The following is a 243,793-nucleotide window of genomic DNA, read 5'->3' on the forward strand; positions in this document are numbered from 1 at the left end:
AGCTCCTACAATGCAACAGGTACCAGAAACGAATCATGGTTTTCAAAAGGATGTATCATCGAACAGGCAAGGTTTCAGATGGGAAGCAGGAGAAAGAAAAAGAAGCGCCAGGGTAATTGTTACAATGTAATATGCACTCACATAGTGCTCGGTGGGTAGGGGCTGAACCCGTATAACCAGGGCCATCTTTAATATTGGGAAACATTCTCCTGCCCCTTCTCCATGCAATTTCGCTCTCCACCTGCTCTGAGACATACAAAATAGCAGCTAGACTCAAAAACCCTGAATCAGATCAGGGAGCGATTGCGATTGGTTGCCAGAGGTTACAGTGTATCATTACCACTCACTGACTGGCTGCTAGAGGTTACAGCACGCATTATGGCTCACTGATTATTTGCTAGAGATTACAGCACATGACTTCTGCTTGTTGATTGGTTGCTAGAGATTACTGTACATCAATACTGCTCACTGGTTGCTAGAGGTTACTGGCCATTAGGGATGAGCCGAACACCCCCCCCCCCCCCCATTTCGGTTTGCAGCAGAACATGCAATTGGGCAACAATTGTTCGAACACGCAAACGACATTAAAGTCTATGGGTCACAAACGTGAAAAATCAGAAGTGCTAATTTTAAAGGCTTATATGCACGTTATTGCCATAAAAAGTTTTTGGGGACCTCGGCTGATCCTGCCCCAGGGAACATGTATCAATGCAAAAAAAAGTTTTAAAAGCAGCCCTTTTTTCGGGAGCAGTGATTTTAATAATGCTTAAAGTGAAATAATAAAAATGAAATATTCCTTTAAATATCATGCCTGGGGGTGTCCTTAGTATGCCTGTAAAGTAGCGCATCTTTTACATGTTTATAACAGTGCCACAGCAAAATTACATTTCTAAAGGGACATTTTTTTTTTAAAACTGATAGTGGCTGTAAAGTAATGTCGGATCTCAGCAATATAGATAAAAATACCAAAAATACAAAAAAAATAAAATGGCGTGGATGTCACCCCCAAAATCCATACCAGGCCCTACAGGTCTGGTATGGATAGTAAGGGGAAGCCCGCACCCAAATTTTAAAGCAGAATGGCGTGGGGGTCTCCCAGGCCCTATTTACTCTGAACAGCAGTATATACTATACGGCCTGCCCTATATACTATAAAATTGAGCCTTAAGTGTTGGTGGTACCAGAACACTGTAACTCCTCACAGATACTCTTGTTGGGCACAAGAATGAGCCCTGCTGTGAAATATTAAATCAAAAAATGTAATTACATGCCCCTGTTCTGGAGCACAACCGCAAAGTGGGTGAGGCTTTTATCCTATTGCTGCCTCCAGATAAAGAATCTCTAATTCAACTCTGGAACCATCATATTCTCTACAAACAGGCCTTCCAGGCATGCTACAATATGCGCCAGGCTGGCCCGGTTCTCTTCTGGTAGCGTCATCACCGCTTGGTGGGCGTCATCCTCCAGGCAGTTGATAGCCAGCTCTGTGATCACCCGGGCAGGGACCTGATACAGGCACACAGTGCTCTCTAGTCCTTTCTCCCACTCAGCCAGGGGAATATTGGACCCATTAAACTTAGGCACCAGGGCCAAGGCTTATCTGAATAGCCCCATGATGGTTCCTGCTCCACCTTCATCTACAGTGGGGAAAATCGACTGCACCTACCAACAAACAGAATAGTCAAACAAAGAGTAACTGTGACTTGCAATTTACTAAACAGGTACAACGTTAGAATCAATAAGGCAAAGCAGGTTCAGGATGGCAAAGAGCATGCTTACACTATTACAAATAGATTAAGAAAGCTGCACAACTATGGACACTTTACATCAATGTATCTGTGGCTCAGTCCGGGTGTCATGTATCAGCTGTGACCAGAACTGTGTGGACAGCAACAGAGGAACAAAACGCACGTAAGGTGAGAATATTATGATTTATTAAAGATAAGTGAAAATATATAAATACAGCCACCTCCAATATCACACAGTGCACAACAACCAATACCAAAGACCCACAAATAATCACAGTCAGACAAGTATATAAATAACAGGGGAATGCCAGAATCGTAAATGTGGCCAGGGTCATCAACGGGAGGTCAGCGGATGGGGACTGGGAACAAACAGGCCAAGGAGAGGAGGGATGGATAAGGCTGAAAGGCAAAGGTAAGGGAAACAGGATCACAGGAGGGACAGGTACAGTTACAAGGCTCAGGGTTCAGGCACACGGATCAGGTTCAGAAACAGAATCAGGTTCAGGATCAGAGCTCACAGAGTCAGGGTGCAAGGAAAATACCAAGGCAAAGTGTGCTTTGCCAGGTATTTATACACATCTCCTGCAATCCGGCTCAGGTGATACCTGATCGAAGGAGATAATGTCGGCACCACACTGCCAGGAACCACTCCCAGGGAGGAGCCAGTACCACAGCCCAAATGTCAAATAATGCCACCAGCAGGAGAGAGCTCCCCTGACAGTTCCAGACTGTCAGGAGACACCCGCTGGTGGACATCAGTACTGCACACCAAATTCCTGACAAAGCCATCAGTGGGTGGAACCTTTCCTGACAGCGGGCAACATGGTGCTGCACTAAATAGTAAAGAAAAACATTTTGGCTTTAAAAAGCCACCTAAATTGTAAATAATTTCATAAATCAACAGATTATGAATACTTCAAGTTACAATACTTATACAGTATATAAAATATGTTGTAAAAATTTGGGTTGATTGTTTGTACTCTGAGACACTTTTAGCATGAAATCATTCCATTTAGCAAAAATTACAATCCCAGTTACACAAAGTGTAGCGCTAGAAAAGTGAATAATGTGAGCACATCTATCAACAAATATCACAAATATGTGCGGAAATGAAACTATAATAATTCATATCCCATATATCTCATTGATTAGCATACCATCAAGTGTATATCTTATTCAATTAAGAAAGTAATACCATTTCAATGTATACAGCAGGAATCTGCAATTAGTGGACCTCCAGCTGTTGCAAAAAAAAAAGTCCCATCATGCCTCTGCCTCTGGGTGTCATGCTTGTGGCTGTCAGAGTCTTGCTATGCCTCATGGGACTTGTAGTTCTGCAACAGCTGGAGGTCCGCTAATTGCATATCCCTGGTATACAGTATACTTATATGTTCCCAAATACAATGACATAGTGTATGCAAAAGAAAAATAAGTGAAAAAAGAATATAAAATGTGAAAAGTCCTTTCAAAAAAGGAAGAAGATCAAGTTTTACATGTGCGGTTGGATATTACCTATCAGACGGACCCTCCAATCATAGAGATGCAACATACAGCCACCTATGTGACGATACCACCACCTCTATAGATGTGGGCTTACCAGATGGTTCTGACCCAAAAGAACGTATATTCCAAGGGTCACTCACGCTTTTATGATGACAGCAGGTAAATGGAACTCCCAGGTATTAGATTCCCAAACTTTAAGGACATTTTTTTTCCAAATACGGATAGATAGTGTCAGGTTCTCTTCAGTTACATGAAAAGCCAAACTCGAACCGGTGAACATATAGGATGGAAGGATAAGGCCATATAGCGCAATTCCGTATATAAAATAAATTTATTAAAATAGTAACAAACTTACATTTCAAAATAGTTTTCAAGCGCTTTATGTATAAAAATGGCGGCAGTGGAGTCTTCCCGACGCATTTCGTCCTTATAGACGTCGTCTGGGGTGTACCTCAGTGACACTGCGGACAACTTCTGGTTTACGGCAAGATGGCCACTGGGTTCCACGCCTCAGTTATACTCTATTGTTTGCGTTCCACATACGTCTTCCAGTTCCTTCCTGAAACGGAGGGCAGGTCTATGTTATACTCCGTGTAAAGTGCATTCCACGCCTCCTTTACCATCGTTAGGTGCGTTCCATAGTCCCATTCTAAAGACGAGACCCGGATTACCAGAGAGCACCACAATAGATATACAGTAAGTGCAACAATGTATCTTCACTGAAAAACACAATGTATCTGCAAATTGGGGGCAAAAATCTAAATATTAGGATATTAAAGCTGATAAAAGCATGTATTAACAATAAAAAAAAGCGCGTGACTTGTTTGGACCCCAAAGCAACATAAGCATGCCTCCATCCCTATTTTAAGGAAATGAAGAAAGTGGGTTGTGGGACATTAAATGAGGCATGGATATGTATTTGAAATGGTCTAGGATACCTAAAATTAAATTAATTGTCACTGTCGCTGCAGGGAAAGTCTGTATAACCACAGAGATTTGCTAATCAGTCTAATTAAATACAAATAATAAATGAATAGATATATATAATGTATCATAATATATAATACATAGATCATGCAAAAAGCATAATTAATTGTAGTAATAATCATATTGACATATTTAATGTACATAATAGATAGACATAATTGGTACAAGCAATCACAATTAAAAAATTGAATGGATATACAGAACAGGTGAACATGGTTATCCTAATAAATATAATTATAAATAATAAAAGAAATTCATGATTGTAGCAAGCTTGAATTGGCATCCCTGAGTATGGACTCTTTCATGGCAATTTCAGCCAATCATCAGGAGCGGGATGCATCAAAAAATGGCTAAAAAAAGGAGGAGATGGAATGAATGAGTAAATAGGTCAGTCTCAAATAAAAAATCATTGCTTTCAAAAAGAGAGCAGGTTCAAAAGTAAATGCATTACCTTTGGCTGCGTCCATATAAATAGCCCAACAAACCCAAAAAGGGGATTAGGATGGTGGCACCGAATGAGCCGTCTCCCCGGGGTCATTCCCCGGGGTTGAGGCGGGGACACATCCCCAGCCCCCTCCAATGGTAACTAATATCAAACCCATTCAGGACCGATTATTATGCTGCTACATCAGGAACTGTCCATTCTGGGCTATCTAACCTGTCTCTATTCACTCCTCCAGTCCCAACCACCCCAGCGGTAAAAAAATGTAAAGACCTAGTACTCAAGGATCTTGCCAAACTTCCAGAAAAACTTATTTGTCAGCCACCCTTTCCAAAGACTGAATTTAAATCTTTGTGTGACCGAAAAGATGTGGTCATATGTCCTGCGGACAAGGGCAGTGGTATTGTTATTTTGGATAAGGAACAATACGAAACAGAAATTTACAGAATCCTTAGTGAACCAGGTACATATAAAATAATCCCACCAATACGTATAAGAGACAACTTAAAGATCTTATCAATAAAGGCCATGAGTTAAAAATTTTGAATAAATCTTTTTATTACCTACAGCCCCACGGATACCCACAATATATTAATTTACCCAAAATTCATAAGGATCCAGTTAAACCCCCAGGAAGACCTATAGGGAGTGGTATCAACTCAGTAACCTCACGCATAGGTCGGTACATAGATTTTTATTTGCAGCCTCTCGTTAGAAAAACACCATCTTATCTTAAGGACACAGGTGCCACAATAAGAAAATTAGAGTATTGTGTTACAGGAGCATTATATTATTGCCACGGCGAATGTGGCGTATCTCTATACGTGCATACCGCATGGAAGAGTTATAGAGGTGGTTCACCATTTCCTTGATCGTGAGCACTCTCTTGCACTGTTTCAATGTGAATATCTTGTAGAGCTCTTGGAATTCGCTACAGAACATAGCTATTTCTGGTTTAATGAATGTTATCTCCAACAACGTGGCGTGGCAATGGGGGCTAAATTCGCCCTCAGCCTTGCAAATCTTTTTATGGTGAAGTGGGAGGAGGATGTCGTCTATGCCCAACAGAACTCATCATTAGTTCTCTGGGCTAGGTATATTGACGACATCCACCTCCTATGGAGTGGCACGGCAGAGTCTTTAAAATAATTTTTTGAACTCCTCAATTCCAACGATAGAGGCATAGTATTGTAATATGAGGCGAGTACAAATATAATACATTTTTTGGGGGGATTTGGAAATTGAAATGATAATGGATTTAAGTTTAAAACTTATTTCAAACCTACTGATCGTAATGGTTTTATTTCTATGGACAGTTGCATCCACAAATTGTGGTTAAATTCAGTTCCACGTAGCCAATGACTTAGGCTTCGAAGAAATTGCACAGATACGGACACGTTTATCATGCAGGCCGAAACTATGAAACAAAGATTCCTTAACAAGGGTTATGACATAAAAACCCTTGAATTAGAATTACAGAGCGTGACTAATGTAAATAGAGATTCTCTTTTGGTGGTTAAACCCAAACGAGAACCTGAGGAGAGTTTCAAATGGGCCATGTTAACATCATTTTCAATACAACATAAACAGATAAAAACAATTGTGAATAGACATTGGGATGTCCTTAGAAATGATACCATTCTCGGTTCCAAACTACCTGAGCGGGCAAAAATTCTCTTCAAAGGAGCACCATCCCTACAAAGCCGCATAGCACCAAATATTATAAATCCGCCAATTCGCCCTTCATTTTTTCATAACTTCATCAGTTTCTTTCCTTGTAAGAAATGTGTTGTGTGTCAACACAACGCATTAGGGAAACGTAAGACGGTTGAGTTCATGTCATCTGTCACTAATAAGAAATACACTATTAAAACATTCTGCACGTGTAGTACGAGATACGTGGTATATTTAATAACCTGCCCTTGCGGCAAACAATACGTTGGACGCACAACAAGGACATTTCCGGTTAGAGTGGGGGAACATATTGCCCTGATTAAAAGCAATAACTCCAAACATAGTGTCCCTAGACATTATAGGGAATTTCACAATAGCAATCCAAAGGGAACACAATTTTTTGCCATTAACAAATATGTGCCCCCCTGGAGAGGGGGTGCTATGAGGAGAGGGGTGTCTCATTTAGAGACTTATTGGATCTATGAGTTCCAGTCCCACTCCCCGTTCGGAATGAACGTGGAGTGGGACATTAATGCTTTCATCAATGAATCTTGAGATATACGGTACTTATTTTTTTGTGGGTTTTTCGTAAAAGTTTTTTGTATTTATGATTATCTAACGTGTGGCCTCTGGAAGAATCCATCTCGAGTGTACACTGGCTAACGCTTGTCAAATAGTAATAGTAATAGTAAAATAGTAATATTGATGCTCACATTTAAAAAAAATTAAAGATTCTGGGATTTTAACATTTGGCATATATATATAATATATTATAATTAATATTGTTAATACATGCTTTAATCAGCTGTAATATCCTAATATTTAGATTTTTGCCCCCAATTTGCAGATACATTATGTTTTTCAGTGAAGATACATTGTTACGCGTACTGTATATCTATTGGGGGGCTCTCTGGTAATCCGGGTCTCGTGTTTAGAATGGGACTATGGAAAGCACCTAATGATGGTAAAGGAGGTGTGGAATGCACTTTACACGGAGTGTAACATAGACCGGCCATCCTTTTCAGGAAGGAACCGGAAGACGTATGTGGAACGCAAACAATAGAGTATAACCGAGGTGTGGAATGCACGCCCGGAGGCCATCTTGCCATAAACCGGCAGTTGTCCGTGGTGTCACTGAGGTGATACACGGTGGAATGCAAGCGGCATAATAGTACAGAGGCATGGAACGCACGCCCGGCGGCCATCTTAACATGTACTGGAAGCGATACGTGGTGACATGCAGAGATGGATTCTTGGTCATTTGGCTTGATCGTTTATAGATGTGAGTCAGGCTGCAGTGGAGGTACACCCCGGACGACGTCTGAGGATGAAACGCGTCGGAAAGACTCCACTGCCGCCATTTTTATACATAAAGTGCTTGAAAACTACTTTTCAATGTAAGTTTGTTGCTATTTTAATAAATTTATTTTATATACACAATTACGCTATATGGCCTTATCCTTCCATCCTATATGTTTACCGGTTGGAGTTTGGCTTTTCATGTAACTGGAGAGAACCTGACAATATCTATCCGTATTTGGAAGAAATTTTTCCTTAAAGTTTGGGAATCTAATACCTGGGAGTTCCATTTACCTGCTGTCATCATAAAAGCGTGAGTGACCTTTGGAATATACGTTCTTTTGGGTCAGAACCATCTGGTAAGCCCACACCTATAGAGGTGGTGGTATCGTCACACGGGTGGCTGCATGTTGCATCTCTATGATTGGAGGGTCCGTCTGATACGTAATATCCAACTGCATGTGGGACTTGATCTTCTTCCTTTTTTGAAAGGACTTTTCACATTTTATATTCTTTTTTCACTTATTTTTCTTTTGCATACACTCATTGTGTCATTGTATTTGGGCACATATAAGTATACTGTATGCATTGAAATGGTATGACTTTCTTAATTGAATAAGATATACACTTGATGGTATGTTAATCAATGAGATATTTGGTATATGAATTATTATAGTTTCATTTCCGCACATATTTGTGATATTTGTCGATAGATGTGCTCACATTATTCACTTTTCTAGCACTACACTTTGTGTAACCCTTTCACTGTCTAAACAAGATATCTATTTTGTTGTCAGGGGCGGACTGACAACTCATGGTGCCCCCGGGCAATAGAAGATCATGGGGCCCCCTTGGTCTCCACACTCAAGCCAAACCTGCACAGGGAGACACTGGAGAGAGAGAACATACACACAGGGGGACACTAGTGGGAGAACGCACACACACACACAGGGACACCAGAGGGAGAACGCACACACAGGGGGGGACACTGGAGGGAGAACGCACACACACACACACGGGGGGGGACACTGGAGGGAGAACACACACACACGGGGGGGGGGACACTGGAGGGAGAACACACACACACAGAGGGGACACTGGAGGGAGAACGCGCGCACACACACAGGGGGGGGACACTGGAGGGTGAACGCGCACACCCACGGGGGGGACACTGGAGGGAGAAAGCACACACACAGGGGGGGACACTGGAGGGAGAACGCACACACACACACACACACACACACACACACACACACGGGGACACTGGAGGGAGAAGGCACACACACAGGGGGACACTGGAGGGAGAAGGCACACATACAGGGGGACACTGGAGGGAGAAGGCACACACAGGAGGACACGCACACAGGGGGACATGCACACAGGACACACACTTACACAGCACAGGACATGCACACAGGACATGCACACAGCACACAGGGGGACACGCACACAGCACATGGGAGGACATGCACACGGGAGGACATGCACACAGGACACATACTTACACAGCACAGGATATGCACACAGGACACTTACACAGCACACAGGGGGACACTTACACAGCACACAGGGGGACACGCACACAGCACACGAGGACATGCACACGGGAGAACATGCACACGGGAGAACATGTACACAGGGGGACATACTTACACAGCACAGGACATGCACACAGGACACTTACACAGCACACAGGGGGACACTTACACAGGGGGACATGCACATAGGGGGACATGCACATGGGACATGCACACAGCACAGGGGGACATGCACACAGGACATGCACACAGCACACAGGGGGACATGCACACAGGGGGACATGCACACAGCACACAGAGGGACATGCACACAGGACATACACACAGGACATACACACAGCACACAGGGGGACATGCACACAGGACATACACACAGCACACAGGGGGACACTTACACAGGGGGACATGCACATAGGGGGACATGCACACGGGACATGCACACAGCACAGGGGGACATGCACACAGGACATGCACACAGCACACAGGGGGACATGCACACAGGGGGACATGCACACAGCACACAGGGGGACATGCACACAGGGGGACATGCACACAGCACACAGAGGGACATGCACACAGGACATACACACAGGACATACACACAGCACACAGGGGGACATGCACACAGGACATACACACAGCACAGGAGGACACTGTGGGATGGAGGGACCCGGGGCCCATGCATCTGTCTGTACCGCGCCGCCCCCCCCTCCCCCATCGCGTGTGGCGGCCCTGGTGTCTCGGCTTCACTCACCGAGTCACTGGATGCTGAGCCTGAGACACTTCTAACAGCGCTCTGCTCCCCACCGGCCCCTCCACTCCTCTCGTCTGTCCCAGGTCAGGTGATGTCACGATGCATACAGTACAAGCACCTGGCCTGGGATGGACAGGGGAAGGAGGGGCCGGCGGGGAGCAGCGCACAGTTAGCAGTGTTATTATCTGCATCGCGGGCGCGGCATGTAATTCAGCCGCTGCAAGTGGCCTCTCATATGGCCGAGTCCGGGCCTCTAACGTCCGCGGGCCCTCGGGCGGCGCCCGAGTGACCGACTGGTCAATCCGCCCCTGTTTGTTGTGTTAGCCGCTATCTGATATTTTGACACCGCAGTGTTTTTTTTATTTTAATTTTGTACTATCCCAGTTAAACCTTAAAATTTTTTCAATAATATTTCTACTTGGATCAAGTCAGACTGATTATTCTTTATTACTGTTAATAAGAAGAAGCAAAAGTGTCAGAGAACCAGAAGCTGTTTGGATTGTGATAAATGTCTATGCCAGCTAATATGTGAATGTTTCAAGGATGTTTCAGAGCCTTGCAGAAGCAAGGTAAGGTGGTAGACCTAAAGTCAGTTTTTGAATGGTCCCGATCCTCCTTGACCTGCAGTGGAGAAAATAGATAGCACTTGCCAACAAATAGAATAGACAAAAAGAGAGTAAGAGCCGATTCACGCAGGGGCAGCATGACTTGCAGCGCGACTCGTCAATGCAAGTCGCCCCAAAAGTAGTACAGGAACCCTTTTCTAAGTTGGAGCGACTTGATTCGTTCCTATTAGAACGATTCCTTAGTACAGAACGGAACGTGACTTGTCAGGCGGCTAAGTCGCCTGACAAATCGCCCCTGTGTGAACCGGGTCTCACTGTGACTTGTAATTTACTAAAGAGGTGCAAAGTTAGAATCAATATTGCAAAGCAGGTTCAGGATGGCAAAGAGCATGCATAATCTAGTACAAATAGATGAAGAACACTGCACAATTATGGACAATTTACATCAATGTATCTGTGGCTCAGTCCGGGTAACATGTTGCTGCATTGAATAGTAAAATAAAATAAATTGGCTTTAAAAGACCACTTATATTGTAAATAATTGCATAAATCAACAGATTATGAATACTTCAAATTATAAATCTTATATATTAAATATGTTGTAAAAGTCTGGATTGATTGTTTGTACTCTGAGACACTTTTAGCATGAAATCTCTTAATTTATTAAAAATTACTATCCCAGTTATACCTTAAAATTATTGTAATAATATTTCTACTTGGTCCATATCAGACTTATTATTTATTATGACTGTTAATAAGAAGAAGCAAAAGTGTCAGAGAACCAGAAGTTGTTTGAACTGCGAGAAATGTCTGCGCCAGCTAATGTGTAAATATTTCAGGGATGTTTCAGAGCCTTGCAGCAACAGGTAGCGTGGTAGACCTAAAATCAGTTTTTGAATTTCTACTTTACCAGTATTTTTACTAAATAAGAGTTAAATGTAAAAATGTGCAGAAGACTGACTGTAGCATTGTGTCCTTATGCAAATACCTAATATCATCTTTCGAGTTTAATATCTTTCTAAGCAGCATTTCAATGAACATGAAACCGGCGGATAGAACTGCATAACAATGCTCTGGAGACCCGCAGTGGTATCACTTCCATTTCCAGAACACAAGACCATTTTATTATTGCACATTAGTGTATGGTTTCCTTTTATGATAAAGAAATAAAAGACCGGTATCATAAGAGATGCTTTGTTTGTGCTGGGTATAATTTTTACTTGCCAGCAGAAAATGGTGTACTTATTTCCAAACATAACAGCTTTAATTGTTTACTTAACTGGGATACCATCTGTATAGGACTGTGCAGAGAACAGCCTAATTGTTAGAATATTTTAAAAACTGTACAATACTCTGAGGAAGTAAATAGACCATGGTGGGCAGTGGTATACTTTATTAACTACTTCCCAACCCTTTCAATGGTTATACCGGGATGATGTCTGCAGCTGCAAGAATCAACCTGGTATAATTTTTTTAGAGCCAGCGGTCAGCTTTCTTGTAATAGCAATTGGAGCGGCTAATTAGCCACTCAATTGCTATTAAAAGCAGCGGGAGGCATGGGCGTCTGCAGGTAGGGGCAAGGGGGGTCAAGTGCCCCCCCCCCCCGGAATCAGGGATCGGATCTTATATTCAGCACAGTTGCATCGCTATCTGCCCGCCCCCCCCACCTCTTCCACCAATGGGGTGTCACCATTAAGGTGCTGTCAAGCCCCTCCATCAGTGTAGTGTGACTTTGGGCTCTTTTACCTGCTCAGCAGAGGACTCAGCGGCACTGTGACAGGAGAAAGGCGAGCTGCAGGCTATCAGAGGTTTCCTCCACTCACCCCCCCCCCCCCCACCTCTTTCTCCTGTCAGGGAAAAGAGATGGCGGCTCTTACCAGGTTCCCTGCCCAGCTTCCTACCTGTTCCATTCCTTTCCTATTGGCCATAACTGAGGGCCAATCAACGGAGACTAGGAGAGGAAAGCATCATGGAACATGTAGTCCCAAAGATTGGGGGCCCCATTTTCCACAGGGAGGAGGCTACAGCTCGATCAAGAGAGAGATTGAGAGACTGCAGCCTGGAAAAAAGCTGAGGGAGAGAGCACTACAGGGCAAAGAATGAGTGTGGTGGGAGGAAGCCAGATAGAGAACCTCACTGCTCAGTGCTACCAGAGAGAGCCACGCTGCCCAGCACCACCAGAGAGAGAAAGACTGAGCCACTACCAGGGTACAGACATGCTACACTACTGACCAGAGTCACCCCGGTGAACCCAGAGTGAGTGATTGTCCAGCCGGAGGCATCACTGCTGTAGTTTTGCTGGGTCTGGTAAGAGGGTCTGTTGGCCATTATCTTACTTATCCTAGGGACGGTACTATGTCTGCAGTCTCTGACGATAAGAATGTGATAATTAGATTGTCGAAAAGGGGCGGTGCATTGGTGAACCTAAAATGATGGTTAGAGCTTACAATCTAAAAGGGAGGGTCAATTGATACAAAAGGTAATAGCTGTGGAGGATCAGCTGATGTAGAAAGTAAAACAGTGTATATTAGTTAGAAGCAGGATAGGCTTCTTTAAAGAGAAGGGTTTTAAGGGATTGATTAGGGGACAGTCGGACAGATTGGGTAGGGAGTTCCAAAGGATGGGAGAAGCTCTGGAGAAATTCTGGAGGTGACAAGGGAGCTAGAGAGCAGGAGGTCTTGGGAGGACCAAAGAGAGGGGCTTGGTTAGTATTTTGAGACTAGGTCAGTGATTTAGCTGAGGGCAGAGTTGTGGATGACTATGTAAATTATTGTTAGTACTTTGAATTTTATTTTAAAACGGTTGGTAAGGTGGATGAGTCTTGCAGCAGCATTCATTATGGACTGAATGGGAGATAGTGTGTGTAAAGGTAATCCAAAGGGTAGGGAGTTGCAGTATTTGAGGTGAGAGATAACCAGGGAGAAAATTTGAAGCTTGGTGGTGTCATTGGATTAAAATGGCGTATTCTAGAGATGTTACGGAGGCTAAGGCGGTATGATTTGGATGTGGGCCTGAAAGGACAGTTCAGCGTCTAGGGTTACCCCTAGCACTCTGGCATATGGGGACAGTCTGATAGTTTTGTCAGAGAAGTCAGGGGAAGGGGCATGTGGGGGAGGAAACATTATGAGTTTTAGATAGATTCAGTTTGAGGAAGTGGTGTGACATCCAGGCTAAAATGTCTGTTAGTAAATCAGTGATGTGTGAGGAGACTGATTGGGGTGAGCAGAGGGGTAAAGAAATAGATTGTGTGTCATCGGCATAAAAATGGGAGCAGAAGCCATTGGAGGCTATCAGCTGACCCTGGGAGGACATGTAGATCGAGAATAGTAGGGGTCCAGGGACAGAACCTTGGGGGACCCCAACAGTAAGAGCAGTTGGAGAGGAGGAAGTGGAGTTGTAAGTGACACTGAAGGTGCAGTGAAGAAGGTAAGTGAAGATTCAAACCTACGGAGAGCACAGCCATGGAGACCAAGCAAATTTAGTTTTTTGAGGAGGAGGGGGTGATGAACTGCATCAAAGGCATTGGAGAGGTCGAGTAAGAGTACGGAACAATGACCATTGATTTTAGCTGCTAGTAATTTGTTTGTAAGTTTTAGGAGAGCAGTTTTTGTGGAGTGCTGTAGACGAAATCCAGACTGAAGGCAATCAAGAAGGTTATTCTCAATAAGGTGGTCGCTCAGCCAGTTGTAGACTAAACGTTCAAGGAATTTGGAGGCAAAAGGGAGTAAGGAGATGATGATGTTCATGATAGTAATCCAGATACAATGACCTGGCGTTACTTCTGGTTTACTTGAAAACAATCAGAGCCAATTTTAAAAAATTGAAATCATTCAAAAACACAGATCTTGAATGCTTTTAAGTGCACAGGAGGGATTTGGGGACTTATAGACCCCTAGTCTCTCCCTAAAGAATACCTGTCATGCCTATTGTTTACACTCTTTGTGACAGCAATAAAACTGATCAAAAAAAGAAAAAAACTGTTAAAAGCAACAGTGTAGAAATAAAATAAATCTAGTAATAATTAAAAAAAAAATTAAAGTGCCCCGTCCTTCCATGCTCTCACGCAAAGGTGAATGCGCACGTCGGTTCCGCACGCACACAAACAGCACTCATCCCACACATGTGGGATATCACTACTAATGTCAGATCAGGAGCAGAAATTCTAGCATCATATTTCCTCTGTAAATCTAAAGTGGTAACCTTTAAAGGCTTTTAAATGCGTTGCCTATGGATAGTAAAATTTACATAATTTGCCGCCGTTGCACAGGCATGTGCAATTTTAAAGCATGACATGTTTGGCATCTATTTACTTGGCATAACATCATCTTTTATATTTTACAAAAAATTGGGTTATGTATTGGGTTTTTGGCATTAAAACTCAAAAAAGTATATTTGTTCCCAAAAAATTGCATTTGAAAAACTGCTGCGCAAATACCATGTTGCAAAACCCTCCAAAAAATTGTATTCTTTAGGCCCTCCGCTTTAAAAAATATATATAATGTTTCGGGGTTCTAAGTCATTTTCTTTCAAATAATAATGATTGTTACATGTGAATAAAAAGTGCCAGAAAAGGCCCAGAATGGAGGTGGTTAAAACAAGTGGTAGTAGTAGAAATGTTGCATGTAACATTAAAGAGCTTACAGTCTGAAGCTACCCACAGATGTGGTTAGTTGGTGACTGGACATGTGGCACAATCCTGCCTAAAATTACCCTTGTTTAAACTAATGATACCATTAAACATTCATCAAACTGTGAATAGCAATAAATGGACAGGAATGTTCACATACCTCTAAAATGTATTTCTACTTAGCCAAAATGTTTTTTGTATTTTTGGATAGTGTAGGGAAGGGTTGGAATCACAGCCATGTTTGTATTGCTCTCTGTGCTCCCAGTTGAGTACATTTGCCCTCACTATTCATGTTGGTGACCATTGTCACAGGTACAGAAAGATGGGAAAAATAAAATGGTACCTTTTCCACTGGGAATGGTGTCAGCCCTGCCCAGATTTTTTTTTCTGGTGAAATACTGAACACCTAACCTTCTCCTTACCTATAATGAAAACTAAGCCACAAGAACATGTAGAGTTCTTGTTATGATTGTTTACAAACATTTCACCTGTGTTTGTGCCTGATATTTCCGGCCACACTAGGGGGCATTGTGGCGTGCAAATCAGTGCATCACACGGCTCCCTTTTTTTTGTTTTGTACGAGCTTTATTTGAAGAATACAAAATGTACACTTCATTCACTGCCGAGTCAGGCAGCACAATGTGTTGCAATTCGGCAGGTGTTCTGTGATAAAATGCAGCATGTCTGCATTTTACTACAGCATGTTGCAGCGCAGCAATAGGCTGTGTTGCAGTGTGAATGGGACACATAGTCAATTGTTTCCCGTGTGCCCCTGCGGTGGCAGAGGTTTTACCATGTGGTAAAATGTCTGACACAGCACATAGTTTGAATTGGCCCTAATTGAACAAGCTGAAGTTAGAAGCTGATTGTTTAATATGCACAGCTGCACCAGATTTTGAGTGCACCAGTTTTAGTAAATCTCCCCCTAATGCCTGGTACACATGATGAGATTATCGAGCGAATGATCATCTGTTTTTTTTTGTATGCTAGTCTCATAGCGAAAATACAGAGTTTACTAAAGTGACAAATTCTGGTACGACAGAATAAACATTTGAAAGTGATGTAATGTCTTGTAGTGTATTTGTATTGTATTTGTAATTGTACTGATTAAACAAAAATTGGACGATCTGGTATCGTATGAGAAAGATTTTCGTGTTTGTCCAATCGAAAAATATCAGATGAACTATTGTGATTGGCTCTTGAAAGCTGTGTACTAACGATCAGATTATCATACGATTGCTTCAAAAGTGGTATTTTTCATACAATTCTTTGATCATGTGTATGGGGATTAAGTGTTAAAGTACAAGCAAAAGCAAAACTTTTTGTGTTAGTTTTGGATAGAGTGGAGAGGGATTAAAACACCTGTCAGTTTTTATTGCGGTCTGTGCCCCCATTTAGGAAATTCCTTTCACTATTTGCCCTGTTTTCTACAGTATTATAATTGAAAGTGAAAGTAAAAGAAAATCCCAAATTTTGGGTTGTCCCCAGAAAAGTAATAGAGGGGAAATCTTCCAATGGGCACACTAGTTCTGGTGACCTGGGGGTTCCCAAAGAATTCCCTTAATTTGCAGGGATTTCCTCTCACTTCCTGTTTGGCTATGAGACAGGAAGTGAAGGAAAATCTCAGCAATGTGACACAGATGGCGGAAAATAATCTGACAGGGGTTATAATCCTCCCTCACTCTATCCAAGATGGAAGAAAAAGGTTTGCCTATAGTTTTACTTTTAGTGATGTAAGTCATTTTCACTTTTAGAGGTGGGTTAAGGTGAAGCGAGGTCAAGAGTTAAAGCGGAGGTCCACCCTAAAGTGGACCTTCCGCTCATCGGAACCCTCCCCCCCTCCGGCGCCACAATTGGCACCTTTCAGGGGGGAGGGGGTGCAGATACCTGTACAGTACAGGTATCTGCACCCACTTCCGGGATTAGCTCTCTGCGGAAAGGGGCGTAGATTATGCCCCTTTCCACAAGTGCCCCGCTGCCTGCTGGGAAACACACAGATCCCAGAGGCAGCGGGGACCGTCCTTATTGCGCAGCGCAACTCGCGCATGCGCAGTAGGGAACCGTGAAATGAAGCCGAAAGGCTCCATTTCCTGATTCCCATACCCAAGATGGCGGCGGCAGGACCCGAGAGACGATCTAGAGATCGGCTTAGGGTGCCGACATCGCGGGCGCGCTGGACAGGTAAGTGTCACTATTTTAAAAGTCAGCAGCTGCAGTATTTGTAGCTGTTGGCTTTTAAAAAAAAAAAAAAAACGCGGAGTCCCGGCGGACTCCCGCTTTAAGTGCAGAGAATTTGTTTTGGGAGTTTAGTGAATTGTAAAGGTGAGGGTCAACATAAGAGTTAAGTTAAATTTAGGAATCCAGGGGTTTGGGGGACATTTCATCTCCATAACCAGAACTAAGAGGTGTAAAAATACAACATAGCATATTAACCACTTCATATGGGGATCTCCCATCCTGGGCGGGCATCATATGACGTCCTGGGCTTCCCGGCCATCTGGGGGGCGTGCTCTGCATCACTCGGGAGCCGATGCGCATGCCCAGCGGCCGCGATGTTCGCCGGGCACTCGCGATTGCCCGTTAACAGAGCAGGAGTGTGGATCTGTGTGTGTAAACACACAGATCCACGTCCTGTTAGGTGAGAGGAGACCGATCATGTGTTCCCAGTACAGAGGAACACTGATCGGTCTCCTCCTCTTGTGAGTCCCCTCCCCCCTACAGTTAGAATCACTCCCTAGGTAACATAATTAACCCCTTGATCGCCCCCTAGTGTTAACCCCTTCCCTTTCAGTGACATTTATACAATCAATGCATTTGTATAGCACAGATCGATGTGAATGGTCCCAAAAATGTCCGATATGTCCGCCGCAATGTCACACGATAAAATCGCAGATCGCCGCCATTACTAGTAAAAAAAAAAAAATAATAATAATAAAAATGCCATAAGCTATCCCCTATTTTGTAGACACTATAAATTTTGCGCAAACCAATCAATGTACGCTTAATGCGATTTTTTTTTGCAAAAATATGTAGAATACATATCAGCCTAAACTGAGGAAAAAATAGTTTTTTTAAAAAAGAAAGTAAAAAATATTGTGTTTTTTTTCAAACTTGTCGTTCTTTTGCTTATAGTGCAAAAACTAAAAATTGCAGAGATGAATCAAATACCACCAAAAGAAAGTTCTATTTGTGGGGAAAAAATGATAAAAATGTCATTTGGGTACAGTGTTGCATGACCGCGCAATTGTCATTCAAATTGCGACAGCGCTAAAACCTGAAAATTGGCTTGGGCAGGAAGGGGGTGAAAATGCCCTTTATTGAAGTGGTTAAACAAATGTAATGTTAAAGCGGAGTTCCACCCAGAAATTGAACTTCTGCGGATCATTTGGCACATTTGGCACCTTTCAGAGGGGAGGGGGGAGTGGGCAAAATCAAATCCAGATAATCCACTTCCGGGGAAAGCTTACTGCAATCTGTGCGGCAAACTACACAATGTCTGGCCCCTCCCCCCCCGCTTCTGGGAGACACATATGTCCCAGAAGACAGCAGGGACCATTCAGAAAGTGCAGCGTGACTCACGCATGCGCAGTAGGAAACTTCCTGTTTCCCTTTGTAAGGATGCGGGTGTCTGCACCCGGAGCTGAGGGATGGGTCGGCTTTGGGTGCCGACATCTCAGGCTTCCTGGACAGGCAAGTGTCCTTATATTAAAATTCAGCAGCTATAGTATTTGTAGCTGCTAACTATTTTTTTTTCCCAGGTGGAATTCCGCTTTAAGAAATTGACACAGTTGTCCTTGGGTAGCCTGGTTTTGCTGTGGATGAGAGCTGAAGGAGTGTAGGTTGCTGGTTCTTGCATTGTTCCAACACTCTGCATACAGCGAACATATCAATTCCCCTGCTAATTTGCACTGGCTGTCAACAAGACTGCAAACTGCAAGTGATTTCATATACTAAACCTTGGAATTTTTCAATATTAAAAACAAATTTCACATTATAAGGCACCTGCAATATACTGTAAATATGTTTATGAGGTTGCTACAAATCAACTTTAAACTATAGACCCTAAGGCACCATTCACCCCTGAGCGTAGCATTTTCAGGCAGAAAGTTATGCGATTTTGCAGCGATTTTGTACAGATCAAAAGGTCACCAATGTAAAAAGCTGAAAAACGCCTGTAATCTGCCTAAAAAAAGTTCCAGAACTTGTTTGAGCTTCAGGCTTTTTGGAGTGGATGCAACTGGAAGTGCCAAAATACTCATTGCTTCCGGTTTCCTATACTATAGAGATGATCAGGGTCATTCTGGTCCCCGATCACCTCTATGGTCATCTTGCAGAACTGCTGGCTGAAATTACGGGTTCCCCAGTGGGATTGGGAGAACCTGGGAAGGTGGCGGGATGGGAGCTACCCCCCCCCCCCCCCAACTGCTTGTAAAAGCAATCCAGCGACTATTTATTTGCTTTTACAAAGTGCTCCGCTGGCTGTAAAAAAGGATACCGGGATGATGCCTGCAGCTATCATCCTGGTACAACCACTGGATATGATGCGGAGCACGTGCACTCAACTTCTTTGGTCGACCTGCTTTGAGTGGAACCTGCCCTTTTAAACTGCTGTATGGTCTTGGCCACCATGCTGCAGATTAGTTTTAGTGTCTTGGCAATCTTCTTATAGCCTACATCTTTTTTTTTTTCCAAATAACAATTTTATTTATAAAGTTTTTAGTTTTTTTTTTACATAGACTCATGCAGTGCATTACATGGTTACTTAAAGTGGTTGTAAACCCTTACAACCGACTTTGACCTACAAGTCAGGTGCATGCTTTGGCCCATCATCATACAGCAATGTACTGAAATCTCTCAGTGCATTATAGGGAATTCTGCAGTGCTCGAATTTGCTGCGAATGCCCCATAATGTTCGCTCTTCGCATGTTCAACCCAAACATCAAGCTCATCCCTAATCAGGAGTGATATGTATCCAGATACAAGAGTACACCTTGCAAGTGAAGTGCCACTTAAGCTTTTCTAATGTATCTTGATTGCTTTCCAGATGTAAGCAAGTGCTCTTGTATTTACTTCTGTTATTAATCATATCACCTAATGTGAAAACTAGTTATGTGGATTTTATAAAATGCTATTCTTAACCAGTGAACAGATTGCTTTGTGCGTTGACAGGCAGTGAAATATTGGACCTACTCACGGTATGTATGTCATTTAACAAAGTGTACTTAGATATCAGGAACATGTGAGGACATAACATTTAAGAGTATTCTTGAATTATGTTACAGCTAACAAAGATAAATGTAGTAGTAATTTCAGGCTTGATACTTAAAAAGCAGGATAAATGATAGATGGATATATTGTACATAGCAACCAATAAGATCAGTTTCTTCTTTTTCAAGTGCAGTTTAGAATAGGAATACTTACAATAAATATTTACCATGGTTTAAAGGGAACCCATACTAAGGCTGGCCATACATTATACAATTTTCTAGTACAAATTTCCTTTAGATTTTTCCAAAATCATATAATAGGAGGTCAAACCTAAACACTTTAAATTTGTATGCAATCAGGCAGGCCCTTGTACTACATAGTTGAAGGTAAATCAAAATGATGTAGGGAGAGGACACACCCCGTGCCATGCCCCCTTAACTACTTCAGCCCCGGAAGATTTGAACAGTCCTTCTTTTGCGATGCGGCAATGCGTTGCTTTATCTGACAATTGTGCGGCCGTGCGGCGCTGTACCCAAACAAAATTTAATTTTTTTCCCACAAATAGAGCTTTCTTTTGGTGGTATTTGATCACCTCTCGTTTTTTATTTTTTGCACTATAAACAAAAGAAGAGTGAGAATTTTGAAAAAAAGCACAATGGGTGTTATTTACTAAAGGTCAATCCACTTTGTGCTACAAGTGTACTGCAAGTGCAGTCATTGTAGACCTGCCGGGCACTCGCATCAGCTCTGGGGACACTCTTTGGGCGCATGCGCCGCCGGATGCAGTTTAATCCCTTGCCTACTGGCCACTTAAACCCCCCTCATGACCAGACCAATTTTCAGCATTCAGTGCTCTCACAATTTGAATAACAATTACTCAGTCATGCACTACTGTACCCAAATTAATTTTTTGTCCTTTTTTCATACAAATAGATCTTTCTTTTGGTGGTATTTGATCACCTCTGGGTTTTTTAGTTTTTTGCGCTATAAATGAAAAAAGACCAGAAATTTTGAAAGAAAAAAGAAAGTTTCTTAGTTTCTGTGATAAAATTTTGCAAATTATTAATTTTTCTTCATAAATTTTGGCCATAGTTTATACTGCTACATGTCTTTGGTAAAAATAACCCAAATTAGTAGATATTATTTGGTCTTTGTGAAAGTTAGAGAGTCTACAAGCTGTGGTGCAAACCATAAAAAATTGATCACTGATGTACAGGTGGCCTATCTCATTTCTTGCGACCCTAAGAGCCAGTTCACACAGGGGGGACTTGTCAGGCAACTTAGCCGCCTGACAAGTTGCGTCCCGTTCTGTACTATGGAACCGTTCTAATAAGAGCGACTCAAGTTGTTCCAACTTAGAAAAAGGTTCCTGTACTACTTTTGGGGCGACTTCAGGCGACTTGCATTAACTTCTATACAGAAGTCATTTTGCAAGCCGCCGCTGAAGTCGTGTGCAGGTCGACTGAGGCAGTCGCGCTGCAAGTCGTGCTGCTCCTGTGTGAACAGGCTCTAACAAGCCAGGAAAGTACAAATACCCCCCAAATGACCCCTTTTTTGAAAGTTTACATCTCTCATTGGACATTCCAATCAAGTGCTAAATGGCCTCTGTGATTGGCCATTTAGCACAATCTGTGATTGGCTGTGTCCAAGGTAAACAGGAGGACATACAGGGATGCCCTCCCAGCAATTGGGCACCTAGTGTTTAAAGAGCCGACGTACAGCTACGACGGCTCGCGAAGGGGAGCTAACCGGCCTGAAAGTGGTTAATGTTGAATTATACAAATAAAGCCCACCAGGGATTTTTTTTTTAACCACTACTATACTTTTATACTGGCTTTTGAAATTTACATATGCAACCATTTGGAAATTGGATGAAAGGTTTAGCACCGGGAAACACCTTTTGATAGATAAAAAGTGCAGTTTATTTACAACTGTATAGATCAGACCAAAATGAGGGACAAATGAGGAGTAAAAAGGAACAGAGGGACATTGCAAATCAGTGACAGTCCCTCAAAATCAGGGACAGTTAAGTGCTATGTTTATGGCCAGCTTACAGAAGAATGGAGGCTACCCTGCTTTTCTATCTTTCTGGAAAAAATGTTGTACAATTATCTGTGTGAGTAGACTAGTAAAATTAGGTTGGCCATATAGAGGCCTGGACTGTGAGATGATACAAACATTTATGTTGAATTGTGTACAAAGCTCATTGGGGTGTGGAGGGCAAGTGATATCACTGCTAGAGTATGAAAGTCAAATCAAAGTTTTTATTTCACATCCTTTTCATTCAAAATAGAGATATTTAGAAATGAACCTATCATTCTCTAAACTTCAGGTGATGATAACTGCAATGATAACCACTGAATGATTAGATCCCTAAGCTATGAACTTTCAGGCACAGGGACTGATTACAGTTATGTTATTTGAAATAGGTGTACATTATGTTAGTGCTATGTACGCAGAAGTAAAAGTATATACTGGCAGGATTATCAAGAAAGAAAAGGAAAAGGGTCTGGTAAAAAAATAACACTTATGCACAACTGCAATATATTGCTGCCGCTGTGCTGAATTGATATTTAAAACAAATGTTAGCAAATTTTCCAGCTATCTTTTGTGAACTTCAAAACAAATTTCCTCTTTGTAAGGGAGATGAGGAGAAAGGTAGATGTTTGTAGTCCGAATCAGGAAAGTTGGTCTCCAAATTGCAGCCCAAAACTTGCCTTTATCTGGCCCTTAGGGCACAATTCCCCACAGGGATAGGAGATACTTTTCTTACCCCCTGATACCAACAGTGAGGCACCATTCCTTCCATTAATACCAATTATGGGGCACTATTCCTCCTCCTACAGACCACAGGTGTTATGTCATTTATTTATTCACACTGACCACCAAGTGTGTAAAGGCAGTGTGGGAATATTATATACATTTTTATTTTTATCCAAAGTGTGAAACAGTGGGGTTGATGCAATAAAGGCAAATATACTGTGCACTGCAAGTGCAGTTGCTCTGGAGCTTAGTAAATTACGTAAATCTTCTGTAGCACTGACCCCCGAAGGAGCGGCTGGTTTTCTTGGGCTTACTGTTTACCTTCTCCACCTCGTAGCTCATTGTTCTTGTCTAGGGGTTCCTGAGGTTGATAGCCCAATAACTGCAGAGACCGACACTTGAATTCCTTTAGGAATTTTTTATTTGCTTAAAACGTTGAACAGAAACACTGTCTCTCAGTTGGGAATAGAGGGTATAGGTATGGAAGCTCAGGTACTTTGGAAACTGCTGACACTTAATGAATGTCTCTCTCTAGGTAATCCAGGGAATAGCCACTCGCAAATGGATATTTCAACTGTTGGATAAATCCTGATTTCTGGATTTAGCAGCCGACAAATGATTCAAACTTAGCAAAGTCTCTGCCACAGACTTGGTTGCAAAACTTTAGATGAACACCAAAAGTCTCTCACAAGAATTTGTAACCGAAGGATGAAATTAGGAACATTCTTACAGTACCAGTATCTTGCAGCCGGTCCAGCGATACTGTAAGAAATGTGGATTCAATTAGCCTCCAGGCTCTTACCGAGCAGCCAGCCCTGTGCATGGCCCTCTTCCGAAGAGTCCTCCCCTGGTTGCATGTTGAGTTGCTAGGCCTCTCCAAAACCAGAGATGGCACCAGACCACTTCAGAACCCTCCCTCCAGTAACTGTGCCTCGGACTAGCCAGTTCTGAGACTCGGAAATGGATGGACCCGCACCCCAGGCCATGAGGGCCTCTGGGGGCTGGTCAGGAGGACCAGGACCGTGGAGTCAGAACATACTTCTGGACCGGAAACCCAGAACCACGTGACTTCAGCACATTAAGTACCCTCTCCCGGAATACACAGCGAGACAACGCACCCACTGATTGGCTCCGAGAAAGAGATTGGTACCCAATGCATCCAACCAGACTGCGTTCCAATGCCTGTCAAAGGTGCTACCTACACCCATGACCAGGCAGAACATTAGTACAGCCCAGCCGAACTGATGCCAAAACCACAATTTAGAGCAATTAACCCTAAGACTCAACTATAGTCTTATGAAAAACTGAATTTACAGACATAGCCCGTGTTTTTCAGGAGTACCGACGATACGCTTCACTTTGCAAAGAATACTCAATCACATGCAAGAACAATACATTTAAAAAAAAACAGCATTTTTGCTCAGATCTGGAGCAACTGCAGTGCACAGTATATTTGTCATTAGTAAATCAACCTCCCTGTCTACTTTCACTGATGCTGGGGCATTTTCTACTGCCACTGGCCACAGTTCAGTCCCCATAAAGCCTGAAGTACAGTGAACTGGCCCTTTGTTTAGGATATTTGCAGATCCTTGGCCTAGGGTGCAAACACTGCTTCTCCACAGCTACAGTACAGTAAGTGAGCATTGTCCGCTTCCACAGAGTCCGCCTCTGTCTGCCAGCTCAGCGAGAGATCCGTCCGTTGATCTCCGCTGAGCCAGAGGATGACAGGTCCCTCTCTGCTCACTGAGTGGGGAGGGGCTTGTCGAGCGCTGCTGGTTTCGATGGAGAGATCGGATGAAAACGGACAACATATCCATTTTCATAAGCTCTCACCTGATCCGATCCGCCAGTGATGGATGCAAACATAGGGCCATCCGTCTGCTTTTAGCGGATCAGACCGGGTCAGATGTCAGTGGACTTGTCACCACTGACATCCATCGCTCCATAGACTAGCATGCAGCAGCCATTCAGGTCCGCCGTCAAAACTGACAGGCGGACCTGAATGGTCCGACAGTGTGAAAGGGGCCTTACTGTCAAGATTACCAAGTGCAAATAAAGTCTTAAAAAAATGGTTGTAAACCCTCACATACAGTATACCCAGTAAAGTATCTGGCCTCAGGTGATACACAGAGATGATAGAAATCCTACTACATAAGCTGTACCTGTCTATCCACAGCCATCTGCCCCCTACAGCCATCAAAGTGCAGAATTTACACAGGATCTCTCAGCTCTGAAAAGCAGGAGGCGGAGAGCTGAATTTACATCAGTGAGGAGAGCTCTGAGAGCTGATTGGAGGGAAAAGACACCCCCCCCCCCCCCCCCTTACACGGCACACAGGAACAGAGCTGACAATGTCAATGAGCTGAAGGTCCCTCCCTGTCACCATTTTTCTCTTGGTGTCAGGAAAGTTCATCAGAAGTTACACTTCGTGCTCTGGATTCAGACAAGTACAGACTATAGAGGGATATGCTAAGTTCATATTTCATGTATGAGTTTTACAGCTACTTTAAAAATAACATAGCCACCAAATCCAAGGGTTGGTAAGCTGTCAAATCATACATTCTTGTTTTGGGGTTGAAATGCTTTAACTAACCAGTATTTTTGTTCTACCTGGATTTAACCTTTCAAAGTGCTTAGACACTATGGTTTCTATGAAATGAGCCCAGTGTTCCATGCTGTCTGGCACGTGACATTCTGAGTGCACATAACTAGATGTGCACAAGCTTCATGCAGAGAGTTCTATTCTGGGAACAGAGCCACTAACAGCTGATACTCACAGAGTATCAAAACGTTATACTTTCTAACTTCCAGACAATGGCAAACTGTACAGTAAGGGCCCATTCATATCACAACACTGTGTAACCTGCATTGACTGTAAATAGCACCCCAGCACTCCCTAAAAACACATGTGCATTGCCGACCCATTCGGGCTCTTGTCCGAAGGCATCTGAGCTCATCCCTGGATTACATTGTGCTGATCTCCTCTGGTCCTCCTCTTTACTTCATCCAAGGAGATTGTGGGTGACATCATGTGGGATGGACAAGAGAGGAGGACCAGCTGGGATCAGCACTAGAACAGTTAGATCTCCCACAACAGCTTGCACTCTCTACATGAGATAATCATTTTTGTGCCATCCTGAGCCCCCAATATTGTGCCCTCCTAAGTGGATCTCACCATCATGTGCCCCCCACCCCGTACCGTTCCCTCTTGAGCCTTCTGTACCTTACCCTCCTGAACCCCCTGTACAATGCTCTACTGACCCCCTGCCCTGCTCACCACTGTCCACTGTCCTATCTTTTCCCTGTACACTGCTCTTCATACTACTAACCTCTGCATACATCCTTACCTAATACTGACCTTTGTACACTGCCCTACCTACTACTTACACTGCCCAGAACTCAGAGCAGACAGCCAGGCCTGAAACTAATCAAGCAAGTCAGCCTGCCGTACCAAATGTTCTGCCTTCAGGATGGACTCTAGCATTAGACTTGAGGGGGTGACCATTTACTCCCCAGACATGAAAATATTGCGAATGAAAGTGAATGCTGAGTTTCTGGTTGAGGCTAACTTTTAAAGTAAGCTAAATGTATATTTTTAAAGGGAGTGGGTTAAGTTAATCCTTAATTTTTTGGGGAGCTTGCCAGTTAACTTCTTAAAAATAAAAAAACAACAAACAAAACAACTGGGATATTTGATTTCTTTCATGATGTCCAGGTAGATATTCACCTCTCAAAGGAAGCCTATCCCTTTGTCACCTACCAGACTGGAGTCTGAGGTGAAGAGAGGGAATCTCTTGAGGCTGAGTGCAGAGTACCTCTGGAGTTGAAGACAGAGGGTGCTATGCCCAGAGATGCATGGGTTGCCTGCCGGTGAAGCTGTCTGATGGTTCCAGAAGCGGGATACCCAAGAGCAGAGAAGGTGGTCACAGAAAATGATTCTCGGGGGGTACTGGCGGATCTTGAAAGATGGATAAGCAGAGACAACGTCAGAAGCCAGGCCGAGGGTCAAACACAGGAAGACAGTCAGAAGCAGAGGCAGGAAGCATAGTTGGGATCAAGTCGGGGTCAAACACAGGAAGTCAATCTGAAACAGGCAAGAGCAGGTCCGTGAAACAAGCTGGGTTCAAAGCCAGGAGAGAAGCCAGAGCAGGTCAGGGTAAGCAACAGGTCGGTAACAGGTAATCAAACAGCAGTATAGGAACACAGGAACACAGGATACAAAGTTGACGATAATCCAGTGATTTGTGAGAGCCACTGGAGTCCTTATATAGGCCAGCAAACACTGGTAATTAGCACGTCTTGCGTACGTACGTTCGTCGTGCACGGACTAGCAGGGCCATATTAGATATTGGCATATCTGCCACTTCTTCTCTAGATTCTTCCCTGACAGTGCCCCCCCCCCCCCCCCCCCAAGGGGCAGCCTCTGGATGCCCAGGCATGCCTGTTTTTCTGGGAATCTGTAGTTTAGGAGTGTGCATGTTATTTGCTGGTTCCCATGAGTTTTCTTCAGGTGGATATCCTTTCCATTTAATGGGATATTGCACTTGTCTTCCCCTCCTTCGACCATCCACAATGGCCTCCACCTCAAACTCTGTGTCCTCCCCTACAGTAATTGGTGGTGTAGGTGGCTCTTCTCTTTCAGGAAATGAGCCGAACACTGCTGGTTTAAGTAAGGAGACGTGGAAGACTGGATGAATTTTATATAAGTTTGGTAGGTCCAGTTCAAATGCTACAGGGTTATTTTCTCTCTTAATCTCGAAAGGTCCAATAAACGTTGGCCCAATTTCAGAGACGGACACGTGAGTTTGAGATGTGGAAAGCCAAACTTTGTCTCCAACCTTCAGTATTGGATTCTCTTTTCCTTTTGTCAAAGTGTTTTTTGTAATCCTCCTGAGGTTTCTTTATGGCTCTTGCAGTGTTTGGTAGTTGGTTTGAATGAAGGTAAGCCTATCCTGGGCTGCAGGTACTGAAGCGCCTTGGATAACATCTGGCAGAAAGGAAGGGTGGAAACCGTAGTTTGCTCAAAATGGTGATTGGTTAGTAGGTGCATGGACTGAGTTGTTATAAGCAAATTTGGCACATAGGTAGAGGAATGCCCAATTTTCTTGGGTGAATGAAGAGAAACTACTCAGGTACTGCTCCAAAAATTGATTAGTTCTTTCTGTCTCTCCATTACTCTGTGGATGGTATGCAGAGGACAGACACACTTCAATTTTCAGGTCTTTGCACAGAGCTTTCCAGAATCTGGAAGTAAATTGCACTCCTCTGTCAAAGACAATACTGCGGATAATCCATGCAACCGTGCGATCATTTTAAAAAAAATTGTGTGCCGTATCTGGGGCTGAGGGAGTGCTTATCATGGGTAAAACATGGGCCATCTTAGACAATGTGTTGACAACAATCTGTGCACAATAAAATCCATTGACAGCATTCTTCAGGGTTGTTCTGGAACGAGGAGAGGTATCAGCAGGCCCCAGGCTTTGGTATTAATAGACTCGTTACACAAGAGATTACATACTCTTTACAATCTGGTCATAGATTGGGCCACCAGAAGGATTTTTGAATGAATTCACATGTCTTTTGAACTCCAAAGTGACCTACAAGCAAATCATGACATGCCTTAAGAACTTGAGTTCTTACTTTCTGAGGGATGAAGATCTTGTCCTCGTGTCATAAGAGTCCCTCGTGTTTCTTCAACAAGAGGGTTTTGGATTTAGGACATAGAGCAGAAGCTTGCTTGATTGATGTCCCTAGATCAGGTTGGATTTGTAAAAAGTTATGGGGTGACAAAATGGTACTGGGAGCAGCTATTTTGGGAGTCTCTGGGAACATACGAGAAAGAGCATCCACTTTTCTGTTCTTGGACCCTGGGCGTAAGGTAAGATGAAAATTGAATCTTGAAAAGAACAAAGCCCATCGTGCCTTGGCAGTTCTCAGATATTCAAGATTTTTATGATCAGTAAATAGAAGGATGGAATGAGCAGCATCTTCCAACAGGTATCGCCATTGTTCCAGGCGTCAACCTCAAGGAGAAAGGGCAAGGCTGGATCTGGGTGTTGCAATACTGGAGCAGATGTAAACACAGTCTTTAATTTATCAAACTCCAATTGGGCCTCCTGGGACCATTGAGACCGAACATGTTAATGGGTCAGCTGGGTGATGGGAGAGATGATGGTGGAATTTTTTTTGACAAATCTTCTATAAAAATTGGCAAAGCCCACAAATCTCTGAATGCCTTTCTTATCGATTGGAGCAGGCCTATTAATGATGGCCGCCACCTTTTGTGGATCCATGAAAATCCCATCCATTGATATGATTAGCCTCAAGAATTGTATTGATAGTCTGTGCTGCCTTAGTGCGGACAGGACTTTATTTTCATGTATCCTGTGGAGATCCAGTTTGGCAGAGAAAATGAGAAAATCATCCAGGTAAACTATCACAAAGTGATCCAGAAACTCTTGCAAAATGTCATTCATAAAGTGTTGAAAGGTGGCTGGGACGTTGCAAAACCCAAATGGCATGACAAGGTATTCAAAGTGCCCGAAGTGGCTCCAAAATGCTGTCTTCCACTCATCACCTTTGTAGATGCGAACTAAATTGTAGGCACCATGTAGATCAAGCTTTGTAAAGACTCAGGCAGATCGAAATCTTTGAAAAAGTTCAGGAACGAGAGGGAATGTAACGATTCTTGATCATGATCTTGCACCTGGTAATTATTCGATAGGGCAATCATATGACCAATGAGGTGGTAGCGCATCAGCCTTCTTCTTGTTGGAATTCATCCAAGTACTCACGTAGGCTGGTGGCACTATTTGGCTGATACTGGTTACAGGCTGGACTGTCAGACAACTTGAAGGGTTACTGGATTCCGGGGCAAAACAGTGCTTCAAGGAATATTTAGATTGGAAGGAGATCTTCTCCAAGGGCCAATCAATCTGAGGATTATGCGCCTGAAGCCACGGAATCCCAAGAATGATGGGGAACATGGGGGAACATAGTATATTAAAAACTGGAATTCTTGGTGACCAGAGTTTATCAGAGTGACAATAGGGATAGTCTCTTGTGTCACAGGTCCTGATCTGGGAATGGTCCCATCAGCCAGATGGACTTCAAGTCTCTGTTTATTGTCTGTAAGCAGAATTTGTAGTTTTCTTGCCAAGGTAATGTCCAGGAAGCATTTGCATGCCCGGAGTCAACGATTGCATGGAACTGGATTATTCCTTCCGCCACCTCCAATGAGATGGGTAAAACAAGGTGAGCTGGAGAAGATCTGGAAACTTGGAAGTAGACAGGACATGGAGGGAGAAACTTACTGGGTCTGACTGGACAGTTATGTAGGAAGTGTCCAGTACCTCCACAGTAGAGGCAGAGGTTAGCCTGACACCTTTGCATCTGGAGATAAAGCGTTGCGTAACCAGTCTCATCTGCATTGGTTCTCCTTCAGTAGTGAAAGCAGGCGGGGAAACAGGCATAGGTGTAGGTGCGGATGGAATCCTGGGAAGAATCCAGGTGGGTCTGTAGGAATTAGTCCTTTCTGATTGTCACCCCCACAGACGGCGGTCAAGCTGAATGGCCAGTTTAATGAGGCCTTCAAGGGTAGCGGGAGCCTCAACTCTGGCTAATTCGTCTTCAAGCGCTTCAGACAGAGCGAGCTGATACAGGTACTTAAGGGTTGCCTCATTCCACCTGGTATCTGCGGACCATTTACGAAAATCAATGGTATAATCCTCAATGGGTGTTGCCCTTGTTGCAAGGTATAAAAGTTAGTCTCTGCCATGGCCACACGTTGAGGATCATCATAAAGCTGTGCCATGGTCTCGAGGTATGTGGCAACAGTATTGGTCACAGGACTTTTCTGCTCCGGTAGATAGTGGGCCCATGACTTTTGCAAACATCAACACATGTCAGTATCTATTATGGCAATGTGAAGTTTACTGCAATGTGCATTGAAAACATGCAATGTTACCGTGCATTGACCTATACTGATATTTGTTTGTGTTTTCATTTATTTCATTGGTAAGCCCATCGGGGGAAATTGAATAGGTGTAAATTTGTTAATTACTACCATTACAATTACCCTAATGTTTTATGTTTTTTTATATTTTAACACTGGAAGCATGTTTACAGAGCACAGGGACAAACCACAGGCTGGGGTGGAATGATGACCACTCCATACTGGCTACATATCCTAGATTAGGGGTGTCCAAACTACGGCCCTCCAGCTGTTGCAGAACTACACATCCCATGAGGCATTGTAAAACTCTGACATTCAAAGACATGACTAGGCATGATGGGGATTGTAGTTCCTGAACAACTGGAGGGCCGTAGTTTGGACACCCCTGTCCTAGATGGAAGATAGGTCACCCATTTAATATAGAGTGGGGCAAGACTGTATTTGATAGGTATATGCAGGTTGAGAGAAATGCTGCTTTTCCAAAGGGATGGGTATTAGGGGTCTACCTGCTCTTTTACAAATAGTCATATCAATAAAACTAGCATATTACTAATGGAATAATTATTGTATTACTGTTTAGAGATACATTTTTTAGGAATGATTAGGAATGTTTCTCTCTGCAAATGGTTCCTCCTATACTGCCTGACCCCAGATTAAATTTATAGGTGCTATGAGTATAATTTTGCGCTTGGTCCACTTAGTGGAAATCATTCAGCCACTGAATATTGGCATGAAAGACACCACTGATTCGGAACTAGTGTTTAGCATACTTCGAAGGCCTCAATGGCTTTTAATAGACTCACATATTAGCCTAGCAAGATATTCTGTTCCATGAACTTTACAGAGAGTAAAGGTCTCTCCTAGACAAGGGAAGGCAACATGGTGTAAAAATGATTCAGCTAATAGATATACTGACAGCTGTACAAAGATTTGTCTTTTTAGTAAATGCATTTAGTAAATTCCACTTGTTTGGGACCTTCACCCCTTCTTTCACTATCTATAATAATTCTCACAAATACATAATTATTATGATGATTATTATTATTAATAATAATAATAATAATAATAATAATAATAATTATATATTTTTTTGTTTTGTAAGTACATTTTTTTTATTTTCCCCCTCGCCGCACTTCCTGATTTCTCCCCTAGACAAGAATTATGTAGCCATGTTACCTGCAGCCTCCTGGTTTACTCCTATAACACAGACCAGGAGGCTTCGGGGCCATCTACCACACACTGCAAGGTAGAACTACTAACCAATAAGCTACAGTGCTGACCTTTGTGTTTTTGTTGTGACCCTAACGGTTCCTTCCTAGTAGTATATCTCCCATGTTCCATATTGGTAAACATATTGGTAAACTCATTTTGGCCATGTGCTGTTTGATTTTCAGCAAGTTCCTGAAGAACCAGACAAAATTTGCTCAATGGGTGGCCATGTCGGCTCTCTCCCGCCCAACATCCCTCGATTGAAACATTAAAGGAGCCAAGTGGAAAAATTGGCGGCCAAACAGTGGCTGCATCCAATCAGATATCAGTAGCAGGAAATGCATCCATCCACAATTTATATGGATGGAGGAATTGGTTAAATGTTTTTGTTCAGTCTACATACTAAATCAAAGAAAATCTATAAGTGTAACAGCTTAATCTTCTGACCACAGTGGCCTAAATATGTCTGTTGGTCACCATTCAGTTCAGTCAACAATAAATGTATAACAATGCAAAGTCCTGATGTATTTATGCCCCCACAGAGTAAAACCGGGTACACACAGGCCGAATGTGGGGAGACATTGGCTGGTTCAAAGAAAACCGGACAACTTTTGGCCTGTGTGTATGTCAGTCTGTCTGACAGAAGCCGGCCTTTCAACCAGCTTCTGTCGGGCAAGCATGCAGAAGAACCTGCAGCCAACCACTTCCAATCAGCGATCTCAGCCAATGGCAGAGAGCGCTGATCGGAGTGTACTGTTGTCAGTGGGGGAGATCACTGTACCAATGTTGCATGGTTAGTACAGCAGCTTTGACCGGAGCTGTCAGTTTTTTGTCATGCAACCCACTGGGTTGCACAAAATAAAACTGTTATGCCCTGTACACAGGGTCGGACTTTCTGATGACAAAATCTGTCGGATTTTTTCCAACTGATTTTGGTCCAAACTTGTCTAGCATACACACGGTCGCACAAACTTATCGGAAAATCTGTTAGTTCTGAACGTGGTGACATAAACCACGTACGACAGGACTATAAACGGGCCAGTAGCCAATAGCTTTCGTCTCGTAATTTATTGTGATATGGCACTTTGTCCGTCGGAATTGTCTACACACGATCGGAATTGAAACGATCGGATTTTGTTGTCGGAAAATTTTAGATCCAGCTCTCAAACTTTGTGTGTCGGAAATTCCGACAGAAAAAGTCCAATGGAGCCCACGCATGATCAGACTGATCGGACAACACAATCCGATCTCACATTTTCTGTCGGAAAGTCCGACCATGTGTACAGGGCATTGGTGTGTACCAGGCTTAAGTGTACCTTTATGCAGTTAATTCATTAAACACTATATGAACGATGGAGTGAAAATCCAGTCTTATCCCTTGAGTACTCTAGTAGTAGTAGTAGTAGTAGTAGTAGTAGTAGTAGTAGTAGTAGTAATAGTAGTAGTAGTAGTTAAACCCGGTACACACTTAGTTTTTAACTGACAGCTGTACTAATCATGCAAGGTTAGTGCAGCGATCTCCCCCACTGAGCTGTTGTGTTCTGACAGGGGGATGGCTCCCCCGCCAGAACACTCTGATCAGTGCTCTCTGCCATTGGCTGAGAGCACTGATCAGGAGTCGGTTGGCTGCTGGTTTTCCAGCATGCACGTCCAACAGAAGCCAGCTGGCTTCTGTCGGACAGATCGACATACATACGGGCAGAATGTCGGCTGTTTTTTTGAACTGGCAAACATCTCTCGACATTTGGCCCAGGTGTACAGGGCTTTAGTCTCAGTGGAACACTTTTTGTACTTGTCATTGTTCCCTACTGATAAGACAGGCATAAGCTGGTGCCAATCTATGGGGAAATGATCCAACATTAAAGGTGTTCTATAGTCACAGCATACACTTTTATTCTATAACATCAGAATTGTAAGAGCAATAAGGACAACAGTTATCTTTGACAATCGAATAAAAGCATACTTAAAAATTCCTTTTCATGTATTGATTAACTCCTCCTCTCAGCATCTTTGTCGTTCAGAAGACATGCTCTGTGAAATGTGTGGCACAGCATTGTCTACAGCCATGGCCAAAAGTTTTGAGAATGACACAAATATTCATTTTCACAAAGTCTGCTGCCAAAGTTTTTATGATGACAATTTGCATATACTTCAGAATGTTATAAAGAGTGATCAGATGAACTGCAATTACTTTCAATTGTGACAAACAATGCATTTTACATCAAGACCAAGCACCTTGTTATATAGCAAAAGTGATAACTAATGCCCTGCACACACAAGCGGAATGTCCAACAGAAAAAGTCAGACGGGAGCTTTTCATCGTATATTCCGATCGTGTGTATGCCCCATCGGACTTTTTACGAAGAAAATTCTGACGGACCTAGAAAGAGAACATGTTCTAAATATTTCCGATGGAACCAATTCCTATCGGGAAAACCGCTCGTCTGTATGCTGTTCCAACATACCAAAAGCATGCTCTGAAGCAAGTACGAGACGGAAGCGCCCGGTATGGTAAAACTAGCATTTGTAATGGAGCTAGCACGTTCCTCATGCAACCAATTCTGTGATCTTTTAATGCAGCGCATTCTTTTCTTCTTTATAATGCTGGAATAATGAAGTTGTTTTGCTGCTGATATTCACACAGAGTTCTCACAAACTTATTTCTTGATTATTTCTCCTGATCCCATGACTAACATTCTATTTTTAAAAGCCCAATCTCCATAATAATGTTTACAATTATTTTTTATAGCCATAATTTTTTTATTTTTTTTTATCAAGATCTCTTTTTTTGGATTATTGAAAAAAAAATTTCTAGTGATCTCCATATATAATTTATCTTTTTACGTGTCAAGTTACCACAATAACATTATTATCCGGTATTTTTTATTAACCTCAAGGAGGTTGGTGTTCCTTGTTAATTTGACATTGTCTTTTAGAAATGCACCTGCCTACTCGCAAACTGTCTTTTTTGAATAAAAACACATAGGCAAGTATTTTCAGAAAATAAAATCTTCATTTACTCTGGGTAATAAAATAAAGAGGAAGGCAATGCTAGAGAAACTTTTGGAATTTTGCAAAGTCTTTTGGCCCCCAGGGCACACATCAGTTCTGTGGAAAAGAAAATTGGTAGCTTGAGGAGTCCATATAATTTGGAGCACAATCTGATCCAGGACTCCAGCAGCAGATGACATATCTGTCCCCAGGCTGTGGTACTACACCAGCCTGTGTCTTCTGTCATACCAGACTGAAGCCAGGTTATCACTTTCTTCTCTTCGCTGCAGCCTTGCCTCCACGCTTCCCTGCAGCCTTCCTTGGAGGCTGTGGCTCTGGTGGTGGACTTGTGGCAGGAAGAGTGGAGGAGGAGGATGGGCGAACTCACATACATGGCTGTTCTCAGTCAGCTGGCCCCTCAACCCCTTCTTTAGGTTCTCACCAATAATTCCCTCACAGAGGAGGCATTGGCCCTCCTCCAATTTAAGCAATCTAGTGGCTAGATAGTAGCCATAGCCTCTTGAGCGTTGGGGTGGCTCCTGAGGACATCGCTTGCTTCCCTAATGAGGCCCAGTGCTGCCTCCTCCATCATCATAGCCTTCCTGGGCCTTTTGGTTGTAAGGCAGAGGGGAGGCACCTGGGATTGGGTGAGGCTCCTCCTGGACCCTCTCACCTCTTGACTGACACTGGGCCCGACCTCCTCCTGGCTGCCACTGGGCATGGCCTCCTCCTGGCTGCCACTGGGCATGGCCTACTCCTGGCTGCCACTGGGCACAGCCTCCTCCTGGCTGAGCTCATCCTGTGTATAAAAAAGGGGCATAGTTCTAGTTTTTGGTTCATCAATCACACACAATTTTCAGCTCATGACTTGAAAATTGAATGTTAATAAATAGAAAAGACTATCATTCTGACCCCAGCATTTTTCATTCTTGTCCCAAACATTTTTGGCCACTACTGTCAATTCATATGTATACATCACTTTTTTTTTTAATCATTAATTTGTTATCAATTATAACATCTAGTTAACATCATGAATATTAGGACATTAGAAATAATATACCTGGCTCCAGCTGGGCACATTCACTTCGTCCAGGATGGAAGGCCCAGGTTGTTCCTCGCCAGCCTCTGCTGGAGTTGAGGGAAGGCTGGAGAGAAGGTTGCAGGGAAGGGTAGAAAGTGATTCCCTGGCTTCAGTCTGGTCATCCAGAAACCACAGTTTGTTGAAGTACCACAGCCTGGGGATATACACATTCTCTGCTGATGCTCCTGATCTGAGTGATTTCTGGATCTTATTATGCTCCTTCTTATACATGTTCCTCAAGATCCCAATTTTCTTTTCCAAGAACATGATGGTTGCATCGGGGACCTGAGTCTTTACAAATTCCAGAAGTTTCTCCAGCGTTGACCTCCTAGCTTGTTTATTATAATATAAGCTGTGTTTCACCTCCCACAAATTCTGCATCTCCCATGTCAATTTAACTGGCCATAAATTCTGGGTCCTTAAAGTGGTGTTCCACACACCAAAAAAAAAAACCTAAAATTACAAACAAAAAAAAAAAAACATTAAGAAAAAATTTGAACTCACCTCTAAATGCCTGTTGCTAGGGGGTCCCTCGTAGTCTGCCTCCTTCAGTGCCCGGGCACCTGACGTCACTTCCCCTCAGCGTAGGAAGGGCTCAGCTCTGCTCCCTCCCTCCTGTCAGTCATCTGGCAGGTCCCAGATGACTGAGCGGCCAATCACGGCGAAGCCACAGCTGGGTGCCCACAGTTGCAATGCTGGCGCCACTGAGAGGAGGAGGGCACGAGCGGGGCTTTGTTCCCCCCCCCACATCGCTGGACCCTGGGACAGGTAAGTGTCCAATTATTAAAAGTCAGCAGCTGCAGTATTTGTAGCTGCTGACTTTTAATTTTTTTTTTTTCAGGGGAACACCTCTTTAAAGTGATTCATATTTTCTGTAAGACAATACACAAGATAAAAACACTAATGTCAGCCTAAACTCTTCTAATCTTGTCCCAATATAGGCCTCAATCTTGAAGCAGTATAGGCCATTGATGTACCAAAGTTAAGATTTTACCTTCATTAGAACGTTTGTCCTCCTTCCTCAGCACACTGAACGTACGAACGACACACGCATGTTACTTTATATACACTGCACATGCGTCCCCCGCATCGCCCACCCCTGTTGTTCTTTCTAGTGTATTCCCCACCCCTTCTCTTCAGCGCGCAGTAGGAGCGACATGGCAGAGACACAGCAGGTGTCTGTTAATAATTCCAGTAATGAGGAGGAAAGCCTGGAGGCAGAAACGTCCCGGAGGCAAAGATTTAAGGCCTCAAATATGTCCTTTGGCGAGATGGTGGAGATGGTGGACATCTTGAGGACGACCGACTATGATGGGAAGAATGGACCGTACCTAAACCCAAATGGGAGAAAGACCATAATCATGACGAAAGTTGTGAAGAGTCTGCACACAAATTTTGGGGTACGATGATAGAAGGAGAAAATAAGGAAACGGTGGTCAGATCTGAAACTGAGGGAGCTGGATCAGTACAGAAGGATCAAGAAAGTGCTTAGAAAAAGTAAGTAGTTGTTGTGTGTTCTTCTTCTTATGCCGCGTACACACGGGCGGACTGTATGGCGTACTTAGTCCGTCAAAACACATTTCAGCGGACAGTCCGCTCGTGTGTGGGCTTCAGCTGACTTTTTCAGCGTGCAGTCTGGTGTACTAAGTATTTTGGATTTTTCGAAATTCTGTCCGTCATACTTTGGTTTCAGCGGTCAATCCGCTCGTCAGTATGCTAGTTCGACGGACTAAGAATGGCGCATGCCCAGAAAGGATTTACACGGCGGAAGGGTGCTTTGCTGTGTATTGGACTTCCTATTTCTAGTCCCGTCGTACGTGCTGTACACGTCATCGCGCAAGCTTTCGATGGACTGTTTGTGCATCCGTGTGTGGTCAAGTCCGTTCAGTCGAAAGTATGACGGACTGTCTGTCGGATTGTATGATGGACTAAGTACGCCATACAGTCCGCTCGTGTGTACGCTGCATTATTATTGCTTGCATGCTGTTATTTTATTTACTGTAGGACATTTTAAAATGGCAAGTTTCAGGTTAGTGGGCACAGTAATCAGTTGTAGTAAACATCATTCGCTCATTAAAGTGGAAGTAAACACATCGATTTAAACAGTTTAAAAAACGGCATGCCAGGAATGCTAACTGCACATTGGCTGTGCTCTCAACCAAACTGTCAAACCACCCACTCAACAGAGGACACCAGGAACCCCCCACCTGACAAAGAAGGGGAACTTTGAAAAACACCACACCCCAAGCATCTGGAGGAAGGAGAGGTGGAGGAAGTGGGCAAACTTGTCACCACAACAGGTGAGTGTCTGACACCCCAGGTAATACATGTATGCCTACATATTTATAATACATGTTTTTCCCCCAAAAAATTAGGTGATTTGCTGGTTGTAGAAGACCAAGCTTTTTTGTAATTAGTAAAAGCCAAATTTTGAAGATGCAAACAGTGTGTCAACATGTGCTATCTGCCATCACGGGAGATCAATGTATGTGTTTTGTGGCTGCAACCCCTTCCTCCCACATGAAGTAGGTGAGAGGAAGGGGTTGCACCCCCAAAACACATCCATTGATCCCCCATGATGGCAGATAGCACATGTTGACATGTAGGCATGGGATCAGGAGGGAAATACCCATTTTCACTCCCAAATTGTGTGCAATCCTCAAAATTTGGCTTTTACAGGGGTGACATCTGATGAAGGCAATATCCAGACATTTTGGACATACTATAATGTCTGATATTGCCTCCTGTTTTTCTACATTGAACTTTGTAAGTTCCAGAGTTTTGTATGTTATGTTTTTAAACATGCCTGTTTACAACAACAAAAATAAAAAATTTGAAAAAATTTGAAAAAAACAAAACACATAAATTATTTTACCCAAAAATTTTAGAACGCACATGTGAATCTTTACTAATCAACAATGTGTGCCTTCTTCTTTCAATGGTCAATACCAGTTTTTGAAGTAATTTTGTGTTTACAGTGACAATGGGGCTTATTTAATAAAGGAAAATCCACTTGGCACTACAAGTGCACTAGGAGAACCTAGGATCCAAAAAGGAAGCACAAGCAATAAAGAAATGTAAAGATTTCATCAGATCATTTTTTTTTATTACAATTTTTTATAGACATTGTCTGGCATAGCAATGGCCCCGCTACCCATAAAATAATTTACATATTTCTGCCGAACTTCGCGGGTGCTTTGGGGTGCCGAGCCAGGATGGCCAGTATCCAGAAACGTCAGGGGATTAACAGGAAGTCCGGCCTCAGGCCCAACTGAGGCAATATATTTTTTTTTAAATTGTGCAATATGCAGCAGGATAAGATAATGTGGTTGATTTTGTAGTCTGCCATATGGATTGCTGTCAGAAACAGGCAGGACCGGCTGGTCATTATCCGTAGGTATTCTCAACAACTCTTCTCGCTCTGGCGAGCCCATAGTTAAAAACCCTCCTCTCCGGGGTGAGGGTCCTTTGGGGGAATGGTCTCATCAGGTGCTCACCCAGACCGAATGCTTCATCAGCAAGAAAGACAAACGGAGTCCTTCCACGTTGTCCGCATCAGCAGGCAATATCGTAAAATAATAAAAGGTAAAATAAATAATAATAAAAAAATCTTTTTAAACGTGCCCCGTCATGCCGAGCTCGCGAGCAGAAGCGAACACATACGTGAGTAGCGCCCGCATATGAAAACTGTGTTCAAACCACACATGTGAGGTATCATAGCGATTGGTAGAGTGAGAACAATAATTCTAGGCCTAGACCTCCTCTAATGCAAAACATGCAACCTGTAGAATTTTTTAAATGTCGCCTATGGACACTTTTAAGGGTAAAAGTTTGTCGCCATTCCACGAGTGGGCGCAATTTTGAAGCGTGATATGTTGGGTATCAATTTACTCGTAACATTATCTTTCACAATATAAAAAAAATAAAAATTTTATTTAAAAAAGGGCATTTTTTTTCCCCAAAAAAGTGCGCTTGTAAGACCAAATATGGTGTGAAAAAAGTATTGCAATGACTGCCATTTTATTCTTTAGGGTGTTATCAGAAAAGAATATATAATGTTTGGGGGTTCTAAGTAATTTTCTAGCAAAAAAAACTGTTTTAAACATGTAAACACCAAATTCTCAAATTCTCAAAACAAGGATGGCCCTTATCTTTTAAAGGATAAAACTTACCCTAATATAGTCCTTCTGCAGGACCTGAATGAGAACAGGTCTCTGTAATAATGATCCCCAGAGGGGGAGATGCCTGTAGACTTCTCCCAGTCGCCAAGTACCGCAACGTGGCGACTAGCCTTTGCTCCGGAGTAATGGCTTGCCGCATGCAGGTGTCCTGCCTGCTAATATAAGGGGTGAGCAAAGCCAATAGATGGTGAAAAACGAGGTCCGCCATCCGGAGAAAATTCCTGAAATCTTCAGGAGTATTCTCCTGGATCTCACGCAGCAAAGGCATATGAGAGAATTGGTCACACTGGAGTAACCAATTCTTGGTCCATGAACTCCTCCTCACCCTGTTCATGGACTGGGCTTGGGTCAAAGTATAAACCCCAACACAACAAGTACGTACCCTCAACATGGTTTCTAAACAGTCGGCTGGTCAGAACAAACTTAAAGCGGTATTGTACCCAAATATTTCAGTCAATCTTAGCCCATTCATTTACTTTCATTGATGCTCAAATGCCCCTTTAAAAAATTAATCTCGCCGTAATTACCTTCTTATTTTAATTATTAGGTGTACTTCCGGTCTCTCCTCCCGTGGGAGTAGGCGTGTTTTTAGCCTTTCCCCTGCTCCGCAAAGTCCCCTGGGAGCTTCTTCTGAGTCTTCCCAAGATTCTGTGCGGTTCATTGTCCGGCCGAAATCTCGTGTGAGCTCGTTTGTATATGTTTGGTTGCCATCACAACGTGGCGGGAACTTCCGACGACGCCGGCCGTTGTGATGGCAACCCTGAATTTTACCGCGCTGCTCCCTGTTATACAATGAGCATGCGCAGGATCGAGCGGGGAATCCTGGGAGCACAGCATTCACTGCTCCTGGAAATTAATGATTGTGGGCTTCAAATGCCCACAAGCAAAATGAAAACCGCCAGGATACATTTATATAACATCATATTGCTGACGAAATCGGAAAGCAGGGCAAAAATTTAACACAGCAAGTGAGTACTCTCTGTGCATTACTAAAGTAGTTCAATGACCCAGGAAAAAAAAAATGGATCGGTCAATGGAATCCCACTTTAAAAGAACGCACTGAAGAACAGCAAGGCCTGTGAAGAGCAAGCTGAAAATCAGCAACGAGCGGACAAGAACGCACTGAAAAACAGATACGAACCCACAAGCACAAACTGAACAGCAGTAAAACGATCTGAAAAAGCAGTAGTCTGAAAAGCGCGAATCGTCTCTAACCAAACTTCTACTAGTGTGAGACTAGCAGAAGGAGCCCAAAGGGTGGTGCACTGGGTATTGAACTTCCATTTTCTAGTCCTGTCGTACGTGTTGTATGTCACCGCGTTCTTGACGGTCAGACTTTGGTGTGAGCGTGTGTACGCAATACAGTTTCAGCGGAATTACTTTGGAACTCCGTCAGAGCTTATTCCGATGGAAAAAACATTCGTGTGTACAGGACATTAGTGTCTTGGTGTAACAAAACATGGAAATTTTGGGCAACTCCCCAGACTTTAAACCCACTGAGAACAATCCTCAAAAGGCGGGTGAACAAAAAAAAACACAAGTTCTGACAAACTCCAACCATTGAGTATGCAAGAATTAGCTGCCTGCCATCAGTTAGGATTTGGCCCAGAAGTTGATTGACAGCATGCCATGGAGAATTGCAGAGTTCTTGAAAAAGAAGGTTCAATGCTGCAAATATTGACTCTTTTCATAAACTTAATGTAATTGTCAATAAAAGCCTTTGACACTTATGAAATGCTTGTAAATATAAGTCAGTATCAGTGGCGCCACCTCCCCTATACAATGATTCTTGCCCCCCGATCAACATATCAGTGGTGCCGGACCATGGATTCCAATGCGGGGTGGGTGTTTTTTTTAAGCACCTGATTAGAGCCAGAGACTCTAATAGGTTTCAAAAAAAGGTGGGCTCAGAGTGCAGAGAATTGCGCTCTGAGTCCACCCAGTTGTGTGACCATAGCAAATGATTTTTCTTTATTTTCACACTAACATTCCTACCTGACAATCAGGAAGCATGTCTGTGAGACCTGATTGGCCAAAGCATCAGATGATCCTATTGGATGCCTATCGCTTTGGCGGAAGAGGAGACACATGGCGGAGGAAGCTGAAGGAACAGACACTGAAGCTGCCGCAACTGCTGCCCACACTCCAGGAGAAGACACCTCCGTCCTACTGCACAAGCAGGTAAGTGCCAGACCACTTGCAGGCAGGGGGGTGCTGCTTCAGTGTTTGCCACCCCCCCCCCCCCCCCCCCAAAAGAAGAACCCACCAGTCACCACTGGTCAGTGTACCATGGTAGTATCTGACAAAAAGATCTAAAAACACTGAAGCAGCAGACTTTGAAAATATTTGTGTCTTTCTCAAAACGTTTGACCACGGCTGTACTCACAGGACACAATGAATATGTGTCACACAATTCAAGGAAGTGAATGTGTGGGAATCTTCACAAAGTAAAGCTGGATACACACTATACATCTTTTGTTGTTGTTTTGTTGTTGTCCTTTGGATTCACCTTCAACTATGTGGTGCAAGGGCCTGCCTGATTGCATACAAATTGAAAGTGTTTAGGTTTGACCTCATATTATATGGTTTTGGTAAATCTAAAGGAAAAAATATAAAGAGAATAGTATAGTGTATATCCAGCATTAGTTTACAAACGTCAAGTTCATTCAGATTAATGGGAGCAGGTTAGAAATAATTGAAACACAATGTGGAAATGAATATACAGGTTTACTATTTGACCATGGTGTGGTCTGAAATGTGTGATCTGTAGATCGGAAATGACAGCCAGGCTGTTTGGTAAAAGCAAACAGTTTGTTTATATGACAAATGACAAACGACAAACAAAAATAACTTTTTTCAGCCAAAACAAATCAACAGTCCAAAGTCGTGGAACTACAAAACTATACAGCAAGCTTACCGCCAATCTATTGGTCCTGTACTGGGGTTGGGCACCTCTATGGACAGGCTGCCAGACAGGCCACAAGGGGGGTCAGCAACCAGCATCTTATCTCGTTTTGAAAGCTCAAGCTTTACTTACAGATTGTGGGCCTCTCTCTCCACTCTACTTCCCTGACACAGCTCCTGATTAGGGATGAGCTTCGTGTTCGAGTCGAACATACGTTCGACTCGAACATCGGCTGTTCGCCCGTTCGGCGAATTCCGAATGTTATGGGCCGTTCGTGCCAAATTCGTGTGGCGCTCATGGCCCACAATGCACTGCGTCATCGCAGTGCATTGCTGGCTCATGATTGGCCAAGCATGCACTGTGACCCCGCATGCTTGGCCAATCACAGCGCCAGCAGCGAGGAGAGCCATGATTGGCCACAGCGCGGCGGCCTAGTGTAGTGTGTTGGCGTCTGAAGCAGTTAGTGGGTGTTCTGTGTACCTTCAACACAGTACACACCGATCGTTTTCGGCCGATTTTCGATCTTGCTGTTGTGTAGTGGTTGTTGTCTGTGTGCCCTGACCGCAGTATACACCGCTATATTCACCTCACCTATATAGCTAGTGATCTATCTTTTATAATAGAGCTTGCAGTCAGTAGTGTTAGGAGCTTGTGCGTGCTGTCTGCGTGCTCTGTACCCAGTACACACCGCTATATCCACCTACATAGCTCTTCTCTATTTGAGCCCACTTGCCATCTGCAGGAGTTATTGGAAGTTGTGTGTGCCTCCAGCACAGCACAGTATACATCTGTATATACCCCTTTATCTCTGGTGTTCTATAAAAAAGGCATCTGCAGGAGTTAGTGGCTTTTTTGTGCCTCCAGCACAATATACACCTGTATCTACCCTTTATTGCTGTTCTCTAATAGAGGCATCTGCAGGGCTTAGTGGGTGTTGTGTGACTCAATTACAGTATACCCCTTTATCTCTGGTGTTCTATAATAAAGGCATCTACAGGAGTTAGTGGGTGTTGTGTGACTCCAGCACAATATACACCTGTATCTAGCGTTTATTGCTGTTCTCTAATAGAGCCATCTGCAGGGCTTAGTGGGTGTTGTGTGACTCCATTACACTGCTGTTTTACCCAACTCCCTTCAGGCCATTACCATGTCTGGAAGGCCAGCAAGGAGAGGCAGACAGGCGCGAGCCGATAAAAGAGGGCAAGCAGGCTCTGTGTCTAGAGACAACAGTGCTGGTTGTGGACACGGTGCATTGTCATCAGCACGTGGCCATGGGACACGCTTGTCCTTCTTTTCGGCAGCTGGACGTGTTGAACCGCAACATGCCAATGACTTGGTAGAGTGGATGACCAAGCCCCTTCATCCTCCTCATCCTCTCTCACCCAGTCTCAGGGTACTAGCAAAGCAGCTGCCAACGCATCGTCTTCCCTCCTCTCAATGTCATCATCAGTGACTCCTTCCCTAGACCCACCACGTCCTCCTGAGGAGTCTTCTGAACTCTTTGAGCACAGTGTTGGGTACATGCTCCAAGAGGATGCCCAGTGTTTTGTAGGCTCTGATGATGACACTCAGCTAGAGGAAGGCAGTAGCGTGAGCGCAGAGAGAGGGGATGCTCAAGAAGGACAGCAATCTGGCAGTCATGTTCCACAAGCTGCAGCATACTGCCAGGTTTGCTACAGCGATGAAGAGGGAGGGGATGATGAGGGCACTGACTCCACGTGGGTGCCTGGTAGGAGAGAGGAGGAGGAGGAGGAGGAGGAGGAGGCACATGTCCAACGAGGCAGGATGCCCTCTGGGGGCCAGCTTAGGGGCAGCACACCGACTGAATCACACTGCAGAGCTCCGCCTGTGCAGGGCGCTGCCTCTGCGTGTTATTCTAAAAGTTCTTTGGTGTGGGCCTTTTTTGAGACGAGTGCATCAGATCGCACCGCTGCTATTTGCAACATATGTCTCAAGCGTATCTCGCGTGGCCAAAACATCAGCCGCTTGGGCACCACATGCTTGACCAGACATATGTTGACCTGCCATGCAGCTCGTTGGCAAGCGTACCTCAAAGACCCACACCAAAGAACAAAGCGGACCTGTCCTTGCTCCTCATCAGCTGGAATCTCCAACCCCACTAGACCTTCAGTCCTCTCTGAAACCTGCTCTGAGAGGAATGAAGGTGTAGAATTAGGTGTGTCACAGCCAAGTGCTTCCGGGAACTCTGCTAGCGGTACACCCACGTCCGATTATAGCAGGCAAATGTCCCTGCCCCAGCTGCTGGACCGGCAAAAGAAGTTCACTCCCAGCCATCCACATGCCCAGCGGTTAAATGCTAGCTTGGCTAAATTGCTAGCACTTCAACTGCTGCCTTTTCAGTTGGTAGACTCGGCCCCCTTCCGTGAGTTTGTACAATGTGCGGTTCCTCAGTGGCAGGTCCCCAAACGCCACTTTTTCTCACGGAAGGCAATTCCGGCTCTCTACCGGCATGTGGAAGGCAATGTCCTTGCCTCGCTGGACAGGGCGGTCAGCAGTAAGGTGCATATTACCGCTGACTCATGGTCCAGCAGGCATGGACAGGGACGTTACCTGTCTTTCACGGCCCATTGGGTCACTCTTCTGGCAGCTGGGAAGGATGCAGGACAAGGTGCAGTAGTGTTGGAGGTTGTTCCGCCACCACGCCTCCAAAATGCTACTATTGGTTGTGACACACCTCTCTCCTCCACCCCCTCCTCTTCTTCTTCCTCCATGGCCTCTTCCAGTGCTCTGTCCTCAGAACCAGCGGTGCTCCGTAGGCGTTCCAGGGGCTACGCAAGTACGCAGGCAAAACTATGTCATGCCGTGCTTGCGCTGGTTTGTTTGGGGGACAGGAGCCACACTGGGGCGGATGTTTTGTCAGCTCTGCAGGGGCAGGCCAAGAGGTGGTTGACGCCACGCCAGCTTTAGCCAGGAATGGTGGTTTGCGACAATGGCACCAACCTCCCTTCTTGGGCAGGTACCCCGGCTTACAGGATGTACTGAAGCAGGCCAGGAAAGTCTGTGTGCATTTCCGCCGATCATTTAATGCCTGTGCTCGGCTGGCTGATCTCCAAAAGGAGTTGAACCTGCCCAAGAACCGCCTTATATGTGACATGCCCACCAGGTGGAACTCAGAGTTGGCCATGCTGCAGCGGCTGCACAAGCAACAGAGGGCCATCAATGAGTACCTGTGCGACTACGGCACCAGGACAGGGTCAGGGGAGCTCGGTTTTTTCTCACCACGCCAGTGGGGCATGATCAGGGATGCATGCACTGTCCTGTCACCGTTTGAGGAGGCCACAAGGATGGTGAGCAGTGACAGTGCATGCATCAGTGACACTGTACCTCTTGTCCACCTCTTGGAGCATATGCTGCGTGGAATAATGGACAGGGCACTTGAGGCAGAACAAAGGCAGGAAGAGGAGGACTTCCTTGCCTCTCAAGGCCCCCTTTATCCAGACAGTGTTCCTGCTGTGCCACCCATTCCACAGGAAGAGGATGAGGAGGAGGAAGAGGAGGAGGAGGATGATTGTGACAGCATGGAGGTGGAGGCTGGCACTCAGCATCAGCAGTCTTGTAGGGATGATTTACAGTCCCAAGAAACACGTGGACTTGTACGTGGCTGGGAGGAGGTAGCTGCGGATCATGTTGCCCTTAGTGACCCAGAGGACTCCGGACCGAATGCCTCAGCTAACCTACGCTGCATGGCCTCCCTGATCCTGCAAAGCCTGCGTAAGGATCCTCGTATTCTTCGGATCAAGGAGAGGGACCATTACTGGCTGGCCACTCTCCTTGATCCATGGTACAAGGGTAAGGTCGCCGACCTTATCTTGCCATCGCAGAGGGAGCAGAGGATGAGACATCTCCGGGAGGCCTTGCAGAAAGGTCTGTGCAACGCGTTCCCAGAGACTGGGAGGTTACAAACTCCTGGTCCTGGACAACGTGTTGCTGAGGCATCGGTCAGAAGGAGCGGTGGAGAAGGTGGCCGTCTGACTGATGCTTTCAGACAATTTTTTAGTCCGCAGCCCCAAGGTATGATCGGTTCCAGCAACCATCGCCAGCGTCTGATTTACATGGTGCAGGAATACCTAGGGGCAAGGTCAGACTTGGAAAACTTTTCCCACCGAAAATCCTCTGGCTTACTAGGTCTTGAGGATGGATCACTGGCCAGAGCTTGCACAGTATGCAATTGAGCTACTGGCCTGTCCTGCATCCAGCGTTCTTTCGGAACGCACCTTCAGTGCTGCTGGTGGCTTTGTTACCGATCACAGGGTGCCCCTGTCCACCGAATCAGTTGATCGACTGACCTTCATCAAGATGAATCAGTCTTGGATCACCCACAGCTACCAAGCACCTGAAGCTGATGTAACTGAATAATTTTTTTTTAAATATCACATCCCTTCAAGACTGCCTATGCTGATGCTGAGTGACTGTCCTGTTATGTTGATTGTCTATCCTCTTCCTCCTCCGCTGATATGTTGGAAGAACATTTCTGGTTCTGGGTGATGCCATTAGCCCAATTTTTCAGCCCCTGTTTAACAGGGGCATTTAAGTACAATTTTTGATGCAATGCTTTGCAGCAGGGCTAATTCCTGCAATAAAACTAGAGTATATGGGAGAGGTTGCAGTGTCGTGGCACCAGCACCAGTGCCTAAGGCCCATTTTTTCTGCCCCTGTTTAACAGGGGCGTTTAAGTACAATTTTTGATGCAATGCTTTGCAGCAGGGCTAATTCCTGCAATAAAACTAGAGTATATGGGAGAGGTTGCAGTGTCGTGGCACCAGCACCAGTGCCTAAGGCCCAATTTTTCTGCCCCTGTTTAACAGGGACATGTAATTACAATTCTTGATATAATATTTCACAGGAGGGCCCGTTCCTGTGCCCACCCAGAGTAACTGTGAGGACTTATAGTGTTGTGGCACCAGCACCAAAACCACCAAAGGTCAATTTTTCTACCACTGTTCAACAATGGCATGTAATTACAATTCTTGATATAATCGTTCACAGCAGGGCGCTCCAGCGCCCACCAAGAGTCACTTTGAGGGCTTACAATGTTGTGGCAAAACCAACACCTTGTTCCGCCATTTCTGCAGAGCATATAGGGCAGGCCCCTACTTTCAAACATCCAACTTACAAACATCTCCTACTTGCAAACAGAAGGAGACAACAGCAAGTGAGATGAAAAAAGATGGACGACAAAACAAATTATACAGGGGTGATAACCCTTCCCTATGTTTTCCAAAAAGCTTAAAAATAGTTTTTTTGACTGGAGCTACACTTTAAAAATGTACCAGTTGAAAATTACAAACAGATTCAACTTAACACAACAAACCTACACAGTCCCTGTCTTGTTTGCACCGCCTGTATACTGCTGTTCTGAGTATATAGGGCCTGGGGGCCACACGCATTTCCTTTTTTTAATATGGGTACAGGGTTCCCCTTGATATGCGTACAAGACCCAAAGGGGCTGGTAATGGGCAGGGAGGGCTACCCATGCCATTTTTCTCAATGGTTTTCAACCATATTGCAGGAACCAGATATAACATTAAAACCGCAAGCAGTTTTCAATGATGTTATTTCTGTTTAATGTCATTTTGTGCAGGGACTGTTCTAAACACGGGAAACACGTGGCACTTCACAGGCATACTACAGACACCCCCCAGGCACCATATTTAAAGGAATATTTCACTTTTTTTTTTTCACTTTAATCATCATTAACCACTTGCCGCCCGCCCTATTACAAATTGACGGTGGCAAAGTGGTTTCATAATCCTGATCGGACGTCATATGACGTGATCAGGATTATGAGCCGCTGCGTGCCCCCGGGGGTGCGCATCGCGGCGATCGTTGTTGCGGGGTGTCAGTCTGACGGAGACTCTTTACCATGTGATCAGCCGTGTCCAATCACGGCTGATCACAGTGTAAATGGGAAGAGCCGGTGATCGGCTTTTCCTCACTCGCGTCTGTCAGACGCGAGTAGAGGAGAGCCGATCGGCTGCTCCTCTGACAGGGGGGGTCTGTGCATGATCGATTATCACCCATCCATGTCGCCCATCCGTGCCGCCTGTCAGTGCCGCCTATCAGTGTCCATCAATGCCACCTCATCAGTGCCACTTCACTGGTGCCACATCATTGGTGCCCATCAGTGCCGCCTTATCAGTGCCCATCAGTGTAGCCCCATCAGTGCCCATCAGTGAAGGAGAAAACGTACTTATTTACAAAGTTTTGAAACTGAAACGAAAAAACATTTTTTTTAAAATTTTCTGTATTTTTTTATTTGTAGCGCAAAAAATAAAAACCGTAGAGGTGATCAAATACCACCAAAAGAAAGCTCTATTTGTGGGAAAAAAATGATAAAAATTTCATTTGGGTACAGTGTAGCATGACCGCACAATTGTCATTCAAAGTGCGACAGCGCTGAAAGCTCAAAATTGGTCTGGGCAGGAAGGTGTTTAAGTGCCTGGTATTGAAGTGGTTAAAATCAGTGCTCCTGCCAAAACGGCCATTTTTAAAAACATTTTAGGCATTGACCCATGTCCCCTGGGGCAAGAGCCAGGTCCCCAAACCCTTTTTAGGACAGTATCTTGCATATTAGCCGTTAAAATTAGCACTTTTAATTTCGAACGTTTGAGTCCCATAGACGTCAATGGGGTTCTAAAGTTCGTTCGAATTTGGGGTCCGTTCGAAAGTTCTGGTGCGAACCGAACCGGGGGGTGTTTGGCTCATCCCTACTCCTGATATATCTCTGCTGCCTTTCAAGCCTCCCCTGCCTGGAGCTTAACCAATTTGGTACCAGAGTCCTGGTAGTCACAGGTTTTGGAGGTTCTTCTCACTCAGATCTATTTGGAAATTCCCTAATTGCGGACTTATCAAACTAGAGAGTACTGGAAATCCACTCCCAGAACACCTCGCCTTGCATGGGTGTGAACCCCTGAGTACAGCAATGTCTCCACCACTGTCCCCCTAAAAGGGACCACAACTCAAATATTGAGGAAATGTACCACATTCCTGTAAAATAGATATACTTTAACTTTATGTTGCACTTAAATCTGATGTAAATACTGATGAGTGTCTAACCTTCATCTGGAACAGAAGCTGGCATCACGTATGGAAAGCTTCCCATCAATTCTGGGATATTACAGTATTTACAGCTTTTGTGCTAACCTGGTTGCATGGTGATTATGTGATCTGTATCTTGCTAGCTTCTATGCCATCACTGGTAATCTGTGATGTGTGAGCACCTTCTTGATGAATAGTATTTTTTTAAATTAAGAGCCCTTGAGGGCTTCTGTTTCTCCCTATCCCCTCCTGCACAGATTAAAAGCAGGAATTCAAAGAACTTGGGTGGTATGTGGGCACCTAATTAGCAAAACATTCAGTGTGTTTAATTACACAGAGGAATGCTACTTCAACAACAAAAGAAACTTCAACAAAATAACAGAAAGTAACTTTTATCAGGTTAATTGTATCTTATTTATTGATTGATGCATTGACATTTTAAACGACTGAGTTCCTGGTAGTGTTTGTTTTGTTGCTTGGAGATACTTGAAGATGAAATTGTTTTCATATCTTTCTGACTCCCAAAAAAGGTCTTCAGAAGATTTAAACATTACGTGTTTAAAGCCAAAATCAAATTAGATGAAGGAAATTTCAACGCACTTTTGTTCTCAAGTGAGATATGTATTGAGGGCAATTTCTGAAAAATGTCTGCGTACATGAGATCGGTAGGTAAGGTCAATCTAGATTCTAGAATGTCTGTTGATGATGTGAGCATCAGAATTCAAATGTGTTCCTGATATTATTGGCACACACTGTGCCATCCCAGGTGTTTAAAATAATCGTACTCTTTTTTTTACAGACAATTAAACAACACTGCTTCCTGTTTTATTTTCAAATCATCTAACTATGGTCAGTTCCTACATTTACAAGCATTCTTCAGTGCAATCAGTAATCAGGCTCAATTGTAAATGGGTATTGCAATCATTTGATTATTTTAGTTTCTGCAAAACAGTTACTTCATTCTTGAGAAATTCGATTTTATACTTTTGTGAAGCTTTCACTGAACCTTTCCGGGGTAACATATAAAGAAAGCAAAAATAAACTCAAAAACAAAAATGTAATATGATGCAGTTTACCAATTCTTAGATGTGGTTGCTGCATTCATTTTATTTTTTAGGGCTAGTTTACACTTGCTTCAAAACATGGCTTTGGAGAAGCTTTGTTAAAGTTCTCTGAACGCCAGTCAAAGCCCATGTCACTAAATAAAATGTTTAGCTTACAGTCCTGTTTAGACCTTGCTTTTGCTTGGTGCTTCAATGAGGCTTTGGTGGAGCTTCGATGAGGCTTCGGTGGGGCTTCGATGAGGCTTCGGTGGGGCTTCGATGAGCCTTTGGTGGAGCTTCGATGAGCCTTTGGTGGAGCTTCAATGAGCCTTTGGTGGGGCTGCGATGAGGCTTTAGTGGGGCTGCGATGAGCCTTTGGTGGAGCTTCGATGAGCCTTTGGTGGGGCTGCGATGAGGCTTTGGTGGGGCTGCGATGAGGCTTTGGTGGGGCTGCGATGAGCCTTTGGTGGGGCTGCGATGAGCCTTTGGTGGAGCGTCGATGAGGCTTTGGTGGGGCTGCGATGAGGCTTTGGTGGGGCTTCAAGCGAGCTTTGCCATAGACTTCTATGGAAGCTTTGAAGATGCTTTGACGCCCCACTAAATCTACATGGGGTATAATTTTTGAAGTGAAGCTAAAGCAAAAGAGAGGTGTAAATAGGACTGTAAGCTAACCATTTTATTTAGTGACAGGAGCTTTGACTAGCATTCAGAGATCTTTACAAATACTGTCTGAAGCCTTGTTTTTGAAGCAAGTGTAAACTAGACATTTATGTAGGTTGAAGCCGAAGCAAGCATAAATGACCCCTTGGGCTTTTTTTCTTTATTTTCATTGTGTGATCCAGCCAGTAAGTCTGTTATTTTTTAACAGATCAAGCTGTCCAGAAAAAGTGGCTTTTAGGGGATTGAGACTAATGATGGCCATACACTATATGAAAAATTGACTGAAATTTGGTCATTTAGACAGTTTGTTTTTTGTTCACTGATTGATTGATTTATCGGTCATTACATGATGGCACTATCTTTTGTGCTCATGGCCAAATGTTTCGTTTTTTGAAAATGGGTTCGGCCAATTTTTCGTATAGTGTATGGCCAGCATAACCAATCGCTAGTTTTAATAAAAAAAAAAAAAAAAAACTTTACCCAAAAAGCCATCAAGACATCTTCTCTGTTTAATTTTAGTATGTGCATTCAGTTAGGGAGATTGCCTTTTACTTTCTGTCCTGGAGATGCAAAAAGTAGGGGAACGACATCTTTACAAGTTGGGAGGAATTCCTTTCTTAGACAGTTGTCACTGGAACAGTTGTCCCAATTGGAAGAATTCCAGTCTATTACGACTTGTGTTGAAAGTTCTTGGGCTTGTATCCATCATGAACCAGTTTGACATCAGTTTGAGAAACTTCTGAGATGATTCAAAATTCATTGATGGGTGCATTTGACCTGCACTGAACAATGCAAGCAGGTTTTGCATTCTCATAGATTTGTAGGTTGATGCAAAACCCATCTTATAAAAACAAAAGCCCGTCAACAAAGGCCCTAACAGTTCTAGTGGCAGTACAAATGCTAGATTTTCTCTCATGTTCAGAAAGGGGAGAACAGCTATAAGACCACTTTCACACTGGGGCTGCGGCTGCATTTGTGGAAAAGTGCAGCTCGTTTTAGTGGGACATTACCGCTGTTTAAGCAGCGATTTCAGCACTTTTAACCCTATTCGCAAGCAATGCCCATTCATTCCAATGGGAAGGGTGTTTTTGGGATCGCTAAATACAGCGCTCCCAACCCGCCCCAAAGATGCTGCTTGTAGGACTTTTCGGAAACATCCTGCATGCACACCACCCGTGTGTGAAAAGTCACACTTGAATGAATGGGGGGTGGTTTTCAGGCGCTTAGCTGAGGCTATTTCCAGTGATAAAGCACCTGAAAACCTCCCCAGCATGAAATGGGTCTAAATATTTGACCAGGGTTCTCCCTATTTAATTGTCAGCACTTTGGTCTGCTGTGCTGTGTGTGTAAACTCATTTTCAGCACTCAGCACCTGGCAGTAACGGAACTCCATTTGCTGCATTTGTATAAAAACGTTTTACATTTGGGTTCTTTTACCTTTGCAGTGCCAAATTGCAAAAAATTATTCAAGCTCCCTTAGAACAGGGACAAATAATATAAAATATTGTATTTTTCACTCCATAAGATGCACTTTTTTCCCCCTAATGGAGTGAATATTGACCAGACCTCCCACCAAAAAAAAAATGTCTTTCACAGTTTCTGTTATAAAATTTTGCAAACAGGTAATTTTCCTCCTTCGCTGATGTGCGCTGATGAGGCTGCACTGATGTGCACTAATAGGCAACACTGATGGGCATTGATAGGCTGCACTTATGGGCACTGATGAGGCGGCACTGATCAGACAGCACTGGTGGGCACTGATGAGGCTGCACTGATATGCGGCACTGATGGGCATTGATAGGTAGCACTTAAGGGTACTGATAGACAGCACTGATTTGCAGCACTGATTGGCACTGATTTGCAGAACTGATTGGCACTGATTTGCAGCACTAATGGGCTCTCTTCTCTGCCAATAACTGGCAAGTGTGTTTACATTTTTATCCTGATCTGTGATCAGCTGTGGCCAAAGGACACAGCGATCACAGAGCCCGCCACCAATGCCTCTCCCTACCATCCCCACCAATCCCCGCTTTATATGTCCAAAAATTATCCATGGGATTCCTTCAATGACAGTGCCAATGCCAATCAGAAATCAGCCCCTGGTAACCATACTACCTAACAACTGAAATTTTACTTTCTCCATCTGCAGCCTGACTTGTGCTCATAAAATACAGCCTGGCCTGTGCCCATCAATGCAGCCTGACCTGTGCCCATAAAATGCAGCCTGACCTGTGCCTATAAAATGCAGCCTGATCACTGCCATGAAATGCAGCCTTACCTGTGCCACCTCCACCTCGCACAGACTCACATTCTTGTATGCATCCATTCCGCCTGTCACTTAGATAAAAAACAAAGCAGCTCAAGTGGCCACCGGGCTGCTCTGTCTTTGGCTGAGTGACAGGCCCAGCGGTAGATCGCCGGGCGCTTGGCGGGGACAGAGTGGCAGTGCCTGGCCAGTATTCGTTCAGATGCAGAGACATTTTCCCCCATTTTTTGGGGGGGAAAAAAGTGCATCTTATGGAGCGAAAAATACGGTACCTAGCTGGATGCAGCATCAGTCTGATGCTGTATCTGTCCCCTGCCGGTTCTAACACTGAGACCTGAGCCACAGCAGATCACTCAGTTCTCACAGCTCCCTGAGCAGAGAGCTGGTGACTGCCTGCCCCCCATACTCACTGGAGCGCTCGGCCATGGGGAAGCGGCTCAGACTCTCAATGACTTGCTGAAAGGCAGAGCCGGGTGCTGGTCCAGGCATGTAGGCCGATCCTGACTTCATTGTTGCGATCTTGCCCGAGCCTGGACTGGCTCTGTGATGTCAGCAGACAGCGAGCTGAAATTGGGTCAAAGGAGTGCAGAATGAACTACTCTCCTGTGATTCACAGAAGTACAGCCAAATGAGCTTTAGCTGTAATTCTCCTTTAAGTACCCTTGGTTTTATTTAGCACTCTTTTGCATGCTACCCACATATAAGAAGAAAAAATATGCATCCCCCCACAATATAACTTGAAAATTTTCCTGCACTGGGACCCTAAACTTTACTGACATGTATGAGATGCTGAGGTTTTCACATTCCAAACAATAGGCTGCATGTAATCTGACCTTAGTCTTTGTGCATAGTGCTGTGACAGCGAATGTGACAGAAGCAGGGTGATGAGTATTTTAGGAAATCCTAACTACAAAGTGTATTCTCTTTTCACACCGCAATGAAGAGAAATTTGAATTTTCTGTTGGCATTTATAGAAATCATAAAAAAGTTGTAGACTGACAGGAAAAGTAATTTGAATTAGAAAACGGCTTCTATCACGTTTATAGAAGCCGACAGCACAGTTATGTCCTTGGGTCACGTGGATGCTGTCAAAGTGTGGTACTGAAGCAGTCAATCAGTCTGTCTAAACACCGATCTCGCACCTTGCCTACCAGCAGCCAAGAGTCTTCTTTTTAAAGTTTAATTTTAAACTTTATGTTTTTAAACTGGTGTTTTTATATCTTTGTATATAAGCTTTGTTTTATAAAGAAACATTTAATACATGATAAAGTGTTCCCAGCACACTACGGGTTAGCTAAATACACAACGCTTCTTACTCATTCACTTGTGTGTGCGCTCTTATAGTAATGTGAAAAACATCCAATAGCTCCACCTGCTAGCTGAACAGATGACTGTACAGTATGTAAGTTACCTGTAACAAAAATATATATTTTTATACATTTTCATTAGACCTAACTGTAAATTGAAGCATGACATGAGAATTTTTTTCTTTTGCATATAGTTAATACATGCTGGCAGCTGATTTAAATAGAGAATTGCTCTTTCCTGCATTGAAAGGGATTCTGCTTTATTGGGAGGCCCTAGGAACTTGTTCATACTAGTGGTGATGCATATTTCTTTTTGTTTTAACTTCATTGAAATGTCACAAAATGTCATTTCATTCAACTCTATGCACCACAGTGTATTGCGACATGATGCAGTAAGTAACAAATTCCTGCCTCATGTACACCGACCAGCCATAACCTTAAGATCACTGACAGATAAAGTGAAAAGCATTGATTATCTCATTACAATGGCATCTGAAAGCTGGTGGAATATATTAGGCAATAAGCAAACATGTTGTCCATTAAGTTGATGTGTTGAGAGCAGAACAAATGAACATCACAGTTTGTTGTGTATGGGGCTGTGTAGCCAAAGATTGGTTAGGGTGCCCGTACTGACCCATGTCCACAGCCAAAAGTGCCTCCAAAGGGCATGTGAGCATCAGGTCAGGACCACGGAGCAATAGAAGAAGGTAGCCTGGTCTGATGAATCACATGTATTTTACATTATGTGGAAAGGGTGAGTGTGTGTGTTGCTTACCTGGATAATAGGTGGCACCAGGATAGAGTATGGGAAGAAGGAAAGCTAGAGGTAGCAGTGCATTGCTTTAGCCAATGATCTGCTGGGAAACCTTGGATCCTGTCGTTCTTCGGGATGTTACTTTCACCCCTTCATTGAAATGGTATTCTGTGATGGCAGTGTCCTCTTTCAGCAAAATAATATGCCCTGCCATGCTTCAAAAATGATTCACAAATGATTGGAGGAACACAACAACAAATTTGAGGTGTTGACATTTTCTCCAAATTCTTTCAATCTCAGTCCAATCGAGCATATGTGGGATGTGCTGCAAAAACAAGTCCAATCTATGGAGGCCCCAACTCACAACTTTCAGGACTCAAAGGATCTGCTATTGATGGCTTGGTGCCAGATACCACAGCATACATTCAGCGATCTCGTGATGTCCATGCCTCAATGGGTCAGGGCTATTTTGGCGGCAAAAGTGGGAACTACTCAATATTAGGTGGGTCATCATCAGTGACGACCCATCCATTAGGGGGCGCCTGGGCACGCCCCCTCTCTCCTCGCCACCCACTATATGCAGTGGATAGATTCATGCATAGCATAAATATATCCACGGCCATCCCCTATTCAAGTGTCAGGCCCCATTCAGGGCATATGAATTACAGTGGCCAGGGTGTTTTTTTTAAGCATCTGATTAAAGCCAGAGGCTCTAATAGGCTTCAAAATAGGGTTGGCTCAGGTCGCAGAGGATGCATCTGGAGCCAACCCAGGTGTGTTGCAACAGCGAATGAATATTCCCTGTTGCAACATTGATCCTCCTCCCGGACAATCCGTAAGCAGGTATGAAACCCGTTTCCCGATCGGCCAAAACATCAGGCGATCCTAATGGATGTCTAGCACCAAGAGGAGCAAAGAAATGATGCACCACAGAAGCTGCTCCAGTTGAGGACACAGCAGGACAGCAGCTTTCCCCCGAGCCCGCCACACTGGAAGATGGCCGCATCAGCTCCGACCGCTGCTCTCACTGCCCACATCCAGGGTAAGGACAGAAGGTGGTAGGGGGTGGGTGGAGGGTGATAGCGATGCGCCACAGTGGGGTTTGCCGCCCCCCAAAAAAAAAACACCAGCCACCAGTGGTCATCATAATGTTATGGCTGATCAGTATATAGTGTGAACAAAGCATGTAGAAAACAATTATTTTATAAGCGCCAATTCGTTGAGTCTGCATTGATCAATGCAGACCAATACAACAGAATGGGTAACAAAAAAAAGTAATTTGTACTTCAATTAACCTGCTGAATACACGTGTTTGTACAGATTGCATTGTAATATTGTATATCTAGCTTAACAGACTGTGTTCAAGGCTATATTTGTTCTTATGACTAGGTTATGTTCAAAACTCTGCATGTTTCATGTGGTTCATTTTCAATTTGGTACTTTTTAAGTGTATTTTACATGTAATTCACATGTGTTACTATGTTTCAGAAAGCTGGGTTTTTTAACACACTGTATCACAACACAGAAATGTGAATGCAGCAACAAACAGTATGTTTGATACTGGCAAATGACTAATGCTGACCACTACTGGAGGATTTCTAAACCAAGTGGTGATCTTATGGTATGGTTTTGTTCACACAGCGTTGGAGTGTTATTTGGACAGCGTTCTGCTTGTGGATTTACCTTTCACCTAGTAGGGTGTCAGCAGTCAGCCCCACCCACTGCGACATCCCACCCTGTAACTACAAAACATAAACTGATCTAATGGATTTAAAGTTTGCAGGGTGCTTGGCAAGGTCTGCACTTTCTAATAATCTGCCTTGTTGCTCCTTTTTTGCACTTGCCCTGTTAAGAAATTATAAATCTCCTTCCATGAAAATTTGGTGTTTGAACCATATTTTTAACTGCATTAGTAAATAAATCATTGGACAGAATCGGCCATTGTAAAAATACAGTTTTATTGTATATCCCAAGGTTTTGAAAAGATTTTCTGCACTATGCAAATAAAAACTAACGTCATAAAAAATAGAACACAACAGGCTATGGTGAATGGCAATGTCTTGCATCAACAAAGTACCAATGACCTTTCACTAGTATCCTTATGCCGCGTACACACAACCGGACTTTCAATCACAATAAACTCCGATGGTCTTCCCGACGGAGTTCCGACCGAACAGAATTGCCTACACACGATCACACCAAAGTCTGTTAGTTTCAAACGTGATGACGTACAACGGGATTAGAAAAGGAAGTTCAATAGCCAGTAGCCAATAGCTACCCTTGCGTCGTATTTTGTTCGTCGGACCAGCATACAGATGAACGGTTTTCCAGAAATTGATTTGGTTAGAAAGATTTAAAACATGTTCTATTTCTAGGTCTATCTGAATTATTGAAGAAAAAAGTCAGATGAAGCCCACACACGATCGGAATATCCGACAGAATGATTCCGCCTAACCGATTCTGACGGAAAGTCCGGTCATGTGTACGCAGCATTACTGTGCCCTTCCTTAAAACAGCCATACTGGGCACATCTAAAAGACTGAACTTTTAAAGATTTCAAAGATGTATTGAAATATATACCTTACATAAGCTCTGAATTATCACATAAAACTTTTAGCAATGTGTCAGATGGTTCTGAAATCTATCCTGTCAAGATATATATTGGGGAAAAAAGGAATGAACTTGTGTTCCAGCTGACAAAATCAGAGTCAAAATCAGCCCCATACAGTTTTATAAAATAACATTGTCCTAAATAAGCAATCAACTTTACTTGGGGATTGTTCCTTTGTCATTGTATAATATTTATTTTGTATTTATTTATTACAGGTACTTATATATTGCAGTTAATTTAAATATATATTGTACATTCACATAAGTCCCTATCCTCAAGGAGCTTACAATCTAACGTCCCTAACTCACATTCATACATACACATACTAGTGCCAATTTAGGAACCAATTAACCTACCAGCATGTCTTTGGCGTGTGGGAGGAAAACAGAGTACACAGAGGAAACCCACCATCATGCAGACTTTTAATATTGTTTTTAACTACTTGCCGACCAGCCGCCATTATTATACTGCGGCAGGTTGGCCCGACTGCGCAAACCACCGTAGGTGTACATCGGCCACTTTAAGAACTACAGAGGGAGCGCATGAGAGCCAGAATGGGGATCTGTCAATGTAAACAGACAAATCCCAGTTCTGTCATGCAAGTAGAGAGAGATCTGCTGTTCCTAGTGATCAGGAACAGTGATCTCTCTCTACCTCCGGTCAGTACACCCCCCACACAGTTAGAAATACCTCCCTAGGGAACACTTAACACCTTGATCACCCCTTAATGTTAAGCCCTTCCCTGCCAGTGTCATTTATACAGTAATCATTGGCTATTTTTAGCTCTGATCACTGTATAAATGTCACTGGCCCCAAAAAAGTGTCAAAGGTGTCCGATCTGTCCACCGCAATGTCGCAGTCCCACTAAAAATCACTGATTACCACTATTACTAGTAAAAAAAAAAAGAATTATAATAAAAATGCCATAAATATATTCCCTATTTTGTCGATGCTATAACTTTAGCACAAACCAATCAATATACGTTTATTGTGATTTTTTTTACCAAAAATATATAGAAGGATACATATTGACCTAAACTGATGAAGGCATTTTTGTTTTGTATATTTATATAGCAAAATTTAAAAAAAAAGTGTTTTTTTTTTAATTGTCATTCTTTTTTTGTTTATAGTGCAAAAAATAAAAACTGCAGAGGTGATCAAATGCCACCAAAAGAAATCTCTATTTGTGGGGAAAAAGGTACATCAATTTAGTTTAGGTACAAAGTTGCAATTGTCAGTTAAAGCGACGCATTGTATCGCAAAAATGGCCTGGTCAGGAAGTGGCTGAATCCTTCCGGGGCTGAAGTGGTTAAATGTTACTACTATTTTAAAATACATAGATAGACCAACACAAAGTGGCACATAATTGTGAAGTGGAAGGGAAATGATAAATGGTTTTCACAATTTTTTACAAATAAATATCTGAAAAGTGTGGCGTTCATTTGTATTCAGGCCCATTTATTCTGATACCCCTAACTAAAATCTAGTTGCCTTCAGAAGTCACCTCATTAGTTAATAAAGTCTACCTGTGTGTAATTTAATCTCAGTATAAATACATCTATTCTGTGAAGCCCTCAGAGGTTTGTTAGAGAACCTTAGTGAACAAACAGCATCATGAAGGCCAAGGAACACACCAGACAGGTCAAGGATAAATTTGTGGAGAAGTTTAAAGCAGGGTTAGGTTATAAAAAAATATCCCAAGCTTTGAACATTTCACAGAGCACTGTTTAATCCATCATTCGAAAATTTTAAGAGTATGGCACAACTGCAAACCTACAAAGACATGTCTGTCCACCTAAACTGACAGGCCAGGCAAGGAGAGCATTAATCATAGAAGCACCAGAGAAGCCCATTGCAACTCTGGAGGAGTTGCAGAGATCCACAGCTCAGGTGGGAGAATCTGTCCACAGGACAACTATTAGTCTTGCACTCCACAAATTTGGCCTTGAAGAGTGGCAAGAAGAAAGCCATTGATAAAAGAGAGAGCCATAAGAAGTCCCGTTTGCAGTTTGCGAGAAGCCCTGTGGGGGACACAGCAAACATGTGGAAGAAGGTGCTCTGGTCAGATGAGATCATAATTGAACTTTTTGGCCAAAAATCAAAACGCTATCTGTGGCGGAAAACAAACACTGCACATCACCCTGAACACACCATCCCCACCGTGAAACATGTGGTTGGCAGCATCATGTTGTGGTGATGCTTTTCCTCAGCGGGGACAGGGAAGCTGGTCCGAGTTGATGGGAAGGTGGATGGAGCCATATACAGGTGGATGAAGCCATATACAGCCATATACAGGGCAATTATGGATGAGCCGAACACCCCCCGGTTTGGTTCGCACCAGAACTTTCAAACGGACTTTAAATTCGTGCAAACTTTAGAACCTCATTGAAGTCTATGGGACTCGAATGTTCGAAATAAAAAGTGCTAATTTGAATGGCTAATATGCAAGATATTGTCCTAAAAAGGGTTTGGGGACATGGCTCCTGCCCCAGGGGACATGGGTCAATGCCTAAAATGTTTTTAAAAACGGACGTTTTTTCGGGAGCATTGATTATAATGACGATTAAAGTGAAAAAATACGTGAAATATTCCTTTAAATATCGTGCCTGGGGGGTGTCTCTAGTATGCCTGTGAAGTGCCACGTGTTTCCCATGTTTAGAACAGTCCCTGCACAAAATGACATTTAACGGAAAAAAAGTCATTTAAAACTGCTTGCGGTTTTAATGTAATATCTGGTTCCGGCAATATGGATCAAAATCATTGAGAAAAATGGCATGGGTAGCCCCCCGCCCATTACCAGCCCCTTTGGGTCTTGTACGGATATTAAGGGGAACCCCGTACCCATATTAAAAAAGGAAAGGTGTGGGGCCCCCAGGCCCTATATACTCAGAACAGCAGTATACAGGCAGTGCAAACAAGACAGGGACTGTGTAGGTTTTTTGTGTTAAGTAGAACCTGTTTGTAATTTTGAACTGGTACATTTTTAAAGTGTAGCTCCAGTCAAAAAATCTATTTTTAAGCTTTTTGGAAAACATAGGGAAGGGCTATCAGCCATGTATAAGTTGTTTTGCTGTCCGTCTTTTTTTATCTCACTTCCTGTTGTCTCCTTCCGTTTGCTAGTAGGAGACGTTTGTAAGTTGGATGTTTGAAAGTAGGGGCCTGCCCTATATGCTCTGCAGAAATTTGCGCCTAAGGTGTTGGTGTTGCCACAACAATGTAAGCCCTCAAAGTGACTCTTGGTAGGCGACTCTCTGGAGAGCCCTGCTGTAAACTAATATATCAAAAATATTAATTACATGTCCTTGTTGAACAGTGGTAGAAAAATTGGGCCTTTGGTGGTTGTGGTGATGGTAGTGGTGCTGGTGCCACAACACTGTAAGTCCTCACAGTTACTCTCGGTGGGCGCAGGAACGGGCCCTGCTGTGAAATATTATATCAAGAATTGTAATTACATGCCCCGTTAAACAGGGGCTGAAAAATTGGGCCTGAGGCACTGCTTGCTGGTGCCACAACACTGCAACCTCTCCCAGATACTCTAGTTGGAGTGCAGGAATGAGCCCTGCTGCAAAGCATTGCATCAAAAATTATATTACATGCCCCTGTTAAACAGAGGCTAAAAAATTGGGCCTATACACTGCAACCTCTCCCATATACTCTAGTTGTAGTGCAGGAATGAGCCCTGCTGCAAAGCATTGGATCAAAAATTGTAATTACACGCCCCTGTTAAACAGGGGCTGAAAAATTGGTCTGGTGGCACTGGTGCTGGTGCCATAACACTGCAACCTCTCCCATATACTCTAGTTGCAGTGCAGGAATGAGCCCTGCTGCAAAGCATTGCATCAAAAATTGTAATTACACGCCCCTGTTAAACAGGGGCTGAAAAAGTGGGCTGATGGCACTGGTGCCACGACACTGCAACCTCTCCCATATGCCTGGTAGGCATATCACATATAAGGCGGTTCTTGGGCAGGTTCAACTCCTTTTGGAGCTCAGCCAGCTGAGCACAGGCATTAAATGATCAGTGGAAATGCACACAGACTTTCCTGGCCTGCTTCAGGACATCCTGTAAGCCCGCGTACTTGCCCAAGAACCACTGCACCACCAGGTTAAGGACGTGAGCCACACAGGGCACATGGGTCAGTTGTCCCTGTCGGAGGGCGGAGAGGAGGTTGGTGCCATTGTCGCAAACCACCAATCCTGGCTTAAGCTGGCGTGGCATCAACCACCTCTCAGCCTGCCCCTGCAGAGCTGACAAAATATCTGCCCCAGTGTGGCTCCTGTCCCCCAAACAAACCAGCGCAAGCACGGCATGGCATTGTTTTGCCTGCGTACTTGCGTAGCCCCTTGAACGCCTATGGAGCACCGCTGGTTCCGAGGACAGAGCACTGGAAGAGGCCATGGAGGAAGAAGAAGAGGAGGGGTTGGAGGAGAGAGGTGTGTCACAACCAGTAGTAGCATTTTGGAGGCGTGGTGGCGGAACAACCTCCAACACTACTGCACCTTGTCCTGCATCCTTCCCAGTTGCCAGAAGAGTGACCCAATGGGCCGTGAAAGACAGGTAACGCCCCTGTCCATGCCTGCTGGACACATGAGTCAGCGATAATATGCACATTACCGCTGACCGCCCTGTCCAGCGAGGCAAGGACATTGCCTTCCACATGCCGGTAGAGAGCCAGAATCGCCTTCCGTGAGAAAAAGTGGCATTTGGGGACCTGCCACTGAGGAACCGCACATTGCACAAAGGGGGCGAGTCTACCAACTGAAAATGTAGCAGTTGAAGTGCTAGCAATTTAGCCAAGCTAGCATTCAACCGCTGGGCATGTGGATGGCTGGGAGTGAACTTCTTTCTAAGGTCCAGCAGCTGGGGCAGGGAAATTTGCCTGCTACAATCGGACATGGGTGTACTAGCAGAGTGCCCGCAAGCACTTGGCTGTGACACACCTGATTCTACACCTTCATTCCTCTCAGTGCAGGTTTCAGAGAAGACTGAAGGTCTAGTGGGGTTGGAGATCCCAGTTGCTGAGGAGCAAGAAGAGGTCTGCTTTGTTCTTTGGTGGGGTCTTTGAGGTACGCTTGCCAACGAGCTGCATGACAGGTCAACATATGTCTGGTCAAGCATGTGGTGCCCAAACGGCTGATATTTTGGCCACACGAGATACGCTTGCGACATATGTTGCAAATAGCAGCGGTGTGATCTGATGCACTCATCTCAAAAAAGGCCCACACCAAAGAACTTTTAGAATAACGCGCAGAGGCAGCGCCCTGCACAGGCGGAGCTCTGCTGTGTGATTCAGTCGGTATGCTGCCCCTAAGCTGACCCCCGGAAGGCATCCTGCCTCATTGGAGATGTGCCTCCTCCTCCTCCTCTCTCCTACCAGGCACCCACGTGGAGTCAGTGCCCTCATCATCCCCTACCTCTTCATCACTGGAGCAAACCTGGCAGTATGCTGCAGCTTGTGGAACACGACTGCTAGATTGCTGTCCTTCTTGAGCATCCCCTCTCTCTGCGCTTACACTACTGTCTTCCTCTAGCTGAGCCTACAAAACACTGGGCATCCTCCTGGAGCATGTACCCAACACTGTGCTCAAAGAGATCATGGGACTCCTCAGGAGGACGTGGTGGGTCTAGGGAAGGAGTCACTGATGATGACATTGAGACGAGGGAAGAGGATGTGTTGGCAGCTGCTTTGCTAGTACCCTGAGCCTGGGTGAGAGAGGATGAGGAGGATGAAGAGGGCTTGGTCATCCACTCTACCAAGTCTTCGGCATGATGCGGCTCAACACCTCCAGCTGTCGAAAATAAGGACAAGCGTGTCTCATGGCCATGTGCTGATGACGATGCACCCCTTCCTCGAACAGCACTGTTGTCTCTAGACACAGAGCCTGCTTGCCCTCTTTTATTGGCTCATGCCTGTCTGCCTCTCCTTGTTGGCCTTCCAGACATGGTAATGGCCTGAAGGGAGATGGGAAAACCAGCAATTGAGTACAGTGGGCACAAAACACCCACTAACTCCTGCAAATGCCTTTATTATAGAACAACAGGAATTAAAGGGTAGATACCGGTGTATACTGTGCTGTGCTGGAGGCACACAACACCCACTAACTCCTGCAGATGCCTTTATTATAGAACAACAGGAATTAAAGGGTAGATACCGGTGTATACTGTGCTGGAGGCACACAACACCCACTAGCTCCTGCAGATGCCTTTATTATAGAACAACAGGAATTAAAGGGTAGATACCGGTGTATACTGTGCTGTGCTGGAGGCACACAACACCCACTAACTCCTGCAGATGCCTTTATTATAGAACAACAGGAATTAAAGGGTAGATAACGGTGTATACTGTGCTGTGCTGGAGGCACACAACACCCACTAACTCCTGCAGATGCCTTTATTATGGTACAACAGGAATTAAAGTGTAAATACCGGTGTATACTGTGCTGTGCTGGAGGCACACAACACCCACTAACTCCTGCAGATGCCTTTATTATAGAACAACAGGAATTAAAGGGTAGATACCGGTGTATACTGTGTTGTGCTGGAGGCATACAACACCAACTAACTCCTGCAGATGGCAGATGGCTCAATTAGAGAAGAGCAATATAGGTAGATACAGGTGTATACTGTGCTCAAGGCACACAGACAACACCCACAAACTCCTGCAGAAGGCTGATGGCTCAATTACAGAAGAGAAATATAGCTATATAGGTAGATACAGGTGTATACTGCGCTCAAGGCACACAGACAACACCCACAAACTCCTGCAGAAGGCTGATGGCTCAATTACAGAAGAGCAATATAGCTATATAGGTAGATACAGGTGTATACTGCCCTCCAGGCACACAGACAACACCCACAAACTCCTACAGAAGGCTGATGGCTCAATTACAGGAGAACAATATAGCTATATAGGTAGATACAGGTGTATACTGCGCTCAAGGCACACAGACAACACCCACAAACTCCTGCAGATGGCTAATAGCTCAATTACTGAAGAGCAATATAGCAAAATATGTAGATACAGGTGTATACTGCGCTGAAGGTACACAGACAACACCCACTAACTCCTGCAAATACTGGAACACTACACAAGGCCACCGCGCTGGCAGCATTATATAGTGTGGGGGGTGTACTACACAGCCTGAGCTATGATTGGCCACAGGCATCCTGCCTGTGGCCAATCATGGCTCTCCTCACTGCCGGTGCTGTGATTGGCTAAGCATGCGGGGCCAATCATGAGCCAGCAATGCACTGCGATGGCGCAGTGCATTGTGGGCCATGAGCGCCACACGAATTTGGCGCAAACGGCCCACAGAGTTCTGGCTTCGCCGAACGGGCAAGCAGCCTTTGTTCGAGTTGAACATGCGTTCGACTCGAACACCAAGCTCATCCCTAAGGGCAATCTTAGAAGAAAACCTGTTAAAGTCTGCTAAAGACTTGAGACTGGGGAAGAGGTTCACCTTCCAGCAGGACAACAACCCTAAACATACAGCCAGAGCTACAGTGGAATGGTTTAGATCAAGGCATATTCATGTGTTTAGAATGACCCAGTCAACGTCCAGACCTAAATCCGATTGAGAATCTGTGGCAAGACTTGAAAATTGCTGTTCACAGACGCTCTCCATCCAATCTGACAGAGCTTGAGCTATTTTGCAAAGAATGGGCAAAAATGTCACTCTCTAGCAGGGACGTTGCTAGGTCTACAAAAGATCTGGGGCTAGAGCCCATAGCAGCGTATATAATATACGTGTGAGTATATATATATATATATATATATATATACTCTGGTATATTGGCTGGTGTATATATAGAGAGGTTGGCGTATACAGAGAGGCTGGGTATACAGAGAGGCTAGTGTATATGCAGAAAGGCTGGTGTCTATACAGAGAGGCTGGTGTATATACAGAGTAGCTATATATACAAAGAGGCTGAGTATATAGAGATGCTAGTGTATTTACGGAGAGGCTGGTGTATACAGAGAGGCTGGTGTATACAGAGAGGCTGGTGTATATACAGAGAGGCTGGATATACAGAGAGGCTGGTGTATATACAGAGAGGCTGGGTATACAGAGAGGCTGGTGTATAATGACAGAGGCTGGTGTATAATGACAGAGGCTGGTGTATACAGAGAGGCTGGTGTGTATACAGAGAGGCTGGGTATACAGAGAGGCTGGTGTATACAAAAAGGCTGGGTATACAGAGAGGCTGGTGTATATACAGAGAGGCTGGGTATACAGAGAGGCTGGTGTATATACAGAGAGGCTGGGTATACAGAGAGGCTGGTGTATATACAGAGAGGCTGGGTAGTACAGTTTCCCCACTCTCCCTCCCCCATGGTCTGCACTCACCTGCTCAGGAGATCGTGTGAGAAGGTTTTTCCGCCTCTATGATATGGGGATGGAGCTAGGAGGAGACTCACTCTCACACACACACTGAACTCCTGGCTCTGGCTGTCAGTTTCAGTGAAGCACGAAGTGCAGACTCAGTTAGAGTGTTGCGGCTGTGTGGGACAGCATTGTGTCAGGCAGCCTGCGACATTCTCGTGGTAGGGCTGGCCCTGAACTCGGGGCTATGTGCCCCAGATTCGGAGCTCCAGCCTCAATAGCCACCCCCTAGTGGTGACGCCACTGCTCTCTAGATGTGCAAAGCTGGTAGAGACATACCCAAAAAGACTTTCAGCTGTAATTGTAGCAAAAGATGGTTCTACAAAGTATTGACTGAATACAAATGCATGCCACACTTTTCACATATTTATTTGTTAACATTTTTTAAAAGCATTTATCATTTTCTTTCCACTTCACAATTATGTGCTATTTTGTGTTGGTCTATCACATAAAATCCCAATAAAACACATCTACCTTTTTGGAAGTAACATGGCAACACGTGGAAAATTTCAAGGGGTATGAATACTTTTTCAAGGCACTATATATATATATATATATATATATGTATACAGATATCTATCTATCTATAGATGGATAGATAGATAGATAGATAGATAGATAGATAGATAGATAGATAGATAGATAGATAGATAGATAGATAGATAGATAGATAGATATAAGTCTACTATAATACACTTAGTTAATGCAGCGTAGTCAAGCATCACAACATTTTGGAAGCCCCCCTCCCCTCCAATACAGCAGTGGCTTCTGCGTGTTGAAGACCTGACTTGTTTTCTTAAAGGTACAGCCTCTAAGTTCCTTACCAATTAGTTTTATTAAACAGACTTTATATTTTTAGCTGGCTACAAACAACTTCTCCCTTGGCCAACATTATCTCACCCTTCTCAAACACCTTCCTATACCAATACCACATAATCATCAAATCATCATTCTCATATGTCTATTATCCCTATCAAATGATTTCTCCTCCAATTCTAGTCTTTACATTCCACCTCATATATACCCCTCTACCTTTCCCCTATTATACAATGGGGGTCAGATCCCCCTTACTTAGCTTTTCTTTACCGCTTCCCTCTAATAACTTGTGCCCTCTTTCCCATTCAAAGTGAAGAAATGTCATCAGCAAACCAAGGATTCCTCGAAAGGGTCCAAAGCTTTATTTTTGTGGTTACATGCTAAACATACGGCAACATTTCAGAACTATGCAGGGCCCCAGGTGAGTGAGGCTCTGTTGCCGTATTTTTACTATGTGACCACGAATATAAAGCTTTGGACCCTTTCGAGGAATCCTTGGTGTGCTGATGACATTTCTTCACTTTGATCATTCACAGTTTCCAGCCTATGGGCCTATGGTCATTACAGCACCCAACATTACTGAACAGACATTTTTTTGGACGTGTGCATGGGGAATATTGTGATTGGACTCTTTCCCATTCAGTCTTTTTCCCCTATCTGACCACCCACACCTACTATTGACCTATCGGCATCTATGACTCTCCTTCCTTACCTCATTAAATCACACCCTTATTTGCGTACTACCCCCCCTTCTTCCCAGTGCACACTAAAATAAAAAAGGGGCAAGCATCAGGCAAAGTCAGAACCCACATATTTGTATCTAAGGGCACTATACTTTCAACTATGTTGTTTACATGTACAGTATTATTTAGACCACTGCAATGGGTATCATTATTTATCACAATGTAAATCAACGACATGTCTTATACTTATCGCATTTTCTTTGTGAACACATTCTAAGCTTTGGTTATCATTGGACATTTATTTATGTATGCTATTGTATCCTTTATAATGTTTGTCTTAAAAAATATAGAATACATAGGTAGAGAATCCAGCTTTATTACACAGCATTGTACTGCAATTTATGTTATAGTGTACAAAGTTAGAGTGCAATTCAGAGTAAAACGGCTAAATGTCATCTGATATTCAAGTCGTTCATTGATGCTCTCTGTGTAATTCACTCTTCTCTGTAGACTAAAATGTTAACAGGCTGGGAGCCCAGTGATTGGCAGGTGTGGATGGCTGGGTAAGCAGAATCCTAACAGGCAGAAATGAATGAAATGCACATCTCTGGCCATACCCTTAAACCTTCGCAACCTACCGAAAGTGCTTTTATATTTTGTCTACACGGTCCATTTCAAGTCACATTTAAAATTTTCTTGTAGCTTGTGCCATCCAAAATGGAACCACAATGGAATGTGTTATGGTGCATTTTTATTGCTTCCATTGATTTGAATAGAACGTATCTGATTCATTTAGCTATGTGTGTAACCTGAGCTTTTTTGGGTTCTGTAAACAGGCTTTCCCAAAAAATTATTAAAGTATTAGTGCAATCATACTTTGTGCCCCCTTCCAATCTATAGTACATGTAACAGACCGCCTGGCACCCCACGTGGGTGCAGCCGCCAAGATATAGCTTCTTCCACTCTGGAACCAGAAACCAGATATTATAACTGAATATTGCACCCAAGAACTAGACGACACTAGATTAGGTGCAAACTTAAAATTATTTTATTGTAAATTCACACAGAATATATGCCACACAAAATCAGGTAAGAGCTCAATCACATTATCCTAAACAATGTAGGCTATAAACAGTAATAGCAGTACACTTAATGAACAGCTAACATATACTTAAACAGTAATCTAATTAAACAGGAAGCTAATTAACAAATAGTCACCTATCAGATAACATAAACATAAACACATAAGCATCCCACAATAGTTTGGTAACAAGGTGGACACAGTACTAGCAGACAGACAGAAACAAAAGGTGACTCAATTAACAATGGGGATTCACACATACAAAATCACACAGTGGGGAAATATCCAATGAGAGAAAGATACCTTAATAAACAGATTATGCCTAACAGCAGGAGATCCCAACATTGGGTTGTTTTGAGCTGATTACATTAACATCTATTCTGAGTCTCTGAGTCTAGGAGGATATAAGGCAGTCATTCCTGGTTTGGGCACAGAGGCCTCAAATCGGTATCCAGGTCCTAGGTTCCCACAGTCTGTGTGTTTCAGAGAGACATGGACCCAAATCCAAAGCAAGACTACTCCAAAGGTCCCCCAGGTGCACACCTCCAAAAAAAATAGAGCCCCTTCAAAAGCCAGGGCCCATAGAAAGTATGCAAGAGGCTACCCTTCAGTCTCCTCCAAAAGCCTCTGTCCTAGTTAGGTCTGTCACAGTACCAAACCCTCATCCTTCTCCTCCCTAGTACATTCCTCCCTCCATCTTGTGGCCTAGGCCCTCCGCAATGCTCAGCAGATGGTCCAATAGAAGTCTGTGGAGGTCTACTGCAAATGTATGGACAGTGCAGAGAAGATTTTCCCCAAAGAATGAAAACACTTACTTTAGGTTTAGAAGAGAGAAGCAAAAAGAGATGTGCACTTGCTGAAAATCATAAATCTTAACTATTAATATCTAATATTTTATATAATGTATACCTGGCAAAATAATGAAAAAGAATTTTCCAAAAACTTAATAAAGAATATCGTGAAATCAAAAAATATTGAAAAATCCAAAACCCAAAAGCAAACATTTGTTAAATTGCAGCTTACCAATTCTTAGATGTGGTGGCTACATTTGTTTTCTCTTTCAGTTTTTTTTTCCTTTATTTTCACCTGATGATGCTGCCAGTAAGTCTCTTTTTATCAACTTCTTTTAACCACTTACAGACCGGAAGATTTGGCTGCTTAATGACCAGGCCATTTTTAGAGATACGTCACTTTCACTGACAATTGCACGGTCGTCCGCTGCTGTACCCAAACAAAGTTGACAACTTTTTTTCACACAAATAGAGCTTTCTTTTGGTGATATTTGATCACCTCTGCGGTTTTTATTTTTGCGCTATAAACAAAAAAAGAGCGACAATTTTGAAAAAAATAAAACAATATTTTTTACTTTTTGCTATAATAATTATCCCCAAAAACATTTTTAAAAAACTAATTTTTTCCTCAGTTTAGGCCAATTTATATTCCTCTACATATTTTTGGCAAAAAAAATCGCAATAAGCGTATATTGATTGGTTTGCGCATAAGTTATAGTGTTATAGTTATAGTGTCTGCAAACAATGGGAAAGATTTATGGCATTTTTATTATTATTATTTTTTTACTACTAATGCCGGTGATCTGCGATTTTTAGCAGTACTGCTACATTGCGGTGGACAAATCCACACTTTTGACACATTTTTGGGACCATTGACATTTAAACGGCGATTAGTGCTATACAAATGCACTGTTTACTGTGTAAATGTCACTGGTAGTGAAGGAGTTAACACTAGGGGGCAATAAAGGGGTTAAATGTGTGTTCCATGGGTGTGTTCTAACTGTGAGGGGATAGGACTGACTAGAGGAAGAGACATATCGTTTTTCCTACTTAGTAGAAACAAAGAATATGTCTCTTCTCTCCTGACAGAACAGAGATTTGTGTGTTTATACACACAAATCCCTGTTCCTGCTCTCGTGCATCGGGTTCCCTGCTGTGCAGTGGGCACGTGAAAGCCCCTCCGGCGGCGCGAGAGTGCCTGCTATCGCCCTTAAATGTACAGACGTACCCATACAGCGATTCGCGGGAACGAACCACTTTGCCGACATATATCGGCGTGAGCCGGTCGGCAAGTGGTTAACAGACCAAGCTGTCCAGCAAATGTGGAGAGGGGTGCTTACAATGCGATCAGCTTTTATTTAGTTATGTAAAACCTTTATCTCAGAAGCAAAAATGCGTCTGCTGTAACTGCTTATAAAGTGTTAGCAGGAGTTTGGCTTTAATTTGTTTAATGTCTTGTATCTAAATTTGCTACTACATCGAATCTAATACAAAAATAAAGGAAAAAAGCCTAAAATTTAAAATTAATGCTGACACATTGCAGAATTGGTAAGCTGCAATATATTACATTATTGTCTTGGGGTTTTATATTGCTTTTACTTTTTAAAGTGATACTAAATACAGACTGTTTAATTTACATTGTCCCTTCTATTTTTGTATATGGATAATGCCGTTGTAATTATTTTAATAAAAAAAAAACTCTAAGTACCTTTTTCCTAATAGATATACAGCTGTCACATGACCCAGATCTTTTCCAACCTGTCTGCAGGAAAACATAAGCAGGAGGAGCCTCAAGTGCTCTGCTGATGGTCACATGTTCAAAATAAAAAATCAGCCTTTGGAATATAGACTAAAAATAAATAATTAATATCAATGTGTTTTAAATTGTCATACAAATATATATTTGAAATCAAATCTCTACTATTTTTGGCAATAACATGGTGTAGGCTGATTTCTGCCAGTCACAGGCTGTGTCACGCCCCTCCAACCTGTGCCTTAGAATAACAAGGAGGTGAAACCTCCATCAATCAAGTGTCATATCCCACCCCTATTGTGTTTAGCTGGTTAGCGGGCAATGTGGGCATAGAGGAGGAGGGAGGGAGTGGGCTGTCATTTACCACTGTGCATATGCCAAAATGTGTGACTCTATAGCAGTGGCGTAGCGTGGGGGGGCTGTGGCCCCGGGCCTAATATCTGGAGGGGTGCAGGAGTCCTGACTCCCGCAATCCCGATTTCCTACTCGGGACTTCTCGCTAGGGAGTCCTGAGTTTGTCACTGTCTGCGCCTTGCCTCCGCCGCTCTCCATGTTTCCGTGCTAGTGCTGCCGGAGCTTCCCCAGCTGTCCGGCCTCAGCGATGGACACTCTCTGCGATTGGCTGCACTCACTCAGTTATGTTTGGGCACGGCGGCAGACAGAGTTGGCTTTGGCAGGGGATCGAGGCTTGCTCCCGCCTCGCAGTCCAGGTCCTCTGCAGTTTGCATATGAGAGACCAGAAGAGCCCGGGTGAGTGGTGGCTGTGCACTGCCATGCCGGAGGCCGGGCTGCCTGGAGACAAGCAGGCTCAGGAATGATGGGGAATCAGATCAGGTAGGATGGGGATGGCGGGGATTTACAGCGGGTTTTTTATCCAGGGTGACACATTTTCTGCCAGGCTGAAATGAGATGAGGGCGGAAGTTTATCTGAAGTGCTGTTTTTCTACCATATCCTGAGCAGTGTATAATACATATTGGGGGGGGGGGGGGGGGTCAGTGTATTTATAATACATGAGGGGGAGGGGTGTATGTGTATATATAATACATGGGGGGTCAGTATATTTCATACATGGGGATCAGTGTATATATAATATTGGGGGCTCAGTGTATATATAATACATGAGGGGGAGGGGAGTATGTGTATATATAATACATGGGGGGGTGGGTCAGTATATATCATACATGGGGGGTCAGTGTATATATAATACATGAGGGGGAGGGGTGTATGTGTATATATAATACATGGGGGGGCAGTATATATCATACATGGGGATCAGTGTGTATATATAATATATGGTAGGTCTGTGCATATATAATACATGAGGGGGAGGGGGTATGTGTATATGTAATACATGGAGGGTCAGTATATATCATACATGGGGATCAGTGTATATATAATATATAGGGGTTATGGGGGAGTGTTAGTGTATATATAATATATGGAGAGGTCAGTGTGTGTATATAATACATGGGTGGCAGTGTGTGTGTAATATATGGGGTGATGGGGGGGGGCTCAGTGTATATATAATATATGGGGTTAGTGTATATATAAAACATAGGGTGAGGGGGCAGGTCAGTGTATATATAATTGATGAGTGGGATCAGTGTATATATAATTGATGGGTGGGTCAGTGTATATATAATACATGGGGGGGTCAGTTTGTGTTTATAATAAATGGTGGGGCAGTGTGTGTAATAAATGGAGTGATGGGGGGGTCAGTGTATATATAATATATGGGGTTAGTGTATATAAAAAACATAGGTTGAGGGGGCAGGTCAGTGTATATATAATTGATGAGTGGGGTCAGTGTATATATAATTGATGGGGGGTCAGTTTATATATAATACATGGGGGGGGTCAGTGTGTGTTTATAATAAATGGGGGGCAGTGTGTGTAATACATGAGGTGATGGGTGGGTCAGTGTATATATAATACATAGGGTGATGGGGGGGGCGGCAGCGACACAGATGCATTTTACTTTAATTACATCGGTATTTTCTTAAAATACAATACATGTGCTTAGGGGGTAAGGGGTTTAATACAGTACTACTGAAAGGGAGTACTAAAAGTACACGGATTAGGGGCCGCAAATTACTTGACTTGCCCCGGGTACTGACAATCCATGCTACGCCACTGCTCTATAGTCACATGGGCTGCTCAGATGTGATTGGGAGAAAATGCTGAGCATACAAACTTGCTGAAAACAGAGCATGTGCAGAGCTACCAATACTTCTCTGCAAAGTCCCCAGCTGCATTGGGGACTTGGGCAGGTGTTTTGCAGAATACATAAAAAAAATCCCATAGTGATTAAGCATTTATCAATAGCTTTTTATGATATGGGTAAGGCCCCTTTCACACATGCGGACCGTTCAGGTTCGCCTGTCAGTTTTTTAGGAGGACCTGAACGGACGCTCCACACGGTTCTATGGAGCGACGGATGTCAGTGGTGACATGTCTGCTGACATCTGATCCACTCTAATCTGCTAAATTCAGATGGAAGGAAACCCTATTTTCCATCCATCTGGTGGATCGGATGAAAACGGACAGGCGGATCCCTTTTAATCTAATCCTCCATTGCGGAGATCTGACAGGTCCGTCTCTCCACAATGAGCAGAGACGGACCTGTCATCCGCCGGCGAACGGAGTTCATCAAAAAGAGACACTATGGGGGTTATTTACTAAAGGAAAATCCACTTTGCACTGCAAGTGCACTTGAAAGTAAAGTCGCTGTAGATCTGAGGGAGACACAAGGAAAATAAAAAACAACATTTTAGCTTGCACATGATTGGATGATAATATCAGCAGAGCTTCCCCTCATTTTAGATCTTCCCCTTAAGCCCCATACACACTATCAGATTGTCTGCTGATATTTTCCTTCAGGTTTACCAAAACCATGCAGTACAAGGGCCTGCCTGATTGCATACACATTGAAACCCCTAAGGTTTGACCTCATATTATATGGTTTTGGTAAATCTGATGGAAAAAATCAGCAGACAATCTGATAGTGTGTATGGGGCTTTAGATTTAGAGCAATTGCACTTCCAAGTGCACTTGCAGTGCAAAGTGGATTTGCCTTTCGTAAATAACCCCCACACTGTTTAAGTGACATTATTCCTTCTATTTCTGTACGTGGATGTGTGAAAGGGGCCTTAGTGACACTTTAAATCTTTTTGTCTTGGTGGCAGAAGATTATTTCTAGGAAAGTGTACAGCTAGACCCAAAATAAGTCAGAAACCATCCCAAAAACATCTTAGAGCCAGAATGACCGGAAGTCATTTGAAACATTTGTTCCATAAACCACTGACCTGCCTTGTGCATACCAAAAAAAACTTGTTTAGTGTAAAGCCACGATTCATACGGAACTGGAAGCAGGCAGCACTGCTGTGTGTTTTGACATTACAAAATGCCATATGACCATTTACAGAACGTAACAGAAGTAGACTTGCTGCTGAATTTAGCATGGAAGTCTTAAGCAAATCTCATTGACGGACCGTAACTGCCAGATTTCCTACATTGGCAGATATCTTTTTAAACAATAACAGTTGTAACTCTTACAACACGCTTAATACACTACACAGAAGTTGGTCTTAAACTGAGAAAAGCCAATAAAAATGAGAATTACTGCTTGCATGTCTGAGAAAAAGTTCTTCTTTAAAATTCACAAACTATACATTAATTTATGTTTCTAGTTTTAGCTTTAAAAGACCCTGTCAAGTTAACCGGAAAGTTAGGATGTGTTCCAGCACTGCAGCCTCGGTCAGTTTCTTCTGCATTCAGAACTTCTTTGATAGTCAAATGTCTCTGTCCCCCACTGTACGCTGTGGTTACATCCTCTGACCCCTGAATCACTACAGGACTCAGCAGTGATGTAGGGGTCCGAGGACTGAACTACAGCACATGGCAGGGGACAGAAGCATCAGACACTTCTAAAAGTGTTGAATGCCATAGAGCAGGGGTCTTCAAGCTATGGCCCTCCAGTTGTTCAGGAACTACAATTCCCATCATGCCTAGTCATGTCTGTGAATGTCAGAGTTTTACAATGCCTCATGGGATGTGTAGTTCCGCAACAGCTGGAGGGCCGTAGTTTGACGATCCCTGCCATAGAGACTGATAGAGACTGCAGTGATGGAGCAAAGGAAAGGTAGCAGATACAAGCTGCTGGTGAGGTAAGTATAGGGTTTGTTTGCTTGATAGGGTCACTTAAAATTTTACAAATGTAGGGTTTAAAGAGCTTTTCCTATTTTTAAAATTGGATCCGTAATTAGAACAAAGAGGCAACTTGTCCTTACTAGCATCATGTAATACAGCAAAACCTATGGTTAATTTGGTTTTGTTGTCTAAAGACTGACCATAGAAGTCAGGTAGCGGCTGAATAAGAACCAAAGATTTGACTACCTTTGGGCTTTGTTATTTGCTGAAAGTTCCATAAACAATCATACTAAACTCAGCCAAATGTATATTAGATAATAAGAGAAAGTGGCAGGCTCTACCAGACACCTCTGGAGGTGAACTCTCTGTATTTTCCAAGGCTTTACATGGCAGGTGTTTGGAATTACCCACATACAAAAGACCATTGACCGATCTTGCCAAAATCAGATCAAGTATCTGTCATATTATATCTTTGGGTGCTTTTAACCCTATATTTGTGTTGCATTTAGATGTTAGTCAGGATGCCCGTTGTTACCTCTATGACCCCTTTTTGTGCTTCTGTCTGATTTTATTTTCTTACTAGGATCTGACTTCTTCTGACCTCATGGCTAAAGGGCAGTACACACTGGCCAAATATTGGGTAGAATCTGCTGGTTGAATACAAACCAGCCGACATTTAGTCCATGTGTATGGCAGCTGGTCTGACAGAAACCAAAAAAGGTCTGCCGAATGCATTCTGATTAGTGCTGACTGGTGTGTTCTGGCGGGGGTGGGGGACATCCCCCTGTCAGAACACAATAGCTCAGCGGGGGAGATTGCTGTACTAACATCGGATTGTTATTACAGCGGTTCCTCCTGAGTGTGTACTAGGCTTAAGCCCCTCCAAGAGATATTCTGATGTCTAATGAGATTACCAGTGGCCAGGAAAAGCAATCTTAATGGACAGCGGCATGGCAATTAGTAGACCTTGTAAAATGGGAAACTGCGCTCTGAGATGAAAAGCAGCTGACACTCACTTGGACAAATCGTTTAAACAAATAAATAAAATAATAATGCAGCGCTGTAAAGTGAAACAAATAATGATACCGTACACTAAACAAGTATAAATGCAATAGATGTGACATAGAAAACTGTTACTATGCACACAATTAGCAAAACATGAAATGCAATAGCAAATGCAGATGTAAATAACATGCTATGATCAAAAAGCAAAAAATGCTAATAAATGTATAAGGCCGCGTACACACGGGCGGACTGTTCGCCCAACCTTGTCCGCTGAACAGTGTTTGGGCGGACAGTCCGCCCGTGTGTGGGCTTTCAGCGGACAGTTTCAGCGGACAGTTGGACGGACAAAGTCTTTCGGAAATTCCGAAAAACTGTCCGCTGAAACTGTGTTTGAGCGAACAGTCCGCCCGTGTGTGGGCCTGTCCGCTGTACTTTCGAAATGAGCGGACTGTTCCCGCTCGGAAAGTCCGCCCATTTCGAGCGCGTGTACAGGTAGGCGGGGCCCGCGAAGGAGATGTCGCGGGCTCCGCCGCCTGGAATGGGCTTAAAGGGGAACCCCAACGCCGAAAAAAATCGGCGTGGGGGTTCCCCCAAAGTCCACACCAGACCCTTGTCCGAGCACGCTACCCGGCCGGCCAGGAAAGGGGGGCGAGCGAGCGCGCCCCCCCTCCTGAGCCGTACCAGGCCGCGTGCCCTCAACATGGGGGGGGTGCCTTGGGGAAGGGGGGGACGCGCGGCCCCCCCACCCCAAAGCACCTTGTCCCCATGTTGATGAGGACAAGGGCCTCTTCCCGACAACCCTGGCCGTTGGTTGTCGGGGTCTGCGGGCGGGGGGCTTATCGGAATCCGGGAGCCCCCTTTAAGAAGGGGGCCCCCGGATACCGGTCCCCCACCCTATGTGAATGAGTATGGGGTACAATGTACCCCTACCCATTCACCTGTGAAATAAAGTACAAAAAAAAACACAACACAGGGGAAAAATATTTTATTGCACAGCTCCGGGGGTCTTCCGTCTTCGGGGGTCTTCTCGCCGGACTCCTCCGCTATCTGTGTGTAGCTCTTTTACTAGCGGAGGAGTCCGGCTTTCTTCCTCCCCGCCGCCGGCCTCTTCTCCCGACTTCGGGGGTCTTGTCCCCCTCCTCGGTTCTTCTGCCGGGCCACCGCGCCTTCTTGTAGCTCTTTTACAGGCGGTGGCCCGGTCTTCTGTCGCCGCTGCCTTCCGTTCTTCCGTCGCCGCCTTCGGTTCTTCTGCCGGGCCACCGCGCCTTCTTGTAGCTCTTTTACAGGCGGTGGCCCGGTCTTCTGTCGCCGATGTCGTCGTCGCCGCCGCCGCCGCCTTCCGTTCTTGTTCTTCTTCTTGTTCTTCTTCTTCTTCTCCTGGAGATGTTGACTCGACGAGCTCTCCGGCCGGAATGCCAGAGCCGCGCTGTGCGGTCACTTATATAGTGACAATGGGGCGGTGTCACATGGTATATGTCACATGGGTTGGTCACATGGGTTGATGTCACATGGGGACTATGACATCGTAAGGGGGCGGGGTCACCATGTGACCAACCCATGTGACATATACCATGTGACACCGCCCCATTGTCACTATATAAGTGGCAGCGGAGCGTGTCCCTGGCATTCCGGCCGGAGAGCTCGTCGAGTCAACATCTCCAGGAGAAGAAGAAGAAGAACAAGAAGAAGAACAAGAACAAGAACGGAAGGCGGCGGCGGCGGCGGCGACGACGACAGCGGCGACAGAAGACCGGGCCACCGCCTGTAAAAGAGCTACAAGAAGGCGCGGTGGCCCGGCAGAAGAACCGAAGAGGGGGACAAGACCCCCGAAGTCGGGAGAAGAGGCCGGCGGCGGGGAGGAAGAAAGCCGGACTCCTCCGCTAGTAAAAGAGCTACACACAGATAGCGGAGGAGTCCGGCGAGAAGACCCCCGAAGACGGAAGACCCCCGGAGCTGTGCAATAAAATATTTTTTCCCTGTGTTGTGTTTTTTTTTGTACTTTATTTCACAGGTGAATGGGTAGGGGTACATTGTACCCCATACTCATTCACATAGGGTGGGGGGCCGGTATCCGGGGGCCCCCTTCTTAAAGGGGGCTCCCGGATTCCGATAAGCCCCCCGCCCGCAGACCCCGACAACCAACGGCCAGGGTTGTCGGGAAGAGGCCCTTGTCCTCATCAACATGGGGACATGGTGCTTTGGGGTGGGGGGGCCGCGCGGCCCCCCCTTCCCCAAGGCACCCCCCCATGTTGAGGGCACGCGGCCTGGTACGGCTCAGGAGGGGGGGCGCGCTCGCTCGCCCCCCTTTCCTGGCCGGCCGGGTAGCGTGCTCGGACAAGGGTCTGGTGTGGACTTTGGGGGAACCCCCACTCCGATTTTTTTCGGCGTTGGGGTTCCCCTTTAAGCCCATTCCAGGCGGCGGAGCCCGCGACGTCTCCTTCGCGGGCCCCGCCTACCTGTACACGCGCTCGAAATGGGCGGATTTGCCTCCTCCTTACGTGGGCGAGTCCGTTCATTTCAAAAGTTGAGCGAACTGTTTGGCAAACAGTTTGCTGAAACAGTCCGCTCGTGTGTGGGCAAGTCCGCTCATGCAAATTTTGAGCGGACTGTTTGCCGAAACTGTTTGACGAACAAGGTTGGGCAAACAGTCCGCGCGTGTGTACGCGGCCTAACATTCAATGACTCCAGAATTTAAGTCCATTCAAAGTGAAAAAATATCAAAATATCAAAAAAATATATAATAAAAGATGAAGAGTGAGTAATGGATAATGAAAAAATAGTCCTCCAAGAAGTTGAAATCTTTTTTTTTTTTTTTACTTTTTGTGTTTGTATATTTCACTTTCTTTATTTATACAACCATATCCATATCAACAATCCATTAGATATATTTTCAACTTAAATGTTCCATAACATAGGTATCTATATCCTCAGTTCATATCCTAATGTCATTATATAATGAATCCCAACGTCCTGGCCCACTTGACCATCTCCTACGTTCCCCTTTTTCACCCTTTCCCCCCCAAAAAAAAAGGGATGACCCTCCCACCTCCCTTTCTCCTTCCCGCCCTCTTCTCCCTCCTCCCGTACCCCCCCCCCACGGGAGCGGACACAACCCACTCTGGGGGATCAAATACTTTGTCCTCCTCTTTAAAGTCTCATGAGTGACTGAGAAGTTGAAATCCTTAAATTGGGGTGCCCCCTAAAAAAAATGTAAAAGTCAGCAGCTACAAATACTGATACGCTGCAGTCATCTGGAACACGTGACAGGTCCCAGATGACTGTGCGGCACCGTGGGGAAGTGATGTCACCAGCCCGGGCACTGAAGGAGGCAAACTACTACCCCCTAGCAACAGGCATTTAGAGGTGAGTAAAAAAAAAAATTTCCAATTACTTTTTTATACATTTTTTTATGAATTTTAAGCTATTTTTTTTTGGTGGCAACGCCACTTTAAATGAAGGCACAACAGAAAAAACACTGGTTTGTGCAATCCACCACCAAGGAGTAAAATGGACACGCTTACCAGAAATTGTGAACTTATATACTGGTTTGTAATGAGCCAACCAAGCATATGTGATGTAATACATCAACCTTGTCCATTTGTATTGGATGAATGGTATGTATACACTCCCGTCACCATTTGAATGAAGAGGTTCCACGTTAAACAGACAGACTCCAAACAGACAGCATACATCAGAAAGGAGGGCCTTGGTGGTGGATTGCACAAACCAGTGACCAGTGTTCTTTCTATTGTGCCTTCACATGGGTATCTTCATCTTCACTTAAAGTGGAGGGCCACCCTGAAAAAAAAAAAATACATTAAAAATTTGAAAAAAATAAGAAAAAAAAAAATGAAAAAAAGGTTTTTTTTAACTTACCAGAAATGCCTGTTGCTAGGCACATCATCCTAATCTGCCTCTTCCTCCTCCACGGAGATCTTCTTTCTTCTCTCCTCCGTGCAGTGTCTTCTGGGTAATGGGTCGCGCTGTGTTCTGGGAACTGTGTGTCCCAGAACACAGCGCATCCCATTCACAAAGCGCATGCGCAGTAGGAAATGGGCAGTGAAGCCGCAAGGCTCCACTGCCTCTTTCCCTTAGATAGAATGGCGGCGCCGGGTCCCGAGAGCCGAGGTACGGGTCGGCCTCAGGCGGCCGACATCGCGGGCACCCTGGACAGGTGAGTGTGCTTATTAAGTCAGCAGCTACAGTGTTTGCAGCTGCTGACTTTTATTTTATTTATTTTTTAAACTGGCCCTCCTCTTTAAGGATTTCAACTTTTGGTGGACAATTTTTTCATTATCCATTATTCACTTTTCATCTTTTATGTTTTCACTTTGAATGGACTTTAATTTTGGAGTCATTGAATGTTATACCTTTATTAGCACTTTTTGCTTTTTTGATTATAGCACCTTATTCACATCTGAATTTGCTGTTGTATTTCATGTTTTACTAATTGTGTGCATAGTAACCGTTTTCTATGTCACATCTATTGCATTTATACTTGTTCAGTGTAAGGTATCATTATTTTTTTCAGTTTACAGCGCAGCACTGTTATTTTATTTAGTTAGTAGACCTTAGCCATCCAATCAGGAGACATAAAAATGAGAATCTTGTGATGCCTACTGTTATGCAGGCCATTTATAGTTAAAAGCTACTGTTAACAATTAAGTACACAACAGTGATGTCATTGGATAACCCCTGATGATGTTACTTTGATGAAATGCGTAGGGTGGAGCATAGCACTCTGACTAAATCACATCCTGCAGACGATGGTGGGACAGTGGCGAGATGGTGTTTTATTTACAGGCTTCCTTGTATACGTATGCTTCTAATGCCCCATACACACTATCAGTTTTTCCTTCAGGTTTACCAAAACCATGTAGTGGAAGGGCCTGCCTGATTGCATACAAATTGAAACTCCTAAGGTTTGACCTCATATTATATGTTTTTTGTAAATCTGACGGAAAAACTCAGAAGACACACTGATAGTGTGTATAAGGCTTTAGTTTTACTCATTTTTATTTATTTTATTTTTTTAATTTATTTCAAGTGCTTATATAGCACCGTCAATTTACAATTTAGCATGTCTTTAGAGTGTGGGAGGAAACCGGAGTACCTGGAGGAAATCCACGCAGGCACAGGGAGAACATGCAAACTCCAGGCAGATGGTGTTGTGGTTTTTATAAATAAATTTGAAGTTTTATCTTTACTTTTGTGGAGCTATTTTTCCCTTGCACAGTATGATGTTGTATGAGGATGAGACATTCTGAGTAGATGAATGGTTGGCCAATTTGTCCATTTGTTCTCTATATGGGAGTTCATCTATAAGTGCTGTTAGACCTCATACTATTGAGGTATAAATATTTGGTAAGAGCCCACAGTGTTACTGGTGGTGGAGAGTGATCTCACTGTGGAGCTTAGGTCTTACAGTGCCTTGATAAAGTATTCATTTTTCGGTATTCAATCTGCTGAGCTTGAGCTATTTTACAAAGAAGAATGGGCAAAAATGTCACTCTAGATGTGCCAAGCTGGTAGAAACATCCCCAAAAAGACTTGCAGCTGTAATTGCAGCAAAAGGTAGTTCTACAAAGGTGTAGGACATTGCGTGTAACAGAAACACAAGGCACCGCATGTAATACAGAAGTAAGCATCACGGTGAGGTATTGGAGGGCATGAAGTAATGTGTGCTACTGAATGTAGATGTAGTAGAGATAAGGATGAAAGCAACTGCAAGTAATAGAAATCTGTAAAGCACTGAGTATAATAAAGAAGTGTAGGAAATTGTGTGTAATGTAAAGACATAGGAAACGGCATGTAATACAGAGATATGGAGTACTGTGTGTAACAGGAAGACATGAGGCAATGAGTAGCACCGAATGTAACATAAATGAAAAACACTGTGTAATACAGAGGGGTAAGGCACTGAGTGTAGTAAAGAGGTGTAAAGGGTGCAGTAGAGAGGTTTGGAAATAAATGAGGTGTCAGGTGTAATAGAGGCTTGATGCCTTGCATTTAACAAAGGGACATAGGACACTGCATGTGTTTACATTGCCACCAGCGAGATCTGCTACAATGCAGCTACTACTTTAGGTTGTGTAAATTATTACATTTCCTCTAACTATCAGTGCTGAGTAAATGATTGACAGATACTACTACTGCAATCCCAATGACACAGACAGGTGTCACTGGGAGCAGGTCAATAAGTTATGACTGCACACATCCTCTGTACATGTCATATATTTTTTCATTATGTCTGCAGATAGTCCCAGCTATCTTTGTATTTCTTCCTTGCAGACAGTGAGCTCTTATGAAGGTGGGGGGGGGGGGGGGGGGGTTGAGTACCTATGAAGGCAGAAGGGCGCATGCATATTCATGGAGGTAGGAAAACGTATGAGCACCTATGGTGGTAGGAGTATGTATGAGTATCTAGGAGGGCTTAGAGCACCTATTGAGGTCTGAGTACGTGAGTACTTGTGAAGGTAGGAGAGCGTGTGACTACCTATGCGGGTAGGAATGTGTGTGAGAACTTGTGAAGGTAGGGGGTGTATGGGTGCCTGTGGAGGTAGAAGGATGCATGAGCACCCATGAAGGTAGAAGGATGCATGAGTGCCTACTAAGGTAAGAGGATGTATGAGTACCTGTGAAGTTAGTGGGGTGCATGATTACCTATGGAGGTAGTAGGATGTATGAGTATCTGTGAAGGCAGGAGGGTTTATGAGCACATATGGAGGTTAGAGGACATGCGAGTAACTGTGAAGGTAACAGTATGTGTAAGTACTTGTGAATACAGAAGGATGTGTAAGTACCTGTGAAGACAGGAGGACATGGGAAAACCTACTGTATGAAGGTAGAAGGGTGCATGATTATTCATGGAGGTAGTAGAACTTATGAGTACCTTTGTAGGTAGGTGTATGTATGAGTATCTGTTAAGGCAGGAGGGTGTATGAGCACCTATGAAGGTTAGAGGAGGTGTGAGTACCTATGGAGGTAAGGGGGGGTGTGAGTACCTATGGAGGTAAGAGGAGGTATGAGCACCTATGTAAGTAGGAGAAGGTGTGAGTACCTATGGAGGTAGGGGAGATGTGAGCACCTATGGAGGTAAGAAGAGGTGTGAGTACCTATGTAGGTAGAAGGAGGTGTGAGCACCTATGGAAGTAGGAGAAGGTGTGAGCACCTATGGAGGTAGGAGGTGCGAGTACCTATGGAGGCATGAGTACCTATGTATGTATGAGAGGAGAAGGTGTGAGTACCTATGTAGGTAGGAGAAGGTGTGAGTACCTATGGAGGTAGGAGGAGGTGTGAGTACTTATGGAGGTAAGGGGAGGTGTGAGTACCTATGGAGGTAGAAAAAGGTGTAAGTACCCATGGAGGTAAGGGGAGGTGTGAGTACCTATGGATGTAGGAGAAGGTGTGAGCACTTATGGAGGTAGGGGAAGGTGTGAGTACCTATGGAGGTAGGGGAAGGTGTGAGTACCTGTGGATGTAGGAGAAGGTGTGAGTACCTATAGAGGTAGGGGGGAGGTGTGAGTACCTATGTAGGGTGTAGAATGCAGAGAGGAGTAGGAAGCCCGGTGTCTGTAGATAAGGAGTATATCTTTTTTTTGGTCGGGGTGGTAACCCAGGAGAAGTCCCTCTCCCCCTCCTCCTCCTGGGTCCCTCCCCCGCCCGAGCATCTCCTTCCAGCGGAGTGTCGGCGGAGGAGCCGCTCATAGTGACCGGGCTCATCTCGGTGACAGCTCCATCACATTCCTGCGTGCGGTGGATGTCACCTGTGGAGCGGCCGTCCCTCCCCCACACACCGGCCCTGTGCACCTGTACACAACGGAAGTGGGCTGACGATCACACCGGACAAGGTCACGGACGATGGTTGCCGCTCAGTGAAGTGACTTGGAAGCCCCGATCGCCGCCAGCATGGATCCCGGGGTGGAGGTGTCGATGTGGCCGGTGTGTAGTAGGAGTGCTCCGGAGGAGGAGGAGAGGGAATGTCCGCTCCGGGGGACCGTGCACGGACTCCAAGCCGAGATGGAAGAGTTCAGGCGCGGGGTGGAGAGGCAGCTTGAGGACGTGCTGCGCCTGGCGGGGCCCCTCTCCCGGTCTGTCACCGACCTGCAGAGCGAGAACCGGAGGCTGCGGGAACAGGTGGACAAACTCAGCCGCCAGGTGGAAGTACTGAGCCGGGCTGCGGGGCTGAGCGGGGACGGACAGACCAGGTACTCCAGCCATGCGCTGCTCTCCGTCTCCACCAAGGCGGCTCAGGTCAGTTCTCTGCATGAGAGGTACTTCTCACCCCAGGGGGCAGTGAGGGCACCTACCCATCCCAGGGGGCAATGAGGGAACCTACCCATCCCAGGGGGCAATGAGGGAACCTACCCATCCCAGGGGGAAATGAGGGCACCTACCCATCCCAGTCGGGCAATGAGGGCACCTACCCATCCCAGTCGGGCAATGAGGGCACCTACCCATCCCAGTCGGGCAATGAGGGCACCTACCCATCCCAGTCGGGCAATGAGGGCACCTACCCATCCCAGTCGGGCAATGAGGGCACCTACCCATCCCAGTTGGGCAATGAGGGCACCTACCCATCCCAGTCGGGCAATGAGGGCACCTACCCATCCCAGTCGGGCAATGAGGGCACCTACCCATCCCAGTCGGGCAATGAGGGCACCTACCCATCCCAGTCGGGCAATGAGGGCACCTACCCATCCCAGTCGGGCAATGAGGGCACCTACCCATCCCAGTCGGGCAATGAGGGCACCTACCCATCCCAGTCGGGCAATGAGGGCACCTACCCATCCCAGTCGGGCAATGAGGGCACCTACCCATCCCAGTCGGGCAATGAGGGCACCTACCCATCCCAGTCGGGCAATGAGGGCACCTACCCATCCCAGTCGGGCAATGAGGGCACCTACCCATCCCAGTCGGGCAATGAGGGCACCTACCCATCCCAGTCGGGCAATGAGGGCACCTACCCATCCCAGTCGGGCAATGAGGGCACCTACCCATCCCAGTCGGGCAATGAGGGCACCTACCCATCCCAGTCGGGCAATGAGGGCACCTACCCATCCCAGTCAGGAAATGAGGGGACCTACCCATCCCAGGGGGGCAGTGGGGGGACCTACCCATCCCAGGGGGGCAGTGGGGGGATCTACCCATCCCAGGGGGGTCAACGAGGGGGACCTACCAATTCCAGGAGTCACTGCTTATCACATGGGGGCATTGCCCATCAAAGGCACTACTTATCACAGGAAGCAATGAGAGGGACCTACCCATTACAAGGGGCAACTACCCATCACAAGGGGGCATAGAAGGGGTTTGTTCTATCTATCTCAACTCCAGGCATAACTTTTTTTTAGTTTGGAAATTTAGAGTTTTTGCTGCTGCCCATGTCCTTATTGTGGAAATATCCTTTCACTTCCCTGTCCCAGTGACAACAGGAAAATAAATAAATGAGGGGTAACAAGTGGCACCTGGATAGGAAGTCAGAAAGGGCAATAAAAAAAATAAAAGCCTAATGTTCTTGTCTCATACCAGTCCTGTGACACTAAAGTGCGCGCCCCCCCCATCCCAAATTATTAGGTAGGCCCTACAGAAATTGATCTACTTTCTTATTAAACCCCCATCATCCATCTATAAGTGGACATGGCAGCCGGAGGGGCTTGTACATATACACGCTGCAGCTGGGATGCTTTGCTTTGTGGCATATTTAACTCAGCATGTCAAGTTTGACAGGAGGCAAGAGTTGATGGGGGAAGATAAATATATATATAATTAGTGGTACCTTGGATTACGAGCATAATTCGTTCCAGAACAATGCTTGTAATCCATAGGATATAGTAGAAACTCAGATAAACCCTTCCAGTGGCACTGCTAGTGTCTTCAGTACCGCATGTAACCGGAGGTGGGGGGGGGGGGGGGGGGCACTGGAGACATTCAGAAACACTCAGAGACACTCTGAGAAACACGGGAACCAGAGAATTTACAAGTGTCACCGGCGCCCCTGCAGCTCTGGCCAAATGTGGTACTGCACACCCCGGAGGCTTGAATCCTGCTTGTCTTGTGAGAAAACGCTTGCAAACTGAGTCAGGGGTTTTTTAATTAAATTTAGCTCTTATTGCAAAACGCTCATAAACTGCATTACTCGCAATCCGAGGTATTACTGTATATAAAATATTATTTATGCTTAAAAGTAATCCATATATAAAAACAATAACCATAGCAGGGCAAGACTCAAGCTTGTCATACTGATAACTCAGTCCTGCAGATCACACAGGGAGGACACATCTCTTCCAGTGTAATCATCGAAGCTCGGTGACATCCGGGCGCTGTGCTCTGTGTACAGAGCGGGAGACTGTCAATAGATAGGAATATAGAAAGCAGTGTTTTTAGGCATATTTGATAGTAGAGGTTCTAAACCTTTCTCACTGTAAAAACTAAAAAAAAAAAAGTTTTGTCTGGAAATGAGCTTTAGGATTCATTCATTCGCTGCAGTATTCATTCGTTACAATGGCATGAAGTATACTGGCTGTGATTAAAACGGTCACACAGCTGCTATACAGAGGTTTATAGACTTCATTCACTATACATGTAGTGATTATAATTTATCATTTGTATGCATTATAGCTTGGTGGATATGTATATAATTGTATTTATTTGTTTTTGGTGACATTTACCACTGTATTCTTCAGATAAGCTCCATCTTTTTGTAAATGTAGATGCTATTATTTGGATCTTTTCTTCTCGTTGTACACGCTCCTTTCTTGAGTTGTACATGCTTCAAAAAGCAGCATATTGCTCCGAGATAGAAAGATTAAGGATATTTTAGTGCTATTATATGTGTTGTCATGCCCCTCAACACACAAACTTACAGTGTGCAATGTTGTGGTGTATTGTGGTACTTTGCAGCACATATGCGTTCTGATGGTGCAGTGAAATTAAGGGCCGGTTCACACAGGGGGGCGATGCGAGGCGACACCGACTTGCCTCGCCGCGACCTGCCGCGACCTCAGCGGCGACTTGCAAATGACTTCTGTATAGAAGTCAATGCAAGTCGCCCCGAGGTCGCCCAAAAGTAGTACAGGAACCTTTTTTCTGAGTCGGAGCGACTCGAGTCGCTCCTCTCAGAACGGTTCCATTGTACAGAACGGGGGCGACTTGTCAGGTCGCGGCGAGGCAAGTCGTGTCGCCTCGCATCGCCCCCTGTGTGAACCGGCCCTAAAGCTTTATTTATTTTTTATTTTTTAAAATAACAAACATACTATAGTTAAATGCTCTGTGCAATGGTTTTGCAGCCCTGATCCTCTTCTCGGGTTTCCCGCCGGCACTCCCGGTTCCTCCCCCTGCACAGTGCGCCCATGGAAAGCAGCTTTTCATGGGGACACCCTTGCGTGCTTGCTCCTGAGCCACCCTGTCTGCGTTTTTCGACACTGGCCCTCGCTCTTGCTCGCTGATCACAGCATTTGATTGACAGCAGCGGGAGCTCCTGTCCGCTACTCTCATGCACATCGCTGGATCGGATCGAAGATTTTTCACTTTAATGCATAGATTGCATTAGGGTGAAAAAGCTTGCCACTTACCACGCACATGCTAATATAGCCACGTGTTGCATTAACATTCAGATTTGAATGGGCCCTGTGACATCTGCCTGTCTATGGCTAGCTTATCTGCAACTGGCTATTTGAAAATAAATGTCCATTGAGTACAGTATGATGTATATGAATTTATTCTACATATGCATGTGTATATACATCTATTTCAAATTGCTGAACCAACCAACATAAAATAGGGTGCAGATGTAACCATCTGTCAGCATTCGGTACCACAAAAGGGGTTGTAACCCCTCGAAGGCCCCTCCTTTTTACTTACCTGAAACTAATCGTTCAAGCAGCGGGGATGAGTAAAGCCGCTCTGGCCGCTGCCTCGTGTCCTCATTGGCTGGATTGATAGCAGCAGGATCAATATTTAGAATCTTATTTAGGTAGCAAGAAATGGTTTGAAATCGTCCCATGCAGGTATATTCTATACAGTAATACCATGTGCTCAGAATTTGGTGAGAGAGTTTTTCAATGAGGTGGTAGATATCCTCTCCCTATCTGATCCACTGTTGGATTGTTGGCTGTTGGGAGTTTTTTTTTTTTACAGTGCCGATATGCAGGAGCATGTGACATTGAGCAGGTGGTGCAATATCACAAGATCTGTCTACCGCATAGGGCAGTGATAGCGAACCTTGGCACCCCATAGTTTTTGGAACTACATTTCTCACGATGCTCCGCTACACTGCAGAGTGCATGAGCATCATGGGAAACGTAGTTCCAAAACATCTGGGGTGCCAAGGTTCGCCATCACTGGCATAGGGGTTAGCAGTCCAGGCTATTGATTTCAAAGGTTATAAAGAAAGGCACTAGGAAAACTTGTGTTTGAGGTATATACAAGTTCCAGTGACAAGGATGGTATACAAGGTATCTTAGTCTTATGCCCAACAAAAGGGACACCACTGCTGATCTATTCACAACTACCACAGAGTCCCGGCTGGACATATAGCTGCCGCTTCCCAAAGTACCTTCAAAGTAAGACTTTGGTCGTCTGCAGCTGCTCTCTGCTTACAGAAGGAGCAGCAGCCATTGTCTCCTGCTGCTGTCAATCAAATCATGTGAGCAGAGACCAGGGGGAGGGTTTTGGGTGGAGGCGGGGCTGGGCCATGCTGTGTGTGTGTTGCTAGACGCACACAGCTCTGGATTGAGCCCCGCAGTTACAGCCCCATAGGAAGCATTTTCCAGTGGTGGCACACCCAGAAAGGGAGCCCAGAGTACTGTTTTTCACCCATCTCCTTCAATTTTTCAGTCGAAGGTTGTCGAGCTGGGTGGGGCCAACGGGGTCACCCACAGCTCAAATATCAGCCGATTTAGCAGGAACCAGATGAGATTTAACTGGTGTATATTTTTTTTCAATTCCTGTTTTTAGAAATCAGAGGAGCCCCAGTCATTTTGTGTTTATTAAGACAGTAGCTACAAAAAAGTGCACCTTATGACTTAATAAGCACACATTAATCTGTCCCACGATCCAGCGATGTGCTCACCCGAGCCGTCGCTTCTCTCCCTCTCCTCTCCCCGCCATTTCAACTGTGGACACTTGACTGTGACAGCTTGTGGCTTCACAGCCGTGCATGCGTGAATGTTCCAGCAGTCTTCTGGTACCTGTGACGTGTCCCAGAGGATTGCAGGGATGGAGGGGGAGAGGAGAACTTCAAGTGATACTAAAGTCTCCTATTTATTTATTTTTTATTTTTCTTGTTAAAAATAACAAACATATTATACTTGCCTGCTCTGTGTAATGGTTTTGCACAGAGCAGCCCAGATCCTCCTCTTTCTGGGGTCCCTCTTTGATGTTCCTGGCCCCTCCCTCCTGTTGAGTGCCCCCACAGCGAGCAGCTGGCTATGGGGGCACCTGTTTCCATTCAGAGACGGTCCTGCAGCCTTGCCCCTCCCCCTTTCTGTCTTCATTGGCTGTCTGACGTTGACAATAGCGGGAGCCAATGGCGCCACGCTACTGTCTCAGCCAATGAGGAGGGGAATCCCGGGCAGCTGAGACACTCCTGGATCTAGATGGGCTCAGGTAAGTGTTATGGGGGGCTGTTGCACACTGAAGGATTTTTATCTTCATGCATAGAATGCATTCTGCCTTTACAACCCTTTTCAGCTCGGATCATAGTCGAGCTGAGCGGAAGGGGGAGTGGGTACCTGTCAAAACTAGGTATTCGCCCCCCAAAAAAAAAATGACATACCAAATGTTGCAGGGGAGGGAGTGCTTAAAGGGGAACTTCCCTTTTTGGGTCGAGCTCCACGTTAACTGCTTGGGACTTTTGTATCCTCATGATTGTAACTCAGGCAAGAATATCATCACTAAAGAAACAGCTGTTGCACTTTGGAGGGTCAAATAAATTGTATAGATTGAGTAATTGAAATTGTAATGAAACTAGCCTGCATGCAGACAAATTGTATCTCTTGATTTTTTAATATTAAACACTAAGTAATCCTTTAAATAAATACAAAGTAATATAAAACACACATGACAATATTATGTTGTAATATTTATACTTTTGGAGAGTTTTTAGAGCTGTTCTTGCCAAATGCTGAACTCTTGTATTTATAAAAAATGACTAATAAGACAGGTGGGTCATCTCATTCTCTCCATACAAGCCAAGAGGAACATATTGAACACAAAATCCCATAAAATGTCTTCAGCAGGAGGAATGTTCAGATGCATAGTGCAGTATAGTTGCAATTTCAGTTTTTTGTGGAAAAGTGCGCATTTCTTCAAGTTTCCCAACCAATTTTAAACTTTTTTTGCTGTATTTTATCAAAATGTTTCACATGTATATAGAGCAGCCTTTCCCAATTGGGGTGCCGCCTCAGGTCAGGAGGGGTGCCAAGGCATGTGGTTCAGATTGAGCTCCTACGCCGACCTGTACATCGGCACAGCAGGAGCTTGGTCAGGAAAGTGAAGGTATTTTCTCGACCGTGTGTGTATTTACGAATGTTATTTTAATTTTGACTCCTAATCCTGTATGATCGGGATTGCTTTTCAGAGGCATTTGAGAGGCGGTGAACACGCAATATGTCACCTTCGCAACCCCTGTATTAACCCTCTAAATGCAGCATCACCGTTCCCGAAGCAGCATGCAATGCATGCGGGTTGATTGCAGCCCCATTCAGTTGGCAGTATACTTCCAGCTGTGGCCACAGCATGTGTACGACCCTGGCTGTTGCAGAGAGGGAGCAGTTGGGAGTGGTTTTACTGTGCGCCCCCCCCCACAACATCATGTGTGAATGAGCCCTTGGACCACACCCAAAACACACTCTGTTTGCCAATGCCAGCATGTAACCAATAAATCGCTCTGAGCCATCAGAATTTCTAAGGAAAGACCAGGAAGAAAAGAGGGGCTTTAAAATCCCCAGACCAAGGCCCTAACTATGTGGGCAGTGACAGCTTATCGCCCATTTGAATGACAATTGCGCAGTCATACAACACTGTACCCAAATGAAATTTTTATCATTTTTATCCCACAAATAGAGCTTTTTTTTTTGGTGGTATTTAATTACAGCAGGGAGTTTTATTTTTTGCTAAACAAACAAAAAAAGATGCAAAATAAAAAAAAAAAAAAAATCATGTTTCATAGTTTGTTATAAAATTTTGCAAACAGGTAATTTTTCTCCTTCATTGAAATGTGCTGATGAGGCGGCACTGGTGGGTGCTGATGGGGCGGCACTGGTGGGCGCTGATGGGGCGGCACTGGTGGGCGCTGATGGGGCGGCACTGGTGGGCGCTGATGGGGCGGCACTGGTGGGCGCTGATGGGGCGGCACTGGTGGGCGCTGATGGGCTGCACTGGTGGGCGCTGATGGGGCGGCACTGGTGGGCGCTGATGGGGCGGCACTGGTGGGCGCTGATGGGGCGGCACTGGTGGGCGCTGATGGGCTGCACTGGTGGGCGCTGATGGGCTGCACTGGTGGGCGCTGATGGGCTGCACTGGTGGGCGCTGATGGGCTGCACTGGTGGGCGCTGATAGGCATAGTTAAGGCGGCACCAGTAGGCACAGATAAGGCAGTGCTGATGGGCAAAGATGGGCACAGATAAGATGCCACTGATGGGTGGCACTGATGGGTGGCATGGATGGGTGGCACGGATGGGTGGCACTAAGGTACCACTGATAGATGGGACTTCTGGGCACTGATAGGTGGCACTGATGGGCGGCACTGATGGGCACTGGTAGATGACATTGATGGGCACGGATATGTGGCACTGGGGTGCAGCACTGTTGTTGAGGCAGATTGTGGGCACTGATGGGTGGCACTGTGGGCACTGATGGGGGCACTTTTTATTATTGAGGTGGCACTGGCAGGGGGCAGGTGGGCACTGATAAGCTGGCCGTGATCGGGACTGATGTCCCGATCATGGCCGCTGGTGATCGGCTTTTTTTTTTCTCCTCGCGCTGTCAGTCAAAAATAGCCGATTGCCCGCTCTGTTGTGTAACATGATCAGCTGTCATTGGCTGACAGCTGATCACGTGGTAAGGGGTCGGGATCGACCCCTTGCTTCGATCCGTGATCAGGCGAGTTTTTATAGACCCGCTGATCACAGAGCGCGCCGCGCACGCCCCTCAGGGGGCACGCAGGCCGCTCGTGCACGGGACGACGTCAATAGACATAGTCCCGGAAAAGCAGGTCCGCGCTGTAGCCGTCATTCGGCTATAGCGCAGATCCCTAGTGGTTAAATAGTAACATTTTTCAAAATGAGCCAGGAGCTTCAAGTTCCAGGTTTCAGCAAAGTGATCTTCCAGTCCATAGGGGATTGCTCCTGAGCTAATCAGATGAGTAATTGTGTTTTGTAGGAGAAATAAAGAATGAGTTTAAGAGTCCATTCACACAGGGGCAACACGACTTCCAGCGCAACTTTGGGAGGCAATTTGGACATGACTTTAGTATGAACCACAGCGCGACTTGGGGCAACTTACAAGGCAACTTGAAGTTGCCTCCAGGACAGGGGACTTTGCCAGTGGCCAATCACATAATAATCAACTCTGTGGGAGGGAGGGGTTTGCCTAGAAAACTATTTTTTATTTCCTGGAAAGTTCCTTCAATTAAGACAGGGGATCTGCCTTGGTGGCAACTTCCATTGAAATCAATGGGTACAAGCCGCCTAGAAGTTGGATTGAAGTAGTACAGGAACCTTTTCTGAAGTCGGAGTGACTTCAGTAGTGTGCATTAAGATGGCGCTCATTCGCTTACATTGATTTTTATCATGTCGCGCGACTTGTCAGATCGAAAGTTGCCCCTGTGTGAATAGACTCTAAGGTAATAGTGTGGAGAGATAGAAGAAGGCTAAAGAAAAAAGTGTGGTGAGGAGAGTCAAGCAAAAGGTATACAAAGTGGTTAGTAGATGGTGTGGAAAGACTTTACCCACTTTGTACACCTTGGTGTAAATAGACTAGTCTAGTGTGGGGAAAAAGGTACCATAAGCAATTGTGAGCAGAAGCTAAAGTAATTAGCAGGGTCAAGATATTGGTATGGCAGTGGTATTCACACGTGGATATTTGGAGGCTTTCATTTAGTTGGGGAGGAGGGGATTTATCTTAAGTTTATTTCATCGTTTGAAGCTGGGTTCATGCCTCCAAGGGGTCTCGCAACAGAGGTGTGGTACGTCCTTGTTCTCTAGGGATAAATCGGGGACAAATTTTTGCCTGAATTCGGCCCTGAAACGGAGCCAAAGACGCACAGCACTCCTGTGCAAGCTGCTCCACAACAGAGATATGTGAACCGACTCCATAGAGAGCCAGTTACAATCTCCTGTCATGCGAATTGGATGCATCCAATTCGCATAGGTGTGAACCCAGCCTTAGTCTGCTTTAAGTTTGACAAGCATCTTTATGTTTTGTGGCATTTAATAACAATTGCATGTGCATTTATGTTGTGGTACTGTTGAAGTTATTATGGATTTTACATTTTGCTTTTAAATCAAGGGCTTTCGTAACTATTTGCTATAAACACAATATAAAATATATACGTAAGCTCAATTTATAGCAGTGTTTTAGTTTCGGCTTGACATTTATAGGTCCTTTGGGCTTTGCATGCGATACTTGAGTGAAAACGTTTGACAATCGCTTCAGCTTCTTATATTTGTCTTTTTTGAGGGTTGTGTTTTTTTGTTTTGTTTTCTTTAATTCTTTTCAGTTTGTGGTGTTTTTATTAAGGCAGATTGAATAAGTAATTCAAAATAAGTAATTAATTTGCTTTCATTGGGAAAGGCTTCAAAAACTTGCTAGTGCTTCCTAAAGATAAATTTTGGGCAGGTTTAAAGAATAAAAGACCAAATAATATTTTGTGTGTGTGTGTGTGTGTGTCCCGCTAGAGAAATCTCTTTAATGTGAAATGGGATTCCCATCCCATTCCCATAAGAGTTGTCCCTGAAAAAGATATCCTCGTTGGAGGTTATTTTGTCACCTCTTGCTCTGGTTACAACTTAACATTTTACGGTTTTCCCACACTTTGTAGTTTGACTTTTTGGTCATGAGATCATGTACAATGGTTTATGTTGGACACACACACATCATCAATAGAAACTTGACAATGGAATTTTTTTTTCATGTCATCTTCACACTTCTGCATTGTGACAAAAATATGCAATTTAAATTTCATCCCAATGCATCTAATACCCATGCATTTCATTGCATCACAGTACATAGATGGGAACCATGTGTCAGGGTGGATTTGATTTAAATCACTAGTAAAAAGGCTTGATTTAAATATTAATTTTTTAAGATCAACTGTCATCTCTGTCCCGCAGCAGCTCCTCAGCCTACTCCCCCCTTTGACTCACCGACAGTCTCCCATTCACTTTAATGGGATGGGGGCGGCAGTGACGCAACAAGGTGAGGGATGTAGCGGCAGCAGGTGAGTGGATGCCCGTTAACGCCATGATGGATCGGAAATGACAGGTGCTCTTTAAATGGAAGGACTCATTCTTGCTGGTAGTTAGAATCTTTAATATTTGCAAACAAAATGAAGGTTTCCTATTTAGAATAATAAGCAGTCAGGTTAGTAAAACACCGATATCAGAACAGATTCAATCATACAATTTGTAGTGTACATAGATTTCCAAAACAATGGGATAAAGGAATTTTCCTGAACTTTGTTTTATCTCAGGGTTACTGTGAAATAGTGTGAATGCATCAATGCAGTGCATGTTAGTGTTTGTAGTCCACATCGAGAGAGCAGCCTAGAGTGATAACGTTTCTCCTTCATAGGTACAGTGCAGTCAGTGTTGTCACTCCAGGGTATAAATTGTGTAACTGGTAGGATCATCAGGTGTGAATAAGTGAACAAAATGCTAAAATAGGAAATGAATGCAGTCACCACATCTAAGTGCTGGTAAACTGCAAGATATTAAATGTTTTGTTTTTGGATTTAGAAATGCGTTGATGTGTGTATGGTAATTCCCCACAACACATTGGTCAGGTGTGAAGTGAGTCTAAATTTGCTTTTTTTTAAATGCAAGCAGTGCGAGTACCTGAATTTGACCCGATTTTTAGTTTTTTCCAATCTCTGGACAGCAGAGCACAAACTGCAAAAGGGTGAAGCGGCACAAGCAACCATTCAGCTCAAGGCACAGGAAACATACTGATAAGAGAAGACTATTTATTTAGTTCCAGTCTGCTGCTTCTCCTTAACTGTCCAGTCACAGTAGACTCTGCAAAGAATCGCATGCAGCTGGAATGCAGTTTCTCACACTGCTCCTGTGAACCCAAGCTTGTCATAGTGACTTTAGCCTGAGTTCACACAGGAGCGGCATGCGATTTGGACAGGAATTGCACTGGATTCCTATTCAAATTGCATGCCATTCTTTGCAGTGCCTTTTTTGAACCCATTTATTTTATATTGGCTCAAATCGCACCGCAGAGTTATCGGTACTCAGTATGACCGAGTAATTAACCAAAAGTATTGATACTTGACAATAAAAATCCGGTATTGGTGCAACCCTACCTTAACCACTACAATACAGGGCACTTTCGCCCCCTTCCTTCCCAGCTCAATTTCCAGCTTTCATCGCTCTAGCGCTTTCAGTGACAATTGCGCGGTCATGCTACACTGTACCCAAATGAAATTGTTATAATTTTGTTCGCACAAATAGAGCTTTATTTTGGTGTTATTTATTCACGACTCCGTTTTTTATGTTTTGCGATATAAGCGCAAAAAAAGCGGAAATTTGGAAAAAAAACAATATTTTCTTTTTTCTATTTTAAAAGAAATCCAATAAAATCAAATTTTGTCATAAATTTAAGCCAAAATGTATTCTGCTACATGTTTTTGGTAAAAAAAATTCCGTTAAGTGTATAATAATTGGTTTGTGTGATCACGGACATATGTATGCAAATGATCATGTACATATGTGTGCAGGTGATCACGTACATATGTGTGCAGATAATCATTGGGACATGTGATTTTAGTGGGACATAAGTGGGGGACATGTTTTTATTATTAGGGGCATGTATGTTTTGGGGACATGTGTGTTTTGGGGACATGTGTGGGGACATTGTGTTTACACTGTGTTGTGTGTGTGTTTACACTAGACCAGTGATGGCGAACCATGGCACCCCAGATGTTTTGGAACTACATTTCCCATGATGCTCATGCACTCTGCAGTGTAGTCAAGCATCATGGGAAATGTAGTTCCAAAACATCTGGGGTGCCAAGGTTCGCCATCACTGCACTAGACTGATGATCAGTGAGTAAAAAGCTGTAAAAAACAGCTCATACTCACTGATCATCAGCCGGCTGCAGCGATCTGCTCTCCTCTCCTCAGCGATGACTTCTGTGTGAGGAGAGGAGGAGCCGATTGCCTAGCAACCGGCTGCTTGTTTACATCACATGACGGCCGTGATTGGACACGGCCGTCATGTGATCAGGAGGGCCAATCACAGAGCCCTCCTGCCGATCTGAGATGTGCCGTGTCCGGGTGACACGAGCACATCGGGATCGTGCTGCTGCGCGGGCACGCCCGCGCGCGATTCCCGCTACTTCTGAAGGACGTTCCTGAACGTCCTATCAGAAGTAGACGGCTCCCACCCAGCCGTACATATGCATTGGCCGGGTGGGAAGTGGTTAAAGTATGTACTGTTAACCAAAATGCATGTCGGAAGGAATTCTCACAGAGATGCTTTTGCTTGTGTTAGTTTTCAGTGTTAGTGTCGAGAATATAAGAGGCAAGACACCTTGTTTTAAAGAGTATCTAAATCTAAAAACAAAGATTTTGAACTGAACTCCAGAAAATTTCCAAAGTTACCCTTTCATCGGTGCTTTCCCTGCACTGCAAGGGTTGAATGCTTAGTTTTGTCTCGGCTACCATTAACAACTTCCGAACTGCCGAATGTCGATATACATCCTTACTTTGAAGGAGGAAATCGTTGCTAAGGCAGCAGCTAGCTGCCACAACCCCGGTATCGGCTGGTGGTCCACTACAAGATAAGTGGTTTTTGCAGCAGATTTGCTGCAAGATCACTTTTATCGGTGGTGGGAGAACTCACCAGAGCCATCTGCAATGGTCGCGTCCTCTCTATGGCTAGGCATGGAGACGAGTGAGAGGAAGATGGGGGGGCCCCCCACCCGTCTCCATGACACTGCAGGGCGGAACTGATGTCAAAACGTCACTTCCGCCCACAGCTCTTAAAGGGCTATTTATTTATTTTTTATCTTTTTAAATGACAAATTTATTTATTTATTTTTAATTGAATTTTAGTCTAAATTTGAGATCTGAGGTCTTTTTGACACCAGATCTCATATTTAAGAGGTCCTGTTGTGCTTTTCTTTTTTTATTTTTTTATTACAAGGGATGTTCACATTCCTTGTAATAGGAATAAAAGTGACACAATCCTTTTAAAAAAAAAAAACAGTTAAAAATAAAAGTTAAAATAAGAAAACATTTTTTTTAAATGTGCCCCGTCCCGCTGAGCTTGCGTGCAGAAGCAAACGCATACGTATCGCATCTCCCACATATGAAAACGGTGTTCAAATCAAATGTGAGGTATCGCTGCGATCAGTAGAGCGAAAGTAATAATTCTAGCCTTAGACCTCTGCTGTAACCAAAACATGCAACCTGTAGAATTTTTTTAAAATATGGCCTATGGAGATTTTTAAGGGTAAATGTGTGTTGCCATTCCACGAGCAGTTGCAATTTTGAAGCGCGACATGTTGGGCATCAATTTACTCCCTGTAACATTATCTTTCACAATATAAAAACAATATTGGGCTAACTTTACTGTTGTAAAGCAAAAAAAATAATGTTTTTAACTTGTAAACAACGCGTCTAAAAAGGAGGCTCGGTTCTTAAGTGGTTAAAAAGCAATTTCACTTTCCTTGCCCCCCCCATCCCATCCACAAAAACACCCATTCACTACAATTCCTGTGTCAGTATGGGAATTGTAGTTTCTCATAGTTGAAATGCTTGGGGGAGCAGATGTGTATTCATCTCCATTATACCTCCCAGTGCCCAGACAGAAGTTGCTTTTTACATATGAGAGCCATGACATCACTGATTGTTCATCAGTTTTCAGCTAAATTGGTACAGTTTTGTTAAAAATTATTAGCAGAAATAATGTACACAAATGTGACGCCAGCGATTGGTTATTTTAACTTGCATCCCAGAGTTTTTCTCGTGGGTCATTTCAAAGTTTAGTCACATGCATACATACATGTGCCACAATGTCCAATTAGGAAAGTATGTATATGTTTTCTTTTAAAGCCCCGGAGTCAGCAGATGTAGCTAGGAAAATCTCACACCGGTTCAGTTCCATGTGATGGATCTGGTTGTGATGAGTCCCAGATGCCTGCTGGGAAACATTCAGAAGAGGCTTGTAAAGGTCAGAGGCCTGCAGAATATTACAGAGTATGTGTCTGCTGGAGCCTGCAACCATTGCAGTACCACGGAGCTCCGCCGTATCATTCTACAATAACAGAAGTGTTGGTTGCAAAATAACATGACTGCCCTCTGTGGGAGACCAGGGATGTTCTGAGGATTTAGTCAATTCATCTCATGTTCATACTGTGAGCAGTAACCTTTTGCCTTTTATTAGGTGCCCGGGACACAAATCTGTACTGCAAATTCCCATTCCCATTAACCCCCCCCACCCCCAGTCTTGGTGTTTGCTTATACACATTGGGGTAGATTTATTAAAGGCAAATCGACTGTGCACTTTTCGGGTCCATTTGCACAAGGGCATTTGCTTCAGAGCTTGGTAAATGAGGGGAAGTTCTGCTGACCTCCATCATCCAATCTTGTGCAAGGAAAAAATCTTTTATTTTTTCCTTGTATGTGATTCGGGCATTCTTTGCAAAGTGAAAGGAGCAAATGGCCTCGCAACTGCATTTGCAAAGTGTGCATTCTATTTTCCTTTAATACTTTAGTAAATCAACCCCATTGTGTAGACTGTTCAGGACTTGGCACTGAAAATGTATTCACTAGATCCACAGGATGTGCTTTCAATGGCAGTGTTCTGCTTTACCAGGCCTGTATTTGTATGATGATAAATATACATGTGATTCTATATAATTTGCAAGCTAAAGTCTGATATTGCTTTCTAATAGAATCCTCTCCTAATTACTCCCTGAATTCTACTTGTAGAAGGGTTGCCAGAAAATACCACGAAAGAATAAGCTATAACCTTTAAACCAGGGGTAGGCAACTTTCGAGAGATGGAGATCTACTTGAACAATACTCATGAAGTCAAAGATCATTGGGCACAGTGTCTCCCCCCCCCCCCCCCCAAAAGAAAAAAGACAGTAAGACCGACCAACTTTTTTTATTTTTTTTATTGATACTTATTTTTATTCTAAATAATAAGTAAATAATATTTAATTACAAGAGAGTGCAGGGTTTACCAGTGAATTACGGTCAAGTTAATTTGACCAGCTCCTCCTCCCACTCTCCGTCCTGTGCTGTGCTTCCTCCCAGTCTCTGCTGTTCACTGATCACAGCAGCGAAGGGGGATGGAGGTGGGAGGAAGCGAGAGAGACCGGAACATAGATGGCGTGGCGGAGACGGGGAGAAGGCTGGAGGCTAGGAGGGGAGATGAGGACCGGCACATAGAAGGCGGGGGTTGGCGGCACAGAAACCTGTTCAGGGTCTACCTGTCGCCTGCCTGCGGTCGGCCCCAGTCGACGGATTGCCGACCCTTGCTACTTAAACCTTAAAATTAGTACAGATGGACCGAAATTTGGCCGGTTCAGCATGGGCCAGCTAACTCTGTGTGTGACCCTCTCTTTCAATATAAATCGATCGGTATATCAACCTCTGTTGAATGAGCACACTGGAAAACTTTCTTTCAAGCAGCAGTTTCAGCCAATCATCTGAAGCCAATTGTCTGTGTATCCACTATCAGAATGCAATGACACAGCAGGGGAGGATTCTAAATAGCTGATTAAAACTATTGTGTTTGCCTAGCATAAGTCCAGGTTTCTATTTTTTATTTACCGTATATACTCGAGTATAAGCCGAGATTTTCAGCCTCTTTTTTGAGGCTGAAAGTGCCCCCCTCGGCTTATACTCGAGTCATCGCTGTCTGCCTGCTCGATCAGCGTGTCGAGCAGACAGACAGCGGCCATTCTATAATTCAAAAGCCGCGCCTCCGGCTCCGCCTTCGCCTGTGATAGGCGGAACACTGAATTTCCCAGCAGCCTGTGTTACGCCTATCACGGACATCGTCTCATCCTCGTACTACGGACGAGGATGAGACGATGTCCGTGATAGGCGGAACACAGGCTGCTGGGAAATTCAGTGTTCCGCCTATCACAGGCGAAGGCGGAGGCGCGGCTTTTGAATTTTACAATGGCCGCCGAGGCGCCGACGAAGAGCGGCGATCCTGGCAAGGCACGGGACGGAGGCAAGGCAAGGCACGGCACGGGACGGGACGGAGGCAAGGCACGACACGGGACGGAGGCAAGGCACGGCACGGGACGGAGGCAAGGAGGCAAGGCACGGGACGGAGGCTCGGGACACAGGTAGGCTGGACACACACACACACACACACACACACACACACACACACACACACACACATGGACACACACACACATGGACACACACACACAGGGATGGATGGATGGAGACACACACACACAGGGATGGATGGATACACACACACACAGGGATGGATGGATGGATGGAGACACACACACACAGGGATGGATGGATGGATGGAGACACACACACACAGGGATGGATGGATGGATGGAGACACACGCACACAGGGATGGATGGATGGATGGACACACACACACACAGGGATGGATGGATGGATGGACACACACACACACAGGGATGGATGGATGGATGGACACACACACACACAGGGATGGATGGACGGACACACAGGGATGGACGGACACACAGGGATGGACGGACACACACACAGGGATGGACAGGCATGTCTCACCCTCGGCTTATACACGAGTCAATAAGTTTGCCAGTTTTTTTGGGGGTAAATTGGGGGCCTCGGCTTATATTCGGGTCGGCCTATACTCGAGTATATACGGGTATTTTATTTTTATTAAATTTTTACATATAAAAACATTCCATATACATCCAATACCATATAGATATTATTATTATTATTATTATTATTCTACAGGATTTATATAGCGCCAACAGTTTGCGCAGCACTTTACAACATGAGGGCAGACAGTACACTTACAATACAAATCAATACAGGAGGGATCAGAGGGCCCTGCTCATTAGAGCTTACAATCTAGAAGAGAGGGTCAAGTGGAAACAAAAATAACTGTGGGGGAGAAAATAAAAATACAGTTGTTAGGTGTGGGTAGGGTAGGCTTCTCTGAAGAGAAGGGTTTTAAGGGATCGTTTAACAGCTAATAAAGTAGGAGATAAGCAGACAGATTGGGGTAGGGCATTCCATAGGTTTGGAGAGGCTTTGGAAAAGTCCTAGAGGCGAGCACGGGAGGAGGTGACGAATGAGCTAGAGAGCAGGAGGTCTTGAGAGGAAAGAAGTAGGTTGGTATTTAGAGACTTGGCTTAGTACACAGTTGTTAGTATTTTATTCTTTGGTCGAGCGTAAGCCAGTGGAGGGATTGACAGAGAGGAGTGGCAGACACAGAGCAATTGGTAAGGTGGATGAGAATGACAGCAGCATTCATGATGGATTGAAGAGGTGATAGACTATGCAGAGGTAAGCCAACGAGAAGGGAGTTGCAGTAGTCGAGGCGAGAGATGACCAGCGAGTGAATTAAGAGCTTTGTTGTGTCTTTGGTTAGAAAGGGGCATATTTTGGAGATGTTGTGGCGGCAGGATTTGTACAGTGATTGGATGTGTTGCTTGAAGGAGAGTTCAGAGTCCAGGACTACACCTAGAACCTTGGTATGTGGGTGTGGGCTTATAGTCGTGCCATCAATATTGACAGAGAGAACAGGGGAAGGGGCATATGGGGGGAGGAAAAATTACAAGTTTGGTTTTGGATAGATTGAGTTTGAAGAAGTGTGACATCCAGACTGATATATCTGGTAGTAAATTGATACATGAGGAGACAGAGGGAGTGAGCTGAGGGGTAGAGAAATAGATTTGGGTGTCGTCAGCGTAGCGGTGGTATTGGAAGCCATGGGAGGCTATCAGTTGACCCAGGGAGGAGGTGTAGATTGAAAATGGGAGAGGTCTAAGAACAGAACCTTGGGGGACCACAACAGAGAAAGGAAGAGGAGAGAAGGAAGTATAGTTGTAAGAAACGCTAAAGGCGCGATTGGGTAAGTAGGAAAAGAACCAGCGAAGAGTATAGTCACTGAGACCAAAGGCGTGAAGTTTTATGAGGAGGAAGGGGTGGTCGACCACATCAGAGGCAGCAGAGAGGTCCAGGAGTAGGAGTACAGAATAGTGTCGATTTGGTTTTGGCCATTAGTAGATCATTTGTTAGTTTTAGGAGAGCAGTTTCTGTTGAGGACAAAATCCAGACTGAAGGCTATTATCAGCGAGATGGACACTCAGTCAGTTGTAGACCAGATGTTCGAGGAGTTTGGATAAGAAAGGGAGCAAGGAGATGGGGCGTAGGTTGTTATGATTGGATGGATGGGTCCAGTGAGGGATATATATATATATATATATATATATATATATATATATACATACATACATACATAAAACAAGTCAGCACAACATGGACCAATCTAATAATATACTCCACCATGTCAGAAATATTCTATTATGTTAGAGGTATTCCTTCGTCCACCGCTATCTTGATTTTAAATACATTTTATTATCCCTACCTGGACGGAAAGAATTATTACCTCTCGATGGCATTAAAGGACTATTATATTGCCAAAAAGTATTTTTAAAAAGCCTATCCCATGCTCTGTGTTTCTATGGTAATTGGGGCCATTTCTCTAGAGGAGCCTCTATACTGCCATGGGATCCAAATAATCTTCCTCAAGGCTGATTTACTCAACTGTGCCTCTGACACCCATTTTTTATATGGAGAGCCATGTACCCAGTCCATGACTCTCTGCAATATTGCCGCCATGTGGTATCTTTTAAAATCTGGAAGGAATAATCCTCACCTTTTACTTTGGTCTGCTCAAAATTTTATAGGAAATACGATTGCCCCTGTTATTCCATATAAACTTTTGCAGTATTGATCTAAGAGTTTTAAAATAAGCCACTGGTATAAATATACAAGGCTTTCGGGAGAGTCATCATTTTAATGACACTTATCCTGCCAAACCATGATAGTCTATGTGCAGGGTATCCTCTCAGGCCTTGTTAATTTTATTCAATAGGGACAAGTAATTATCCTGCTATAGGTCCATTGTTGACGTTGACAAAAACTCCTAGATATTTCAATCCCCTCTTCCTCCACTTAGAGGGGTATAGAATGCTGAGATGCCTTCCTTCATCTGAGGAGATTGAGATATCTAATATCTCAGTTTTCTCCATATTGATCTTGAGGTTCGATACAGCCCCGTAGTCACTAAATTCTAACATGATCTCTGGAAGTGTTTGTGTAGGGTTCGTTATAGGTAACCTAACATCCACAAACGCGGATGTCTTATGTACTTGTTCCGCAACCTCTATACCTTTTTTTAATTTTATAATTGTCTCTTTTATAGAAGCCAAAAAGGGTTCCAAGGAAAAAACAGAGTAGTGGGGATAGGGGACACCCCTGGCGTGTATCATTATATAGCCGAAAGGTCTCAGAGAGAGTTTCATTTACTTGGATTTTAGCCGTAGTGTTAGAGTATGGAGACTCTATCCACCTCAACATTCGTGGGCCTGTACTGATGTTATATAATGTCTGCAACATAAAATCCCAATCTAACCTATCAACAGCCTTTTAGGCATCTATTGACAGAAAAAGAGCAGGTTTCCTTCCCTTTTTGCTGTATGCATCAGTAAAGTTGTTCTTAATATATTATGTCTTGCCTCCCTCCCGGGGACAAATCCTACTTGATCTTTCTCAATACAGTCTGGCATAAATGGTCTCAATCTTTCTGCCAAAATCCTTGCATATATTTTAACATCCTCATGGATCAAGGATATCGGGCTGAAGCATAGAGTTGGGTCCTTCCTTCCTTTACCCAGGAGTGATATATAAGCCCCCAGGGCTTCTTCATGGATTTTCAGGCCTTCCTCAATAGAGTTCATATATAGATGAAAAAAGGGAATCGGGGTACCTTTTAAAACTTTTTAAAATATAAGGATGCATAGCCGTACGGACCCGGACATTTACCAGCCTTCCTTTTCCTAATTGCCTGCTCAATTTATCTTAATGCATTAAGATAAAAAAAAGTCTTCCTTTACAATCACTTTAATTTTAAATATTCAAACCAAACTCATCCATCCATGTCTCCATGTTTTATTTTGCTGAGAAATCAAATAGAAAAACACCATCCTAGCATTTCTGCCTGTGACCATCTTGAGTAAGGGCAGGTGATTCATGTAGCATTTACTTCCTGGAATCCATCTGCCCTTAGTTCAGGCAGGAGGGTGTGTTTAGCTGAGAAAACCCCTTATCCCCACTTGAAGACTCGTGTGATGTATGACGTTTGTCTAATCATGGAAACTAGGAAGTACCTAAAGAGATGTAAAGAAAAACAGTTTAAAACATGTAAATATGATATACTTTCCTATCTATTTACTAATGCTAGCAGCATAAAGATTCAAAATGGTCAATGTTGATTGACAGATTGAAGTTTCACTTTAACTAAGTTTTGACTGCACTCTAGTGTGGCCAGACACAAAATTAAGTAATTTATAACTCGGGACTAGTGCACCTTTTTAGATGTTTCACAGCAGGAGCTGTCATGGCTGACTTCAATGGTTTTTTTTTTTACAATGTTAGAGTGAGTCTGTCCAAAGTTTATCCTCATTAACATACAGTGCAAGAAGCCCAGCCTCTACACCAGGGATTTGCAATTAGCAGACCTCCAGCTGTTGCAAAACTACAAGTCCAATTGTGCATCTGCCTCTGGGTGTCATGCTTGTGGCTGTCAGTCTTGCTATGCCTCGTGGGACTTATAGTTCTGCAACAGTTGGAGGTCTGCTAATTGCACATCCTTGCTCTATACCTTTAACTCTGTTAACCATTTGACCGCCAAGCCAATTCTGACACTTCTCACATACATGTAAAAATCAGCATTTGTTTGCTAGAAAATTACCTAGAACCCATAAATATTTATATATATATATATATATATATATATATAGATAGATAGATAGATAGAGATATATATATATATATATATATTTTAAAGCAAAGACCCTGAAAAATAAAACTGTGGTTGTTGAAATTTTTATTTTGCACGATATTTCTGCAGGTAATTTTAAAACGCACGTTTTTAAGAAAAAGTACACTTTAATGAATTTTAGTGCATTCACACACAATATAGTACACAATGTTTTGGTGAAATATAAAAGATGATGTTACATCAAGTAAATACCTAACATGTCACATTTTAAAATTGCATACACCTGTGGAGTAGTGACAAACTATATTACCTAAAATTCTCTATAGGCAACGCTTTAAAAGTCTTTACAGTTAATGAGTTTAGAGTTGCATAGGAGGTCTGGTGCTAGAATTATTGCTCTTACTCTAATGTACTCAGGGATACCTCACATGTGTGGTGCGATCCCTGTTTACATATGTGTGCAGGACTTACCAGTATGTATGTGTTTGCATTTGCACATCAGCACGGGGGGTGGGGGGGGGGGCATTTTTACATTTTATTTAAAACTTTTTTACACTGTCCCTTTTTGATTTTTTTTAAATCAACTTTATTACTGTCACAAAGGATGAATATCATCTGATCATTTCTACAGTAAAGCACATTGCAGGATGAAAATTTTGTTCCCGGGATGATGCCTGCAAGTGCAGGCATCATCCTGGTGTAACTACTCCAACCTGAGGATGTACGGGTACATCCTAAGGGGTAGAAGTGGTTAAGCCAGGTAAACAAAAAAGTTGTCCGGTTAGAAAAAGAAAAGTCACAGCAGAAAAAGACTGAGTAGTCCATCGACTCTGCCCATTTTATTTATTAACCACTTAAGCCCTGGACCGTTTTTTGCGATTCGCCACTGCGTTGATTTAACTGACAATTGCGTGGTCGTGCTACGTGGCTCCCGAACAGTTATTTTTTGCGCTATAAAAAAAATAGCGACAATTTTGAAAAAACACATTTACTTTTTTTTTTATTATTATTTTACTTTTTGCTATAATATCCCCTAAAAATATATAAAACATTTATTTTCCCTCGGTTTAGGCTGATACGTATTCTACATATTTTTGTTAAAAAGAATCGCTATAAGCATTTATTGATTGCGCAAAAGTTATAGCATCTACAAAATGGGGGATAGTTTTATGGCATTTTTATTAATTTTTTTTTTTTTTTTTTTTTTTTTTCGTGACTGCAACATTTTGGCGGACACATCGGACAATTTTGACACATTTTTGGGACCATAAAATAAAACCATAAAATTGCATTGATTACTGTAAAAATGTCACTGGCAGTGAATGGGGTTAACCACTAGGTGGCAGTGGTGTAGGGGTTAAGTGTTCATTTGGGCCGTTTTTCTAACTGTATAGGGGCGTGGCTGTGTGTGACATCACACTGATTGCTGCTCCCGATGACAGGGAGCAGACCATCAGTGCACTATCACTAGGCAGAACGGGGAAATGCTATTTACATCGGCATCCCCCGCGTTCTTGAGCTCCATGACACGATCGCAGGTATCCCCGTGGCGACCAAGTCAGCGGGACCCATGACCACTGTCACGGAGCTCTCGGCAGGCGCATGCGCGTATGCTGGGAAATACAAAGCAACGCACGGGTATGTTACTTTGCCCAGCCGTGCCATTCTACCGACGTATTTATACAGGAGACAGTTGGGAACCGGTTAAAGACCGTCTACCGCAGATAAAATGCAGCAGGGCGGCTCTGTTGCGCGAAACGATGTACCTGCGCGTGCGCCAATTGGACAGAGGGGGATCCAATCAGCGGGTCCAGCAGACCCGATGTCCGCCGGTGTTCTGGCGTATGGAGTCCGGGCATCACATAGTGTCCACTCCGTACTGCGCATGCGCAGTACGGAGCAGACGAAGCTTCGGAAAATCTCTGAAGCTGAACGGCGCCTGCACCGTGAGTGGAGGTGGTAGCCCCACCATCCAAGCGGACATAGGGTTGTGAATTTTAGAGGGCCCCTCGCGGGGCGAGCTTCGCTCACCACGCTTCGGGCTCGGCCTCGCTGTGCTCGGCTCTTTTTTATTCTAAGGCCGCGTACACACGCGCGGACTGTTCGCCCAACTTTGTCCGCTGAACAGTGTTTGGGCGGACAGTCCGCTCGTGTGTGGGCTTTCAGCGGACAGTTTCAGCGGACAGTTGGACGGACAAGGTTTTTCGGAAATTCCGTAAAACTGTCCGCTGAAACCTTGTTTCAGCGAACAGTCCGCTCGTGTGTAGGCTTGTTCGTCAAACAAAGTTGCGCGCATGCTCAGAAAGGATTTTCACGCCGAAAGCTATAATGCAGTGTATAGGACGTCGTATTTTTCGTCCCGTCGTGCGTGCCGTTCACGTCATCGCGCACGGTTTCAGCAAACTGTTCGTCCGTCGTGTGTGGCCATGTCCGTCCATGCTAAGTTTGAGCAGACTGTTTGCCGAAACTGTTGGACGGACAAAGTTGGGCGAACAGTCCGCGCGTGTGTACGCGGCCTCACTCTATGTCCACTTGGATAGTGGGGATAGAACCTGGACTCACGGCGCAGGCGCCGTTCATCCTCGGCAATTTTCGGAATCTGTGTTCCTGTGTACTGCGCATGTGCAGTACGCAGGGGACACTATCTGATGGAGGACGCTATTTGACAAGACACCGGCCACCCACGATTGCTTCCTGGAGAGGCAGAACAGTGGTCTGCCTATGTAAACAAGGCAGATTACCATTCTGACAGGGATGAAGATAGAGATCTTGTGTTCCTGCTAAGCAGGAATATCGATCTGTCTTCATCCAGTCAGACCATCTCCCACACAGTTAGCAAGCACTTCTTAGGGACACTTTTAACCCTTTTGATCGCCCCTGAGGTTAACCTCCTTCCCTACCAGTGCATATTTTTAGCACTGATCACTGTAATAATGTCACTGGTTCCCAAAAAAGTGCCAGGTGTCCTATTTGTCCACCGCAATGTCGCAGTCCTGCTAAAAATCACTGATCACCGCCATAAGTAGTAAAATAAAAATGGCATAAAAATATCCCATAGTTTGCATTGATTTTATTTTTAATTTGTTTATTTTTTTTTTAAATATGTAGCAGAACACATATTGGCCTAAATTGATAAAGAAATTTTTTTTTTTTTTTTTTTAAGTTTTAATTGAATGCATTTTATAACGGTAACATTTTTATTAATTTTTTTTTCAAAATTGTCAATCTTTCTGTTTATAGTGCAAAAAATAAAAACCGCAGGTGATCAAATACTACAAAAAACCGGTGTGGGGGAAAGGACCGTTTATTTGGGTACAGCATCACATGACCACGCAATTGTCAGTTAAAATACTGCAGTGTGGTATTGCAAAAAAATGGCCTGTCATTAAGGGGGTAAAACTTTCCAGGGCTGAAGTGGTTAAGGACTATACATTCTGTGTACCTGTATGCTAAGAATGAGTTTTTTACCAAACAAGCTTAAACAGTCAGCGCTTTTGCCTTGCTAAGTTTTTGTTGTAAGAAAAATGTATATGTCAAACAAACTTAATCTGAATGTTTGTTTTTTGTAAATCTTACATATACTCTCGGGCAAAGTTGGGCCATAATGAATATCAAACAAAACTGTTCCAAATATAATACAAATATGGACAGGGCGACAAAAACAACTGTCTTGGATTGACGGCTCTCCTAGAAGTATCACTGAACAGTTTGGCGTTATCAGATGGTTATATCTAGGAGACTCCACTTGTGTCTTTCACTGCTGGACATTTGGCATGGAATTCCTTCCTTCCTCCCCCTTTCATGCCATTGTTAAAAATAGCTGACCACTTTAAGTAGCCCCCTTGTCTGGTCATTGTGTCAGACTGTCCTGCAGAGAGCCTGGACAGGAGCTTGTCCTTGTCATGTCCTGTACGTTTCAGGTAAGCGCAAACGTCTCCTCTGGTCAGCTGACTTGTGATGAATGTGAATTTGGGAATATAACTTTCTGAGACTTCTCAGTATTTCACAAAGGTTTCTGCTTTAGTAACTTCTAGATGGTGATTTTAATTTGAATATATGGTGTGTCATTTTAGGGGGGCAGTAATAAATGTAAAGCTATACAACCTGCTATAGCAACAATGTGCTGATTTATGAAAATTGAAGCAGATGAGACTAAATGGTTGCAAGCGACAATAAGAATTGTTTAATTTTCAATGTGCTGGTTGGAGATTGAAATTGTCCTGCTGAGTGCAATGGGCAACCAAGCTGTTTAGCCCTTGGGTGGTACAACCCCTTAAAAAGAAGAAAATATATATTTATGTGTGTATGTATATAAAATATATATATATATTTTTTTTTTTAATCGAATTTTTTTTATTTTTTTGTACATGGGTGCAATTTTTGTTGAAAATCCATTAAAAGGTGGATTGGTGACAGCTTTCAAAGGCTGTTTTATACATATAATGGCCCATTTGACCTGCCCATTGTAAAGCATGTAACATAATATATGATCCTCTAGTGCAATGGTGTTAGTAGTATGTGGAATTGCCATTATTACCTTACAAAGAATGGTGAGACCCCCCTGAACAATATTAAATATTATCAATCTCTCTCTCTCTCTCTCTCTCTCTCTCTATATATATATATATATATATAGATATATAGATATATAGATATATAGATAGATATATATATATATATATATATATATATATATATATATATATATATATATATATATATATATATATATATATATATATATATATATATATAGAATTTCTTTTTTTTTGTTAGACAATAAGTATGTTACAGTTCTGCTTTATTTTTTTATACATGACGCTGGTTTGGTGGTTATTTACATTTCTTTGGAGCTATTCTAGTGACATTCCCAGACTGTTTAACCCTTGGGGCCCACTGGGTTTCCTGTCAGGCACCTGCTGTGCTTCCTTAATGTGGAACAGTTAAAGTGTTATTACTTTTTAAAACAAGCTTTAATGAGTCTGCTGTTTTTCTGAACACAATAATGCGTCCCTCTCTACAATGTATTTTTTGGGTTATCACACACACACACACACATATATAAAGCCAGCATATTTCGGCCAGTGAGTGTGTTGGGATAACAGGACTACTGCTAGTGGTAAAACCACCTGTTTCCATGTGTAAGGATTAAGAGAATGTACATGGAGTTCACTGCGTAAGAGCATTGGAAACTGTACTAAAATTAAACCGCTTGATGTGCAGAGCAAGCCAATAGCATGCAAGGTCACATGACCAGTTCCATGCAGGAAAGCCATGATAGTGCTGTTTTATAGCATACACGTCAGCTATTTTTAAAGGTGCATTACAGTTTAAGTAGAAATAATACCCATGAATGTGTTCCCATCTTGGGCCTACTGATGTTTAGGTTATGGCCTTTTGCATGAGAAGAAATCTGGCATAGAGCTTGACTTAAGCCAGCCATACACGGATAAAACTATTGATTGACTTGTGTACAACTAGCCTGTTGGAAATTTTCCTCTTGATCAGTGCCACCAGCTAAAGCTTGCAATGCTGATCTCCCCACTGTCAGAATACCTCAGCGGGGAATTCTCATTTTCTTCCGCTGTAGTTATCAGATCGGGGGAGGAGCGAGGCGGGCAGTCTCGTGAGTGGCACCCTGAAATAAGGTATAAAGCTGCATATTTTTTATAACGCACATATACTGGGGCACATAACTTATTCTAACATGGTGGATTCTAGGAATAAGACACAGTGGCTGTACAACCAAATTTGATTTCACTTTTAATGATAATGGTAAACAGGACAAATGGAGAGGTTGAATCTCTTTTGACGGGGGCACAGACAGCAACAAAAACCTGAGAGTTTCATGTCCTGTATTGTGTAGGAGCCTGCAGGTGGAAACGCAGGGACACGGGTACACCACACACCACCCAAAGTTGTGTCGGATACTGAAAATCTCAGGAACAGATCTGCTCTGCAGATTCAAGGAACAGGCATCGTGGGTAATTTTATATGTGGCCTTCTTAGGGTTCATGCCCATAGACATTTTAGACATCTTGTATGTCTAGCTTAAATTTGTCTAGTGCTTTCCTGCACCTCAGGAGCCACACGTGTCATGTGCAGCCTGCCATTCAAGTAATTGACTTTTAGCATCCATACTCTTGTGAACGCTGATGCTTGTTTGTATTGGCCTTTACCTGCGCACACAGTGTATTTCCTGAATGTGAAACTTCCGGGTTTGGGAAATATGTAGTACACAAAGGTGCAGGTAAATGCTGATGCAGAACAAGCGTCAGTTTCCAAGAGTACCATCACAGTCATTCTCTTAAATGGCAGGTTTCCCAGGCACAATGTACGCTTGGTGTGTAAAATGGCTAAAATTGTCCATGTGCATAAGCAGTGTGAACCGACTATAACTGATATTCATGCGCGATTTTACTTTTTTTTTTTTTTAATAGAGTACGTAAACAGAAAACTGAAGTCTAAATATCTTTTTGTTTCCTTCATAAAATGCTTCTGTTGAGTCAACTACATGACTCTCTATGTAAAGGTTCACTTCCTGCTTCTACATTTTGGTAACATGGTTGATATGTCTACAGTGAGGCTGTACACTTATTAGCTGCTATACTTGCACCACACAGCATGTTGGCACATTGTAAAAACCATTAACTACAGATGTAGTACAGGTTTTTCATGAACTTTGTAACACAGGTAAACAACTGTTGCCCAATCGTTTACTGTCCATAACTGTTTAGGCTCAATTCTCACTTAGTCATGAATTTGTTATTACAAATCTGAAGAGCAGAAAATACAGCCAGTATTTACAAAGTTTTTATCAACTTTGCACTGAGGCAGCATGACCTCAGGTGACCAGCACACGTCAGTAGTGGCGACTTGCAAAACGACTTCTGTATAAAAGTCAATGCAAATCGCCTCACGTCGCCCCCAAAGTAGTACAGGAACCGTTTTCTAAGTTGGAGCGACTTGAGTCGCTCCTATTAGAATGGTTCCATTGTACAGAACGGAAAGCGACTTGTCTGGCGGCTAAGTCACCTGACAAGTCGCCCCAGTGTGAACCGAGTCTAACGGTACATACTTATTCTGGGACAAATGTATAAACTACAATGTTTCAGTTACAGAGTGGAATCCCTTTTCAGAGGTTCCAATCAGGTTCAGCTGTCAGTTTTTTAGGCTGACCCTATTGGAAGGTCTATTCATCCCTATAGACAGACGGGCAGGTGCAAACTTGTAAAACAAAAAATTGAGAAACCGCGCTGGTGTTAACACATGTAGAAATAAACAGCTGCTGGCAACTAAAAAGCAAGACAAAACTATGCAACGGTATATAAAATGTATGTTACCATACTAAAGCAGTGACAATAAATACTAAATCAACAAACGGTCCCAACAGAAAGTGAAGAAAATATGAATTTGTGAAGACTTTAGAGTCCAAAGTGCATGCCTTGGTCACAAACGCTATGGATAGAATTGAACAACATTCGTACTAATCCATTGCTGTAATCTCCACATGAACCGTCACCCATAGGCAAAATGTAATCTTACCAGATTTGAATGACTCTACTGCAAAGCCAAAATCGCCTGTTGTAAACACTTAGGGGGCGATGCAGTTTTCATCACTTGGCTGCAGTGTATTAGACTGACTCACTCCCCCAAGGTGTATGAACTATATATTGCAGACATCAACAGGAAATGTCTGAGGAGACTAATGCTGGCCATAAACACACAGAATTTGTCGCCAAAACTGGTTGTTTTTGGAAAGATTGTTCGACAATCGTGCCATTAGTGGACCCAACTTAACCAACGGTTTTGACTGTGGGCCCTGGCTAATGTCGATGGATCTGAAGTGAAGACCTTTAGGCCCCCTTCACACATGCGGACATTATGTCCGTATTTCATCTATCCGTTTGCGGATGAAATACGGACATGCATGCATTCCTATGGGATAGCGGGTGTCTGCGGATGAACATCTGATATCGTCCGCCTCCGCAATTGTCCGATTCTGCAGACGGAGGAATATCCTATTTTTCTATCTGTCTGCAGAGCGGATCGGATGAACACGGACAGACGGTCTGTGCTCATCCGATCCCCCATAGAGGAGAGCGGAGAGCTGACAGAGCGGTCCCTGCACAGTGTTCAGGGACCGCCCTGTTATCCGCCGGCTCAGCGGGGACAACAGAGCGATCCCCGCTGAGCAAGCGGATCATCACGGGGCGTATCATTACTGATCTGTCCCGTGTGAAAGGGGCCTTACCGTTTCAACTATAAAGTATACGTGTATGTTGTAATCGAAACAAAAGTAATATTCTGTCTTGTATGATTTATATATGTTTTTATTGTTGTCCAATGATCACTACGATCATGTAAACAAGTTTGTTCTGTCAGTTAGTGGCCAATTTGGTTTCGACCGATGAATAATCGTTCAGTCTGCAAACAGCCAAAATTCTGTACGTGTATGGCCAGAGTTACTTCACTTGACACGATTTGCTCTCACTTCCTGTTCTATCTGCAGAACAGGAAGTGAAGGGGAATCTTTTGAAGAGGATGCAAAAAAGAAAAAAATTGATTTTAAATCTGAATTCCAGGTGTCATCTTAATTGCATACTTAAGTACCATATACACGATCAGAAATTCTGCCAGCAAAAGTCAGATGTGAGCTTTTGGTCAGAAATTCCGACCGTGTGTATGCTCCATCAGACTTTTGCTGGCAGAATTCCAGCCAGTAAAAGATTAAGAACAGCAGCTTCTCTATTTTTCAGTCGAAAAAAGTCCCGATCAGCAATTCTGATCGTCTGTACAAATTCCAACGCACAAAATTCTTACGCATGCTCGGAAACTATTCGACTCATGCTCGGAAGCATTGAACTTTACTTTCTCGGCTTGTCATAGTGTTGTACGTCACTGTGTTCTTGACGGTCGAAAGTTCAGAGAACTTTTGTGTGACCGTGTGTATGTAAGCCAAGCTTGAGCGGAACTCTGTCAGAAAAACCATCCAAGTTTTTTCTGACGTAAAATCCGCTCGTGTGTACGGGCATAACAGTAGATAGGTCTAGCTTGGCCACATATAAGTATGCATATCCTATACCTGAGAGACTGCAATGATTGTAATAGCCAAAGCTACTATGGTGATAGCAGTGATTTTCCAGGTCCTATGCCAACTGGGTGGTCTACTGCATACTGACCACTAACTGCTTTTAATTCTTTTTAAATAATATAAGGTGTTCTCTGATTAGAAGTGGGGGGGTTGCCAGGACAATTACAATCTCCACCACATCCAATCAGAGACCCTCATTTGTTATTGAATTGAAAAAAAAAAAATACATAAAGGTCTGTGAATTTTGGTAGTGCTAAGTAAACGACCTCTGTGGTCATTATACAAAAGGGAAGCCGCTTGGCACAGGACCCTGAAGCTCATGGTTGTAGTGGGTCACTATAGTGTGTATGTGTGTTTATTTGTATGCAATTAAGATCATACCTGGTGTTTGGCTTTAACTATTTACTACCGTATCCAAAATTGGAACAAAAACGTTTTGGCTTTACATATAAGCTGCATCTAGTACTTTTATCACCTCTGGTCCATAATCTCTCCTCAGACCAAAAAAAGTACTAAAGAGTACTTGATGTTCTCTCTACTAGCATTTCAAAGCTAATGACTGGACTGGGGCCTGGGTTGATGAGAATCCAGAAAGGGCCATCTGCTGTTTCCCATTGCTGTCTGTAAGAACACTATATACATATGAGGTGAGAAGCCCAAATGCCTAGAAAACATTGCTGAGTTGATTGCCATTTCAATGTGTGTTCCAGCTGCTGTACAATTTGCCTGTGATTTTTCTGTCAACATCCCTCACTCCTTTTGAATTGTCCCCTGTTGGCTTTGCTGTACGTGCGTGCAGTTTGAAGTTCTATTTACATGCCAAGTTTGTAAAACTCCAGCTTTGATTCATAGCTATCGAAGATTGCAGCGGAGTGCTAGAACATCATGTATAAAGGCTAGACGAGAGGCAAACAGTCAACTTATCCTGAAGGCACACTTTGCTTGATAGCAGTATTGAGGTCACTCGGCCGCCTGCTGTTTTGATGGGACATCCTTTATTTTGACAGTTGCTGCACTCTGTCTGGAATAGAAATAGGGATTTGTTCATGTAGGAATCAGTTTAGAAAGTTCAATATTTTTTTTGTTTAGGCATATCTGTAGTGCACCATCCCACCCACCCCTTTGTGTCTGTACTCTGGATGGAGCCCTGTTGGTTTACTGGTTTATAATTGCTAGAAAAGTATTCCCAAATAAACCCTTGGCAGGTCTGATGCAATCTTTTGAATTTAAAAGCTGCTGTATCAAAATGTATGTACCAAGGCTAGCCAAACACACTGTCAGTAGATTTCTGCACTGCTGGCTATTATAATCAAACATCTGTGGTTGTCTGAATATACAAACAGTGACTGCATCTAAAAGGAAGGTAATCACTTTTCATCTGATAATTTTCTACCCAGCTTAGTCAGTTTTTAAATCTGTAATCCTAAAGGGGCCAACTGCAGCTCAAATGTTGGCCAATTGAAGAGTAATTGGCCAAGCTTTGAGCCATGTTTAGCTAGCAAAGTGATACTAAAGTTTTTATTTTCATAAAAAATAACAAAAATGGCTATACTTGCCTGCCCTGTGTAGTGGTTTTACACAGAGCAGCCCCTTCTCTGGTCCCTATTCGGTGCTCCTGGCCCCTCCCTCCTGTTGAGTGTCCCCACAGCAAGCGGCTTTCTATAGGGGGCACCCGAACCGAGTCACAGCTCCCCATGTCCATTCAGACACAGAGCCACGGCCCGGCTGTCCCCTTTCTCTCCTCATTGGCTCACTGACTTTGACAGCAGCAGGAGCCAATGGAGGGAGGAGAAGAGGTGAAAAAAAAGAAAAGGAGCAAAGGAAGAAACAATCTCAAATACTTTAAAATTCCAATATTTATATATTGTCTAATAATCAGCAGGCACCACGTTTTGGCATAAACTTGTAAACTTTGAACTGCTTCAGTGTACCTAAAAATCCATAAATGACTGGGTGAACATACTTTAAGTTTCCTTTTTTCATATCATCAAGGCCTTCCAAGATTATTATTTTTTCCCCCATAATTTTAATTAAAGTGGTTGTAAACCACCTGAATCCAAAAATGAACAAGGCACATCTCCATATAGTGCAGACATACCTTAGTCCATAGCACTTAGTGTGGGTCTACTCTGCTCTCTCCTTCACCCTTTGACAGTTTTTTACAGACACCAAGCAATCCTTGGAAACCCCTTAAGCCATCAATACATGGATGACAATTCAATCTGTTCAGCAGAGACCAACCAAATTTTGATCCATGTATGGGTAGGCTGACTTGGGTACTACCAGCCTGTTGGATTTACTGCCGGTGGCTATAGCCGCTAGTGGTAATCCATGTGCCTCCCCTGCTGGCAGAACACAATAGCGCTGCAGGTAGGGTTGCAACCTCATCCCTTTAGGCTGGGTTCGCACTGCTGCGATGTTTAACATTGCAATTGATTCGCACCGCACTGCTGTGCAAATCACATGCGATGTCTATGCCAATTCAGACATACAGATTGTATGGCTGAATTCATAATGCATTCGGACCAAAGTCATACAGGATCCTTTTTTTGGTCCGCACCAGAATGTAGGGATGTTTTGCTCCAACAGCAAAATTTAACAGGCACTACGGGACTAACGCAAGGTTCCCAGAAGATTCAGAGTAGTAAAAAATACAGTACAAACTGATCATGCTAGCATGTATCTGCCTCTAATATACAATTTAACTTAACTTATTTAATACCACTGGGGACTAAAGTTTTGTTTCAGTAAACGAATGGGAAAAGATGTAGCTGCTATATTGGTTAGGTTGGCTATATATAGAGTTAATTTTGTCTGGTTCCTGATGAACGGGCCATATTGCCATCCTCCTTCCTGACATCCTTGGAGCTGAAAATTGATGGCTGAAGTGTTGCTGCATCCAATCAGATGCAGTCGTGGTACAGGTCACACTGAATCTGGCTTTGAAATCATGTGACTTCACTTGAAATCGCACAATTTCAAAGCCAAAGGTCAGTGCAACTTCAGGGGTGACGTGGCTGAAATTTGTGTGACTTCATGCACAGTTGACTTTGCAAGTCACACCTGAAATTGCCAAAAATAGTGCAGTAACTTCTTTTTAAAATCAGTGTGGCACCACTAAGTTGGCATTGCACTGGTTTAAACAGTTCCATTACTGACAATAGGGTGTGACTTGTCATGCAATTTGACAGGTCCGAATCAGATGACAAGTTGCAGTGTGAATGGGGGCTTACACTTGAAGAACAACCCAGAATTCCCGGCACAATGGAAATACGAAAATGGAATGCTACTGTTTTTTTTTATCCCCCTAAAAAATTTTGTGACAGATGTCTACCTCTACTTCATTGCCCATTATCACAAGTCATGCTCTTCTTTTTATTCCATGGTCCTCCTAAAAATCAGTCTTCATTTTAAAAGATAAGGAAACATCAAGACCATCCATGACCTGGTGATGCTTTCCAGAAGTCAAATGAAACGCTCTAATCTCTTGAGAGAGCCCTTATTTCTTTTTCATACATCACGAGACACAGAGCCACAGTATTTACTGAATGGGTTATACAGTGTAGGCACCACTAGGTGATGGATACTTGTACACCCTAGACAAGAAGTTTAGCCTCCTATATAAACCCTCTCCTTACTGGGAGTACCTCAGTTTTCCGCCAGTGTTTAAGGTGTTTGTCACGTGTAAAGGTGTGCTGTCCTGAGCTCCGCTGGAGAAATCTTTGCTGGGGCTGGCCATGCAACCAGATCCATTCAAAGTGCCTTTTCCAGGCCAAATTGAATGGTAGCCGTGCCTTGTGTCTGAAGAAACAAGGTTTTGCCTGTAACGCTTCTCTTTTTAGAGAGCTGGACCCCGGGATCCAGTACTTGTTTATTTTTTTTTAGCCATATTTTCCTGGCGGGGTGCTTTACAGGCCCAGGAGTGTTGATCCCCCCCCATAACAAGGAAGCCCGGTTCATGAAGGTTTTTTAACAGAGCCCACTGTGAGCAGTCAAGATTGGGTCTGTTTTACCACAGAATCCTGCAGCTGGATAAGGTAAGGGCGTTTCCTAAGAAATTTTTCTTATTCTTGTGGGTTTTCTCCTTTAACTAAATGTTGCTAAGCCTAAAGTCGGTACCTGGGGTTGTCAAGAGCACATACCTGATTCCATGCTTGTCAGTCTTGGGGTCGGAGCCCTCGGTTTGACCGGGGAAAAGCGTTTTTTTTTTTTTTTTTTAAGACGGGGGGGGGGGGGGGGGGGTGTCGGGTGGAAGGGGTGGTCGTCGGAGGAGGGAGGTAGGAGGTGGAGTGTTAGCGTGACGTCAGCGTGGTTTAACACCCACAACATGGCTATACAAGGCTATAAAGGTGCATTTTTTTTGCCGGTGCACACAGCTTAAGGAGGGACACAGAGCAGATGGATGGCATGTGAGTGTGGGTGACAGAGGCATTCCCAGGCAACATTTACTTAGCATCAGGCTGAGCTTTGATAGCAGCGGCAGTTGCTGGACTATTGTGAATAAAAGTTTGACTTGTCCTGTTGACAACGCTCAAATTCTTAGGGATCCAACCAATAAATAATTGGAATTCCTGTTAAACGTTTTTTTCCTTGGCAGGTTCAGTAGCTCAACCTGCAGTGGCGGCAATTGGGGTATGTCAATCCTAGAGATATCACTTGAAGCAGGTGCTCAAGGTTTTCCCTGAACCGCAGGCCCAGGAGTTAGCCAACCTTCCAGCGGCTTTGTGTTTTGCAGTTGACCGAATCAGAGATTCTATCCTTCAGACCTCTCGCCTTATGCTTGGGTTGGTGAATCTTGTGGTTGAAAAATTGGTCAGCCAAAACACCATGCAAAAAGCTCCTGGCCGGTTTCCCCTTCCGTGGTGTAAGGCTGTTTGGGGATGATTTGGACAGTTATATCCAAAGTACCCTTTTGCAAGTTAAGAAAAGGAGTACACGTCCCTCATTTAAACTGGCTCTTTGCCTCCACCGTCCGGTTCAAGAGGTAAAACTCGAGTCAACCCCAGGGACAAAAGAAGTCCTGGGGGAGGAAATCTACAAGACAGAAGGCTAAATTCTCTTTATGAAGGGGCACCCCCACTCATTTGAGTGGGGGGAAGACTGCTGCAGTTCTCAAGGGTCTGGCAGGAGGATTTTCAGGACAGATGGGTGGTCTCCACAGTAACTCTAGGTTACAAACTAGAGTTCTGAGAATTCCTGTCTCCTCGTTACTTCAGATCAAATGTTCCCAAAGATCCAGAGAAAAAGAAGTCTCTTTCAAGCATTGGAGCGGTTTTTGTCGCAAAATGTAATCGTGTATTCCCATGGAAAAGCGGGGGTTGAGGTTTTATTCAAACCTTTTCACGGTGCCAAAGCCAAATGGAGATGTCAGACCCATCCTAGATCTCGAAGATCTAAAACGGTTCCTAAAAATGTGATCTTTTCACATTGAATCAATCCGATCAGTAGTCTCCATCCTACAAGAAGGAGAACTTCTGCCATCAATAGACATCAAGGATACATACCTGCATGTACCTTTTTTCCCGCTCATCAGAAATATCTGCGTTTCTTAGTGGAAAAACTTAATTTTCAGTTTGTAGCTGTACCTTTTGGTCTAGCTACTGCACCTCTCTAGCTACTGCACCTCGGGTGTTTACAAATGTTCTGGCTCCTTCTCTGGCCAGATTAAGGGCCCAGGGTATAACGATTATAGCGTACCTAGACGACTTGCTCTTAATAGACTAGTCGGTAGACCGCTTAGACCAAAGCTTGGTCACCACAGTCAACTACCTGGAATTCCTAGGTTGGGTCCTCAACCTAAAGAATTCTTGGAACTAGTTATAGATACAACCCAGAAGTGGCTGTTTTTTACCCCAGGCAAGAATCGGCGCCATAAAGGAGCTTGTTCAGGTGGTCAGTGCAAAGAAGGGTCCTTTTATCCACGTTTTGTATGAGGTTGTTGGCAAAGATGGTGGCTTCATTCAAAGTGGTTCCCTTTGCTCAGTTTCATTCAAGACTGCTGCAAAACAGTATCCTGTCTGCCTGGAACAAGAAAGTCCAGGCGCTAGATTTTCCAATCCACTTATCACCAATAGTGCGTCAGCGCCTCAGCTGGTGTTTGTTACCCGAGAATCTGTGAAAAGGGAAATCCTTTTTACTAGTTACCTGGAAGGTGGTAAAAACAGATGCCAGTCTTTCGGGTTGAGGAGCAGTTCTGGAAGAGACGACTGTCCAAGGGAAATGGTCCAAAACCGAGAGAACCTTACCCATCAACATTATAGAGATTCGGGCGGCGTTCCTAGCGCTAAAGGCCTGGACATTCAGGTTGCAGGGTTGTCCTGTCAGGATCCAATCCGACAAAGCCACAGCAGTGTCTTATATCAATTACCAAGGGGACACCAAGAGTTGTGCAGCCCAGGGAGAGGTAAAGCAGATCCTAATCTGGGCAGAAAAGCATGTGCCGTGCATATCGGCAATATTCATTCCAGGGGTAGAGAACTAGCAGGCGGACTACTTAAGTCGTCAGCAGTTGTTTCTAGGGGAATGGTCTCTTCACCCCGACATCTTCCTGGCTATATGCCAAAGACGGGGGATCCCGGACGTAGATCTGTTTGTGTCCAGGTTCAAGAACAAGGGATCCACTTGCATGCGGGACAGATGCGTCTGTGACGCCATGGGATCAATTCTCAGTGATTTATGCATTCCCTCCTATTCTGCTGCTACCACTAATTCTTTGCAGGATCACGCAGGAAAAGAAGTTGGTGCTTCTGGTGGCCCCAGCGTGGCCCAGAAGATCTTGGTATGCAGAAACAGTAAAGATGGTAGGGCCCCCATGGACCCTACCACCACGACCAAACCTGCTATCGCAGGGACCAGTGTTCCATCCTTCCTTACAAATGCTAAATGTAATGGCTTGGCTATTGAAACCCACATTCTGAAGAATCGTGGGCTTTCAGGCTCAGTCATTTCTCCCTTGATTAATGCAAGGAAGCCAGCTTCCAGAGTGATTTATTATAGAGTTTTGAAGACATATGTCTCCTAGTTTGAATCCAGGGGTTAGCATCTCAGAAAGTAGATCATAGGGAGAATCCTTCTGCAAATGGGGTGAGAGAAGAAGCTGGCCTTGAGTACTATCAAGGGCCAGGTCTTGGTCTTGTCTGTTTTGTTTCTGCGTCTGCTTGCTCATTCTTTGGTCCGAAGCTTTATACGGGGGGAACGCGGCTTAATCCACCTGTTAGAGCTCCCATGAACCCTTTGGGACTTGAATTTAGTTCTGTCTGCATTACAGAAACAGCCTTTTGAGCCGATGCAACATATTCCCTTGGTCCTTTTTGACAAGGAAGTAAATTTTTCTGGTAGCCATTTCTTCTGCAAGAAGGGTATCAGAATTGGTGTCTCTTTCTTGTAAAGGGCCTTATTTAATTATTTAAAGGCATAGAGTAGTATTGCGGCCTCATCCTAGCTTTCTACCAAAGGTGGTTTCAGGTTTTTATCTAAACTAGGATATTATTCTGCCTAAATTTTTTTACAGAACCCTGTTCTACGGAAGAAAAGTTACTACATTCTCTGGATGTAGTGAGAGCGGTCAAAACCTATTTGGAGGCGACTGCTCAGATTCGCAAGATGGATGTTTTGTTTGTGTTGCCTGAAGGTCCTGAAAAAGGATAGGCAGAGTCGAAATCTACTTTTGCTAAGTGTATTTGGCAGGTAATTATTCAAGCTTATGGTTTGAAGAGGAAAATTCCACCTTTTCAAATCAAAGCGCACTCCACCAGGGCTGTTAGTGCTTCATGGGCAGTGCATCACCAGGCCTCCATGACTCAAATCTGTAAGGCCGCAACTTGGTCTTCAGGCCATACATTCATCAGATTCTCTCAGGTGGATGTGAGAAGGCATGAGGATATCGCCTTTGGGCACTGTGTGCGGTACAAGGTCCTCAGGACTGATTGCACCCTACTTTTGTTTGTCTTCCTCCCCTCAGATAGCATTGCTCTGGGACATCTCATTCAGTAAATACTGTGGCTCTGTGCCCCATGATGTACGAAAAAGAAAATAGGATTTTTATTACAGCTTACCTGTAAAATCCTTTTCCTCGAGTACATCACGGGACACAGAGGTTCCTCCCCTCTTCTAATACACGTATATTACTTTGCTACAAAACTGAGGTACTCCCAGTAAGGGGAGGGGTTATATAGGGGCTAAACTTCCCGTCTAGGGTGTGCCAGTGTCCATCACCTAATGGTGCCTATATAATCCATTCAGTAAATACTGCAGCTCTGTGTCCCGTGATGAACTTGAAGAAAAGGATTTGACAGGTAAGCTGTTGTAAAAATCCTATTTTTTTTTCTATAATCTACTGCTAGGGATTCATGAGGCTTATTACTCTTCCCGTGGTGGGGCTGCAGCTTCTTGTCAAATATGTCTTCAATTTTGGGTACTTTCACTAAGCCCTAGAGAAGATGGTGCTTTGTACCTATCTAGGCTTAGATATAAAACTAATGTTGTAAATGTTTGACTTATAAACCAGTATTTTCTAATCGATTTATATATAAACATTTCTGGAAAACCAAATAATATCCAGGTTGTGATTGTGAGTCCGCATCTGTGAAGCGATTAGTCAACTTTTCCATAGGGTCTTTTGTGTAGAAAGTGGAAAATGATGTGTTTTGGGAAGTTACTATCTTTCCCTGTAGGTTCTTGATGTTTTCACTTTAATCTTTCTGCAGGCGGTCCTCAAGGTTCTGGCCCTGTTAATCTTTCATGGCCCCAACTTGTACACTGTTTATTGTTACTGAAACCCTTTCTCTGGGACACTGCTATAAGTAGAGCATGTTATCTTGTGGTAAAAGGTGCCTATAGACATTAGATGACAGTGGAATTCTAGGGAATGATTGGCTTTGTTTAGAAATCCTTTCAGTAGACCTGCCAACATTCTGTAACAAGAAATCTGACCAGACCTAACTCTTTAGCTTTCATCCATTGCTTATGCCAGTGTTTCTCAACTTCAGTCCTCAAGGCGCACCAACAGGTCATGTTTTCAGGATTTACCTCAGATTAAATGGCTGTGGTAATTACTAAGTCAGTGAAACTGATTATTTTGCACAGGTGATTTAACGGAAAGCCTGAAAACATGACCTGTTGGGGTGCCTTGAGGACTGGAGTTGAGAAACAATGGCTTATGCTGCTATTGTTATTTTGTTTAGGGTAGAAACAGGCCCATGAGACAGATTATTCATGCACATTTGTTCTGAAGTCAGTGGCCAGCTTCAGTATTATTTTTTTGTTTTGGTATTGCATGTCGGCGTACCAGTGCCATAATGTGCACACAGGTATGAATGGGCCCTAAAAAAGGAAAAGAAAAAGGATTTGTCTGTCTTCTGAACTTTGAAGATGGATTTCTCCACAATGCCGGTAGAAACTGAGGTAGAGGTGTTTTGGGGTTTTTGTTTTTAAAATATGTAAATCAGGGGTGCTCAACCTTTTGAAGAGTGAGGGCCATTTAAAGGCTAAGTTCACATTTTGTTCAAAATGTCAGCTCCTCCTATGTACCAATCTAGCATTAATGTACTTATTTTGCTAAAATAAAACAGCTTGCCATTAATTACCGTATATACTCGAGTATAGGTCGATCCGAATATAAGCCGAGGCCCCTAATTTACCACTAAAAACTGGGAAAACGTATTGACTCGAGTATAAGCCGGGGTGGGAAATGCAGCAGCTATTGTAAGTGGCAAAGAGGGTCAACAATGCCCATCTGCAGCTGCATGTCTCACTGTGTCTATTGCATGCCTCCCTGTGTCCTGTGCAGATCTGCCTACCTCACTGTGTCCTGTGTATGCCTCCCTGTGTCCTGTGCAGATCTGCCTACCTCACTGTGTCCTGTGTATACCTCCCTGTGTCCATTGCAGCCTACCTGTGCTAATCTTCATCCTTTGTGTCCTGTGCATGCCTCCGTGTGCCCATCTGCAGCCACCGATCAGCGTGTCATAAAAACATACGGCGGCCATTCCAGTATTCAAAAGCCGCGCCTCCTCTTCCTCTGTGATAGGCAGAACACTCAATTTCCCAGCAGTCAGTTTTCAGCCTATCACGGACATCCGCTCATCCTCGTCTGAGGTATGAGGATGAGGGGATGTCCCTGATAGGCTTCCGTGATAGGCTGAAAACTGACTGCTGGGAAATTGAGTGTTCTGCCTATCAGACGAGGAGGAGGCGCGGCTTTTAAATACTGGAATGGCTGCTGTATGTTTTTATGACACGCTGGCCACCGTCTGTCTACATGACATGCCTGATCAGGTAGGCAGACGGCGGTGACTCGAGTATAAGCCAAGGGAGGCACTTTCAGCCTAAAAAAAAGGGCTGAAAATCTCGGCTTATACTCGAGTATATACGGTATACACAGGCTTACTTCACTCTCTTCATAGTTATTTAAACACACTGCTCGATTACTTCAACCTTACTTCCTGGACAGACTTTATGTCATGGCACAGGAAGGAGTTAACCAGCTGATCCCATTGGCGCACACCCTGCATCATCCACCCTCAGCTGGTCAACTCCTTCCTGTGTCATGACCTAAATTCTGTCCAAGAAGAAATTGAGCAGTGTTTTTTTATTTTTATTTTATTTTCATAATTGTTTTCTGGATAATTTGTACAAACAAGAAGTTATCATACAGCATTTGTCAAATAACAAACTGGTGAAGAATTAATGGAAAGCTGTTTTATTTTTGCAAAATCAGTACATTAATGCTATATTGGTACATAGGGGAGCTGGAATTTAAGAAATAAAAAGTCGAGCAAAGGTGAACTTGGCCTTAAGTTATTGTTAAATGGTTGCAGGCCACAATTGACTATGGCTTTTCATGGCCCCCCCAAACTGAAAATGTAAACTGTCCTGAGCCCCCTATAAGGTTTCTTTCACACAATGTGCTATGCTGCAGGTTACCTGCACTGGGGGTGCAGCACAGTGCACCTGCGGCTTAGCTGCGCTTTGCCATAGACCTCTATTACATCTTACGGGTGTGGTGCACTTTCTGAAAGCACACCAATACTCTGCATTCAGAGTTTTATGGCTCGGTGCAGCTGACTCACAGAATAGATGCAAGTGCACTGCGCTGCACCTGCGTACCAGTGTGAAATCAGTCTAATAACCCTTTTTATAAGTGCTAATATGCTCATTGTAAAAGTGCAGTGTACGTGATTTTAATACAATGACCTTTTCCTTTGCTGACTTCGCTCTCCAGGCTGCTAGAAAGGTCCCAGGTGACGTGCACTTGGTATCACTCAGAGCTGGCACTACAGAGGAAGCATTAGCTTATGCATCTCCTGCTTCCTTCGCTACCAGGTCCGGCTCCATGCACTTTGATTCTCTGGGATGGTGGGTCAGCAACCCATTGATCATAATATGGACTTTGCAACTTGCCTTGCCAGGGCATGGGTATGCACTTCCCTGGTTTGAGGTCGCTGGCCACATCAGAGGGCTCCACATGCCACGGGTTGAGCACCCTTGATGTAAGTACTTTAAAGTGAACCTGTGCCTATACTGTGCACAACAACATATACCTGTATATTGAGCTGCCATTGCCTGGCTGTCTCTGTTTTGGAGAACAAGCATGCAATAAATAAATAATTTCCCCTTCTCTATATGCCTTTTCTGGGTCAGTGACTCAGGGAGTACTGCAGCCAAATCATTTGCAGTAATGACCACAGAACTAGCATTTTTATAATAAGTGGGTAGCAATGGCAGTCTAGCCCAAATAACCCCCCCCCCTTCTCTGCAACACTTTACTACTACCTTAGTGTGACCAAAACAATTTGTGTACATTTGCACAGTAAAAATAGGTTACCTTCAATGAAGTTTGCACCATCTCTGGCTGCTGCAGTGTTTGTTATAACTTTTACTTTGTCAGCCCCTGTCTTGTAGTTCTGGCTGTACTATAAATATCACAGGAGGTTGCTTGCACGCCACCTACTCCGTTCATGCACAGCCATGCATTCTTTTCACTACATGAAAGGTGTTCTATGACTGGATGAGGGGAGATAGTAACCTTCATATGCACCTCCTCCATTCACAGAACACCTTCTTGACATGTAGTGAGGTACAGTGTTTGAATGCAAAATAAATGCAGCATACTGGCATTTTTAAACGGCGTACCACAATCCACCTCAACGCGGAATTTTGTGAACATTTGTTTTCTATGTGCCCTTATGTTGAGCCTACGTTGATCTATGTAGATTAACACCGCTTAATTGACATGGTGAGAACAAACAAATGATTTATTATTGAATACTTGGGTGTGTTAATTGTGTGTCATTTTTATATCTGTTGTTGATGTTGAGCTTTACCACTTCTCATGGGGCGAGAGGAGCTTTCAGAAGTGCATGAGCACTACAGCGATGGTTTTCGGTGACTGCCCAGCCTTTTAATATGTTGCCAAACTTGCCAGAGCTCATGTTAGATGAATTACTCCTTCCTCCTTTTTATTTTTATAATTGTTCCTTTAGGATATTTTGGGGGATATTGCCATTTTCTGGAGGTCATCATTTTCAGAGCTGTCGTAATATGCTGATTCACACACCAAATAAAACTTAAGTTAGACTCGTTGAATCAGCATGCGCTTTACACAACCATAATATTCCCAGCAGGGGTTCAATTTTATTGCGGATGCTGAAGGAACGAGTCAGCTTTTCCATTCTATTATATGTCAGGTGAAGGGCTGACAACAGCAAGTGAATTTACATTTTATAACAAACTGTTTCTTTGGTGACCGTGCAATAAAAATCCCCCTAAGAAAGAAAATCGTTTAAGACTTTACTATGGAAATTTTACTGCCCCGCAGATGAAACTTGGTAGAATGGAATATCTGGATCTGCAGCTGGTGCTGTGCTTCTTGCTGTTTTTTACTTTAAATTCTCAGTCTTTTTTCTAATAATGCCAGGGAGGTTGTGCCACAGCAGCATGGCACTGTAATAGTTAACTAGGTCTGATCAGGGCAAAAGTAGGGTGTTTATGGGGAGTCGGTGGAAGTAATAAAGCAGTCTCTGTTCCATAATCACTAAAGTTATAGCATTGATGTAATAGTAGTCTAGACCAGCCTTTCTGAACCAAGTTTCTGCCTGGGTTTTTCAGAGGTGCCCTCATTTGACAACTTAACTCATATATGCAGCATCATGGACGTGGTGCCCTATGTATGCAGCATGTGTTTCTACTAGGAGCACACTCAATCCTGCGTCTGAAGCACAGATTCCGAGATGTTGCTGACAGTAACAATAATGTTGGCCCATCTTTTGAAAAGAAAATCTGCATTTTAAAAAAAAATTGGTTTGCTGGTGCAGTGCACAGACCAATGCAGGCTCTTCTTCCAGTTCTGTGGGGTTGTTTTACTAAAACTGGAGAGTGCAAAATCTGGTGCAACTGTGCATGGTAGCCAATTGGCTTCTAACTTCAGCTTGTTCAATTGAGCTTTGACAATAAAACCTGCAAGTTGAGCACCAGATTTTGCGCTCAAGTTTTAGTAACGTCCCGTACACACTATCCGAATATCGTCCGAAAATGGTCGTCCAAGGAAGGATCGTACGATTTTTGGATCGTATGTACACTACTTTCGACGATTACGACCGCTCATCTGATATTATTCGATCGGACATGCACGGAAATTTTCCTCGTACGATTCTAGATTGTACAACTTTAGTCAGTATAGTTGTCTGTAAATACAATACAAATACATCACATGACATCACTTCCGATTTTTCCGACTTATGGACATTTGTGATAGGCTCTTGATTGGGAAAGCATAAAAGAGCACCTTTTCTGAAGGTCTCATTTTGCATAGGACCTTTGCAAGGCACTAGGCATTTTCACAGTGCTAAACGTGGCCATACATGGATACAATTTTGGTCAGTTGAGCAGGGACCAGACGATTTTGATCCATGTATGGGCACTGTGGTTAAACAGAATTCAATCTGGTGATTGACTTCTAATCAAAGAGCCCGTTGGAAGATTTTCTCTCGATCAGTGCTGCTTAGCTGAAACACGATCTCTTTTACTCCCTGACGGAACAGTAGTCTGCCTTGTTTACATAGGCAGACCGGTATTCTGCCTTTTCTTCAAACAATCGTGGCTGCTGGACCTGCTGATTGCCTCCCGATGTGTCCAATCACAGTGGGAATAGTGCTCCGGTGGAGTGCGTGCACTCCCCAGATCATGTGCACAAAATCACATACAGGTACGTGATTTCGCGCAGCTGGGCCACCCTGCTGCAGTATATATGCGGTGGGCGGTTAAATTATAGAAGTTTTCTGCATACAATATATTACCAAAAGTATTGGGACATTTGCCTTTACATGCACGTGAACTTTCATAGCATCCCAGTCTTGGTGTGTAGGGTTCAATATTGAGTTGGCCCATCCTTTGCAGCTATAACATCTTAAAGCATAAACCTTGCTTTTTGCACTGGTCCAAATCATTTGGTGGAGGGGGGATTATGGTGTGGGGTTGTTTTTCAGGGGTTGTGCTTAGCCCCTTGGTTCCAGTGAAGGGAACTCTTAAGGTGTGAGCATACCAAAACATTTTGGATGATTTCATGCTCCCAACTTTGGGAACAGTTCGGTAATGGCCCCTTCCTGTTCCAACATGACTGGGCACCACTGTACAAAGCGAGGTCCATAAAGACATGGATGAGCGAGTTTGGGGTGGAGGAACCTTGCTGGCCTTCAGAGTCCTGACCTCAACCCGATTGAATATTTTTGGGATGAATTAGAGTGGAGATTGTGAGCCAGGCCTTCTCATCCAACATCAGTGACTGACCTCACAAATGCGCTTCTGGAAGAATGGTCAAACATTCCCATTAGATACACTCCTAAACCTTGTGGACAGACTTCCCAGAAGAGTTGAAGTTGTTATAGCTGCAAAGGGTGGGCCAACTCAATATTGAACCCTACGGACTAAAACTGGGATGCCCTTTAAGTTCATGTGCGTGCAAAGGCAGGTGTCCCAATACTTTTGGTAATATAGTGTATCTCCCAGTACAGGCTTTCTTTAAGTGATCGCAACTAATTTTAAATTGTTTGTGTTGTTTCTGTGCATAAAACAACTTAGAAGACCAGAATATCTATCTCTATTTTAATATTGTATACAGAAAAATACTCGAGGATAAATTCTACAAATAAACAGTTTTAAAAAGTTATTTTAGGTTTTCAAAAGGAAAAAAACAAAGCAACTCTTTCCGAAAACGTATACGAAAATAGACACAAACAGATGGTTCTTGTAAGCTTTGACCCAGCTCCTTGAACGTTCCCATATAGCAAAGTGTTTCTTGATCTTCAGTTACACCACTATAAATATAGCTCTTTATGTATATGTTTATCCCATGATATGACTAGCTAATTTCAGTTTGCAGTTGTTGTGTGCCAATGCTTTATGGATCTCTGCCACAAGTCCTCATGTTTTTTCACAGAAGACACATTGACATCAACAAGAATAGATGTAAACATAAGTACTCATATATCCAAATTTCTTCCTCCTTCATGGGATAAACCCATTAGATCTGTTAATAAAAAAGCAAGGCATAATGGCTATATTGCAGCAATAGTCGGTGAACCTTATCACTTTAAGAAACACATTGAAAAAAGTTAACTGGTACAGTTTTAAGAAAAGCTAGCACCTTCTTCTTTATAAAAAAAAAAAAAAAAAATATATTTATACCCTGGACGAAAAATGGTAAAAAGGTACAGTGACAAGAGGAAGATAGACAAACTGACATCCACACATTCATACAATCCCACCTCATTCCATTATACATTACCTGAAACAACATGGCAGAGCTAATCTAAACCTCAACACCAGGTATTGTATTGAGACAAGATAATTGCAGAAGTAGAAGCTGGTTGATGCAGCCATAGACCCCCAGATCTTTTCAAAATGTTCTGGACAGACACCTCCAGCACATCAGTCTATACTTGGGCAGGGTTGTGTTGGCTAGTTGAATGACCCTATCACAGGGAGATTGATGGGAATTTTTCCAGGTTGAAAGGATTGCTTTCCTTGCATAGCAAAACATTCGTTAAATCATACTCTTGGATATTATCATAGAACAAAGTCCTAAAAAATTGAGTAAAAAGAACTGTGGAATAATGGGCACTGTGAAGTCTATATTGTCAGTGAAAAAGATATGTAGTTGTTGCCAGAAGGAATATATCTTGGAACAAGATTTAAAAGATGTAAACACAATTTGGTGTGTTTATCGATGGTTGCTATGTTCGTAACTCTTATGGATCCTTCTGTAATACCTGACTATTTCTTAGCCCCTGCGTGGGCGATTTACCTGCTTGCTTTGGATTTTCTACACTGAGTCCGAAAACGAATAAATACATTGAAACAGAAAAACAATTTGGTGGCATAACCATTGCATCCCGAATACACTGCATAGGGTAGGACACCCATCTTTTGTAGCTGGTCTGGAGTATAGTAGAGGCGGTTATATAAATTTAAATGGAATCAACTTGTCTGCTGTTCTGTCATAGTCGAGATTCCTTTTTTCTACCTCCAGTCTAGGCTTCTTTAGCTAGGTTTATTCAAAATAAAAATTCCATGAAATCATTTTTTAAAGTGCTTAAGGCATTAGTTTACCTGGCATAGTTGTGAATGCTGTAAACATGTATATGCTGAGAAGTAGAGCATAGTACTGTACTTGAGATGAGTGAACGCAAGGGGCCAAAACTTTTCAATGCAACCGTAGAAGCATCTGCCCAAAATTGTGGTAATTTAAAATCTAAAGTACTTCTGATTTATTTCTTTTTCTTCTCTTGTTAACTGTTAAAATTTCAGGTCTCTGGAAACCCAATAATTACAGTACTATATATCTATAGTTCACGGTGCGTTAATGTGAACAGTAAGTTTCTATATAAAATCAAAATAGAATATAGAATGTGGCATGCAGTACTTAACAAATTTGTCAGTAAAGAAATGCCTACTTACTGTGATCAATGTAAAGGTGCCTTTTTTGGTGGTCAGTGGGGAAAGGCCGACTAATCAGTTGTAGAAAGACCCTTTCATTGGAGGTCACTGGGAGAGTCAGAGAAGAGACACATTATGTGGTGGTCAGTGGGAAGAATGTTCCACTTACAGATGGTTAAAAGATCATCGGTGTCTGTGGTTACTTAACCAAGAGTCAGAAATTATTCATTGCTCAAGGTATCCTCTGCAGCTTCTGGAGCAGGTTTTCTCAGCCAAGGTTCCTCTAGGGGGTTGCTAGGGGTTCCTTGCAAGCCATTTCTACCTCTCAGATAATTTTCCATTGACACCACCAAATCTTTTTAGCTATCTGTAAGAAATTCTTCCCACTGACCATCACACTAAAGTATCATGGGTTACAGAGAGAGTAATTTTTAGCAGGGGTTCCCTGAGACCGGAAAGTTATTTCAGGGGTTCCTTTTTGTTAAAAAGGTTGAGAAAGGCTGTTCTAGAGCAGGAGTTTGCAAACTTTCCAAACAAAGGGCCGGTTTACTATCCTTCAAACTTTAGTGGGGCCGGACTTTGCCCAATGCCCCATCATTGGTATCCGTGGGAGTAAGCCCTTGTACACACGGTCGGACGTTCTGACAACCAAATCCGTTGGATTTTGTCCGAAACTGTTGCATACACACGGTCGGACAAAGTTGTCGGAAAATCCAATTGTACATAGCATGATGACGTTATTTCGTTACGACGGGACTACGTTCAGGCTAGTAGCCAATAGCTTTGGTCTAGGAATTTGATCTGAGCATGCGTGGCACTTTGTCCGTCGGAGTATGTCCGATCGGAGCATGTTGTCGGAAATTTTTTATAGACAAGTTGGAAAACTTGGTCCGTCGGATATTCCGACGGAAACAGTCCGATGGAGACCACACACAGTCGGATTATCCGACAATACGGTCCGATCGGACACATTCCGTCGGAATCTCCGACCGTGTGTACAAGCGCTAATAGTACCCCATTATTGGTGTCAGTAGGAGGAATAGTGCCACATTGTTGGTGTCAGTGGAAAGAATTATCCCCCTTTGTTGGTGTCAGTGGCAGGAATTATGCCCCCTTGTTAATGTCAGTGGGTGGAACCACGAGGGCCGGATAAAGGCAAGCAAAGTGCTGTTGTTTGGAGACCACTGTTCTAGAACAACCCTAGTTGGAAAGGTTGGCCTTACAAGAGCACATTACTTCACATTGTTTTTAAAGTCATTAGAATGCAATCCTCTGCAGATCGCATCCTGTCTTTGACTAAAGTAATCTGTATGAAGTTTGGAGCACAGTAGAAAACCAAATCATTCATGAATATTTGCATTTTTGTAGCTAATACGTAACTCTTGTAGCAATGGATGGGCTTTTGGAGCCAAAATCGGTCTATTTTCTGGAATGTTTGTTTTGTAATGTCATTGCAGGTCTTCATGTTTACATAACTACTTCAAATATATATCGTTTTCCTGGAAGATGCTCAATATGTTTTCCCCTTTTCTTGCCAATTAGAATTGGCAGTATGGGGCAGCTTAAACACTTGTTTTGCCTAATGTTATTTACTTTCCTCACAGCCCCCCAGCTTACTCAATGCTAGGTTCTGCACATTTCAGATACTTACCCACCCAGTGGATCCAGCGTTGTCCTGCCGAGGTCCTCTTCTGCCCCCACTCTGTCCCATGCCTCCATCTTCTTGTGCAACATTAGGAGGCTAATAAATGCAGGAAACTTGGACAGCTGCACTCTGAAAAAAATCATCCGCTTTATTTTTGTATTGACATTTTCAATAGTAAAAGCAAGACATTTTGTAGGCTGAAGTAGAAGTCAATGCATTTCATGCCATCTCAGGGCTTGCTTATAACTAAGTGATGAGATGGCATGCAATGCATTGACTTCTTCAGAACAAGTAGAGAAAAAAAATCTCTGCCACCACACACACCATATAACCCCAGCATGTATTAAATAATAGCAGCCTCAACCTAACTATATCCAGGCCACACACCCAACATGTTTCGCCCCACCCTTACCTCCATGACAGCCCCTTGGGTGATGCAAAAAATGTCAGGGGGCTTGGCCTGGATGGAGTTAGGCTGAGGCTGCTATCACTTATTACACGCTGGGCTTGTATGGTGTGGGTGTCTGAAATGTTTCTCTATTTGTTCTGTGGATTACATGGAGTCAGGCCAGACTCCTAGCCTGACCTGCACCCTCAGAGCCTAAAGTTGGTCTGACTTCTTCAGCCCTCAAAATGTCTTTACTTTTACTATTGAAGATGTCATGACAACAATAAACTGGATTTTTTTTTCAAAGTGCAGCTGTCCAAGTTTAATGCATTTATCTACTTATACATTTCACTGATTTGGGCTAGCACCTCTCTTTAGTGAAAGGTGTAAAGGATTGTTCTTGGCAAGCTTCCTGTGAGCAGCAAACTTAATGTTTAATATCATCAGGAGACTGCTGGCTCTTCTCGATTTTAACCAGTGGGCCTCTGAAGACCGGCCTCCAGGCCTGCCCCCCCTTCTCCATTGTCAGTGAAGGACTATGCCACATGGGATATTTCATGTTCATATCCCAGGAGGCACAATGATTATAGTGCATGTAAATAAAAAAATAAAAAAGTTAACTAATCAAAACATGTCGTGGCTGGACATCAGTGGCAGCTTTCTGACCCCTTCTAGGCAGGCGATGGGCAGCGACTCGGTGTTCTCTCCTCTATAAGCAGCTTCCAACTCCAGCTCCTCCCTTCCAATAGGATCACCTGTCCTTTCAGCCAATTGGGTGACGGGTCTCAAAACCCACTTCCTGATTGGTCGGGAGGAGGATCAGTGTTACATTAGTGAATATTCATTTGCTGTTGTAACACACCTGGGTGGGCTCAGTTTGCACTCTCTGCACCCCGAGGCCACCTTATTTTGAAGCATATTAGAGCCTCTAATCTGGTGCTTAAAAAAAATCCCACCATTGCAAGTCATGCATCCTGCAAGGGGGCGGTCGCATGGATATGGGAGCAGCGCCCGTGCGCCCTTAATGGACAGGGCACCCCTGCTGGACACATTTTATATATTCAGGAACCTTGTCTTTGCAGTAGCTGGCATACCAGCAAACATGGAAACCTGGCTACAACATAGAAGACTTGAAAAAAGATGTAATTTATTCTTGGTATATGTACTAGAGAAATTCAGGCTTTTTTATTTTTATTTTTTTTATTCAATGCAGAGAAGGCGCTTTTAAGTGCAGTAATAAAACACTTTAATGGCAAGGAAGGGTGAAAAACAGTCATATCAATGAATCCATTAGGTACAGCGGGATGCCTCCTGGAAGTAAAGACAGCTGCAGGTGAAAGTTCCAGCTGACCAGAGGTGATAAACACTGTTTCTCTGATCCAAGATGGAGAGCAATGCTGTCGGGAAGAGCATGGAATCCAGGCAATCTGAAGTGACGGCGGAGTGGGCGGGACATGATTCAGAGCATGCCGACTGGGTACTGTCTGTTAAAGTTTCCTTGTTATCCAGAGCGCCCTTTTTTTTTTTTTTTTTAATGCAGACTGGTATTGTTCTGTTCTTTTATGTGCTGCATAATTTCTTCTATGTTTTCAGTTTTTCTGTAAAGTCAGGAAAGCCTTGTTATAAATAAAGAGGCTTAATCGCCAGCATCTGACACATGGAAGTGACCCCTTACCTTAGCTGTGCAGTCTGTGCTGGTTGATAGAGATCCTTTTCTAGTGGGGGGGGGGGGGGGGGGTGTAGAAAGGTGTCAGTCTTCAGATTGCATTCTCATGTAGAGCTATGGGTCACCACTTTTATCTGACCCTTCTGGGCACGTCTACGAACATGTCACCTGCCTAGTACCTAGTTAAACCTGTCCTGTAGAGATGTGACAGCCAGAGGGGCTGAAATAGCATGCAGCAGGGGCCAGCATCTGACACATGGAAGTGACAGCATCTACACCCATAGCCCTTCAAAAGAGCAAAGGTAAGAGCTGCTGCAACCAGTCAGGGAAGTCTTAAAGATCTTTTCTTTTAAGTGTGCCGCTTTTTTTTATTGTTAGTGACATGGTTGCCTTAAGGTCCCTTGATGACCTAGCAGGCGATTAAGACTGAGCAAAACGAACACGTGGTTCTCCTGTGTGTTTGGATTGGTTTATCTGTAGCCTTTCCAGTTGTGCCAGCACTAGGAACTGCTATGTCAATGAGTCAAATTGGATGTGCCATTACCAGGCCATCTCTGTAGATGTTCTTCGAAGATTACACTTTCTGGAATCTGGTTCATGTGGGTAATTGCTCATGTTCTGTTCCGGGTGTTTTTTTTTTTTCTACAGTTTTCGTAAATCAGTCTGATCTTCACGAATTGGGAAGTGTCCAATATTATACTAGTACCAGTGTTGCTGCAGGTGCAAAGTGGAGAGCAATGACTGCAATTGTTTACACTGTGTAATGGCATCCATTTATAATGTCATTGTTTACTATTGTGATGGCTGTGATTGGTCACAGCTGTCACATGGTACAGGAGCACTGTGATTGGCCCTCTACCATGTGATCAGTGGGTGGAGAACCTGTCTACAAAATGGTATTAAGAGCATTTAATTAAATTTACTTGAAAAATTACTGGTCGTTTTACTGCGTTTGGAATTACATTTTTGAAACCGACCCATAGCTTGTTGCTATAGTAATCTAATTGCTTTTTGCTTTATGTTATTAAATGAAGAAGCTCTTTGGGTCACCTTCACATGTGACCTCTTGACATATGCAGTAATACAGTTATGACTAAAAATATTTTTGACGATTCTTATATTACTTCTATTTTGGTGATCATGTAACTTGAAGGATTTGATTTCTGTAATAGTCACTGTTGATGATAAAGTCTGGTGCTAGGATAATGGCTTTAAATATAAACTCCATCCAGCAACAAATTCTCAGGCCCAGACAGCTGTTGTCCAAGGACATTCTGATTGGCTGCTGGTGACATCAGTTACCACAGCTGGCTGTGTGCATGTCCCCTGAGACAGAGGTAGCGCTCACAGCTGTAACTGCTTCCAGCATGGGAGGAGATGTCTGCTTTGGATCTGCTCATGTGATTAATGGCTTATGTGTTCTTAATAGACAGTGAAAGCACTTAATCCCCCCCCCCCCCCCATATGTACATTTAGTCCCAGGTGATATGGAATGACCTTTATTGTTTACTGGTGGTAGGGCACAAGTTTTGCAGTTTTTGGCTATAGTATAAAGAGCCAAAATTTGTGTTGCAACTCCATATCTGTGGGAAGTTTAGTGCAATGTTTGCGTTGTTCTGTGGAAAACATTACTTACTAACACTTAACCATTATCAGGCAATTTAAAACAATAAATCAACTCCTACATTTGGCCATGTGGTGAGCATATCATACAGAGTAGATTTTAGTAGAGCTAGTAGGAATTGGTGTTTTCAATCCTTATGGTAAGTCGACATTCTTGTTGTTGGGATTGACGTGGTGAAAAGGGGTACGTAAGTACATTGTTGGGGTCATAAGATGGGCACCCTCCTTTGATGTTAAGTTGATGAGCCCGCTATGTCTCCAGAGGGCTCGGTGGTAATACCGGTCATCCCTGGTATACCCACTCGGTCCCGTACCCTACTGTTTCACCTTTTAGTCTTGTTGGGGTCTCTTTTCATCAAAATCCAATTACTGTTTTTGTTGCAGGATGTAATAAGGTTTTGATTGCTTGTGGGAGGAAGCAACCTCTCACTCCAATCTTTAAAAGGCTGGTTGTAGGTGAATCTGTTAAATCTCTGCATCCCACTTCTACTGAGAGAATCTGAATTTTTCCAACTATTAACTGGAAAATTTTAGCTACCAATCTTCTATATCCTACATTGGCTGATGACATATTTGACGGGTTTGGTTATTGTTTTTACACCATACAGAGCCTAATCTATCATATTAATTGCCCCGTTTTAAAGTGGAAGTCCATGCAAAATCTAAAATCCCTGCATCTATAGACACCAGGGATCTAACACCAACCTCTCTATCGCTGTAAAGAAAAGATGAGTATACATACCTTTTTGGAAGCCGATCTGATCCACTCCGACCCGATCTCTGACATGGACGACCATGGCTGTAGAATGAATGGGAAGCCACCCATAGAGCTACAATAGGGCATCTGTTGTCCTCCGTTTCCTTTGCACCCGCCTACACAGAGAAGCCGCGGCTGACAGCTCATCGTGGGATCTACTTGGAGCAGGTCAGATTGGCTCCCAAAAGTATGTATACTCCTTTTTTTTATTTTTATTTTTCCTCTACAGGGATAGAGAGATTAGTGTTAGATCCTTGGTGTCTATAAATGCAGGTATTTTAGATTTTGCATGGACTTCCACTTTAAGCATGTGCATGCTAAGTAATGGGCAAATGTATCGCTTAAAGACCTTTATTACCTCTCACAGGGTCACAGTAATTCCCCTCCAACAATTCCTTCATGTGCTTTTCTTTCCAAAAAGAGAGAGCCATCTTTGTTCAAGGAGTAACCAGGGTCAGAATCTACTGAGACTGAGATTCTGGCTCAGAGATGACACATTTGTGTAAATTATGGTGCCTTTGAAGTCCTTAGTTAGGCTTATAAATCCCTATCACAGATCATCCCCAGATAATTCACCTACTGGAGCTTCTTACCTTATGAATTGATGATTACATCATCTCAGCCTAGGCAAGTCACTTCACTAAAGCATACAGCTTTTTTTTAAATGTAAACTGCTGTTGTATAAAATGACTTTTGCAAAATTAATTGATGTGGCCTAAGGTTACTGAAAGGACCACTTTAAAATGAGCTTAAAGGGGAACTTAAGTCATTGTTTTTCAACTTTTTCCAGCTATTAAATCTTCTGTAAAACATTTTATTTCTGTCAATAAATTCCTTATACAGCCCACTTCCTGTTTGTCTGGTAAAAAGGATAGGCTAATGACATCATGCGCAGCTCTCTCTCACTTAAGGGAGGAGCGATGAGCCATAAGAGGGCCAATGAGAGCTGTAGAACTGGAGGCGCGTGTCTCTAAATCCAGGAAGTAAACGGGCAGCAGCTTTAGCTGCCCACAGTTAAAATGGTTGCAACCAGACTCCGTGGAGGGAGATTTCTGCAGTATCTTTGGCAAGTATAGAATCATAGTATATATGAAATTAATATGCAAAGTGGTTGGAGGTAAGCTTCAGAATGGCAAGAATGGCAGATTTTTTTTATTACAAATGATGTGAGCAGACTGCAGTTCCTCTTTAAAAAAAAAAAAAAAAAACCTGTCCAGTCCACACAGAACTGATGTCGTAGTTATACATGCTGGTTAACTGATTCAGTTGCGGGCTTTTTATATTTCCTGGAGGTTCTGATGGGGTTCTGACTCTGGCCCTCCAATTTCACTATGAGGTTTCAGTTGGGGGAATCTACTTTGATTCCTGTTTTGTGTATTTTGTTTTCTGTTTTTCTTTTTACAATTTGTTTTCAATCCTCTTAAACCTGTGGTTTGCATTACATAGACAGGTGAACTCCTAAATTCCAAATGGGAATAATAAAAACATCAGCAATTCCCAGAGGTCTAACTGTTGACCACAGTGTCTCATGCAAGAATGTTTGACTAATTTAATTTGGCAATTTGGCACTTAAAGTAGATACGAACCCTCAATAACATTTGGCTTGTACAACACATGGATTGTAAACCATTAACATTACTTTTTATTTATTTTTATATAATTTTCATTTTTAACTTCTCAGTGCTGATTATATCCTAAGGCTTCTTTACAGCCACTTCCTTCCTTTCTTCATGCATGTAATATATTAATGGCTGCATGACATTTTCTATGGGCAGGCTTTCTGATTGATAACAATGTAACCTACCTGCATAATGTGTGTTAAAACTGCAACTTGCAGGTTCCATTCGAAGCCCATGTAGCACCCCCAACAAAAACATTTATGGCAGATCACCAGATATTCTAAAAAGCTGCAAATTTAAAAATGTGTATTGAAAATTACCTCCTGAAATAGCCATAACATGTTAAAGCATAAGCTTTATGAGATTTTAGCAATTGGATTTACAAATATTTTAAGATTGAATCAAACTGGGCATTTGATTTATTTTAGCTTGAAGGTGCAAAGAGAATAAAAATGCTTTATGCACAGGAGACTGCAGTGGTAGCACATGGCTGATAAATCTAGGACAATAGAAGGAAAATTGGTGGCACAGAAAGAGTTGCACGCTCATCAACTCTTGCAGGTGTGAAATAACTTGTATAATTTATGGAATATAATGCTAAATTGCAAGGGTATTAGAGGAGTTTAGTTACCCAATACAAAAACTGTAAACTCTAGGAAAAATACTAAATATATTTAAAGCAGAATTCTGGTCAAAATATGACCAACCCCCACACCTCCCAATCCCATACCTTCCTGCTTTCTTTATTTCTTCTTTCTTTGTGAAGCAAGGTATGCTTACCTAAGCTCATCATCCGGGTCCCTTGCTGGTGGTGTTTCTGGATGCGGAAACTGTAGAGCACCAGATGTGCCCAAGTTTGCCTATCCCCAGCAGTCCCCCTGCACTGACGTTAGGCTGTGACGTGGACACATGAAAAAGGACCCTGCCAAATGAAAACCAAATGAAAAAACTCGTGCCTAGGTCATCGCGTGACTATGGCTTTGGGAAAGTTTAAGGGTTTTTTTCATGCCAGCAATTAGAGAGTGGGGAACGAAGGGGGGTTCTTGTTTTGTCCAGACTTGGGCTTGAAGGTTAGGATGTCAACTATTGCATCCACAGAATGACAGGTACAAAGACATATCGACAAGCATTAACAAAGACTTCTCACCAAAATGAGCATTAAATATTACTTTAATTAGTAAATTCTAATCTCCACTTGGGTATTTCCTAACATATTCACTGAAAATGTGTAATATTTTTTATGTATGTTTGACATTGATATAAATCTATTGGTATACAGTTAGGTCCATATATATTTGGACACGGGCAAAATTTTCATACGTTTGGCTCTGTATGCCACCAGAATAAAATTTAAAATGAATCAATCCAAATGAATTTGAAGTGCAGACTTTCAGCTTTAATTCAAGATTTGAACATAAATATCAAGTACAAATTTTAGGAACTGCAACCATTTATATATACAGTTCCCCCATTTTCAGGTGGCTCAAATGTAATTGGACAAATGAATATAATCATAAATAAAATGTTCATTTTTAATATTTTGTTGAGAATTATTTACTGGCAATGACTGGATATCTAGAATCCATGGACTTTACCAGACTGAAACTGTCTTCAGTTCTTTGTTTGTGGGGCTTTCTGCCTTTAGTTTTGGCTTCAGCAAGTGAAATGCATGCTCAATTGGGTTGAAATCAGGTGACTGACTCAGCCACTGCAGAATATGCCACTTCTTTTCCTTCAAAAGCTCCTGGTTTACTTTAGCAGTGTGTTTTGGATCATTGTCCATCCGTACTGTGAAGCGCCGTCCAATCAACTTTGCTGCATTTGGCTGCATCTGGGCTTGACGGTATATCTCTAAGCAATGCACAATTCATCCAGCTGCTTCTGTCACATCAATGAACACCAATGACCCAGTGCCACTGGAAACCATGCATGCCCATGTCGTCACTGCAAGCTCCACCATGTTTTACAGATGATGTTGTGTGTGTGCTTTGGATCATGGTCTGTTCCAAGCCTTCTCCACACTTTTTTCTTCCCATCATTCTAATACAGATTAATCTTAGTTTCATTCATCCAAAGAATGCTTTTCCAGAACTGGTCCGACTTTTTTAGATGTTTTTTGGCAAAGTCTAATCTGGCATTTCTATTCTTCAGGCTTATGAATGGTTTGCACCTTGTGGTGAACCCCCTGTATTTTCTCTCGTGAAGTCTTCTCTTGATTGTTACCATAGAGTGGATCCTGCGATCATCCACCACTGTTGTCTTATCTGGAGGTCCAGCCCTTATTATGTTGCTGAGCTCACCAGTGTGTTCTTCTTTCCTTAGAATGTAACAAACTCTTAATTTGGCCACTCCTAATGTTGCTGCTATCTCTCTCTTTGTTTCATTTTTGAAGCCTTACAATGGCATGTTTCACTTGCATGGACAGCTCCTTTGAACACATGATGTAAGTTCACAGCATTAGATTCCAAATGCCAATAACACACTTAAAATCAGCTCCGGTGTTTTTACTTGCTTAATTTATGAAGTATTAACGAAGGAGTAGCCAACACCTGGCCATGAAACCGCTTTTGATTTTATTATGCAATTACTTTTGGTCCCTTGAAAAAGGGGGGTGGCTATTTTAAGAGCTGTAATTCCTAAACCCTTCCTCCGATTTGGATGTACATACCCTCAAATTAAACCTGAGAGTATGCACTTTCAGCCCATAACCTGTATAAAACTGTAGCTTAAAGTGGAAGCAAACACCCCTATCGTTTTCAGCCAAGGAAGCTGCCATCTTTGCCTCTGTTTAATCCTCAACTGCTATGGTGCTGCACGTGTGATTCGTTATGACACAAGCCATTGGATGGTTTGATAGTTTGGCTGAGAGCACAGCCAATGTGCAGTTAGCATTCCCGGCATGCCTTTTTTTTTTTTTTTAAGTGCTCATGCACACGGACGTTTTAAAAAACTGGCTGCAAAGCTAGCTCCGACGCCTGGAAAAATCGTCGTTAAAAACTTGATTTTTACCGTGTTTTGCATTGGCGTTTTTGCGCGTTTTTGCGCGTTTTTTAGCGTTAGCGTTAAGTAGCTTTTTTTAAGAAACACATCTCTTGGCTATAGGACTCAGAAAACAAAGAAAATATGTTGCGCGTTTATGCGCGTTTTTGCGCGTTTTCCCGCGATTCGCGTTTTTACAGCTCTAGCTCCACGCCACGGAACGCACTGGTCCTGGGTTTTTTTTTTCAGCTTAAAAACGCCTATGCCATTTGCAGCTCAAAAACGCCTAGGTGGGCATGAAGCCATAGACTAACATGGACAGGCCTTTTTAAGCTGCAAAAAAAGCTCAAAAAAGCGGCTGTAAAAACGTCCGTGTGCATGAGGCCTAAGTGCTCATGCACACGGACGTTTTAAAAAACTGGCTGCAAAGCTAGCTCCGATGCCTGGAAAAATTGTTGTTAAAAACGTGATTTTTACCGCGTTTTGCATTGGCGTTTTTGCGCGTTTTTGCGCGTTTTTTAGCGTTAGCGTTAAGTAGCGTTTTTTAAGAAACACATCTCTTGGCTATAGCACTCAGAAAACAAAGAAAATATGCTGCGCGGTTATGCGCGTTTTTACAGCTCTAGCTCCACGCCACGGAACGCACTGGTCCTGGGTTTTTTTTACAGCTTAAAAACGCCTATGCCATTTGCAGCTCAAAAACGCCTAGGTGGGCATGAAGCCATAGACTAACATGGACAGCCGTTTTTAAGCTGCAAAAAAAGCTCAAAAAAGTGGCTGTAAAAACGTCCATGTGCATGAGGCCTAACTGTTTAAATCGATGGATTTACTTCCACTTTAAATATGTTTTGGTAAATACCTGAAAAAAAAAAACTACAATTGTACCTGTGTCCAAATATATATGGACCTAACTGTATGTCCATTCTTATTTAGATGTACTTAAATGAGCAAGTGAGCATGGTGTAATACCAATGCCAGTTAAAAGAATTTGTTCTAGAATATTTAACCAGTTCAGTGTCAAGTGGCAGATAGTGTCTATCTGCACAGCAGTTACAACACTATCCAGCCTGCTCTGCTTCATGTGCTGCCTGCCCCCTCTATAACCTTCAGTAGTCACCAGAAGGATAATGTTTTCACCACATTTATTTTTACGGTTCATGAACTATGGTAATTTGAGTGCATTCCAGTTTGGAGCAACGTGCAGCAGTTATGGCTCAGAAAATACTTAAATAATGAGTACGGGGGTTTGGGAATTGCTGGTAAGTGTTGGGTTAATCCCACTATAATGGGAAAGGTTACATTTGTATTGAAGAAGAAATCCTTTTCAATATCGTTGTGTTTGTAGAGTCCCTTCAGTATTATATCTTTAGTCTTCTGAATTTGCACCTGTCTCGGCCTCGGGGTTTGTTTCAACCTGGTTTGCAAAGTCACATAGAGGAAAGGATTTTATTAAAATGCATGGGAAAGAAGCAGGGTGCCCTCTCCAGAACAGAGACAGAACGGGGAGCTGATTTGTGTATAGTTTCCACTGAATAGTGAACTTTCAGTGCCAAAAGTATGATGGATTAATAATCTTTGTCTAGCCGACTTTCATTCTTTCATCTGGCTTCAATCAAACACATCTAAGAAAGGTACTGACTCAGGAAAAGCAATGGCAACTATAGTAAATAACTAGTAAAGTAGTTATTGATAACAGATCCAGGTGTAGGTGAATAATCTGACATGTAGGGTTTTTTTTGGTTTGTTTTTTGAAATATAGTATTAGTAGCAGTAGTTGTTTTTTATAATGTCACTTAAGCTGGCCATAGACTGAGTGTGTAAAGCCGGCTATAGACAGTTCAAATCTTGGCTGGCTCAGCAGGGACCGGCTGCGATTTGAACCATGTATGAGCAGACAGAATGTACCCACGTTGATCAACTTGGCTACAAACCAGCCTGCCTGATTTCTACATGCAATTAGCACTAGCAAGCTGTTCTAGCCACTAGCAATAATCACTCTGTTCTCCCAGCAGGACAGCTTCCCTCTGCCCCTTCCCCCAACCGATGGCTGTAGGAAAGAAATTTGCCCCATCTATGGCTGACCTTCACTGTGTGTAGTATCAGGTAAAATTGTAGGGAGTGGTGCCAATACTCCAGCATCCACCCCATCACCGTAAAGGAAGATGTGGCATACTCCCTTCCAGTTGCTTAAGGCCGGTCATAGATGGAGCAGATTTCTTTCCTGCAACCATGGGTTGGGGGCTGGGGGCTTGCTTCCTTGCTGAACCGGCTGAGATTCGAATTGTCTGTGACTGGCTTTACACTCACAGGTGTTTTTAATAGAGAGTGTGGATGTAGGGAGAGTGGGATTATTGCGGTGCCAATTTAAACATAAAATTATGTCGTAAAGTTGCCGATGTCTCAAAGGGTTAAATATTATACATAGAGATTTTTTTAATACAACAAAGCTTTATTGAAAAAATACATTTTTGGGATTAAAATATTCTGTGTAATACCAGACGTTTTTACAAAAGATACCACAATACAAAGATACAAATTCAATCCACTCAGTTTAGATTGCTGGTCAAGAGAGTCCCGACATGTATCGCCAAAACCATGGCTTCTTCAGGGGAATTAGTTCTTTGACCCAAGGGGGAATGAATAGCAACCCTGGTTCATCCACAGGCCCACAGTTGGTGGAGCCCTCCCACAAACGGGAGAGAAGAATGGAACAACCAAGCCTTAGGTCCCACCTATAGTGGCGATCAAAGGTTGATATAGAAAATTCGTATTGGGGACGCTGAGAGTATTAGAGCAAATTTATAATGGAAAGGGCATGATGTCAAAGTAGCCTAGAGCATTGCCTGAGGGTATTTGAGAGTCTTCATCAATCAAAGACAATGGTTGGTATCCAACAACTGAGCCCAACCACAACAGGGCTTAATTTTGCTTAATAATATGGCCCCTTATCCGCCTATACGATAGACATCAGCATCCCCAGAAAGCCAGCCTGGTATAATATTTAACCCTTTGAGACATCGGCAACTTTATGACATAATTTTATGTTTAAATTGGCACCGCAATAATCCCACTCTCCCTACATCCACACTCTCTATTTGTAACTAGGGATGAGGTGCCCCACCCATTAAACTTTCTCGCCAAAAAATTCCCTTCTCTAAAGGTGTTTTTAATATTTACACACCCAGAAGTATTGGATAGCTGCAGAGTTTGTGGATCAGCAAAGATTACAGATCGGAAAGGTAAGTATGCAGCTTCTTTTTTCACAGTGTGGGTTTAGATTAGTTTGGAGCCTGCGGTGACAGGGTCACTTTAACATACAGTACATGTTAAGTAGGAAAAGTCCCCTCCCTGGACGTAACGCATATAGGGGGTGGAGCCTTGGGTGTGACATCATCCCTCGTCATTTTTTTACAGGGCCGAATGCTGGCCTTTGTTTGACACATGCGTTTGACCTAGCACTGGCAGCAGTGCTCTATTTTGTACGTGCAATAATTAGCTTTCATATATTAAAACTTTTAAATGGCGAGCATTAGGTCTTGCGTGGTTCCCTTTCCTTCCCATATACATTTGATGTTCCGGAGTTTCTGAGGACCTGTGTACCCTATTTTAAGAAAAAGAGAGTGAGCATTTGCCAAGCATCTGTCAGCCATTATCCCTGAGGAGAACACAGCTTGCTTTGACCTTTCTGGTAAGGCAGGAATCATGACCTTGAGGTGAGCGGCCAACTTGTATGTGTGGTGGGGACACGGAGCACTTTTATTATTTGGATCACAGTGGTGATCGACCAATTTATTGATTGGACTTTATAGAGTATATTGGAACATTATATTATTATTTTTCGCAGATACAAAAACAATCATAGAGGTTATCTTCATCAACCAGTAAATGTATATAGAAAAAGTAAAGATATAGATCACTTTTTCTCCGTCTGACTACATTGTCACCAAAAAAAAAAAAATATCCAACAAGCACAGAGACTTTTTTGTTTTTTATTGCTGTCTTTCTCAAAGGAAATCCTCTAATCAAAGCTGTGATGAACATTAAAAACTAAGATAGGTTCTAACTATTCTCCATTCAGTCTAAAACAAAACTAATAGTCATGTCGAAAAGCGCACCAAATTCACATCTTAAGAGTCCAATGTCTCTAATAATTCAGGAAGAAAGCAAAGAACAGCCAAGGTGTTTTGGAAGCCAGAAAATCCCCCTTTCATCGGGGCATAAAAGGTTAGCAGCTTTTTTATGGATTTAAGAATATTCTTAAATGATTCTATATTCCCTAGATACGGAGAAGAGAGGACACTAAATAACTGCGCCAGTGTTAGCGGTAAGGTAAATACATCAGAGTATATCTTAAATCTGCTATACTTTATAGCCCCGGTAAAGGGAAAATTTCTGTCCCCTGGACTGTATTTGCAGTTGTTTTGCTTTCATGCTGAGTTATTAAAGACATTGTACTCTCAAGACATTTGTTTGTCTCTTTTTTTTGACCTAATCATACTTTGGTTATTGCTGTCAGTGTGCCCAGTTTGGTAGATGTACTTGATTTCTTTGTGCTGATGACCATGGTCTCAAAAATAGAAAGTAAAATTAGGAAGTCCAAAATGTTAGTTGTCGGCAGAATATAAGAGGTGAAGGGAAGTCTTCCAATGTCCCAGTGACTATTGTCTAAATGGGGATTTCTCGCTCTGCAGAAATTTCCTCTTCCCGCCTGTGGCTTCTTCAGGACAGAAAGTGAAGGGAAATCTCCCAAGTGGAGCACCTAAATAATAAACTGACGGGTTTAACCCTTCCCAATTTATCTAAAACTGAAAAAAATGGTTATACATAGCTACATACATGCACTTTAAAACCTTTTTTCAGTCAATGCACCCTTTAAAATTCTACACAAGCTTGAGGCACCCCATTCTAAAACTAAACCAATAATTTTGCATAATGTAGCAACATTTACATGTGTAGGCCACCAAACATTAGCGGTGATATATTCTTCCAAAGCAAATATACCTTTGCACACTGGTACTGATTAGTATTCCAATGTTTCTCTTCTACCTCGCTCCTCCACTCAGCTAATGTGATCCCAGTGCTGATGGAGGAGGACAGGGGAGGGGCAAACAAAGATGCTGTGTAGGTGCCCGATATCCTCTATCAACCAATGGCATTATTGGTTGTTAGGACACTGGCGGCAAGAAGGTTGTAATGCTGCACAATCAAAATCTGTGGCTTTGTGTAACTAATAGGCAAGGCTCTTGATCCACCTGCTGACTTGTTTACAGTTTTTGGGCAATTTCTAGGTATTTTGCCAAGGCACCCTGGTTGAAAAAGGCTGCTTTAAAAGATGTATAGAAATCCAGCTATGGCATCCATTTGTGGATGCCTGGCAATGCTTTTAGTACAAAGATGCATTTTCATTTTCACTGATAAATTGGAAAACAAATGTTTTATTTCAAATTAACAATGTGTGTTCTTGTAGCTGCTTGCTTCCAGGAGGCTTTAGTGGACTAGTATTTCAGTACTGAATTTAAGTGTTTCTATTTTGTGTTATCTATGGTTTCAGTATTAATATTAACTTGTTTAACCAGTCCAGAAATAATAGGGGGAAAAAAATACATTTTGTTTCAGACTTTTTAAATAATAAAATCACTAATACTGCAGACAAATGCGCCATTATTTTAGTTTGAATAATGCATCATAATGAGCCAGCGCTGCTGAATGTATGATTATGTGGGAGAAGAGAGACATTTTTGTTGTTTTGATTATAATTTCTAAGTTCTTATTTAATTTATTTAAATGCTACACAGTGATATGTTTTGTAGTATTTCATTGCATTCTGTTTTCTTTATTTGCTAATCATTTAAAATGCTCCAGGCTGGTGTGTATGTATGTATGTATGTATGTATGTATGTATGTATGTGTGTATATATATATATATATATATATATATATATATATATATATATATATTTTTTTTTTTTTTTTTTTTACATACTCCTATGATGTACTTTTAAAATAAAATCCCTACTTTTTAGGCCAGCCATACATGGATCGAAATCCCGCAGGGACTGCCTGAAACTTTGTCCATGTATGGGCAGGTTGGTTGATCTACCGACTGGTTTCTGTACTTGCCTGTCGGGTTTTTCCCGAACGATCAGTAGCACTGATCAGAGCCTCTGAAAAGGCAGTACAGCCAGTCCTTCTGGATTGTCTTATTGCAAACACTGATCCTATTCTGCCTCTCCCTGCAGCACATTCACCCATCCATCTGCTGTCCGTGCTCCCCTTTTCCACGCAGCTCTACCAGCTTCCCTCCTCTCCTGTCCTGCTGGCAGCTGCTGGGGGCACACGTGAATGTTTCAGGATGGAGAGCGGGGGGGGGCAGTAAATATATAATTTATTGGCCCCTTCCTTTCCTGAATGAACAGAGTGAGTGATCAGTACCAATTGCTCCTGTGTGTTTTTCATTGCTGAAGCATAGTAAACTGTGTTTACTATACTTAGGTTTGTGAATGAGCAAGAAGCTTCAGAGTGCTTACAATTCATTCATCTGTGCAACTGAGGCTGCAGATAAAGGGACCGATCGATCTATGTCCTCAGTCACTTTCTAGCGGGGGGGGGGGTGGGGGTCCTGTCAGGTAGGCTGTATGGGGCCCTGTGATTTCTAACAGCAGTCCTGGCATGGATCAGTATATTCTGTTGGTGGGGAGGTCTCCTCGCAGTCACAACACAATAGCTCAAAGGCAAGGATTACCCAATCCATTTCAAATGTGTGGTTGAGTGAATTGGGTCATTTTTTTATTTGTTTTTGTTCATCCTGCCAGATGAATGAAAAAAAAGAAAATGATTATTGTATGTCCAGCTTTAAAGTAAGTCTGTCACAAATATGGACACTATAAAAGAAACTTGTAATGAAAAAAGTGCATAAGCAGAGTTTACCTTCAGTTAAAACTACATATGAAAACAATGTGTGGAATAGGAGACATAGACTATTGAGGTTATATGAGTACCTTAACGTGATTCCCTGCCGAGTGCCACCAATAGCAAGCCTCTTGCTATGAGGGTACTCAAGCGGGCTTGCTCCCGAGCTGCACTGTGTATGTTCATTCATACACAGGCCCTGCTCTCTCCTCATTGGCTCACTGGCTGTGATCGACAGCAGCAGGAGCCAATGAGGAGAGAGACACTGGAGAGTCACTGCTCAAATCTCTGGCTCAAAATTGGTCTCGGGTAAGAATAAGGAGGGAAGGGGGAGCTGCATCCAGAAGGTAAAAAACCTTAAACATTTTAGAACCACTTTAACTTTTCTTGCATAGCTTTCCCCCTGCCCTCATTGAAAGAAATTCGTCCATACTAAACAGCAACAAATCTTCCCTGCCATCTATTGTATTCTGACATTCAGCACCTGTAAATGTCAGAATACCCAATAGTGGTTGCATCAGGCCTGCAGTTAGGCAGCCCATAGATCAGGGATCCTCAAACTACGGCCCTCCAGCTGTTGCGGAACTACACATCCCATGAGGCATTGTAAAACTGTGACATTCACAGACATGACTAGGCATGATGGGAATTGTAGTTCCTGAACAACTGGAGGGCCATAGTTTGAAGACCCCTGCCATAGATGGATCAACGGGTTGAATGAAAAAAAATTGACCCAATTCCCTCTTCTTCTCCATCACCAGAATACACAGATCAGCGTAACAGCCTAAAACCCTATTGAGCATCTGTGGGGCATCCTCCAATGGAGGGTGGAGGAACGCAAGATCTCTAACATCCACCAGCTCCTTATTGTTGTGGAGGAGTGGAAGAAGACTCCAGTAGCAACCTGTGAAGTTCTGGTGAACTGCCCAAGAGGGTTAAGGCAGTGCTGCAATAAATGGTGGTCACGCAAAATATTGACATTTTCACTCGCTTTTGTTGCCAACTGTTTAGACATTATTGGCTGTGTGTTATTTTGAGAAGACAGCAGATTTACACTGTTATACAAGCTGTACACTCACTACTTTACATTGTAGCTAAGCGTCATTTCTTCAGTGTTGTCACATCAAAAGATGTAATAAAATATTTTTAAAAAATGGTGTACTCCCTTTTGTGAGATGTGTGTGTGTGTGTGTGTATGTATGTGTGTATATATATATAATATTATAAAATACAAAATGCACACACGCCTCTCTATTAGGTACACCTGTTCAATTGTTTGGTAACACAACACAAATTGCTAATCAGCCAATCGCATGGAAGCAACTCAATGCATTTAAGCATCTAGTCGTGCTGAAGTTCAAACCAAGCATCAGAATGGGGAAGAAAGGGGATTTATGTGACTTAGGTTGTTGGTACCAGACGGGCTGGTCTAAGTATTTCAAAAGCTGCTGCCAATCATTAAGTAGACATTGTATCTTAAAGAAGTTCCATTATAAAAATAAGTTACATACATTTGTTTATTGTATATTTAAGCGCCTGTGTTTTTTTTTTTTCTTTTCTATATATTTGAAAACCTTTTTATAAAACAAAAAACTGCTGATCTACTGGAATTTTCACACACAACCATCTCTAGGGGTGACAGAGAATGGTCCGAAAAGGAGAAAATATTCAGTACGCGGCAGTTGTGTGGACGAAAATGCCTTGTTGAGGTCAGAGGAGAATGGGCAGACTGGTTTGACATGATCAAAAGGCAACATTAACTCAAATAACCACTTATTACAGCCAAGGTATATAGAATATCATCTCTAAACACATCAAACCTTGAAGATGGGCTACAACACCAGTAGATCATACCGGGTGACACTCCTGTCAGCTAAGAACAGGAAACGAAGGCTATTCGCACAGGATCACCAAAATTGGACAAAAGAAGATTGGAAAAACATTGCCTGGTCTGAGTCTCGATTTCAGTTGCGACATTCAGATGGGAGGGTCAGAATTTGGCATAAACATGAAAGCATGGATCCATCCTGCTTTGTAGCAATGGTTCAGGTTGGTGGTGGTGGTGTAATGGTTTGAGGGATATTTTCTTGGCACACTTTGGGCCCCTTAGTACCAGTTCAGCATTGTTTAAATGCCACTGCCTACCTGAGTATTGTTGCTGACATCCCATTATGACTACACTGTACCTATCTTCTCCAGCAGGATAATGCACCACGCAAAGCTCAAATCATCTCAAACTGGTTTCTTGAAAATGACAATGAGTCCACTGTACTCTATGGCCTCCAAAGTTACCAAACCAATAGCACACCTTTGGGAACAGGAGAACAGGAGATTCACATCATGGATGTGAAGCTGACAAATCTGCAGCAATCTGCAGTGTGATGCTATCATGTCAGTATTGACCAAAATCTCTGAGGAAATTTTTCCAGTCTGAGTCTATGGCATGAAGAATTAAGGCAGTGCTGAAGGCAAAAGTGGGTCCAACCCAGTACTAGCAAGGTGTACACATGTATATGTGATCTGGCTCCTCCAGGTAGAGGGCACACAGTGGTGGGTACTACAGTGTCCTTTTCAGAATGTCTGCCGCAATTTCACAGTCCCTCTATAAGTCACTGATCCCTGATATTACTAGTATATGTATGTAATATATATATATAATCTCCTGTAGTTTGTAGATGCTATAACTTTTGCACTAACCAGTATATGCTTATTAGGATTTGTTTTACCAAAAATATGTAGCAGAATACATATTAACCCTTTTTTGGATAGGTTTTATAACGGAAAGTGAGAAAATATATATTTTTTTGTTCTATTTTTGCTTATCGTGCAAAAAATGTTAAAAAGCAGAGGTGATCAGATACCACCAAAAGAAAGCTTTATTTATGGGGGAAAAAAGACATGGGTGTTATTTGGGTACTGCGTAATTGTCAGTTAGTCTATTAACTTTTGGTAACACTAATAGAAGTATGTATATATGTATGAAGTCGTTTTTCTCTAGCGGAGCTTGTTTCATCCTGTAGTTTGAATTTATATTTACCATCTTGCTACATATGTTTGGGTGTGCATGCCTATGTGTGTCTAATTTGCACCACAGTCTGATCTGATTGGGTCATTGCAATCCATTGAGGTTTGTATATTTTGAAACTCGCACACATGTGGCCAGGTTTCTCCGATTACGCTAGAAATTAGTCACAGACATGTGTGGCCTTCATATCTCCACAGTGTTTTATACAAACAAAGCACAGCAGTGTGACAAAGTTCATATGAAGAAAGGAGAAAAGATTTCACTATGGATGCACAGTACTCCTGCATTGTTAGTGCAGGGGAAGGAAAATGGTGAAAGCGAGTATAGGTGCATTTCTCTGAATATCACTTTTGACGCTTTTATTTATTTTTTGACAGCTGCTATCTTTGTGCTGTCATGTTTTCTAAAAGCATTGTTCCTGATGCCCTACAAAGGGCTACAGAGCATTAAACTAATATCAATATGTATCTATTCAGTTAGTAAATTACAGTGACATTTCATTGAAGCCTTTTTACCCCGAGCCTGCCCACCAACATTCCCCAGGGCTTGCCCATGGACCATCCTAATGAATCCGCACACCAGCCACCTCACCTGTATGCACTCACCCCCCCCCCCGGCAATCCTGTATATATGTCAGCCCCTCCCTCACACCTGTATATATGTCGGCCCCCCCCACACACATACCTGTATATATGTCAGCCCCCACACACACCTGTATATATGTCAGCGCCCCACCCCCCGTATATATGTAAGCCCCCACACACTTGTATATATATGTTAGCATCCCCCTCACACCTGTATATATGTCAGTGCCCCCCCCCCACACACTTGTATATATGTCAGCCCCCCCACACACTTGTATATATGTCAGCCCCCCCACACACCTTTATATATGTCAGCCCCCCCACACACCTGTGTATATATGCCAGCCCCCCGCACACACGTGCGCACACACACACACACACCTGTGTATATATGCCAGCCCCTGACTTACTCAAACCTGTATATATGGCAGCCCCTCACACGCATGAACCTGTATATATGGCAGCCCCTCACATAAGGCTCTGGCCCCTGCCTGTACACAAACGGCTCCCTTTCCCTCACAGCCCCAACTTGTAAAGAAGGTCCTCTATTTAATCCCAGCCCATTTTCACAAAGCTGACATGCTGCTGAGAAGCACAGTACAAATCACATGAGGGGTGCATGTACACATAGTAGCCAGAGTTGGCAGTAAAGAGTTTGATGTCTTAGCTCTGTGACACGCGAACAGCAGAAACTGTGAAATCATTTACGGCTCCCTTCACCCTTCCTGCCTTCTTCTGGTCCAGACGGGCCCCTTACAGTTTTGACGGCTGTACCCCCCCCCCCCCCCCCCCCCCCGATGGTCGCCCTGCCTGGCTTACCTGGTTCATTAACATTGTTTGCTAAGTAGCCAGACATAAATCTTCCTCTGATGTGGAACAAGCCTGATTTTCCAGAATCCACAGTATCGCTCACTTTCAAATTCTACAATCACAAGGGTATTTGTTTCATCAAACTCCTAAGCCAGTCATGCATAGATCGACATTTGGCTGGTTCAGAAAGGACCAGACAAATTTTGATTCATGTCTGATCAGGGAAGTTGTACAAAAGTCGATCTACTGATTGAGTTCTGTACAACCACCCCGTTGGTTTTTCCTTGCTCGCTCAGCGCTGCAGGCTATAGCCTGCAACGCTGATCAGTGTATTCTGATGGTGGGGAAGTTTCCCTGCTTTCAGAATATAATGGGTCAGAGGAGAGTAGTATCCCCCCCCCCCCCATCCATGTGGTGTGTAGATGGAGAATCGAGTCAGTTGTTTTTTTTTGTTTTGTTTTTTTCATTCAACCCAGTAGTTAATCTAAGGGGCTGCTTTAACCAATGTGAAACAACCATTTCCCTCAAATGAAACACTAGAGATATTTCCTTATTTGTCCAACAATCCATTCCTCTTTTAAAAAATCTTAAATTACTTCTATAGTTAAAAAAAAAAAAAACCTCTCCTAAAAGAACTGGGAAGACTCATTGGAATGCTCGTCTACCCTGATAATAACGCTTTTTCTAGTTTGTATCTCTTATCACCAGCCTCTGGGTAAATATTAAACAGAAACTGGACTCGGCAAATGGACTTGAAGTTTCCCCCATTAATCTGTGGACACTCTTTTTAAACTTTTTTTTTCTATGTTGGAGAACGATTAAAGCCTTATTGTATCTGGGAAATTTTTTTTGTTTTTCACACTTCTTTCATATCTTCTTATTTTCATACCTTATAGGCTCGAGCTAGTACTTTTGTTGTCTTGGACATCCCTGGCATCTAAAGGCTGCAAACCTATATTGCGAAAAATTCAATTTTGCAAATATTTATCTATCCCAGCCCATCCTTGATTTCATTGTTCATAGGAAAACTAACTTGTGTATTTCGCATTGGAGTGAGTGGAGGCCTCTTTAGATTACAAAAAAAAAAAGGGGGGGTTCATAATTTTTTATTTTTTTTTTGACACTTGAAAGTCGTTTATTCAAACTTTTAACTATTGCTACCCAACAATTGATGGCGCAATGTTGCAGATATAGTCAATGGTGGTCAACTAGACCAGTGGTTCTCAAGTACCCCCAACAAGGCCATATTTTGTGAATTTCTCCTAGATAAAATAGCTGTTCAAAATACCAAGCCATTGACTCTGATTTAAAGCACCTGTGCAAGATAAAGGAAAACCTGCAAACGTGGCCTGTTTGGGGGTATTTGAGGACAGGGTTGAGAACCACTGAACTAGACTACATACAAATGATCCCTCAACTGATGTTTCCATCTTCCCACAAATTCATATATGTCAACATAATTGATCAGGGCTTCCCTCCAGTGAAGCAATATAAAGTGTACAGCTAACTACCACCCATTCGCTGTAGGACTGTTTGGCTGGTTAGCAGATTGGTTTACCGACTGACCATCCTAACAGTTCCTGAACGTTATACTCTTAGCTGCACTCTACTTGTTGTTTGTTTTTTTTTGTTTTTTCAATTCTCTGTGTAAGACATGCGGAAATACAGAATGCTTCACATTGGTGTGCATACAAACAGTCCAAATACAAAATCCAGCATATAAACACCACTTTACATTAGTAAATGAACCACAATCTCAGGGAGCTCTGCAGCTCTGCAGCTCATGTGACAATTTTCCACTGCTGTCGCCGTAATTATAAATGAAAGGTAGAGATGACCCAAAGGATATCTACTACTGACAGAGAACAATGGGAAAGAAGCAGAAAAAGATGGGGTAGGGGAGAAGAAGAGGAGAAAGAGCAAAAAAAAAAAGGGAGGGGGTATAAGGAAGTTAGGGCTGCCACCATCCAGTCACCCAACCATGTCTATGGGCAGCCTCGTGAGATGGCCCACAATCGGGGAACTAAGCCACCGACTCGGCATATTCCATTAAATAGACAGATTTGTGCTAATAGAACCATTTTGTGAGAAATTTCTCACAAAGGCCCTTCTCCGTGGCCACCAAGTTCTCAATTGCGTTAATGTCTGCCACTTTTTTTCAACCAACCAGCGACCAACGGTGGCTGTGTCTGCTTCCAAAACAGCGTTTTTTCACCGCTGTGAGCAGGAGAGACAATATGGATCTCCTGTAAATCTTGACCAGAATCTTGTGGTGGCTACTTTTTTTTTCTTATGAATATTTATCACTGGTGGTTTACTTTCCAAATGTTGCAGTCATTATTCAACTCTCAGATACTGTAATACTATCTAATGATACCATTTAATAGCCTATCAATTGCACTGTGGTTCTGGTACCTTTAAACCATCACTCGGTACCTTCATTTAGAGGTTATTTTTATACTTTAAAGTCTAAGCAGCTTTCTGGGACTTTAGCTGAGCAGTGTTAATGAAATGTTCTCTTTGCCAGGGAAACTTAGTTTCAACACAGCACTTGAGTGTTATGACAGCCACGCTAACACAGCGTCCTCTTTATAAACTATTCTAGACAAGTTCTCTAACTATATAGCTGTGTGTGGTGTGGGTCCTACATGGAGGATGACGGCACAGTTAATCATTGATGAAAGATCACAAAAAGACAAGGAAGTGGAGTTTATGGCTTTCAAATCTTTTGTGTCTGTTCAAACACAGCCTGATCCATAATCTATAAGGACAGCACAGCACATGTCAGTGTGTGTATATTTATGTAATGGGAGTGGTGCGGTATTTACCATAATATGGCATTGATCTGTGCAGCTTTTGTTAATTAAAGTAATGTAAGTTTAAGTAATCTCCCCACTAATGTATTTACTAGTGAGGTCATTGCATTACAGTGTAGAGTCCACATCACTTAATGCTGGAAATGTTAGTAATTCTGATGTCGGTTTTCACTAATACACGTTGATATGATTAAAATAGTTTATTCTCTATCTCTGAGTCTACTGGCAGATGCCTGACGAAAATAGATGAGTGTGACTACTAATCTACCAGGGAAAGTTGATCTATTGCTTTTTCTTCTTAAAGGAGCAGTTTACCCAAAAGTGATATCCACTTATTTGTCTCATGAGTTCTTATCTCTTCAACTCTCTAAAGTGAGAACCGCTTGCCATAGTGTTCCCAGCCACTTTAAGGTTTTTCTCTGCTCACCTTTGGGTGTTCCTACTCCTCCACATTCATAAAGTCCCAGGAGGAGAGCGGCAACCCCCTATAAGGCCATCTGCAGACTTCCAAATAGTAGGTGAGCTTGCACAGTTGGACTACCCTGAGGCCTTGCAATTTGGTAGTGCAAAGATGGGAACGTTCTGCACAGAATGCAAATGAACAGGAAAAATTTGACAATACATTATTATTTCATCTGGCCTAAAAACAGCTGGAATGAGCAGGCTGTCTTCTCATGTCTATGGGTACCCCAATGTCTGCAGTAGGTGAGCATTTCTGAGAATTTTGCCATCAAATTCACCAAGTGACAAGAAACTGTGGTTAAATCTTCAGAATCTACCAAAAATATTGTTCTTGTGTGGTCTCAATTTTTAATACGGGATCTGAAAATGTCTTTACCTTTTACATCTTACCATGTACTAGGTATTTGAGGTGAGTGATTAAAGCAGAACTCCAACCATAAATAAGATAAAAAGGAATAGCCCAATAAAAAAAAAAGACAAAACCAGCTTTTGCTGCATTATTCAGTTTCAGTCCTGAGTATTCCAAAGCAGTACTTTTGCTGGAAAGTGAAAGTAGTAGCACTGTAGTGAACTCATCTTTGTCACTCTGCTCGCTTTTCTGATCAGCATGTTTGTTTTCAGCACATGAGCTGTTTGAATCCTCGTGCTAAATTGAATGTATTGGTGATTACAAAGCTGAATTCGTTTGTGTCTTTTATATCTTTTGAGAATTTAACCTTAGGAGTATGTAAAGGCATAAGATCGTGAGATATTTTTAATCAGAGCATCCAACAATCATATACCCTATATTACCAAAAGTATTGAGACGCTTGTCTATACACACATGCACTTTAATGGCATCCCAGTCTTGGCTCGTAGGGTTCAATATTGAGTTTGCCCACCTTTTTGCAGCTATAACAGCATCAACTCATCTGGAAAGGCTGTCCACAAGGTTTAGGAGTGTGTCTATGGGAATGTTTGACCATTTTTCCAGAAGTGCCTGGCTCGCAGTCTCCACTCTAATTCTAATAAGGAGCCCTCTGATCCGTCCTGTATTGTATTGCAACTGTACTGTTTTCCCCCACGTTGTAAAGCACTGCGCAAAATGTTGGTGCTATATAAACCCTGTATAATAATAATAATTCATCCCGAAGGTCTTCTGTCGGGTAGAGGTCAGGACCCTATGCAGGCCAGTTAAGTTTTTCCACCACAAACTCACTCATTCATGTCTTTTATGGATCTTGCTTTGTGCACTGGCATGCAGCCATGTTGGAACAGGAAGGGGCCATCCACAAACTGTTCCCACAAAGCATGAAATTGTCCAAAATGTCTTGGTATGCTGACGCTTTAAGCGTTCCCTTCACAACCCCACACCATAATCCCCCCTCCACCAAATGATTTGGACCAGTGCACAAAGCGAGGTCCATAAAGACATGGAGGAGTGAGTTTGGGGTGGAGGAACTTGACTGGCCTGGACAGAGTCCTGACCTCAACCCGATAGAACACCTTTTGGGATGAGTTAGAGCGGAGTTTGCAAGCCAGGTCGTCTTGTCCAACATCCAGTGCCTGACCTCACAAATGCACTTCTGGAGGAATGGTCAAACATTCTCATAGACACATTCCTAAACCTTGTGGACAGCCTTCCCAGAGAAGTTGGGTGTGCCAATTCGTTATTGAACTCTATGGGCAAAGACTGGGATGCCATTAAAGTTCATGTGCGTGTAAAGGCAAGCTTCCCAGTACTTTTGGTAATATAGTGTATGTGAACACACTCTCTTTAACATTTACCAGTCATCCCTTTATTGTCTGATCTGCCAGGAAGTCTATTCTTAGGTGATCGTGGTGGTTTATTTTGTCTGTGCCTTCCGTAAGTGTATACATGAATAATTGGGCAATCTGCAAATGTTTGTGCTTAGATCTTTGGCGGCTAATATCCTGGCTAGTTGATTATGTCTGCGCTTCCAATTTCCATCTGATGCCTGCTGGCAGCTGTAGACACACGATATCTAGCCCAATCCAATACCTGTGCTACGTATGGGCTAAAACCACCTCTTGGAAGTGACACTGGGTATCGCTATCAGGTCTCTTGCACATGGACCAGCTGAGCCCATTTAGCATAAGTGGCAGCATATTTCCAAAACCCAGGCAGCTCATGTGTAGCATACTACCTGTCATTGAAATTATTGCCTGTACTCTGCTGTGCTCATGTTTACGGTAGTGCTATTGTAAACCATTGTAGAATATTTTTGCATATGTCTGTACATTGTACTAGTGTTTACACAAGCATGTCAATGACCATACCTGGGCTACTGGGGTGGAGGAAATGTGTCGGCAATTAAGCTAAACAGGCTCTGCCGATGTGCAGGTGCTCTAATGGTGATGCCAACAATCCCTTCCAGCAGCTGGTTTTAGCCCATACATAGATCAGGTAGTGGATCAGGATTGATATCATATGTCTACAGCTGCCTGCAGGCATCAGATGGTAATATTTGATATACTGATCCAGTTAAAAAGATGTGTCCAGTTCTCCAATGTCCTACTTAGGCACAGAAATGGGTGCAAAGCTATTATGTATAATTTTCTGTGTCAGAATACACAGAGCATCGTGTAGGTTGGTGCCAGAGTGATGACATTCAGGCTGTTGCTATCAGACAGAGGAGTCTGGCTCCAAAAGCTTGGCACTTCTCCCAGCAGAAGCATCAGTGTTAGTGGGAGGATAGATATCATGGTATGTGTTGTCCTGATAACCGCCACAAAGATGCACTCTGGTTCCTGCTTCCACATTCTCATTTGCTTTAACATTGGAAAGCAAAATCTACATAGCTTTATAAAATGTTTTGCAAATAATAAAAAAAAATTCAATGTGTTCATAGGGTAAGCAGCTATTAAAATCTGTCCGGGATGCACCAGTCAAAAAAATATTCCAAAGCTGTGAATATCTGATTGTTAAATGTTCTTTATAAATTTAAATATGGTGAAACTGTGACTCTGCCCTCTAAAACTCATTGACCAGGTAACAAGGCCAGGAGTAAATTTGAAGGAGTTGCAGCACTCCAAAGCTGATATGAAAGAAACCAACCAAGAAGCACCATAATGCAATCAAAAAGATGTTTTTGTTTTGTTTTTAAGAGTGACACAAACCCATCCATTGCTGGAAAACCCCTTACTGACCCCTTTTGGTATTTGGTAATATGCATGCATTCAGTGCAACACAACAGATAAGGGGAAAAGGAATCCTTGAGTATCATGAGACCAAAACTGAACAAGTAGCATTTCATGCTGAAGCCAACGTGGTGGTAAGCCAACACTTTTCACCCCCTTGATGAAACATGGTTGTAGCTGCATAATATGATGGAATTGCTTTTCATCTTTAGTGATTGACTAGAACTGAGGGCAAGTTAGAGGAAGCCAAATAAGGGGCATTTTTAGTGGAAAACCAGTCTGGAAGATAGAGGCTTGCATTAGTTTAAACTTCCAGCAGGGAAATGACCCTGAGCACACAGCCAAAGCTACACTAAGCTGCTCAAAAACCAATAACCTGAACTTCTTAGAATGACCTTGTGAAAGTCCAGCCCTCACTCATCTAAGAATCTGCGGCTCACCAACTGTCCTCATTTAATATTACAAAGCTAGAGCGATTACCAAGAAAAATGGCAAAAGTTGAAAGACCAAGTTGTACTAAGCTGGTTAAGACTTGCCCCAAAATTGTCGCAATCATGCAGTTTTAATTGTAGCCAAAGGTGGTACTATACAACCAGCAACTATTTTTTTGTTTAGATTTTTCTCCACATTAAAATAAACAATATATAACATTTTGTGTACATTGAAAATGTTATAGTATATGTGAACCATTATCTGTTAAAACAACCCATTCAATTTATGTTCTTTAGGCACAAAAAAATTATAAATATTCTTAAAAAATGTTCTATCAGTGATCACATGACCCGTTCTCAGCTGCATAAGGGGTTTAGCGAATAGGGGGCGGAGATTGCAGGCGGGTGTGTCAGCAGAAGACAAGGAGAAAGCAGTACACTGATCTTCCCCATGCTTAGCTGGGGGGGGGGGGGGGCAAAGGCTTGTCCATTGGAGGACAGGCAGGCTGATCTCCAAGCACAACTGGACCACACTGGGAAGAATGTGCTCCCTAGCATAGGCCATTTGAAACCAGAAAGCTGGGGGACTGGCAGGATGACCGGGTGTTTCATACAAAGAGAACCGGATACTTTTTAACATAAGTACATTGTACAACATACACACATCAGGAATAGGAAATGTTGGGGTAACATGTTCTTTACATGTTAAAGAGTAAATAACGATCTCAATTCTAAAATGGTTGAAAACCTATTCTAAATGCCTTTAAAGTGTTACTAAACCCAGGACCCTGCATGCAGGGTCTGGTCTCCCACAGTACACAGAACATAGGAATGCAATTATTTTAGTAAATATAAACAGCTAAATACCTTTTCTCATCAGCAGTATATAGCAGTCTTATGACTTCCATCATTTGTTAAAACTTGTAGGAGTTTTCATCCACTTTTGACTGTCCTTTGAGGCTGTATGACCCCTGACCCTGTCTGGGCAATGCTGATTGGCCCTGTGCTGATAACATGCACACTCCCAAAGGAAACAGAAAACCCCTCTCTAGTAGGGATGAGCTCCGTCGTGTTTGTACAGCCCACGTGCCGAGCCCGCCAGGAAGTTGGCGCTGTGCTAATCGCAGGCATTGAGACATTTCCCGATCTCTGCAGCCGCGTATCGGGACAATGTCTCACTGCCTGTGATTAGTGCAGTGCAGTGCCAACTTCCTGGCGGGCTCTGCACGTAAGCTGTGTGAAAACGCTGTAGCTCATCCCTACTCTCTAGCAATACACACCAAACTGAGCTTGTGCAGAAGTGCCCCCAAGGCTCTGTACTATCAGCAGATGGATTGGGGAAAGTAAAAGAAGGGGAGGATCAGAGAAGTCAGGCTCAAACAGCCTTTTTTACACAATGCAGAGTATTAACCCCTTAGGTTTCACAGGGAGTATAACAAGCATGGTTTACTGCATATAGAGACTGATTTTAAAGTTGTGGGTTTAGTAACTCTTTAATATTTAAAGTGGTTGTAAACCCTTACAAACCACTTTGACCTACAGGTAAGCCTAGATTAAGGCTTACCTGTAGGTCCAAGCAATATCTCCTAAACCTATATGGTTTAGGAGATATTTGCCCGAAAACGGGCACTGATGTCGAAGAATGGAGCTGCCGCGCGTGTCGACTCCCGTGCGCATGCGCGGGAGTGATGTAATCGTGGCTTCGCCGAATGACAGCGGCGGAGCTGCGAGACGCCACCAGCAAGATGGATGCGGCGGACTACAGGGGACAGCGGCGACTTCGCTGGCTCCTGTGTCAGGTAAGTGACACATAATGGGCTACTATGCGATGCATAGTAGTCCATTATGCTTTGCCTTTGCAGGGAATGAAAGAGGAAGTAAACCCATTAGGGTTTACTTCCTCTTTAAGCACAGAGACATAAAACGTGCAAAACATGAATCCAACTTTTGCACAGTCATGTGTTTATTTTATTGAATATTTATATTTTCCTAGAATAGATAAATGTCAAAATTGCTTTTTAGTTTTGTTGAAAAAGAAGATATTCTAATATATACGTTGTCCATGTATGAGCCAATACAGCCCTGTTTTAGCTGATGTAAGCATATCATCAGTGTAGAAATCTGTTGAAGCAGGTTTGAAGGTGGTAAAGCTTGTGCAGAAGGGGACCAGATTACAGGGTTTTGTGGAGGTCGATCAGGCTGAGTGAGTAAACTGGTACAGAATGTTCCTGGCTGAACATCTTCTAGAGGAGATAAGCTGTACAAGACTAGTGTTTATTGTTGAGATACTAAATCTGCTTCCTCAAGTCTTGTGAACATTCATAGGTTGCACAAATTTATTTTGGAATTTTAGGGATTAAAAAAAAGCTAGAAGGGTGTTCTTGGCACTTGATGGTAAGATATCTTGTCACTGGCTGTTTTTCACTGATGTATCTAGATCTGCAAAATGTATATTGGTACTTTATAGTTGGTATGATAGGATACACGTTTCTTTTAATTCAGGTTGGCAAAAAACACAAAGTGCTGTCAAAATTATATATATATATATATATATATATATATATATATATATATATATATATATATATATATATATATATATATATATATATATATATATATATATATATATATAATATACATATACATACATACTTGTGCTCTATAGCAAGAGCACTGGGGACCAGCAGTGGCACAATCCTGCTTTAAAAAGAAGTTCTAGTGGAAATATAGAGAAAATTGAGTACTGTCCGTGATACTTTTTTTATTTGCACTAACATACAAATTTTCAGGGTCAGGTTCTCCAAGGTCCATACCTTGTCCGAAAGCTTGTCCTAAAGTACTGCTTGGACCTTGAAGAATGGGAGCTTGTCCTGAAAAATTGTATGTTAGTGCAAATAAAAAAAAGTATCACGGACAGTACTCAATTTTCTCTGTCACAATTGCACTAATACGGCTACAATCACATTAAGTATAGTGGAAATATACATAGGTTGCTATTGGTGAGAATACTTTGGTTTCTGGGTTGTAATGCGATTCAAACGCGTCTATTTTCTGAGCAATCCAGAAAAATACATATGCAGATCTGTAGTTCTGGCTTGCTACATGCTAGTTCCAGGTTGGATGTATTTAAAATATTGGCTTCCAGACAACTGCCTTTTCCAAGAGTTCAGCAATGGCAGCCCCTGCCCTTTTTGATATAGATTTGATATAGATTTCCTTTAATATTGTTGCAAAGGATCACAATTTTATTTATTTTATACTTCCTCGTCTTCCCTTTCTCTGATCCTCATTATAGGTGTTCATTGCATTGATTTCTATTTTAAATATATGGACAACAATCTCTTATATATTCTAGGTTCAGCTGTTGAGCTCAAATGACACTAGTCAATCCACCACTGAAAGATAATTGGTGTATACTAACTGTTCAGTACCATTATAAGGCTAGGTTCACACTGAAGCGATGGGGGAACGCCGCGAATCCGTGGCGGGTTCCCGCATCGCATGCCTCCCGCCGGCAGTTCACACTGCTGGGAGTGTCAGTGAAACCTTAATGACACCCCCAGATCAGTTCGCATATCGCAGTGCGATCTGCAAACTCAGACAGGAATCGGATCGCATGGTGTGAACACCCATGCGATCCGATTCTGCTGCAGACCAAAAAAAGGGTCCCGTGCGAGTTTGCGGCGGGTGCGATGCGAATTCAGCCATACTATCTGTATGGCTGAACTCGCATCGCACAGAGATCGGATGTGATTTGCACTGCAGTGCGGTGCGAATCACATCCGGTTCTCGCTGCCGCAGCGGTGTGAACCCAGCCTTAAGCGGTATCTGTTTAAAGTCTACGAAATAATTGCTATTGCTTTGAATCAGGTGGAATTTGATGTTTCTAACCGGGGTGTTATCTTTATAAATCCTGCATAGTCTCCCTGTGTAACTCCAAAGCTTATGTCCACTTTATGGGGGGAAATTAGTAGAGAGTATTGGAGAGAGGCTGCCGATGTAGCATAGTGAACAAAAAAATAAAGTGGTTCTAAAGGCAGAAGATTTTTTATCTTAATGTATTTTGTGCATTCAGATAAAAAAACCTTCAATGTGCAGCCCCCCTAATATTTACCTCAGCCCATCTTGATCCAGAGATGTTGCATAAGAGCCTCGACTGTCTGGGATTCTACCTCCTGATTGGCTGAGACACAGCAGTAGGAGACATTGACTCCTGCTGCTGTCAATCAAAGTCAGCAAGCCAATGAGGAGGGAGAGGTGCCAGCGGCCGAACCACGGCTGTGTCTAAATGGACACTCAGAGCAGTGGCTCGGCTCAGGTATCTCCATTGCAAGCTGCTTGCTGTAGGGGCACTCAGCAGGAGCGAAGGGCTAGGAGTGTCGGCAAGGGACCCGAGAAGCGGAGGATCGGGGCTGCTCTGTGCAAAACCACTGCACAGAGCAGGTAAGTATCACATGTTTATTATTTAAAAAAAGAAAACTATATTATCCCTTTAGGCTGGCCATATATGGATCAAATTTCAGCCTCTTCCGCGACTAGTCAAATTTTGATCCATGTATGGGCAGGCTGGTTGTAAAGCAGTCAATCTACAGATCAACTTCTGTACAACCACCCTGAAGGATCCCCTTGTTTAGCGCCACCAGCTTGATTAGTGTACTCTGATGGCAGGGAAGTCTCTCTACTGTCAGAACACAATAGCTCAGCGTCGAATTCCCCCATCCACACCCGGTGTGTGGATGGGGGAATCAAGTCATTCACCCACTGGTTGAATGGAAAAAAAAGACTCTTATGGGCTGCCTTAACTTTTGGCTGAAATAAAGCAGGCATTGTGGCAGGTTAGTTTTGGGTGATGTGAACTAAAGCCATTGCTGGGTCACATTATCAACAGTAGCACTGTATTGAGGATATTTCCAGTAAAAGAGTCCTTGGTGTCAGTCGCATCAGTCACATAATCTGAAACTTGAGTACTACAGGATCTGCTTCTTATAGTTGACAGGTATGTTTTTTCACTTTGCTACACACCTATTTACTCTACCCAGTGCCTGACTAATATTTTAAAATTAGATATAAACTTTTGCATTAGGTTCACTTTAATGGTAATAGAGATAAGAGTAAAAAGAACTAGTAAAGTTCCAGTTTTGACATTTCAAATCAATCATACACTGAATGGTTTGAACGCTATTGTTGACCTCTATTTTTAAGTCCACTGAACACTGCCGCTCTTAGGCTTGTAGATAAAGTATAAAATGTTATTATAAAACATGGGAAGGACTTATTATATACATATTATAGTATTTTATTCATTTTTTTATGTGTGTAGAATTCTTTTGTATGTTCATGCACTATTCATTGTTTTTTGAACATCGCACATGTTGATTTGAGATTTTGTCGAAAGCCATAATATAATAGAATGTCTTATGCTTGTGCCACTCTATGGGATGTTTGAATGCAGGGTTTTCTTTTCATTCAGTGCTTCAAATCCTGTTGGTTGCCTTTTTTATTTGGGCACTGGATTTCACAGCTATAGACGGAGTGACAGCCCCACAAAGGGGTGACTTGTAAACTGAAACCTGTGTGAGGAGAAAACTGATGTCTTAGTGAAAGTTGCCCTATTTACAAAGTCTTGGGGAAATATTCACTATGCAGAGTCTAGCTCTATGGAAGTTCACATGTTGGATCCTGTTGTCCATAAAAATACAAAAGAATTCCATTAACTTGTGAAATGTATAAATATTAACCTGCAGGAAATCTGATTAAGATAATCATCAAAATAACAATTTTATGATGGTGACCTGTAGACAGTTATACCAGGTATGCATGTGTTTAATAATTCAATAAAGCATGTTGATGTTGGTGTAACACCAGAAACATGAAAGCATAACCTAATATTTCTGGGGTTACGGATCAACTTTTCAAATGACCCTTGTGTTGCTATGCTTTGAGAGCTGCCTTCACAGGCAAAGGCCAGTGTATTTAAAACTGGACTCCAGGTATCATATTTTGCATACTCACTTTGGGCTAGCTTGGCACAATGTAAATATGCATAAATGATGCCTGATCAGCAGTGGCAGGTGGTGTTTTTTTGTGGGGGGCAGCAAAATGGGAGCTGTTTATCTCATGTGCATATAATATGGATTGCGCTAACTACCACCACAACTATTTAGTGACATATATCACTTCCACAAAATTTTGTACAAAACCACATAAAGTGCCGTGCCTTAATTAAGTTCCTCACTTTCCTCTCATACCCCTATATAGAGTACAATTAACCGGTTCCCGACCAGCGCACACCGATATACGTCGGCAGAATGGCACGGGCAGGCATATTGGCGTACAGGTACGTCCAATCTTTAATGCCGCCCTGCTATCGCAAGCGCGCCGGGCGGTGCTGGTCGGGACCCCCATGAGTCCAGTCGTGGGTTCCGGCGGACTCGGTCGACGTGGGCATACCCGCGATCGTCTCACGGGGCGGCTGAACGGAGAGATGCCGTTATAAACAGCATCTCCCCGTTCTGCCTAGCAACAAGTGACGCTGATCTCTGCTCCATGTGATTGGAGCAGAGATCAGTGTTCACTAAATGAAAGCCCAGCCCCCAACAGTTAGTAACACAGCTCTAGGAACGCTTAACCCCTTCACTGTCACCCACTGGTTAACCCCTTCACTGCCAGTGTCATTTACACAGGAATCACTGCATTTGTATAGCAGTGATTGCTGTATAAATGACAATGGTCCCAAAAATGTGTCAAAAGTGTCCAATGTGTCCCCAATAATGTCACAGTCACAATAAAAATCGCTGATCGCCACCATTACTAGTAAAAAAAAAACGTATTAATAAAAATGCCATAAAACTATCCCCTATTTTGTAAACGCTATAACTTTTGCGCAAACCAATCAATAATCGGTTATTGCGATTTTTTATTAATTTTTTTACCAATAATATGTAGAAGAATACGTATTGGCCTAAACTGAGGGAAAAATTTTTTTTTATATATTTTTGGGGGATATTTATTATAACAAAAAGTAAAAAATAATGCATTTTTTTCAAAATTGTCACTCTATTTTTTTTTTATAGCGCAAAAAATAAAAACCGCAGGGGTGATCAAATACCACCAAAAGAAAGCTCTATTTCTGGGAAAAAAAGGACGTCAATTTTGTTTGGGAGCCACGTTGCATGACCGCGCAATTGTCAGTTAAAGCGACGCAGTGCCGAATCGCAAAAAGTGGTCTGGTCTGATCTAATTGTTACATAGTATTGTATTTGGGAGTTGTATTTTTTTCTGGTCACAAATTTTAAGGATTTCTAAAGTAAAATCAGAAGTTCTAGGTAAGCCACTTGAAGCCAAAGGGTCAGGATGACAATTGGATAACTAAAATTAGCAGTGGTACCTTGTGTGTCTTTTTTTTTTTTTTCTCCATAGTCTTTATGCGAGCCATACACAGCTTGATTTCTCAAAACCATTTGATTTCCCATACATGGTAAAAGGGGTGGATGAAGGAATCCCCACTGCTGGCTATTGTGTTTAGGCAGCCAGACATTAAAGAATATTTAAACCCAATATTTCATATTCCTAATATGTACCTGCTGTACCATGTACTAATTGCTACCTTTGTGTGAAATCACTGTCATTCTTGCCAGCCCCTCTGCTTTCCTATTTAAAACTGACACACTAATCGGGAGAACACATTGTGGTCAGTTCTCTAGATATGCTGGGAACTCTGGCCTGCTCTCCTCCAATGATCAGACTTGTCCTGACAGCCACCTTTTACTTAGAAACTCAGCCGAGAACAGAGGGAATGGGATTGCATCTAAAAAAAAAAAGGGGGGTATTTATTATGTATTTTATATCTATATACAAATTTTTTACCTTTCATTTCTATTTTATTTGGAATTGGTTGTTTTACATGGTGATCTTTTACAATCACTTTAACGTCATCTGATAGGACACATTCACTGTTTGGCCACTAATTTTACACCCAATGGAGTCAATTTTCAAATTCACTTTTGTTGAGCCATGTGGTGCATGCAAGGCCACCCACGGCTCAAATTTCAGCAGGAATAAGCTACAATTCGAGCCAGCTATGGTCAGTTTTACTTCCATTGATAAAAATGTTTTACTGTGCTTGATGCTTTGGATGCACTTGCATCCAAATATTCATAACAAGCTTTCGGGGTGTACTCTTTTTTGCAAGGTCTAAAAGTATTGAGGACAGTTCTCCATACTTTTTGTTGCAAGTGCACTAATACGGCTACAATCACCTCAAGCATTACTGTGTTTGCATCTTGTATACATCAGCCCATAGAAATTCAGGTCTTGCTCATGCTATGTGCAGTGATCTGTGTTTTTCCACACTGTATAAACGCAGGTCATATCTATGGCAAATAGAAAACAAGGTGCTCTGTTTACACCATCATGCTGGGGTGAAGTACGGTGCAGAAAAATGCAGCGTATTTGCACTGGCTGGCACCGTGCTGCTGTGTAGTGACATGAATGAATTGTGACACTTCAAATTATGAAAATAAAACTTGTGTGTGCTGAAACAGAGCCAGCCCTGACAATAGCCTGCAGGGTAGAATGCTGTGGTTTAGGAGTGTGAACCTGGCCAATTTTTAGGCCCCATTCAAACTGACAGGAGGTGTAAGGCATTGCATATATGTGCTTTTTTTGCTTGTCTTTTCCCAACATGCATAGGGTGGCGCATTCATTTCAATGGGCTGTAGTACCCACTATCAAAGTGGCAAAGTAGTTGATGCACCTTCTTTGAGGTTCAAGCTTTGTGCTTTAACCATGCAATTTGACGCATTTCTCGTCTGCTTGCCACGCATGGGGTGCCATTAGCAGGTGCGACATGTGCGATTTTGTGCAGTTTATGAAGCACAATAGTGTGAATGCAGCCTGAGTGTTTTCCAAATTAACAATATTTCAAATCTTAGGCTTCATGCACACAGGACCTTCAAAAAAGTATTTCTGGATGTTGGTTTGCTGGCAGTAAACTGCTGCTTTTAAAAATACGCCTTTAACAGCGCTTTTTAATTGCATTTTTCAGCATCAGCGGTTTTGGGAATTTTTGTAAAATTACACCAGCTTACATTCAGCTCTGCAATGAAAAAAAAAAAACACTGACCTCTAATAAAAGCGCATTTATGCACGTTATTCAGAGTTTTTTGTCGTCAAAAGAACTGCTTTTGAATGAGATTTTAGTTTTTGTTTTTTTGTTTTAATTTGATACAAAGAGGAGAATTATGGTTTATTTGTTAAAATTAACTCCCAAACTCACACAAAAACCTGAGTTTATCAGTTGCAGTCTGCACGAGGCCTAAAATTGTGAAAAAGACTTAAATATGTACGAAAATCTTAAAGGATAATGTTCATTCAGATTTTAAGTAATAATGAGATCGCTACATACAACATTTTCTAGGACTCCCAAAAAAACAGGAGCTTTGTGGAGGGCTTTTTGATGATACTATGATGGTTAGCATGTATCCAACATGTTTGCCATTAGTGCCCAGAGTAAGTGACAGATTGCTGCTTTATAAGTATATTGATAAACCTTTCCTAATATTTACTAGTATGTACACATTGCTGGTGTACAGAATCTGTAGAGACTTCGACCTTAATGGGCACTTCTGATATACAAGCCATTTCTCAAGGATACGGTTGTGAACACCCACTACATTCCTGGAGGAACAGGCTCTCCCCATATACACTTTGAGATAACATCATTCTTCTGCAATCTGCTCTATGTGGAATGATGGTGCTAGTAGGTTCTTGTTACCAACCCTTTTCTATACAATCCTATATAACCTCCTTCACGTCAGTAATGAAACATCTATTCACAGGGTCCAGATCTGTTTGAAGTGTATATAAACTGTTTGGTTGCCTAGTTTCAAAACACCAAATCTTTCTAGTATACATCCAGTGTTTTTTGTGCTAAGTAGTTTTTTGTAAAATGGCAGCAGATGTTTGTAAAGGAACATTGTCAATGTTTGAGACCCTGTCATCAGCTTTAAAAACTGCAGGTGAAAGCACCAAAAAAAATTGAAATTCTTTTTTAAAGTGATTTTTCCTTTTCATAAACAAATTTTATTGCCCGCTTGTTCGGCTAGTGCTGGCTGAATTTCAATCCATCTATGGCTGCTTTCAATCGACAGAAGTCTATATAATGATTGACTTCTTTTGAACAGAACTGTTCGAAAACCCTATTAGGGGCTGCAGCACTGATCAGTGCATTCTGACAGCGAAAGATTCCCCACTGCCAGAATGCACTAGTACAGCAGGGAGAATTCCTCCAACTACCTTGCTTGTATGGTTAGAGTAATTCTGTCGGCTGATCAAAAAAATTATCCACATATGGCCAGCCTAAGTTCCTTTTCAGAAGAGTAGCAGAGTCTGCCATGTGAATGAGCCCATAATGCATCCCTGCACTTGCTAGCAAATTTGACTTGTCAGTTTTCCAGCACAAACTCCTCCGTTCCGTCATGTCATAGTCCTCTTTTCTTCTGAGAATGTCTACGTAGTCTTTGTGTTGGCCCAGCACCTCCACCACTACCCTCATTTCGCTATATAACATTTTATGTAGCAGCTTGTGGGGCAAGCTGGTCATCCTATGGCCAGCTTTATACAAGATGCCTAACCATTTAATTATGGTATTTTGGAACCTGCTATGGATTCCTAGTTATTATTTATGCTTCATATGGTGAAGTATTTAAGCTCCCCTTGTTTAACACATGAACGTCACTTTAAAATCAGGATAACCTTAGAAGTTATTTTATATTTAAAGCTTAAACACTTTAGATAATTTAGACTTGTTCCCATTGTAGATTATTATCTCTGCAGCAAAATGTAGATGCTGTACGCTCTGGATAGAAAATACATAGGGTTGTAATATTTATCTGGGCACATGACCCAACCACTTTTGACGTTTGACTATGAGTCCACCGGGACTCCGCGTTTTTTTTTAAAAGCCAGCAGCTACAAATACTGCAGCTGCTGACTTTTAAAATGGTGACACTTACCTGTCCAGCGCGCCCGCGATGTCGGCACCCGAAGCCGATCTGTAGATCGTCACTCGGGTGCTGCCGCCGCCATCTTGGGTATGGGAATCAGGAAATGGAGCCTTTCGGCTTCATTTCCCGGTTCCCTACTGCGCATGCGCGAGTTGCGCTGCGCAATAAGGACGGTCCCCGCTGCCTCTGGGATCTGTGTGTTTCCCAGCAGGCAGCGGGGCACTTGCGGAAAGGGGCGTAATCTACGCCCCTTTCCGCAGAGAGCTATCCCGGAAGTGGGTGCAGTTACCTGGATTATCCAGGTAACTGCACCCCCCTCCCCCCTGAAAGGTGCCAATTGTGGCGCCGGAGGGGGGGAGGATTCCGATGAGCGGAAGGTCCTTTTTAGGGTGGACCTCCGCTTTAACAGAAGAATCTTGGTTATTGGATAATAATGGCAAGTGTTGTGCTATTTTTGATGATAGAGTAGAATAAAGCTCAAAGTGACTGGTCATGAACTGGTAAAATTTGTAGTAGCCCACTCAAATTGTTCATTGTCAGAACTGCCCTGCATTTACCTACTATGGCTTTCATACTCAGTTCAACATTGCATTTTTATTTTGCACTGCTAAAGTACCTGAAGAACACTTACCACCCTTTTTGCAACACATCTTTCTTTGCCTTTTACTAATAACCAGTTATACAAGTGTGTTTTAAAATACTCGTGAGCTACATTTCTGAAATTCTAGTTATTTGTGTAAAATCATTGTTACTAGAAGTTCTTTGTTCTTGCAGTTTGACATTGATGTAATGGTAATCTTTGCCTCTTTAAGTGTAGTATTAGTGTAATCCCTCAACTCTAAAGTGTAGGCCAAGTTAAATCTTGTAAACCTCTGGCTAGCCATCCAGTGTGAAAATGTTGTGTTTTACTTCTAAGCCTTTAATATCTAGCCATTATTCAAGTTGACATAATCTGTACCCTTATGCCTTAAATGTGATTGCTAATCTCCAGAAAGATGGCAGGTTAACGTTATGTTTGGTTCATTTCTTTGGCAGAGCGTGGTGCCAGAGGTGCATGATGATTTTGAAACTGCGAGAGCAACCAGCAACCAAGTTCTTGAAAATGGACACCAACCAATACCTGGTACGTAATGTAAGAAGTAAATATATACCTGTTTTTCACGTGAAAACCATAGAATTCCATTTCTACTCACCATTTATTCCCAATAAAAGTACCATCATATGGTTAAAGCTAAACTGCAGGGAAAAAGAAAAGAAATTTACACTTAAATGAAATGTCCTGCACCTACAGCGAAGGCATTACCAAACTTTAGTTAAAGCTGGACAGTTTGGGGTTTATTTACTAAAGCTAGAGAGTGCAAAATTAGTCAAACTTCTGCAGAGAAACCAATCAGCTTCCAGGTTTTATTGGCAAAGCTTAACTGAACAAACTGAGGTTAGAAGCTGATTGGATTTTTTGCAAAAGTGTGACTAATTTTGCACTTTCTAGCTACACAACCGGTTTTTCCATCATAATAAACTGGCGGTTTTTCCGACGGAGTTCCACTGAAACTGACTTGCCTACACACGATCATGCCAAAGTCCAATCATTTAGAACGCAGTGATGTACAACACGTATGATGGGACTAGAAAAAGGAAGTTCAATAGCCAGTAGCCAATAGCTGCCCTTGCAATGTTTTTGGTCCATCAGAACAGCATGCAGACCAACGATTTTCACGATAGAAATGGATTCCGTCGTATAGATTTAAAACATGTTCTATTTCTAGGTCTGTCAGAATTTTACAAATAAGTTTGCTGAAGCCCACACACGATCGGAATATCAGATGAAATTATTCCGTAGGACCTTTTCTACCAGAAAGTCCAACCACGTGTACACAGCATTTGTTTTTAGCTTTAGGCGTCCCCATAATTGCAAAGACAGGTTTTTGGTAAAGGAGAACTAAACCTGAGAACATGGCGGTTATCCCTGGGCCTCTGGACATCATGGCCTTAGGATCAGTTTCTGCCTCTGTACTTCCAGTAGTTGCACTCTCTGCTGTCTGGATATCAGAGTATTAATTAAGGGTTGGTTATTTGTTTGCCATTGATCTATACTTTCGTATGTTCAAATTAGTATGTATGTTTTTATTTATTCTCCTGTGTTTCAATTTAACAGAAAAAGTTAAAGCCACACAGGATTCATCCTCGGCTGCAGTACAAGAACACTTACCTGCAACGTCTGTCAGAAAGGCACACATGCCTGTCACTGCAGTGACCAAAGTGTGTGGCGATTCTCATTCCAGCACAGCCAATGGCAGTATTCGTTTGCAAGCCCCAGAACCCAAGAGTCCCCCAGAAATGCCACAAAAACAAAACATCACACAAGGTGAGGAAGGCTGGTTATGGACTATGGGGTCTGTAATTCAACACGTTTTGCTAACTGACTGTACAGACCAGCAAATCTAGGTACTGGCTAAATGGCATAGTAAATGGGACAATATAGTAATTTTAAGTTACACATTAATTGGAGGCTTTAAAGAGACCCTATCACCACAACATTCATATAAACAACAATATTCCCATAAGTATTATTGTGCATGAAATATATTTTATCCAAGCTTTGTAGACATTCAAAGCCCGGAGACTGCTACTTAGCACTGCAAGATAGGATGTGATGTCAGCAGCCCCAGCACTGGGTAGTATTCCTTTCACTCCTCCCTAGGCTGCAGCATAAAATTTCAAAGAAGAGTAGAGTGCGGTGATGTGGCAGGCAGAGGGGACTGAGCTTGGGGAATTGACACTGTCATATTTTCTAGCAAGTTCAAAGGCAAAGCATTTGCAGAGCTTTCAGCAAGTTTTGTTAAAGCTTTTAAAGTATTATTCAGCACCAGTTTGTAAATGTTGAACACAGATTCTAACAGAAGTGCTGATAGCCACTTTATACAAGCTGCTAGCAGGCTTCAGCACTTCTTGAAGCTTGAAAGAAGAAGAAATTGGTTGCACACCAGACCATCAAATGCTTCAAAATGAAATCCTTTAGGATGTAAGTATACTTAGTACTTCAAAAAAGGTATGAAAGAAAAAATAAATAGATATCCAAAAACGAGGGGTGGAGGGGTGGTCTTTAGTTTAAGACCACCTTGTGAAAGCGGGTGGAACTCCAATTTAAGCTGGCTTTTGGCAACTCTGTTGTGTGTTGTAAATAGTACCACAGTGTCTTTTTCACTGTGAGTTTAGGGAGTAAAATTCCTTATGGAGTGTTTAATCTAAGGTCAGTTTTATTAAATTATTAAATAATAAGAGCATGTACACATATATGTAAAGCAGTCGAAGAAAAAAAAAATGGGAGATTCATATGCTACCTCTGTTCAAAACTACCCAGGTATAAAAAAAGTGACGCCCCAAAAAGGAAATTAGACACAATCCTACTTTATTCTTACTATTAGATTTTATTTTATTTTTTCAAAAAACATTTATAAAGTTGAGACCTCTCCCAATACAAACTACCTTGATGTAAAACTTGAAAACGTGTATACTGTGTATGTATGTAATAAATATATTATATATAGACAGATATATATATAGATATTATGTATAGTGCTTTGATATCTGTTATGGAAAAGATACATACTAAACTAACAAACTGTTGTAGTGGATTGCCCCTAACCAATGACTCACACCTGTTAACTCTAACTAACCCTTCATATTTGGATGTTTCAGTAAAAAAATGCAGAGGTTGGGCAATTTCATGATCTGCCTCCACATTGCACCGGTACAGTCTTGTATAGTGGAGTCTTATGGAACAGGTGTTAGATTGGAATGACATCACTGTGAATACATGCTGCTGACCTGGGTAATTTAAAGGAGTAGTAGTATCTAAACAGTTGTATCTCTCTCTGCTTTGTGTAACTGCTAGGTGCTGTCAGGACATGGAATGCCAGCATTGTCAGGACAATGGGTGTAACAACAAACTCCGGTGAGAATCTTCTCATGTTTCTTCCTAATTCTCTGCCGCTAGGCAGGGGATTATCTGATGACATGTGAATATAATCATTAAATATAAACTATTGGGAACACTGTTGATACCTATGACTTTAATGCATTGCAGGCATCACAGTCCCAGTAGTTAATCCTTGTAAAGTGAAATTTATATATGGAGTTATCATTCAGCAGTCTTCTCTGTTTTCAGTTTACGTCTTTGGCCTGATTTAATGTAAAAGCAGCACAGTGTATTACGGTGACACATGCCAGAAAATATCACTGACAGCCCTGTAAGTGCAAGAAAATATTTTTATAGTAGTTTTTTAAAGTCAACAGGATTTTACACCTGCAGATAAATCAAGCTATAACTTATACATGTTAACACATTTATTAGTTTCCTTCCCATACGTTTCTACAGTAATTCATGACCGATACCCAGAAAGCAGGCCTGGATAATAGTTTTCATCTAGGTTATATTCCGCTGCATTTTTAAAGGGGACCGGTCACCAAATTAAACATGTCAGTTTAATATCGCGCACACACCATTATCTTATCAGGTCATTAGCCGTGTTGTAATGTTCACATTCCTTTTTCCTTCCACCACAATTTGTGATTGATTCACTTTCCTTCTTGGCTAACGTGTCCTCCCCACATATGACTGATCATGTACTCATGTGCACCACCTTACACTAATTGTGCATGTATGAAATTTTCTGTCTGCCCTGTAGTAAACTGGCAGCTAGAAAGCGCCTGTTTCTGCTTTTGCACATGAAAAAGGGTACAACATGCTCCCTTTTTGAAGTGATTATAAATCTAAAAGCAGACATTTAATATATTGCATCTTTACCATTTGTTGGAAGTGATGGCTGCATTTTTCTTTTTTTAGGCTTGCGCTCTTATTTTCACCTGGTGATCCAGCCAGTACAATCAACAGAACAAGCTGTCCTACAGATGTAGTAGTTACTGGGCTAAGACAAACCATTTAACACTGAAGGGGGTGATTTCAATGATCTTCTTTTATTTATCGGTGTAAAACCTTTATCCCAAAAAGGAACAAAACTGCTGCTATAACTTCCTAAAAAGTGTTAGCTGGAGTATATGGCTTCAGTCAGTTTAGTCTGCAAGTCATTCTAATACTACCCCCCCCCCCCCCCCCCAAACTGACAATACAGCTGTCCAAAGGTTTCTGTGTTGTTCCTTCATCCAGAACATAGGTACCCTAATACAGGAGATGTGCTAATGCCCCTTTCACACGGGTGGATAGAATTCAACTTTTAGCTACGGATAGATCAAGTTATCTACCGCAGCAAAACTCACACAATGCTTTCCTATGGCCCCATTCACACACTGCATTTATCAACGGTTTCGTTAGAGGAGGTATGGTGTGGTTAGAAAAAAAATTTGACTGCGTCCAGGACTGATTTATTGCAGCTATCTCCACATAACTGCAGGTAATCGCAGTGTACTATTACTCCTGCGGATAGCGGCAGCAACGAAGAAAGAAAAACAGGAAGCACATCAGAAATGTCAAGAATGTTCCGCGGCAGCTGCACTTAAATGCAGCTAATCGCAATGTACAACTGCAAGTGTTTGCTGTGCCAGGATTCTCTGAATTTCAAAATAACAAAACATGCTTTTAGCAGCGGAACAGCCGCCTGTGTGAAAGAGGCCTTATGCCGTGTACACACGACCGGACTTTTCAACGGACCAGGTCCGATAGTCTTCCCGACGAACTTTCGCCGGAGTTCTGGCGGACTTTCTTAATGAACGAACTTGGACACACATGATCACACCAAAGTCCGACGGATTCGAACGTGATGACATACGACCAAACTAAAATAAGAAGTTCATAGCCAGTAGCCAATAGCTACCCTAGTGTCGGGTTTTTGTCCATCGGGCTAGCATACACAAGAACGGATTTCTCGTTCCGGCGGGAAAATTTAAAACGTTCTATTTCTAAAGTCCACCGTATTTTTGGCAAGCAATGGTCCGATGGAGCCCACACACTTTGCTCTCAAAAAGTCTGGTCGTGTGTATGCGGCATAACTGGTCAGATCCCCAGGTGAAAACGGAGAAAAAGCCTAAAAAATGTGACCACCACATCTACAGATTAATAAGCTGCAATATATTACATTCTTGGTTTTGGGTTTAATACTGCTTTAAGGAAGACATCCTTTGGACTTCGCAAAAAAAAAAACAATACTTGCATTTTAAAGGTCAACTGCACCCTTATTTTAAAAAAAACAAGATTTTATTGAGCCCAGCACACCTATTAAGTAGCAATACAAATGCTATTTTTTATTTATTTTTTTATCACATGAAGTAGGATTTTGTCATGGTGTGCAAAAGCGTAATTAAGTTAAAAAAAAAAAAACATTATTTCCCCTGTTGGACAATTAAGACCGCTTAAGACCCCGCACCTGGAAGAAGCTGGGGACAAGATGTTGGTGCCTGTAAGCGAGCTTGTGGATATTGCATCACAGGAGCATAGGTTTGTGCAGAATTTAGTTATGCTAAATTTAACTAAAATGGTGGCTGTTTGATAAATGATGGTCACTAACTGACCATCCAGGTACCTGTGATAGAGCAAGTATACAGGAAGTACTATCCTTTGTTCTACAAGTCCTATAGCTACATAAGTTATTTTGTAAGTGCTATTAAGCCCTGGTTCAGACTGGAGCGTTTTGTCTTGCGATTTGACATGTCAAATCAGCGGCAATTGCTGTCAATGGCACCATCCTAATCACCAAAAGTAGTTTTTGTACTACTTTTTGCAATTTACATTGACATATATATACAATTAAGTACAATCTAGATGATGCTATGCAGTGTTTAAATTGTGTCAGATATTTTACAGATTTGTTTTTCACTTTTGCAGAAAAGAGCATAAGTTCGGCGAAAACCACACAGAGTTATAACGTTGCAAACTCAGTTATCAGTGAAAGGTATGTAGTGTTCCTCAGCTACTTCCATTCTTTTCCTCTCTTAGAAACTATTGCTGTTCAGGAATAGTACCCACCTTTAACAAACTTTGCAATGAGCACAAACTTTGTAATAGTTTGCATATATGAAACAACCATGTAAGGTTTTCTTTTTCTGCTAATAAAGGTTCTGCTGAGGCTGGTTTTAATGAAGAATTCTTCAGTTGTTTTCATTGGTAAATTACAATTTTATGTACTTTGTACGAAGCTTTGCGAACACCTTCCCTGCTAGTCATCGCATGTCCAGCATTTATTGGGATCCTTTGGGCTCTGTTAAAGTAAATAATTTCACAGATCAATAACATTCACTCAGCTGTGGCTAGAAAAACCAAACTGTAACCATATATCTATGAGCAAAGATGTCTTTTATGGGAACAACCCCTGGGATATTGTGAAAGACAACTGAAATAGGGAAAAGTGTACAGCTTTTTACAGTATAGTTGTACATCTTTGTAGCCCAAGCACTATTAAAGTGTAACTAAAATCAAATCTATCTTTTTCTATTTATTTTTTTTATTTTTTATTTTTTTTGATGGATTAGAACAGCTGTCAGATTGTATTGCTGTTTGTGCCCCCTTTCCCCCAGGAGACTCTTTATTTGTCCCGTTTATCGTTATCATAGAAAGTAAAAGAAAATCCCAAATTTTGGGCTGAAACCTAGTTCTAGTGACACCTCAAGATTACCCCACATTGTAGGGATTTCCTCTCGCTTCCTATTTTAGCCATGGGGCAGGAAGTAAAAAGAAACATCCCCTATTTGATACAGATGGTCAACAAAAAAAAATACAGGGGTTATAACTCTCCCTTTTTTCAAAATGGAAAAAAGTTATGCCTTTAGTGACACTTTCTGTATATGGTTTATAGACCATTTTTTCCCCTCTTCTTAAGCCTAGGTTTGATGTCATATGGCATTAGCCATTTTCGCAATATGCAAGTTTCTACTAACTCATTTGCAGTTTGGGCAAAAAAAAGCAACCAATTAATGCAAATTCCTAGGCAATTATATCTCATCCAATTTATGTTCTGGTTAAATTGTTTGCATATGATGGTGCAAAGGGGGTCATATTGTACTTTGAGGTTAGCAACTATCTTACAATGCAGCTGGTGTATACAAAGTAGGGAAAAAAATCATACAAATTTATGCAGATCCTGTCCCTGGAAACTAAATCCACTGTGCTGCTGTACTGTCATGGTAAAGTCATCCAATTTGAGAAATGAACTAGTATAAGAAAAATATGTTGTCATGTTTAAAGAGACTGGATTTAGTAGCACTGCTGAGTCTTAAAGATTCCAGGTGACATGTTCCCGGTGCTACCACGTGACATAACATCTCTGGGGGTCAGGAACCCCAACAGCGGAGAGAATTCCCTATGATTGCTTCAGTCTGCTAGTTCTGAAAGTCAAATTTCCCTTTCCAGACTGCATCATCATGTATACCAGTCAATTGCATGTACCTAAAACCCAAGAACAAAAATGTATAAATCCTTGGATGTAGTGGCTGGATTTAGTTTTTTTTTTTTCAATCTTTTTCCCCTTTAATTTTAACCTGGTGATCCTGCCAGTATCATACTTTCTTCTCTAGGGTGACAATGCTTGCTCACTGTAATATATTGGAGTGGCAACGTTGTCACCCTAGGACAGAAAGTGTATGTTAGTCTACAGAAAAACTCCCATTGCCTTAGTATAGGGAGAGAACTGAGCATGGCTGATTAAACTGATCACAATCTATAGCAGTGGCATGTTACAAGCTCAGAAGGTTTCTGGTATGATCATCATTTTTAGTTTTTTGTACTCATCGACTAGTTATTACAAAATGCTTTCAATGTAAGGTCTCTTGGTGAGCAAATAAGATAAATGAATTAATTATGGTTTACACAGATTTTAAGCTCCAGGCAAGTGACTTTGCGTAGGCGGAGATGATTCCATGTGCAGTCTGCTGCACACAGGAGAGACTCCTATCTCCCATTGATCACTAAAGCTGGCCATACATGGGTCAGTTTCTTTCAATCATGGATTCCCTTATCCACACAGGTGAGATGGATAGAAAAATCGTCCCCACTAGGCTATTGTATTCTGACAGAGGGGACTCCTCTGCTATCAGAATACATTGATCAGTGCCGATAGAACAAAAATTTTCCAACAAGCCCATTTGTGAGAAGTAGATCATTAGATCGACTTGTCATGGACAGAACAGGCCATAGATGGATCGCAATTTGGATAGTCTTTGCTGAACAGGCCAACTTTTGATCCATCTATGGCCAACTTAACAGTGTAACATTTTAGCAAGTCACAAGGACAGGTTGCAGCAGAGGCTGATGACAGCATAACATGCCATCTCTGTGCCAGCATTGAAGTCCTGGCTGAGCTTGGATGATGTGTGAACCAAGAAGATGCTGGACATCTAGGGAAAAAGGAACATTAAGATATTGTCAAGGATAGAACTGTGATCTCTTTGACAGGTTACCAATACCTATAATTTTTCCATTTGGACATTACTTAACATACATAGGTCCGCTTCATACAAAGAACCCCTTGTTTGGTCAAAATTACTCATTGATTTATTTTCATAGCTTCATGGTAAAATGACTACACGTATGACTAAATTGTAATTACAAAGTAATATAAGAAGCTTTGGAGTACAACACTTCTAAGCATATTGCTACTGTACTATTGACTTTGGGAACATATCTCATCTCTTGTAGTGAGCCATAAATTGCTACTTGTGTGATTCCACCCTATATACTAAAAGAAATAGATCTGTGAGAATAAAAAAAAAAAACATACATTTACTAATTTGCTGGCCTGTTACCACAAGTATGTGACAGTTTCTCCGCACCCTGTCCATTGAGATTCCTGTCACAAAGGAAATGCCACCTCCATCTCTCTTCAACTGTGAAGATAGTAATAACAAAAATTATAAAGCGCACTTTCATTAAATCTACTACAAAAAAAAAGTAGTAGAAACAAAACTCATCATCCACCCTCCAAACCTGCTCTTCTGGATCTTCCAGATATCATTCTTGCACCCACCTATCACAATTTGTAGCAAAGCAGGTGACAGGACAGTCTGATTGATGACTTGGTTGGCCTGAAGATAAGGACAAGTCTTTCTAATAAAATCGATGTCTCTGTGGAAATTGTCTACAAATGTAATGCATTGTATGCACTGCAGGTGAACGATATATCACTGTGACAGTAATTAGAGGGAAGAGAAGAACAGGTGACACTGACATGTCTTCATATTCTTACAGAAATACTGAACATAAAATATCCTTCAGGCATACAAATATAAAAATATATTAAATTCTTTGTGAGTTTTGACATAAAGGTTTATAAAGAAATGCAGGCCTGCAAATGTAATCCTATAATACCCTTTTTTTAACCCTGGTGTCATCTTTTAAAGGGGAGGTATTCTTGTCAATGATGTGTATAAGTCTGTATACAAAAAAAAATAATAAAGGGTGCAAGACTGATATTAATTCAACGGAGCTTAGCTTCCGAATCTCGAGCAGCCAATAGCCAGATGCCAGTGCTGTAAGCAACGGAAGGTCAGCAATGGCATCCTCCCAGGTAAGCCAACACCAGGTCATTCTTCTGTAATAGAGAGCTGATGAGAAGGGTTGTCACTTATAACTGAATGGACATGTGACAGCAAAATTCTACCAGGAGGACAAAAAAAGGGTCAAGCCTACATGTCCATCCCTCGTGTAAACTGTGGGCAGCTATACAATCAGTGGCAGGCATTATGATATATTGACCTGCCTGTGGCAACTGCTTTTTATGAATTAACATACCAAACAAGAAGGTTCTTTACTAGAAGGGACTTTTCAGAACTTAAGGAGAAGCATGGGATTTTCTATGCTGCTGCTTTCCCACATCAGCGCTATAGCTGGCAATACATTGATGGAAATTTGGATGGTTCAGCTAAATTTCGATCCATGTATGTGCAGGGAGGTTGTGCAGAAGTCGATCTAGCAGTCGACTTCTGTACAATCACCTTGTCGGATTTTATTTGCAAGATCAGTACCACAGGCAATAGACTTCAGCATTGATCTGTGTTTTCTGATGGTGGAGAAGTCTCCCTGCTGTTAGAGTACAATATCTTAGCCAAATGATTCTCCCATCCACCTTGAATGTGTGGATGAGGCAATCGGGTCAGTTATTTTTTTTTATTTATTTTTTTCAACCACCTGGTCGAATGAAAAAAAATGATTAACGTATGAGCGGCCTAAGACTGAGAGCTGAGAAATCACGTGACCACTGTTTGCTCAGTTCTTGGTCTGCTCAGAGCAGAGAGCAGTGACTAATGGTCACCGACCTGCGCTCTGCTCATCCAGTACTCGCTGCAATACCAGGCAGGAGAGGAGGTGGGTGCAGCTTGCTCCGGCTCTCAGCCTCCCACTTAGAGGCAGAGCCGGCTGTCGGTCAGGTAGCTGGGTGAATCCTTGCAATATTGGTGGGCTCCTTCAAGCTCCTGGAGTGACTGCTACATCAGCCAAGAGCAGACAGTAGCCTTCTCTCAGCTGATTCTGGGTCACAGGAGAGCAAAACTAAGTGCGCTCCTGTCACTCACAAGAGAATTGTGGCCAAAAAAAGCTTTGGCCATACTACTTTTAGTGAAGTTTGTAATTCTAAATTCTATCTTCATTTTACAGGTATAATGGGAAATACTAAAATAGCGATCCATTGGCTAACCTCTAAAAATCAGGGCCATCTGGTTCATCCTGCATTGATTTGCATTTTACTACTTTTATACCTTTATGTCAAAACTCACAAAGAATTTAATATATTTTATCATTTGTATGCCTGAAGGATATTTTACGTACAGTATTTCTGTAAGAATATGAGCCAGTTCAGTTTCGGCTGTTCTTCTCTTCCCTCCAATTACTGTCACGGTGTGATTTCAACATCAAATAATATTAATAAGCAGATGTGGATTAGGACTCTTCAACTGGAGTAATATTAATCTACCACTGTTCAAAGCAGGGCTGTCTTTAATATTGGTTGGACCACGGGCAAAACTTTTCATGTAGTTTCGCTCTCCACCTGCTCTGAGACATAAAATAAATAGCAGCTAGACTCGAAATCAGAATCAGATCAGGCAGCTATGGCAATTGGTTGCCAGAAGTTAGTGTATCATCACCACTCACTGACTGGTTGCTAGAGGTTACAGCACACATTACGGCTCACTGATTAGTTGCTAGAGGTTATAGCACATGATTTCTGCTTGTTAATTGGTTGCTGGAGATTACTGTGGCTATGACCTCGGGGGGGCATTATATACATATCAATGCTGCAGGTTGCCGCTATTTACATATGAATACCAATAATTTACATGTAAACACAGGGTCTGCAGGTGAGTCATTTGTACACAACAATAGGGCAGAGCTGGGCAGCATTAGTAGCAGCACTTCACACTGAGATATTGGGACACATCATGGGACTAAAACCTTGAGGGAGGAGGGAATTTAAACCAAGATAGTTGGCAAGTATGAGGCAGCTGCTTTGGGCCCCACAACAATGACAGGGCCCAGGGCAGCTGTCCTTTTTGCCCTGCCTTAAAGACGGCCCTGATTCAAACCAGGGGGGATATACAAAGGGCACTTGTGGCAGCTAAAGTAGAGAACATTCACCTGTTTTCCAGGTCAATATACATATGTATAACACAATACATCAAAACACCTTGTCATCACCTTGCCTTTTAGGCTTGATTCACACAAATGCGTTTTTTGATGCATTTTGCAGAAATGCAGGGAGATTTTTTTTAACATGGGTTCCTATGGAAAATGTTCACATCAATGCATTTTTGTGCCTCTGCATTTTTGGAAAGGGTCGGGGACTTTTTTCCCCGCAAAATGAAGCATTTTGCATGTAATAGAACTCAATGGACCCGCATCCAAAACCCAAGTACCACGTTTTTACTGCAATTTTGCAGCGGTTTTGCTTTTTTTTTTTTATTTCATTTTTTTTTTTTACACTCTATATAGCTGGTTGCTAAGGAGGGGGCAGGGAAGCCGGCCGCCGTGTCCTTAACAACCGGTGAGTCATTAGCTGGCTTCCGGCTCAATGTAAAAAATAATGCTGGCTGAAATTAAAAAAATCGTGGGGGGGGGGGGGGGGAACTGTGTGGGATTCCTCCCCCCCCCCCCAAGTCCATACGAGGGCATTGGGTCTAGTATGGATTCACACACCAAAACTTTTTTTTAAATGACTTGGGGGTCCCCCCAAAATGCATACCGGACCCTTATCCGAGCATGCAGCCCAGCAGGTCAGCAAAGGGAGGGGGCGAGTGAGCGCCTCCCCCCTCCTGAACCATACCAGTCCGCATGCCCTCAACATGGGGGGATGGGTGCTCTGGGGCACGGGGGGCTCTGCGCCCGATGGTGGTTGGGGTCTGTGGGCAGGGGGCTTATCGGAATCTGGGGCCAGGTATGGTCTTGGGAGGACCACACGCTGTGTTTTTTCACCATTTTTTTTTTTTTTTTTTTAGCCAGCATTTTTTTTTTTTTTTTTTACATTGAGCGGGAAGCCAGCTGACAGCTGATGGCTCATCATCTTTGAAGGTCTCACCTTTAAATCCAAACATGATCTTGCAAAAGTTGGCCAAGGAGAAAAATAAATCTGAACCACTACACAAATCTATCTCTCTCCCCCTCCCTCTCTCTCATATATATTGTGACGATCCGGGGTGATTAGGTTCAAGTGGTGCATGCAGTTTTCCAGAAACGTGCCACTCCAGACTGCGTTTTAGGACATGGCAGCCCACTTTTATTTAAAAGGTAATGAAAAAGTTCAAACAAAAGAGTAATCTTCCCTCGCAGGGGGTTCCACCATCACTGTATAACGAAACGATAGCCTCCTGGCTTACTCACTGTCAGCTTTGTGCTGTTTTGGTCACAGGCCACATCTGCCTGCTACATACGTACACACAGACTGCCACCTGCAGTCTTCAACTCCGAGACCTCCTGTCTCTTTCTCCTGGAGCCGTCTCCTACTAGAACCCTCCCGACCTCCTAGGCCATGGGTCTTCAAACTATGGCCCTCCAGTTGTTCAGGAACTACAATTCCCATCATGCCTAGTCATGTCTGTGAATGTCAGAGTTTTACAATGCCTGATGGGATGTGTAGTTTTGCAACAGCTGGAGGGCCGTAGTTTGAGGATCCCTGTCCTAGGCCATACTTCCTGTCTGCCGGGCGGAGCTGTCTCCAAGTCTGAGCACTGACTTCTCTTCCTGGGAAGTTTATGAACCCAGCCCACAGGTGTGCAATTAGTATTCCTGACAAAATCCGGTATACACTGCACATGTGCACCTGTGACATGGGGTCGCATCTCCACAAAATAAATAAATATATAATATATTAGAAAGGAAACACTCACAGTAGTAGGCAAGGTTTTGCCCTATACACACAGATGTTAGTGTTGTACCTGCACTGTTGCAAACTGTTGGCGCTATATGAATCCTTTATAAGTTGGCATTTCTAACCACTGGCTTCATGGGGTAGAAGACCAGACTACACCACTGATTACATTTCTCTCTTCAAGTCTTGGATATATAGTGCCTTTTAAAAGTGCCTTGGGCTTCACTGTACGTGTGTCTGCATTTCCTTTTCTTCTCTGGAATGTTTGCATTTAATCGAATGGAAAGCCAGAGTGACACGGTTACAGAACCCTTGAGTGAAGCAGCTACTTCTAAGGGTTGATGCCTTTTTTCCATTATTTGGTTTACACTATGTGTTTAGTTTTCCTTTTCAGCCATTTGAAAAATAGGAAAGAAAGGCTGTCCGTCTCACTTTTACCTGCACACAATTGCGATTATCACACTGCCATTTCCTTAGCTAAACACACTGGGCAATGAATTCAAATAAACTGCAAGTTCCACTTAAAACTAGCAAAATGTGCTGCAAGTAGAGAGCGTTTTCTTTACAAATTGATAAGTTGCATGCTTATAAGATGTATAAGGTAGCATGACAGATGTTGGTGATCTCCAGCATTAATTAATCTTTTATATGGGAAGAATTTACCACATAAATATTTAGATGTTGGACTTTTATTGAATTTGGGGATTTACATTCAATTTTTGCACAAAGCATGTATTTTTGTGGGTCTATGACTTCTTGAAAGCACTGGATTACTTATAGTAAATACACATGGAGAGCAGATCACAGCAACATCACGTCTTCACATACAGAAGAACGTGGAGCATGAAAGACGCAGATGCAGTTGTTTTTGGAAAACCTGCATTTACCTTTTTGACTTGAATACAAAGTAAAAAGATTGGGAGCACCAGCAAGCAAATGCCTTCGAACTAAATCCTACAGTTCATACAGTATAAGCGTTAGAATGGCGTGGATACTTGTATTGGATGGCCAGCAGTGGGGTCCTCTCAGGAGAGAGAAGACTACAAACCTCAGCTCAGGGGAGCAGCAGCAGACCGGTGGTCTTGAAGCACCATTGCAGTGCTGGATTAGCCGTACTCTGCACCACAACTTGCAGCAGGGAGGGAAATGGACGGGGAACTTAGGTGAATATAGCTGCTTAATAATCAGGTTATTGGCTTACAAGAGGCAGTGGATAGTGTTTACATCGGTTTTTTTTTCAGATTTTTTTTTTTTCAAGCAAAATATTAATTTAATTGAAATAACTTTGTCAACATAAAAAAAAAAAAAAGTTTTTATGCAATAATTTGTACCTAATAATATATATCTATTTGGTCAGCCATATATGCTTATTACACACTCTGGCGCTGCTTACTCTACATGGTCGTGCTGTACTACTCACGCATAGCAAATTGCTGAGTCTGCCAACTATGCATCCTCCCTTTGTGGCTGATATCTTATCTCAATAGCTGTAAAAGATGAATTCCAGTCAGCTGGTAAATTCTGCATTTGGTAGCCCCTTTCCTTTTGTATTGTAAGGGTCTAATACTCATTAAGTCTAGGGGAAGATGCTTTCTCCTCATTTCAGCAGCCAGTGCTCTTCTCTGTTCCAGATTCAGAATGTGGGTTGGTCCATCAACATCCCTATGTACAATACAGGACCACTAGTCCTGCATTATACATGATGAGCAGCTGCACAACTGGTGAAGAGGAGTTGCTTCAGGACACGGTTTGTTCAATAAGGGCTCATGCACACTGGGTGTTTTTACAGCTGCTGTTTTGTGTGTCAGGTGTTTTTTTTTTCTGCAGCCAGTAAACTCCCCAGCATGTTATCCTATGTGTCCATGCAAACTAAAGGCCCGTACACACGGTCTGACTTTTTGACAACAAACATGCAAATTAGCTGTTTTGGAGCAACATCCGACTGTGTGTACGCTCCATCGGACAAACTTTTTCTGTTTTCATCTGACTTGTTGGCTGTGCGAACGGACAAACTTTTTGACAACATAAGTCCGATGGAGCAAAGTCCGATCGTGTGTACGCAAAAGCATCGGACTTTTGTACAAGGTACAAACACGCATGCTCAGAACCAATGCAAAAGATCAAACTACAATACAGAAGTTGACCAAAGGTGGCGCTGGAGTCATTGAACGTCCTCTTTTGAAGTGTCGTCAGTACGTTGTGACGTCACTACGTTCGTGTTTGTTGTCAAAAAGTCAGATCGTGTGTATGCAATACAAACTTGTGGACTACGCCCTTTGTACAAAAGTCCACGGGAAAGTTTGTACAAAGTCCGATCGTGTGTATAAGGCTATAGACTGTTATCAGCGTCTTTTGGCAGGGGTGTTTTCAGGCTGGAACCCCCCGCAGACAGAACTAATGCGTTTTTGAAGAGTTCTTCAGCTGTAAACCGCTCTAACACTAAAAACGTGGCAAAACGCTACCCAGTGTTTGAGCATTTTTGAGCCTCAGGCTTTTGTGGGAATATAGTTTTGCTAAAAAAATGCTAAAAAGGCTAATGCAAAAACGCAGCATGCTACAGCTAACGCTACTAGGGTTTTTAGAACGTACAGTGTGCATGAGGCCTAAGGAGGAAGCCGGTTTAAACGAGGGATAAGGAAAGTCATTTTGTCACATCCCTCAGGGATGGCAAACTTAGGCACTGATGTTTTGGAACTACATTTCCCATGATCCTCATGAACTCTGCAGTGTAGCTGAGCATCATGGGAAATGTAGTTTGAAACATCTGGGGTGCCAAGGTCTGCCATCACTGCTCTAGACTAAGCAAGCATTAGACCCTTATATAGGGCAGACACAAGCATGTAAAGGTGAACACTGTAATGACATGTTAAACTATATCTAAAGCCAGAATTTTAATTTGAATAGTGAAGGATTTACACCCCATTGTTTTGTGTGTTCGTTTTGTTTGTTTTTGTTGTGGTGTTTGTCCACCATACGCTTCCTAACCTGTAGAAAAAAGATATCCTGAAAGTGAGGGAAAATCCTCTTGGCTATCATTGCATCAAATCTTCTTTATGGAATATTTCCCCTTTATTACGGTTTCACTGAAAAAAATCTAAATTTGTGATTTTTTGGAATTTGGGAGTCCTACGGGGAAACAGTCAAAAAAAAAAAAAAAAGTTTCCAACCTTTCCCTACTATATCCAAAACTATAATAAAAAATGACTTGGATATACTTAAAATATGTGCTTACTAAAAATACACCATACTTTCCATGTAATACTTTTAACAAATTAAAGTTTAGACATTGAAATGTATGTGTAGTTATGTCATGTCCACAATAACACAAAATCCAAATCAATAATATGCTGATCAATAAAACGGTTTGCTTAATCCATTTTATCTTGTATTCCAGCACAGACCGATATTTTGATGTCACCCCCAAATCCCAGTCTCCACCACCTGCTTTGAGTCGCCAAGCTGAGAAAAAGCGCGAGCTGGTTAGGTCCCAGACCCTGCCAAGGTCTTCTGGCACGCAAGTTCGCAAGGCTTTCTTTGAAAAGTTTGAACAAGACAGTGGGAAGTAAGTGGAATACATTATTTGCACCATTTATGGATGTCGGCAAAAGCACAAAGTACAAAAAAGGCATATTAACCCTTTTATGACCAAGAAGTCTTTAAGACTAAATGCCTTCAGCAAATTTTGAGGTTTTGGTATGCATTAGTTAACTTGACAATAACTTCATGAATAATCTGCCTACCTAAATCACTCTTTATGAGTGCTTTTGTCCCTGTAAATTGAGATTGAGATCTAGCAGTATTCAAGTTGTGTTGCCTTAATGCAAGTGGCGACCTGTCAATACTGGGTGCTGGACGCATGAATTCCAGTAGGGTTTTTTTTTTTAAGAAGCACATGATTAGAGCCTGAGGCTCTAATTGGCTTAAGAAAAAGGGGGGTGTGACAACAGTGAATTAATATTCGCTATTGTCTTCTTGATTCTCCTGCCGGCTCAGGAAGCTGGTCCTGAGACCCTATTGGCTGAGAAGAGAGGCCATCCTATTGGCCGCCAAGAAGCGAGGAGACTCAGGGGAAGCCGAAGGAGGAGGAGACCCAACGTGGAGCCCGCCACCCGGAGGAAGCCCTGTGACCTAGAAGGGGTAAGTGGGGACTGATCAACCAATTGGGGGGGAGGGTGGCAGCGAACAGATAGCCCCAGCCACCACTCCTTAACACATAGCTGTACATTTTCTTTGCCAGTACATGAGGAGATTGTGTTTTTAAAAAATGGGTTGACAATTTGTATGTAATTGGTGACTACATAAATGGTTAATGAGGCAGTTTCTGAGTTGTTCTATACCTTACCCACTGGTAACTTAATTATACACATATTAAAGTGCATTAAATGTGTTCCTCTTGGCAATGCAATCTTTATTCTGCAACGCTTAAAGTGTGCGCATATTTGAATGACAGGTTGAGTAGTAGTAAGCATGGATTATCTCCTGGGTAAATATGTACTGGGCAATAATCTTGTGTGTACATGCTTGCACTACTTTAGCTGCTTGTGTTTTATTATATTTTTTCTTTTCTTTGTGTCAAATAATTACATAGGCATACAGCCTTAATAGAGTGTTACAGTTTGTAGATTACTTAAGAGTGTTACAGTTTGTAGTGGAAGCTTTAGGTTCATATAAGTCGCATAGAATAGCTCATTGATCTTTAACTAAGCAAACTCTTCCTCCTATAAGACTTAGGTGACATGCTGTGGGTTTCTAAACTCGCAACAGTAAAATTAGTCTGTATATGCAGTAAAGCATGCTCGTTATACTCACGAACTTAAGGGGTTAATCTTCCACATTGTGTAAAAAGGCTGTTTGAGCCTGTCTTCTCTGATCCTCCCCTTTTTCCACTGTCCCCAATCCATCTGCTAATGGTACTGAGGCTTGGGTGCACTCTGTACATGCTCAGTTTGGTGTGTCTTGCTAGCAAGGTTTTTTCTTTTTTGTGGTGTTTTTTTTTTTTTTTCTTGGGAGGGTGCATGTGATCGGCACAGGGCCAGTCAGCACTGTCCAGATAGGGGGTTAAGGGTCCTGCATCATCATAGGACAGTCATAGTAGAATAAAAACACACAAGCTTTAACCAGACACTGATAGAATTCATAAGACTGTATACTTCTGATGTGAAAAGGCATTTAGGAGTTTATATTTACTAAAATAATTGAATTTCCATGTTCTGTGTACTGTGGGAGACCAGATATAGTGAATACAGGGTCCAGGGTTTAGCGACAACTTCAAGCAAATAAAAAAGCAGAGCAAAGATGTTAGGGAGCACTGTAACAGATAGGAGTGCCAGAGAGGGACCCGAGAAGAGGAGAATCTGGGCGGCTCTGTTCAAAACCACTCCACAGAGCAGGTAAATATAACATGTTTGTTATTTTTAAATGAAAAAAATTGAGTCCATAGAATATCTTTAACTCTCCCGTTCCCTGCAACACAGAACACTGCTCAAAATAAAAAGAAAACCCTTCCAGAAGTCTCTGAAGGAACTGGCAGTGTTTATCTCCTGTGTCCCCTGCAGTGCTTGTTGGTTCTTCACAACAACCGCTATGTCACTGCTGTGTAGTTGTCGAGGAGGAACCAGGATATAGATACCCCCCAAAGTGTCAGCTTGTGCAGAAAATCTGGGGAACCATTCCTCTGTACTGGAACATGTGGCTCCCATTCACCGTTTCAGGTCCAACTTCAGCCCAAATTTTTGGCTGAATTCGGACCTGAAACTGACCATAGAGAGCCGGTCAAAATCTCCTGCTATTGCAAATTGGATGCGGGTAGATTTGCCACCTCATCCCTAACATGAACACATATTAATTACACAGGTTCTGAGACTAAATTCATGCAGATAAGGCACCAAGTGAGTTTAATTGTCACCTGAATCAGCCACAGAACCTATGTAATTAATATGCGTTTGGTTTTAAAGGGATGAGGTGGCAACCCTAGATGTGGGGTAGCTGCATCCAATTTGCAATGGTGTGAACCCAGCCTAAGGCCCCTTTCACACGGGCGGATATAATTGTGCTTTTAGCTGCGGATTTTATAGTTTTCTACCGCAGATAAAAGCACACAATGCTTTCCTATGGCCCCATTCACACACTGCGTTTAGCTGCGATTTAGTTACATGTGGTTTGGTGGGGATAGAAAGAATAGAATTGATTGCGTCCAGGAGCGATTTAGCGCATCTATCCACACATAACCGCAGGTAATTGCAGTGTACTATTTCACCTGCTGATAGCAGCGTGAGAAAAAAATAAAGATATAGATGGAAATAGATGGTTTGAAATGCAGAGGACCGAAATGCATCATGGGTAGATTCAAGGGACCCAAAAAAAAAAACAATAAATAAAAAAAAGGGTTGCTATGGGGATTACTAAATGCAACCGCATGTAATCGCACTGTATAAATGCAGCTGATTGCAGTGCCTGAAGTATTGAATTTCACAGAACAAATTATATTCTATATATAGATAGATATAGATAGATAGATAGATAGATATATATATTATATCCTTTTTTTTTTTGTGCCGAGTCATTTGAATGGTATGGAAGGATTAGGCATGGCCTCATTAACCCTTCATTTGATTAATCACGGAGTGTTGACAGTGAATTCAGTGACATGTTCATTCACAGTTCTCAGACTGGGCTAGTCACACTCCATTGGTATTGTATGTCTTAGAGCAGTTCTGCTATGATTTCATTGCATACACAATTTATTCTCTTCTTTTTTTTTTTTTTTTTTTTTTTTTAGATCTAGGCACAGGGTTTGTAATCCAGTCTTATGCAAGCATTTTGTCCTTTCTCATATGTGATTTAGGGTAATTATGGGACATGAGCTGATTTCATTAACATTTAGCAGTGACACTTGGCACAAAAAACTTTTCCTGCTGACTTTGATGCGCTTTATCAGCAGTGCACATAGAACATTTTCATGGGAAGCAGCTGAGTTTACTTGCTATATTATCTGTAATGTTTTGGTTTCTGATCTGTAGAAAAGAGCAGAGTATCCCTTTTGTTGTGTTCTATACTCTGCTTTGTTTTGTAGCATCTTGTCATTATCAGAAACCTTATTTATTAACTTCTGAGCAGATATTAAAGGCTAATTTAAAGTAAAACCCCTACTTTCTGTTTTTAATTACCGTATATACTCGAGTATAGGCCGACCCGAATATAAGCCGAGACCCCCAATTTACCCCCAAAAAAACTGGCAAACTTATTGACTCGTGTATAAGCCGAGGGTGAGACATGCCTGTCCATCCCTGTGTGTGTGTCCGTCCATCCCTGTGTGTCCCTCCATCCCTGTGTGTCCGTCCATCCCTGTGTGTCCGTCCATCCCTGTGTGTCCGTCCATCCATCCCTGTGTGTGTGTGTGTCCGTCCATCCATCCCTGTGTGTGTGTCCATCCATCCCTGTGTGTGTGTGTGTCCATCCATCCCTGTGTGTGTGTGTCTCCATCCATCCATCCATCCCTGTGTGTGTGTGTCTCCATCCATCCATCCCTGTGTGTGTGTGTGTCTCCATCCATCCATCCCTGTGTGTGTGTGTGTCTCCATCCATCCATCCCTGTGTGTGTGTGTGTATCCATCCATCCATCCCTGTGTGTGTGTGTGTATCCATCCATACCTGTGTGTGTGTGTGTCTCCATCCATCCATCCCTGTGTGTGTGTGTCCATGTGTGTGTGTGTGTGTGTGTGTGTGTGTGTGTGTGTGTGTCCAGCCTACCTGTGTCCCGAGCCTGTGTCCCGAGCCTCCGTCCCGTGCCTTGCCTCCTTGCCTCCGTCCCGTGCCGTGCCTTGCCTCCTTGCCTCCGTCCCGTGCCGTGCCTTGCCTCCTTGCCTCCGTCCCGTGTCGTGCCTTGCCTCCGTCCCGTCCCGTGCCGTGCCTTGCCTTGCCTCCGTCCCGTGCCTTGCCAGGATCGCCGCTCTTCGTCGGCGCCTCGGCGGCCATTGTAAAATTCAAAAGCCGCGCCTCCGCCTTCGCCTGTGATAGGCGGAACACTGAATTTCCCAGCAGCCTGTGTTCCGCCTATCACGGACATCGTCTCATCCTCGTCCGTAGTACGAGGATGAGCGGATGTCCGTGATAGGCGGAACACTGACTGCTGGGAAATTGAGTGTTCCGCCTATCACAGGCGGAGGCGGAGGCGCGGCTTTCGAATTGTAGTATGTCCGCCGTCTGTCTGCTCGATACGCTGATCGAGCAGTCAGACGGCGATGACTCGAGTATAAGCCGAGGGGGGCACTTTCAGCCTCAAAAAAGAGGCTGAAAATCTCGGCTTATACTCGAGTATATACGGTACTCTCTTCCTGCTTTATTATAAATTGCCATCTACTTCAACACACTAGCTGGCATCTCCAGCTAGCCTGGCCGTGTGGTGTGTACAGTTCTTTCAGACATTACAATAGTAGAGGCGAATAATATAAAATCTTATCTATAGTCAAAGCATTGTCAGACATCTTGCAGCTGAAGAAGATAGAAGGTGTTTAGGCAGAAGGCTTTGAGTTTAGATACATTATTATTATTATATGGGATTTGTATAGCGCCAACAGTTTACGCAGCACTTTACAATTGTAGCACTAACCCCCAAAGGAGCTGCTGGTTATTTTTGGGCTGAACGTTACCTTCCGCTTCTCCTTATTGCACATCTAGGGGATGTCCCATGGTAGATGACCCAGTAACTTGAGACTGACAATAGATCCAATTGAATGGATTTTATTTGCAAACTTCAACCATTGAACAGTCTTTCAACTTGGGATCAGAGGGTTGGGAAGGAATTCAGGCACGCTCAATGTCAAAGTCTAACGTTAAGGAACTTGCTTACTTTGACTGCATCCAGAGAATAGCCATTCGTAGCTGGATGAACACTCAGGTTGGACAATCCCTCTCCCACAAGCCCAGCAGCATACAAGGTGCTCACTCAGGAGCAAAGTCTTTGTCACAGACGTTGTTACAGAACACGTGGGAAACTAAGCTGTAGAACACTTGTAGGATACCTGGATCTTTCAGCCTGCTTGGCGATATCCACAAGACTGGATTCTCTCGGTTAATTCAGCCCTTCCAGGCTCTTGTTAAGAAAACCAAACTCACACATGGTGTTCTTCTAAAGAGTCCTCCCCTGGAATGCTCGAAGTCCAGTGGGTCTCTCCCAGACCGGAGACGGCACCCATCCACCTCAGAATCCTCCTGTAGTTTCCATGCCTTGGGCTAGCCAGCCCCGAGGCATTAAAATCAGGTGGAATCGCACCCCAGACCATAGCCCTCCTGGGGGCTGGTCAGGAGGACCAGGACCATGTAATCAACACAGCATACTGGACCGGAACCCCGAACCACGTGACGTCCGCATCTTAAATACCCTCTCCCAGAGGGCACAGCGAGAGGGCCACTCCCACTGACCTGACTCCGAAAGAGAGTAACTTAAGCCCTTGACCAGACCATAGTTCCACGCCTGCCACCAGAGACAGTTCCCCGTGCGGCAAGGCTGAACATCTCACAGTCCAGTCAGACTGACACAAGTCAAATTTAGACAAATAGACCCGAACCAAACTGTAGTTTGGGTAAAGTTTTAACTTTGAATGACATAGCGTGTGCTCTTCAGGAGCCCGCCGCTACACAATATAAAAGGAGACAATAAAGTTACAATACAATAAAATACAAGAGGATTAAGAGGACCCTGCTCAGAAGAGCTTACAATCTAATAATACCTGTCAGCGTTTTTCTAGAAGCAGAATTGAACTCTTTAGAGAAATAACGGAAAGCCAAAAAACAGTTTCACATGTGAGTTTTAAAAACATCTATAATATACGGTGGAGCATGGCAGAACCAAGAACTTGGTACAGAGACATGGAAAACAGTATGCCAATATAACCGCTTTAAAGCTACAATATATATATATACATGCTGTGTCCTTTTTAATTTGACAATTACATTTTCCACAGCACTAAAGCTGGCCATAGACTGTTCGAATCACGTATTGGCAGGCTGAATTTACTCAAGTCAATCAGTCAACTTGGGTACAACCAGCTTGTCAGATTTCACATGCGATTCTTGCTAGCATTAATCAGTGTTGTCCCAGCGGGGACAGCTTCCCCTGCCAGCAGAACACAGTGGCACTACAGGAGGGATTCCCCCATCTGTGTTGATGGGAATCGTGCGATTTTTCTTTCCTGCAACCCGTGGTTGTGGAAAAGAAAATCGCTCCACCTATGGCTGGCCTTAGGTCATGTCATATATGTTCTTTTCACAATAGAGGATTTCCCATTGGACATTTCCCATTTTGCTTCAAAAGTGCTCTGACCTTTTACACGGGATGGATTGAACACTGAATATACTACATGGAGTATTGGCAGAGTTTTTAAATGAAACATTGCATGAGAGTAATTTGTGGGCTGCTATCCTAGTGATAATTCCCTGGCTGTTATACCTTGGCTTCTCTGCTTTTTGAAACCCTGCATGGAACAAGTAAGCAGCATGTGCAGTTAGAAATCTTGATCTGCATACTCGTTGGCCAATTGGTGAGATGAAATGAAAGCATGAGGTCAAAGCGCTTTGTAAATCTTTTTCATAAAACCATTGCTTCAGTAATGCTCCTTTCCTAAACCCTAATGCCATGCAAGTTGGGGGTCCCACTATCTTCTGTGTCCCTCCTGGTATGTGACATGTCAATCCATAAAGGTCTATAAGAAAAACATGCCAGGAAGCAACCATGTGAACAAAAATATAGGCAAGAGTCAAGGAGAGGCACTCGGTATTTTCAGAGAATGCTTTCCTCACCCCTACACTGTATATCATTGAGTGGACTTTTAAACCTGCTATCAAGGTGAACAATTTAAACTGCCCATATCATGAAATAATACATGAACAAAGGTTACCTTTTGGTCAAAACTGCAAGTAGATCCAGGATGTACAGTATATGGCTAAAATTGTAGAAGACCGCAATGTGTCCTGCTAAAGTCAAGGATGGCCCCACCCCCAACAGCCTCTCTATTGGTCAGTATCATATCTAAGGTCCTAATGGGAGTCTCTGTAGATAAGAGAAGGCAGGGCAAGATAGACATAAAAATGCAAGATTTGCATATAACCTCGGTTCCCTTTATGTCTAAATCCATTGAACATTTTGAAATGCAGTTTTCGCTATACGTAAACCCAGAATGCGCCATTTTTATTTATATACCCAGTGTGAAATTTCTAAATTCAAGACGTGTGTACTTTAATGGCTCAGTTGTCGTCAATAGAGCGCTTACTCCTTCTCTGATTTTTCAAAAGTTTTCGAACAGAAAAAAAAAACGTGCAGCTTCACTATCTCACTGCCCTTTTTGAAAATATATCCAAGTGAATATTTAATACAAGTCAAATGAATGGTGAAAGATCAATTGCTGCTCTTGCCATAAATTGCAATATGCTCAAAGATAAATAAAATTAAAATCTAAACAATTCATCAGTTCTATACATAACAAAAGTGAACAGTGCTGATTAAAGTGGTTATGAAAACAATCTTAACAAGTAAAGTCCATTGTGCAAATGAAATCATGCAGATGAGTCTCTAAGGTGCAAATTCAAATCCTCCATGCTCCCTGCCTGCACTCCCCACTCACCGACTCTTAGAGTCAAGATATATCAATAACAGTATCCTGGTGTGGTGAATGGCATCTCTTTGCAGTGCAGTGTATCGTGAAAAATCATAAATCAATCTCCATGGCATAATAAAGTTTTGACTTTATTAAAATTTGTTTGCCACCTCTGCATGCACTTTTAAATACCAGAAGTACGTCACTGTCTGTCCCCGCTTGACGCGTTTCGCCCCTCCCACTGGGCGTTTTCAGAAGCTGAGCAACTCAAACGGTTAGAAAAATGGGTTTAAGATCAATACTCACTATTAGTTATCAAAACACTGGGTGTTCAATATAACTGTGTGGTGTCCCAAGATTTGCAGGCTCACCAATATTGAGTGCGGTCTCTGTGCCTAAAAACTATAAAGAGAAAGGATTTACAGGGGTAAGATTCCCACAAAGAAGAGACACAGGTGGACCATGCTGCTTAATAAGGGATACATTTTATTAGAAAAATGTTTAGTACAAAAAGGGCCAAGACCAGGTACCCACCACCATCACCAGGATAATGTTATAAATAGACAACGTTAGACTCTATCAAGTCTCAATCAACCACCCTTTAACAGGGGTCTTTTTGTTAAAAGGGTTTCTAATTAAACATAGTGACAGGATGGACTTTGTCATGTATGGTGCATGTCACTGAGAGCATTAGTCTGATCCATCAATAACACCTACTCCAATTAACACTAGCCTTGTTATAGGTGTGTGCATGCATGGTTGAAGCAGCTGCTCTTAAACTGATGACGTCTATTTTTAACATGATCCTGGTGTTGGTGGGGGGTACCTGGTCTTGGCCCTTTTTGTATTACATATTTTTCTAATAAAATGTATCCCTTATTAACCACTTCAGCCCCAGAAGAATTTACCCCCTTGCTGACCAGAGCACTTTTTGCGATTCGGCACTGCATCGCTTTCACTGACATTTGCGCTGTCGTGCGACGTGGCTTCCAAACAAAATTGACATCCTTTTTTTTCCCACAAAAAGAGCTTTCTTTTGGTGGTATTTGATCACCCCTGCGGTTTTTTTTTTGTGCTATAAACAAAGCGACAATTTTGAAAAAAAAACACATTTATTTTTACTTTTTCTTATAATAAATATCCCCAAAAATATATAAACATTTTTTCCTCAGTTTAGGCAGATATATATTCTTCTACATATTTTTGGTAAAAGAAAAATCACAATAAGATTGATTGGTTTCCGCAAAAGTCATAGCGTTTACAAAATAGGGGATAGTTTTATGGCATTTTTTTTTTTTTTTTTTAAATAGCGGCAATCAGCGATTTTTATTGTGACTGCGACATGGTGGACACATCGGACATTTTTGACACATTTTTGGGACCATTGTCATATATCCACCAATCAGTGCTATACAAATGCACTGATTCCTGTGTAAATGACACTGGCAGTGAAGGGGTTAACCACTAGGTGGCAGTGTAGGGGTTAAGTGTGTCCTAGGGGCGTTTTTCTAACTGTGGGGGGTGTGGCTGTGTATGACACGTCATTGATCTCTGCTCTGATCACACGGAGCAGAGATCACTAACACTGTCACTAGGCAGAACGTGATAATGCTTGTTTACATCAGCATCTCCCCGTTCTTCCTCCCCGTGAGGCGATCGTGGGTATCCCCATGGCGATCGAATCTGCGGGACCCACGACCCAACTCGCAGAGCTTGCCACGGGCCTGCTGGCCGCCTCTTAAAGGGTAACGTACAGGTACATGATTCTGCCTGTATGAGCCCTTCTGCCAACGTATATCGGCGTGAGGCAGTTGGGAAGTGGTTAAGCAGTATGGTCCGCCTATGTCTCTTCTCAGTGGGAATCTTTCCCCTGTAAATCCTTTCTCTTTACAACTCAAATGGACTCTCTTAAATTAGGGGATTTGTGTGTACAATTAAAATGCAATACCTGTATATAAATGTTATGAATATGAAATTAGACTGTACAGCAATCTATACTTTTAGGGGCAGTCTGACTTTTTGAAAGAATATCATATTTTATTTTATTTTTTATTTATTTTAGGTACGTGTATAACACAGTCAATTTATTTAGTGCTTTACATATACATTGTACATTCACATCAGTCCCTACCCTCAAGGAGCTTACACCCTAAGGTCCCTAACACACATTCATACATATACTAGGGCCAATTTAGATGGGATCCAAAAAACCCTCCAGCATGTCTTTAGAGTATATTTGAGACTAATAATTTACAGAATAAACACAACATTACGTATTCCTACCTGAATGTGCACATCTGTTATGACAGGTTAAAAATTTAAATATTTTATTTTCTTTCTTTTGTAGTATTTTTTTTTTTTTTTTAAGTATACTGTCTGCTTTTTGGTTCTTTCATTTTAAATAATTTCTGTAGGGAGAATATTAACTATTCCATTTGTCAATATTGGCAATACATTTGATAAAGTGTAAGCTGTTTGGGTCCATAATTTAATTTGTCTGTAAGTATGTGATAATAATGTTCTGAGTACTATTTTTAGTTTTGGGAGCAGTGTTTAATAATGTTATTATTATATACTTAAAGTATTAGCTGCATTTCTTTGCAGAATTGCCTTCTCATTTCCTTTTTAATATCCTCTGTTATATGTATGGGGGGAAATCATAGCCCTTCTGTGCTTTATAAGCAGGTCACTCGATTATTAAACTTTTTCCTTTGTGCTATTTTTAGAGGCAAGGGGGAATCCAAGGTGAAGCTGAAAAGGTCTCAGAGTTTTGGAGTAGCTAGTGCCAGCAGCATTAAACAGATCCTCTTGGAATGGTGCCGATCCAAAACAATTGGCTACAAGGTAATGTCTGCTCTTCTGTAATCTGTGCGTACCACATACTAGTATGCAGAGGGACTGTAGTTGTATTTGCATAGTCAGTTTTCACCCCTCACTTTAGAACACAATTGCAACAGGGACTGCATAGCAATACTTTTTATGGCCCTCCACCCAGCAACCCCTCTTGGTGGCATCTGGCATTGTGATAACCCCCCAACCTGCTTCATTGTTGCAAGCATAAAGATAACCCCCCTCCCTACTCAAGTAAGCTCTATCAGTGTCGGTGTGATAACCATTGTGCCAGCTTGATTGGTGTCAGTATAATAACCCCACCCCTTTTCTGTCAGCTTCATTGGTGTCAGTGTGACAATAACCCCCCTCCAGTCAGCTTCATTGGTGTCAGTGTGATGATAGTCCAAGTACAGCTTCTCCAGAGCCCAGTAAGTGAGCAGAAGCTCTGCTGATTTTCATCATCCAATCATGTACAAGCAAAAATGTGTTGTTGTTTATTTTGTTTTTTTCATTGCACGCATTTGAGTACTTTGTAAAAAGTGAAGCTTTACCTCGTTTACTAAAGTGCACAGTCTATATGCCTTTAGTAAATCAACCCCTTTTTGTCGGGACACAATTTCTGCCCTAGGAGACTTTTTAGGCATGTTAAGCATATCTTGCACTATAGGCAGCTAGGTTACATAGACATAAATGTTTCTTCCTTTTCCATTGAGGGATAAAGGAATTCAAACACTGTTTGGTTATACTGCTACCTACAGGAGGACTGAAAACTGGCAAACAAAAGGAAAATTGTAGACTAAACAAAGGATAATTCCTCCTACTCCCAGCATGCATACATTTTTTGTTGGCGTCTTAGGTAGATGGATGTCCTTTTCACTTTCCCACCATTCAGTGATCCTGCTACTGGTGCTGCTTGCAAGCACCTCATTACACCCAGTTTCTGATCCGTTATCAATGCCCACCAAAAGTGATCTAGTCACCTTCAGCCGCTTAACCATCATCTGCAGCAGATGTCAGGGTTTGTGAGCAACTGAGGCCTTGTGCCACACTTGGTCTAGTTGTCTACACATAGGACACAGAGGAGACAGTATCCATGCTAGGGGTGACTCCAGCCTATATTCTGCAAAAGGTTCTAAGGGCGTCTGCTCAGTATCCCCCAAGGGAACCCACACTTGCTATTTGGAACCTGGTACCTCCAGTTTTAGGGCCCACATCATCTGAGTCTTACTCAGGTCTCTTAGAAAGGACTGAGTCCCCTGTCCTGTTCTCAGCAACATCTTCATACACTCAGGACTTTTTGGGCAACGTGCACAATTCTTTATGCACATTGACCGTGGGGGGCCCTAAACATGCTCCAGCACTATCCTCTAAAAAAATATATAATATTCATTAGAAACAGCGCAGTGCTCCTTTTTGATTACACCAAACATGAAATACGTGGCATATACCATTATTACATACTCATTAACATAAAGTAAATAAAAGTGCACATATACACTTCTGGTAATGAACCATGTATAATCTTGTGGTCGTTAAATAAAGGAACATAAAGTTCAACATAATAATGTAAATAATATAACCAGTATATTAAACAGCTTCAGGTCTTGATCCATTAATATGGATACTATATACACCACCTGGGACGCAACGGTTGTAGAACGTTACAGTCTGTGAAACAACAGCTCCAGAACACCCTGTCACCCACGTGCACTCTCATGGTGTGCCCTCACCTCATTTGATGGACTTAAATGCAAAACAGGAGGTCAAATACAGCTTTTAGGAATCCATTTACCAGAGTTCGATTCAAGAATCCACTTCACTTTCTGGTGCCACTTGTAAGCTCATATAATCAAAAAATGACAATGAGATGCTCCATAGTGTTCACCACTTACTGGTTTAAAACCAATAAGAAATATTGCACTTGCATTCATAAGAAAGTATACTTGAAATTCTCAGTGTCAGCTTAGACCCACAGTGATAAGTTGGAAACGATCCCCAGTAGCCACAAGTCTGCCCAGTGTGCTGATGTCTACAGGCACTATTGGGCAGATTTGTGGCAGCTACTAGGGATTACTTCCAACTGATCACTGCAGATCTAAGCTGATCATGTGAATTGCATATTTACTGATGTATGGATGTAAGTGCAATCAGGTAGTTCCTGGTGTGATCAGTCTGCTTCTTTTGGTCGCATTGAGGGGCTCCACCTCATACGAAATCAAATTTGGGCGTTGACCCCTCAAACAGCTCCTGGGCTGCAGGCAATGTCCAATCCTTTTCAGGGGACTTTTTAGAGGTTGGACTGCTTTTGGATGTCCTGAGACAAAAAAATTCTGTGTAGTCACTCAAGTTCCAACACTTTTATAGTCATTATCTACATTCTGTTGTATGATTCTGATCTCAAAAGCTTCTCCCTGGTCGCTAAACTTTTACAGTATTGCAAAAGAGAATATATTTTACATGTGTGAGATGTAATGGCAAATGTATTTGTTCAGAGGCCATTTATTAAAGTGATACTAAACACAGTAAAACACACTGTTTAATTTACGTTGCCCCTGGTCCCTTCTATTTCTGTATGTGGATAATGACATTGTAATTATTTTAATTTAAAAAAATCTAAGTACCTTTTTTATGACCCAGGTCCTTCCCATCCTATCTGCAGTAGGAGCTTCTTATCCTCTGTTGGTCACATGTTCAAAAAAAAAACCAACCTTTGGGATACATGGTAAAAATAATCGTCAATAAATGGTTTTAAATTGTCATACAAATATATTTCAAATCAAATCTTTATCTTTGATTTTTGTGGAAATAACATAGTGTGGGTGGATTTCTTCCAGTCACAGTCCTTCCAGCCTGTGTCTTAGAATGAGGGAGGTAAAGCCTCCATCAATCTGCATGTAATATCCCAACCCCATTGTGTTTAAATGGTTAATGAGCATGGAAGAGGAGGGAGCCATTTATGACTGTGTATACACCCACATGTGTGAGAATATAGTCACAGGAGCTGCTCAGATGTGATGTGGAGGAAATGCTCAGCATAGAAACTCACTCAAAACTGAGCATGTACAGAGCTACCAACACTGCTCTGCAAAATCCCCAGCTGAATTGCAGACTTGGACAGAAGGAGGGGGGAGATGGAGAACAGCAGGATCAACTAGGTTTTTGTTTTGTAGTGACACTTTAAAGCCTAATTATCATGTCTCTGGTCATTTTTTAAAGTATATGTATAGTCAAAACCATTTCCATTATTTTGAATAGAGTAGGGAATGGTTAAAACGTCTATCAGATTTATGTATGTTATTTAATTTTTTTGTTGTCTTGAAGTGGTAACCGGAAGTGAGAGGAGAGCTCCTCAAAGTGTGGGTAATTCCCATATTAGACAATTGTCACCAGAACAGGTGTGCCCTCACCTTTTGCTCTCAAGAGAACTCTAAAACTCTGTGACAATAGTAGTCAGCACAGATAGAGGGGATAAATGTCCCGAGTGGGGACGCAGACCACAATAATGAAAAAAAAAATTGTCAGAGAAACTAACCCTTCCCCTTTAATCCAATTTTTGAAAAAAAAGGGTTCTTTTATGTACTGTACATTTTAATGATATTGATGCCTAATGAAGATCAATATATAATTTATTTATTTATTTATTTTATTGTAGTAGCACATTTAATCTGACTGTGGTGTTTATAAAATTAGTATATGGGTAATAAAACATTGTCCTTTCTCTCTTTTGTTTTTGGTGATCAGAAAATTGATCTACAGAATTTTTCTTCGAGCTGGAGTGATGGCATGGCTTTTTGTGCCCTTGTACATTCATTCTTCCCTGAAGCCTTTGATTACGATGCTCTGGAGCCTTCAAATCCCAAACAGAACTTTGAACAAGCATTCTCCACAGCTGAGTAAGTACATGTTCACTCCTGGTTACATATCAACTATATGATGATACTTAAAACAAAAAAAAAGTTTTTAACCTGGTCACATACCTTCAAACAATGGCTATTCTGTGCAATCATATCTTATTTTCAGCACATGCTGTATTTGAACATGTGCCATATAATATTATGTTTTAAGGTGACTTTCAGGGACACTTTGCAGTGTTAACACTGTGCCTAAAATCTAATCTATAGTCACACAGTCTAAACACAGCCTTGATATTGTGCAAAAGGCCACATAGACTGTAGGCCATAGTGACACAACCTCTGATAATATATGCTGTTTTCGCTACTACTTTTACAGGAAACCCTTACAGACAAAATGTTGAGGTCACCATTACTTGCCGCTTCTTCTGAGAATGTTAGTTCCCTGATCCATGTTGATCAAGTGGCTTATGTACTGGGTCAACATGACCAAGATCCAGTAGATAGAGTTCTGACTTCACATTGATCTTCCCGATCGTCGTATTTGTTCCAGCTCAGTGACTCATTTTGTAGCCGGAGACAAGCCAAGCAATTGGTCTTTCCAGGAAGCAGTCAGTAGTAACACCCATTTATTTTTTTCTCATTACAAGTTTAACTTTCAATATCTTTTTCTTATTTAATCCAAATCGAGTGAAGCAAAAAGAATTAAAATATCACAAAATTCTGTTTAGAGGGGACACTGTTCGGTTCAGGCAACAGCTGTGTTTTTATTACTTTAGGGGTCCGCAATAGAATAATCTCCCTAATTCCTAATAGGGAATAATAATACCTAATAATGTTGTATACAGTCTCCTACTCTGCCTTGTTCTTTTTAATGCATGGAAAATTGTGTTTAGTTTAGGCACCTTGAGAATGCTTTCTTTGCTTTGAATAGAGTTACTAGTGCCAGCATGTTGTCTGTAGTTTCAATATGTCTTTTCCCTTTCCAGAAGAGATAAGCATATACCCATGGATATAAATATGATTTTACTCCTTTTCTAAAAGGAACAGATCTACATAAAACTAGAATGTTTTTTTTTTTTCGATCAGTTGTTATATATAAAAAAAAAATTTTGAACTGCCGCTTTCTATTTTTTTACAATATGTACACAAACTGTGTTTTACAAATTGAGAATTAATACATGACAAAGACTTCCCAGAGCACTATAGGTTAGCTAAGGAGATGGCACAGCAGTCATGCTTGCTTTGAGGCTTCATTTGAATGATACTGTGCACTTCGACATGCCTTGCAGCAGACCATAATGGAAGGCCAACTCATTCTTTAGGCTCCGTTCACACTAGTGCGATTTCAGATGCAACTTGAGTTGCACAGAATTGAATGAAAATGGCGATCACACTGTTTGTTTGTTTTTTTTGTTTTGTTTTTTGAAAAGGCACAAGTTTATTGATAAAGAAAAACAGTGAGTACAAAACAAATATTGTGTGAACATTACATATCTCGAAGTATACCAACCAGGACATCAATTACATATCACAAAATGCAAAGCCCACCCTTGGCCAAAATATTAAACATCTTGACCTATTGTTTCTTCCAACCTGTATTGTGTTAATGCGGTCCATCATATACCCCCACATGTGCTGACATTCAATTGTTAGTTTACAAGTTAAGGCCATAGACCTCAGCGATACAGGGTTGTTATTGTTTGCCTATCAGACGTGTGCAAGTATCAGTCTATTCAATACATGTCTCCAGACTGTTCAACCACCTATCTCAGATCTTATTATGTTTGGTGGGACATCCCCGGTGTCGATAGATTACCTTTTTGAAATGGCACTGTATGATTTATTTCCTCAATCCACGCCCAGAGTGTAGGAGGCGCAGGCCTCATCCAGTGTCTCGCCACTAACTTTCTTGCGCCGAATAAAGTTTCATATAAAATCGTGGCCATGTACTTGTCAATATTGGCATCTGGAAGTAGGCCTAGCACACATAGCTTTGGGTCTAGTTGTAGGAGTGAGCCCATATGGTCATGAAGGAATGTGGTTACTTGTGCCCGGTATGTTTGGATCACTGGGCATGACTATATTATATGATTTAATGTACTAGTGCGATCAGCACATCTGGGACACACCGGGTTATAGTTGGGGTGATACTTTGTGATTCTTATTATTGTTAAATATGATTTATGAATAATATACAATTGGGTCATTTGCTCTGGCAACCTGAGCGATACTCTCTTGCTGTTCTCCAATATCTCATCCCAGTCCGATACCTCCAAGGAACCAACCTGTTCCTCCCACCTGATTCTAGCAGTATCTGTAATGTGCGATACCACCCGGACTCTCAGTATATTATATTTGGTGGATATTAATTTAGCTGGATTTTCTCCTATTACGTCTACTAAGGGCAAAGTTTGTGGGCTTGGAAAGCCTTCCGCAAACTGAGTTAGGAGGGCATGCCTTAATTGCAAGTATCGGAAATGCATATGAGTTGGTAATCCAAACTCTTCCTTCAATGCTTGTAAGTCCCGCACTCCCAGTGGGGTAATCACTTGGTGCAGGTATAGTATCCCCTTAGAGGCCCATAAGTCAACGTCTGGAAGCAAGGACAATTCCTTTAGTTGGGGATTATGCCACAAGGGCGTATGTGCGTGGAAGAAATCGGCGCCAGAAATCTTAAGCGATATCTCCCAGATTTGTTTATGGTGCGTAAGTATGGGGTTTCAGTGATTAGCACCAATCCCCCCTCTACCCCCTCTGAAAATTACCTGTGTACTATGGTCCACGCCCTCGCATATCAACGTTCGATATCTAATCTTGTCCGATTTATGTAGATGGTAAAAGTATGATAGTTGGGCCGCTATATAATACGAGCAAAAGTCTGGCAGGGCCACTCCTCCCAACGAACTTGGGTTCTTGAGAGCAATCCATGCTAATTTATGTCTACTCGGTCCCCAGATGAAGGTGTTAAGAATGCCATCAAGGGTTTTAAATTTTTTAAGAGGGATCAAGACTGGGAAATGCCAGAACAGATAGAGACATTTTGGCAACAGAATCATTTTGGTGAGGTTAACCCTCCCTGTGACCCAAAATGGGAGACGCGACCAAGCTTGCGTACGAGCTTTTAAGAATGGGGATAGGGGTTCTATGTTACTTTAATATAGTCCCTGGGTTCCCTGGTAACTTGTACCCCTAGGTATTGGATCTCAGGAACTCTAATGGGAGGGAGGCTGAACTACTATCTGGTGGGGACAAGTCTAATGGCAGAATTTGCGATTTGGACCAGTTTATACACAGGCCTGAATATTTTACATATTCCTCTATGACCTGGAGGGCAGTCTGCAGAGATGGTCCCGTATCTTCCAAATACAAAAGCGTGTCATCCGCGTACATACTTACCATCGCCACCAGAGAGCCCTTCCGAAGGCCATGAATTGCTGGGTTTGTTCTGAGCATGACTGCCAGTGGCTCTACAGCTAAGGCATATAATAAAGGGGATAGCGGACAGCCCTGCCTAGTCCCCCGCCCCAGGGGGAAGGGGTGTGATAGCCAACCGTTTACCGATACCCGGGCCTCTGGGAGGTAATATAATAATTTTACCCATTTGATGAAGTTTGGGCCAAATCCAAATTGTCTAAGGCATTCCCATAAATAACCCCACTCTACCGAATCGAACACCTTAGCGGCGTCTAGCGCTATCATTGCTCTCGTTCCCACTGACTTGTGTCGGGCTTGAATGTTCATGTACAGGCGACTGATATTTATGGCAGTATTTTTCCTGGCCATGAATCCCGTTTGGTCTGGGTGAATAAGGGATAAAATAACTTTAATGAGGCGGGTAGCTAATACTTTCGCTAGAATAACGATATTGGGCAATATGAATCAGGATATTGAGGGTTTTTACCTGGTTTGGGAAGTACAAAAATTACTGCTTGTCTTAGAGAATCAGGTAGGGATTCGAACTCGTGTATATATAGTTATATAGCCTTAGCAGCACAGGAACCATTGCCTCTGAGTAATGGGCATAAAAATCCAATGGTATACCGTCCTGGCCTGGGGCTTTAGCTGGAGCCAGAGATGCTATAGCCATAGCAATTTCGTCTTCATTGAGGGGGGCCTCAAGATCATTAGCTAGTGTTTCGGATAGCTGGGAGAGTGGAACGATCACACTTTTAATGGTGCCAGTTCACATCAACACAACCCAGCATGTTTTGGAAAAGGTTCCTGTTTTGGTTACTACTGTGGTGCAATTCCAGCATGATTTTGGCCCCATAAAAATCTGCAAACCACATCGAAAGTTGCAGTACGTAATCGCACTGAAAATTGGATTAAAATCGGATCACAGTAGTGTGAAACTAACCTTAAACGGCAACCTTCCTATGTAAAAATGCATAATTAAACATCCTAAAATATCACATAATAGGGAAAAACTGAAAAATATACTTGCCTTACATCTTGGTTTCTGTCTACTAAGACTAAGCTGATGTCACAGAAAGATGACCTCATGGGCGTTCTGGGAAAGCATTTTGTTTTGAGATTTAGATTCCATAACTTTCAGGATCTCATGTCAGATAAATCGGTGACATCACCCTTGCCTAGGCACTGTATGGAAATGGAAGGCTGTAAGGTGTATGTATGTGTGTATGTATATATATGTGTGTGTGTGTGTGTGTGTGTGTGTATATATATATATATATATATATATATATATATATATATATATATATATATATATATATATATATATATATATATTATATATTATATATTTATTTTTTTCTCCTACTATTTAATTTAAATATTTTCGTTGATTGTGGCCCACTGGTCAACCGCCTGCAGGTGACGGGTAGACCGCGAACCGCTTCCTGTGCCGCCGACCCCCACCTGCTATGTAACGGTCCTTGACCTCCATTCAGCCTCCACCGCGGCTCCGCCGTGTCTTCTATGTCTCAGTCCCAGGCTCTTTCTCCCTCCCACCTCCTCCGTGGCTCCGCCATGCCTTCTGTGTCCCAGTCCCAGACTCTCTCTCCCTCCTGCCCCTCCTCCGTGGCTGTTATCAGTGAACAGCTCAGACCAGAAGGAAACGCAGCTCAGGACTGAGGGTTGTGGAAGGAGCTGGCCAAATGAACATTTTAAGTTAAACCGCTGGTGATTGGTTGATAGGACACAGGGTGGTCCTAAGCAACCAGTCACCAGCTTGCTAATATGACAACTGACTCTCCCAGCTCCCACCATCTGTCCCTCTGTGCTGCCTCCCGGTCTTCTTTGGTAACATGTAAGACACTGCTATGGGAGGCCAGAACTTTCTGCTGGGGGGTTGACCTGAAGGGGACAGAGGACACTGTTAGGAGCAGGGTCTCCCCCATAGCAGTGTCCTCTACCACCCTTCACACACACACACCCCTCCCCCCCAATCCCTGCATTCTGAGCGTAAGGCACTCCTGATCCCTGCATTCTGAGCAAAACGCACTCACTCCTGAACCCTACATTCTGAGCGCAACGCACCCCTAAACCCTGCGCTCTCTTGTAATACTTATTCTATTTTTGTTTTGAGTAAGTGGGAGGATTTAGAATTGGGAGCCTTGAGGCACCCAATTCTAAAATGTAAAAAGAGAAACTAATAATTTTACATAACACAGCAACATCTACACACATGGGACACCCAACATTATAGGTGATTTATTCATACAAAGCAAATACACCTTTGAATATTCTCTTTAATTATCCATGGCCATGGATGTGGTAAGATTAAAAATGTCCTGAATGAGACAGGTTTTCTGGCCCGCAGTTGTGAAACTACAAGCCTCAGCATATCCATAAGGTTCTTATTTGCCTTCTGTCCAGCTGCAGTACTGCTGCCTTTTTGTACTATAGGGAATTTTTATGATCTGCTAAGCAGATTTCTTTGGGGAATGATGACTGTGTCAAATAGGAAACAGTGTTCTTTGTGAGAAAAGGAATTTCACATTTATTCCCCAGCTTCAGTCATAACAATGATTAAAAGTGGGATTTATATCATGTGAGACAGCACCTGTTTTGCCCATTATGACTAAGGCTAACAGTAAAACGTATATGAAGTATACGTATTGGTTTTCATGACCATCTAGATTGTGCGCCTTGAATTAGGGCAAAGTCATATGGACACTTTTAGCAGCACGTCTGAAAATTTAGTTAAATGTGTCTGAAAAAAATTTAACGACAGAGCATAAAAACCTGATACTGACAGCTATCTGCTTCTATGGCTTGTGGACACCAGCACACCATGAAACGCACAGCTTTTTCATCCAGCTCTAAACCTTCTCCATCGGTATTAGCTCTACCTCGGCTGTAGAGAACGGATTTGTAATATTCAGGGCCTGTATATATGACTGCACAGCTTGAAGTGGCACTAAACCCTGGTTTAAAAAAAAAAAAAAAAAATTAAGGATGTATTCTTAACTCAAAAAGTCCATTCTATTGCTCTCTATTTCTTCTTTTTTTTTTTTGGATGCTGTAACCTAAATTCTTAGGCGGACGTGGCTACATGGGACATGGCCTCCCACTACCAAGATGGACTATAGGATTTGTATTGTGCATGAATCAAGGAACACGATTGCAACTAAAGTGTACTGCTACAAACAAAAGTGAAGGGGAAAAGGGAAAGGCTTGGGAGCTCACTGAGGGCATTACAAGGTGGCAGAAAAATGAAGTAAAACATTTAATGAAAAGCAGATTGCAGGGCCCCTTTGGGCATGTGTATGGAATATTTTTGGAGACTAAGGCTATTGTTAAGTGTCACTTTAAAGACTAATTTAAAAAAAAAGCTGACTGTGTTTTCCCTGATTGAATAATAATGGTATTTTATTAGAAGGCATTTTTTCGGCCTTAGTCAAGTAATCGAATGCCCATTTCCTTAATGAAACCTCCATTTAGTCTCTTAGGAAAAATTATTTGAAACTGTCCAATTCCACTTTCAACCCAGACTGCTTATTATGAGAAAATTGGAGAAAGTATTTCAGAACAGTCAGTCACATGTGTTAGAAATAAGGATAATTGCTGCAGTTCATGAAATTACCTTGAACGGGAATATTTATTATGTCTCTGGTCTTTTAGCGGCACTGATATGTGACTGCTTGGGTTGATTCTTTTTAGTACTGGTTGAAGTACTGTATATAACTGACAGGAATCGCTGTTAAAGGTAATGACAGCAATGCTGCAGGGTCTCTAAAGTTGTCTTTCTCAATTTATAGCTGAACTTCAGGCAAATCAAAAAGACACACATTTAAAGGATAAGTTCACTTTTACCTAAAAAATAAATGTACCTTTTTTTGCAGATGAATTATTTTTTGTTAGGGACCTGTAAAGCATTGCACCCACGGTCTTGTACCTCCGATACACACAGGCAGTTATACTCTGACAAGAAGCTCAATAAACTACCTAGAGTGATCAACAGTGCCCTACAGCGGCAGCCCATCCATTAAGCGCGCATGGGCACTGCCCCCTCTGTCACGCCATCCCCTATATGACAAATGGATAGATTTATGCATTGCATTGCATTGCATGAATATTTGCTTTTCTAACACTGAACCGCATCTCCACCAATCAGAAGGTACGAGTCTAATATCGGTCACCTGATTGGCTGAAGGCACAGGCAATCCCATTGGCCATATAGAAGTGAAGAGCTACATGGAGGACACAGGAGCCATCACCTGACTCGCACTACCCATCCCACAGCTCGCTGCCGACACCCGCTTCCAGATTGCGGGGGGGGGGGCAGTGGCTGCATATGCTGGGGCACAGAGGCTGCATATGCTGGGGCACAGAGGCTACATATGCTGGGGCACAGAGGCTGCATTTGATGTTTTTGTTTCAGTATTTTTCAGAACGTTTCAGCTTGCTTGCGCCCCCCCAAAACAATTTTGAGCACCAGCCACCACTGGTGCCCTGGTAGTTCATTGAAAACTACAAGCCGATAGGACTTGTAGTTTTCCCATTCAGAACACTGTGACTGGTTGGCGTGGGCAGCTTTTTGTTTTTTAGATTGCGACAGTGAGCGGGGGGCGAAAGATCCCCTGCTTGCTGTCAACAAGGCACAGGCAATCCCATTGGCCATATAGAAGTGAAGAAGAGCTACATGGAGGACACAGGAGCCATCACCTGACTCGCACTACCCATCCCACAGCTCGCTGCCGACACCCGCTTCCAGATTGCGGGGGGGGGGGCAGTGGCTGCATATGCTGGGGCACAGAGGCTGCATATGCTGGGGCACAGAGGCTACATATGCTGGGGCACAGAGGCTGCATTTGATGTTTTTGTTTCAGTATTTTTCAGAACTTTTCAGCTTGCTTGCGCCCCCCCAAAACAATTTTGAGCACCAGCCACCACTGGTGCCCTGGTAGTTCATTGAAAACTACAAGCCGACAGGACTTGTACTTTTCCCATTCAGAACACTGTGAATGATTTGGCGTGGGCAGCTTTTTGTTTTTTCGATTGCGACAGTGAGCGGGGGGCGAAAGATCCCCTGCTTGCTGTCAACACAGGGACTGGGGGGACTGGTGCATTTCTAACATGTTAGAAAAAGTTAACTTATATTTTAATGCAACTGTTTTTTTATTAATACATTATTACATGTATTTTTTTTAAATGCCTTGAAAGTACTTAAATTTGCCCTGATTTCCTTGCACAGCAGAGCTCAGAGTGGGAAAGGGGGGGATGCAGCACAGAGCCACTTAGTTGTCCTGCATTGCTTATGTGCCAACAAGGAGAACACAGAGGAAACAGAGCAACACCAAGGAGGTTCAGGGCTTCAGATTTTTTTAAATTTTTTATTTTTTAAAAGCCCATGGCGTGCAAAGCACACCCAAAAAACTTCCACCCGGTGCATAAAAAAGTGCACACACATAAAGAGTGACACACTAAAAAGTGCAGACAGGTGTCTGATGTCCTCCACTAGGAAGGACCATACCCTGATCCCCTGGGGCGTTAGGCTCCAGACAGGGACTGAGGTACCAGACTCATCAGTGGTCTTCCAGCCGAAGCCAGAAGACCTCCTTTCCCCAGGAGGTCTGCCGAAACAGAACCTCCTAGGTACTATGGGGCTTCCCCGAAGGTAGGCCCCCCAATAGAGGGCAGACCAAGCCAGAAGGCCTATGTCCACCCTCCCACAAGACTTTCAGGATAGGTCAGAGGACCGACACCCTACTCATCAAAACGTGAAGTGACAAACATGATAAAACACACACAAATAAAATAAATAAAAAGTGAGGAAGGGATAGTGGAGAGGAGAGTGAAAGTGTGACCATTGTGTAATACAATGGCCAGGCCCTCCGGCCAGGAATCAAAAATTCCTCTGGTCCTAGCCAAAAGGCCGGGCCTTAGAGGCAGGTGTAAAAAAGCGTGTTGTATGGTGACGTGACCTAGGTGCCAGATATCAAAGTGCAAGCACAGTGAATATAAGGCACCCCTGGACTGCCACTCCAGGGGCACATCACCATGGGCTTTTCAGCAGAAAGCATCCTTGACCCCCCAGCCCAGACCACGACAGCCCCCACCCCAGCCAGAAAGGCCTGGAGATCCAGGAGCTTAGTGAGACCCTTTACCATCAGGTCACACCCTTGCTCCCAGCACTCCTACCTAATTAGATTTGGGAAGTACAGGCTGTTCCCCCGGTGGGAGAAAGGGGAACAAACGTTCCCTCCCGAAAAACTGACCGGAGCTAAAGCTGCCACAATCCAAGCCAGAAGGCCAGGGTCCCCTTCCCTGGCGCCGACCAGTGGTTCTCCCATCCCCATCAGAAGGCTTCCCTTTCGGCTACGAACTGATCCAGGTCACCTTTACACCAGCAGGCTTTGCATAGCAACCGCCACCCCTGCTCCACCTCGCCGTAGAACAGGGACGGAAGCAAGCGCCACCTACTGGTAACTGATAAGAACAGATACTACACTTGATCTTAGCCAAAAGGCCGAGAAGCGATATGTATGAATATGTATATGTATGAATTTGTAGCTAAATGCCGGGGGGGGGGGTACAGTAGCTGATGGTGGTAGGGTACTGGAACTAATGGTGGGGAGGGCCATGGTGCAAGAACTGGTGTAGGGGCGCATGAGATGATGGTGGAGTTGTGGTGTACAGGAGTTAATAGTGGCGAGGCCTAATACAGGAGCTAATGTGTTGCATAGATGGATTATAGGAGTTGATGGTGGAGGAAGGAATCCAACCTAATGAAGGCTGTAGGGTTGTGAGTTAGATGTTGATGGTGTGGCAAGAAATGGGGGCTGATTGCAGAGAGATGTGCGAGACAGCATTAGTATAGGGCAGAGATGGCGAGCCATGGCACCCCAGATGTTTCTGAACTACATTTCCCATGATGCTCAACTACACTGCAGAATGCATGAGCATCATGAGAAATGTAGTTCCAAAACATCTGTGGTGTCAAACTTTGCCATCACCAGTATAGATAATAGTGGAACAAAAGGGCAGTAACCCCATTAGGATATATAGTTGGATCACGCACTCTGTAAAGGTTTGGTGAAACATGAACACAGCAAGGATTTTAATGGGTGCTTGGCAGGGGGGCAGAGTTTTGGAGATGTGCAGAACATGGGTATGAAGATAAAAGGCCTTTGTGATGGAGAGCACTTGACAAACCATGGATGAGCAGTGAGGAGAGCGGGGACAAGAGTAAAATGTTCCAGACCTGATCACGGATAGAAGAGAAGAAGAACATATAGCAGAAGCAGAACACAAATACAGGATAGGGGACGAAAGGAAGCAAGAGAACATTGTGTAAAAGGAGCATGTTAACGGTTAATGTCTGTAACCAGCTTGACATTAAATTTATTTTTGCACTAATAAGGGAACAGCTAACAATTCCCAAACAGAGCCTACAGCATGTTATGCAGTGCTTGTGGTCTGACGTTATCTGTAGTGATTGTTTTTGCTCAATACACTGCCCAGCTGTCTGAAAATGTAAAAATCATGCACATTTAAAACAGGTCGTCCACGGTGTCATAAAATAAAATTTCACAAATGTTAGTTGAGTTTTCTACATCTGCAAATGCTTATAATAACCGAGCTCTAAATGCTTGCTGTATCCCTTCTAAATTCTGGGGATGAGGGTATGGATCTGTTGTTTCACAGATGCTCTCTAAACAATAGGTTTATTTTCCTGCAGCTCAGCAAAAAGAACAAAGTGATCTAAAAGATGGTATACTTCAAAACTGTTATTAGCAAAATACAGAGAATGTTCTGATTCTGCACAGGGTCTCTGAAACTGTCATGTCATCACTTTTTTTTTTCTGAAAAGGTCGGGTTAAACAAATCTTCAAGTAATATGTGTGTAGTTGTCATAGCAGAGGATGCAATAGAAAACATATGCGGTCTTTTTATGTATAGAAATTCCTGTAAATGTACACTTCATGTAATTTCTGCTAACATAACCTAGTTGACCTCCCTGCATATCATTCTGTCACCTCTTAGAACTCCCAATGTAACCATTGACTGCAGCCAACTTCATCCTTAGACATTGTCATCTAGTAGAGAATCTTTCTTGGGAAAAATGCCCCAAGCAGTCATGGTTTGATGGTTTTCTTTTAACAGCTCTATAGCTTAGCTGGCAACTCTACCCTTTGTCAGAAAGGCTAATATTTTAACGTAATTGTGGGGTTATCGGCTTCAGTTGGTCCTGTATCACTATAACTGCACAGACCTTGACAGACACTACAGCTGGTTGCCATTCCAAAAATAGAATTACAGGTGCCAATACGTTGTTTTCCATTCAACTATGCCGTTTTTGGTCGTGTGGACATACTGTATTTATTTATTACAGGTATTTACACTCACTAGCCACTTTATTAGGTACACCTTGCTAGTACTGGGTTGGACCCCTTTTTTGCCTTCAAAACTGCCTTAAAGCGGGAGTCCACCGGGACTCCGCGTTTTTTTTTTTTTTTTTTAAAAGCCAGCAGCTACAAATACTGCAGCTGCTGACTTTTAAATAGTGACACTTACCTGTCCAGCGCGCCCGCGATGTCGGCACCCGAAGCCGATCGCTCGCTCGTGCCGCCGCCATCTTGGGTATGGGAATCAGGAAATGGAGCCTTTCGGCTTCATTTCCCGGTTCCCTACTGCGCATGCGCGAGCCGCGCGGCGCAATCCGGACGGTCCCCGCTGCCTCTGGGAGCTGTGTGTTTCCCAGCAGGCAGCGGGGCACTTGCTGAAGGGGGCGGGCGCTTGCGGAAAGGGGCGTAACGTACGCCCCTTTCCGCAGAGAGCTAGCCCGGAAGTGGGTGCAGTTACCTGGATTATCCAGGTAACTGCACCCCCCTCCCCCCTGAAAGGTGCCGATTGTGGCGCCGGAGGGGGGAGGGATTCCGATGAGCGGAGGTCCATTTTAGGGTGGACCTCCGCTTTAATTATTTGTAGCGTAGATTCAACAAGGTTTTGGAGAAATTCCTTCGAGATTTCTTTCTATATTGACACAATAGCATCACACAGTTGCTGCAGACCTGTTGGTTGCACATCCATGATGCAAATCTTCTGTTCCATCAGATTCCAAAGGTGCTCTATTGGATTGAGATCTGGTGACCATTGGCGTACAGTGAACTCATTGTCATATTCTAAAAACCAGTGGTGAGAAGATTTGAGCTTTGTGACATGGTGCATTATCCTGCCATCAGAAGGTGGCTACACTAGTCATAAAGGGATGGACATGGTCAGCAGCAATACTCAGGTACTCAATGATCAGTTAGTACTAAGGGGCCCAAAGTGTACCAAGAAAATATCCCTCACACACAGGGGCAACCAGACAGCTTTCCAGAAATGTCAGGCTGACAGCAAGCCAGATTCACCGGATCAGAGTGTTTTAAGGGGACAACCGCAGCCAGGTAAGCTCGCACCTCCACTCCCCCCCCCCCCCCCCCCCAGTGATTGTTCCAGGGACTCTGTCCGACCGCCTACGGGGATCAGGAAGGAATTTTTGCCCCACTGGTGCATTTGGCTGCTACTGTCAGGGGGTTTTTTGCCTTCCTCTGGAACAACCATAGGTTAGCATACCCCTACCTCGGGCCTCCTTTCCATTTTTTACGCTATCCTAGGACGACTATTCCAGATCACAGCCAGACTTCTTTTCTAAGCGGAGACCTCCACCTTAAGTAAAGGCAGCTGGAACAGCCAGCAACCGAATACAACAACTCCTTCCGCATCCATATAGGCATCCCCTGATCAACTTGCGCGCTAATAGCCTCAAGCACGGCGGCAAGTCTGATACCTAGCCCCACCTCAGGATCAATACCCTGATCAGGATCATCATCTTAGGCCCATAGTACCATTAACAGCATCCACAAACCATGTGCTACTTCAAATACTCAGCTGAAGTTCTGCACAGACTAAGGAACATCAACACCACATTGCCATCTTCCATACAAAAAATACTTCAAAGAGAACAACTATTAAAAACCGGACGACAAGCAGCTCCCAACCACAGGAAGACATCTACTCGACCACTACAATTAGATTGCGCCTTGATTAACGCCAGGTCTGCAGTCAAACATAGACTGGAAGTACACGACTTCATCATCGAGAACAATGTAGATTGTCTCTTCATCACCGAAAGCTGGTTAACCTCTGACTGCAACACCATCCTCACCGAATTGGTGCCGGAAAACTACAGGATCCTAACCGAACACCGGATAGGGAAAAAAGGAGGAGGCCTAGCAGTGATCTTTAAAGGTCACCTGGATCTCACTAAACCATCATCTCAGAACCCAGTGTCTTTTATGGAAACCCTGACGCTACATTTTCAACCAACACCCCATGACACCACTCATATTCTACTGTGCTACAGACCACCGGGACCAAAGTCCAATCTTCTTTCACCCCTCACGGAAATCTTTGCAATGCACACCCTAAAATTCAAAAATTTCCTGGCACTCGGAGATTTCAACCTTTGGGCAAATGAGCCTAAAGACCCCATCGCGACTGCCTGCATCAATCAACTAGAAGAACTGGGTCTACAGCAACTGATAAAGACTCCCACGCATGGGTCAGGACACACCCTGGACCTCATTTTCAAACAGAACATCGACGTCAACATATGCGACAACATAACTCTGCCATGGACGGATCACCACGCCATCAAATTCAAAATCACTACCAACATCACCAACGCAAAACAGAAACCTGTAACAACGCACTGGACCAGATCGCATAAAAAACTGTACTCCGAAGCCTTCAAAACCACTCTGTCCAAAAAAATATCTACAATAACCTTAAACCACTCTACGGAGGAAACACTCAACTCCCTGAACAAGGCATTACTGCAATCAGCAGACTCGGTAGCACCAAAACGCAGGGCTCTCATCAGGAAGAAAAATGCTGGATGGTTTAATAGCTCCCTCTCCGTACTAAAGCAAGAACGCAGAAGAGCGGAAAGAACATGGAGAAGAAATCCCACCGAGGAAAACCTATTTAACTACAAAGGTCTGACAGAGAATTATCGGAAAGCAATCTTCAAAGCCAAAAAGGATCACTTCTCATATACAATCTCAACGGCCGCAAACCAACCACGGGAACTGTTTAAACTGGTTAATCAATCAATGAATCCGGTGTGCCTAGAACCCCCAGAAAGCGAATCCCAGGATTACTGTGACAAACTGTCAGATTTTTTCATCGATAAAGTCAAAACCATCAGGGAAACAATTTGTCAGAAGAAAACATCCGACCTCAGCCAGCAAATACATAAAGAGGATGTCCGCACCAACATACCGCAACCGCCAAAATTTTCACTATCCCCAATTACCGTAGACACCGCAAAAAACATCATTAATAAACTGCGTGACAGTACCTCACCTATTGACATCATCCCCACAAAACTACTGAAAGAATGCTCCGACATCGTGGCTCCAACCATAACCCACCTCATAAACCGATCATTCCACGAAGGAATTGTTCCCAGCATCCTCAAACAAGGCATCGTCAAACCTCTACTCAAGAAACCAAACCTGGACCCTCAGGATCCAAACAACCGTAGGCCAATTACAAGCCTCAACACCATTTCTAAGATCATGGAGAAAGCTGTAGTACATCAGCTACAACTTCACCTGGATACTCACAAACTCCTGGACCCGCTGCAATCAGGCTTCCGCCCGGGTCATGGAACAGAAACAGCTCTCCTCAAGATTTGGGATGACGCCCTCGAAGCGGCAGATGACGGAGAGCCGTGTCTCCTCGTACTGCTAGACCTAAGTGCAGCGTTTGATACAGTAGATCACAATACTCTACTCGTCCGCCTCACAGAAGTAGCCGGAGTCCAAGACATAGATCTCCATTGGTTCGCGTCCTTCCTAGGAAATCGGTCACAGACAGTGAAACTAGGAAAATTCCTCTCCGAAACTCGGGCAGTCACCTGCGGAGTCCCTCAAGGCTCTCCGTTGTCACCCGTTCTCTTCAACATTTACATTCGCCCACTCCTTCAAATCATCAGATGCTCAGATCTCTGCTTCCACTCTTACGCTGACGACACGCAACTTTATTTCCGGATCAATGGAAAAAAAGATCACCAACAACAACTTGAAAACTGCCTCAAATCAATAGAGGACTGGATGACCACCAACTCCCTCCAGCTGAACCAATCAAAGACAGAGCTTCTTATCTTACACCCAAATCATAAGCCCGCAACCAAAACCTCCTGGTCTCCACCAACCGTCTTTGGGCAGACTATCTCCCCAAAGACCAAAGCCAAGAGTCTCGGGGTTATTTTAGACGCACAAATGTCAATGGATGCGCAAATAGGAGCAGTAGTCAGTCGATCTCACCATCTGCTGCGCATGCTTCGCAGACTCATCCCTTTTATCCCAAAGAATGACAAAGCAGTGGTAGTTGGAACAATCATTAATTCACGACTGGACTACGCAAACTCGCTTTACATAGGATTACCACAATATCAACTTGCGCGATTACAACTGATCCAAAACACGGCGGCAAGGCTGATAACAGGAAAAAAACCCTGGGAATCCATTTCTCCTTCACTGAGGAGCTTACATTGGCTAACCGTAAAAAATCGGATCACGTTCAAGACCCTTTGCCTCACCCACAAATGCGTGCATAGAGAAGCTCCGCAATACCTAATGGAGAAAATAAATCATTACACACCAAACCGCAGTCTTCGATCAGCCAACAAAAACCTCCTCCTCGTGCCCAAAGCCCGGTATAAATCCAAGGGGGATCGGAGATTCGCTGTCCAAGGGCCTCGGCTATGGAATGCTCTACCAATAAACATCCGCCTGGAAGAAAATCACCTGGCTTTTAGGAAAAAACTCAAGACCTTCCTCTTTTAGCAGATGATCAAAGCTCGCCACAGCGCCTAGAGGCGATTCAGTTCGCATTGTGCGCTATATAAGTATTTCATTCATTCATTCATTACACCACCAGCCTGAACCGTTGATACAAGGCAGGATGGATCCATGCTTTCATGTTGTTTACACCAAATTCTGACTCTACCATCTGATTGTCACAGCTGAAATCGAGACTCATCAGACCAGGCAACATTTTTCCAATCTTCTATTGTCCAATTTTAGTGAGCCTGTGCAAATTGTGCAAAAGGTTTCCTGTTCTTAGCTGGCAGGAGTGGCAACAGGTGTGGTCTTCTGCAGCTGTAGCTCATCTGTTTTAAGATTCAATATGTTGTGCGTTCAGAGATGGTATTCCGCATACCTTGGTTGTAACAAGTGGTTATTTGAGTTACTGTTGCCTTTCTCGCACCTTGAACCAGTCTGCCCATTCTCATCTGGCATCAACAAGGCATTTTTGTCCACACAACTGCCGCTCACTGGATATTTTCTCTTTTTCGGACCATTCTCTGTAAACTGAAGAGATGGTTGTGCATGAAAATCCCAGTAGATCAGCAGTTTTTGAAATACTCAGACCAGCCTGTCTGGCACCATGCCATGTTCAAAGTCACCTAAATACCCTTTCATCCCCATTCTGATGCTCCGTTTGAACTTCAGCCAGTCATCTTCACCACGTCTAGATGCCTAAATGCATTGAGTTGCCATGTGATTGGCTGATTAGTAACTTGTGTTACCAAGCTTTTGAACAGGTGTACGTAATAAAGTGGCACGTGAGTGTATATAGCATCAATAATGTATGCAGCACTGTACATTCACATCAGTTACTGCCCTTAACCACTTGCCGACCGCTGTCGGCATATATACGTCAGCAGAATGGCACACCTGCCGCGAGCTCTGTGACTGTGCCCGCGGGAGCCGCGGACTTGATCGTCGTGGGGATGACTGGGATCGTGTCACGGAACTCGAGAACGGGGAGATGCCGATGTAAACAGCATCTCCCCGTTCTGCCTAATGACAGGACACTGATCGTCTGCTCTTTGTCATCGGGAGCAGTGATCAGTGTCCCCTTGCACAAGCCCATCCCCCAGACAGTTAGAAACACTCCCCTAGGACACACTTAACCCCTTCCTGCCCCCTAGTGGTTAACCCTGCAATTTTATAGCATTGATTGCTATATTAATGCCAATGGTCCCAAAAATGTGTCAAAAATGTCCGATGTGTCTGCCCTAATGTCACAATCACTATAAAAATCGCTGATCGCCACCATTACTAGTAAAAAAAAAAAAAATATATATATATATATATATATATATATATATATATATATATATATATATATATATATATATATATATATATATATATATATATATATATATATATATATAAATAAAAAGGCCATAAAACTATCCCCTATTTTATAGACGTTATAACTTTTGCGCAAAGCAATGAAACGCTTATTGCGATTTTTTTTTTACCAAAAATATGTAAAAGAAAACGTATCGTCCTAAACTGAGAAAAAAAATGTTTTTTTATATATTTTTTGGGGGATATTTATTATAGTAAAAAATGTGTTTTTTGTTTTCAAAATTGACGCTATTCTTTTGTTTATATCGCAAAAAAATAACCGCAGGGGTGATCAAATACCACCAAAAGAACGCTCTATTTGTGGGGGAAAAAAGGATGCCAATTTTTTTTGCGAGTCACGTCGCATGACCACACAATTGTCAGTTAAAGCGTCACAGTGCCGAATTGCAAAAAGTGCTCTGGTCAGGAAGGGGGTAAATCCTTCCGGGGCTGATATGGTTAAGGTGCTTACCATAAAGTCCTTATCTCACATGCTACATACACATGCCAATATAGACGGGAGCCATGCCAATATAGACGGGAGCCAATTAGTCTTTTGGAGTGTGAAAGGAAAGTGAAGTATCCAGAGAAAACCCACGCAATTACGTGTGAGAAGACCAACAAGCTCAATGAAGACCATGACCTGACTGGGATTCAAACAGGGACTGCAGTGTTATAAGGCAAAAGTGCTAAATATTGCCAAATGCCATGGCCTTGGTGTCTAACACATGCTATTGAGATGCTGAACAGAGAGTGATTCCTGAATAGGCTGGCAATATACATCTCAGAGCCCTAGTTCAGCATTTAGCTGTAGTTTAAAGTGTTGACTGTAAGTGTCAGATATTTGATTTTGCCATAGGATTGCTGGACATATGCTAGGTAATTAGGATAAAGAGGTGATCGTCTGGAATCACCTCAAAAGTAAGCCTGTGCTCTTTTAAATTGAGAAGTGCCATTTAAGTTTTTTTGACATGCCAGCCATCTATATAAAATGGCCAAACTGGGAGGATATCCAGAACATACTAGCACGTATAGATCTCCCACCTGGTCTGGAAGCACATTGGTCTACCCTAGGAAAGTTGCGGTCTTTGGCCGGGCAATGGTAAGTCTGAACCAACTTATTCAGACTGCTTCCACAAAGCCTAAACAAGGAATGGATTAAACTCTTAACTCACCTCCGGTGCTTTCTTTCAATTGGATAGTTTACTTCAACTGGAATATGACCAGTACTATGGACAACACTATTGCTTTTTGTTGAACTAGTGTTAAAATGAGGCCCAAAGCATTTAATTGATGTTTCTAACACACCTAGCATCATTGTAGTGTTAAAGAGAATGTAAAGCTGAACTCCAGGCATAAAACCTTAATTTAGTATATTCCTCAATAGCCACAAATGATATAAATCTACTTTGTGTGCACCAAAGTACCAAGTAAAGGGTCCTCATCACTGTACATGTAGAGAGCAGAGCTTTGAGAGGGACCCAGCAGGCTCCACCCACTACAAGCTGGTTTTCCCTCTCAGAAAAACCTGAGAGGGAGTGTGGAGACAAGACCAGTCATCCTCCATAAGCAGAGAGTGAAGCACTGACTGGTCTTTATTAAAGGAAGTTTCCGCACAGAGCCAAAGTTTCACAGTGCACTACTGCACAGCTCTGGAAGAAATATACAAAGCACACCAAAATCCAACAAATACACATGACTCTTGTATTTAGACAATTTTTGCTTATCCCGGAGTTCAGCTTTAAGTATTTGAAAAGTCTTTACTTACAGTGCATCCGGAAAGTATTCACAGCCCTTAAGTTTTTCCACATTTTATGTTACAGCCTTATTCCAAAATGGAATAAATTATTTTCATCAAAATTCTGCAAAAAGATGCCCCATAATGACGTGAAAGGAGTTTGTTTGAAATCTTTGCAAATGTATTAAAAAAAAAAAAAAAATCACATGTACAGAAGTATTCACAATTTTTGCTCAATACTTTTGTTGATGCTCCTTTGCCACCAATTACAGCCTCAGGTATTTTTGAGTATGATGCTACAAGCTTGGCACACCTATTTTAGGGCAGTTTCTCTCATTTTTCCTTGCTACCATCAGGTTGGATGGGGCGCGTCAGTACACAACCATTTTCAGATCTCTCCAGAGATGTTCAATCAGGTTCAAGTCTGGGCTCTGGCTTTATCTTGACTGTGTGCTTAGGGTCGTTGTCCATTTGGAAGATAAACCTTCGCCCCAGTCTGAGGTCCAAAGCGCTCTGGAGCAGGTTTTCTTCAAGGATGTCTCTGTACGTTACTGCATTCATCTTTCCCTTGATCCTGACCAGTCTTCCAGTTCCTGCCGCTGAAAAACATCCCCACAGCATGATGCTGCCACCACCATTCTAAACTGTAGATATGGTATTGGCCAGGTGATGAGCTGTGCCTGATTTCCTCCAGATAGGACACATGCCATTCAGGCCAAAGAGTTTAATCTTTCATCAGACGAGAGAATTTTGTTTCTCATGGTCTGAGAGTCCTTCAGGTGCCTTTTAGCAAACTCCAAGCGGGCTGTCATGTGCCTTTTACTGAAGAGTGGCTTTCGTCTGGCCACACTACCATACGGGCCAAAAGTTGGTGGAGTGCTGCAGAGATAGTTGTGCTTCTGGAAGGTTCTCCTCTCTCCACAGAGAAACCCTGGAGCTCTTTCAGAGTGACCATCAGGTTCTTGGTCACCTCCCTGATATAGGCTCTTCTCCTCCGATCGCTCAGTTTGGCTTTGTGGCCTGCTCTAGGAAGAGTCTTGGTGGTTCCAAACTACTTTCATTTACGTATGATGGAGGCCACTTTGCTCATTGGTGCAGAAATGTTTCTGTACTCTTCCCCAGATCTGTGCCTTGATACAATCCTGTCTCAGAGGTCTGCAGACAATTGATTAGACTTAATGGCTTGGTTTGCGCTCTGATATACACTGTTAACTGTGGGAGCTTATGTAGACAGGTGTGTGCCTTTCCAAATCATGTCCAATCAATTGATTTTACCACAGGTGGACTCCAATCAAGTTGTTTCTACAACTCAAGGATGATCAGTGGAAATAGGATGCAAGAGCTAAATTTTGAGTGTGATGGCAAAGGCTGTACTTATGCACATGCACTTATGTACAAGTGTTTGTTTGTTTTTGTTTTTATTATGGGGTATTGTTTTGTGGAATTTTGAGGAAAATAAGGAATCTAATCCATTTTGGAATAAGGCTGTAACATAAAATGTGGAAAAAGTGAAGCGATGTGAATACTTTCTGGATGCACTGTATAATACAAGGTACATGTGTAAGCCTGACTGTGCATTTGAGTTCCACCCTGAATATTGATCCTTGGATTATCCTCCATTCACTAAATATGCATGTCCACTATGTTGCGTTTATCAAATAATCCATTTACTGTTACCCATGTTGTACCAGGAAATTCTAGGTTTACACTGCTGTTTTTTAAACTTTCTATAACTTAACCACTTGCCGACCGCTGCCGGCATATATACGTCAGCAGAATGGCTTTACCTTGCCCGCAGGACCCGCGGACTCGATTGCCACGGGGATACCCGCGATTGTGTCATGGAGCTCAAGAACGGGGAGATGCCGATGTGAACAGCATCTCCCTGTTCTGCCTAATGACAGGACACTGTCATCGGGAGCAGCGATCGGTGTCCACGTCACACAAAGCCCATCCTCCAGACAGTTTGGGAGCCACGTCGCATGATCGCGTAATTGTCAGTTAAAGAAACGCAGTACCGAATCGCAAAAAGTGTTCTGGTCAGGAAGGGGGTAAATTCTTCCGGGGCTGAAGTGGTTAATAGGATATCAGATTAAAAAAATCCAAGACAATAAATCACTAGATAAGTCTACTGATACATTGTTCCATCTTATATTCAGACTGATTATTGCATAATTTCCCAGATCATGACATATTTGTCTGTGTCTGTTGATGCAATGTAAAATAAAATGCAGCTTACAGAGTAAACAAGGGTTAAAAATGGTTTCACTGAAAAAGGTGAGTGCAAAGGCAATCAGTACAAGGCTAGATAGTCTCAGAAAAGAACACTGAATGACTGGCTGTACTGAATAGGAGGCATGAATAATAAGTTTAATGAAATTAGACACTCTGAACAGACAGTGGAATGGAAAGGGGAGGTGTGTTGGCCAGGAGACAGGTGAGCCAAAGTTGGAATGATAGTAGACTGCAATGTAAGTTTACATAGAGAACACTGAGTCCAGGTGAAATTAAGAACTGGCACTAAGATTTTAGGATTGAGAAATTGAAGCACTGTGATGAATAGTATCCTTTGCTTTAGGAGGGTTGTCCAGCTGCAGGAACCTTAGATCCATCTGGTAGGATTGCCCATAAATCAGCAATTTTAGTTGTATACATAAGAGAGTGTTTATACACTGATGATGGTCTATAAGGAAGTTTCTATTTAAGGCCCAGCTTAATATAAGGGAAAAAACTGATGGCACAAATAATGAATTTCATCTACTACCCATAAAGCCAAGCAAACAATTGTAAAGGTGGGGAAATTCATAGAAATCCTGATTAAATCCAGATCCAGAGTAAAGCATTGCATGTTGTATGAGAAATTGACAGCAATTTTACAAGTTTTAAAAATTTGGACTCTGAGTGACAAATTATGTTTTAAATGTTAACCTGTAGCTGCGCCTCACCTTCTTTGACTAGTCCCTATTTCCCTTCTGCCAACCCTCCTTTCTCTTTTCTCCCTCTTTTTTTTTTTTTCTTCTCTGTCTCATTTTTTAATTAAAGTATGCAGCATACACCGAGAAGTAGATCACATTAGAAGGATACATGCATGAAGTGACACCAAAGAGGCTCTGAACTAACAGAAAATATGACAGTTATTGATAAGTCAGTTATAGATAACATGAAGTGCAGGGGTGACCTTTCTGGAACACCCAGCAATAACAAAATCAACGGGGCTTAAAGTGGAGTAGGGGGGGGGTCACCTCTCTTGGGTCAAGTTGTTGCTGCCACCATGAATGCACAGGATAAAGCATTTTTCACTTTAAATCAAGTGAAATGATAAAGTAAGAACTAGCGAGAAGAAGGTGTGATAGAGAAACAGTTTGGAAAGAGGGAAACAGTGGGGTTAGAGAAAAAAAGGGGAGGGAGGTTGGGAAAGGGAGAAACAGTGGGGTTGGGGGAAAAGGAGGGGGGGGGGGAAGAATGGTGGAGTTGCTGGCAGAGGGATGAAGGACCCTCAAAGAGGGACATTGGTATACAGTCTCTTAGTACACTCATGATGCAAAGCTGGCCTTCCCTTCTTCCGAGAATGTGAATATGTTCTAATGGACCCAGGTTTTGGAATAATCCTCATGCCTGTTTTGGGCTGAAAGTAACAGGTTTTCCATGTTGTTCACCTCCTCAATTTTCAAGAGAGCAAGACCGAGGGAGGTCATGAGTCTCTCTAATGCAGTGCAATGCACAATTTGGCAGCAAAAGAGGTGGCATAGAACTGATTTGTTGTACATTTTATCAGGAATATTTGAGACATGGAGGAGAAAAAGAGCAGGGCCTTCTGGAAGGATGCAGTCTGTGAATTTTTGAGAAATGCAATATACCTCTTTCCAAAAGTTTAACAATTTTGCATAGGACCAAAAAATATGTATAGTCCCCTTTTCTTCCTGATATCTGTCGGGGGTTGTAGGAGAGTATTTATGAAGTATTAAGGGTGTACGGTACCATCCCGTAACGAGTTTAACCACTTGCTGCCTGCCCAAGGTCATAGGACGCTGTCGGGTTTGAGCGGTGATATCTGAATGATGCCTGTAGATAGGGCCAGCGATTCCCTGCACCATAAGAATGATCATAGCAGGCCTGTGCGATCGGTGAGTCAGTGAAGGAATCCGCTGGCATGCTGAAGATAGAGATTTCCGGGGGGTCAGATGGGCCCCGGAGTCACTATGGTGGAGGCCGGGGGTGGTGTTATGACAGCACGCCTGGCCTCTGCATTTGAAAAAATGCCGCCGACTCAGCTGGGAAGTTGAGATCTTCCTTTTTTTTTTTCTTTTTTTTCCCATCTTCCAAGCCCTAGAGGTGAGATCCTGGGGATTTATTGATACCAGTTCTCACTGTAAAGAGGACTTGTCATGCCATTTAACTATTACAAGGGATGTTTACATTCCTTGCAATAGGAATAAGAGTGATTAAAAAAAAAAATGTAAAAAAAAGAGCCTCAAACTAGAAAAAATAACATTTTTTTTTTTATTTAAAGCGCCCCTGTCCCCACGTGGTCGCTCGCAGAAGCGAACGCATGCACAAGTCGCACCCGCGTATGAAAATGGTATTCAAACCACACGTGAGGTATCGCTGAGAACGTTCGAGCGAGAGCAATAATTCTAGCACTAGACCTCCTCTGTAACTCAAAACATGTAACCTGTAAAAGAGTTTAAAATGTCGCCTATGGGGATTTTAAAGTACCTAGGTTTGGTGCCATTCCGTGAGCGTGTGCAATTTTTTAAGTGTGACATGTTGGGTATCAATTTACTCAGTGCAATATCATCTTTCACATCATACAAAAAAATTTGGCTAACTTTTCTGTGTTTTTTTTTTTTTTTTTAATGCATAAAACTTTTTATTTTTTGGGGGGAAAAAAATATTGGCACGCAAATACCATGCGAGATAAGTTGCAACGGCTTCCATTTTATTCTATAGGGTTTCTGCTAAAAAAATACGTTTGGGGGTTCTGTGTAATTTTCTAGCAAAAAATGTATTTTTACATGTAGGAGAGAAGCGGAAACTTCTTCAAAGTACCTTGCCGCGTGGCGCAAAGGGACTGCGCTTTGGGATTGCTTGATCTGTGGCCATAGTTTTAAGTTCAGCATGTCTACACCAGTCAATAAGTCTCCCCACATGGGCTGCCTGGTAACATTTCTGTATATTGGGTACCGCGATGCCATCGTGGTGTTTAGGTAGAGTCAGGAGGAGTCTAATGCTGTGTACACACGGCAGGACTTTTCGATGGCAAAGGTCCAATGGAAAGAATCAGGCGGACAATTCGGTCATGTGTGGACTTCATCGGACCTTTGCTGTAGAAAAATCAGATGGACTTTAGATTTAGAACATGTTTCAAATTTTTCTGATGGACTCGAGTCCGGTCAAAAAATCAATTCATCTGTATGCTAGTCCGACGGATGAAAACCGACGCTAGGGCAGCTATTGGCTACTGGCTATGAACTTCCTTATTCTAGTCCAGTCTTGCGTCATAACGTTCGAATCCATCGGACTTTGGTGTGCTTGTGTGTGGCCAAGTCCGTCGGAACTCCGCCGGGAAGACCACCGGACCTAGTCTGTCAAAGTCCGCTCGTGTGTACACGGCATCAGTCTAGGTCTTTTGTGGACCTAAATAAAATTAACTAGCAGGGCGTTAGTTTGCGTGAAAAATTCCAAGGGTAAACTAATTGGCAATGCTTAAAAAAGATAAGCAAATTTGTGCAAGATTGACGTTTTTGTGATGTTGCATCTACCGAACCAGGAGAAGAGGCCTTGATGTCATTTTGCCAGCAAGGTCCGTACATTACTAAGCAAAGGTGGAAAGTTAAGTGCATAGGTTTGGTTCAGTCTAGGTGGTATATACATGCCCAGATATTTAAGGGCCGAAGTGGTCCACCTAAAGTTGAAATTTAATTTTTAAGGCTTTGATTTGGGATGTGGACATAGATACGCCCATCGCCTCCGCTTTAGACCGGTTAATTTTTAAAATGGAGAAGGAATCGTGCTGTTCTAATTCATTTAGAATGTTCGGCAGTGATATTACCGGATTGGTAAGTGAAAAAGGCAAGTTATCTGCGTATACAGATACTTTGAGAAGAATCTCCAACTCATATGCAGGAGATGTCTAGGTTTTGTGAAATGGCTATAGTGAAATGGCGAAGAGAAGGGATGAAAGAGGACACCCTTGTCCTGGTGCCATTAGAGATAGGAAGGGGCTTTGACAAAAGACCATTAGCCCTAATTTGTGCTGTTGGGTTCGAATATACGCTCCAAATCCATCCGACCATCCTGTCACCCAGTCCCACATGGCACAAAACTGTGACCTTGAAAGGCCCATTTCTTTCTTATTTTACCACCCTCTCTCTATTTCTCTCTCACTGTATTTCACTTTCTTATTTTATTTCTACCTGTCTCCCTCTTTCAGTTTCTTTCTACATTTCACACTTAATATAATCCAATTCCTTTCCTCCTTTCTTTTTCTCCTTTTCTTTCCTTTTCTTTCCTTTTCTTTCCTTTCTTTTCTCTTTTTTTCTTTTCTATTTTATTTTTTTCTGTTGCTCTTTCTCTTTTTCTCTTCCTTTCTATTTTCATCAGCATTTTGGCTTGGCAGCAAAATCCCTAGCAACCTTTGTCCAATATGAATTTTATGAAATATTGTAGCAATTGCCTATGCTTAACTACAAATCGCTAAAGGACAGCAAATTGAAGCAGAGCACAACCCAATGCTGTGACAAACTGCCAGCAACTCTAGAGATTAAATCACTGTTAACCACTGGCATTATTAATTTGTAGCAGCAATTAAGAATTGTTGAAGAAAAAAAAATCACCTTTTGTCACCAGCCTAACCTTGTTTAAAAACAGCTAATTAAACTAGTAAATATTTGTGCCCTAGGGTCAAATGAGCCTAGGTATCTTACTCTCAAGTGCCATGATTCTTGTAAACCATTTACTCTTCTGGTTCCACACCAGGGGACTACAGTCAGCACTGTTTCGGTGTGAACCTTGGCTGGTTGGCACATGCAATCACTCTTGCTCTTTGTACACACGCCCCCAGGCACAGTTATTATGTTTGTGTTTCAGGAATGTTTTCATAATGACTTCATCCTATCTCAGCCCCCCTTCCTCTACCTAGGAGATGCAGATCATGAGAGTGCTATGTGTGCCTCAGCCTGTAGCCAAACTTGACTCTTTCTTTGCTGGTGAGTTACTGTCACCATCCCTATAATGCCAGTTTTCATGGGATCAGTATTAATGATAATTTATGTAATTTTCTTTCCAGATTGAAAACCATTACTTTTTTAAACCAGTCTTTCTCGTAGGGTTCCTCCAGGGGTTGCTAGGGGTCCCTTGAGAGATGAGTAATTTCTGCCTTTTTGATAAGTAGCCACTGACACCAGTTATCTGTTTAGTTATCTGTGAGACCCCATTCACGCCTGAGTGTTTAGTAGATCAACATCCCCTGGTTTTCAGTTGTACCTTTTTACACCTGAGTGTAGTGTAGCTTAAAGCTTGTAGCTTGAAAAAGTACATCGGCTTTTTTTATTTATTTTTTTTGGAACTAAAGGCTTCAAGCATTTTTGGCCCCAATAGATTTGGCGCCTGAAAAACATGCATGAAAAAAACGCTCAAAAACAAACATACCACACATTTCTTTTCCCTAGTAACTATTCCATTGGCAAAAATGGATTTTAAAAAGGCTCAAGCATCAGATACCTGCAAAAAATACACAAAAACACCTGAACAAATGCTTAAAAAAAAGCCTGCCAAACGACCAAAGAATGCAGCCTTACAGGGGATTCTAACCATTGACCATCGCACTAATGAACTGAGAGCTATACATATCCATATCAGCGGGGGTTCCCTGAGACGAGAAAATTATTTCAAGGATTCCTCCATGTTGAAGGGGTTGAGAAAGGCTGTTCTGTAAAAAATGACATGACATTCTTTTATATGATGGCTCGTTAGTGTAGGATGGAATGCTTTCAGGCTATTTGGCATCCTTTTTTCCCCACAAATAGAGCTTTCTTTTGTTGGTATTTGATCACCTCTGCGACTTTTATTTTTTTGCGCTATATACAATAAAAGAGCATCAATTTAAAAAAAAAACGCAATATATTTAACTTTTTGCTATAATAAATATCCCCCAAAAATATATTTAAAAAATGTTTTCCTCGGTTTAGGCAGATATGTATTCTTCTACATATTTTTGCTTAAAAAAAAAAAATGCAATAGGCGTATATTGATTAGTTTGCGCAAAATTTATAGCGTCTACAAAATAGGGGATAGTTTTATGGCATTTTATTTTTTTTAATTAGTAATGGCGGTGATCTGCGATTTTAAACAATGCTATATAAAAGTGTAGCGCTTCTCAAAACTTCAAAAACCAAACATAATTATGCCTTCCTTACATAAGCATAATGAGTGCAAACTTATACCAATACATTCAGTGAAAAATTCCACTGTGAAATAGTGCACATTACATGTAAAAAGAGTTTCAAAAAAATCCAAAAGACAAAAAAGAGGAAAAAAGAGTCCCAATAAGGCAGTATAGAGTCCCTTGTGTATAATATCCTTCTATGATCCACAAGTGTGCAGGAAATATGTTACACCTCCTTCATAAAAAACTTGTGCATTAACCACGTGATGTTCCCGTCACCAAGCGAATTGAACGCTTACCGGAATGATTGGATCCTCACAAATTTACATTTGGGGGATCATACAAACTTATGCAAACATATGCAGATTCTTTCAGCAGCCAGTTATCCAGGAGGACCTTGAATATAACTAATCCCTTTCGTATGTTGAGAGGTATTTTAACTCCAGCCAGACATATCCATAGGCATGATTAAATACATATAAAGAAAAAACAGGGACCAAAAATTGTGTAATTCCGTTTTTTATAGAAAAATAAAAAATAAAAGTACAAAACTCACATGTCTACAGTAGTTTGAGCGCTTATCAAGATAAAACACGATTGCAGTAATCGTGACTGCGACATTATGGTGGACACATCGGACACTTTTGACACTATTTTGGGACCATTGTCATTTTATACATCGATCAGTGCTATAAAAATTCACTCATTACTATGTAAATTACATGGGCAGTGAAGGGGTTAACCGCTAAGGACGATGAAGGGGATAAGTGTGTTCTAGGGATTGATTCTAACTGTGAGGGGGATGGGCTTCAACACACATGACAAGGACCACTGCTCTTGATGACAGAAAACAGTGATCTGTCATGTCACAAAGCAGAACAAAGAAATGCCCCGTTCTACCTCTCCATGACGAGATCACAGGCATTTTGCGCACCCGTGCCATTCTGCCAACGTATATCGTTGTGCAGCGCTCGGGAAGCGTATTTTATTTTTATATATACCTTTTATTTCTATGTGTAGGGCAGCTGAACTGCCCTCTTTGGCATGCACATTTACAGTGCCTTGAAAAAGTATTCATACCCTCTTGAAATTTTCCACATTTTTTCGTGTTACAACTAAAAATTTAAATGTATTTTATTGGGATTTTATGTGATAAACCAGCACAAAGTGGCAGATAATTGTGAAGTGGAAGGAAATGATAAATGGTTTTCAAATTTTTTTTTTTTTTACAAATATTTAAATTGGAATTAGGTATGGACTTTGAATGGGCCATTCTAACACATGAATATGCGTTGATCCAAACCATTCCATTGTAGCTCTGGCTGTATGTTTAGGGTCATTTTCCTGATGGAAGGTGAACCTTCGCCCCAGTCTCGAGCCTTTTGCAGATCCTAACAGGTTTTCAGCTAAGATTACCCTGTATTTGGCTCCATCCTTTTTCCCATCATCTCTGATCAGCTTCCCCCTGTCTCTACTGAAGTAAAGCATCCCCACAACATGATGCTGCCACCACCATGTTTCACTGTGAGGATGGTGTGTTCGGAATGATGTGTAGTGTTCGTTTACAGCCACACAGCATTTTGCTTTTAGGCCAAAAAGTAAAATTTTGGTCTCATCTGACCAGAGCACCTTCTTCTACATGTTTGCTGGGTCCCCCACATGGCCTCTTGCAAACTGCAAACGGGACTTCTTATGGCTTTCTTTCAACAATGGCTTTCTTCTTGCCACTCTTCCATAAAGGGCAGATTTGTGGAGTGCACGACTAATAGTTGTCCTGTGGACAGATTCTCCCACCTAAGCTGTGGATCTCTGCAGCTTCTCCAGAGTTATACTGGGCCTCTTGGCTGCTTCTCTGATTAATGCTCTCCTTGCCTGGCCTGTCAGTTTAGGTGGACGGCCATGTCTTTGTAGGTTTGCAGTTGTACCATACTCTTTCCATTTTTGGATGATGGATTGAACAGTGCTCTGTGAGAGATGTTCAAAGCTTGGATTATTTATTTTTTTAGAACCAACCCTGCTTTAAACTTCTTTGTCGCTGACCTGTCTGGTGTGTTCCTTGGCCTTCCTGATGCTGTTTGTTCACTAAGATTCTTTAACAAACCTCTGGGGGCTTTACAGAACAGCTGTATTCATACTGAGATTTTAAATTACACACAGGTGGACACTATTTACTAATTAGGTGACTTCTGAAAACAATTGGTGCCACTAGATTTTAGGGGTATCGGCGTAAAGGGTACTGAATACAAATGCATGCCACACTTATCAGATATTTATTTGTTAAAAATTTTGAAAACAATTCATAATTTTCCTTCTACTTCACAATTATGTGCCACTTTGTGTTGGTCTATCACATAAAATCCCAATAAAATACATTTACATTTTTGGTTGTAACATGACAAAATTTAGAAAATTTCAAGGGGTATGAATACTTTTTTCAACACACTGTATAACTGTTGGCTTCTGAAGTCAAATGATGTGATACTGGACCTATGACAGATGCATCAATGTCATCAGGTAATGCCATCACTGTAGCCAGACTAATGTGACATAGGATGAGGCCTCCATCATATGTCCAAACATGTAGGTTGTTAAAATCCAGGCAAATGGCTAAATGCAGATAGTTTACCATTTTCCCTACCAAAGGGTTTGCCATTTTGACCAGCCATTCTTGTGATACCCACACCACTGCTAGTTCCTGGTTTACTGTTTTTTGGCTTAACTAACTAGAGTAGGTCAGAGAGGTGCAAAGGCCAAACAATCATTAACAAAAATGTAATCGATCAGCACTGATTAGTGTTTTCTAACGGTGGAGTCGTCCTGCTGTCAGAATAAAATGCTGCAGGTGGAAGTATTCCCCCATCCACATCTGTTCTTTTTTTTTTGTTTAAAACCGCCCGCTGGCTTGATAAATCCACCCCCTCAAAAAAAAAAAGTAAGCAAAAGGGAAATATTTATGCTATCCTCGCTGCTTCTTCTTCTTCTTCTTCTTCTTCTTCTTCCATAAGCATAAACATACACACTCAGCTGATTCATGCATGCATGTTTTTTGGCATCAAAGTGTTTTTAAAAAAACTGGCTCTGATTTATTGGTAAATTTACGGTGGCCATACATGAATTATTTGAAAATCATCAAATTCAGCAGGAACCAAATTTATTTCAATCCATGTATGGGCAGGCTGGTTGTACAAAGGTCGATCTGCCGGCCTATCAGATTTTCCCAAATCCCAAATAATCTTGATGGGGGGTGGGGGGCGGTGGAGGCTGTCACAATACAATAGCACAGTGGGAGTAATTCCCCATCCACATAAACTGTGTGGATGGAGAATTGTAGTCATTTTTTTTTTTTGTTCAACAAAAAAATTATTGTATGGACAACTTTAGACTCTTTGTCAAGCATTTGACAATAATAATAATAGTTTTAATTCTATGTTAAAAGTTTTAATAAATTATAGGGAAACAGGAAGCATATTTATTTTAAAGCAGCTGTATCCTATTTACGATATTTACAATTTTTTCCCTAGTTGAGTACACAGAGATGGAATTTCATAAATACTTTGATTGGAAATGACAAACACGTTTAATCATAAAAAGATTAGATAGTACTGCAGTGGATTTCATCTAAGCACATAAAGAGCAGGTGGGTGCAAGCAACAATGTTAGCAGCTTCATCAAACCCTATATTAATCCCCGGCATGTAACCAGAGATTTAGAAAAAGCCAGTGTCAGAAATCCTGTAGCTGCGAATACTAATCTGCCGCTCAGGTCAGGAGTGAGCTAGTGTCACTGCGCTTTAAATGAACGATGAAGAATGTGGCACAGGATAAAACGAACCACAAAGTGCCCTGGCATTGGTACTGCAGGTCATCTGCTTAATTAGGAACTGTGCCCCCTTCCATGCTTGTTTCAAAGCCCCCGTCATAATTTCTTCTGAACCAATTAAAGAAAAATCCTGCAATCTGGTTAACTGCAACTAAATGAAGGGCCTGATGGACCAGATTGTTATCACAAAGTTAGCATTAAGGGATAAAGATTTAGCAAGAACATAATACATGTCTCATTTAGATTAGTGCTCCAATTGCAGGAATAACCTTTGATTTAAAGTTTGTTTGCTCGGGCATAGCCTAATATGTCTGGATCATTTTTGTACTCGCTCAAAGAGGTTGTTTAGGAAAAATATAAAGACACTGTGGAGGTGATTTACTCAAACTAGAGCATGCAGCTCTGCATAGAATCCAATCGGCTTCCAGGTTTTATTGTCAGTGCTTAATTGAACAAACTGAAGTTTGAAGCTGATTGGCTACCATGAAGAGGTGCACCAGATTCTGAGTGCTCCACTTTCAGGAAATCGCCCCCTATGGTGCATATTTATAAAGAAGCGAATGGGGCATTTCCCAAACATTTGCTGCAAGTAATTACCACAGCCGTTTCATCTGAAGGCAATCCTGAAAACATGACCTGTTCAGGCTACTTGAGGACTGGTGTTGAGAAACATTGCAATAGGCAACCTAAGATCTCATCTAAGACTTCTTTTGTGAAAGCATGCATAGAGGTTGTATGTGGGCACCGTTACATAGTAACATCTTATTATGGTTCTGCTCAGAGATTTCATAATAATCTGCCCATTGTTTTAATGGGATAATGTTGTGTGGGCAGTTATGGTAAATGTAACATACGGAGAATAAAGATCAGGATAATTCTCAGCATATCGTCAGCACAGTAGCTATTGTGGAATTAATAATGAAAGCGTGGGCGCTTTCACAACTGAGCATGTTTTATCTGATACAATTTAAAGTACATTGCCGTGTCACATTAGGACTTTGTTACGCACTTAAAGGAGTGCAACCTTTTAGGCTCCGTTCACATAAATGCTAATTGAAAGCTTTTTGGACAAAATCAACTTTGCCTGATGTGAACCAAACCAGCGGCAGTGTAATTTGAAAAAGAGCACTTTTTATGGGCACTGCAGTGTGCTTCAGATGTGAATTCCAGGCTCATTGCCTTCCATGCATCTGAATCGCACATTTCATCAGTGTTGCACACTAATTCAATAAGAAAAAAAAAAACAGTGTGGAGGTCACCCCACCAATCCTGGCCCACGCCAAAATAAGGGAAAAAAACTGCATGGGGCCCCCCCTCCCAAATCCATACCAGACCCTTCTCCCAATATGCAGCCTGGCAGGCCGGGGGGGGAGCCAGCGCCCCCTGCCTCCTGAACCATACCTGGCCACGTGCCCTCAACATGGGAGTGTGCTTTTAAAAAGCGTTGCGAAAGCGCCTTGTCGCCATGTTGATGGGGAGAACGGCCTCTTCCCCACAACCCTGGCTGGTGATTGTGGGGGTCTGCAGGCAGGGGGCTTATCGGAATCTGCCCCTACTCGCCAAAAAAAAGTGTCAAAAAAGAAAAAACGCAGAGACATTTTTTGACAATTCCTTTATTTAAAAAAAAAAACGATGTCCACTGGTTTAAATCCAGCATCAATCATGGTAAATTCCGCCATCCTAAAAATAAAATACTCCTGCAGCCATCACTGGCTCCCACAGTCTGCCCGCTTTGACAGTTCTTAAATCACTAAGGGGTGGGGCCACCCAGCCATGTCACCGAGTGGCGCCGCTCCCTTGTGACTTCATCAACTGATGCATGCTGGCTTGGTGATGTCACAATGGGCGGTGCCACCCAGTGATGTTGATGGCTGACCCCGCCCCTTAGCTATTTAGGAACTATCAGATGGCTGGAGCCAGTGACGGCTGCAGAACTTTATTTTTTTCGGGTTGGTAGAGCCCCCCTGCCCCGGAACACCCACTCCCCCCCCCCCCCATGTTGAGGGCATGTGGCCTGGTATGGTTAAGGAGGGGGGCTGCTTGCTAATTCCCCCCCCCCCTTCCTGGCCTTCCAGGCTGCATGCTTGGGTAAGGGTCGGATATTGATTTTGGGGAGACCCCCACGCCATTATTAAAAAATATATATATTGGCATGAGGATTCCCCTTAAAATACATAGATTGTAATTACATGGACACAGGGTGAACATTTTTTGCTCTGCTTCCTACTTCATAACATGGCACAATATTGTGCCTTGTCTTGTTACTGCAAGTCTGTCAGGGGAAGTTTGTCTGACTGAAAACAGTCTTTAATGATGCTGAACTCTCCTAATGCTCCTGATAGATGCTATGTGATCTTTGCTTAGATTTTAATGAACATGCATAAACACAGAGCAAGCTGTTAAAAAAATAAAATCTTTATTGCAATTTATTTTTAATTTAAAACTGTTATTTTGTCTTCTTAACTATTTATATGTAGTGGCAAGATGACATCAGAGAAACTGTTGGGGTTAAATTGCTAAAGAGATGGTGGCTGTTGAATGTTCATTCAGGTTAATACATATGATAGAAATCATTCAATTTTGTGGAATAAATCCTGTCTTTTAAAAAGTTTCCTGCGCACATGATTAGATATCCAGAGTTATTTGATTTACGAACATTAATTTTGAAAATTCAACAGCTTCTATTACATTATTAAATAGATCCCTAGATCAGTCAGGTGTGCTAACTTAAAACTCTATTAATATTCTTTACACTCTGGAGAGAAGAAAAAATCGCATAAGGGCAGAAATGCATACCTTTCCTGAAGAACATGCCATTCCATTCTCCAGACACACACTTTGATGTCTAACCACCCACATCATTAGATTACAGTTGACTGGTCTGGCCATTTTTGTTTGTAAATAGTCAATGATTTAAAATCTAAAATCGACCACTTTATTGACTGCTGCCCCATGGCACTTAAAGAGGAGGTCCAGCCCCCACCACCAAAAAATTTAAAGTCAGCACTATTTGTGGTAAGGAAAACCAGCAGTTAAGTCTTTTGGCTTCACAGCCGATTCCCTAATGCGCATGCGGGAAGTGCACTGCTCTTTCTAACTGCCCGGTGAAGGAGGAGGGGGGGCCATCATTCCAGGGGACCTCACCACAGCCAGGTCTCCCAGAAGTGGGGATGGGTACCTGTCAAAAACAAGTACCTGTTCCACCCCCCCCCCCCCCCCCCCCAAAGTTGCCAAGCGGAGCTTCCACTTTTGAGTTGATCTCCTTCTTCCAGTGCATTTTAATGAGGATTTCCACACATTTAAATCCAAATAGATCTTTGCTGAGATACTATTTATTCCATCCACATGATCTAATTGAAAAACATGCACTGTTGGTGGACAGGACAGATTGGGAAATAATGGCCAATGCTTTTAGTCACATGACCAGCAATAGAAGGAGTAAGGAGGAATATTCAAGAACGGTAACCATTTCAATTCTGAATAGTTGCAAAGGTCCAGCTTTGCAAAATTTAAATGTGCATATTTCATTACCTGATGGCCAGCCGAGGTAGTTGGTCACTTCAGTAGTTGGCATGATCTTCTGGGTTCTGTGCTGATCATCTGCCCCACTGCACACTGATCACAGGGGATTGCTCACTTGGCATCACCGCCATTCACAGAATGCCTTCTATTTTTTTCAGTGAATACCAGTAAATCTCTGTTTGATGTCATGAGTTTGAGTTTAATGTCATGATCTCCACCTTGTCCAATTAGGGCACAGGACCCAGAAGATTGCACTGATCACTGTAGTAGCACCAGTGACTGTCGGCTTCTCCTTCGGGTATGAAATATGCATACTTGCATTAATCCAAGCTGGGCCAATGTACCCATGCAATTAATATCATACCTGTTATTTCAGCTATAAATTACATCAGGGCCAAATTTGAAAGAAGTAATTTAAAAATTTCACGTATTTATTTTTATTTTTTTATTTTTAGGATTTATTTTTTATTTTTTTACATTTAAACAAGACTTGTGTTGTTGTTTTATACCATTAGTTAACTGTGGCTCTTTCTTTACCATATTTCAGGAAAATGGCGCACTGCGACCGGCTCATTGAAGTTGAAGATATGCTGATGATGGGCAGGAAGCCGGATCCCATGTGTGTGTTCACCTATGTCCAGTCTCTCTACAACCACTTGCGACGTTTTGAGTGACTCTTCTGCCAGCAGAGCCTGCTCCTGTCAAGGTTTCAGGCCAGCAGTGCTGGCAATTGCCAGGATCCTTTGACCCTTTCTTGATTACAGCAGCCACCAGCCTGACAAGGGAAGACGCACATGTGTTCCCATCCATCTCTCCTCAACTGACAATACTATGGCCTGCCTCAGGCAGCATGACAAGTGAGAGACAGATAACACAGGAATGTCCACAGGGTGCTGGGAACACTGTTTGTACAAAACCATTTACAGTTAATGCTTCATACAAGAGGAACTGGGCGTGTTGGTTTTGTCACCTCTCAAGCTGTTTTGACAGCATTTGCACCTCTCCCTGAATGACACCCTGGTGTCTCATTGTCTGGCCAGCTGAAAGACACAGAGGAGCAGACAAGGAAATGGACCCAGAGACTCAGGTGTATATTATCAGCCAGTGAGTGGTGTCGCCATCATTCTGGAGAAGACCCAGTCAAATTGCAATTGTGAAGATTATTGCACTGAACTTTTACTTACAAACAGATGTCCTAGCTTAATAGTTTCTAGCACTGATTTTTATTTTTTTTCTCATTTGCGCCTGTGCAAGTGTGGAGGGCACTCCAGTCTTCCATGATGAGTCCGCATTATTAGATCCAGTATGAACATTTGTTTTATTATTATTTTTAATAGGATGTTAATCTTCCTGTGTAATTTTAGCTGTTTGCTTTGATGCAGTGCAATAAGGGAGACACTATGGACTAAAGTGATCTCAAGTAAGCGTGAACCAAAGAACTAATGCTATTTATCCACGAGCAAGCTGTGTGTCATTATTATTCGCACTACTACTTTATCACTTCACTCTGGGTTTTACACTTGAAATCCTGTCCGAATTAATTTTTTGTGAATTCAAATTTCTAGAGCCTGCAACATTTTATGGAGCGGTTTGGTGAATTGTCACACACCAAAGGACAAATAGCAGGTTAAGGCCTTTTTGCAAATAGCTAGAAGAAGCCTACATTAGAGCGTATCTCCCTGCCCATGTATACCCTTGGGTATATACCCAAATCCCATTGTTTCTATGACTACCAGGACTTGTGCATTGCCCCGGATGCAGGCCCCTGTGTTCGAGACAGTGCTCAAGTCCCGATACACATGTAAGCAATGGAATTTGCGTATTTCCCCATAAGGCTGTGGTTTCAGTCAGCCTGTAGTACATTTAACAGGTTGGTTATACCCAACTGTACGATCCACCTGTCACTCCCAGGCAGTAAAATACTCCTGAATGTGCATTGTATAGCATCTTGCAGCCGTGTGCGAAAGGCCTAAAGGAAAGCCATATTAAGAAAAATATATGGACTGCAGACAAGCTCCTGAAATTGATAGTTCAATGTTAATCTAGTGGTTTCAATCTATTCAGACACTGTCTGAAACCAAGTACACAATTTAGCAAATTTTGTCACTTGTTACAGGTCAGTGTCTTGGAAGGCCAGGAGAGAAGCCAGGTAACTAGTGTTTTAGAGAGCAGCCAGGAATAGCAAAATTCATACCTTCTGTGCAAGTTTTCTTTAATAGACAGCGCAAAATGTTTTCTAAGTCAGTGCAGAGAGCAGCCATTAATGTGGAAAGTAGAGCAATTCATGTCAGACAGATTTTAGACTTACTGCTGGACAAATTAAAGGAAGAAATGGCGTCAATTCTTATGGGTTACTTGCACATTAGCTTTGCTCCCTGCACTACTTGTGAATGGTAAAAGGACATTACCTGTGCTGAAATTTTAGGTGCACACATTTTAGAATACTGTTTCTGAATATGTTTGTCTGTTTTTACTATGATGATTTACCTTTTTTGTTTTTATTATTTTACTAGTTTTCCACTTGGCACAATCGCATGTAAATCATTACTAAAAACATTAATTTGCATATATCGCCACATGGTGGTGCTGTATTGGTTTTATTTGTATTAACTTTTTATGTTGTAAACATGTTATTTTGGCAAGTTTTGAAGGAGATTGAACAAATGCTATTTAGCGCCTTTTACGGATAAATATATTGTGAAGTTTTGTTTCTCACTGGCTGCAATTAAAGAAAAATGGCAATGATGTGAATTAATTTTTTTGTGTTCATCTCTGGAATGTTTCAGTGTTAAATAGCTACCCTTTGTGTTTAGAAATACCCCCCACCTGCAAACACAACTTTCTTGTCCATCTGCATCTCAATTATTGAGAGACCCCAGTTCTATGGAGGTATTTTAGCAATGGTCACATTTTAACTTATGTGGCAGAAAACCCTTGGCTTAAAGTATTTTTAAAGCCCAATTGAACTTTAAGGTCTCATGCACACGGGACGTTTAAAAAACACCAGCACTGCTCTCAGGAAAAAGCAGTGTTAAAAACTCTCTGTTGGCCACGTTTTTAAATAACGTTTATGGGCATTTTTTTGGCGTTAGCATTTTTTGGCATTTGTTCGGTAAAAACACTCCCTACAATGTAAAAATGCTAAGCGTTTAGCAGCTTTTTTGGGCATTTTTC

The 243,793-nt window shown here is 42.7% G+C and overlaps 1 protein-coding gene and 1 pseudogene across 2 annotated transcripts; one reads left to right on the forward strand and one right to left on the reverse strand.

Moving 5' to 3' along the window:
* The first annotated feature begins 85,445 nt into the window (after positions 1 to 85,445).
* LOC143982142 (smoothelin-like protein 2) lies at positions 85,446 to 243,364 on the forward strand. Of its 2 annotated transcripts, XM_077480600.1 has the most exons (9): positions 85,447 to 86,047; positions 173,944 to 174,031; positions 175,064 to 175,273; positions 176,804 to 176,863; positions 179,747 to 179,813; positions 190,603 to 190,770; positions 201,526 to 201,643; positions 205,373 to 205,524; positions 241,167 to 243,364. In XM_077480600.1, exons 1-9 carry the CDS (start codon positions 85,703 to 85,705, stop codon positions 241,291 to 241,293), a joined length of 1,335 nt encoding a protein of 444 aa, XP_077336726.1. In that variant the 5' UTR covers positions 85,447 to 85,702; the 3' UTR covers positions 241,294 to 243,364. The 2 variants fall into 2 exon arrangements, with proteins under 2 accessions (XP_077336727.1, XP_077336726.1); XM_077480601.1 differs by lacking the exon at positions 176,804 to 176,863 and having other exon boundaries at positions 85,446 to 86,047.
* Positions 215,350 to 215,434, reverse strand: LOC143986342 (U2 spliceosomal RNA; annotated as a pseudogene).
* Positions 243,365 to 243,793: the final 429 nt, after the last annotated feature.

The sequence above is a fragment of the Lithobates pipiens genome, unplaced genomic scaffold, assembly GCF_037356315.1.
Source record: "Lithobates pipiens isolate NorthernLeopardFrog02 unplaced genomic scaffold, aLitPip1_a1.2 Scaffold_16, whole genome shotgun sequence".
In the NCBI taxonomy this organism is placed as follows: Eukaryota; Metazoa; Chordata; class Amphibia; order Anura; family Ranidae; genus Lithobates; species Lithobates pipiens.

What these genes read in the sequence shown, in the direction of transcription:
- LOC143982142 (XM_077480600.1), top strand. Translation starts at nt 85,703, where the DNA reads ATGGATCCCGGGGTGGAGGTGTCGATGTGGCCGGTGTGTAGTAGGAGT. An exon ending in TGGACACCAACCAATACCTG is followed by an intron (nt 174,032 to 175,063) that starts GTACGTAATGTA and finishes TCAATTTAACAG; the next exon opens with AAAAAGTTAAAGCCACACAG. An exon ending in AACTCAGTTATCAGTGAAAG is followed by an intron (nt 179,814 to 190,602) that starts GTATGTAGTGTT and finishes CTTGTATTCCAG; the next exon opens with CACAGACCGATATTTTGATG.